We start from the raw sequence: 246168 nt of genomic DNA, 5'->3' as shown, positions 1-246168 counted from the left end.
TACGAATATAGATGTACAATCATAAGATTAAAACTAGTTTTTTTAGCCGGTGCCTTCGGCACCACGGGGCTAAAAAAACTAGTTTTAATCTTATAATTGTACATTCTATATCCGCGGAAAGCCGTTTATTTACTAAGTATATTTGCAATAACTTTTATTTAATGAAATCTTCCAATTTTTAACATGTACAAAACGGCCTGCTTAATTGCTTCAAGATCCATGTCAGATCTATACAGGAAATAAATGTCTATAAACGAGCTCAAGTTTTCCAAGGAATATATGTATATAACTCATAGTGCTCCAATAATCCATAATAAACTCTCATTGGCTAGAACGATAAGACCCATTATTTTACTTTATTAAAAATAAATTCATTATTTTCATTTCATGTTGCTATTTACCTTATATTGATGTATTTAATTTCTAATCATAAAAAAGAAAATTTAGATTTATAATATAATAAATTTAAGAAAACTCTGTTTTAAAAGAATTCGATTGTGGCGACACTTTGTGTGTTCAAATATTAAACTAAAATTGTAATCATCATCATTAACCCTTTGGTGATGGTAATGTAAAGAAAAAAATATAATTTTAAAAATCTTTTTAAAATCATTTGAATTATTGAATATTTACTTTCTTTTAGATAGTAATGCCGGGTGAGGAAAATAGATTTATTGAGAAATAGATATGCATATAGAAAACTAGCCAATAGGGAGATAATTATATCGAGCCAACTCTAGTAATACGATACGAGAAATAACTATTATTTTATTTTTGATGTATTTATTAATAAATAGCAGAAAATCAGTGAGGTAGAGCTGTAGTTTGGTTGGAGGTTGATCTTCTTTACAGTTCTGCAGCTTCGGCTGGAGTGATAAACTAGTGACTGCGCCCCCAGCAATCTAGGGGCTCTATTATGAAATTTTTAAAAAGTATCCTAAAAGCCAAAGACTTAAATCTAAAATCATAATAGCCTTAAACCATTCAAGGACCTATGTTTTACTTGTTCCCATTGGCACACTCAGCTTAACTTTATCAAAATATTTTAAAGTTAGTAGGTATGTTTTTCAACCTATTTTTAAAACAAAATACACTATTCTTAGACATGAATCCAATAAGATCCAAATAATCAATTTGAGAGCAGATAATCTGAGATAGTACAAAATACACACTTTCCAAGATATTAAAAAGGCACACAATCCTGTGTCAAAATATGTATTGGTCGTGTGAAGCATGACCGACAGACTGACAGACCAAGTAAATTATATGCTGGATACACATTGGTTAACAAAATGTTAACAAAAAAATCATGAATGGACGAAGTAGTTTTATACCTGATGTTCAGTGCATGTTGTCGTCAAATAAAGGGAGGGCCCCTAGATGCTATGGGCGCATCTCAGGAATAAGGTATAACCAACAAGCAAAATAAATCTAAAATAATATTTGGGGGGCAAATGGAGAGATCGTCAATTTTACTATGTGTTGCCCCCCAACGACAGCTGAAAAACACGTATAGGTTTCGTGATTTTTTCCCGAATTATTTTGGTTATTGTTATGAGCTGGGCGCATCTACTAGTTAGTAGTTACATATAATACTTTAAATAAAATGCATTATATTTTGTAGTATGACAGACATACCAAGTTATAGTAAAACAGATGCTCTTTGGTAAAGGATGTCTTTACCAACAATATCAGTTGACTTACCTTAAATGGCAGCTAAGAAAATCAATTTTTTTCTGTTATAAAAGAGACTTCCATATTTTCCCATAGCATTTCGGAAAGACAAAGTAAGTTTTAGAGTAGATTTGTTATCAAAATTCAAATCCATATTACATGACTAGGTATTATATATGATAAAATATGGAATAGTTAGTTATCCCATCATATTATATACAGCTTTTCCGCATATATATCAAAATTAAAAGATTAAAACCAGTTTTGTAAGCCCCGAGAGGCCAAAATTCGTGGGAAATTGTCTGAAATGCGATGCTGTATCTGATTAAGTACCGACTCTAATCCACCAGATATTAATTAGTTTTGGAGCCATACTGAAAATAAAATAAAATTAATCATTGAAATTCTAGATGCTGCTTGTAAAACTTCAGACCAATCCTGAATAGAAATCTAAATAAGAAGTATGCTTTAAAAATCAGCAATATGGAAAATTTTATTCTTACTTCCGCTACTGCAGAGCTTCCTCGTGTTTGTTTAAAGGTAAAAATTAAATGTAATGTGAACTCTGCGGGGTGGGTATGAGACAGAATATGTGTGTGTACGTGTTGTTTTATGGGAATAAAAGTTAGGGACATAATGGATAGAAAAATTGGTTAATAATTCCCAATTTGTTGCTTTAGCTATCATGGAGATCAGATTGTGGTAAATATAAGCATGTTTGAGGTTCTCATTTATTTCTGGGATGGAGGTTAAATATAGGGTGTGTTTTTGTACTTTATATGGTCAAAACTTTTTACCCTCTAAAATAGAAAAAAAAACTTAGATATCTTTTGTAAAGGGCCCATATTTTAAACGTGCTACAACTTATTTTGGAAGCTAAAAAGTGATACAATAAGCTTTTGAGTTAATTTTATTTTTTTGATGCTTTTAGCCCAAAAATTTAATGAAGTTCAGCTAAATATCTAAATATGTTATGACAGAAAGAAAACCTTGTTCGAAACTATTGTTTTAGAGGGCACTGGGGCCAAAATTTAAAAGAAAAGGAAAAAATATAATTGGTGGAATTGGTAAAAACACATTACATATAAATACCGAACTGCCATTAATTGATTTTTTACTTAATGTTTGATATCAAAAGAAACTAAAATTATGAATTTTAGATCCAATGTCCTATCCCTTTATTATGGCATAAAACAGGCTAACAGCTGATATATAGTGTGGGCTAGGTAATTCCTATCCTTCCACATAACTATACTCACATACCAAATCGTCTCCTTTTATTCATTCACTCTTTCAAATTTCTTGCTACAAGAAGTTACTTTAAAACAGCTGATCTGACTCTAGTCCTAAAACAACTTTCCCTTTCCGTTAAAGTATTCGTGTTCCCTTTAAACTCCCCCAGTCCGTGCACAATAAGGGTGTCCGTAAAATAAAGTTCAAATAGTAATAAAGCAAAATCTGTCTTTTAAATATAAAATATCATGTTGCTATAAAACCTGGAATGGTTGTTTTAGCCTTGGATTATTTTATATTCTAATATAAATATTTGTTGCGAAATTGTAACTTCTGTGTTGAATTGTATAGACATTGGCAAGAACAGCTGATCAACTGAACTCCCTCCCAGCCCCTTCCTCCCCAAATGTCCACTCTCTCACTCTCTCCTCCTCCTTGATAGTACGAACAGCTGATGTAGCCGCCTCTCCCCTGCCCCGGCAGCCACCCCTATAGTTTAGGGTGATTGAAAAGTAAGAACTTGTAAATATGAAAAAAAAATTAAGAATAAAAATTAATGGAATTATTATGGAAAAACTACTCTAAAAATATGTCTATTGATCAAATTCTTAAAATTACATATTGTTCCCAGATACTATTTGGGGCTCTTCCACAGATATTTTCTACTCCAAAAATGTTGAAAGTTTTTTCTTTCAATTTTGACAAATCATGTCTCATTCTGAACAAATTAATACATTATCTTGTATTGATTCAAAACCGATTTATACCTGGCGGCAGTGTTGCAGAACTGGGAGCTGCCATATTTAGCTGGAGCCGTAATTTTCATTAAAAAACGGTTCTGGACTAGATAAATTAAGAAATTTTTTAAAATTATAGTTTGGTAACTCTGTTTTGTCATGTGCAAATGCCCCTTTTAAGTTTTTCAAATCCATCTTCATCAAAAATTGAACTTTTTGAACCTTCAAAAGTCAAAAATAGACGTTGGGAAAAAATATGTCAAGTTTTTCTTGATTTTAGGTTGGAGCCATAGCCGCCATCATCACAGACAGCTCCGTGGAGCCAGAACCAGAGCTGCACCAAAATCAAATGGCTCCGCAATGCTGATGGTGGATTAGAACCAGTTCTTATCCATATGAAAAATTATGTCTAGCATTATATTATAGCCCGTGCCTTTGGCATCTTGGGGCTTAAAAAACTGGTTTTAATCTTATATAATTGTACATTTTATATCTGTGGAAAGCTGTTTATAATACAATGTGTGAAAAAACTATTACTATCATATTAAGGTAAATAAATGCAATTTTGATAGATCAAGAATGAAGAAGCATTTAAGAAGGGGAGGGGGGGGTAGATATACCACACTTTTCTGGGATCTTACCAGATCAAGTATCAACTGTGGGGAATACCAAAGGATGACTCCATGCAAAATTTGAGCCTGATCCAGCCAAAACCAGCCGTGATTTTTATAAAAAACCGTTTTTTTCCGGTTTTTAGGGGGTATCTGTAAATCGATTCAGCTGGAGCAAAACCGGTTGGAGGTACAAAAAATTTTACTTCACATGAAATTTAGCCAATGTAATTGCCTACAAAAATGTACTTCATCATCAACTTGATTGGACAACTCTTTCCCCTCCTAAATGTCCATTAAAATCTCGGAGCCTTTGGCGGAGAATAACGGCTCAACGGTCAGCCGGAGGCGAATCAAACATAAGTATAGAAATGTTCGCCTCAAAAAGTTGTTCAACATCAAAGAGATGCTTGAAGTCTCTAAAACGACTCCTTCCCCTCCTTTAAGGGGAAAAACTGAAAAAACGTGATTTTGAAAAGTATGCCCACTTCGTGGGTGTGGGGGGCACTGAATCCGTCACCCCAGGGTCACCAAATATAAAGTCTAGGCGGCTCACAATGCTGAATTTTCACCAAGTGAAAGTCTTGTGTCATTATCTCTTTTGAGAAAAAAGTTATTAATTAATTAAAATTTCAAATTGTGATTTTTTGATGGATTTCTTTGATGAAATGACAGGCTGGTCAATTTTTAGGCCATTTTTTGCGGTTTTTGGCCTGTCACGCCCAAACGGTTTGAGATAATATCACGGGACCTTTTGCCCAACCTATGTCTGGTTATTTGTGAGGTCTAAGAAAGAAAAAATCCCAGATTGGATAAGGCACGACGTTGCTGCGCGCCGTCAAAAATCGCTGGTTGGCTCATTTTGCCCCCTCAAACCCTCACCTTGTGCCATTTTTCTGTGTAAAGATTATTATTATAATCTTTTGCGTAAGTCTGATTTTTTTCCCTAGACCTCACAAATAACCAGACTTAGGTTGGGCAAAAGGTCCCGTGAGATTATCTCAAACCGTTTGGGCGTGACAGGCCAAAAACCGCTAAAAATGGCCTAAAAATTGACCAGCCTGTCATTTCATCAAAGAAATCCATCAAAAAATCACAATTTGAAATTTTAATTAATTAATAACTTTTTTCTCATAAGAGATAATGACACAAGACTTTCACTTGGTGAAAATTCAGCATTGTGAGCCGCCTAGACTTTATATTTGGTGACCCCGGGGTGATGGGTTCAGTGCCCCCACACCCACGAAGTGGGCATACTTTTGAAAATCACGTTTTTTAGTTTTTCCTCTTAAAGGAGGGGAAGGAGTCGTTTTAGAGACTTCAAGCATCTCTTTGATGTTGAAAAACTTTTTGAGGCGAACATTTCTATACTTATGTTTGATTCGCCTCCGGCTGACCGTTTAGCCGTTATTCGCCGCCAAAGGCGTGATTTTTGACGATTTTAGCCGTTTCCGAGATTTTAATGGACATTTAGAAGGGGAAAGAGTTGTCCAATCAAGTTGATGATGAAGTACATTTTTGTAGGCAATTACATTGGCTAAATTTCATGTGAAGTAAAATTTTTTGTACCTCCAACCGGTTTGCTCCAGCTGAATCGATTTACAGATACCCCCTAAAAACCGGAAAAAACCGTTTTTTTATAAAAATCACGGCCGGTTTTGGCCGGATCAGGCTCAAATTTTGCATGAAGTCATCCTTTGGTATTCCCCACAGTTGATACTTGATCTGGCAAGATCCCAGAAAAGCGTGGTATATCTAGGGGGGGGGGGGGGGGGGGGTATTGATCACTTACATGTTTTCAGCCCAAGATTATTAGTTTTCTTTACATAAGTTTCATTGAAACTCAACAAAGAATTGAATCCATAAACTGACAATACCCTGGTATGCTAACTGCTACCTATGCTTATTCTTAGTTCAGTAAATAGAATCATGCTGAAAATACACTGTTCAAAATGCTGAAGGACTACCACATGTAGACTTAATACCAATAAAAGCCTCCAGCTTTATAAACAAAAAGTTATAGACATATTAAAAGGAAATTTTAGGGAGTTGAAAATCTCTAGAATTTTCCAATCCTCATATCAGAAATATAAAAATAGAATATCACCATCTAGTAGCAAATTATGAGTTTATTTTGGGCAATAAGTTTGAATACCAGTAACTAATTACATAATTACAAATAAACACTAGGGCGGGTTAATATCGGAATTAGACAAAGAAGGAATGTGCAACAGATAAAACTAACTTAAATAAAATTTCTGCCCGAAAAAGAATTTTAAAAAATTGATGTTTAGAATGCGACCACTTAAAATTTTTTTCATGAATAAAAAAATATGCAAAGACGACATTCAAGTCATCTCTACTTATTATCTCAGTTTCTTTTAGTGCTAGAGGGCTAAATATTTTCGTGCATTTCCCCAGTTATATAATAAATTTCCGGCTATAAGTCAGTCAAAGTCATGTTTCGCTTCCTTACCCTTTATTTACAAACCTTTTACCAACAACCAGACACAAAATTGTATAGCTTTTTGTCAATGATAGTAAGAAAATTATTGAATGAGAATGATGGCTTCATGGTGCTCCCAGGAAAGGCCTTGAGGAGTAGAATCAGAAACTTTTGTCCGTTTCAAAATATCTCATTCCTAGCCTTAGAAATGACTAAAAAAACAAAATTTTTAAAGGTTTATTGAGAATTGTCCAATTTGTAGAGGTTTTTAGAGATTTTCTCAGGCTAGGAACGAGATATTTTGAAACGATCAAAAGTTCCTGATTCTACTCCTCAATGCCTTTCCTGGGGGCACCATGTAGCCATAGTTCTGATTCAATAAATTTTTGACACCCCTTTACAAATAGCAAATTGAACATCTGGTCATCAGCAGTTTTAAGACTTAGGATAAATTTTATATCATCCAGAGGTGTATTATACTCATAAAAATTGTTTGCAGATCCCCGCTTTGGTCTCAGAAAAAAAATGTTCAAAATCGACCCACCCTAATAAACACCCCATTTCATAGTCAAAATCTCTCAAAAAAATATATATACTTTCTGTGACTAAACATAAAATCCTGGTAGAATTATAAGGAAACTAATATTTTACTGGTACCTTTATTTTAGTTTTTTTTTGGTAAAAGATCATTAAAAATTTTTAAGTGGTAGTTCTAGACATAACAAAATGCCTATAACTTTTGTCCCTAGAGGCCTTTATGGGCACTTGAGGTGTGAGGGAGGGGAGGGGGTAAGTCTACCCATAACCCTCCCTGGAAAAATAACTACTCCCCAAAGAGATTTTTATTAGCTTTTTTAAAAATTATAATGTAAAGTAAGGGTTGACTCCCCACCTCCCCCCCCCCCCCCTAAACTCAAGTGCCCCTAGAGATATACGAGAATATTGATTTTATAAGGAACAGAAAGTCAGTCTTTTTGTGTCTGTAGGGAAATCACCCCTGAATAAAATTAACAAAAACATATGCATTCTTTTTTATTTAAAACTAATATGAAAAGTGGAGGGTCAACTTCAAAAACACAAACTTTCAGTGCCTAAAAATTTCTTCCTACAGCAAATAAGGAATTTGTGTTTTTTAAAAGTTTTATTTGATTTTAGAAACACCCATCTCCGTAGAGACCCTTTAATTCACAGCTGATCCCTGCCGAAGGCATGTGGGAAAATCCCGTTGTCAAGCCCTGAGGAGAATTTTTCCGCTGCCTACACATAAAAAAAGGACTTTACCACATTTTTAAAACCTAACCTGACAAAAAAGAGTAGCAGGCAATTCTAAAAAGGCAAATAATGGCTTATTTTACACAAGACAGTATCATATTTCCTAGATATTTGATAATATATCCGCATGGGCAATCTATCTATCTACTACAGCCGGTGCAAGACAGCTGATAACATCCTGGCTCTGGGGGTAGAAATGAAAGACTCAACTGTAAAACAGCTGTTAAATATCACGTAGGTTATTAAGAAGTAATTTTTTTTCAAACTAACTTTTTATGGTAGAAATTCAATTTTATACCAATTAAATTGTTATTAAAGATAAAAATTAATTTTATTTGAACTGTTATGAAATTTTAGTACAGTTGAATCTTTCTGCCCTTTCCGCAGTGCGGGCCGATTTGCCAAGTCAAGAGAGGAGTGGGAAGTGAGAGGATTTTAGAAGGGGAGCAGAGGGGAAATATAGCAGAACCAGTCTGCCGACATTAATTTATTATTTTCCCAAAAAAACTTTATATTTCTTCATTTATAATTTATATGGTTTTGAAGGGACATTTTAGCACAGTAGAAATTTTACCAAGCTTCAAAATATGTTTGAATTTTACTTTTTACCAACCAATTATAGAGGTAATTTTCTTTACCTTTTAAAGGAGTACCGTTTTTACACCATTTTCGTCAAAATGCAATATATTTAATTTTCAAAATTGAAATTTAACGTAACTTTAAATACAACATGATAAAATTAAAAATTACTATTATTGTTTTCATACTTCAATTCCAAAAAAAAATTTACAGGGGAAAAATATTAAAAGTTGACTTTCTGAAAATACTGCTAGGGTGTATTGAAGTATGGGGAATTGCTTGTTTTACATTAGGAATGGGGTGACCATTTTGTAAAAAGGGGGTAAAACAAAACTATAATGGAAGTTTAAATAAAATAAAACATAACTTTTCAGTGTATAATTTGCTTTCAAATATGTTTAAAAATTTAATAATTTATGTTTTTCTTAAAATTCATAAGCTATTGTGCGAAAAAATAGTTGTTTTAGAGATAATTTACTAAACAAGCATTTAAAGCATTTTCAAAAGGCATAATTTCTGTAATCTGGCTTAAAGTATATTTTTTTTCAAAAAGAATGTAAATTTTGCTATTCATATTTTAATTGTTTTAAAATACACCTGTCTTTTCAAAATCTCCAAATAATTTAATTTTATTTCACTGTGGCCCTTGTTCAATCAGGAGAGAGGGTATGTTTGAGGGGGGGTTACAGGGGTGTAGAGTTGTTCTGCCCCCCAACTCAACTAACAGTCAGACATTCGAGTCAAGGATTGGAAAGGGTGAACACATCAAGATCTCCTAAACAGTAGTATCTGCAACATGTAAAGTACTTGTGATGTTGAAATCATGTGAAATCTTTTATATCCAAAGTGAATTTATTAAATGCGTTTTATGAATGACAATTTTCAGTAATACTAGCGTGGGAGTTTTACATTAACCGTGGGAAGAACACGTGTTTCGTTCAGTTTTTCTTCCATAACGGCACCGTTAATTGTAACGTTTTGTGATAAGAAGTTATGTTCAAATGACTAGCTAGAACGAAGTAGTATTATTAGATTACCGTTACACAGATCTTAAGCGTCAAAACATGGACGTTTCATGTAGGTTATGCCCCTCGGCTACGCCAGGTGCCTTTAGGCTCTCAATATATTTAAGTCAGGTACCTGAAGTAGCGCGCGGGGAATAAACCTCGATAATTCAGACACCGCCGCCAGTGCTGTTGGGGATGACCGTTCCCGAGACCGTTAAGCTGCCAGGCCTGTATTGTGGACGTGGCAGATCCTGAAAGTACATCACTCTATACAAAGTTTCAGCAAATTTCTAGGATACAAGGTAGTCTGAACTTTTCAAGCATTGTTTTCATTCTTAAGCGAAGCTACTCTATGATGTAATATGTCTGTTCGTCATTCCTCAACGCTGCAAGGGAATTTTCTCTTCTGCTAATTATGATAACGCTTCTTAATTCTTATGTTTGAGATCATCTGTACTCATTTGCTTTAACTATGATTGTCTGTTTGTTTGTCATTCGTGCTTTAAAAGTCTTTTTCTCTCTCAAGTTATTCATTTTATTTTTCTATATTTTTAGCAATTTCATGAGAAATTCATTATTCATTTTTCTGACGTAATTTCATGTAGGAGAAAAAACAGCTGTGATATTTTATTTGTCATAATATGATATAAAAAAAACTTGTATAAAATGTAGAAATGTGGCTTTTTTATATGATTTTATACCACGTGTTATTAGGGAGGATAGGACGGGGGGGGGGCTGTGGAGAGGTTTTGTGTTTCATACAACGAGGTCTAGACTCCGTAATACCTTTCCCTTTAATTTTATAAGGGCGGGGGGGGGGGGCAGTCAGCTGTTCTAAATATAAGGCAACACTCCTCCCCCTTCCCTCTGTTTCATTAACCTGTCTGAGTTAGTTTTCATATGATATATACATAGATAGATATTTATTAAATGCTTCTTGTATTAAAGGTAATATAAACCGGGTTCACTAAGTTTCATTCCCCCCTTTTTACCCCCCTCCCCTGCGATATTATGCCTAGGTTGCTGAGTAGTGTTGTACCATTCAGAACCATGCTTACGTGTTTCCTTTTCCACTCTTGTGTGTGAGTGTCACGGCTAGGATGGTTGGTTGGTCCGGGACCATTTCTAAATGCTCGCTTTGCTTAAATATTGACTCATCCTAGTTTAAAATAAATGTACACATATACATACACTAAGGCATGGCTTGGCCCGTTATGTTATAAAACACATGGTATATTTTAATCACAGCTGTTAGCAAGTTATACTTTTTCCTTAATTGCTTTGGGTATCCTATAGCTTTTTATTTTGAAACAATTTCTACATTTGATATTTAAATACATGCTTAGGATAGTGATAACTGAACGAGATCCAGGATTTGTGGTGTCCTGTATCCGCCAGGATGGTTGGCATACCTGTGTGGAGAGTAAAGCCCCTCCTTACTCATTGTACTTCATCAGGTGCTCTGGTGATTACTAAATCCGGACACTTGTTGGAATACAAGACTATAGGAGTAATTTCTTCAAATGAATGTTGCTACGCTTCCATGGAAATGAGGTTTCCAGTTGCTGAGAAAGTTTATATACAGGAATATTTAAGAAAAAATCTAGGACATTAATAATTGCTCAACTTTCATGTTTTAATTTTATCTAGCAGCTACGCCACTAGCATTCAAAGGGTCCGTATTCGAATTTTTATAAAAGGGTTGAAAAATAGCTCAATCATCAGGTCTTTAGTGAAGCTTTTCTAAATACCAAAGCGATTCAGTAGTAATACCTAGATTTTAAGCTTTTTATACAAAAATTTACTACTTAACATTTTACTTTTAGGATTATTTTAAATGTTTCATATTATTGTGAAGGTTTGTAAACCAGAATAATGTTGCCTATGATCTAAATGCCGTAAATCACTCCAGAGGTGGATTCTTAAAGAGTTTGATGAGACTGCTAAAACTATATAGCCGGTCCTTTGAGATAATGTACAGGTTTTGATACAATATTAAGTCAATACTGGTCACTGGATAAACTTAGGCAGCTTGTTCTTAGATGGTTAAATACCTACTATTTGCCATATTTAACAATGTATAGTTGTAATTTTTATTTATAGGATCTAACAACCTTTATGCGAGTTGATCGGTGTGATTGGAACAACGTAAGGTATTTTTCATAGTTTTATTTTGGCTCCAGTCGTTTTTTGCCAAGTTTCAGGGCAAATTTATCATTAAGGGGGGGGGGGGAGTTTGTACACTGATAGGAAATGAAATTCAGTATCAAATTTTGGGAGGGACGTGTGGGCTTGTTTTTATAGTTATCAATCTAATTCTTTTTGTAAAATCTCTTATATGACTGGATGTACACGGAAAACTTTGAAAATTGTATTTTGGTACTTTCCTTCTAGGGGCTAGTGGAGCAAAAGACCCCACAAAACACTAAAAATATGAGTTCTGAGCTTATTTTTAGAGATATCAACTTGAATTTTTTAATGAAAACTTTTAAAAAATAACTGAACTTAGTAACCATTACACATTTCATTTTGGGACTTTCCTTCAAGGAGCTTGTGGAGCAAGAGACCCCCCAAAACAAAAAATACGAGTTCTGAGCTTATTTTTAAAGATATCAACCTGATTTTTTAAAGAAAACTTTTTAAAAATAACTGAACTAAGTAACCATTACACAGTTTATTTTGGGACTTTCCTTCTAGGGGCTTGTGGAGCAATAGACCCCCCAAAACACTAAAAATATGAGTTCTGAGCTTATTTTTAGAAATATCAACCTGATTTTTTTTAAGAAATCTTTTTAAAAATAACTGAACTAAGTAACATTTACACATTTCATTTGGGACTTTCCTTCTAGGTTGTGGAGCAAAAGACCCCCCAAAACTGAAAATAGGAGTTCTGAGCTTATTTTTGAAGATATTAACCTTATTTTGTAAAAGAAAACTTTTAAAAATAACTGAACTAAGTAACCATTACAATTATTATTTTGGAACTTTCCTTCTAGGGGCTTGTAGAGCAAAATACCCCCCAAAACTAAAAATAGGAGTTCTGAGCTTTTTTTTTAAAGATATCAACCTGATTTTTCTGAAGAAAACTTTTTTTAAATAACTAATCTAAGTGACCATAACACATTTCATTTTGGGACTTTCCTTCTAGGGGCTTGTGGAGCAAGAGACCCCCCAAAAATATGCGTTCTGAGCTTATTTTTAAAGATATAAACCTGATTTTTTTCGAAGAAAACTGTTTTAACATAATTGAACTAAGTAACCATTACACATTTTATTTTGCGACTTTACTTCTAGGGGCTTGTGGAGCAAAAAAAAAACCAAAACTATAAAAAGGAGTTTTGATCTTATTTTTAAGATATCCACCTGATTTTTTAAAGAATTTTTTAAAAATAACCGAACAAAGTAACCTTTACAGATTTAATTTGGGACTTTCTTTCTACGGGCTAGTGGGGCAAAAGACTCCCAAAAACTAAAAATATTTGTTCTGAGCTTATTTTTAAAGATATCAACCTGATTTTTTCACATAACTGAACTACGTAGCTACAACAGATTTTTAAAAATTCATGTAGATATCTTTAAAAATAAACTCAGAACTCATGTTTTTAGTGTTTAATAGGGTCTTTTGCTCCACAAGCCGCTAGAAGGAAAGTCCCAAAATGAAATGTGTAATGATTATTTAGTATGGTTATGCTAAAAAAGTTTTCTTAAAAAAATCAGGTTGATATTTTTAAAAATAAGCGCATAACTCCTTTTTTTAGTTTTTGGTTTTTTTGCTCCACAAGCCGCTAGAAGGAAAGTCCCAAAATGAAATGTGTAATGATTATTTAGTATGGTTATGCTAAAAAAGTTTTCTTAAAAAAATCAGGTTGATATTTTTAAAAATAAGCGCATAACTCCTTTTTATAGTTTTTGGTTTTTTTGCTCCACAAGCCGCAAGAAGGAAAGTCCCAAAATTAAATGTGTAATGGTTACTTAGATCAGTTATTTTAATAAAGTTTTTGATCTAGTTAATATCTTTAAAAATATGCTCAGAACTAATATTTTCAGTTTTTGGGGTCTTTTGCTCCACAAGCCTCTAAAAGGAAAGTTCCAAAATGAAATGTGTTATGGTCACTTAGATCAGTTATTTTAAAAAAGTTTTCTATAAAAAAAATTAGGTTGATATCTTTAAAAATAAGCTCAGAACTCCTATTCTTAGTTTTGAGGGTCAATTGCTCCACAAGCCCCAAGAAGGAAAGTCCCAAAATAAAATGTTTAATGGTTACATATTTCAGTTATTTTAAACAAAGTTTTCTTTTTAAACAATCAGGTTGATATCTTCAAAAATAAGCTCAGAACTCCTGTTCTTAGTTTTTTTTTGGGGGGGGGTCTCTTGCTTCACAAGCCCCTAGAAGGAAAGTACCAAAATGAAATGTGTAATGGTTACTTAGTTAAGTTATTTTTAAAAAGTTTTCTTTAAAAAAAATCAGGTTGATATCTTCAAAAAGTAAGCTCAGAACTCCTTTTCTTAGTTTTGGGGGGTCTCTTGCTCCACAAGCTCCTAGAAGGAAAGTCCCAAAATGAAATGTGTAAATGTTACTAAGTTCAGTTATTTTTAAAAAGTTTTCATTTAAAAAATCAGGTTGATATCTTTAAAAATGAGCTCAGAACTCATATTTTTAGTGTTTGGGGGGGTCTTTTGCTCCACTAGCCCCTAGAAGGAAAGTACCGAAATTCAATTTTCAACGTTTTCCGTGTACATCCAGTCATATAAGAGATTTTACAAAAAGAATTAGGTCGATAACTATAAAAACAAGCCCACACGTCCCTCCCAAAATTTGATACTGAATATCATTTCCTATAAGTGTACAAACTTCCCCCCCCCCCCCCCCCCCCTACGTAGGAATCAACTGTTTAAAACATTTATTTGGTTTAATTCATGTTAAACTATAGCAATAACCTTTTAAATTTCTAGTATCAACAGCTACCGGCTAGAACTGTTTGATAAGATAAAAGTATTATGTGGAGATAGATTTCGTGACTAATTTGCTCTAATGATAACTAAAAATGGTAAAACGGCTGAGCCGTTCGCCGTTACTTTTCAAACTTTTTGTTATTTAGGGAAAATAGACCTACCAAGGATTACTCGTGAAAAATTTCAGATCGAAATTCGAATTCTAAGTGCCATTTAATCATTGAATACGAGATGGTTGCATTACCCCCCCCCCCTTTTTTTTAAATTATATTCCTACTATTAATATAAGTATAATATAAGCCTCTAGTGGCAATTAAGGTTGTGGGAAACCTATAGTATATACCCCCTCCCCCTTATTTTTATTTTAAGTTTCAGGGAGAAAGTAAAAATAAATTCGAGGGGGTAATTCTTTCTATGAGTGAATTCTTTTAGGATGGTGGAGATACCCTTCCCCATAATAATTTAAATCTTCCTTGGACCTTTAAGAATCTTTACTCTAAAGGAGAACCATGTCGGTTCTGCGGTTATTGAAATCCTTCGCTACAGACAGAAAATTTTTACTTTATATAAAAGAGCTTTTTTATCATAATCTTCAATTATCTATTTATTTAATTCTCTTTTTTTTAATATCTCGTTGATGACTGAAACTATAAAGATATCAAAAGGGCAGGTTATTTTTCTTACAAAATTTCTCGTTTAGGGGCGTAGTATAAGTAAAAACCTACTATTTAATTGTACTACGAATATTTCTGAGTAACTTTGTAAGGTATAATCTGATAAAGTCTTAAAACTGCTGAAATTTTTATTCAATGATTAAGGGGGGGAAAGTTTGTACACTTATAGGAAATGAAATTCAGTACCAAAGGTTGGGAGGGTCGTATGGGCTTGTTTTTAAAGTTATCAACCTAATTCTTTTTGTAGGCTCTCTTATATGACTTGATATACACGGAAAACTTTGAAAATTGAATTTCGGTACTTTCCTTCTAGGGGCTTGTGGAGCAAAAGACCCCCCAAAACACAAAAAATATGAGTTCTGACCTTATTTTTAAAGATATCGACCTGATTTTTTCTTTATAATACTTTTTTAACATACCCAAATCAACGAACCATTACAGATTTTATTTTGGGACTTTCCTTCTAGGGGCTTGTGGAGCAAGAGACCCCCAAAACACTAAAAATATGAGTTCTGACCTTATTTTTAAAGATATCGACCTGATTTTTTCTTTTTAATACTTTTTTAACATACCCGAATCAACGAACCATTACAGATTTCATTTTGGGACTTTCCTTCTAGGGGCTTGTGGAGCAAGAGACCCCCAAAACACAAAAATATGAGTACTGGGCTTATTTTTGAAGATATCCACCTGATTTTTTTTATAATACTTTTTTAACTTAACCGAATTAACGAACCATTACAGATTTCATTTTGGGACTTTCCTTCTATGGGCTTGTGGAGCAAGAGACCCCAAAAACACAAAAATATGAGTACTGGGCTTATTTTTGAAGATATCGACCTGATTTTTTTTATAATACTTTTTTAACTTAACCGAATTAACGAACCATTACAGATTTCATTTTGGGACTTTCCTTCTACGGGCTTGTGGAGCAAAAGACCCCAAAAACACTAAAAAATATGAGTTCTGAGCTTATTTAAGATATCAACCTGATTTTAAAAAAATAATACTGTTTTAACATTACCAAATTAAGAAAACATTACAGATTTCATTTTGGGACTTTACTTCTAGGGGCTTGTGGAGCAAAAGACCCCCAAAACACTAAAAATATGAGTTCTGAGCTTATTTTTTAAGATAACCTGAGAACTCAATTTATTTTGTGAGGTGTTTTACCTTACTTTCCCCTAAAAGGAAAGTGCCAAAATGAAATTATTAGTGGCTACCTAGTTCAAACATGTGAAAAAAGTTTTCATGAAAAAAATCAGCTCAATATCTCTAAAAATATTTTTTGGGGGTCTTTTGCCCAACTAGCTTCTAGAAGGAAAGTCCCAAAATGAAATCTGTAATGGTTTCTTAGTTTGTTTATGTTAAAAAAAGTGTTCCTAAAAAAATCAGGTTGACATATTTAAAAATAAGGTCAGAACTCATAATTTTAGTGTTTTTGGGGTCTTTTGCTCCACAAGCCCCTAGAAGGAAAGTCTCAAAATGAAATCTGTAATGGTTCGTATATTCGGTTATGTTAAAATAGTATTTTTATATAAAAAATCAGGTTGATATATTTAATAAAAGGCTCAGAACTCATATTTTTAGTGTTTTGGGGGTCTTTTGCTCCACAAGCCCGTAGAAGGAAAGTCCCAAAATGAAATCTGTAATGGTTCGTAGATTCGGTTATGTTAAAATAGTATTTTTTTATTATATAAAAAAAAGGTTGATATCTTAAAAGAGAAGCCCACAACTCATATTTTTATGATTTTTGGGGGTCTCTTGCTCCACAAACCCCTAGAAGGAAAGTCCCAAAATGAAATCTGTAATGGTTCGTAGATTTGGTTATGTTTAAATATTATTTTTATATAAAAAAAAGCAGGTTGATATCTTCAAAAATAAGCCCAGTACTCATATTTTTGTGTTTTGGGGGTCTCTTGCTCCACAAGCCCCTAGAAGGAAAGTCTCAAAATAAAATCTGTAATGGTTCGTTGATTCGGGTATGTTAAAAAAGTATTATAAAGAAAAAATCAGGTCGATATCTTTAAAAATAAGGTCAGAACTCATATTTTTAGTGTGTTGGGGGGTCTTTTGCTCCACAAGCCCCTAGAAGGAAAGTACCGAAATTCAATTTTCAAAGTTTTCCGTGTATATCAAGTCATATAAGAGAGCCTACAAAAAGAACTTGAAAAACAAGCCCATACGACCCTCCCAAACTTTGGTACTGAATTTCATTTCCTATAAGTGTACAAACTTCCCCCCCCCCCCCCCCTTGGTCACAACTAAAAATAATTCTAGTACTGACTAGAAATCTTGTATAGTACTTTCTTCAAAATTGAAACTTGGGATTTTAATGATTTTTGTTTGAATTGTTAAAAAATTCTCATAAGTTTATAATCAAGTAAGGAAGCTTTTTTATTTTAAGAGTAAAATGAGTTTTCAAAGTTTGAAGGGGAGGGGCAAACTGGCCTTTTGACGTTCATGAATTTATTTCATCTTTCGGCTTTGGGTATTTTTAGTAGCGAAGCTACTGTTTAATTCACTTTTGTCAGTCAGTCCGTAACGCTATGGGGGAAATAGGATTTACTCAGCTTCTATAAAAGATAGAATGCTGAAACTTTTTGACAACATTCCTATCATTTAGGAGCATAATTAACTATAGAACATCAATGGCGGTCAGATTGGCCTTTAGCAGGTTTTTGGCTATTTTTATTTGTTTTACATAATTCCCATATCTTTGTTGTTTTTTGTCCAATTTTCAAACTGTATCAAAATAATCTTTGAGCATTGTTATGAGCATCTTTTATGTAATTAACTTTGACCGTCATAATGCAAAATAAAACAAGGTTTCGTGTTTATTTTCTCCTATAAATATATTCTTGATTATAATAAATACACTTTAAATCTACTTGTACATATTCCCATCTACGATTTTTTGTCCTTCGCTACTTATGGATGTTGACATCCTTGTTGAAATCTAGATAGGATAGTTCAAATCAGGAGTGTTAAATCTTTTCTACTGTTACTTTTAATATTCTTAAGGAATGAATTTATTATTACTTTGATTTTAAACCAGATTATCGTGCTCTGTAATAAAATTAAGCACGCAGCTGGCTAAAATAACTATCCCCGCCCCTTCAACCTCCTTTACCTTAAATTATCCCTTCCCTCCTACTGGATGAACTAAACTAACTGACTAATTAAAGATTTCCATGTAGTAAGCTTAATTGATAATTTCCCCCTTGTACTGATATCTATGTATTTTCTATTTTTATTCCTTTAGGGAAAATTTAGATTCATTTAGGAAATGTAGAACATCAAAGGGGCAGGTAGGTTATGCTAAAATTCCGTAAAGCAGGGGCTAATTTTATTTTTCGTTGTAAAATGTCTATATAACGATGCACGTTATTTCAGTGTGGCTTGGAACCGGATATAAATATTTATTTGAAGTAATGATTAGTTTTTAGAATTTTAAAAGCGTAGCTTTCCTATTAGGTTCCGTACGTCTGTAACTGATAGCTCTTATCGTTAATGTTGGGCATCTTTGAATTATATCCCATTTATTTAAACTAGGGTTGGGCCGTATATCCGGCCAACGCCGGATATCCGGTTATCCGGCCAAATTACCGGATAACCGGCCAAATTACTACATATTAAAGTATCAAAAAAGGATATAGTCCCTTTCGTGGCAACGCACCTTAAGGGGCGATTCGTTGTATTTTTAAAATTGCTTTTATAGGTTATTTTAGGTTAGGTTAGGTTATATTTGGTTAGGTGATTGCCCCGCAGGGTTAGGCAATTGGCCCCGCAAGGTTAGAGTCCCCCGCGAGGGGCTAGAAATAGGCGGAAAGCTACTGTGAAAATACGAATAATCGCTCTTTGAGGGGCGTTACCACGAAAGGGACTATACCCGCAAAAAATTTATTCATAAACTGATGTTTTATATTATACAAGCAGCTGCGTTCCTAGTATCTAGGGATATTAGAAAGGACATGAAAGTGCAGAAAAATAACTCAAAACCTTACAACGACTTTTTTATAAAAATTAAACAGCCTAAAACCACCCTGGGACCTATAAGAAGCTTCACTCTAAAGGAGAACCATATCGGTTCAGCGGTTAGCGAGATCCTTCACTACAGACAAAAAAAGCTTACTACTTTATATAATAGGATAACATTAAGGTTAAAACTTAAAAATTAGGTAACTATTAAATAATCTTTCTTCTTAGCAAATAAATCTAATTAACTACTTCCCTCAATCTGTAATATCAACCCCTAACGGTTGGAGGATGGGCGGGGAGGTGGCGTTGAATGCCTGCCCCCCCCCCCTCCCTCCCTCTGTTTTTTCTATCCCATTTTCTGTGTATAAAAGGTAGAGGGATATAACTGAGTGACTTTCGAAATATGGGTATGACACACATTTTAGAGTTGAAACTTTTTTAATATCTCCTTCCTGGCGGGCACAGGATGCCAGCAAATCTGGTAAGGTCATTCAGGTAAAAAGTAAAAACATTTTTTTACTTAAACAAAGCATTTCATGTTATCTAATACTAAATGTCCTATAGACGTACATCCTCATATGTAATATAGGTGTTCAAGTCGATTTCAGGTTCCAGGTATAATCCTGCAAGTCCTGAACCTCCAGGTCTCCAGAAATCTTTAAACGGTTCCTGTGACCGCAAATTTTTACTTGAAGATTTCAAATTTTAAACTTTTTTATATATCTTCATGACGTATTACAATTTCATAAAATCCATTGCTGTTTACTGGCAGCTGCCAAGTACTGCTGCCACCGCCAAAATTTATGTTTTGATATTTCTAATATAAAATTTACATAAAGATAAACATATTCAGAAAAAATTGTTTTTAGCTTCAATAATAAGAAAATTACAGCCATTTAAGATAAAAAAAACAGATTTTTGTTGAAAAATATAAAAGATTATATTGCCGGATATCCGGCCGGATAGTTTGAATATCCGGTATCCGGCCGGATATTGAAAATGGCCGGATATCCGGCCACACCGGATATCCGGCCCAACCCTAATTTAAACCTAGCTTAAAGATTTAGGAAGCATACCAACTCTATAATAGCTACCAAAAAGAAATCGTCTAAATCTTCGCTTTTTAGTAGCGAAGCTACTCTATAATTCACAATGTCCGTCCGTCCGTCTGTCCGTCCGTCTGTCCGTCCGTAATTAATGAATTGGGGGAAACGTGATTTTCTCGGCTCCTTTAAAAGATAGAGAGCTGAAATTTTTTGACAACATTCCCATTAATAAGGAGCACAATTAACTATAAAACATCAATGGCGGTCGGACTGCTTTTTAGCAGGTTTTAGGCTATTTTTTATATTTTCCAAATTTTCCCCATATCTTTGGTGTTTATAGTCCGATTTTCAAACTTTTTTCAGTTAAAGATATCAAAATTAAATTTCCCGTCATTTGAAGAAAACAACAATGACGGTCAGAATGCCTTTTTGCAGGTTTTTGGCTATTTTTATATTTTTGACATATTTCCCCATATCTTTGGTATTTTTGGTCCAATTTTAAAACTTTTTTTGCATTAACAGTTTCAAAATATTTTTTCCCATTGTTATGTGCATCTAGTATGTAATTTACTTTAACCGTCTTCATCATACAAAATAAAACAAGGTTTCGTGTTTATTTCTCCAATAAATCTATTCTTGATTTTAATAAATACACTTTAAATCTCCTTGTTTCATAAAAAAAAATGTTGTGCTTCGCTACTTATGGATGTTGTCATCCTTGTTAAAATGTATTTAACTATATTGATAATCAACATGTAATGTTGTAATATGGAACTCATTTATTGTTCCATTCATTCATCCAGTGGGAGAGGAATGAGGGTATCAATATTTGAGCCCGCTGTGAGTTTCAATTTAGTAGAGAACATAAAAATCTGGTTAAGATCTAATTAAGAATAAATCTATTGTTACAGAATCTTAGTAAATTTTCGTATTTATTCCGCAATCCGTGCCATTATCTTAAGCTGCAAATTATATTGCGGGTAGCTGCGGCTGTGGTTTACTAACGTAAATCATAAAAATAGCAACCGCTAAGCCCTCTTATTATCAGGAAGGAAGGAGGCAATGGGCTGATTATTACTCTAGTCCCCAAAGATTTAATAACGTTATCTTTTTCGTTTGCAAAATATTTTTGGGCTCTTAGGATAAATTTTAAATAGTTGACTAATCAAGTTAGGTGTCTAAACGTTTCAACAATTAATTGTAATCTATTAAAGAGGGAAGTTTGTGTATCATCATTGGGGATGAACATCAATTTATTGGCCATTGTCTTATCCCTAGTTTATTATGCATAAAACCACTTTTCTTTAAGTAGGACACCTGCATAAATTTGAAGAAATACAGTGCAACAATATTTACACATTTTAAGTGTTTTTCTGCTGCATTTTTTGAAAAGTATGTCCCCGAGTTATGTTTTTATTCAGGACTCAATCTGGGAGGACTATTTAGAAAGATTTTTATTTAGGTCTCAATCTGGGAGGATTATTTAGAAAGATTTTTATTTAGGTCTCAATCTGGGAGGACTATTTAGAAAGTTTTTTATTTAGGTCTCAATCTGGGAGGGAGGACTATTTAGAAAGATTTTTATTTAGGTCTCAATCTGGGAGGACTAAGGCACTCTTAGAAAGATTTTAGAGCAACCTCTTTATTTACCACTTTGGTACCAACTGTCTAAGCTTAGCATGGAAATAGAATATACGTGGATATTGTGACTGGGGAAAAATGTCAATTTATGTTGCTAATAATGACAACTTATTGGTTCATCTAGTAGGAGGGGATGGGGTAAAAGGTCGTTATTTTAGCCAGCTACAAGATTCACTATTTGAGTTTATGATTAAAGCTTTGTCATTAAGTCTGGCTTTTTAGGATATGATATATTATATCTTGAGTGGTTTGGCCAAACAAGCAGTGTTTAAACTTTTCAGTCAATGTTCAGAAGGGGTTAATATCTTATCATTGGGGTTGTAACTAATTTTATATTCAATTGTCTTATCCCTTAAGATCCCTGTCTTATTCACCCCTCTTAACTCTGCAGGTGGTAATGCAGGGAGGCAGGGGACAATGGGCTGTTTATTACACTAGTCCCCAAAGTTATAATAACGCTTTCTCATTCGTTGGCTTAACAACGTTGGAGACTTAATTGAATTTGATTCGTTTCGACCACTAATTGTAATTTACTGAAGTGGTAATTTTGTTATCACTGGGGATCTACTTCAATTTATCGGCTATCCCTTTAGATCCCTGGTGGTAATGCGTGAATTTAATTATTCTTGGAATAGGAAAGAAAGCTAGCAACAAACCATACCACGTCATTACAATGTATTTTAAGGGATAAGACAATGGACAATAATATAATGTACATTTCCAATGATTATAATCAACATAACCCCTTCTAGATTAAAACTACTGGTTGAAAAGCTTGGAAACTATCAACCAATCAAAATTTAGTAAAAGTTCCCAAAGTTTTTGTGCCAGTTTGGTTACTATTGTAATTAACATTCCAATGTCCACTCCCCTCCCTGAATATAATTGTCAACTAATTCAATAATGTTTTTCAATATGGTTTATAAAAGGCTTAGCTGTTCTTTAATTTTGGGTTGTACGTCATTGGGATATAGTTCTGAATTTAAAATTTTAAATAATAAAGAATAGACTACGAAATTATGAAATAAGGCAAACCAGCGACTAATATGTTGAACGTTTGCTAGTTGTCGGGACGTTGATAGGATCGTATTTTAGCATAGCACCTCGTAATAAATTATGTTGAAATATGGTTCCAATCCTACTATGTCAGATACGCAACATAGATAGTAAGGGAATGTTTGGGCTAAAAACAGGTGAACTAAATAGTACCTTTCACTGTTAGGTCTTCCAGACAATGGTCGTTCAATTAAAGGGTTGTCTAAAGGGCGTTACCCCATATAATCCTGAATAATCTGGCAAAATTCTTCATTTGCGGTTTCAGGCATTGCTGTATAAAAGTTTAAGTATGTCAATATAAAACATCCTCTTTTTAATTAGTATTGTAATATAGTTCTGATTGTCTGTCTGTGTTTGTTTGTCCGTCTGTCAGATTTAGCGTTGTGGAGCCGAGAGCCGTCATATTTTGCTGGAGCCGTACTTTTCGTTAAAAAACAGCTCCGGATTAGCTAAATAAAGAGATTTTTTATTAATTATAATTTGTTAACTCGGTTTTGCCATGTGCAAATGCCCCTTATAAATTTTTCAAGTCTTAGCTTCACTCTATGTGGTATCATCATCCATGGTTTTATTAAGAATGGTTGAATTAATAGGTTATTATTTGCGTCATTGACATACTCGAGGAGAAAGGAGACATTGGACTCTTAATTAATAACACTAGTTTCAGGATTAAAACTTTTGTGACTTATTAGATCTTTTCTACTGCAATTTAAAATCCGCCTGTGACAAAGGCGGTCAACGAATTTTTGTTGGAGGGTATTAGATAATAAAATCAGTTTTCCGAGAATATCAATATGAAATTTTTTTGTTTATTCGTGGAAAATTGTCTATAAAACGATGCTATACAGGATTTTCAATATGGTTCCAACCCAGTGGATATCAATCGGTTCTCAGCCCTACGGAAAAATTGTTTATAGTATCGTAATATATATCCAGTTTTTTACAAAAATGTACGAACATATAGCCATTTTTAATTTTTAGCCAGTTTTCTTATTCGTTGGCTTAACAACTTTGTGGCTTTAATTGAATTTTGATGAGGTGGTTCATTCAGTTGAGTGTCCAAACAAATGTAATCTACAGATGGGGTACTTTTTTGTATCCTCATTGGGGATGTACATAATTTTTTTCCAGCCATTGTCTTATTCCTTTAGTTTCAAGGTGTTTGTCGTACTTTGATATATTTTGCCCCACAGTGCATATTGCCGTGGCTGGGGATTCCAAGAAAAGGGACCACACTAGTTTTTTTTCCATGACTTGTCCATATTCCACCTTATTTCTAGACAATAGACTGAGGGTATAGTAGACTAGCTACAGTATTTTTTCCATGACTTGTCTATATTTCACATCATTTATAGACAATAGACTGAGGGTATAGTAGACTAACCACAGTATTTTTTTTCCATGACTTGTCCATATTCCACCTTATTTCTAGACAATAGACTGAGGGTATAGTAGACTAACCACAGTATTTTTTCCATGACTTGTCTATATTTCACATCATTTATAGACAATAGACTGAGGGTATAGTAGACTAACCACAGTATTTTTTCCATGATTTGTCTATATTTCACATCATTTATAGACAATAGACTGAGGGTATAGTAGACTAACCACAGTATTTTTTTTTCCATGACTTGTCCATATTCCACCTTATTTCTAGACAATAGACTGAGGGTATAGTAGACTAACCACATGATTTTTACCATGACTTGTTAAATTCCACCTTATTTCTAGACATAAAACTGAGGGTCTAGTAGACTAACCACAGTATTTTTCCATGACTTGTCCATATTACACCTCGTTTCAAGACAATAGACTGAAGGTATAGTAGACTAACCACAGTATTTTTTATGTGACTTGTCCATATTCCACCTCTTTTCTAGACATTAGACTAAGAGTATAGTAGACTAACCACAGTTTTTCCATGACTTGTCCATATTCCACTTTATTTATAGACATTAGACTGAGGGTATAGTAGACTAACCACAGTTTTTTTCCAGGACTTGTCCATATTCCACCTTATTTTAAGACAATAGATGGATGGTATAGTAGACTAACCACATTATTTTTTCCCCATGAGTTGTCCATATTCCACACTTCTTGACATAATAGACTGAGGGCATAGTAGACTAACCACATTTTTTCCCATGACCTTATTTCTAGACAATAAACTGAGAGTATAGTAGACTAACCACAGTATTTTTTTCCTATGACTTGTCCATATTCCACCTCATTACAAGACAATAGACTGAGGGTATAGTAGACTAACCACAGTATTTTTCCATGACTTGTCCATATTACACCTCGTTTCAAGACAATAGACTGAAAGTATAGTAGACTAACCACAGTATTTTTTATGTGACTTGTCCATATTCCACCTCTTTTCTAGACATTAGACTAAGTGTATAGTAGACTAACCACAGTTTTTCCATGACTTGTCCATATTCCACTTTATTTATAGACAATAGACTGAGGATATAGTAGACTGACCACAGTATTTTTTTCCATGACTTTTCCATATTACACCTCATTTCTAGACATAAGACAGTATAGGGTATAGTAGACTAATCACAATATTTTTTTTCCATGATTTTTCCATTTTCTAGACAATAGACTGAGTGTATTGTAGAATACCCACAGTATTTTTAGTAGCGAAGCTACTCTAATTAACTTTGTCCGTCCGTCAGTCCGTAACGCTATGGGGGAAATGGGATTTACTCAGCTCCTATAAAAGATAGAACGCTAAAAAATTTTGACAACATTCCCATTATTGAGGAGCACATAAGTATAAAACATCGATGGTGGTAGGACAGCATTTTAGCAGGTTTTAGGCTATTTTTGTATTTTTAACATTTTTCTCAATATCTTCTGTGTTTATGATGCGATTTTCAAAATTTTTTCAGTTATAGATATCTAAATTACATTTCCAGTCCTTTACAGAAACCAACTATGACGGTCAGACTGCCTTTAAGCAGGTTTTAGGCTATTTTTGTATTTTTCACATTTTTCTTCATATCTTTGGTGTTTATGGTCCGATTTCCAAAATTTGTATAGTTATAGATATCAAAATTAAATTTCCTGTCTTTTTAAGAAAACAACTATGACGGTCAGACTGTCTTTCAGCAGGTTTTAGGCTATTTTTTTATTTTTCACATTTTTCTCCATATCTTTGGTGTTTATGGTACGGTTTCCAAAAAAAATTTCAGTTATACATATCAAAATTAAATTTTCTGTTGTTTAAAGAAAACATCCATGACGGTCAGGCTTCCTTTATGCAGGTTTTTGGCTATTTAAAAATTTTTCCATATCTTTGATGTATATAGTCTAATTTTTCAAGTTTTCAAGTTTTTGAGCCAACAAATAGGATAATGTTAAATTTTTTGGGGTATTAGAGTCCAATTTCACCTCCCTCCTTGTTAAAAGGGAATCCGATGAGTCTAGAACATGATTGTCTAATATATTTTTTTTTGCATCTGCTTCTCTTAGAACTTGCCGTTAATTTTGGATAAGTTCAATACTTGAATGGATATAGAATACGTGGATATTGTCACAGATTCTCGCATATCCTGATATAATGCTTCTCACAGCTGGCTAATATAAAGAAAAAAAACCTTCCCCCCACCCACCCCTTATGAATTTACCACCTCCCCCGACCATGGAGAAACGTATTGACAAATATCTGAAGACCATATATCAGCTACGTAAATTGACGACAAATATTCCATTGTCACATTATCCACGTATTTTGTATCCATTCATACTTGGAACGAATACTTTTTTGGATTTACATGGTAAACATTTATTATGGCTTTTTAGATATTTAAGGAAAAAACATTAATACGCTTGCTGATAAAGTATTTTTTAAATTACGATAACAAGGACAATTAAGTATTTAAGTAGCTCATAAAAATGCATCTTAAAGAGATTCTAGTCATAAAATGATAATGAATCTATATCCTATGATTTTTTATGAGTGGCTTCGCCCTAGAGGTGGATTATAACCCCCTTCCCATAAACACCATTTTTTGAGTGGTAGCAGGGGCGTCCAAGCTTTTTTATTTGAGGGGAGTAAATTTTTTTTAAGGGGGAGTAATTTGCTTTGGGGGGGGGGGATGCCGCGCGAAGCGCGCCGCAAATCATTTTTAACCCCCCAAAATTTTTACCCCGGGGGTAAAATTTGCTTGGGGGGGGGGGTAATTATCCCCCCTGAAATCTGTTGGCAGAGGTATATTTTGTTTATCCCCCCCCAAAAAAAAATTTAACCCCGGGGTAAAAATTTTTGGGGGGTAATTTAATAATGTAAAAAGGTACCTACATAATAATGAAATATTTAGTTGTAAAAAAATAAGTTTTTTGTTACAGATTTTTTATTTGGTTGGGGGGTATAATTAAAATTATTTTTGGGCACCCCCAAATTCGTTTGGGGGGAGTAATCACCCCTTTACTCCCCCCCCCTTGGACGTCCTTGAGTAGTAGGTTACTTTTTTTCCTCAAGACATATACCCAAGGAGAGGATATCCACCCTCCCCCCTTTTTTAAAACTAGAATTAAAAATGGTAGGGGGGGGGGCGGTCAATTTCCCCTCTTCAAGTGACCTTAGAGGCCATTGGGGGCGTATTATTTAGTTTAAAACTAAAAAGAACTAATCATTGTTTGATATAAAGAATCCGTGCTACAATAAATTATTAACGCCTATCAAATCCAAATTATTCTGAAAATGCTGCAACTGTAAACATTTTTATAATTAAGTAGCGTTGCTAGAAGTCTGTTCGTAACTAGAAGTCTGTTCGTAAGTTACTTCGTCTGATTTAGTTAAGGATTTATGTTTTTTCTTCATTCTTGAGTCTTTACTAGCGGATAAGCCTCTAGCATTTACGACCACTGTATTTAAATTGGTACTCAAAAATAAGACATAAATTGTCCTAAAGCTTCTCTGGTATAAAGAACCCTGTAGTACAGCGAAATCTTAATAAATAGTACTCACTACTTTAAAATAAAGGATTTTTACCTCAAAATTATAATTGTCTTGAATTATTGTTTTTTTCTGATTAACTGTACTTTACGCAGGATTAAAGCATAACCAACAAGCTAAATAAATTTAAAAAAATATTTGGGGAGCAGAAAAAAAGGTCGTTAATTCTTCTTTGTTTGACCCCCAATGTAAGCTCACGGTTAGACCCTCAGATGTCAAAACTTTATTTTAGTGTTTGGCCAAAATGACTTAGCAATTGTATCTGTAAGTACGTCTAATAACACCCTTTGCTATTTTTAAAATCCTAGAAAATTTTTTTTTGCAAGAAAATTGCATAAATTCGCAACCTTTTTTTAGAACCACTACATAACTCGAGTTTTAAAACTTTTTATATAAAATCCTTTTTACAAAAAATATCAATAATTACTTAAAATTAAACCTGAAAGAAAAAAAATCTCAGTACACGTGTTAATTTGCATGTTTTAGGTCTTTTTTTGAGGAAAGTATAACTTCCACATTTTTGACAATAATATATTTTTTTAACATTTCAAAGTAAAATATAATAAAACCTAAACGATTTTTCTTGAATTATCAGTTGAAAATTTCATCATACATGCAATTTAAGTGATGAAAATTTAATAAAATCATTTTTTGAATGTTTAGAATTACCAATTTTCTACATTTAAAACAAAATGTTTACAAAATTTAAAAACATTCTAATATATAACTTTAAAAATCAATAACATTTTATAAAATGATGTTTTAAAAAATAAATCATTAAAAGGTATTAAAATGCATTTTAAGTTGCTTAAAATTAAAACGAGAATATCTTTTTACACTTTATTCTTTGTAATAGAGATTAATCGTCATTTGCTGAAAATGAAACATTTAATAAACTAATTGAATCTTTTTGTGACCATGTTTAAACTTTTTAATTTTTACACTAAGGTGTTTTTTAATGAAAATCTTTGTTGAATTCTCTTTTGCGACAAAAAAAGAAAGGGAATTTTTTACTATTTCTAGGTTATCTTATGTAATTTAAACTATATAATATGAAATAATTTTTAATTGTCTTTCTTTTGAGCCACAAAACACTGTAAAATGTAACATATACACAAAAATAACAATTTTTTTAATGAATATTATATTATCCTTATATGACATTGCATCAGAGCTTATTCTTTATATCATATGTTCATGAAAAGTAGTCATAAACTTGGAGGGTTGCGCTATTTATTAGAATATTAAATAAACTTGAATGGTAAAAATATTAGCATAGCCTTTGTCAATTCAAATGCTTTAGGTATATTATTCGGAAAGTTAGTTAAAAAAGAGAGAATTTGCTGTGTATACTGTTGAAAGACTTTCAAAAATGTAAATTACAAAGCAATCCTAAAAGATCGGGTCGTAGGCGAGTCTTAGTCGGGGGTTTTCTGATAGCAAATATTGCGTTATTGGTATACAATGTAAAAAAAAAACATTTTAAAGAAATTCTTTAAATAAAACCCAACGTGTATTGGCAGTACAAACATCTTAATGCTAGCAGACATATGTTTATCAACATTTGCAGAAAACTATTTCCACAAGAAAAATTATTCAGGTTTCTACTTCACAATTTTAAATATTTCTTTCTGATAAAATGTTTGACATATATCGTATAATCATTTACCAAAAAAAATATTTTGATAATTTAGATTTCAGAGAAGATTAATCCTTTCAAAAAACTAAGACGACATTTTGCATCTTCTGTCATGACATTTTAGAAAAAAATATAAAAAAACAAAATTTAGTATGAAAACTATTTTCATTGATTTTTCTGAAGGTATTATCGTATTCTGTGGCTTTCTTATTATCATTTACTTATATCGAAAGTGCCAAACATTGTACCCTAACTTATTCATTTAATAAAAAACTAACCGTGAGCTGGAAGGTTTTTTTTCGAATTAAATTCCTTGTTGCAACATTTTCGAAAAAAATTCAAAACAATTTGCAAATTCGACAGTTCTACAATTTTTTCATTAGAATAGCAAAATTAACGTTGTCGAATATGAGACCTGGGTGGTGCAAGCTGCACTTAACGATTATTTTTTGCATTTACTATCTTATTATGTTGTTGCTGCTCTACTTATGAACATAATTGTCCTCGTTTGTTTATAACAATTATTTACTAAGTATATTTGCGATTACTTTTATTTAATGAAATCTTCCAATTTTTAACATGTACAAAACGGCCTACTTAATTGCTTCAAGATCCATGTCAGATCTATAGGAAATAAATGTCTATAAACGAGCTCAAGTTTTCCAAGGAATATATGATTAAAACTCATAGTGCTCCAATAATCCATAATAAACTCTCATTGCCCAGAACGATAAGACCCATTATTTTACTTTATTAAAAATAAATTCATTTTTTTCATTTCATGTTGCTATTTACCCTATATTGATGTATTTAATTTCTAATCATAAAAAAGAAAATTTAAATTTATAATATGATAAATTTAAGAAAACTATATTTTAAAAGAATTCGATTGTGGCGACATATTGTGTGTTCAAATATTAAACTAAAATTTTAATCATCATCATTAACCCTTTGGTGATGGTAATGTAAAGAAAAAAATATAATTTAAATAAATCTTTTAAAAATCATTTAAATTATTAAATATTTACTTTCTTTTAGATAGTAATGCCGGGTGAGGAAAATAGATTTATTGAGAAATAGATATGCATATAGAAAACTAGCCAATAGGGAGATAATTATATCGAGCCAACTCTAGTGTATTGTATATATGTCAGTTGAAATAGTTTATGATTGATCAATAATTCTAGTATTTATTAAACAAGGATGAAAAATTTATTAATAGTGCAGAAAATTATTTTTTCATAAAAGAAAATTGGATTGCTTTTATTATTGAATGATTAGTTTTCGTATTATAGACTGCTTTCCACGGATATCAAAATAAAAAAAAATACATAATTAAAACAGTTTTGTTAGCCCGGAGGGGCCGAAAGCCTGGGTTGACAAAACTGGTATTAATTTTAAGATTTTTTTATTTTAATATCCGCGGGACATTGTCTGTAAAACGATGCTATACATGATTTTTCAGTATGGCTGAGAACTGCATCAGCGGATATTAATCGGTTTCAAAGCCATACTGGAAAAGTGAGTTATAGAGTAGCTACGCTGTAGTAAACTGCATGTCAATACTTTACCATAAGATGCGTGTGTTAGATATAATAGTTTTATCAGGGATCTAAAGGGATAAGACAATGGCCGATAAATTGATTTATATCCCCAATCATGATACACAAAATTACCGTCCTGTAGGGTACAACTGTTTGGACACTCATCTGAATGAACCAACCTATTTAAATTCAATAAAAGTCCCTAATGTTGTTAAGCTAACTAATAAGAAAACGTTATTATAAGACTTTGGGTATAAGTGTAATAAACAAACCAATATCCCCTTCCTCCCTGAGTTTTCATGCAATATTACAATTAATGTAATATCAAGAGTTTAGAGGTGGCCAAACTTTTATCCGGGGAAATTATCAGAGAGGGAGGGGACATTGGACTGAAAAGTTTTCTAGTTCCTAAAAGTTTTCTCTTAAATGGTTGGGTTTATATGAGAAGTGTCCAAATTTTTCTACTTAAGAGTTTAATCTATTGATGATTTAAATTTTTTATCATTTGGGTTAAACATAAATAGCTGGATATATTTAATACGATGCTAGACATGTTTTTTTCGTATGGATGAGAACCGGTTCCTATCCACCGGATTCGAATGAATACGAGAATAGTTATTTCTCGCATCGTATTATAAACAGCTTTCCGCGGATATAGAATGTACAATTATAAGATTAAAACCAGTTTTTTAGCCGGTTGATAGGAAACGGTTCTCACCCATACGAAAAAACTGGATATAATACGATGCTAGACATAGTTTTTTCGTATGGATGAGAACCGGTTCCTATCCACCAGATTAGAATGAGTACGAGAAATTATATTCCATTGTCTTATCCATTGAGATTCCTGGAAATCCTACAGTTTATGTACAATTAAAACGTTTCTAGAATTATGAAGTATTATTAGGCTTAGCAGCTGTAACTTTATATAGATGTCACCTTTATGAGCTAGCCAGCTGCTTTTTCATGATATATTCAGCCGTAAGAGATATCAAGGTACAAACAAACGGACGGATATTTTTTCCTATGCATTATAGATATTAAGGATTATGTAATACACATAAAAATGTATTATTTATAAAAAAAATTTACAAAATCTTCGGTTTAAGAAAAAAATAAGTTAAAATTGTAAATCTATTGATATACAATGTATGCATATGTACAACATGTATATTGACTGGTGACTTTGCGGTTTAATTATTCAATATTTTTCCTCAGGGTACATGTATTTTTACTTAGGGATAGGACAATGGCCGATAAATTTATGTACATCCCCAATGATGATGCGCAAAATACCCCTTCTATAGATGACAATTAGTGGTTGAATCCTTTAGACTTAAGGAACCAACAAATATATGTAGGCTAGTGTAATAAACAGCTCCATGCCCCTTCACTCGCTGATTTAAATGCGAAATATCCTGTACTACTTGTAAATAAAGTTGTGCTTGTTATTTTGTTTCTGTGGAATTTTACCTTTTTATTAAAAGCGAAGCTTTTCTATAATTAGGGTCGGTCCGTCCGTCCGTACGTCCGTCCGTCCGTCCGTACGTCCGAGATAGATAGCTTTTATTCGTTAATTTAGGCATGTTAGAATTGTCCTATCGATTTCAAACTTTGCATGATGATTCCTGTAGTAGTTGGGTACAATTTAGAAAGCGTAGCAACTCTATAATCATTACCAGAATGTCCGTACGTCCATTTTAAACATGTTGATTTTTCTACTTTTTTAACAACAAATTTTCAAGTGTTTTAATTATCCGTTTGATCTGATTTTTGGTATATTGATTTCTGGGACAACAAAGAACAATATTATAAGCGAAGCAACTCTATAATCAAGTCCAAAAATGTAAGTATGTCCATAAACATTATCCTGTTTTTAAGCAGTTTTTCAACAAATTTACCTACAATTTTGATTCGACATTTATACATTTATGTTCCGATTTTTCAGTTCAGATACTATATAAGTGTTGATGTCCGTTTGTCCTACCGTTTCAGTGCTTCGCTTTTATGGATGTTGTCATCCTTGTTTTATGCAATTTTAGTGCCATAGAGAACATATCAATTGATTTATATTTTTTATAATAATTTTCCGCGTTGTGTTGCGCTGTTCATAACAGGGATGACAACATCCATAAAACCGAAGCTAAACAAATCAAACAAACAATCGCACATTTACAAATATAATGTCAAAATAGCATGAAGTCTGAACGAAAACCGAACAATTATCCTAAACTTACAAATATTCTTAATTTTACTTACATAAAACTTACTTAGCTTTGCTTATAAAATTGTAGGAGTTATCACAGATACGGGCGGACGGAACGGTCCTAATTTTGAAAAGCTTTGCTTTTTAAAAGTGTACACAAAAAAAGTTATATGCCTATAGGTTTTATAAACACTTATGAAAATGAAGATTTTATGTAATCACGAACAGAAATATTCATTCTTAATTTTCATTTTGTAGCATAAATTCTTCAATTAGTATACGGGGGAGGTTTAGATTTAGGTTAGGAATAGTTTATAAATACATTGCATTGGTTAGGTTGCCCGTAGGGACAAAATGTAGGTTGAATCTTGTGTGGTTGGAATTTCAACCAGGAAGGGTGAGGACATTTGATAGTAAATCATACTGTTTTACGATAATTGAAAATAAAGAGGGGGGTTCCTGTGTTCAATAGCTCACTCTAAGGAAAACCGTCAATGTTTTTTTTACAATTCTTTATCAATTCTATCATAGAAATTAGTAGAGTATTTTGTCCGTCGAGTTCTTCTTTTTAGGGAAGCTTCACAAAGGTCCCGGGGTGGTTTTATGCTATTTTATTTTTAGTTTCAATCCTTGTAATATTTTTAGGCTATTTCTCTACCCCTCACGTACAACTTTGAAGACATCCTAGAGTTACTTTATAAGAGCCCCTAGATGCTATGGTTTCAGCCGCTTGGCTCCTAAAAAGTAGAATCTTATCTTGTAACCACCACCACCACCTACTTTTTTTTTGAAGCAGTCAGACAACACAGAGATAATAGTAGGCCTGGATTTTCTTGTTATAATTCATTTCTTTTGGATGGGGATTAGGATTATTTAAAATTAAAGCATGGATGACAACATCCATAAAGGGAAACTTAACAAATCAAAAAGTCAGACATTCTAACATTCACTAATATAGAATTAGAGGTTTTTTTGATGTTGGAACTAAAAATTAATTAGTTAACTTTGATATAGAATGCTTATAATATAAAGAGAGATAAAAAGAAGGCCTGGATTTTCTTGTTATAATTCATTTCTTGTGGATGGGGATTTGGGGATTACAAATGTGTATACTCCGCTACTTATGGATATTATCATTCTTCTTTGTATTTTGTTATATAAATTCTTTCAATTTTGTTATCTAAATTGTTTTATTTATTTTATGACTAATAAATAAGAAAATAAAGATTGTAAATTAATTTTATTTTATTAATTTCTGTTTTAAACAAAGCTACTCTATAATTACTACTGTGTTAATCCACCAATTTTTAAACTAACTTTTGTCTTCTTGCTAACCATCATAAAGTGTCTTCTGGTTTACTTTCCATAAACAACTGCAAACGTTTTGATTGTATGACCCTTGTTTCAAAGTCTTATTTAAGTCAGGCGCCTGACATAGTTGAAGCGTTATTATCTTTAAAATCTTTAGTATTGGTCCTGGCAAGTTTTAGGCTATTTTTATGATTTTATACAAAATATTAATTCTTCTTAATCCATATATGAAAAGATGAGGATGTCTGTCTATGTGTAGCGAAAGATCTCGCTATCCTCAGAGCCTATATGGTTCTTCTTTACATTGTAGCTTCTAATAGTGCCAAGGATGGTTTATAACTATAGTTTGGGAATCGGATTTTTTAGCTCGCTGCAAGTTTCACTTTGTAAGAGAACATGAAATTCTGGTGCAATATTCAAATAATAATATATCCATTCCTAAGAAAAATTGGAGTAAGGAAAGGAAACCAAGTAGTGGGTTTCGTCGTATTTTTACAGTAGCTTTTGATAGGTTATTTTAGGTTAGGTTAGATGATTGCCCCCGTAAGTTTAGGAAATAGACCCCGCAGGTGTTAGAAATACGAGAAAAGCTACGGTGAAAATGCGACAAAACCCGCTACTTCGTTTTCTTTTCATGATCCGAAAAATCGTCCAACTAGTTGCAACGTGTCCATAATAAAATTTCATGTCATGCTTGGTGTTGCTTTGAGTACATACATGCCAGGGATGGAGGGGACATTGGGCTGTTTATTGTTTATTACACTAGTACCCAAAGTTTTATACTTGCGTTTTCCTATTCGGCTTAACATTTTTGGAGAATTTGATTGGTTGTGTCATTAAGTTAAGTGTTCAAACATTTCAACCACTTATTGTAATCTACAGTAGGTGTAATTTTGTGTAACATCATAGAAGATGTACGTACATTTATTGGCCTTTGTCTTATCCCTTTATATCCCTGCATGCACAAAGTCTTATTCTAGTTACAAATTCATCATCCTTACAATAAATATAGTAGATATAGATTCTTAATCAGTAATTGGACCAATAAGAGTTAAGTGTACGGACAATCTGGCCATTATTGGTTAGTAAGTGTACATAACGGCAGTTATTTTCTCATGTCATCTTTATGCAGTGGTGGATGTTGCACCAGATTTTTCCGGAACTCTGATAAATTGATGTCTGTAGCTGGCTAAAATAACGATACGTTTCTTTACCCCATCCCCTTCTACTGGATGAACGAAATGTTGATAAATGAGGCTCCTGTTAGCAGGCTAAATTGACGACAAATTTCCCCTGGCATAGTATCCAATTATATCAATTTAAATAGATGAATTAAAGATGAAGCTAGCTTATCATATCCTAGTTTATGCACGTATTAAAGGAATACATCATTTTGACTTAGTACAAGCTAAAGTTTGCTAGAAATTCCTTTTTAAGTTGGACGGATTATTGTGATTGACAGTCCATCTATGGCAATAAATCTATTATCATAAGTTTAGGAATGTCAATTTACAGAACATGTTTTTGTGCTCAATAAGTAGTTTAGTGATTGTCACTTATGTTCTCTAAAACTACCATGATAACAACGTTTAGGTCCTTGCTAATATTTATTTTTAAATGTAATTATTTGGATGGTTTTAGGATATTTTCTACCCTTCCCTGCCCGTTTTTAAACAGAGCCTTTAGACGTTAGAGGCGCACACCTAATCCTATTATACAAAGTTATGGAAGCTTCTTATAGATCCCTGGATGGATTTAGGCTATTTAATTCTAATAAATCAGTTGGGTTTTAGGCTATTTTTCTACTTTCCATACTACTTTGATTACAGAGCCCCTAGATGATACGGGCGCAGTCACTAGTTACTTTAAATAAAAGTTGCAGCAAATTTGTACTGCTAATAAATAATTTTGTCCTAATTATTTTACTCCAATCATAAAGAGGTGTTGGTGAAAACATGGCTTCTATACACTTGGAGTGAGTTCGTCCAAAATATTTTGTCTCGTCTTAAAATTGGATATATTATAATTGTCTAGGTTTCAGAGCTAAAATGAAGATTCCTTTAATAATTGGGCATACTCTAAAAGGTTGCTATACTAAACATTTTAACTTAAAGTCCATTATATATCCATTAAAATATTTTCTTCTTCTTTTACTTATGACTTCGCCCCAGTTGTGTCTAGGGGCTCAGCTTTTGGAGAGGCTACTGAAATGGTTTGAGAACTTTCCATGATCTAAAATAGAAATGCCTAAAACCAAGTAGCTATGTGAAACTTACCTAAAAAAGAGAACTTAATCGATTCAGTAGGTTTTGAGATCTTAAGCTTTAGACAAAAAACCTTACTACTTTACATAATAGAATATCACAACCGCTGTATTTTTGTTGTTATTTATTTGTTCTTATCATTTATGAATGTTGTTATCCTTGTCATTAATTACTTGTGCATTATCAATAATTCTCTTTATACCCTCGATATCCCCCATTTAACACTCTTTCTCTCTTTCCTTTTTTTCTCTCTCTCCTCTCTCTCTCTCTCTCTCTCTCTCTCTCTCTCTCTCTCTCTCTCTCTCTCTCTCTCTCTCTCTCTCTCTCTCTCTGTATTGTTCTATAGATTAGAGATACAAGTGCTTTAAAACAATTCTGTATAATAAGGGAGGGAGTTGACATTGGCATGTAAAGAATACTAGTCTCTAAATAAACACGTTACTCAGACTTACAAACGTTTGGGACTATTTTAAAGCTTGTAAATAAAAGCCTTGTATTGGTCCTGGGCAGGTTCTGGACTATTTTATCTTTGCAACCTTCAAAAACAAATGAGGGGGGGGGGGGGGATTTTTTTAAAACACTGCAAAGAACTTTCAAAGATAAAACACAAGAATTGCGTAATTTTTTCTTGCGATAAACCTTTCCCTGTGTGTGGTAGCAATGTTGATTATATTCTGTGTTAATATTTTGTAGCAAAGTATCTCTGCAATGATGATAAAGCTTTAAATTTCCAAACTTTAAAATTCCCGCTAAAATTATCCAATCACGTGACTATTTTGAGTAAAGACAACCAATTGTAAGTCAGTATTTTGACAAGGAGAAACATGATTGGTTAATTATCACTAAAATACAACCAATTACGTTGCTCTGTTGTCAGAAGACAACCAATAGTAAGGTAGCATTTTGACAAGGAGATACGTGATTGGTTAGGCTAATAAAATAAACAAATCGCGTGTTTCCTTTGAAAAAAGACAACCAATAAAAAGCTAGTTATTTGAAAATGAGAAACGTGATTGGTCCATTTTAGCAATAAATTCGGAAATTCATTGTTGTGTCACCCTCTGCAATATGACAATTTTAATCAAGGGCGTACATCCTATCCATAAAGTAACAGGATGTTTGTGTGTCTCTCTGGATGTCTGTTTGTACTGAAGAATCTCACTAACTGCTGAACCAATATGGTTCTTATTAAAGGGTAGCTTCTCAAAGGTCCTGCGAAGTTTTTAAAACAATGGGTTATTAAATTTAATTCCTTTTCAAGTGCCCCTATAGGCCTCTTGGGAGGGGGGGGGGGGGGATAGCCGTTGGTATTGTATAAAGTAGTAAGGTCTATTTTGTCTGTGGCTTAAGATTTTGATAACTTCTGAACTGTTTGAGTTCAGGTCAGGCTTTGAGATGATTTTAGACTATTTTTCTCTTCTTTACCCTTTATATACAGAGTCCCTAGATGCTAGGGGCGCAACCGCTACTAATTTATATATAGTAACGGTAAATCTTATATTTTAAAGTTGCGAAGGTACTCTGTAATTTCATTTTCAAGTGTTCTTTTTAGCAGTAATTAAATTTTTATGACAGATTTTACTTATTTTTATTTAATGATTCTAAAGAAGGTGTCTTAACTTTTGAAATTTTTATTTTAAATAGCTAGTCGTTGTTTTTAGTAAGTAGTAGATGTAAAATTTTCCATACAATTTAGATATGCAATCGGTTTTTTTGTAGACCTCTTATTTTTTAAGTAATAAAAGTTTTTTAAAAAATAATTAAGTCGGTTTAAGGTACTAAAACGCAACAAAAAAAATAAGAAAATTGTCATTATGAACAAAAATAGTAAGATCTTTAATTTGACATCTTACTTTTTGAATTCTGTCAGGTAATTATTGAAAAAATAGATTTTTTAAAACCTCGGTTTTATCAAAACTTTAAACATAAATATATCCTAACACAGGCATAAAAAATATGGAATGAATTCGTAATATTTTTCTGATTCTAAAGGTATATATGAACCCATATTTTTATGCCTGTGCTAGGATATATTTAAGTTCAAAGTTTTTATTTTAATGGGTTCAAAAAATAGATTTTTTTCAATAATTACCCAACAGAATTAAAAAAGTAAGGTGTCAAATTAAAGATCTTACTATTTATGTTCATAATGGCAATTTTCTTTTTTTTTTTGTTGCGTTCTAGTACCTTAAAACCCACTTAATTATTTAAAAAAGAAACTTAAATAACTTTTAAAAATAAGAGGTCTACAAAAAAAATAATTGCATATCTAAATTCTATAGAAAATTTTACATCTACTACTTACTAAAAACACTAGCTATTTAAAATAAAGATTAAAAAAGCTAAGACGCCTTCTTTTCATACCCAACTAACATTTACTCTATTTATGTTTTTTGTACGTCTTTCTACTCTTAAACTTGTTGGGAATAAAGACGCATTCTTGAAGATTAGTTTAGGTTAGGTTAAATAAATAGAAGGAAGACTCCGTAGGAATAGAGCCCGCAAGGTTAGATCTCTTCCATAGGGGCTGAAAATATGTTTTTTTAATTCTAGGGTCCAATATATATTTGGGTGAAAGCACCAACGTCGCTAGTATTATGCTGTGTGGTCTAGACTCGAACACAACACCTCCCTGGGAATAAGATTTTAAAAGTTGCTAATTTGTGAAATCTTTAACACGTATGAGAAAATCAACATCTAAAGAAACCTAATCACAAGTCTAAGAAATGAGGTGTGCAATCCCTTACGCAAATTTATATAAAGCATATCAAGCATCAGTAATTACAACATTACAAACTGACAAAACTCTTTTCATAAAACCACTTTTTCTTTCTATTTTCTATTGTGTATTTTTGCCAATATGAAACACTTAAAGGATGGGTTAATATCAGTGCCGTGCTCAGAGTTTTGTCAGGGGGGGGGGGGGGGCTGCACGAAGTTCACCCACAAATTTTACACTACCCTTTAACCAAAATCGAGGGGGAAATAATACAAATAACAAATGCGTGAATTTTTATGGTAAGGGGGGTGGATACACCCCTTCCCCCCCCCTTCCCACCACATAATAAACATACTCATAAATCAAATAAGCGTCCTTTGATTAGCAAATTGACGCGCGAAGCGGTCAATTTTTTCACTTTCCATTAGATTTTAGAGGGTTGTGAATTTTTCCCCCTAGACTTGTTTATTGTGGTGTGGACTATTGTAATAGGAGCTGTAGGAGAATGTATCCATCCTTTTCATGTTGCTAGGGGTTGGATAACCCCCTTCTGACGCTTCTTTATAAGATGCGGAAGTGAATACACACCCAGATACGTCTATACGTGATAAATGCACTCTTTAAGTTGTGTCTCCTAAAATACAGGGACTTCAAGGGATAAGACAATGGAAGATAAATTGATGCAAATTTTAAATGAAAATAAACAAAATTACCCTTGCTGTAGATTAATATAAATATATTGTATAGACTGAAAACTGCTAGTTTGAACCAACCAATCAAGATTGAATATTGTGCCTCAAGTTTAAAGCTAACGAATTAGAGAACGTTTTCTATGTCATTTAGGGATGAGACATTGTACTGTAAATCAAACAAGTAACTACAGTTTTTATAATCACCATATCTTATTTGTTGACTTAAATTTTTTTTTTTAAATCCTTTTTTGTGGGTTCAAACTAGAAGAGTCCATATATATAATCTGCATAATGGGTAATTTTGATTATCATCATATTGGATGTACAACAAATCATCTCCCATTGTCTTATCCCTTAAGATCCCTACTCGCGTAAGAAAGTCAAACGTGGAATTTCTTTCTTATTTATAGACACACAGTGTGAGGGGTGTGCATTCAATTCTGCACGTTTTTACAGCAAAATACCTTACACGGGTTAGGTCTATAGTTTAATCAGAGAGGGAGGGGACATTGGGCTGTTTATTACACTAGTCCCCAAAGTTTTTAACAACCAATGGGACTTATATTGATTTTTGATTTGTTGGTTCTGATTATTTGATAAAACAATAAATGCGCGGAAATGAATGCACACCAGACATAGGCAGGTGCAATCATAAAAGTTCTTTGATCAGATCAAAGAAACGGTAAATCAGTTAAAAATAAGGAATCATATTACTAAAAGACCAAGTACGTCGTCTATTGGAAGCAGCGATGCAGCGACCCTAATTTGTTTAAAGAATCCACCTCTGGTAAATAGGGATATCGTTATTTTAGCAAGCTGCGAGTAGTACTTTATCAGAGAAAATGAAAACCTGTTGCAACATCCAAGTAATACTATATCGATTCTGCAGCCGAACCTTTTATAAAAATGAACAATTATCAGTCTAAGCAAATCTTCTTATCCTTTATTCCCTGGCGTAAATAGCATGGAACTAAAGGGATAAGACAATGGCCGATAAATTGATGTAAACCCCCAATAATGATATACAAAATTACCCCTTCTGTAGATTAAAATTTGTGGTTGAAAGTTTTGGACATTTAACTTAATGATACAACTAATCAAAATTCAATAAAAGTTCCCAAAAGTAGGCCAACCAATAAAAAAACGTTATTACAAAACTTTGGGGATTAGTGTAATAAACAGCCCAATGTCCTCTCCCTCCCTGGTAAATAGTATTGCTAATTCCAAGTTAATATGCCACTCCTCTATTCCCTGAACTAAATTCTCCTGTTATATCCTATTTCCTTACATATGACACACACATCTGCTTATTCTTTATTCCCTGGCGTAAATAGTCTTGCTTATTATAAGCTAATGTGTCCATACTTTATTCCCTGATCTAAATTCTCCTGTTATATCCTATTTCCTTACATACGATACACACATCTGCTTATCCTTTATTCCCTGGCATAAATAGTCTTGCTTATTATAAGCTAATGTGTCCATACTTTATTGCCTGAACTAAATTCTCCTGTTATATCCTATTTCCTTACATACGACACACACATCTGCTTATCCTTTATTCCCTGGCGTAAATAGTCTTGCTAATTATAAGCTAATGTGTCCATACTTTATTCCCTGAACTAAATTCTCCTGTTATATCCTATTTCCTTACATACCATACACACATCTGCTTATCCTTTATTCCCTGGCGTAAATAGTCTTGCTTATTATAAGCTAATGTGTCCATACTTTATTCCCTGATCTAAATTCTCCTGTTATATCCTATTTCCTTACATACGATACACACATCTGCTTATCCTTTATTCCCTGGCGTAAATAGTCTTGCTAATTATAAGCTAATGTGTCCATACTTTATTCCCTGAACTAAATTCTCCTGTTATATCCTATTTCCTTACATACCATACACACATCTGCTTATCCTTTATTCCCTGGCGTAAATAGTCTTGCTTATTATAAGCTAATGTGTCCATACTTTATTTCCTGATCTAAATTCTCCTGTTATATCCTATTTCCTTACATACGATACACACATCTGCTTATCCTTTATTCCCTGGCGTAAATAGTCTTGCTTATTATAAGCTAATGTGTCCATACTTTATTGCCTGAACTAAATTCTCCTGTTATATCCTATTTCCTTACATATGACACACACATCTGCTTATCCTTTATTCCCTGGCGTAAATAGTCTTGCTAATTATAAGCTAATGTGTCCATACTTTATTCCCTGAACTAAATTTTCCTGTCATATCCTATTTCCTTACATACGATACACACATCTGCTTATCCTTTATTCCCTGGCGTAAATAGTCTTGCTAATTATAAGCTAATGTGTCCATACTTTATTCCCTGAACTAAATTCTCCTGTTATATCCTATTTCCTTACATACGATACACACATCTGCTTATCCTTTATTCCCTGGCGTAAATAGTCTTGCTAATTATAAGCTAATGTGTCCATACTTTATTCCCTGAACTAAATTCTCCTGTTATATCCTATTTCCTTACATACGATACACACATCTGCTTATCCTTTATTCCCTGGCGTAAATAGTCTTGCCTAATATAAGCTACTGTGTCTATACTTTATTGCCTGAACTAAATTCTCCTGTTATATCCTATTTCCTTACATACAACACACACATCTGCTTATCCTTTATTCCCTGGCGTAAATAGTCTTGCTAATTATAAGCTAATGTGTCCATACTTTATTCCCTGAACTGAATTCTCCTGTTATATCCTATTTCCTTACATACGATACACACATCTGCTTATCCTTTATTCCATGGCGTAAATAGTCTTGCTATTTATAAGCTAATGTGTCCATACTTTATTCCCTGAACTAAATTCTCCTGTTATATCCTATTTCCTTACATACGATACACACATCTGCTTATCCTTTATTCCCTGGCGTAAATAGTCTAGCTTATTATAAGCTAATGTGTCCATACTTTATTGCCTGAACTAAATTCTCCTGTTATATCCTATTTCCTTACATACGATACACACATCTGCTTATCCTTTATTCCCTGGCATAAATAGTCTTGCTTATTATAAGCTAATATGCCCATCCTTTATTCCCTGAACTAAATTCTCCTGTTATATCCTATTTCCTTACATACGACACACACATCTGCTTATCCTTTATTCCCTGGCGTAAATAGTCTTGCTAATTATAAGCTAATATGCCCATCCTTTATTCCCTGAACTAAATTCTCCTGTTATATCCTATTTCCTTACATACGACACACACATCTGCTTATCCTTTATTCCCTGGCGTAAATAGTCTTGCTAATTATAAGCTAATATGCCCATCCTTTATTCCCTGAACTAAATTCTCCTGTTATATCCTATTTCCTTACATACGACACACACATCTGCTTATCCTTTATTCCCTGGCATAAATAGTCTTGCTTATTATAAGCTAATGTGTCCATACTTTATTCCCTGAACTAAATTCTCCTGTTATATCCTATTTCCTTACATACGACACACACATCTGCTTATCCTTTATTCCCTGGCGTAAATAGTCTTGCTAATTATAAGCTAATGTGCCAATCCTTTATTGCATGAACTGAATTCTCCTGTTATATCCTATTTCCTTACATACAACACACACATGTGCTTATCCTTTATTCCCTGGCGTAAATAGTCTTGCTAATTATAAGCTAATATGCCCATCCTTTATTCCCTGAACTAAATTCTCCTGTTATATCCTATTTCCTTACATACGACACACACATCTGCTTATCCTTTATTCCCTGGCGTAAATAGTCTTGCTAATTATAAGCTAATGTGCCAATCCTTTATTGCATGAACTGAATTCTCCTGTTATATCCTATTTCCTTACATACAACACACACATGTGCTTATCCTTTATTCCTTGGCGTAAATAGTCTTGCTAATTATAAGCTAATATGCCCATCCTTTATTCCCTGAACTAAATTCTCCTGTTATATCCTATTTCCTTACATACCATACACACATCTGCTTATCCTTTATTCCCTGGCGTAAATAGTCTTGCTAATTATAAGCTAATATGCCCATCCTTTATTCCCTGAACTAAATTCTCCTGTTATATCCTATTTCCTTACATACGACACACACATCTGCTTATCCTTTATTCCCTGGCGTAAATAGTCTTGCTAATTATAAGCTAATGTGCCAATCCTTTATTGCATGAACTGAATTCTCCTGTTATATCCTATTTCCTTACATACAACACACACATGTGCTTATCCTTTATTCCCTGGCGTAAATAGTCTTGCCAATTATAAGCAAATATGCCCATCCTTTATTCCCTGAACTAAATTCTCCTGTTATATCCTATTTCCTTACATACGACACACACATCTGTTTATCCTTTATTCCCTGGCGTAAATAGTCTTGCCAATTATAAGCTAATATGCCCATCCTTATTTTCCTGAACTAAATTCTCCTGTTATATCCTATTTCCTTACATACGACACACACATCTGCTTATTCTTTATTCCCTGGCGTAAATATTCTTGCTCATTATAAGCTAATATGTCCATCCTTTATTCCCTGAACTAAATTCTCCTGATATATCCTATTTCCTTACATACAACACACACATCTGCTTATCCTTTATTCCCTGGCATAAATAGTCTTGCTTATTATAAGCTAATGTGTCCATACTTTATTCCCTGAACTAAATTCTCCTGTTATATCCTATTTCCTTACATACGACACACACATCTGCTTATCCTTTATTCCCTGGCGTAAATAGTCTTGCTAATTATAAGCTAATGTGCCAATCCTTTATTGCATGAACTGAATTCTCCTGTTATATCCTATTTCCTTACATACAACACACACATGTGCTTATCCTTTATTCCCTGGCGTAAATAGTCTTGCTAATTATAAGCTAATATGCCCATCCTTTATTCCCTGAACTAAATTCTCCTGTTATATCCTATTTCCTTACATACGACACACACATCTGCTTATCCTTTATTCCCTGGCGTAAATAGTCTTGCTAATTATAAGCTAATGTGCCAATCCTTTATTGCATGAACTGAATTCTCCTGTTATATCCTATTTCCTTACATACAACACACACATGTGCTTATCCTTTATTCCTTGGCGTAAATAGTCTTGCTAATTATAAGCTAATATGCCCATCCTTTATTCCCTGAACTAAATTCTCCTGTTATATCCTATTTCCTTACATACCATACACACATCTGCTTATCCTTTATTCCCTGGCGTAAATAGTCTTGCTAATTATAAGCTAATATGCCCATCCTTTATTCCCTGAACTAAATTCTCCTGTTATATCCTATTTCCTTACATACGACACACACATCTGCTTATCCTTTATTCCCTGGCGTAAATAGTCTTGCTAATTATAAGCTAATGTGCCAATCCTTTATTGCATGAACTGAATTCTCCTGTTATATCCTATTTCCTTACATACAACACACACATGTGCTTATCCTTTATTCCCTGGCGTAAATAGTCTTGCCAATTATAAGCAAATATGCCCATCCTTTATTCCCTGAACTAAATTCTCCTGTTATATCCTATTTCCTTACATACGACACACACATCTGTTTATCCTTTATTCCCTGGCGTATATAGTCTTGTCAATTATAAGCTAATATGCCCATCCTTATTTTCCTGAACTAAATTCTCCTGTTATATCTTATTTCCTTACATACAACACACACATCTGCTTATCCTTTATTCCCTGGCGTAAATATTCTTGCTCATTATAAGCTAATATGTCCATCCTTTATTCTCTGAACTAAATTCTCCTGATATATCCTATTTCCTTACATACAACACACACATCTGCTTATCCTTTATTCCCTGGCGTATATAGTCTTGTCAATTATAAGCTAATATGCCAATCCTTTATTGCATGAACTGAATTCTCCTGTTATATCCTATTTCCTTACATACAACACACACATGTGCTTATCCTTTATTCCCTGGCGTAAATAGTCTTGATAATTATAAGCAAATATGCCCATCCTTTATTCCCTGACCTAAATTCTCCTGTTATATCCTATTTCCTTACACGCGACACATACAAACATGATAAACATTCCTTAGATAAATAAATATTATAAATATTTTAAAAAGGGACACTTCAAGTTTAATTTTTTTTAGAAATCAAGTTTTTCAGATTATAGGTCCTTCAGACAACCAACCCAATAATATATGGGCTTGCTATCTTATCTAGACAACTATATTCCCGACACTATAGGTTTATTTATAAAGACCCAGTTGAGAGTCGTTACAAGGTCCTTGGGATGGGGAGATACAGTTATTGAACACATTCCCCCTCTAGTGTTTTACTTTAATGTCTGGACCTCATATGCAAGAGATGTTGAAAATGGTATCTTTCATTGCTATGAGAACTGAGGTCCAGAACTGAACTGAGGAAATATGTTGGCCCATAAACAGGCGCAACTAGAACTTTAATACATAGTTAGTGTAATCAAAGGGTTGTTTGTCTTTTATTTGATATTTTCTCACCTGATATTTCTTAGTAGTTTTTAGTTGTTGGACCTGACGTTAAAGTATCATAAAAAGCATAAAACAATGGACGATAAATTATGTTTGACCCCAATTTTTATAGACAAAATTACTCCTTCTATAGAATAAATATAAAAGTTTCGACACCTATCAATATTTAAAATATCCCTAAAGTTTTTAAGCCAACCAATGAGTAATCGTGTTTTCAACAAATTTGGTGCCAGTATGATTTACAGTCTAACGTCCCCTCCCTCCCTTGAATGCGATGTATCAAAGTGGCGAAGCCTCTCTTTAATTAGTACAGGAGGGTCTATATTTATATTTAAGGGTCAATCGCTTTGCGGTCATAACAGGAAGGAAGTTCATGAGGTACAAGAATAAGTATTTTTAAACTAAGGACTATGCAGGGAGGGAGAGGACAGTTTGCCGTAAATTACACTGGTACCCAAAGTTTTATAATCTAATAAGTTGGCTCAAAAACTATTTTATATAGAATTTTTGTTTGTTAATTCTAAACTAATAGTGTCCAAAAGTTTCGACCCGTACTTTTAATCTGCAGATGTGGTAATTTATCGCAATTGGGGATTTAAACTAAGTCTATTAAGTCTATTGTCTTTTCCCTGAATTTTCCTAAGACTATGTCCATTTTAGACAGGTTGATTTTATGATGATTCCAAGAATAATTAGGTACCATGCATTAAGCAAAACAGTATTCTTCATTATGAAATATACAATTTTGTTTAAAATTATATACTGCTTATTAAGTTCTGAAACTGTACAATTGTTAATGTTTGCTGTCCGACCGTCTGAATTTAAAGCTTCGCTTTTTTAGATGTTGTCATCCTTGTTTTCTATTTATACCATATCTTAACATGTCAATTCTATTTATATCCTCATAAGTTAACAGAGAGAAGGGATTAAATGACAGATGTATGTTTATTTATGATGCATGTTTGGTTTTTAACTCTTTAGTTTAATCAATAATAGCGGTTAGACTACGTGGAGAGGGGGGGGGGGTATAAGTCGACCCAATCCCATTTTCAATTTTGTTTTAACATTGTCTTGGGAGTGTGGCGATACCCTCCCATAAAATAGAAGCCTTCCCAATAACTATGAAAATCTACATTGCAAGGGAGAACCATATCGGTGGAGCGGTTAATGAAATCCTTTGGTACAAACAGACTGAGACACATACATCCTGTTATTTTTATATAAGGATAAAAAAATTAACATTTGCTTATTGAATTTTTAGACGGAAAAATATACACGCTCTCGCATTCGTTGGCTTAAAAACTTTGGCTTCTTTAATTAGATCTTCTTTAGTTGGCACAAACTAGCAGTTAAAACGTTTAAATATTTATTTCAATCTAAAGAAGGTGTAAATAACAAAATTAAGTGCATAAATCATTCATATATGCTCCTCCATTGTCTTATCCCTTAAGATCCTTGACTAGAGGCTGCTTCAATAGCAAACTTCTACGTGCTTAGAGTTCAGTTTAGATTCAAATTTTTTTTGTACGGAGGTTTTTGGTTTTACCAAAATGGTAATTTTATTTTCTCGTATTCATTCTCATCCGGTCGATAAAAACCGGTTCTCATCCATACGAAGAAAAAAAACTATGTCTAGCATCGTATTATATCCAGCTTTCTACGAATATAAAAATGTACAATCATTAAATTAAAAACAGTTTTTTTGAGCCAGTGCCTTCGGCACCTCGGGGCTTAAAAAACTGGTTTTAATCTTATAATTGTACATTCTATATCCGCGGAAAGCTTTTCATATGCATAATACGATGCGAGAAATAACTATTATTAATTATTATTTCTTTGGTAGTTATCATTCATGTTATAATAAATGTTCAAGGAAGGGATGGGACATTGGGCCTTTTATTATACTAGTTCCCAAAGTTTTATAATAAATTTTTTCTTATTCGATGGTTCAACAACTATGGAAACTTTTGTTGAATTTTGATTGGATGGTTCATCAGGTTGAGTTTACAAACATTTCAACCAATAAGTGTAATCTACAAAAGGAATAATTTTGTGTGTTATCATTAGGTATGTACATCAATTTATCAGTCATTGTCTTATCCCTTTAGATCCCTGCAAATGTTTAGCACCCTTTTATAGTTTTGCATATAGCTCACATTACCACATTGTCGTAAGATAGTAATCTGACCAATAATTCCCCCCCAACTAGGAAATTTCCAGCAACCCCCCCCCCCCCATCCGATAAATTACTTACACCCTTCAAATCCCCCCACCCCCAGGGAATGAGTGTTTCTTTAATAATACAAAATGGCTAAATATTGAAAAATATATGTAAGAAAGGTTTTTAAATGCAAGCTGGTTTAAGACTATTTATATAATATCTTTAAAAGGGCAAGGGAATAGGGAGTTAGCCCGCCCTTTATAGTTTTGTTTTAAAAATAGAATTTGTAAGGGGTGTGGGGATGATTGAATTCACAGGGACATAAAGCAACCTCCTCAAATTTGAGCATACATATTTTCTAAAAAAGCAAAGGACTAAGTGTCCGTTTAGTGGATATAGAATTACGTGCATATTATGACAAAGGAAAAATTGTCGTCAATTAAGCTTGCTAACATGGAACTCGTTGATTGGTCAGTTAGTTCACCTTTTAGGAGAGATAGGAGGAATTGTCATTTTAGCCCGCTAAGAGAACTTAAAAGAGAACATGAAATCTGGTCTGACATCCAAGTAATAATAAATCCATTAGGTATCCGTTTATGTGATCTTAACAACAAACAACAGAAGCATAGCTATTAAGGTTGAAATGAATTAACGCCTAAATAGGAATAATCTATTGATTCTTGTCTTTATTGATCATTCTACATATGAATGTGTTACATTTATCCTGCAATCAAAAAATTAAGTGGATTTATTATTACTTGGATCTTACACCAATTATCATGTACACTTATGAAGTAAAACTTGTAGTGGGCTAAAATAACGATAACCTAATTCCCCACCTTTACCCTACGGGATGAACGAACTTACCAATAAATGACAGGGGAATTAGAAAACTAAATTGACAATTTTTTCCTGTCATAATATCCACGTATATTCTACATCCTTTGTAGCGCAGCTACTTTATATTTAGGACAGGTCCTTAAACCTATAACTCCGTAAGAAAAAGGGGGTAGGAAAATGAGGAGAGTTTAAGCTGATACATTAACTTTTTTGATGCCTTAAAAACTTTGGAGACTTTTAAAATTTTAACAGTATAAACTAGTAGTACGTGTTTCTTGCGATAATTTTAATTAACGAAGTGATAATTTTGTTATCATAATTGAGGTTCTACAATGTACATTAATGATGACAGACAAAATTACCCCTTCTGTTTATTAATTTATTGGTATAAAATTTTTGACACCGCAGCGCAAGTTCAAATAAACCAATAAAGCACCCAAAGCCAACGAGTAAATGTAATTAAACTTTGTGTATCAGGCTAATGACCCGTCCCTCCCTGCGTTTTTATTGCATAGCATATTTCTAAAAAAAAAATTCTTAATATTATGTCGTGTTAAATGTAACAGTGCGATATTTACATGATATTCCTTCCTTTCAAACGTTCTTGTAATAAAACAAATAATCTTATAACATTATTAGTCTAGATCGTCAATTAAAAGTTCAGAGTCGAAAAGAAATTTCTATCTGTAGATTAACAATTTCGGTCGGATTGTTCCATATATTGGAATTGATCATCTAGTCTTTATAGATCAGCAGATTTATTCCCATATAAATAGAACCAAGTTGATTCAGTGGTTAAACAGCTTCAATTGGACAGACATCGTTCTACAAACATTAATATCAGAAGAGATTAAATTAATCATAATCAAACCTATTTGTAATGTCTGAATAAATTTAAGTTTAAAAGAAAAATACTTAAAACTTTTCGTTTTTTTGGGACCATTCTTCTTGAAAGGATAGAGGTACTTTCCCCCAAACTGTTCCTATAATTAAGCGGCTTCACTTTAAAGGTAAACAATATAGCAGGATCTTAGGCTACAAGCAGACAAATAAATCTATTACTGTAGATAAATAACTAGACAACTACCGGGAACCCTGTGTTGTGGTCCTTTTTCATCTGCTAGCAAATTGCTTTCTGCACTTTAGTTGCAACTTGGCTGTTTTAATATTCCCGACGCTATTGGTTGATTTTCAAAGACCCAATTGATAGTGGGGGACATATTGTTATTTAACACCTCCCTCCTTTATAGCAGACAGATCGACAGACACACACAAATTTAAATTTTAGCTGTTTGGACTAAGAAATTCGTGCAAGAATGTTGGCACACTACTTCCTATATAAAGAGTCACATGTTACACGAGTTCTCTTCTTTGGTGTAATTAGATACCATACCATCAGGGAGGGAGGGGACATTGGGCTATTTATTAAACTGGTCCCCAAAGTTTTATAATACGGTTTTCTTATTCGTTGGTTCAACAACCTTGGGGAATTTTAATTGGTTGGTTCATTTAAGTTGAGTGTTCAAACCAATTGTAATCTACAGAAGGGGTAATTTTGTGTATCATCCCCAGAGATAAACATAATTTATTGGCCATTGGCTTATCCCTTAAGATCCCTGTCATACCATACAATTACACACTGCTGTGTTGTGTAGGGGGGGGGGGGATGAGGTTTAATATCATGTGTTGCAGATATTGGATATGTTAAAGGGTTAACAGTATGGCTCCGAATCCTATTTTAATATTTCCACTGCATTATACCGGTTCTGAGCATGTGCCTTTGGCTCCTCGAGTCCAAACACATTAATGATGCTTTGATTTTTTTATTTTAATATCAGAAGAAAACTGTCTACATTACCATGCGATAACAAATTCGTCATAATTTTCCTCCATGAAAACAATGCAAATTTTCCGGCTATACTCAAAAAATCCGGTCCAAAAATTTGACGGATTGCTATCACTAATTTTGAGATAGGCGTTTTTTGAGATGACCCAATTTTCCATGTATTTTAAATCTTAATTTCCCTCGAGTTTGACAAATATTTTGATCTTTTTAAAGCAAAGCTTTTCTATAATAAAGGTCAGTCAGTAACGAATAGATCTTATCCTTAATTTAGGAATGTCAAAAGTTTCCTATCGATTTCAAACTTGGCTTGGTGATTCATGTAGTAGCTAGGTACGAATTAGAGAGCGTAGCAACTCTATAATCGTTACTAGAATGTCCGTACTTTCTTTTAAACCTTTTAAACATTTTTTATGCGGTTCTTCTGATTTTGGAATATTGATTTCTATTACAATAAGGTACAATGAGCGAAGCATCTCTATGATCAAGTCTCACAGAATTCTGTATTTAAGAAGTATTAACAAATTTATGTTCTGACGCTCTACAAGAGTTATTGTTCGCTTGTCCCCTTTTCGTATTTTAGAGCTTCACTTTTATAGATGTTTTCACCCTTGTTAAAAATCAAATATCTAAGTAACTTTTAGGAGCATTATTGTTTAGTTTTTTTGCCCAATTGTACTGTTGAAACGTTCATTTTCGGTCTAAATGGTCTCTATAATCGCTATAGATTCGCTTGTGTTTAAATAACTCTAACATTATTTTATAATCATACATAAATATATATTATTCTAAAATCAATTTTTTATCATAACAATAATTATTTGTTTTTGTATACAATCATTGTAAATCATAAATATCACAAATACATTAATATTAAAATCGTTAAGTAGACAATTGACGGGGCTCGGCAGCCGCGAAAAAGCCGCCAAAAATTGGCTAGTAGACAGCTGCCGAGCTCAGATACTAATTCTGATCAAAATTTTAGCGACAATAAACTATAATTTAAATCGAAGAATTATTAATTAATTACATTTCCAGTATAGCTTCGAAGCCGATTAATATCCGCTGGATTAGAACAGGTTCTCTGCCATACTGAAAATCCTGTACAACATCGTATTACAGACAATTTTATACAAATATCTAAAAAACAAATAATATAATCAATAACAGTTTTGCTAGTTCGAGCCTTCGGGACTAACAAAACTTTTTTAATTTTATAATTTTTCAGTTTAATATCATCGGAGAACTATCTATAATACGATGCGATAAATAACTATTAAAACGCCTTTACAAATAGTTTTACCCTACTAAAATGCTATCTATAAAAATACTTATATTAAAAAGAAGTAAACGTCCATTTAAAAAGAGAAAAAGGTAGGGGTCTAAAGGGACAAGACAATGGTCGATAAACTGATGTACAATTACATCCCCAATTATGCTATATAAAATTACCTCTTCTGTAGACTAAAATTAGTGGTTGAAACGTCATGACGTTAAACTTAATGAACAACCAATAAAAATTCAATCTAAGTCCCCAAAGTTGTTAAACCAACTAATAAGAAAACGTTATTTTAAAACTTTAGGGACCTATGTAATAAACAGCTCAATGTCTCCTCCCCCCCCCCCTGAAAAAAGGAAAAAGAAAAAAGGGGAAGTATTGAGGAAAAAGTGAAAAAAGAGGGAAAGAAGAAATAGAAATTACAGTAACGGACAGATTAATAGGACAGTTACTAATAGAGTAGCTTCGCTACTAATAATATCCCAATAAAATCTTATTTTCTTTATACATGTTATAAAAGAATCAATAAATTAATCATATTAATGTAATAAACAACACAATTATGTGTATTGAATATATTGTTTTACTAGAAAATAAAGAAATAAGTAATTGAGTATTTCCATCTCGGGGGGATAAGACAATTACGATAAATTGACATCCCCATTTATGATAAACAAAATCCCCCTTTTGCAGATTAGAATCATTAGTGGACAAGGAAGGTTTGCCAAATTAAAATAGTTGTCCTAAAATTTATAAGCCAACGAATGAAAGTTATTGAATTATGATTACTTTGTTCATTAAGTTGAATATCCCAACGTTTCAACCACTAATTGTGATCTAAAGGAGGGAAAATTTTGTGCATCATCATTGTAGATGTAACGTACATCAGTTTATCGGCAAATGTTTTATCCCTTTAGATCCCAGGGGTTTATAAATCTTTTATGGGGACCAGTATAATTTACAGTCTAATGTCCCCTCCCTACCTGACCACAACATCAAAGGGGGGAGGCGGATGTGCCACTTTTTGAAACCAAAACTAAAAGTCAAAGGTACTCAACTAAAAAAAGAGTTACAGGTCTGAGATTTTGCGTGGCAGTTGCTTTATAGGGTTACAATATGGAACAGTGAAGAAACGGCGGCGCATCCGCCGAAAACCGCCGAGAAATTGCAAAAAAAAATTCGGCGGGAAACGGCGGTTGCGCCGCCGTTTCTTCACAGTTCCATATTGTACTTCTATAAAGCAACTGCCATGCAAAATCTCAGACCTGTAACTCTTTTTTTAGTTGAGTTCCTTTGTTGACTTTTAGTTTTGGTTTCAAAAAGTGGCACATCCGCCTCCCCCCTTTTTTAGCCTAATGAAATATCTCTTTATCTCTGCGTATACTAGAGTACTAAACCCTCTGGGGAACATATCAGGGATCTAAAGGGATAAGACAATATGGCCAATAAATTGAAGACCATCCCCAATGATGAAACATCAAATTACCCCTTCTATAGATTACAATTAGTGGTTAAAACGTTTAGTTACTCAACTAAAAATCAATAAAAGTCCCCAATAAAATAAAAATAATAAATAAAGAAAACTTTGGGGACTAGTGCAATAAACAGCCCAATGTCTATTCCCTCCCTTGATAATAACATGTAGCTTATGTTCTTATACAACACAAAAAGAATATATTAAACATATGATACAGTGTTTTTTTTATGAGAACTTTTTTGAAAGCAATTTTACCCCACTTATAGTTATCAGAATTTAATGATTAATGGCTTATTTTCTTCGTTTTTTATAACCATTTATAAAACATTAAAAAAATATTTCAGTTTTTATTTAAAAAGTACAGTAAAATCAAAAATTCAAAACTTAGGTGTCAACATCTAAAAAAGGTTTTAGCGCATTTTTCTTAAGCTCAAATCTTCTACCCTTTGCAAGAAAAAAATTGGATTTTCAGTAGTCCACTTTGGGGGGCCAGTACTCCCTATCTGGTTGAGATATGGCCTTCAAACTTTAATAAAGTAAACAAAAGTATCTGTATTAATTTTTAACTCTGTATCTCAACTTTGAAACGTTTTGCAGCCATTCTTGCAAAGGGTAGAAGATTTGAGCATGAGAAAAATGCGCTAAAATCATTTTTAGATGTTGACACCCAGGTTTTGAATTTTTTATTTTACTGTACTTTTTTTAATAAAAACGGAAATATTTTTTTAATGTTCTATACCTAAATGGTTATAAAAAACGAAGAAAATAAGCCGTTAATCATTAAATTCTGATAACTATAAGTGGGGTAAAATTGCTTTCAAAAAAGTTCTCATAAAAAAAAACACACTGTATCATATCATTTTAGTCTTATGTCAAAATTATATATCCTTTTTGAAGCTTTAAATAGGGAAACAATAAAAACTTTAAGTTCAGCAATTTACAAATTATGTTTCTACTTTTAGCATTCAATAAATCTAGAAAAAAATCAAGAATTCCAAGTACAGCTTTGAAACCGATTAATATCCGCTGGATTATAACCGGATCTGAGCCATACTAAAACATCATGAATTGTATCGTTGAATAGACATTTTTTCGGATAGTAAAATCAAATCAAAATTGGTTTTATTGCAAGTTTTGTTAGCCCGGGCCTTCGAACCATAGGGCCAACAAAACTGGAATTAATTTAGTAATTTTTCATTTTACAATCCGCGGAAAGATGTCTATAATACGATACGATAAATAAGCATACTTAAATTAAAACTAAGGTCATGTATAAAACTGAAGTATTAACCAGAAAGGCATATTTCACCCCAAGGAAAAAACTATATTGCCTCTCAACTTATGCTTATTATTTCTAATCCACAAGGGATATGACCATGTAAAACAAATTTACAGGAGGAAAGCTCAGAGGCAAAAAAAAATTATTCGGCAGATGAAACATTCTTTTCTGATTATTATCAGGCCGGTGAGTGGGGGGATTCAGTGGTGTATATTTTGCATGGGATACCCTGCTAAAGAGGGGAGGAAAAAAAATATGTGGGATGGGGAAAAAATTGAGAAATAAATAGTCCTGAAAACATTTTTTCCCCTCCTTGAGGGAAAAAGTTTAGTTTTTCCCCTCCTTGGGGAAAAACAAGAGGGAGGGGGGGATAAAATCTTTTGTAGCCGGGAAAAATTGAATCTTGTGCAGAATATACACCCCTAGGGAAAGTTGTAGAGATTCTATGATTATTCCTCCTCTTCTCTGACAGGCGCCAGGGCCTTGTCATTAAACTGTCTGATGACCTGTCCGCCCTGGATCCTACCAGCACGTACTGCAAACACATCCTCAATGGCATCTCTGAAAAATGGATTGGTTGGGTCGGATGGTCGGTAATACAGATTATTTGACAGAGACTGTCTGCTTTATTATTATACTAGCGGCTACGCACCTAGAAGCCTCTAGGGGAACTTGATATCAATCCTTAACTTTCAATATTTATATATTTTTAAACATCATCGCTCTATGGATTTTATAGAGGTTTTTTATATTAAATTGTATTATAGACAGCTTTCCAGATATTACAATGAGTGGGTATAGTCCGTTTCGTAACATCGCACCTTATGGGGCGATTCTACGTATTTTTCACAGTAGCTTTTCTCCTGTTTCTAGCCCCTGCGGTGGTCATTAACCCTGCGGGGCCAATTACCTAACCCTGTGGGGCAATCACCTAACCCAATATAACCTAACCTAACCTAAAATAATTTATAAAAGCCATTTTAAAAATACGACGCATCGACCTTATGGGGCGATGTTACGAAAGGGACTATTCCCCAATGGGTGTGTCTGTAAATCGATGAACCGGTTCTAATCTAGTGGATATTAATCGGTTTTGCAGTCATACTAAAAAAATTACCTGAAGCATTTAAAATTGTATTGAACAAGTCCAGAATGTTGGTAATTCTCTTCTCTCATTATACACACCAGGGCTAGGACCTTGCTCACCTTAATTATAAGTTAGTTTAAATGGATTTATTATTACTTCGTTTTTACACCTATTATCATGTACTTAAATACCTTTTAACTGGATAAAATAGCGATCCAACCTTTCCACCCCCTTTACCCCATCCCCTCCTTATGGATTGACTAACTGACTAATAAGTGATGTCCATGTTAGCAACTTAAAGTAACGAAAATTATTCATGGTTCTAAAGGGATAATACAATAGATGATTGATTAACACACATCCCTATTGAGAGTGTACCTAACTGTAAAGGAATAATTATACCAAGCCTCTTTATACAATAAAATATAATAATATTTACCTCTTTCAATAACAAAATGGTGGAGTTATTAAGTTTGATAACACTAGCAGATTCCTCGTCAAAAGCTGAACTATCCATTTCATCTCCTGATGTGTAAATTTACTCTCAATAAAAGGAACTTGTCCATAAATAATTCAAGATTTGATTGCCAAGATGTATTATAAAATCTTTTGAAATTGAAGTGGAAAGCCTATTAGTTCTAGTTTCCAGGCTGGTAAGTACCTTCTTTTTGCTGCTAATAGTTTAATATAATACAGTTTAGAAATTTTATTAATTCTTGTTTCAAGAATGGTAACTAGATTCATTGTGCTGCTTGTAGAGCTTATTACTTCTAGTTTCTAGTATGGTACTAGATTCTTTGTGCTGCAGGTAAAGCTTATTTTTCTAGTTTCAAGAATGAAAAATAGCTTTTTTGTGCTGCTAATAGTTAAAAAAATACAGATGTGTTTATTTTCAAGATATAGGTAAAGAGAGTTAAGATAAGCTTACCTAGACCATAAATACAGGAGACATCAATGACAACATCAATCATGTCACAACAAAGCTCATAGGTTTGCATGTCAACAGGGGTTGAGTCGGTAGCAACATAAATCTAAAATAATAAATGTCATATAAGATCTATGGAATGGCAACAACTTTTACTAGCGCAGCTACTCTTTAACAATGATATAACAGAGAATATATTTTCTCAACACAATTCTACTTTTGATTTTCAAATTAGGAATAGCTTTAATTTGAAGCAACTATTGAAAGTTTCATATTATGTAGTTGGAAATGACATTGTTTATCCGAAAAAGGTAAGAGGTTTGTTTGTTTAAGCAACCATAAGGTGCTGCTAGTGTCCTCACTTACGATATCAAAAGACTCTGCAAGTTCTTTAGGTAAAAAATTATATACACATATTATGAAGATAGCTATTTGTCCTAGTTATGAAATATTCTGCTAAAACCATATTTTATCTTATGAAAGAAACCAATATCTTTATGATATGAAACACATAAATAGAAACAAGTTTAGAGATGTATATTTATTCTGTTTAGTAGCGCAGCTACTCTACAGTTACACACTTTGTCTGTCTGTTGTTTGTCCAGCTAACATAAAACATGATTTTATTCAGTTACTGTTAAAGACAGATAACCATTTTTAATGCAATGATCAAACTCCCCAATAAAAAAAAAAGTTATTAGTTTGGTCAGTCTGTTTGTAATGCTATTAAGATAATTAAGATAAACAGCTGAAATTATTTGAAAAATTTTAAGGTTCAATTGTCATCTAAAATTCCTGAAGAATCTCATTTATTTCACCTTTCTTGATATAAAAATTTGTTTGATATTAATGTGTTTGCTACTTATGAATGTTGTAATCTTTATATATTCATGTAAAAAGAAATGAGAATAAATATCAAATATATGCAGCAAGCAAAAGATTAATTAATGTTGTGTGTAGCTTTTATCCTAAATTATTAATGCTTTTATTTCTTTACATTTACAAGTTCATTTTAAAACAAAAACATAATTTGTATTTTAATATGAAATGTCAGAAAACATAAATAGTTACATATTATTGAAACTGTTATATTAAATCTACTTAGATAAGGAATCCTTTAAGCGTTCCTTTTAATAACCCTTCCAAGGACCCAAAACGTAGCTTTGCTCTAAATAAAGCTACATATTACACTCAAACACGGAGACAGATAGAAAGACTGGCAAACCTCATTAATGAAAATATTGTAATTGAAAGGAAATCTATAAATGCAAGGCCTATAATTTCCATAAGTATCTTTGACAATTTAGTACAAAAAAACTGTTTTTGTTTAACAAGATTAGAATGCTTAAGATAAGATTTTTTGTTGATAAATACAATACATACATTTGTAAGAAGATAGGGCTTTGCTAATTTGCAATGCCAAATGCATCCCATGTGAGGATGAAGGACAATGAAGGCGACACAATGGTCTAAATGAAAATTAGTCAACTTTTTAAAAAATCTTCTAAAAAACCATTAATAATAATTTCAAAGTTAATGATGATTCATTGAATAGATTACTCAATCTTTAACAACGAATATAATTTTGATTTAAAATATAGAAATTTATACAAACAAACAAAACTCAGATTTTTGTAGAAAAACACTTGGTAGGGAAATCATTGATAATAGTAACATTATCACAAAAAATAAACAACTGTGAACAAACAATAAAAAGTTGTCTGTTAATCTATTTTACTAAAATTTGAGATGAAAAAGTTTTTTTTCGAAAAGAGCATCTTGGTGGTTGAACAATCAGCAACACTAACCACTGAATGCAGATGGCCATTATTGAACCTTTAAATTTGTGCAAGATCCAACCATTTAACTTTTTTACTTTTGAGTGCAGAATTTAAAGCATAGTGGTTCACAGGAATGAAGAGATTTGTAACTAAAAAGTTATAAACTTAAACATGTTATTGAGCTTTCATAATTCAACCCATAAATGATTGTTTATCATAAAAAATTGTTGGAAACATTTCTTTAGCTATTTGTTCTAAAAATTCATTATTTTCAGTTCTTACTAAAACAATAATATTAGAAAGGTTGATCTAACAAAACGAATGTAGTTTACACTCCTGAATGGTTATAAAGGGTGCATACAGAGTTAAAGTGTACTAGTACATAGAAAATAATCTATTCATCCCTGATTGATTGTGAAGGGCTGCATACAGAGATTTAAAGTGCACTAGTACAAAGATATGTTCCTACATCCCTGATTGGTTGTGAAAAGAGCATGCAGAGAGTTAGAGTGTACTAACATAAGTCTCCCTACATCCCTGAGTTATTGTGAAGGTGAATACAGAGAGTTAAAGTGCACTGGTACAAGGAAAAGTATCCCTACATCCCTGAGTGGTTGTGAAGGGCTGCATATAAGAGTTAAAATGCACGCATAAAAGAAAAGTATCCCTACACCCCTGAGTGGTTGTAAAGGATGCATACAGAGAGTTAAAATGCACTAGTACAAAGAAATATTCCTACACCCCTGAGTGGTTGTGAAGGGCTGCATACAGAGAGTTAAAGTGCACTTGTACAAGGAAAAGTATCCCTACATCCCTGAGTGATTGTTAAGGGCTGCATATGAGAGTTAAAGTGCATGCGTAAAAGAAAAGTATCCTTACATCCCTGAATGGTTGTGAAGGATGCATACAGAGAGTTAAAATGCACTAGTACAAAGATATATTCCTACACCCCTGAGTGGTTGTGAAGGGCTGCATACAGAGAGTTAAAGTGCACTTGTACAAGGAAAAGTATCACTACATCCCTGAGTGATTGTTAGGGGCTGCATATGAGAGTTAAAATGCACGCATAAAAGAAAAGTATCCATACATCCCTGAGTGGTTGTGAAGGATGCATACAGAGAATTAAAATGCACTATTACAAAGATACATTCCTACACCCCTGAGTGGTTGTGAAGGGCTGCATACAGAGAGTTAAAGTGCACTAGTACAAAGAAAAGTCTGCATTAGCTAAAATTAGGAATATTTGCAACAGGGTCAAATTATACTTGAAACTAATTTTGCAAAAAAAAATTTATTTGATTAAATTTTTTCTATTCCATGTAATTGAAAAAAAAATAAACTGACATTGATTCTAGACATACAAAACATGGTAGAGAATCAAATTCATTTAACAAGTACATTGAAGATATCAAATTGTTTTTATCTTTCAAGAAAGTTTCAATGTGTCTTTCATAACTTTATAAGGAAATATTATCAACAATAAACTCTAACATATTCATTCTTTAGCAAGATAAAAATAATTAAAATTTTTGTCAAAATTATAATACAACCCTGTTCCCATCATGAGAGCGAACTTTACTCCTTGTAAAGGAAGAACTTTAGAAGAAGTTGTGGTCAAGATTGATTGTTCTCAATTGGTATTCACTTTCCATGTCATTTGTTTCAAGTTTTATAATTAGAATTTATATTTTTGGTAAAAATAAAATATGTTTTAATTGGAATGGAAAAAATATTTGTTTCATAATACTCAATATATTTGATAATATAAACATTGTTTTAAAACTTTGTTTACCTAAAATAGGCAAATTGAAATTAAATATGATAAAATTTACTTCTTTGATAAATACAAAATAATTTCATTTTCAACATGCTTCAAAATAAACACCATTTATGTATTACAAACATCATTTAATCTGTATAGACACATTGCTAATATTTTCCTGGTATTGAATTAGTGTTTGGCACAGAATACACCATGTGTTGTGTAGTAATATCAATTTTGTAATGCGGTATATTTATAAAATTTTACCAAGGGTTGCCATTCTCTATTTTTATTAAGCTTAGCATGTAATAGTAAACTAATTTATTTAAAGCTTTGTGTTGGGAATTTATCTGGACTTGATTTGTTTTCATCGTTTAAGATAGGTACAAAATAATTATTATAAAAGTGATTGTGCCATTTTTTTCAAATACCTTTTATTCTTGATTTGAGTTAATATATATTTGCCCAAACAAATATTTAACATGTTTGAACAGATGAACATCCAAGAATTAATAAGTATAAAAGTAAAGAAATAAGGAATTATAAGCTTTCTCTAATTCAAAAGAACATTCCATAAAAAAAATAACAAGATATTAATAGAGAATCTTAATTTAGAGAATATAAATAACATTTCATGAATATTTTAATCAAATTGTGTAGGTGGTTATTTACATCAACTGAATGTCAATATGAGGTGGTGGGTTATCTTAGATATCTCATAAGTAAGGTATAATGGACACTTTAAACCTTTAAACAAACAAAGAAAGCAAAACTTTATTTTTTAGGTTTTCGCCAAAGTCTCTAATGGTAAAACAGTGACACTCTTAGCAATGAATTCTGATTAATACCTAGACAATATTTGGATCTACAGATGTATTACAATTTTACTTTGAATTATCTCTTTATAAGAAATTAGCCTTCCAAGATATTTTGTTTCTTGGATTTCAAAACCCCTACAAAAAGAAAACTTTCCCATTTTCTAATTTTTAAAATCATTTTCTCAGTTTTAGTATTTCATATTTTACTCTTAAATAGAGCAAGCAATTATAAATTATCATTTGTAATTAGTTGAAGATATGCTTTAGTGCAAGACCTAAACTAACTTTTATTTCTTTTGTTGATAATTGTGGAGCCAGGTTGTATGTGCACACAGCTAGGTAGCTCAACAGTCATGAAGGGATCAGTGAATTCATTGCAAAATTGTTTGTGAGAAAAGGTTCTTGAATTATGACAAAGTAGGAAAATTCAACTTTTTCTGTTCTGTAGATGAAAATTAATAACTTATTGTTAGATTTCAAGCAGATTTTTTTGTGGAATTGTATTCATATCTCAATAAGGGGCAATATCCCTCAGAGAACCCCCTATTTCAAAAAGGAAAGAGGGGAGGAAGAAAGATTGCATGTTTAACAAAGTACTTTAAAGCTAATTGCCTCTCCCCCATCCATTTGAATTTTTAATTTACCAATCCTTTGTGCCTGACAACCCACACTAGATATTTTCTGGACCAGCAAATCAGCACTTCAAACAAAATGGTAATTCTATTTACAAAGTTGTGTAGTGAGCATGTGTGTGTGTGTATGTGTGTGTAAGTGTGTGTGTGTGTGGAAGGTATTATATGTTTACCGTAGTACATCATTCTACTTTACAAAGTAGGTTTTAAACTTATATGTTAACACATTTTAGTAGATTTGAAACATATAGTTTTATTATGTGGAAAATATAGTTTATTTATTTTTAATAAATAATTTAGAGAAATTTCAAAAATCCTCATTTTTTAAAATTCTTGTATAACAAAGGTATTTGTTCAGAAATTGTCTGCAGAAATGTTAAGAAATGTCATAGGAATAATCATATAATTTTACATTTTCTCATCAATGGACAGGGGCAATTAAACAATTTCAAAATAAATATTAAAACATAAAACAAATGTATGAAAATACATAATGTTATCACCTTAATTTAGCTGCATGATATCAAACATCATTAACTACAAATGGTTTCTGATTTATGATAGCAATATTTATGCTTGTATTAATAATGAATAATCAAACCAACATTACAATACATAGTTATGTGCCAGTTTGTCAACGGGTTTGAGTCTGAACAAAACCACGTCATGTAAAAAACGTTAAAAATATTATCTTGTGCTACTATAGAAGCAGGTGACGTCAATACAAAAATATTTGAAAATGGTTGTTCATGAATAAACAGGAGCATTTCTTGCTATACACAGTTAGGACTTCATAACAAAAGAGTATATAGTTGATTGTCTATATAGTGATATATTACCAAGCTAACAGCTGCGCCCCTAGCATCTATAAACTCTGCAATTAAAGAGCTAAGAAAGTGCAAAAAAAATAGTCTTAAACCATCTCAAGCCTTAAACAATCCCAGAACAAATGTGAAGCTTCCCTAAATGAAGAACTCAATCGGTACAGCAGTTATCGAAATCTTAAGCTAAAGCAACAAAACCTTACTACATACCCTACTGTAAGATAATGCATAATCAAACGCTTTGTTAATATCAAACATGCATAAAAAGAGTATAAAGTCAAATTGCAATTTGATAAAATCTTTAAACTGTTTTCTTGGCCTGGCCTGGAATTGATATATTGGCAGAAAAGGAAATTTGTTTGTGCAGGTGCAACGGATGTTTTTTTATACATGGATGTAGCATCAAGTAAAGTTCATTTGATATCTTTTTTGTGTGGTTTTTTAATAAAAACCTCCTAGGTTTGTTTTATAGATTTCTTGTGAATTAGATATTTTCGCTTTTCATTTATTGTTTAGATCATATTTTGTTTTAAGAAATTTAATATATAAGAAAGTTCAGTGATATTTTATCCTTCAAGTCCCGCTCCTAGGGAATTATCTGTTTTAGTAAAAAACGTTATTTGACCCGAGATAAAAAGTCTTTTTTAATTCCTATATATTATAACTAGCGACTACGCCCCCTAGAAGCCTCTAGGGGCACTTAAGGTAGGTGAGGAAAAAGTTGACCTCATCCCATTTTAAATTTGAGTTTTAAAAGTGTAAAAAATATTTTTTGGGGGGAGGGGGGTGAATACACCCTCCCCAAAAATAGTTTTAAACCTTCCCAGGACCTATTAGAAGCTTCACTGTGAACGAGAACAATATCGGTTTAGCGGTTAGCAAGATCCGTTGGGACAAACAAAAAACGCTTACTACTTTATATAATAGGAAGTCACTTATGACCTACCCTATTATACAATGACTTAGAAAAAAAACTAGCCGAGGACCAAAATATAGCAATTTTTAGAAGGCGAATCTATATGGTCTATCAAGATATTAAAAGACACGCAGTCAGACATCTTGTTATTGTATTGAAATATAGATGAATTAATAGAATTATCAATATTATATCCATGATCTGAAACACACTTGAAAAGATCTAAAGATGGGCAGTAAAATTGGTGTGCCTCCCCCACACCCGCACCCCCTCTCAGTCTGATTCTGATTAAAATTATTTGTGAAGCTTCCTATTGATTGTTTACAAGGAGGGAGGGTAGATATACCACACTTTTCTGGGATCTTGCTGAGTCAAGTATCAACTGTTGGGAATATCAAAGGATGACTCCATGCAAAATTTGAGCCGGATCCGGCCAAAACCGGCCGTGATTTTTTTGAAAAACCGGTTTTTTCCGGTTTTTAGGGGGTATCTGTAAATCGATTCAGCTGGAGCAAAACCGGTTAGAGGTACAAAAAATTTTACTTCACATTAAATTTAGCCCATGCAATTGCCTACAAAAATGTACTTCATCATCAACTTGATTGGACAACTCTTTCCCCTCCTAAATGTCCATTAAAACCTCGGAAACGACAAAAATCGCCAAAAATCACGCCTTCGGCGGCAAATAACGGCTAAACGGTCAGCCGGAGGCGAATGAAACATAAATAAAGAAATGTCTGCCTCAAAAAGTTGTTCAACATCAAAGAGATGCTTGAAGTCTCTTAAACGACTCCTTCCCCTCCTTTAAGGGGAAAAACTGAAAAAACGTGATTTTCAAAAGTATGCCCACTTCGTGGGTGTGGGGGGCACTGAACCCGTCACCCCAGGGTCACCAAATATAAAGTCTAGGCGGCCCACAATGCTGAATTTTCACCAAGTGAAAGTCTTGTGGCATTATCTCTTATGAGAAAAAAGTTATTAATTAATTAAAATTTCAAATTGTGATTTTTTGATAGATTTATTTGATGAAATGACAGGCCGGTCAATTTTTAGGCCATTTTTTGCGGTTTTTGGGCCGTCATGCCCAAACGGTTTGAGATAATCTCACGGGACCTTTTGCCCAACCTAAGTCTGGTTATTTGTGAGGTCTAGGGAAAAAAATCAGACTTACGCAAAAGATTATAATTCTAATCTTTACACAGAAAAATGGCACGAGGTGAGGGTTTGAGGGGGCAAAATGAGCCAACCAGCGATTTTTGACGGCGCACAGCAACGTCGTGCTTCATCCAATCCGGGATTTTTTTTTCTTAGACCTCACAAATAACCAGACTTAGGTCGGGCAAAAGGTCCCATGAGATTATCTCAAACCGTTTGGGCGTGACGGCCCAAAAACCGCAAAAAATGGCCTAAAAATTGACCGGCCTGTCATTTCATCAAAGAAATCCATCAAAAAATCACAATTTGAAATTTTAATTCATTAATAACTTTTTTCTCATAAGAGATAATGACACAAGACTTTCACTTGGTGAAAATTTAGCAATGTGAGCCGCCTAGACTTTATATTTGGTGACCCAGGGGTGACGGGTTCAGTGCCCCCCACACCCACAAAGTGGGCATACTTTTGAAAATCACGTTTTTTCAGTTTTTCCCCTTAAAGGAGGGGAAGGAGTCGTTTTAGAGACTTCAAGCATCTCTTTGATATTGAACAACTTTTTGAGGCGGACATTTCTTTATTTATGTTTCATTCGCCTCCGACTGACCGTTTAGCCGTTATTCGCCGCCGAAGGCGTGATTTTTGGCGATTTTTGCCGTTTCCGAGGTTTTAATGGACATTTAGGAGGGGAAAGAGTTGTCCAATCAAGTTGATGATGAAGTACATTTTTGTAGGCAATTGCATTGGCTAAATTTCATGTGAAGTAAAATTTTTTGTACCTCCAACCGGTTTTGCTCCAGCTGAATCGATTTACAGATACCCCCTAAAAACCGGAAAAAACCGGTTTTTTATAAAATTCACGGCCGGTTTTGGCCGGATCCGGCTCAAATTTTGCATGGAGTCATCCTTTGATATTCCCAACAGTTGATACTTGACTCAGCAAGATCCCAGAAAAGTGTGGTATATCTAAGGGAGGGGACATTGAACTATTTATTACATTAGTCCTCAAAGTCTTATTGTAACGTTTTCTTATTTGTTGGCTTAACAACTAGGGAACTTTGTTGAATTTTGATTGGATGGTTTATCAAGTTGGGTAAATCTAATTGTAATCTACAGAAGGGGTAATTTTGTATATTAATATTGGGGATATACAACAATTTATCAGCCATTGTCTTATCCCTTAAGATCACTGGATTGTTTACCTTTGAAACCACATCAAACAGGAAAGCCTTTTCAATCTGGGAATTTGAAACGAAAATGTTGATCAGGTTCTCCAGAGTTGCCAACTGTGGGATCAGTTTCTGTACAACCTAAAAATTAAATATTGTTAGCGTTGCCAACTAAGTAATCATTAAAATAATAGTAATTTTACAACAAATTAATGAATATTATTATGTATTTTAAATTTCTGTTATAAAGTTTATTCTAAAGATTTAAGTGTAAAATAAGTTTATTCTTTATACAAAAGGTTGAGCTAAAAATATGCAATTTTTAACATTCAAATTTCCCGGCTTGTGTTGATGGTAGAAATAAGGTATGCATACCGTTGGAAACCTTTTTTCTACCATTAACACAAGACACGCAATTTAAATTTAGAAAATCTACACATTTTTTTGCTCAAATTTTAATGTAGTAACAATTATGTTAATAAGTAGCGCAGCAATTGCAAGCTTAAATCACATTATGATGAAAGAAAAACATTAAGTAGTCGATTTTGGATACATTTGTTTATAAATCACTTTCCACGACATAAGGACTGTCCATTAAAAAATGTGACAGTTGTTTCATTGAATATCTAAAGGACAGTCATTTTAGCAACAATTATTAATAAGAGTGGCTTAGCTCCTTACTTATCAGCTCCAGCTAAACCGATATGGTTCTTCTTTATAGGCTGGCGTTTTATAGGTCTTGGGAATGCTTGTAACTTTTTTGAGACCACCACCTTCCCAAGAGATATCGCCCCTAATTCAACACCTAAATTATTTTTTTAATTTTTCTTTTGTAAACTAAAAAAATCGGTTATCAAATTCAACCCCCATCCCCCCCTTAAGTGCCTCTAAAGCCTTTATGGGGCGTAGCCACTAGTTTATTATATAACAAGGATGACAACATTCATAAAAGCGAAGCACTGAAACGGTAGGACAAACGGACATTAACACTTGTATAATGTCAGAACTGAATAATCATAATTTAAATGTATAAGAGTCAAAGCAAAATTGTAAGTAAATTTGTTGAAAAACTGCTTGATTCAGGATAAAGTTTATGGACATACTTAAATTTTTAGGACTTGATTATAGAATTGCTTCGCTTATTACATTATACTTTGTTGTCCCAGGAATCAATATACCAAATATCAGATCAATCGGATGATTAGATCACATAAAAATTTGTTGTTAAGAAAGTAAAAAATCAACATGTTTAAAATGGACGTACGGACATTTTGGTGATGATTATAGAGTTGCTATGCCTTCTAAATCGTACCTAACTACTAAAGGATTCACCATGCAAAGTTTGAAATCGATAGGACAATTCTAACATGCCTAAATTAACGAAAAAAAGCTATCCGTTACGAACGTACGGACGGACCGATCCTAATTATAGAAAAGCTTCGCTTTTGAAAATTAACATATTTTAAATGTATAAAGCACAAATGTCTTATAACTTATATTTAATTATACAAAACAATTTGGTAAAAAGTATAAACATGTGTTTTCTAATAACAAAAACAATCTTTAGTTTTTACCAAGCAAAACATATTCTGTAAAGCTTAATATTACTATGTCTGTAACTATGTAAATATCTTTTTTTTTAAATCATATTTGTTTAATTTTTAGTCTTTTAGTTACCTATCTTGACCACTATTAAATTGCAGGGACGGAGCTGGGACATTGGGGACACTGGTCCCCATGGCTTTATAAACCGTTTCCTTATTCACTGTCTCAACAAGTTTGGGGACCATTGAATTTTTATTGGTTGGATTATTAAGTTGAGTGTTCAAACGTTTCAACGACTAATTGTAATGTATAGTACAATATATCGGCTATTGTCTTATCCCTTTAGATCACTGGTTAAATTGTCATTTATAACTGTTTAGCACCAGAATTGTCATTATCAACAGGACAGCTACGAATCAAAGAGTAAACCATGATTTATTGTGCAGAAGATATTTTCATATGCGTTATAAACGTAGGTAGCCTTGATATAATATTTATCCTGTAGGAGGGAAGGGGGAGGGGTAAAGGGTGGGGATAGGGGTCTCGTTGTTTTAGCCAGCTTGGAGTTTCATTTTGTTTGAGTACATGAAAATTATGTATTGATTCTTGATATTTATTTTATCATCATATCTAGGTTTGAAAATAAGACAAAGAACATATAAAGAACATCTTAACAAAGAATTTGGGGTGGGTTTTGATATAAGAATGCCGCGTTTTTTCGACTTTTTTTAGACCTGTCGTCTTTGTTCAATCAATCATTATTATGAAAATGCCCTGTAGGATTTTAAAAAAATTATACAACTATTTATTTAATTATTTCGCTTTTGTTGGTACGGCTTTTATAGAAGAAAAATAAATAATCTTAAATCCATTTTTGCTGTATATTTATTAATTGATCTCTTTAGAGCTTTATTAGACAAAATACAAATGACTAAAATAATAATTTTAAAATTTTGAATTCCTAAGTTGTACACTCTGTTTAAATTCTAAATGGCATTTTCATAATAATGATTGATTGAACGAAGACGATAGGTCTAAAAATGTTGAAAAAAACGCGGTATTCCTGGTTCAAAAACCCAACTCTGGTGTGTATAAAATATAATCTTTTTGTTAAGTGTTGTATAAAAACTGGTGAGCATTCGTTTCCGCACAGAAAAATCACATTATATAATAGCAAGAACAGAACATTACAACAACAATAAGATCTACTTACTAGGGATCCAAAGGAATAAGACAATGTCCAAAAAATTGTTGTACAATGTACATCCCCAATGATGACAGACAAAATTACACTAGTCTGTAGATTACAATTAGCGGCTGAAACGTTTGGACACTCAAATCAAAGATACAAACCAATCAAAATTCAATAAGTCTCCAAAGTTGTTAAGCCGACAAATAAGTAAAGTTATTATGAAACTTTGGGGACAAGTGTAATAAACAGCCCATTGTCCCCTCTCTCCCCTTCGTCTCATTAAACACCCCTCTTATTTATTTGCTATTTTGCCTTTTATTGCAAATATGATAAACTATGCGGATTAGGGCGGGTTCATATCGGAATAAGACAAAGAGGGGATATGCAACAGATAAAATTAACCTTTAAAACATTTCTGACCAAAAAAGAATTTTAAAAAATTAAGTTTTAGAACGCGACCACTAAAAAATATATTTGATTACTTATTAATATGCAAAGACGACATTCAAAATTTTTTAAAATCAGAACTATGGCTTCATGGTGCTCCCTGGAAAGGCCTTGAGGAGCTGAATCAGTAACTTTTATCCGTTTCAAAATATCTCGTTCCTAGCCTTAGAAATCACTAAAAAACTACATTTTTAAAAGGTTTATTGAGAATTGTCCAATTTGTAGAGTTTTTTTAGATTTTCTCAGGCTAGGAACGGGAGCACCATGAAGCCATAGTTCTGATTCAATAAATTTTTTACTCCCATTTACAAATAGCTATTCAATTGAATGTCTGGTCGTCAGCGGTTTTAAGACTTAGGATAAATTTAAAATCATCCAGAGGTGTATTATACTCATACAAATCATTTGCAGATCCCCGCTTTGGCCTCAGAAAAAAATGTCCAAAATCGACCTACCCTAATGCAAATATTAATACTATGCGGAAGTGATGAGACACCATAAAAACTTGACCGAAATTGAATAAGTGGCCGGGAGTCTCCCTTAAGATTAGACTCTAACTCTTACCAGGCAGGGAGGGGACATTGGCATAATTATTAAAGATTAGACTCTAACTCTTACCAGGCAGGGAGGGGACATTGGCATAATAATTAAAGATTAGACTCTACTCTTACCAGGCAGGGAGGGGACATTGGCATAATAATTAAAGATTAGACTCTACACTTACCAGGCAGGGAGGGGACATTGGCATAATAATTAAAGATTAGACTCTACTCTTACCAGGGAGGGAGGGGACAATGGCATAATAATTAAAGATTAGACTCTACTCTTACCAGGGAGGGAGGGGACATTGGCATAATAATTAAAGATTAGACTCTACACTTACCAGGCAGGGAGGAGACATTGGCATAATAATTAAAGATTAGACTCTACTCTTACCAGGCAGGGAGGAGACATTGGCATAATAATTAAAGATTAGACTCTACTCTTACCAGGGAGGGAGGGGACATTGGCATTATAATTAAAGATTAGACTCTACACTTACACCAGGGAGAGAGGGGACATTGGCATAATAATTAAAGATTAGACTCTACTCTTACCAGGGAGGGAGGAGACATTGGCATAATAATTAAAGATTAGACTCTATACTTACCAGGCAGGGAGGAGACAATGGCATAATAATTAAAGATTAGACTCTACTCTTACCAGGCAGGGAGGGGACATTGGCATAATAATTAAAGATTAGACTCTACACTTACCAGAGAGGGAGGGGACATTGGCATAATAATTAAAGATTAGACTCTACACTTACCAGAGAGGGAGGGGACATTGGCATAATAATTAAAGATTAGACTCTACACTTACCAGAGAGGGAGGGGACATTGGCATAATAATTAAAGATTAGACTCTACTCTTACCAGGCAGGGAGGGGACATTGGCATAATAATTAAAGATTAGACTCTACTCTAACCAGGCAGGGAGGAGACATTGGCATAATAATTAAGATTAGACTCTACTCTAACCAGGCAGGGAGGGGACATTGGCATAATAATTAAAGATTAGACTCTACTCTTACCAGGCAGGGAGGAGACATTGGCATAATAATTAAAGATTAAACTCTTCTGATGGATTAGTGCAAGCTAATGGTATTTAAAATTTTCCAGCTTTAATTTTATATAAAGAAGGGGAAATTTTATTGATCATAATTGCGGGTGTACAGTACACCTATTGAATGTTCATTAGGATCCCTTGTTCTAACTTATAATAAAAGTAATTAAAGTTTTTAAAAATATTTTTTTTACTGTTTTATTTAATCTAATAAATAACGAATCTACTCTAAAATGACAGTCCTACGATAATAGGAAAAACTATTGATTTTCTTTACTTATTAAAGATAGCAGTCTTCAATTCTAATGACCCAAGAAGGAAGGGAACAATGGGCTTTTCATTACACTAGCCCTCGAAGTTTTTCTTATTCGATGACTAAACAACTTTGGAGACTTCAGTTAAATTTTGATTGGTTGGCTAATTAAATTGAGTGTCCAAACGTTCCAACCACTAATCTACAAAGGGGTAATTTTGTATAATAGGTACATTATTTTTTATGGGCTTTGTTTTCTAGAGAAGATAAAATCCTTGAATTTAAAATTATCTTCTTTTTAAAGAAATTACAACAATTTTATCTTTGTTTCGGTACATTAACAATGTTTACTGTTATTTATTGATTTAAATAAATAAATCTAATTCTCTAATATATACAAGAATAAAAGAATGTTTAGAAAAAAATACATTTATATCTATAAAAAAACAAAGCATTTAATAAAAAAACGACATAACCCTAGAAGCCTCTAGGGGCACTTTTAGAGCACTCTCCCCTTTATTTAAGTTTTAAGAAGAATAATTAATAAAAAGTTGGAGGACATAATTTTTTTCTAGGTACAATTTCTATTCGGTGGATGGAGATACCCTCCCCCAAAATAGTTATAAACGTTCCCTTGGCTTATAAGAACCATCATTGTAAAGGAGAACCATATCGGTTCAGCGGTTAGTGAGATCCTTCACTACAGACAAAAGCACCCGTAAAATATAAAAAATTTCTAATTTTATTAAGACAACGGATTTTTAATATAAGATGAATTGATAAGTAGCTGTTCTACTAAATATTTACAGAAAGACATTTTATTTAGAAGGGGAAATCGCTTAAAACATCCCATCTAAACTTATCCCAATTATCTGAAATTCTTTAGGATTTATTGACCCAGAAAAATTTCAAAAGAATTTTAGGATCAAGTCTAAATTAACAAGGAATAGTTATTTTTCGCATCGTATACTTGCCAGATTTCCAGATTAAATCCAGTTTTGTTAACCCCGACGGGCCTAAGCCAAAGATGGTTTGAATGTTAAGATTTTTATTTTTCGTGGAAATTTGTCTACAAGCTATACATGATTTTTCAGTATGGATGACCTTCCTATCAAGAACAGTCCCTCAAGTTTAAAATAATACCCTGGGTACAAGTATAATTTACAGTCCAATCTCCCCTCTTTCTTGAATATTGCCTAAACCTTCTTAAACTTTTATGCACATGGAACATGCAGTAAACGTTACCAACGGATTTCTTTCATTGTAAATCAGACATGATCCAAATTTAAACTCTTGAATGAATTGAAAGATTTGAAAGTGGATAAGATGAGACTTTAACTCATTCAAAAGTCTAGATGGCATTTAAGACATAATTTTAGGAAATTAATTAAAGTCAATTACATAAATCATAGACTTCCAAAGGTGGGGGTAAAGGAGTGTTTATATCCTTTACCTTTTTTTCGAGAGTGTACCACCACACTCCCATGAGAAAAAAATGCCCCCCCCCCTCCCCCCCCCAAGATTTTTTTATCTTTCATTCTTATAATATCAAGGGAATAAAGGGCGGGGCGGACATCGATTCCCCCCCCCCCCACCCATTCCATCATAAACCCCTAGAGGCCTCCAGGAGAGTAGCCGCTAGTTTAAATTAAATTACCTTTATGCAAAAAGATTTTTTTATCTTTCATTCTTATAATATCAAGGGAATAAAGGGCGGGGCGGACATCGATTCCCCCCCCCCCACCCATTCCATCATAAACCCCTAGAGGCCTCCAGGAGAGTAGCCGCTAGTTTAAATTAAATTACCTTTATGCAAAAATTATAGGTAAATTAGATGCATAATTCCAAAAACCAGATGAATAGGATAATAATATTATCGATATGTTTTCTACAACAGATCTATGGTATAGATTTATATACAGACAACTAACTCCCTTCATTTTTCAAAGACCTTTTTCGTCTGCCTCTCAATAATTTTCTGCTACTTAACTTTGTTAATATAAGCGATACCATTGGTTGATTTTCAATGACCCAATAGAAAGGTTGCACACGACGATTGCGATTGGGAGATACAGTTGTTTAACCCTTTCTCCCTCTAGTGTTTTACTCTGTTTTCTGATAACAATAATAAAGTTGCTACGCTTTCTAAATCTTACCTATTTGTTACCGGAATCATTATGCCGATAAGGGACAATTGTAACATACCTAAATGGACGATAAGAGCTATCCATTACGGATGTACGGACGGGCGGACCCTATTTATAGAAAAGCTTAATCTTTTAAAAAGTACATGTTAATGTTAAAAAGAAGTGCACATATATATACTAATATGTCTGAACTAGCTGCAGTCAAACATCTACAGGGAGGGAGGGGACATTGAGTTGGTAATTAAACTAGTCCCCAAAGTTTTATTATAACGTTTTCTTATTCCTTGACCTAAAAACCTTGGAGACTTTTATTGTATTTGATTGGTTGGTTTATTAAGTTGAGTGTCTTAAAAGTTTTAACCACTAACTGTAATCTACAGAAGGGTTATATTTGTGTATCACCATTGGGGATGTGCATCAGTTTATTGGTCACCGACATACCCTGCCTGAACTGGACAATGTATGTGAAATCAGGAATAAAGGGTTTTTCAATCTAAAAAAAGGTCTAACAAAACAAAAAATTCTCCTCAAACCTCTTGGGGCAAAGCCCCTAAAGGATAGAGGCGAAGCCGCTAGTTTATAATAAAACTACTTTGTATTATATATAAGAAATAGGTAAGTAATATGGACGACAAAAAATATTAAAATTAATTTTCTAAATAGTCTATAGCAAAATAGGTTGCTATCAGTTTACGTCCGTGACTCAGTTAGACGGCCGATCTACGGGACTAGGGATTCAAAGGTAAACTGCAATACTTTAGGTTTAGCTGATGTTAATTCCTTTATCCCTGCAATTTAACACACACACACACACCTATATACATATATGTGGACAATGTACAGGATTTCTTTGGAGTACATTAGTAAAAAGTTTTAATAAAAAGCCGGCTCTACTTCCTTTCCAACATTTCTTCTCCCTCATTTTTTAAAGTAGTGTTAATAAAATGTTTATAATAAACAAAATAGCCACGAATATTTCCCATGATTTAGGATATAATACCCGATTATAATTTTATTATTTTAAGCTGCCTTTATTACGATGCGATAAATAACTATTACTTATTTTATTTTGCTAAAAACCTAATTTTATTGTATTGCAAAAGCTTACAAAAAGTGTCGTAGAGTAACCTATACTCCTTAGTCCCCGTCCCTTTTTTGTCTGCATAATAGAGTAAATATTAGAATGATCATTTCCTTTTTTTAGTGGAGAGGTGACTAGGCAAGGAAAAGTTTTGAACCCTATTATCATAACCTTATTCGTTGGCTCTAAAATGTTTTGATAGAATTGTGTTGGTTAGTTCAAAGTACGAGTGACCACGCTCATAGGCTCTACGTTGGAAGAAGGGGAGGTGTTAGGGGGTGGAAGAAATCTAACATTCCCAACCATCCTAAGATAACATAAATATTTAAAGCTTCCCTAAAATTGAGATTCTTAACAGACAGACAAATAAAACTTATAAACTTATGTATATAGACTAGGATAATGGCCACTGTCAAAGGCAATTCCTATCCTAAATGCGTTAATCTGTAGATGATCTCTCTTTAAAAATCGTACAGTCATAACCTAGTTCTAGAGTATCTATGCTAATAATGTGACTCTAAACTAAACTCTATATATCTCTAAATTTTCGGCATTTTTGAACAAGTAAAAATATGTAAAAGAAACTTTTTTTTACTTAAATGCGGCGGTGTTTAGGTCAATGACATGTTACTTTTAATTATTAACTTTGTCAAATAATATTTTTTAATTACAGGGGGCTGCGTTTATAGCCTTTGTTATTTGTAATACATATTTTATGTCTGTAAATTAAGGTCTCACTAACCACTTCCCAGACCCCTTAGAGGCTATGGGCGCATCAGCAGTTATCAACGGATAAGAAAATAAAACGTCCGGGCCAAAATAAAATCATTATTTCTATGATTTCATTTTCTCTCATGATCAATTTATTCATGCGATACATGTATTCTCAACACGGTTAGGCGTCGTGTATAAAATATAGATATCAAATTACCGTGAGAAATTTCAAGCTTTTTAAAATGGAGAATCTAATTTGTTTGGCAATTTACAAGATCTTTAGGAACAAATGCAACTTTATAATTAAATCAAATTTCAATTAATATAGAAAAAGAAAGCTAAATTAAATATCAGCTGCATTAATGGATATGGTAGGTATACGTGGATAAATTGACGGGAAAATTTGTCAACAATTTAAGTTGGTTATAAAGACCTCAATTATTGGTCAGATCGTGGGTGGACGGGGATCGCTATTTTAGTGTATCACTTTACTAGAGTACATAAAAATGTGGTGCAACATCCAAGTAAGGGGGGGGGGGGGTTAATGCAACCATCTCGTAATCAGTGAGCAAATGGCACGTACAATTCGAATTTCGATCTGAAATTTTGCATGAGTAATCCTTGGTAGGTCTATTTTCCCTAAATCGAACAAAAAGTTGAAAAAGTAACGGCAAACGGCTCAGCCGTTTAGCCGTTTTTTGGCTATTTTTAGGGCAAATCTGCCATAAATTATGTAGGAATCAACTTTTTGAAACATATTTTTGCTTTAAATCATGTGAAATGATACAAAAAAAAAACATTTTTAGATTTCTAGTACCAGCAACTAGCGGCTAGAACCGTTTGAAAACGTTTTGGAGCAGCATAGAGTATTATGTGGAGATAGGTTTCGTGATGAATTCCCTTGAAAATAGTTTTTAAAATGGCTAAACTGCTGAGCCGCCAGCCGTTAGCCGTTACTTTTCCAACTTTTTGTTCAATTTAGGGAAAATAGACCTACCAAGGATTACTCATGCAAAATTCCAGATCGAAATTCGAATTCTAAGTGCCATTTGCTCACTGATTACGAGATGGTTGCATTACCCCCCCCCCCCCTTATATATCAGCTGTAATCCAAGTGCATGCAACACCTGTTAAAAAAAATCCACGTGGGTTCTAGTCCAAGTACTTTCTTACACATAGTTTTACTGGAATTTAAGGACAATTTTTTTTAGTAAAAAATGACTTCCTACCAAACATACCCAGGGTTATAAAGGGATAAGACAATGCCTGGCCGATAAATTGTTGTACATCCCTAATGATGATACACAATATTACCCCTTCTGTAGATTACAATTAGTGGTTGAAACGTTATACACTCAACTAAAACAACCAACCAATCAAAATTAAATTAAAGTCCCCAAAGTTTTTAAGCAAACGAATACCAAAAGTTTTTATAAAACCTTGGGGACTAGTGTAATAAAGAGCCAGCAAACCTCCCTGCAACATACCAGCATTGATAAAAGCTAAACATAAATGCGAAATAATAGCGAAACTGCTTGAAATTATCAGGGCAGAAATTATTTAAAATAAGGAGAAGGGGGGAAGTTTGTACACTTATAGGAAATGAAAATTCAGTATCAAATTTTGCCCTGGACGTTTGGGCTTGTTTTTATAGTTATCAACCTAATTCTTTTTGTAAACTCTCTTATATGATTGGATCTACCCATAAAACTTTGAAAATTGAATTTTGGGACTTTCCCTCTAGGGGCTAGTGGGGCAAAAGACCCCCCCCCCAAACACTAAAATTTTAAGTACTGAACTTATTTTTAAAGATATCGACTGATAATTTTATTAGAAACTATTTTCACATAACTGAAATGAGTAGTAACTGCAGATTTCATTCACGCCTTATCCTTCTAGGGGTTTTGGGGGTAACCCCCCCCCCCCCCCAAATACAAAATTTATAAGTTTTGAGCTTACAAGCCCCTAGAAGTAATGTGCAAAAATGTAATATGGGGTGGCTAATCAACAGATTTATGTAATAAAAGCTTCCATTTTCATAGTTTTATGATTAGATCCAATCATATAAGAGAGTTTACAAAAAGAATTAGGTTGATAACTATAAAAACAAGCCCAAACGTCCAGGGCAAAATTTGATACTAAATTTTCATTTCCTATAAGTGTACAAACTCCCCCCCCCCCCCCCTTAACTGCATTTTTATTAATAATCACGCCACCATAGCATTGCCTACAAACAGAAGAACAGACAGACACAAACACTTGTCCCTATGTCCATGAATTCATGTAATGTACAATGTTCTTTACCTTAGAGAAAGCCTCGAAAATTGAATGATCATAAATTGAGGTCAGATAAAAGGACAGGTTAACCTAAATCATACAAAAAGAAAATTAAAACAAGGTTAAAAATCGTTCATAATGGGGAACCTAGAGAAATGTACGAGAAAACCCCAAATAGCTTTTTTGAAGGTATCAAATACCAAAGAATAAAAAAAAATCTGTTTTATGTCAAATATTAAGGGGGGGGGGGGGAAGTTTGTACAGTTATAGGAAATGAAAATTCAGTATCAAATTTTGCCCTGGCCGTTTGGCAAAATATGAAATATGGGATGGCTAATCAGCTCATTTATGCAATAAAAGCTTCCATTTAAAAAATCATCTCGATATCTCAAAAAATAAGCTCATAACTTAAAATTTTAGTGTTTGGGGGGGTCTTTTGCCCCACTAGCCCCTAGAGGGAAAGTCCCAAAATTCAATTTTCAAAGATTTACAGGTAGATCCAATCATATAAGAGAGTTTACAAAAAGAATTAGGTTGATAACTATAAAAACAAGCCCAAACGGCCAGGGCAAAATTTGATACTGAATTTTCATTTCCTATAACTGTACAAACTCCCCCCCCCCCTTAATCATCTTGGGTAAAAAATGGCTTTAAATTGTTGAGAAAAAAAAACGATTTTCTGTAGGTATATTTCCACGGTTTGATAAGAGAAACTTCGCAAATTTTTAATAACAGGGGTGTTCCTAACCCACGCAGGGAGCTTTAACCCTGCGGGGTTCGCCTACCTGTTGTTCCAAACCAGACTCTATAATATCATCATTAGCCCTCTGGTGAATATCTCGTTGTGTTTCCATCTTGGTATCGTCAGAGAGGCCATCCACTTTGTGGATAAACACCTCGAATCTAAATAGTTCAAATATTTTTTTCCATATAAAAATTGGAATTATTTTCCGAAAAAAAATTCACAATTTTTTTCTTTCTTAATTCATTTTCAGCCGATTAATATCTGTTGGATTAGATACAGTTCTGAGCCATGCTGAAAAACCATGTATAGCATCGTATTACAGACAAATTTCCGTGAATAATAATATAAAAAACAATAAAATTAATACCAGTTTTGATGTTTTTCGAACAATTTCTGTTATTAAGAGCGTTTCTTCCTTTTGTTCAGCTATGCTTGCATAGATCTTGTTATTCTTGTTTTTATATAAAATAAGTAATGAATATATAAATGTAAGTAAGATATTAACCTGATGTTAGGATTAACTTGGTAAGCCTTGGTCACTGTATCATGCAATTTACTCAGGGCCTAAAATATTAACATTATTCATCTTATATTGATAAAAAAATTAGTTTTCATTAAAAATACACTCTTTCAAGTAAAAAAAAAAACTGCCTTTTCATATAAAAAACTAGGGAAGGAGGGGTAATTTGACTGTTTATTACACTAGTCCCGAAAGTTTTATAATAACGTTTTTTTATTCGTTGGCTTAACAACTTTTGGTACTTTTATTGAATTTTAATTGATTAATTCAATAAGTTGAGTGTCCAAACGTTTTAACCACTATTTGTGATCTACAGAAGAGGTAATTTTGTGTATCATCATTGGGGATGTACATCAACTTATCGGCCATTGTTTTGTCCCTTTAGATTGCTGTAAAAACATCATTGAAAGAATAAATTTTTTAAATTTTTTTATAAAGATACTTTAATTTGCAATTTGCTCAAGAGCATAAAACCTATGTATGGCATCATGTTATATCCAGTTTTTTTAGTCCGTGCCTTTAGCCTCTTGGGGCTATAAAAAATGGTTTTAATCTAATAAGTGTATATTTTTATATACGCGAAAAGCTGTTTATAATACAATGAAATAAGGTTTTTTTTTAATGCAACCATCTCGTAATCAGTGAGCAAATGGCACTTAGAAATCGAATTTCCATCTGAAATTTTGCATGAGTAATCCTTGGTAGGTCTATTTTCCCTAAATCGAACAAAAAGTTGGAAAAGTAACGGCTAACGGCTGGCGGCTCAGCAGTTTTGCCATTATTTGGATATCTATAGTACGAATTATTCACGAAACCTATCTCCACCTTATTCTCGTTGCCACTCCAAAACGCTATCAAACAGTTCTAGACGGTAGCTGTTGGTACTAGAAGTTTTAAAAATGGTTATTGCTATTATTTAACATGAATTAAACCAAAAATATGTTTTAAATAGTTGATTCCTACGTTATTGATGATGAATTTACCCTGAAAATAGGCAAAAAACGGCTGAACGGCTGAGCCGCCAGCCGTTACTTTTCTAACTTTTTGTTCGATTTAGGGAAAATAGACCTACCAATGATTACTCATGCAAAAGTTTAGATCGAAATTCGAATTCTAAGTGCCATTTGCTCACTGATTACGAGATGGTTGCATTAAACCCCCCCCTTAACTAATATTTTATTTTTATCTATAACACAAAGTATGTCCATCAGGATGAAGCTTAAAGAGCTCGCTAACATCAGTTGAACTTGCTACAAAAACAACAGCTATAAAAACAATGCCTGTTTTTATTAGTCTCGTGTCACGTGACAATTATAATAACAAAATATCCAATTAGTCAAGAATTCAATGAATTTTTTAAAGCGTAGCTTTTCTATTTTTAACATGTTTCTGTATTGGTTAGTTCTTTGAAGCATTGAAATCGTCCTATCAATATTAAACCTAGCATCAAAAACTTTAGAAAATATCTATTTTCATGCAGGAATCTAAAGTGATATGACAAGGGCAAATAAATTGATGCACATCCCCAATCATGATACACAAATATACCCCTTCTGTAGAACACAAGTAGAGGTTTTAACTTTTGGACACTCAATTTAATGAACTAACGAATTAAAATTCACTAAAGTGAAGTCCCAACATTGTTCAGCCAACGAATATAAAACTCTGGGGAATTGTGTAATGAGCAGCCCAATGTCCCTTCCCTCCCATTTAAAATCTATGGCTAAATATTTGAATATTTCCAGTTTTTACAAGTTTCTCTTTGTAACACTACTAGCGGCTTCGCCCCTAGCCTCTAGGGGCTTTGCCCCAAGAAGTTTGATCAAACCAGTTAAAAACCTTCCCGGAACGCTACCCTGTAAAGGAGAACCCGATCGGTTCAGCCGTTAGCGAGATCCTTCGCTACAAACAAACAGACAAACAAAAAGACAGACATCGTTCTACTTTGTATTATAGAAGAATGTTGTCATCCTTGTTGAGGTATAAACGAGACAGACACACGACCCAAATACTTTTTTTGTGACTACTTTTTATTTTGTTGCATTCATATTTTTTAAAGCGAAGCTTTTTATAGAAGGGGTGTGTCCGTTCATCCATTCATCCGTAACGTATAGCTTTAAGGATTCCTATAACAATAAGCATTAATTCTAAAAAACAGCAGCTCTATAATAATATTGATTACCATAAACATATTGATTTTAGAGGTATTTTGATGGCACTTTTACATAATAAAATTGTCCTAATTAATAAGATATCTAGAACGAGTAGGTATAATAGTGTTATTATCATGGCACCAACATGATTACGTTTTCAAATATTAGTACGTCCATATTGTGCTTCCTTGATTATAGGCATATTACACCTGAGAAACATCAATTTTTGTTTAGACTTCTGATTTTTAAAACTCACTAAAATTCTACATTTTTTAAAGGTTCGCTTATCTAACTGTCTGATTTATTATCATCCTTGTTTCTCAAAGTATATTTGTGAGACAAAGAAACTCCTTTTTTCCCCTCAGGTGAAAATATAAAAAGTTGTAAGAAATTCAATATGGATTTACCTTATACACTTACATAGAAATTATCCATACAAGGATAAAAAGAAAGACATATAAAAAGTTATCATTAGATAGCAAAGGATAGATAGATATCCTCACCTCTAGAAAATCATCTTGAGCATCAATGACAAAAAAACATATTTAGATAGATAGAAAACAATAGACAGATAGCAAAAGATAGCTACATATCCTTACCTCTAAATAATCATCTTGAGCATCAATGACAAAGATAAGAGCTCCACAATTTCCAAACAATGATTCCTTCTCGAATGTTGGATCAAAGAAATCAATTTGACCTAAACATACAAAATTGGCTAAATAGTAAATAGGTATTAAGCTTTGAAACCCAGCGTAAACATAACCTTATTAAGTCAGGGCAGTGTTAGGTCCAATTACTCCTTTTTTATCCACTTTTTTTAATCCTCAAAATTACCGCCTTTACAACAGCTTACTCTACCGAACTTAAACATAAATCATAAACAAGTTTAACTCAATCATACAATATCATGTATAAAAAATATCAAGGAATTATCACCTGGAAAGTCCCAAATTGAAAACTGGACAAAGGAGCTGTTTGAAATGTCGTCTTTTTGTACTTTGTTGGTGGACTCCAGGAACAGGGTTTCATTAGGGGACATCTTGTGGAACACAACTTTCTAAAATACAAGAAAATTATTAATGACATTATCAATTAAAAATCTATTATAGCTAATAATCCTAAAAAAATCCACAAGGAGACTGCACTGGCATAATAAGTTGAAAAGTAGATGCTTAAAATTCATTTCAATCTTCACATATAATTTTAACAGTTTATCTTTTATAACAGTTAAGAAAAACATATATTATATAAAAATCTCATGTAAGCATTACAATTAAGAGAATATGAAATTTAATATTCTCAAGAGCATTACATCCTACTGACTGACGAACCAAGTCAGTCATAGAGTGGATGTTCATTAAAAAGTAAACTTTTTAAACCTACAAATGAGCCGTCTATCTTAACTAATAGTTATAAATCCTTTGTGCGACAGATGGATGGAAAGACTGACATTTAGATTTATAAAGTTGACTAAATGTATATGTGTCATATATTGTCTTAATTAAATTAATTTTGAAAAGAGCAAATGCCTATTTTAATAAAATCCATCAAAAATAAAAATTCTGAGCAAGGAAAATGTCTCGTTAGATAAGTTTTTTAAAAATCCTGATTCTGAAAAAGAAGAGAGAGAAAAAGTAGACTATCAGCAAAAACTAGAAATAGACAAGTTTTTCTTAAACATACATTCTACAATATAAGGAAATTTAAACTGATAAATAAAATATACTTATTACAAATAACGAGAAATCATCAAAATACTACATGCATGTAATAGTTGTTTATCGTTTCGTATTATAGACAACTTTCCGCGGATAACAAAAGGAAAAAATTTAAGATTACAAACAGTCTTGTTTGTCCTGAGGGGCTGTTGGCCCAGCCTTTCAAAACTGGTAGGTATTTTTTTGTGATTTTTATTTAAATATTCGTGAATATTGTCAGTTATACGATGATATACTTCTTTTTCAGTATGGCTGAGAACCGGCTCTAATCCAGCGGACATTAATAGGTTTCGAATCCATACTGGACAAAACTTATACAAACCTGGATTGATGATTTACCACTTCTTCTTAGTCCCATCAGAAGTATTTTTGTCTTCTCTCCTGAAAATTTGATTTTTAACTAATTTAGATACTATGTGCCATGTCTAACTAGTACAAAATTTGAAGCGCAGATTCTCTATAATTCACTTTGTCCGTCAGTTATTCCGAAAGTGTAAGTGGGAAATGTGATTTTCTCGGCTACTATACTATTTGTGATAGACGGCGGAATTTTCTGTGAAGATTCCCATGACTTATGCACATCTAGTCTATTAGTATATATTATTTTTTTCTGTCTGTCTATCAGCTGTCGTTCATACTTCAAGACCAAAATACTTATCTTTAAAAGGTTTCATGATTTTGAAACCTTTTGGGTTATCTTCTTTAAAGATAATCCAATTTGTACTTATATGTACTAATGTTTTTTGTGCTTCGCAACTTATGGGTGTTGTCATCCTTGTTATATACCTATGTTGTTTTATTAAAAATATTGGAACATCGAAAGAAAACGAAGTAGCGGGTTTAGTCATAATTTCAAAGCAGCTTTGGATAAATTATTTTAGGTTAGGTTAGGTAAATGTTAATAATGGCAACGCAGGGTTAGGAAATAGGGTTCCGCAAGGTTATTGCTTTCCGCAAAGGCTAAAAATAAGAGAAATGAGAAAATATGACGAAACCCGCTAATTCGGTTTCTTTCTATGATCCAAAATATTGTTTACCCTCTGGGACTACGTCGCCTCCACCACCCTCAAACTGGTTACCATACTTTGGTACACTTCCATACTCTCCCTAAATAGATATTAGTTATTTATCGCATCGTGTTATAGACAGCTTCCCTAGTAATGAATATAAAGTCGTCAAGATCTCCATAATTTCCAGAAAACCATTAAATGCACTGAGGCCCCGCCTGGAGACCCTAACCGTCACTCCCGTCCTGGCCCCCTGCACCCTTTGGATAACCTCTGGAGATTCTTGTGGTAACTTTGATCACCCCTGCGTTGCAGATACAGGTAGATTATCTTTGCTAAAGCTGCTCTATAACTATCCTGTCTTTAAGTCTCATACATCTCGGGGGATACAGCATCCTTCCCAGACACAAATTTCAATAATCGATATCTATCGCATCGTATAATAAACATTTTTTCGCGTATATTAAAATGAAAAGTTGTAAAATCAAAAACCAGTATTATTATTTTTATTTTTATATTTGTGAAAAATTGTCTGTAACTTGTAAAGTTGAAAATTACACCTACAACGTCAAAAAATGAAAAATTCCCACCTCATTATATTCTCCTTCTTCATCATATGAGGTCATTTTTCAGTCTGAAATTTTTATCAAAATAAAACTACAAAAAATTCTAACAATAAAAGTATAAAAAAGTATACAAGCTCATTATGTATTATCAAAAAATTATTTCTTGGAACACTAATACATTTATATAAGTTATAGTTATTAAACGCATCGTATTATAAACAACTTTCCGCGGATATAAAATGTACAATTATAAGATAAAAACAAGTTTTATTTGTCCCCGAGATGCCGAAATCACGGGCAAGCAAAACTGGTTTTAATATTATGATTGTACATTTTTATATTTGTAGAAAACTGGATAATATACGATGCTATACATAATTTTTCAGTATGACTGAGTACCATCCAACGGATATTAAACGGTTTCAAAGCCATAGGTACTGGAAAAATCTTTATTATTTATATCACTAATTTTGAGACTTATATCACAAATTAACAAGTTTTTAGTAAACCATCACCATTTCAATATGTTAGTTTTTTTCTTATCTAATAGATTTATTACCCTAGATGATAAAACAGACACAACAATACATCCAATATAAAAGCACTAGTGGCTTTGCCCCAAGAGGTATAATTACATCTTCTATTACTTACCCAGCAGAACGGATCACAAATTTTCGCACCTACCCAGCAGGAAAACATTTTGCGATTAAATTCGCAAAATTCGTAAATTTCGTAAAATTCGAAAAATTTGTAAAAAAAAAAAAAAAAAAATGGGGGGGGATTTTTTTGTTTTTGGGGGGGTTGGGGGTGTCCCACCCCCCCAAGAAAATAGCTTAAAACCACCGCAGGACCAATAGGTATATACCCTGAAGAGTAGAATCCAATCGGTTCAGTGGTTACTGAGATCCTAAGCTTCAGACGGACAGACGGACAGACAGTCGGACAGACAGACATCGTTCTACTTTGTATTATAGATATGCTTCAAGGCTGACTTATTATTCGGATGAATTGGAAAAAAATGCCATTTCGTACCAAAATACAGTTTCTAACAAATGTGCAGAATCGAATGTACATTGCATAATTTTGGCACATAAGTCAATAAAATAGAAAGAAAAAAAAATAATTAAAACATTAGGTAGGTTAGTATTAATGAAATATGTGACAATTTGGAAAAAAATAGAAAAATATATTTATGGATTCTTGAGCAAACTTATAAATTACAACTTTTTACAAATTAGGAAATTTTAATATAAAAATAATACTTAAATCATTGCACGAACTAAGAAAACTTTATAAATTTCAATAAACAATGAGCAATTTGTGACTTTAATAACATTACTAGATAACACTTAATTGATTAGATAACATTAAATATATTAATTTCATTTAAGAATTTAGTAATAAAAAAAGGCATTTTCTTAAATATAAAAAATGGAAGAAGAAACCTTTAATAAAAAACATACATTAATAATACATATAGATTATAGATTGTGTAAATTATAATGAATTGAATAATTTCTAATATTTCATATTAACAATATTCATAATCTTCATTTGTGTAACTCAAAGAATTTGGCAGGGAAATAGGGACAGGACAATGAAAATAAAATTTATTATTTTGGCTCTTAAACTTTGGGTTCTAATATCCAAAATTTCCTCCTAGATAAATGTTGAGCTAGAACTCAAAATTTTAATTATCTGCCAATTGTTCTATCCCTATTTCCCTGGAATTTAGGGATTGTCAAACAATTTAAACCCAGTCTTTAGGGTTCTTCAAAATTTCTGTAAGTTTCGCCTCTTTACTTCCTAATATCAAACATCATTTTATCATTTTTAATCATATAAATTATTAAGGTTTATTCTGTCTGAAGTTGAAAATCTAACTTTATAACTCAAGATAGGTAACTAGGTAGTGATAACATGTTATATTTTTTCCAAAAAAAATTAACTTACTTACCCCCTACGGGTATTCTTTTGATTTATTGTTCGTTAAGCTAAATCCTAATGTGTGTGCTAATCCCTTAAATTTTAAGTCATTTGAAACCATGTTTTTTTTAAACTTCCTCTTAAAACCAAAAAAATCTTTTTTATCAATTCTCGCTGAATCAGACAATTTGGAATCATTTAAGATCATGTTATTTTCTATAAATTTCCCTTTACAACCAACACCTGCGATTATTTTTAAGAGCCACAGCGGAAGTGCTTGTTTATTTTTTTGTAATAGCGCAAATTTTAATAAAATGCTAAAATGTGCCTGGTTCAGGGGTGTGCATGTACTCCCACTTGGCATTCAGGGGCAGCGACATCAGAATACTCTCAATCCTGGCACCAGGGGTGTACAAACCAAACTTTGTTCCTCTAAATATTTGAAATATGTTAAATGTAGTTTTCATTAAAATTGGAAATTGGGATCATGGAAAGAAAACGAAGTAGCGAGTTATGTCATTTACATTAGCTTTTCTCCTATTTCCTAACCCTGCAGGGCAATTATTAACATTTACCTAACCTAACCTTAAATAACCTATCAAAAGCTACTGTGAAAATACGACGAAATTCACTACTTCGTTCATTTCCATAATTCAGAAATTCTTTTATTTTTACCTAGTCTAATTGTCACGCTTTAAACAAATTATAAAAAGAGTAAAACGTAGACATTGAACATGATATGTAAGGACTCGGAGAGAAAACAAAAAGGGGACCAGAAGTGTTGACTGACCTAAGAACACCAGAGAGAAACATTACTTCAAAACAATGTTCAAAATTCAATATTTGAATAGTTGATTAAGATTATAAACAATACAACACAGTACATTTTTTTTCAAAATTTCAGGGAGTGGTGGTGGGGGGTAGACAATTTAGAATAAGGAAATATTTCAACACCCCTGAAACAATATTGAAATACATCACCTATCATAGACCAGGTTGTATTCAGCATAGTGACCTCTTCTCATCAATTGCCATTGTCTTTCAGCATATCCATAACCTAATATAAGGTGTATTATACAGCGATCTAAAGGGATAAGAAAAAGGTCTATATATTCAGGTACAGTACATCCCCTATAATAATACACAAAATTTACCCTGTAGATTACAATTATTGGTTGAGACATAATCGCGTCCTTGTTTAGAAGTTGAGAATCCCTAACCTTTATTTTTATTCTTCCTAATCATAGGTAGGTAGGATGGAATCACAGAGTTGCCACAATCTTGCACAAATGCAAAACATTCCTGAAAATTAAAATTATTGGTTTTTGGTTGGTTGGTCGGTAGTGTAAGTGCCAAAATTAGGTTCCCCTCATTTAGCAGTGTAATTTGCACCAGTCCGTCCGAAACCCTAGGGGGGGTGGATGTGATTTAGTCGGCTGCTAATTATAGAGACAGCTGAAATTTTTCGTTTTCTCTTTATTTTCTTTTTTTGACAACTTTCAAAAGTGACAAAATTTTGCTTAATGTTAATGTTAATGTTCGTTTGTCTACTTGTAATTTGTATGATTTTGATAAAAACAATAGTTATATATATTTTTGCCATTTTCTAATTAACTAATCAACGTACAAGTAGATTTCACTTAATTTCCATTACAATGGCTAATTGATTTTCATTACAAAGTCTGGAAAAGTTTGTCAATAAAATATTTTTAATTTGTGTAATCTTGTAGGTAGAATTTGATAATTTTTTAATGGCTATTAGCTGCCAAACGGCTGAACGTACAGATCATACCCGCACACCATTTCAAGCGGTATAAGAAGGCCTACAAAAAATCTGGAATAGCCAAGATCCAATGATGCACAGGGAAAGCTTCACTGAAGAAAAAACGTGTAAAATAGGCCTTTTCGCGCATTTCTCTGCACTGCGAGATAATTATGTATTACTGATTTATGGCTATTCCAGATTATTTTTAGGCCTTCTTATACCGCTTAAAACAGTGTGCGGGCATGATCTGTACGTTCAGCCGTTTGGCAGCTGGCAGCCTTTAAAATTCATAGATTTTCGGCAATATTCGTTACCAGCAATATTTTAGCGTGAACTGCAGTAGATCCTAATATTTTATTCAAGTCATAGGTATATACGTGTAAAATAATATAAGTATTTTATATTGTACATATATGAATGGATTGATTAAGAGGAAACATGATATTAACGTCATGAAATCATAAGAATTTCATTTAGTGCTCCAAGCATCAGTTTAAAAAGGTTTGATTTTGTCATTCTGGTAATCTGTAGTAAAGTTATATTTGTTTGAAGCTTAAGATTTCAATAACTACTATTCTTCTTTGTAGCGAAGCTTCACATACATTAACATATTAAACTTATTTTTAGATATAAGACTAGGAGTTGTTTTAGGCTATTTTTCTATACTTTCTTGCACTTTTAAATAAGAAGCCCATAGATGCTAGGGGAACAGCAGCAGCAGTGCCTTTTAATTTGGTAAAATGAAATCTTCATAAAAAATATTTTTATTTTGGTAATATCAGAATCTTAAAGGCTAAACAAAATTTGTGAATAAATTTTAACTGTGTAAATACAATACAAAATAGAATATTAATATACACGTCATAATACACTTATTTCATTCATTTATCTATTTCTATGTAACAATTTTCATATTGTGTTTAATTTTAGATAAAAATACTCTATTCAATAAATAGTTTTCGTCATAATTTGAAAGAGAACAAGAACACGTTTATCCATAAGTAGCACAAAAAGAATATACCATCAAGAATCAAGTTTCATATATTAAGAAATAATAGGTATAAAATGTACTTTTCAAAACGCACAAAAAATGAAAATGAAATTAAAGATACACAAAGTTCATTAGATTAAACGTAGTAATGTCAACCCCAGTCTCTTTTTTTTGGAGGGTGGAGGGTATTTTTGTCTCGGGACACGATAGTCTAAAATCTTCTTTGAACTTATGGAAAACTTGGCAGAGAATTTTGTAACGATCTGTCACGTCTTTTACTTGATTTTAGCTGACATAAACGTATTCAGATAGATAGACATCCTGTTCCTTTAGTATATTGACCTAACCACAAATGACTAGCTCTTACCTCTATTCCAGGACTGTCGAGATCATCAAAGAATATTCCGCCAATACCACGAGATATATTTCTATAGAGTAACTTTAATATTAGCTATATATGATGGTTGCGGAGCAACTCTATATTTCACTATGTCTGTCCATCCACCAACCAGTACGTCCGTCAGCCAGTCCGTGAGATGCTAAGATAGAAAGCTGAAACTTCTTGTCAACATTCCCATCAATAAATAGCATAATTTAGTACAAAACAACCATGTCGGTCTGACTGCTTTTGGGCTATTTATATATTTTTCACATTACCCCTACCCCACCCAATATCTTGTGTTATTGGTCTGATTTTCAAAATTCTTTATGAGACATATACTGGGTGGCCACAGACTTTTTTTCAAAATAGCATAAAATAGTATGCAGAAAAAAGTGAATAGTATGCAATAGTATGTAAAAATTCCATAAAATAGTATGAAATAGCATGCATTAACACAAAATAGTATAAAATAGCATGCATTTCAAACACAATAATGTGCATTTAAAACAACTTAATGCCTTAAATGCAGGCAAGGGAGGAAGGGAGGGGGGTCTTCAGGTGTTGATTCTTGCATAAACTATAGCTCATGCCTCTGACAGCTGTAGTCCAAAACAAGACTGCTCTGATGATCGAATGGTTTAAGAGATACATACGCCCCTGTTTCCAGTCTTATTGTTTTTAACTTTACTAAAAGATTATTTTTTCTTTGTATTAGACACAATAACATTTTCTTTTATAGGAATTCCTTTAAAGCTAATAGTTAGACTTTCCTGTGTTTAATAAAGAAGTACTCATCACACCATGCTTTAAACTTTGCATAATATCTAAAAACAAAATGTAATAAGAAATTAAAATATTTTTTTCAATCATATCGAATATGCAGCAAACACAAACTTTTAGAAAAATTCAACTCGAATTTCTCAGTTGAACACATTCACGCAACTTCCCCTGGTTGTGTAAAAAGGGGATTATTGAGTAAGTTTGGATACTTTGGATAGTCACGTACATAATATATTGAATTCGACCCTCCCTTTTTTATTTCATTATGAGGGTTGTTGATAGCTATAAACCTTCCCATAAACTACATAAGAAGCTACACTGTAAAAATGAACAGTATCGGTTCAGCGGTTATCGAGATCCTTCGGTACAGACAGGCACACAGACAAACACCCTGTGACTTTAATATAAGGATTGTGAAAACACCGAAAATGGCTTACTAACCCTTTATCATGTTTATCACAGGCAGTCTTGAGGGTGGTGTGAAATAATTTCCCATCCTCTTCATCCAGATAGTAGGGGGTCAGATCAGAGCCCCCTCCAAACCACCACCTGTACATAGTTCGTTTAATTAGTATTTTATTTAAAGTTTTATTTAACATTATCTGTATTTAGTAACAAAATTTTATTTTCATAGAAACTTTTACTTTTAGATTTCTAATTAACGACTGCATAAAAAACAGGGGTGTATATTCTGCACAAGATTCATTTTTTCCCCTGCTGCAAATTTTTAAATTTTTTCCCCTCCTATTTTTTCCAGCAAGGGGATAAAATGGAAAAATATTTTCAGAACTCTTTATTTTATTCATATTATGCCCTCTTCCACATATTTTTAGTTTTTTTCACCAAAGAGGGGAGAAAAAAAAAGAAAAAAAAGGCTTTCAGTTCTCTTAATTTTTACATTTTTTCCCCAAAACCACATATTTTTTATTTTTTTTTTTTACCCCAAAGCCGGGCCCCACCTCAGCCGGGTCAAATTTGCAGAATATACACCCCTGATAAAAAATAAATTAGAAAATACGTTAAGTTACAGGAGAAGGGAATAGAACCGATTATTATCGCATTGTGTTAAAGACCGCGTTCCGCGGATATTAAAATGGAAAATGATTATTTTTTATTTGAGACCAGTATTATGTAAATTACTTGGGCAATACAAATTTCAAAAAAGCATAAAAAATGTAGGAAAATAACCTCTTTTGTCCGGAAGATTCTTCAACTTCAAAATATCTGTAGTTAAAATGCATTGTTGGTACATGAGGGTTCCTTAACATTTTAATATATAAATTAGGGATGGAAATCCGTCAAATTTTTGGACCGGATTCGGATTCTTCCAAGAATCCGTCAACAAAAATGGCGGATTCCCGCGGATTCCGGATTCTAGCAATATTTTAAAAGGCTTTTTTTTAAATTAAAAAAATTAAGTGCTACATTTGTCCTAAAAATTGATGTTCTTGTTGTTCTCTATAATTCACTTCTAAGAATCAAACCAGATTTTAAAAGATTTCAAATATAATGATGATAATCTTTGCCTTCAAAAAGGGGAAGTTGAAAGAAAAAACTTCTTAGCCTACTAATTAAGAATCCGAATCCGCTATTAAAAAACGGATTCCGGATTCCAAAATTTACCAAAAAATGGGCGAATTCCAGATCCCGGATCCGGATACGGATTGCCAACCCTAATATAAATGAATTTATTTATTTTGTCCTTCGGCCCAATCAAAATTCGTGTTACAGTTAAGATAACAATATTACTACAAAAATATAATTTAACACTCTTTGGTGCTTTCCCTTGAAAAAGCCTGCCAAGCATTGAACCTCCCTTTTTAAAAAATAAATTGAAAATGATTTAAAACGCTGTCTCATGGTAGCTCCTCTTTTGGAAGCTCTTATAAGCTCATAATAACACGACAAGAATTGTGAAAAAGATACAAGCCTCTGCTAAGAAAAAAGATAAAAACCCACCTAGGGTGCACAACACAGCTGATGCCGCAGGCAAAGAATGGCATTTCTTCACCTTCTGGTAAATTCTTACCTCTAAATACATATATTTAGTTATTTTTGATAATACCTACCTTTCTAAGTAAATAAATTTTTTTTTAATAATGTCAAGTAGGTACCTACTAATAAATATTAAAAAAACAAGGATGACAACATCCATAAAAGCGAAGCTCTGAAATGGAAGAACAACGAACATTAACACTTGTAGATTGTCAGAACTGAATTAGCAGAATATTAATGCATCAGTACAAACAATATTGTAGGTAAATTTGATGCAAAACTGCATAAATAGATGATACTGTTAAAGGACATACTTTTATTTTTGGGACTTGTTTATAGAGATGCTTCGCTTTTAACATTGTACCTTTTTGTAATAGGAATAAGTTTCCAAAAATCAGAAGAATCAGATTATTTTAACATAAAAAAAAAATTTTGTCAAAAAAAGTTAAAAATCGACATGTTTAAAATGGACGTACGGACATTTTGGTATTGATTATAGAGTTGCTACGCTTTCTAAATTGTACCTAGCTACTACAGGAATCATCATGCGAAGTTTGGAATCGATAGGACAATTCTAACATGCCTAAATTAACGAAAAAAGCTATCTGTCGTACGGACCGACCCTAATTATGGGAAAGCTTCGCTTTTAATAATATCAAAGATTTATTTGTTGTACACTGCATGCATAAACTAAGCAAATGCTTATTAGGAGGTAATTCTTTTTGTATGGCAAATTTTTATTGATTCTAAACCTTTTATATTTCTCACCCCCCCCCCCCCCCATCAAAAAAATAAATCCAACCTAGCATTCATTTGTTTAACAGCCGCAGGTGGTATCATACCATGAACAACGCTCACGCCGACTCCAGCTTTCTCAAAAACGTGGCCGTCCTAAAATAATTCTTTTAACAAGTTTGTCAGATTTTTTGGTATAAATCTCGCCGAAATTTGTTGTTGCACTTTCTCTCCAAATTAGACAATTTTGAATCATCTTAACAGAAAAACTTTTATTCTTTCTTAAAATTTCCATTATATTTTCAATTGACACTTGTAATATTTTAAACATCCACGTCACTATTAAAAAATCGTGTCAAGTGAAAATAAAAGGGAAATTTTTAAGGAAAAAAAATAAGTTTGTCTCAGCCGATTCAAATTCCCCCCCCCCCCCCCCGTCCCTAATTTACAAAATTGTCCAATCCCTGAATCTTAGCTGTTTTATACCTGGATTACACAAGTAATTCCTCCGCCTCCCTCTTCTCTTGTCCATCTAAAATAAAAATCTTTCAGGATAAAGATATTGAATAATTTGACTCGGAAACAGTAGGGTATGTTCGAATGTCGTCAAATTTAAAAAAAAGTGGGGGGGGATGCGAATGTGCTACTTTTTCAAACCTAACACTTTCGCCGCTGTTTCTTCACAGGTCCACATTTTACCTCATCAAAACAACTGCCATGTCAAATGTCAGTGCTGTAACTCTCTTTCTTTTAGTTAAGTTCCTTTGGCTTTTAGTTTTGGTTTCAAAAAGTGTCACATCAGCCACCCCTCTTTAGTAGATTACTTCTAAATCTCACAGAATAATGTACTAATATTACAACATGAGAATTTCTTTTAATTTTATAAGATACGAAACAAGAACCTACTTAGGTAGTTTAAATTAAAAGATAACTGTAATTTCGTGTAAATCCCACAAACCCAATATGTATAGAAAAATTTGAAGTTTTTTAAAGCAAAAAAAAATAAAGTTCTGATGAAAAATGACCAAGATACGTATAATTTATTTAGACAGACGCACACACATTCATCATACTTTTTAAAATATGATAGGTATATTTTTCCTACCTGTCCACACGCCATTCACCTTTCTCTTCTTCCTCTAAGAAAGCCTTGCACAATTCTCCCTAAAAATTATTTCATAATAAGCATTTCCAGTAAGGCTTCGAAACCGATTAAAATTAGCAGGATTAGAACCGGTTCTCAGCCATACTTACTGAAAAATAATATATAACATCACATTGAAGACATTTTTTCAAAAACATTAAACTAGAAATCATAAGATTAAAACCAGTTTCGCTAGCACGGACCTTTGGCACGTCGGGGCTAGCAAAACCGGTTTTAAAAAGGCACATTTATACAAGAAAAATGGCGTTTTCAATCCTTATTTTCAATTTATTTCATAATACTGGAAGGAAGAGGGGGGGTTAATTGCTTAACAGACATTTGAAGTAAAGCACCATCTCACCTGTAAACTCATAATGAATTTCTCCATTCTGACCCGCATGAGTGTTGAGGATTTAGCCATGTCTGCAGCACTAGTCAAAGGTTCGGCCATATACTGCGATTCAGCTCGCAACTAAGTTAAGTATTCATTAGTAAGAGATGCTTTTTTAACAATTAGGGCCTGTTAATAGGCTATATAAGTTTTCCGGAATTTTAATAAATATAATAGATTTGAAATCTGCATAAAATTTTAAGGAATTTTTTATAAAATTCGTTTTTTGTATAATTCTTTATTTATAAGCGCAAATACAAATTAAGTTAAATAATTTTGACATCTGTGATTGGTGGATTGAAAACTATCTGCGCTCTGATTGGAGAAGCTTAAGTGACGTACATCATTCAACCAATTAGAGCGCAGGTAGTTTCCAATCCACCTATCCTATTGGTCAAAATTTATTAACTAAAATTGGATTTGCGCTTTTAAATAATGAATTATATAAAAAACGAATTTTATAAAAAATCCTTAAAATTTTATGCAGATTTCAAATCTATTATATTTATTAAAATTCCAGAAAACTTTTATAGCCTACCTGTTAATTCGTCCATGACGGATAGGTCTTAAATTTAGATATGTTATAATTGTCCTAGTAATTTCAAACTCTGTTATCCTTACTAAAATATTCGTCTTTCCATTTCAGAAATGTTACTTTTTTCTATTTTGCAATAGTTTATTTGACGTGGTGTAGTTTACAATGATTTGATTTAAAATGGTTATTCTAAGGATGATTTGGCACCATGAAACTTTTACAAATGTTTTCTACAAAACGGAAAAGTAGGTATTTTTTTTTTGGAAATGAAGAAAGGTAAAAAATACTGGTTATGAATCCTACTATTTTCCATAATCCCCATTCTTCACCCCCCTATAATCTATTTTTAAAAAGATTCGGGGGAGAAATGCAGAACATAATTCAGATATTTACAAATAATAAAAATTTTGATTCTCTAACCTAACCCTCTATCAGCGAAACTGTTCTACAATAAAAATATTGCACCCACCTGGTATGACCCAGCTTTGAACATGTATATGGAGCATACAGACGCTCCCGCTGCCAACGTTCGTAACATCCTTGATTCTGAAATTCTATTCTTCTAAATTCCTATTTTATACAGTTGTGTGTGTTTGTCCATAAAGATGTAATAAAACTTTCAAAAAAACACAAATAAAAGTTGGGGGGGGGGGGGGGGGGCACGTTGTAGGAAAACCTAACTAGTAGGATGAAATTTTTTTTTGTAAGAAGAATATTAGGTTTATTTTTATAGTCACAAAGGTAAAGGCATACAGCAAAAAAATGCATTGTTGAAAATGGTTTGACATGTCATAAAACTCTGATATTATTTAACTAGTAAAGGTTGTACTTTGTGCGTAATCTGTGATATTATATAAAAAGTTAGACGTATATAGTTTTTTCTTAAATGATGATAAAATAATGAAGTCTGGCAAGCTATGTCTGTCCTTTTTATATACTACATTTCAATAATAGCATTCAGCTTTATAAAAATGCTTCAAGAAAAAAACAAATCACCTTTATTGTTAAAAGCTAAATTGGTCTTTCTGAAAAGGAGTAGTTTTTTCCTTGTTCAATGGTTTAGAATAAATGTATAGGTCATATGTTTGAAAGAACCATGTAGTTAAAAATATATCAAGACTTGAAAATCGTATTCTTGTGGTATATGCAATTTATAGGTATAGCTGGCTTATTTTCATAAAAAACATGACGATTTATTTAGTTATGTCTAAATGTTTGTTGATTAATAGGTATACAAAATTATAAATGTTAGATGGTATACTTGTGACTTTTGCTTGAAATCGTTTTTCTGAAATGCACTTCATGCAACTATCTCTTTTCATCTGATTGGACAAGCATCATGAATGAGTGGGACAAGGTCAGAACATGGAAAGAACTCCTTGGCTCTCAGTCTACTGGCTCTATTCACATCCTTTTTTAGTGTAAGTACTGAGTCAGCTTGCAGTCCTAATGCATTTCCCATCTTTGAGCAGTATTTGCTTGGATATTTAACTGTAAGCTTGTCAACCAAAGAATCATTGATACAGCCTGGCAGAAGTAGGGTCTTCAAATTGGGATACTTTATGTTGGATTTATCCAGTCTAAATTCATCATAAAATGATGTTTCAACAGTAGCTCCTGATATATATAGGAATTCAAGGTTTTCAGCATTGAAAGTTGCTCTCCAGGAAGAAACATCCATGATGTACAAATCTCTCAAGTTTGGAAGGTCAAATTCTAACTTTTGCACAGGCGCGTATCTGTTTGTTGGACTTGGAAATTCACACACTAAATGCTCCAGAGTCGATGAACAATCTTCTATGAATTTCCATCCTGGTTTAACATTCTTATCAGTCCACAAATATTTTAAATTCTTAAACTTTGCCCTTTTATCTAATTCATAAACCTCAATACCTTGAATCTGGAGGGAAATCAGTTGTTCAGCAAACTGTTCAGCAAATCTATACAGTTCTAATGTACCGCCTTCAATGCAAATGTGCAATAACTTTGGCATTTTAATTTCAGGTAAATTATCATTGCAATAGCAGCAACATACAAAATCTATTCTTCTCACATTTTCACTGCAGACAAATGTAAAGAAGTTAATTGTTGATAAACCACAATCTGCAAACTTTAAGACTTGTATGCGAGGAAGATTAATTTCATAAGGAGTCAGAATCCAATCCGAATATCCATGAAAACTTATCTTTGTCAGAGTGTTTGCATGCCTTTTAATTAACTCTACCTCTATATTGTTATCTTCCTCAAATTCTGGAGTTCTCATCAAAACAAGCATTTCTAGATGAGGAAATCTAAAAAACTCATTTAACAAAAATTCTTCATCTCCTTCCAAAAATAGACAAAGTCCTGTAACATAGACACCCCAGACATTCAATATCCAGGTTAACATTTCTTTCTTGTAGGGTTGGCGAGGTTCTTCTTCATTCAGTAGACCAACGTTGATGCTGTAGTTTAGAAGAATGCCATCTATTTTTGCCTTTTCAAGTGTGTCCTGAATTTCTTTGAATTCAGAGTATTCTTTTAGATCTATATTCCATGCTCTGAAGGTGGAGTCCAGAATTTTAACTTTCTTTCCGAACCTATAACAAAAATCATATCATGAGCAGTTAACAGATACTGATAAGTAAACATTACTATAAATCCTTGGGGACAATCAACTTAATGAACTAACCAATAAAAATTCAGGAAAAGTCAATATTACTTTTATGATCTATTTTTAATATTCGTGAAAAAATGTCTGAAATACGATGCCATCCATGATTTTTTAGTATGGCTGAGTACCAGTTCTAATCCAGCGGATATCAATCGGTTTCGCAGCCACATACTGAAATTAAAAATTACCATCTGTTGACGAGTCTTAGATTTTTCTTATCCTTAATGTCCAATGATTTAAAAACTCGAGATAGGACTGTGTCGGGTAGGCTCATCAATGGAAACACCTGGGGAAAAAAGGAATTTTAATAATGGATAAAGTAGGAGAATATTAGGTAGCTAATAAAATGGACATAATTTATTGGTCAGTTCGTTTATCAAGAAAGAGAGGGGGTGGGAAAAGGAGGGTGGATTGGGGAGATAATTATTTTAGCCAGCTGCATGATTAACTTTATTAGAGTACATGAATAACATGATAATCTGGTGTAAGATCCAAGTATTAATACATCCATTGTTATAAAATAGTGCAGAAGATTATTATATATATACTTTATTTATTTGATTGACCGACCGATCACATCAAGTTTGCTAGATACCTAATTCTTTAACAAAAAATTATTTACCTTACTACACCGGCACACACTAGGATCTTCAAACAGTTTTGCCTTTTTGTTGAAACCAACATTTCCATGTATTTGTAAATATCTCTTTTTCTTTTCTACTTCTTTACCCTGTAACGGCTGTTCATTTACCTCTAGATCCTTAAGAAAAAAGTTCCTATTTCAAAGAAGACGGGTAATCATTAGGGATGGCAATCCGTCAAATTTTTGGACCGGATTCGGATTCTTACAAGAATCCGTCCAAAAAATGGCGAATTTTCGCAGAATTCTCTGGATTGGGATTCCGGCAATATTTTAAAACGCTTTTTTTTAAATTAAAAAATTTAAGTGCTACATATGTCCAAAAAATTAATGTTCTTGTTGTTCTCTATAATTCACTTCCGAGAATCGAACCAGATTTAAAAAGATATTATATATAATGATGGATAATCTTTGCCATCAAAAAGGGGAAGTTGAAATAAAAAACTCAAGACGCTAAGTTTAGCCTACCAATTAAGAATCCGAATCCGCTATTAAAAAACGGATTCCGGATTCGGATTCCAAAATTGGCCAAAAATTGGGCGGATTCCGGATTCGGATTGCCAACCCTAGTTTTTATACATAGTTGTTCACCGAGACACTTTTTCCTAACTTTTAAATAAATAGGAAATTTCTTGTTTATTTGTATATTACTTTAAGCTGAGTTACTGTTAGATTAAAGGCCCCCAGAGGAGAAAACTACTCCACCCAATTCATTTCAAAGTCAATTTATTGTTTGTTTGTAACTGCATAATCAGATCTCGCTAACCGCTGTACTTTTATGTACAATGTAGCTTCAGCTTCTCATAAATTCTGGGAGGGTTTAAAACTTGGTAAAGGGTAGCACCACCCTCCAGAGAGAAATCGCCCCTAAAAATAATAACACCCCTCAACCCCCCCCCCCCTAGATATACCACACTTTTCTGGGATCTTGCTGCGTCAAGTATCAACTGTTGGGAATATCAAAGGATGACCCCATGCAAAATTTGAGCCGGATCCGGCCAAAACCGGCCGTGAATTTTATAAAAAACCGTTTTTTTCCGGTTTTTATAGGGTATCTGTAAATCGATTCAGCTGGAGCAAAACCGGTTGGAGGTACAAAAAATTTTACTTCACATGAAATTTAGCCAATGCAATTGCCTACAAAAATGTACTTCATCATCAACTTGATTGGACAACTCTTTCCCCTCCTAAATGTCCATTAAAACCTCGGAAACGGCAAAAATCGCCAAAAATCACGCCTTCGGCGGCGAATAACGGCTAAACGGTCAGCCGGAGGCGAATGAAACATAAATAAAGAAATGTTCGCCTCAAAAAGTTGTTCAATATCAAAGAGATGCTTGAAGTCTCTAAAACGACTCCTTCCCCCCCTTTAAGGGGAAAAACTGAAAAAACGTTATTTTCAAAAGTATGCCCACTTCGTGGGTGTGGGGGGCACTGAACCCGTCACCCCAGGGTCACCAAATATAAAGTCTAGGCGGCCCACAATGCTGAATTTTCACCAAGTGAAAGTCTTGTGTCATTATCTCTTATGAGAAAAAAGTTATTAATTAATTAAAATTTCAAATTGTGATTTTTTGATGGATTTCTTTGATGAAATGACAGGCTGGTCAATTTTTAGGCCATTTTTTGCTGTTTTCGGCCCGCCACGCCCAAACGGTTTGAGATAATCTCACGGGACCTTTTGCCCGACCTAAGTCTGGTTATTTGTGAGGTCTAAGAAAGAAAAAATCCCGGATTGGATGAAGCACGACGTCGCTGCGCGCCGTCAAAAATCGCTGGTCGGCTCATTTTGCCCCCTCAAACCCTCACCTCGTGCCATTTTTCTGTGTAAAGATTATAATTATAATCTTTTGCGTAAGTCTGATTTTTTTCCCTAGACCTCACAAATAACCAGACTTAGGTCGGGCAAAAGGTCCCGTGAGATTATCGCAAACCGTTTGGGCGTGACGGCCCAAAAACCACAAAAAATGGCCTAAAAATTGACCGGCCTGTCATTTCATCAAAGAAATCCATCAAAAAATCACAATTTGAAATTTTAATTAATTAATAACTTTTTTCTCATAAGAGATAATGACACAAGACTTTCACTTGGTGAAAATTCAGCATTGTGGGCCGCCTAGACTTTATATTTGGTGACCCTGGGGTGACGGGTTCAGTGCCCCCAACACCCACGAAGTGGGCATACTTTTGAAAATAACGTTTTTTCAGTTTTTCCCCTTAAAGGGGGGGAAGGAGTCGTTTTAGAGACTTCAAGCATCTCTTTGATATTGAACAACTTTTTGAGGCGAACATTTCTTTATTTATGTTTCATTCGCCTCCGGCTGACCGTTTAGCCGTTATTCGCCGCCGAAGGCATGATTTTTGGCGATTTTTGCCGTTTCCGAGGTTTTAATGGACATTTAGGAGGGGAAAGAGTTGTCCAATCAAGTTGATGATGAAGTACATTTTTGTAGGCAATTGCATTGGCTAAATTTCATGTGAAGTAAAATTTTTTGTACCTCCAACCGGTTTTGCTCCAGCTGAATCGATTTACAGATACCCTATAAAAACCGGAAAAAACCGGTTTTTTATAAAATTCACGGCCGGTTTTGGCCGGATCCGGCTCAAATTTTGCATGGGGTCATCCTTTGATATTCCCAACAGTTGATACTTGACGCAGCAAGATCCCAGAAAAGTGTGGTATATCTACCCCCCCCCTCCAAAAAAAATATATATTTTTGTTCACTCATATAAAAAAAAATGGTATAGGGGTTCCAATCCCCTACACCTCAAGTGCCAGTAGACGCCTCAAGGGGCGTAGCCGCCATTAATTTAACAGATTAACCAACCTTCAGAATGAGATGGATATCTAAGGCAAGCTGTGCTTCAGACTGTCCTTGTTCAGGAATATCAAGTTGGTCAGCTATCTTCCTTAGTATACCCAATATACTGTTCTCAACAGTGCTATGTGTAGTTGGAGACATCCTCTGAAAATAAAATATAGCAAAAGGGATAGTTGTATAAAGTGTATTTTATTAAGCGTTAATTTACAAATATACTACCTATAAATTTTTATTGCTATAAATAACAAAACAATTGGACGCCATGCTCTTATTGTAAAAATAGCCAGCTATATAAATTAAATATATATATCAAATTTGTTATATTCAAGTCTTATTATTTTTCAAATTACATGGTAGAAAATTGAAATTCTTTCAAATATATGCCCTAAAAATGTAGTTTAAACCATTGAATAGGAAAAAATATGCAGTTCACTAAATTCAGGTTCAAATGCATTTCGTGCAACTATTCCTTTTACTTTTTTGTGTAACATTTATCGACAGATAAGTTGTCCACATAAAAAGAAATATCTGTGTCCACCAACCTGTCAACTAAATATAACTAAAGACAAATACAGTGTACTTAAAAATAGTCAGGGATCTAAAGGGATAAGACAATTACCAATAAATTGATGTACATCCGAAATGATGACACAAAAAATAACCCCTTCTGAGGACTAAAATTAGTGGTTGAAAATTTAAAACACTCAATTTATAAACCAACTAATCAAAATTTAGTATAATTCCCCAAAATGTGTTAAGCCAACGAATAAGAAAAAGTTAATGAAAAACTTTGGGGACTAGTGTAATAAACAGCCCATTATTCCCTCCCTCGCTCTCTGCAAATAGTGGTGGTAGTAAAATTAAATTACACCAAAATCTTGTTATTCCACTTTCTTAGATTACTAAAGATAACTTTGAAAACTGAATAATTAGGGATCTCAGACAAGGGGAGTGGGGAAGGTTAAAATAAAACACCCTTTTTAAAAGCGAAGCTTTTCTATAATTAGGGTCGGTCCGTACGTACGTCTGAAACGGATAGCTTTTTCCGTTAATTTAGGCATGTTAGAATTGTCCTATCGATTTCAAACTTTGCATGGTAATTCCTGTAATAGATAGGTACGATTTAGAAAGCGTAGCAACTCTATAATCGTTACTAGAATGTCCGTACGTCCATTTTAAACATGTTGATTTTCAACTTTTTAACAACAAAATTTGTATCAGATAAAATTATCCAATTGATCTGATTTTTTGAATACTGATTCCTAGGACAACAAAATACAATATTATAAGCGAGCTGCATCTCTATAATCAAGTCATAAATGTAAGTATGTCCATAAACATTATCCTGTATCTAGCAGTTATTTAACAAATTTACTTATAATTTTGCTTCTTGGGAAAGGTGGTGTGTAGAAAATATATCTGATCCTTTTCACATATCTTTTTTATCCACTAGGTGCTATTTTACCTCCTAGTGGTCTTTCCTGGACAACGGATCTACAATGCAAGGATAAGAATATAATTGACTCACTTTTAAGTATTTGACTCCTTTGTATCCTTTAGCTATAAGATACGGCAAAATTCTTAGCACTGAAAATCTTAGGTTTTGACTCCCTTCCCCCTGAAACAAATGTCGTCTTTTCACTGAAAGTAAAATATAAACAGCTGTTTCTTGTTTACCTTTTTTACACTTTAATTTTTCCCGCATGGAGAACGGCTGCTACTAACTTTTCCCTTATTTTCTTTTCTTTTATACTTTCAGTGAAATAAAATAAAATAAAAAAACTAAAGATATATTACCTCCACACTTAACCAAGCCACCCAAAATAATTAAAATTTTCCCGCAAACAACATGTGATTTTTTTTTAGGTGTCGAAATCACATCTTTTAGGTTTAACAGGCACCTAACCCCATCCATTTCAGATATGTCAAGCTCTAACAATGATACACCTACCAGTGATCGAAACACTGGGACCCAGATTGACAGTGGTGCCGGCAGCGCAGCCAATCTGCAGGACGGCGATAATGTTGTCGTTCTACCAGCTACTGACGGGGCAGGGGGGTCTGTTGTGACTTTGGCAGCCCCCACCCAGCAAGCGACGAAGTCCTCCACAGTGAAAAAAAAGAGGGAAAACACACCAAGAAAGGTAGGAACTTTTAATAATAGCAAAAGTGCATTGTTATCAGAGTACAAAAATCAAAATGAAAGTCCTTCTAAATTGAAAAATTTTAAGGTTGTGCAAGAAAGCTTAAGATCTTCTCCAAGGCTTCAAGGTACAAAAAGAACCTTTGTGCCTCTGGCCAGGGATGATAAAACCGGAACCGGAGCTACCCCTGTAAAGGAGAGCAAGGTAAAGGGTGTATCCCCCCTGTCCAGCAGCACACCCCAAGCGGAGGCGCAAGCCAATGCCGAGAAAATAGAGGAGGGGTGTATTGAAAAATCCCCCACCTCGAGCAATCTATCTATCCAGGGGGAAGAGTTTCCTCCCTTGCCCCTGGCTAGTAAGAAAACTAAAGGTTTTAAAGGCAAAACCCTAGAAACATTGAAGAAATCTAAAGCTAATTTGCAGGACAAAACTGTAGCTGTGGAGTCTGATCCAGAATCAGGTTCTGGCTCAGACTCTTCAGTGGATAGTCACACTAAGTTTCTTGATAACTATATGGAAAGCATAGATGAAGGTGACGGCAGTGGCTTCAATGGTTTCACTCAGGAAGAGCTCAATGCTGCTCAAAAAACTAGAGTAGAATTGAACACAAGCTTCGGGAGTGACACTATTGAGTCCACTAAAGCCACTCTTCATGATGTAAATGACACCAATGAGAATGACTACGTTGGAGAATGGAAATCCGCCCCAAAAAAGGGAAGCAAGGGAGAAAAGGGAAAGGGTGAAGGCAGCGGACAAAATCCTCCAGCTAAGCCAAACTCTGTTAGTGTCAATATGCAAACATCTAATTCTGTTACTATTCAGGAAAGGAGAAAACATTTGAACAGAAAGGAAGGAGAGGAAGGTTATGGTCAAGGGGCGAAGCCTAAGAAGGCTAAACTTGACAACTCCTCCTCCTTTGCAACGGCCCTTAAAAAGGGTCTTAAAATTGAAGTAAGATCCACTAGATCAAATTCAGATCTAGACCAGATAGACTTCAATCACCTGGAGCTATACATGACAAACACATATATTGATGCTGTGGTTAAACCATCCTTCAATATAGTAAGGGATATGGTAGAAAAAGGAAGGAGCATGGGAGGCGTATGGTACGTCCTCAAGAATGAAGAATACATGAATTGGATTCTAGACTGTATTCCAAGGGCTGGCATACCTGAGGGCAGATCCGATTATGGATACAAGGTCTTCGGACCTGGTTGCAGGCCCTACAGGTACTTCTTGATCAAGGGTATCAAAGAGAACATCTGGAGATCCAGGGAGAAATTTGTAGCTCTTATCAGAGCTCTAAACCCTCACCTGGACTACATGGTAGATGACTTTGAGGATGGCTCTAAAAGGCCAACACATATCAGAGTCTGCAGTGGACTCCTAACAAGAAGAAAGAGGTCACAAATAAGGGACATTTCTCCATTATTCTAGAAATGGATGAGTTCTTAATCAAGGACTTAATCAGGGAGGATAACCTAGTGTCAGTGGCAATGTTCTCCCAGGTAAAGGCATCGAAAAGGCCATGAAAAGGCCATGAAACTCAGGGGAGTTAAGGAAATGGAGGGCGCCACCAGCCTCGAGGATCTCCTGGCTGATACCAAGCTGCAGGATGACATAAGGGACATGGACATAGAACAGGATACCAACGGCCAGAATCAGGCAGGAACCCAGGAGGAATCTGCCATGGAAAATGGTGAATAGGTAAAAATTTAATTTTCAATAATCGGCGTAGGGATAGGTCAAGTGTAGCCATAAAAATCTCAGTTAAATCTCCATCACTGTGTGACGGCTATGACTACACATGATCAATTTTTACATAGAAATCATAACACTAGTAAATCGCATATTAAATACTCTGGCTCCATTTCTCTCATTCAGGAGCCTTATTTTAATGCAAGAAACTTTAAAGTACAAGGTTTTTCAAAGGATTTAAAACTCTTTGTTGGTACTAACAACAGCAAACTCCGTGCGTGTATCGTTGTAAGTAAAGAAATTGATGCGTGGCTTATAAACCAATTCTCAAATGAGGACATGGTAGCAGTAGGGGTCAAACAAAACAATAATATTAACATCTATTGTTCCGTCTATTTACCATATGATAGTCCATCCCCGCCCCCCAGTGATTTACTAATTAAGTTGGTGGATCATTGTAGGGTAAAGGGTTGGGGTATCATTATAGGATCTGATGCCAACAGCTGGAACCAAGTCTGGGGCTCCTCAGACAACAACCCCCGGGGGACAGCACTTTTGGACTGGATCCTGGGGACACAACTACATATTGTAAATAAAGGTAATAAACCAACTTTTAATGATATTAGGAGGGAACAAGTTATAGATATAACCTTATGTAGTAATAACATTGTGGACAACATTGAAAATTGGCATGTCAGCAATGATGTCACTCTCTCTGATCACAACAGAATAGAGTTTGACCTCATTCTTGAACATGCAGATAACCCTAATGATACCTACAGGAATATTAAAAAAACTAATTGGTCAACTTTTAAAAAGGATTTAAAGGAAAATTTTCAGGACACAGGTAACGAGGACATTGATACAATGGCCACAGAGCTTGAAGAAGCTATAATTAAGTCTTATTTAAGTAGCAGCAAGGTACTTAAATTCAAATAAATAAAAAGCCACCCTGGTGGAACAAAGACCTTACCATACTCCAAAAAAGGGTCCATTCCACTAGGATAAAGTGTAACAGGTATAAAACACCTGAAAAACCAGGAGGAGCATAATTCCTTTAAAAGGGATTATAAGTACAAAATTAGGAAGGCAAAGGAGGAAGGTTGGCAAAAATTTTGCACAGAATTAGAAGATCTGACCTCTGCAGCCAGATTACAGAAAACATTAAAACAAGGTAAAAAACAAATGTTTGGTACATATAAAAAACCAGATGGATCATATACAGAGACACCTGAGGAAACTCTAAAACTGTTATTGGACACACACTTTCCAGACAGTGAGGTAAATATAGATCATATTCCAAGAACATATGAACCAAGTAATCTAGATGTCAACAAGGTAATAAATACCCAATCGGTTAAAGCAGCTTTTAAATCTTTTAAACCATATAAAAGTTGTGGGCCAGATGGGATTTACCCAGCCATGCTACAGCAAGGTATAGACATTATAGTACAAAAGGTAGTTAGTATCTACAGAAAAAGCCTCCAAACGGGAATTATCCCAAAGGCATGGCTAAAGGTAAAAATTGTCTTCATCAGTAAACCAGGTAAAGTAGATCTTAGTGACCCCAAGTCGGTCAGACCCATCAGTCTTACATCCTTCTTGTTAAAGGGACTAGAACGTATCATTTTCTGGCACCTTAACAAGACAACCTTCAAGTACAACAAACTCCACCAGAATCTCTTCTCATACCAGGAAGGTAAAGGTACAGAGGATGCTTTGCACTCTCTAGTTCACAAGGTTGAAAAAGCCTTGGAGAAAAAAGAATTTGCAGTTGCTCTATTTCTAGACATAGACGCTGCTTTTTCAAAGGCAAGTATTGAGAGTATTCTCAAAAACATGGAAAGAAAAGGTATTGATCCAGGTATAGTACGCTGGTCTGAATACATGTTAGTACACAGAGAATGTTTTGCAACCTTAAATGGAGAAACAGTAATGAAGGTACCAACTAGAGGCACTCCCCAAGGAGGTATTTTAAGTATCATTTTCTGGAACCTGGAGCCAGATGACCTTCTGGACAGGTTCCCACAGGTACATCCCAGTCTTATAAACTGTTTTGCAGATGATATTGTAGATATCATATCAGGTATTGACATGAGCACCATAGAGTGCAGACTCAGGCAAGACATAAAAATTTTAGAAAAATGGGCCACAGACAGCGGCCTCAGTTTCAGTGGCCAAAAAACCAAGGTAATGGTTTTCACACTGAAAAGAAAGTACAGAAACCCCATATTGTTCTTACAAGGTGAACAAATAGAGGTGGTACAACATTTTAAGTATTTAGGTGTCACCCTAGACAGTAAACTGACCTGGTGTAAACACATTGAGAACATCACAAACAAGGCCACCAAGACTCTGGCCATGTGCAGATCAACCATTGGCAGAAACTGGGGACTTAAACCTAAGGTATGTCGCTGGATTTATATCAGCCTTATTAGGCCTATATTATCCTATGCAAGTGTTGTATGGCTAAAGGTTGCCATAGAAAAAAGTAAGTTTTGTAAACTTGAAAAAGTTCAAAGACAAGGTTGCCGCCTCACCCTTAGTGCAATGTGCACCACAGGGTCAGAATCAATGGAGACCATCCTAGACATCAGACCCATTGAGATTCATCTCAAGGAAGTGGCCCTAAAAAGCTACATCAGGTTAGTAAGGAATGGAAACTGGAAACATAAACCTGGAGAAACCCATAGTAAGTATAATCATTCAGTTATTGTAACTGAATTAAGCAAAGAAATACAAGATATTTCAATGCCAACGGACAAAATTCTTCTTAAAGAGAGGGAGACCTGTGATTTTAACACAATCATTAAATCCAGGACAGAAATGGAAAGTATTAAAGTTCATATGAAACCCAGAACCCCAAATACAATAAATGTATTCACCGATGGTTCCAAAACAGGAGCAGGTAGCAGTTATGGTTACATTTGTAAAGGTACAACAGATATCAAGGCACAAAACTTTGATCATCTAGGTAAGCTCGCCACTGTTTTCCAAGCTGAATTATCAGCACTGGAACAAGCTGCGGCAAAACTTATTCAACTCAATATTTCGGACAACACTATCAACTTTTTTGTTGACAGTCAGGCCGCCATTATGGCAGTAAGTAACTTCACAGTGGTCAACAAGAGTGTTCTTAATGCAAAGAAAGCTCTTAATATTCTTAGCAGAGATAATGTTGTTAATGTAAACTGGATACCAAGTCATGTCGGCCACCTTGGCAACGAGGTGGCGGACAGACTTGCCAAGCTAGGTTCCTATGGAGGCGACAGCCATAGGACCAGGCCAGAACCATACTTACCTGTGTCGCTAACGTACATTAATTCTACTATTAAGGAATGGGGACTAAGAGAACATCAGAAAAAATGGCGAACCAGGAAGAAAAAATCAGACTGCAGGCAGACAAAAATGATGCTACCCAGCATACGTAATAAAGCCTGGAATTTTATCCAAAATTGGACAAGAAGAGATGTCATGTACATAACTCAAATTCTAACAGGACATGCATGTGTTAACAAACACCTTAAAGAAATGGGGTTTGCTGACACAAAAGCATGTGAACATTGCAATGACCCCATTGAATCTATTGAACACATCTTAGGAGATTGTCCCAAATACAATCAAATAAGGGCAAACATCTTCGGTAATAACATTATATTAGCTAAACACTTTTGGGAACTCAATCTGAGGGATTTAGTAAAATTCTTCAAGAAAACCAAAAGATTTAGCTACTTTGAATAAGTATTAGCAACCATAATGTAAATATATATACACACTTATTTTTAGGTAAATACTGTATATACTGTAAGCTCTATTGAGAGAGGAGGAGAGAGAGAGAGAGAGAGAGAGAGAGAGAGAGAGAGAGAGCGGGGAAGGTGGAGAAGATGAGGTATGAGGTGACGGACCTAGAGTCTGGCCTTGGTGATCATCAAGTTGGCTGTGCAGCCCAGGAAGATCACCACCTCACCCGAGGTTATCAGGTATAATTTTGCTTCGACTCTTACATATTTATATTCTGATTATTCAGTTCTGACATTATACAAGTGTTAATGTCCGTTTGTCCTACCGTTTCAGTGCTTTGCTTTTATGAATGTTGTCGTCCTTGTTAGTTTTAAAGGTACTCTATAATTGGAAATGAACGTCTGTCAGTGACGGAAAAGAGGAAAACGTGATTAATTAGGCTATTAGATATATACATATATACATTATCTATTAAATACATAATAGATATCTAGATATAGTTCAAAATATCCAAGCAGCATCTAATTAGTAACTTAATTCGGCCGTCAGTAAAACATTTATACAAATGTGAAACAAAAATGTATTACTTTCTCAGATCAATCAATAACTTAATCTAAAGTTTATCTGTAAATAAAAAAATAAAAATATAACGTAATAGGCTGCTTTGTGAGACACTAACAGATGCGGCCCTTGCGTCTATATAGGGGCAATGTATTCAAAGGGAGGGACAGAAAATAGCCTAAACCCTTCAAAAGGTTAAACTTCGTTATAATCAGGGGAAAGGGAATGATATTCTGACAAGCAATTCTAGGGAAAAATTTCCCCACAATCTCTTCCCCTTTTCCTCCGCTCCTCAGTTACATGAAAAAAACAAGATATACCCCCACCTAGCTTCCAAAGGTTTCGTGTTTTTTTGTAGAATTGATTGTTAGAATAGCTAGGCCTGATTATAATGCAGAACTTGAACGGTTCAGTGATGAACGATATCTTAACGAACAGAAACCTTAGGTACTGCTTTATAGAATAGGTTTTTTTTTAAGTTTCGTGTGAATACTTATTATGTGGATTTTGTCACCCTTATGTTTGACTAAGTAACATTTTTCATTTTGGAAAAAAAATCTGAAATAATTAGCATTTAATTTACAAGATGATAATAATGAGATTATTCATTTACACGGCTTTATAAATACATTTTTCTTCATAAATTCATCATTAACGTTGATATCATAATTAAAACATAAAACTAAAGTTGTATTTATAGTTTAATATTAGATTAGAGATTATAAAATGCCTTGGATTTGTTGTCGTAGAGAAATAGAGGCAGACAAATATTTTTAAGCATTGATAGTTGCATTTCAAGCCGTTTTCTAAAAACTACCCTATTTTAAAAAGTTTTAAATTCTCGCCCATATTTTAAAATCAAACTACCTAGTCTTGCATAAAATTAGGTAGATTGAGTTATTGACATAAATTTACTTTTATGTCAATTCTCAAAAAACCTTTATTTTAAGCCAATTGCCTTTCAAAAATAAAATAAGACTATACTACTATTAACAAAATTAACTATCATAAAAATGAATTAACGATTAACATGGTGTGTAATTAACTAAATAAATAATGCTACAAAGACATAGTGATAGATAAATAAATATACTTGTAATCATTTATTCAGAATGCAAATGGAATTGTAATAATAATAAACAAGAATGAAATTCAACGAATCAAGTGTAACTACAAAGAAAGGTTAATTTATAGTAGCTTCAATGGCTGCTTAGGCCCAAACGGCTGGTCGAACACGTTCTCTAATTTGTTAGCTTAATAACTTAAAGTACTTTAAATACTTGTTTAAACTATTAATGCCCAAACTTTTCAACAAATAATTGAGGTTGCGTACACAAGGTTTAAGTTATTTAATCATAGGGGATGTTATTTAATTTATTGTCCATTGTCTTATTCCAAAAGATCCCCCGCTACTAAACGAATAATTAAAAAGGGACTGCAGTGCTAGAAGAAACGCGCGTAAAATTGAACTTATAGCACATTTGTGTTTGCCGCGCGATAACTTTTTTGAATAACAGCTGTATATGTTTTAATAATATACAAGCAAGTTATGCTGCCTGCCGTTTGACCGTAAGGAGCCGTTAAAGTTAGTATAAAAATAAACCCTCTTTTGTATATACGAATTAATTCAGTAAATCTATAAATAAAAAATGATAATAATAATAAAATTGATGAAAATGAAAACTAAACAGCTAACACAATTCAATATGAACACAACATAGAATACCTACCACAAATTTAATGGATTTCGAATCAGAAAGAGAAAGGTCGGTTGTGGGTAAAATCCGTAAAAGTGTGTGTTTTAAGGCTTAAAAATAGTAGTGGAACCATAATATTCACTAAATATGTGTATTTCGTATTGAAAAGAAGTATAGACAACAAATTTTTTTTTAAAGTTAACATAAATTTGTATCGGTATACTACTGTTTTTAACTTAAAACACACAACATTTACGGCAATCTACCTTTCCCTTAATTAAATCTGTAGACAGTTGACTGTGGATACTAAAATATTTAGTGCCACAAATGAAAATCATTTAAAAATACCTATACAATATAAAAATGTTTCAAAGATTCCAAATCCGTTAAATTTCTGGCCAAAAAAACAAGTGTCAACATATGAATCAGAGTGTAATAGTTATTTCTCGTATCGTATTATAAACGGCTTTCCGCGGATATAAAATGTACAATTATAAGATTAAAACTTGTTTTTTTTAGCCCCAAGGTGCCGAAGGCACCGGCTAAAAAAATTGGTTTTAATCTTATGATTGTACATTTCTATATTCGTAGAAAGCTGGATATAATACGATGCTAGACATAGTTTTTTCGTATGGATGAGAACCGGTTTCTATCCACCGGATTCGAATGAATACGAGAAAATATTTTATATTTACAGAGACAGATGAGAACAGAATGTAATTATTTTTGTAGTATTTTATAAGTCAACACAAGGTTGCGTGGTTTTTTCAATGAGATTAACTAGCCCTATAATCCCCTAGATTTAGTATCGCAGCTACTCTATAACCAAAGTATTTTTCTAAAATTCAAAATCATCCCTTCCGTAGATTAAAATTTTTAGTTGGAAAGTTTAGATACAACTAGTTGAAACCTACCAATCAATATTTGATAAAAGTTGATGTAATCAAAGTTTTGGAGCTAACTGTCTAATAGAGATTGATTATAAAAGTTTGGGTAACAGTATAATTTACAGTCTTATGACCCCACCCTACCTTGTTTTGATCTATTATGGCACTTTACTATTTCTCTATTTTTACTATGTTACTGTATGTTGTACTTTAAAATATGTATGTAAAATGCTGTGCTACTTATAGAAATAATGTCCGTTTGAATTATTAATAAAATGTACGTGATATCTGATTTTTTTTGGCTTTTCCCAAACAAAAATCCTATTTAACGTACATTAGAATAATTTTTAAGTTTCTACTATTAAAAAAATCATTATACTATTATCATAATAACCTAAAATAATGCAAATAACTTTTAGAAATGAGATTCTTTCTATCATAACAAGGTTAAAATTGTACATAAAAATGATAATCCTATAATAACTTGTATTGATACAAGGAGGGGGGGGGGAAGTTCTGACACATTTGCGTAAACCTGGTGTATAGGCTTCATCTTTAGACTGAGAGGATAGGTTATTAGGGATAAAATCATTCTTATATGATGAATTTCCCCCAGATTTAAGATTTTTTGGATAGGCCTTCAAATATGTGAATAACAATCAAAAAGAAGCATATTTTGTTTTATAAGTTAACCTCTAACTCTTCAAAAAAAAATCTTATTTTTAATTTTTACCTGTACAGAGACCACCTGGAGGCCTATCCAAAAAAGCTTAAATCTGGGGGAAATTTATCATATAAGAATGATTTTATCCCTAATAACCTATCCTCTCAGTCCAAAGATAAAGCCTATACACCAGGTTTACGCAAATGTGTCAGAACTTCCCCCCCCCTTATTAAATAAAATTGTAGATTTTTATAACACTTGTGTTTTATTTACAAAAAGATGTATTTGTACAGAAGGAATATGTTGTTTTTTATCATATAAAATAATATGAAGTCTTCACTTAATTAATAAGTTAAAACAAAACTTGGTTTAATAAATAAGTTACAATGCCCAAAAATAATAAATCACCAGATATTGATATTTTAAACATTTTTTATATTTACAAAAATTTGTAGTTTGAAATGACACTTATGAGAGTTTTTTTTCTTTTATTAACAAAAATAACATAATTCATAAAAGCGAAGCAACTATATAAACAAAAAAATGGACATAGTTAGTTTAAGAGCAGCTTCTCTATATCTGGAATGTTTATTACACAATACACTCATAGTAGAGAGTAAATTTACAAAGATTTACAAAAACAAATTTATTTTCGCCTAGTTATATGTGGAACATCCATCAGGGATCTGAAGGGATAAGACAGTGGCAGATAAATTGATATACGTTCCCAAACTGCTCATTTTGAAAATTAATATTAGTGGTTAACACGTTTGAACACTCAACTTAATGCACCAACCAATCAAAATTCAATAAAAGTCCCGAAATTTGTTATTACAACGAATAACAAAACGTTATTATAAAAATTTTGGGACTATATTAATAAACAACCCAATGTCCTCTCCCTTCCTGGCGAAACATGTAATTATTTATCTATCAAATTAACATGTGTATTTGTAATATTTTCTTTTAACACATGATCATTTTAGATTGGAGGATTTTTAAAATATTGAGCATGGAAATTTTAGAATATTGTATATTTACAGGGTGGCCAAAAGTTATGTTAATTTACAACAATTTGAAAAGTTTTTAACCCTGGCTAAAAAAACGAAAAAAACATAGGAATTTAATTGTGCATGTCTGCAACAAAATCACTGCCCAGACTAGTTAAGAAACTTATCATTGAATATCCTTTCAAATTAAAGTTTCCTTTTTTTTCTTTTTGCATCAACTTTTGGCCCCCCTGAAAAATGTATTTGTTGAATATGTGAAACCTATTTTTTAACCTATTATTTATTTGTATCTAATGCCTCTTTTATTCAGTTTCATCGAATAATCCAGAAAAAATAAAGTATTGTAAAAAAAACCTAATCGGATTAATCCACATGAAAAAAGGTAAAGTATTATTGTAAATTACAAGATATCTTCACATTTCAAAAGATTTTTATTTTATTTAATCATTATCTATTATTATGGATATCATTTAGAGCAGATAAAAATGTTATTTTTTAGGATTGTAGGATTAAAAAAAACTTTTTAAGAAATTCAAAACCGTAGGCTACTTTTAGCAAAAGTCTATTTGAATTAAGTGTATTAAAATCAACCTAATACAATTATATGTTTATCAAAAAAATCTGTTTGAAAAAGAAAAAAAATTGAAATGTATGTTTTTTTCTGTTTGAATTGTGTTAATACAGCGTGACAACCCCTTCCTTTGTTGCTCTTATTTACTCAGTAATCAGAATCACTTCCCTCTTATATATATTTGCTATTATGAAATGCTTGCGGTTGTGTGGAACAATTGTGCCTGTGACAGAAGTTTGCTGATTTGGGGGCACACCGCCGCTTAAATTTGTGAGGTAAAGTTGAATGAGTTGATGACGGCCAGCCCCGGAGATTTTGGACTGGAACAAGTTTCACCAAATAATTCATCAGTGTGCAGATTTGTTCTGAAAATGAAAAAATATTTTCGATAAAAGATGCTTTCAGAAACGACGCCCAAGAGGTATTGGGTAGGGCGGGGTATAGGGGTGTCCTAGCTCCAAAACTTCTGTTGGAAGTGCATTAATATGACACCCTCCCCTTAAAAAGTAATAAAAAATATAATCCTCCTTTTATCCTACCCAAAATAAGTCTTCGAGTAGTAAAATTAAGTTAGTTCTAAAAACATCTTTTTTTACAAACTAAACTAAAAAAGGTATTTTATAATTAAATTAGGTATTAAATGTTGTATATAATTTACCTATATAATATATACTTTTACCCACCTATAGATTTCTAAAAAAAATCAGGGTAAAAAAATCTAGATTTATAAAGTATTTAGATTCTGACTTTTGGTGCATAGCGGATTAATCCAGAGCATATTCGAATTAACATCCATAGTAACTGTTCACTACCTACCTTTCTTCAAAATATTTTGCTCTAACTAATTCAACCTTTAGAACAAAATAACCACTAAAATTATTTTTTGCACTGTATCTTGACATGGCAAAAAGAACTATGTTTCTACCTGTTGAGAATTGGTTCTGAAAGGGATCTGTGTATTTTGGGTAGGGAGGACATCAAGTTCTCTAAACTCACCAACACTTGACGGAAGTTAGGCCGGTCATCCCAGGTGTAACTGAAATAGATAATGAGTTGGGTAATCGCTTTTTCTCTTTTCTGAACTTGCAGTATGTAAAATTATGAGAAATTCATATTGTCATTCCTCAGGAAGAGAGTGGACATTGGGATATTTTTTACACTAGTCCCCAAGTCTTATAACGTTTTCTTAATCGTTGGCTTAACAACAACCTTAAGGACTTATTAAAATTTGATTGAGTTAGTTCATTTAGTTGAATGTCCAAAAGTTGCAATTTACAGAAGGGGAAATTTTGTTTATTATCATAAGAATGTACATCAAATTATCAGCCATTATCTTATTTCTTTAGATCCCTGGTTATAATACTTCAAATTATCCATCGGATAGCAGGTCATGTGGGCATAATCATATACCATATAGCACACTAATGTCATCACAACAACATGTATAACTAACCTTAGACAGTCAAGTAGAAGTCTTCTTAAAGCCTTGGGTGTGTCTGTACGTAGTTTGTCTAAACTTGGCTTCAGAAAGCCTCGCCCAACCATAAACAGGATTTGATCCTTGTTACTAGAGAAAAAAAATTATGATAATTAGTTATTTCTGCATCGTATTATAAACAGCTTTTCGCGGATATAGAATGTACAATTATACCAGTTTTTTTAGCCCCGTGGTGCCGAAGGCACGGGCTAAAAAACTGTTTTTAATCTTATGATTGTACATTTTTATATTCGTAGAAAGCTGGGTATAATACGATGCTAGACATAGTTTTTTCGTATGGATGAGAACCGGTTCCTATCCACCGAATTGGAATGAATACGAGAAAAGAATTATCAATAAATAAAATTGTTACCTAGGTAATCTTTACATTTTTAAAATCAATTACATTAGAAAATCAAAATGAGTAGGTAGATAGTTCAATAAGTTTTCATGAAAGCTGATATGTTTTTAAAATGAAAAAAATATTTCTGTTCTTTATGTACAAACAAATCATAAGTTATCTAGAAATTATTTTTATATGCATTATTTCATTTGATATAAAAAAAGAGAAACGCAAAATATCATTTAGACAGATCTGAGATACACCTACATCCTATGATAGATAGGCATCCAATGAATTCATAGAAGGACTGAAAATAGGCTAAGACAAAATGGACAAAGGAACAGGATTTCAATCGTGGAATTTCTGTTCTTAAAAAGGGTACAAATTTAAACTACTACGTAAGCAGCTGAGCTATTAAAAAAGATACCTACCTAACATGACTATAAGGTAGAGAAGAGGTTAATAGCTCGTACAGAACGATACCAAATGCGTAGACGTCACTCTGGAAAGTGTACGGATTCTCCTCGTTCATTCGGATTACTGAAATAAAACAGTTAAAATATTAATATTATACAATATAAACAAGGGATTTTTTTACCTATTATGAAAAACAAAATTACCCTGGAATTAAAATTATTGATGGAAAAATTAATGAGAGCCCCCAAAGTTTTTAAGTTAATGATTAAAAAAATGAATTTTTAAAACTTTGGGCTAAAGTATGATTCATAGTCGTACATGACCCCCTGCCTCCATTTTACTTAACCCATAACCTCAGCAATAATCTTCTAAATGTTAGGGTGTAGTCCATGACACTATTACGTGAGGTCTAACGACTAAAAATAACTATGGGGAGCCAATCTCCTGCTCAAACACCAGGTTTAAGGTTAGTAAAAACTAAAAAGACAACCAACTCATTGATTGCACGACCCTTTTTGTGGAGGTCCAAACTGTGCATGCATGTAATTGAGTTGCGCCTGTTTTAGGTCATTGCATTCCCTCCAACAAATCTTAAATAAACCGTTATCTTCCATGCTTTCCAAATGAAGTTACCTTCAGGAGCCATCCATAGAATGGATCCAGATGGCTGCTTAAACTGACCAGAACTTGACCATCTAAACATAAGAAAATAGTTTAATATCAAATTATTAATTATTGAACAATTTAGTTTTAAATGTAGCGAAAATTTTTTTTTACAGTAGGTAAGCGTACCTTACTTTTGCACTGGCTTTAGGCGATTGTTATGATAGTATGGGGGAGGGGGGAGTTAGTAAGCCAACCCCTCCCCCCTATTTTTTTTCCAATGTATGAAGGAATCTATCGATGCTGATTCTTGCAAAGGGAACAGCCATTTACAAAATAAATTAAAAGGAAACACAATGCCTTAAATACAGGGGTGTATATTCAGCACAATATTTATTTTTTTCCCTGCTGAAATTTTTTTTATTACTTTCCCCTCTGGTTTTTTTTTCATGCCAGGAAAGGGGAAAAATGGAAAAAAATTCAAAACTCTTAATTTTTTCATTTACCTACCCCCCCCCCCCCCCCCCCCCTACCAACACCACCAACAACATATTTTTTATATCGTTTACAATCCCCCCCCCCTTTAGCAGGGTCAATTGTAAAATATTGTAAAATATATACCCCTGCTTAAATATTACCTTGTTTTTACTGTGGCAAGACCGAAGTCACCGATTTTGACTGTAAAATTATCGTCATGAAGGAAAATATTGTTTGATTTGAGATCTCTGAAAAAAAAAGACATAAATATTTTTAAAAATCAATTACGTTTTTGGATTCTCATTAAATAATGTTATATTAAACATAATATGGGACAAATGCCATACCCAATGAGGGTGAGGTAATAAAGGGTAGCTAACATGATACAGCGGGTCAAGTCTTAATGTACTTATACTTTTAGAGCTTGAACTGGCACTAGCGTCTCGTACTACTCCATGACTACTTAGGTCTTAACACCAAGAAACTATGGCCCCACACACACAATATGTACCTGTGAATAATATTCTTGGCGTGTAGGTAATCAATGCCCTGACTTGTCTGTCTAGCTATCTCAATGATGTTGAGCAGCTCAAACCTCGCCTCGTTCACATGAACGTGCTTGTAAAGACTAGAACCTAGATAGAATAATATTAGTTTGTAATAAAAAAGAGAACTGTCTTTTCATGTACAGAACATTGAACGTCGTCATGGAAGCATTGTTTAAGTCCCGGGATGTTTTTGGGGCTTTCTATTTTTTAAATTGAAATATTTGGATGGTTTAAGCTAACTGATACCCTACCCCTTTTATGCAGAGCGTAAGCAAGTGCGCAATTAACCTGACTGACTTATTAACAAAAAAAGTGCGCCACTACTCTGACTGGCTTATTAACAAAGACCCAAATACACTCAAAAATCCCAAAAAGCATACAATCAATTCGAACCAGCAGTTTCCGAGATCTTAATCTTCAAACAAACAAAAACCTTACTACTGTATATATCACTAGCGGCTTCGCCCCTAGCCTCTAGGGGCTTTGCCCCAAGAGATGGTAAAAAAAGTGTAAGGTGAAATTTGTAAAAAAAAATTTGTTTTGTGGGGGGTTGGGGGTGTCCCACCCCCCAAGAAAATAGCTTAAAACCACCACAGGACCAATAGGTATGTACCCTGAAGAGTAGAATCCGATCGGTTCAGTGGTTACCGAGATCTTAAGGGACAGACAGACAGACGGACAGACAGACATCGTTCTACTTTGTATTATAGATAGGATAGATATTTGTGCTCATTAAAGCATCATGTCTTTTTATTTATAAACAACTGAAGATTGTTTTTAACATGAAACACTGTGTATTGGACTTATCAAATAAAAATAACATGTTTAATTAAATTGTGTTGAATTGATCACTCTATGTTATAATAGAGTAGTAAGGTTTTTTGTCTGCAGCGTAAGATTTCGTTAACTTCTGAAAAGATTGATTATTTCATTATAGGGTTGCAACACAAATGTTCCTCTATGGTTTTAGGCTTTTTTTCTGTCTTATCCTAACTTTCAATTTCTGAGCCTCAAAATGCTAGCGGTGCACAGTCGCTAGTTCTAAATGGCGCATGCTTACCTTCACACCATTGCGTGACAATGGCGAGTTGACCCTTCTTACTGACACAGCCCATAAAGAGTAAAACATTGACGTGCCGCGTCTTTCGTAATACTGCTACTTCGTTTCTGTAAAATAATAAAGTATAGGTTAATAAAGAATCTATTTACTTTGTTAAAAATGACATCAGCCATTTTAAAACCCCGCCTTCTTTGTGCAAATCATCCATTGTTGTAACCCAATCTTGCCACATAATTCAAGCAAAAGAAATTTTGATGGAAGGTTCATAATGGCAATGATGATATTTTTTCCTCTTTTTTTTCTTTCTGACTGACTGTACATATATAATGAAAGAAATAACTAGGTATCAATTTAGCATATAGACGAAATACTTTAAAATTTCAGTGATGTTATAATCTGTAAGTATTTTTTTAGACTCTTACGTAAAAGGTTCAAAATAATGTAAAAATAATTTTTCGTTTTTTTTACATGCAAACTATTTTTAAAATACTTTCGTGCAAATATCGGAATTATAGAAAACTAAATAGAGGGGTTGGACGTATTTTCACAGTAGCTTTTGATAGGTTAGGTTAATGTTAATGATTGTCCCGTAGGGTTAGATCCCCCTTCCCGGCAGGGGCTAAAATTGGAAAAAATCTACTGCGAAAATACGTCGAAACCCACTACTTTGTTTTTTCCTCAATGATCTAAAGTTCGAATTCATGCAAACTATTTTTATGTATAAAATGTTACCTGAATGCAACTATTTGTGCTGGACTAGGATCCCTGACATTCAGGGTTTTAATGGCCACTGCGCCATGCCAGTGTCCCTGAAAAGTAAAAACATTCAATCAAATATCCTAGGTTTTTTACTCATCTATATATCATGTCATTTTATTTATAACCAACTGAAGATTTGTTAAAATTAAACATCATGTATTGGACTTAATAAATAACAAGGATGACAACCTCCATAAGTAGCGAAGCTCAAAAATTATGAATGGATATCGGAAAAAATGCTATAAAGCAGTTTCATACAATAAACATTAATGTTGATAAAATAGGGAAATAAGGAAACCTTAAAAATCACGCAACCTTAAAAACCACGAAAATTTTAATATCTAGGAATCGATCTAGCATCGCAATTTATAGACAAATCTTAATTAAACTTGATAAAAATATGTAGAATATGAGCATATTCATTGATTCAATTCCTGATAATTTCAGCCACAAATATTGAATAGGAATCGAGTAAACCATAGAAAACCTAAAAATCTAGAAATCGATCTAGCACCCCAACTAATAAAAAAAATCGTAATAAAACTTAAAGAAAATATGTAGAATGTAAATTTAAACAATCCCTGAAAATTTCAGCCCATTATCTTAAAAAGGAGTTGAGAAAATTACAAAAACATGAAAATCTAGGAATCGATCTAGCACCCCAAACAACAGACAGATGGACAAAATAATGTATAGATTAGATGGGCATATGTTATAAGAATCTTCACTAAAAATTTCAGCTGTCTATCTTTTCTAGGAGCCGAGAAAATCACGTTTCCCCCACTTTGTCACAGACGGACAGACGGACGGACATTTCGAATTATAGAGTAGCTTCGCTACTAAAAATAACATGTTCAGGTTTAGGCTATTCTATTTTTTAGATTAAAGAATTTGGAAGGTTTTGGGCTAATTTTCTGTCCTTTCCAACGATTCTAAATACACAGCCGCTAGTCCTATTATATAAAATAGTAGGTTTTTTTTTATTAGTAGCGAAGCTACTCTATAATTCGAAATGTCCGTCCGTCTGTCCGTCTGTCCGTCTGTCCGTCTGTCTGTCTGTCCGTCTGTCCGTCTGAGACAAAGTGGGGAAAACGTGATTTTCTCGGCTCCTATAAAAGATAGAAAGCTGAAATTTTTAGTGAAGATTCTTATAACATAGGCACATCTAATCTATACATTGTTTTGTCCATCCGTCTGTTATTTGGGGTGCTAGATCGATTCCTACATTTTCATGTTTTTCTGATTTTCTCAACTCCTTTTTAAGATAATGGGCTGAAATTTTCAGGGATTACTTAAATTTACATTTTACATATTTTACATAAGTTTTATTACGATTTTTATATTAATAGGGGTGCTAGATCGATTCCTAGATTTTTAGGTTTTCTATTCTTTTCTCAATTCCTATTCAGGATTTGCGGCTAAAATTATCAGGGATTGAATATGCTCATATTCTACATATTTCCATCAAGTTTCATAAAGATTTGTTTATAAATTGTGGTGCTAGATCGATTCCTAGATTTTTCATTTTTCGTGCTTGAAAGGTTGCGTGATTTTGAAGTTTTTGTCATTTCCCTATTTCATCAAATATATAGGATGACACTGGTATATTGTAAATATATTCATAATATACATTCATAATTTCTGAGCTTCGCTACTTATGGATGCTGTCATCCTTGTCTGTAGCTTAATATTTCGATAACGACTGAACCGATTGAGCTCCTCATTTTTAGGAAGCTTAGGTTTTGGGATGGTTTTAAGCTATTTTATTTCGTGTTTCATAATGATGAATTTTTTTTGTAACTTGTTATTTTATTACCTAGTAAAAGGTTCGAAATTAGGATACTAGCACGAAGAAATGTTGTTTTAAAAATTAGCATTTATAATGCCTGGGTAATTGAAACAAAGTTTTCAAAATATTCTAGGCTTGAAAGCCATCTTCATACCTATGGTTTATGCAACTTTTGTTCTCAAACTCAGCAAGGCATTCTCCGTAAAACTATCCCTTTTGGACGAATTTTAAATGCAATGATAAAATATAAGCTTACCTTATATACAGTACCAAAAGAGCCAGCACCTATTCTGGCCCCAATAAAAATTTCATCTACCGGTATTTCCCAATCCTAAAACATTTATCAAAGGTATAAAATAAATAAAAAAAAATAAACAGAAGTAAATAAAACAAGAATTCTTTTAAAATTACAGATAACCATTTATAACAATGAAATAATATTTCATATTTTGCTGTGTTTGACTTTGTGTTTTGAAGATCAAAGTTCGACATTTTGAATAAATCTCTGTAATTTGTTACTGCATTAAAAAAACTAAGAATTCACTTAAAATAAATATTTTTGCATATAAACAGGCAAAATATCGCTGTACCTCTATGGTTTCCCTCTTGTCCTTGTTTTGTTTGACCTCCTTCTTACTCGAGTCATCTGCTGAGCTGGCTCTTGCCCTGGGTTATAGAAAATATTGATTGGAAGCTTTGTTAAATATTGTTTAGTAATAAAAATCTTTGTAACATAAATAAATAGGATAATTAAATCTTTAAGGTTGTTTGGGTATCTTTTGAGCATATTTTTAAATATCTTCGGATGTAAAAGCAACACTTAGTCCTTCTACGATCTTGAATTTAAAGAAGACCTCACACTCAGTGGGTATGGTAACTCATTGCCAGAATAGTTATCGTAGAATTGCTAGTTATCTATCGTATCGTATTATAGACAGGTTTCCGCAGAAATTAAAATAAAAATGTATAAGATTAAAGCCAGTTTTTTTTTATTATTCCCGAGAGACCTAAGGCTTGGGCTGATGAAAATGGTACCTATTATTTTATGATTTTTATTTTGTTATTCGTGGAAAAGTATGTTAAGGGGACAATGCTATACATAATTTTTTAGTATGGCTGAGAACCGGTTCTAATCCGGCGGATATTAATCTTTTTCGAAACCATATTGGAATAAAACTGACTTACCTTGGTCTAATACTGGTGGGGGATGAACTTTCCGATCTGGAAGACTTTTTGGTCGGAGAGTTAGACGGAGACACGTGGTCTGTCATACGAACCATTCCAGAGGTTGCTCGTTCTACAAATACATTAATGTAAGATTAGAATAACTTTGCTTCTATTTTGCATAGTTTTTATGTTTCAAAATGAGTTTGTGATGTATGAAGAAAAGGTAATATCCGGCCCTTTATTTTTACCACATAACACGCATGAAACTAACCTAACTAAATATGATAATAACCCCTACACTACAGGTAAGTTATAAACTGGAGTTAATAGCAAGGTTAATAATCTTGCGGGGCTTTTACAAACCTATCATCTAAAATATAAAGCTCTACCCATCACAATTATGGGGTTCAAAAATCGAAGTAAAGAAGGCGACAGAGAAACTAACGAAAAAACTTGTTTATTTTTATCAAGCATAAAAAAGTATTAATATTTTTTTTGGTAAAAACTTGCCATTTGTATGTAGAGTGTTGGCGTATTGGCCAGGTAAAACACCACCTAAAATAAATTAATCATTCAATAACAGGGTTTTGAGGTGATTTATTATCCAAGATAGTCAGGTTTATATTTAATCAAATGTCGTAATCCAATCTCATAATACAAGTAACGAAATGTTTGGGCGATATATTTTACACATGCAAAGCTATATCATAATAAACTTTTTGTGGCGGACTGGATGAAATGAAAAATTAACTGTCCTTTTGTACTTAAATCAATAATTTGGTCGGATTATTCCTACACTATGTCATTATTGTTTTATATAAACTATTTTAATTTTTGCTAGTTAGTTAGACATATAAAGGCCCAGGCTTATAAAACTTTTATCAATTTTATGACTTTTATTTTAATATTCGTGGAAAATAAACCCAGAACCACTTCATTATGCAATCTACATTTTCCTGGATATTTTGTCTACGGTAGTCCATAAGTGTACAGCTTTACAGTACATTGTTTCTATTTGTTAAAGCAACACGTATGATAAAAGAAAAAGATGTTTTAAAAAGTAAAATGCTTATATTTAATCAAAATCTATATTTTTGTATTTTTTACTGATCCACTTCATTATGCAAATCAAAAGAAAATCAATGGGAAAAAGTTTGTTTTGCACTTTTCTCCACTTTTAAAAAATGATTCTGATAAAATACCAATTTTTTAAGGGATTTATGCATTAATTATTATGAAAATCAGTTTAAGGTAGATTTTAATGATTTTTCTAAATAAGAAATAATAGAAAAAAAGAAATTCTATCCCCATCACTTTAGAGGACAGCTGCTGACCCCCAGTCTTATGGATGAAGCTAAATACACGTTAAAGATAAAAATTACCCTGAAACGTATACAAAAATGTTTTTTGATGTGTTAAAAAAATCCATTTTGAATTCTTGATTTGAGGATGATGGCCTTTAAGATGCTCTTACTGGTGGTGAAGGTGAGCTAAATGTTATCTAAGTACATGACCATTACAACAACTTGTCTATTAACCTATGTATCATTTTTTGTAGTCATAGCAGCCTCCAGTGGAGCCTCTCGACATGAAATATAACCATTATCTAAAAACTACATTATTTACTTTATGAATTTTAGTAATTAAAATTGCAATTTTTTTCTTTTTTAATATTGCTTGGCTGGAGGCTGCCATGACTACAAAAATTGGACCATAGTTCAATATATAAGTTTTCATCATGGGCATGCACTTTGATAACATTTAGCTCACCATCACCACCAGTAAGAGCATTTTAAAGACCATCATCCTCAAAATCAAGATTTTAAAATGGATTTTTTTTAACACATCAAAAAACATTTTGTATACTTTTCAGGCTAATTTTTATTTTTAACATGTATTTAGCTTCATTCATAAGACTAGGGGTCGGCAACTGTCCTCTAAAGTGATAGGGATAGAATTTCTTTTTTTCAATTATTTCTTATTTAGAAAAATCATTAAAATCTACCTTACACTGTTTTTCAGTATAATTAATGCATAAATCCCTTTAAAAATTGTTATTTTATCAGAATCATTTTTTTAAATTGGAGAAAAGGGCAAAACAAACGTTTTACCATTGATTTTCTTTTGATTTGCATAATGAAGTGGATCAGTAAAAAATACAAAAATATAGATTTTGATTTAAATATAAGCATTTTACTTTAAATAGAATCTTTTTCTTTTATCATACGTGTTGCTTTAACAAATAGAAACAATGTACTGTAAAGCTGTACACTTATGGACTACCGTAGACAAAATATCCAGGAAAATGTAGATTGCATAATGAAGTGGTTCTGGGTTTAGTTGTTATACGATGCTATATACATTACTTTTAGTATGCCCGAGAAAAGGTTCTAATCCAGCGGATATTAAATTGTTTCGAAGCCATACTGAAATTGTCCTACCTTCTGTAATGATATCTGAAACATTAGGTGCGGAGCATGCCCGGTCTCGATTTGACATCTAAAATTAAAATAAATATTGGATAGGTAGGTAGGTAATTATATAACAAAAATTCTGAAATTAATTCCAATCTATATTAGGTACCTAATGAAAATTCAAACAGTCCAATGTACCCTTCCCTCCCTAGAAGCCTACGCCTTTTACACATCCAAGTCGCGTTTGTACAAATATTAATGAACTTACCACTTGTCTAGTGGGTGGAAAATGGAACGTAGATGAGTTATTTGGATAGGTTAGACCGGGCATAATGATTCCCGCCACAGAGTCGGTCTGATCGGTGCCAGCTAACAACGCCTGACCCCAGATTTTGTGCATTCGGACCTGAAAATTATTTGGTTGAAATATGTCGTTTTGAAACGGATGCTGGCACTTTTACAACAAGAAAAAATACAGCCACTGTGTTTTTGACAAAAGTGGGGGTGTTTTTGTCAATTTCTTTTAGCTGTATTTTTGGTAATATTTTTTATCCACTGTCAAAATTACACCTTTACTATTGTCATAAACACAGTCTTACTGGTATTTTTACACCCATGAAATTCAATGAGGCTGTCAAATTCACAGTTTTGATGACAAAAATATGAGAAGAAATCGATCTCTCTTAATGATTTCTTATTATTCCAGATGGAGAGGATTCCTGGTACGAGTTTCTACCTTACCGAGAGCTCAGTTTTATATTGTAATATTAATCATGAATTATTATAAGTCAATTATCCACGTATGTTAAAATATATGACTTAACAATCAATCTTGTTATCATTGCAGTTTATACATGTCTAAAAGTAGTTAAGGCTTTGAAGTTTGATCTGTCTCTATCTATTTTCATTATAGCATTTAAAATGAGAAAGTGTGACAGCTGCCGTACATGTGTGTGTAGACTGACCATGTGTCATTAGGTACTATTACTAAGTTACCTGTTTTATTGGCCTAGGGCCAATTTTATAAAAATACACTTATTTTTATTATAAATATTAGGTATTTTAACCAAGTTGTTATAACTTATAACTATTAAAGCTTAAAGTTAAATTAATCTACACAACAATAATTCTAACCTCAATCAAGATTTATTTAAAGTCCCTATTTTCAAAGCAACGAACGAGAATTGAGAAACTTAAGATGAAGTATAATTTTTAGTCCAATGCTCCCTTCCTTCCTGTATTTTATATGCGTGTCTGTCTGTCTGTCCGTCATGAACCCATACCTGTTGACAGAGAGCTGGTACACGATTAGAGCAGCGCCGGTGAAACTTGTAACCACAGGTTCGACACTCAAACCCTGTGCAAAATAAAATAATCACAAGCTTATTCCTTTGAGGTTAGTTTTGGATAAATCAAACTTAAAATATCCTATCCTATGATTATAAGTAGAGATTCCTTATATAAAAGTAATATGATGCCTATCTGTGTGTGTGTCGGTATGTTCGTGTGTAGTGTGCACCTAGGATTCTCGCTAACCATTGAACCGATATGTTTCTCCTTTACAGTGTAGCTGCGCAAAGATCTGATAAGGTTTAAAACTATTTAGGGGGAGGGTACTACGACTATCCCCCATAAATTCGCCCTTAGAAAGTGGGGGTAGACTTCAATCTATATTTGCTTTTATCCAATCTTAATGATAATAAAACATAACATACTTAATATAACATAAAACTATCTTATTTCCTAATGCTGCACTATTCAAAAATTATAATTTTCCCTTTTAAAAAAATGGGGGAGGTAGGTTGTGCTAAAATTCCGTAAAGGTGGGAGTTTTGAGGCTTAAAAACAGTAGTAGAACGATGATATTCACTAAATATGCGTATTCCTTATTGAAAAGAACAATACCTAGACAATTTTTTATTAAAGTTCAAATAAATTTTATCGTTCTACTATTGTTTTTACCCCATAAAACTCACACCTTTACGGAATTTTAGCACAACCTACCTTCCCCTGTATTATGTAATTACCTTGAAATAAAAGCCGTCGACAACATTCACAAAATGCGAGAGAGAAGAATGTTTTCCTCACAAAATTGTGAGATATGCTTGTGGTTACTGGGAAATTATCACTGAAATAAAAAAAATATATATTTTAATGCATTTGTATGAATGTAGGCCTGTTCTACTGTTATTTACATCATCCTTTCTTTTACATTTTGACAGGTGTTTCTTATTGAGTCACTCTAATTGACAATTTTTTTGTGATTCGAATCAAAGACAAAGATAAAGTTTTCGAAAAATTTGAAACATTTAATGTAACATTTTGAAGGACAAAAAGAGTTTCCATCATTAATCAAAAAAATAGATGGGAGAGGGAAGGGAACGGAGAAATTCCCAAATCACCCCTTATTGAAAACTCCATAAAAATGTTCTAAAATCCTATTTATTCCATACTCACTAGGTTAATAAACATATAAATATACCTATAGAATGCTTCCCTTAAATTAATAATACTTACATTACTTCTACTTTAATTGTTTCACCCACCAGGGAAGTAATCTGGGTGTCCCATAATATTGAGATCTTTAACTCATCTATAAGTAAAATATTTGTTAAGATTCCTGGCAAAACAAAAAAGTTTATATTTCGATCATTAAAAACAGTATCGTGCAGTGGGTTTTTCCAGAGCATTAAAATACCCCCATTTAACCAAACTCGTTGGGATGTCTACCCATTCATTCAAAAGTGCCTCCGAATTGATAGGTTAATGCGCGAAGCGCAAAATATTTTTAACATCCTCTTTCATTTAAGGATGGTTTGAATTTTTTACCTCGAGTTGACGTTGATACCCCACTTAACTTTATTAGGGGGTTGTAAAACCTTATCATGTGGGGTGTAATGGGGTGGAACCCTAATTGTGGAGTAGCGCTGCTACCAATAATATCATTACCTGACAATCTGTATGCTTTACATGTATCTGGAGCTAGCTTCCGCAACTTCATGGCCTAATGGAAAAATAAATTTTCAATTAAATAGTTACCTATGTAAAATATGAACCTAAAATTCTTAGGTAATACACATGTCGAGGGATTGAACTTTCGAAAAAGTTAAAGAAAACGAAAGACAGTTTCGGATCATGGAAAGAAAACGATGTAGAGGGTTTCGTCGTATTTTCACAGTAACTTTTGATTATGAGGTTATTTTAGGTTAGGCAAAGAAAATGTTAAAGATTGCCCCGCTGGGGATAGAAATAGGAGAAAAGCTATTGAGAAATACGACAAAACCCACTACTCCGTTTTCTTTCGATAATTCAAAGTTTAAATAAATTAGATATACATATATAATACAGAAAGAACTTAATTAATATATACAAAAATCTTCGTCTGCAGCAATTCCTATTAAGTTAGTTAGTTGTCTAATTGACCATTTGGGGGTAATAAATATATTACAATTACCTTAGAGAGAGCGTCCCTTAGTGTAACACCTGGCTTAACATGTACAGAAGTTGTGCCGTGGGTACCCAGGTGCGCTTTGATAATGGACCTGAATATCAAAATTAATATATTTATTAGTAAGATTTTTTTCATAACTACAATAACATCCTATAAAGCAATATTTTAGCTTCTAAAAAACAGGTATAAGTAAGATCAGAAAAAATACAGCACAAAATCGAAATATTTTCGATTTAAAAGATTTCTTTTTATTATCTACCCAGGGGTGTATATTCTGCACAAGATTTTTTTTTTCCCCTGCTACAATTTTTTTTATTTTTCTTCCCCCCCTAGTTTTTTCTTACCAAGTAGGGGGAAAATGGAAAATATTTAAAGAACTCTATATTTTATTTATCTTATCCCTCCTACCACACATTTTTTAAAGTTTTTTTCACCAAGGAGGGGGTGGAAATGGAAAAAATGTTTTCAGTTTTCTTAATTTTTACATTTTTATTCCCTCCAACCACTTATTTTTTATTTCCCCCCCCCCCTGAGCAGGGGATCCCATGTAGAATATACACCCCTGTATCTACCAAAGCATTCAAAGTTAATAAATGGACAATACAGATAAAATAGTTGGTAATAAATTCCGGTCAAAATAAACAAAAAGGTTTTAATATCGCCTTAATTACTTTTCTCACCCCATCTTATGTTAAATTGATTACCTGTATGGGGACCTTGGTGTGGGTCTAGGTGATCCCTCGTGGCCCGTACTACTGAAGCTACTGGGGAAGTCGGGTGGAGGGCTGTCAACTTCAAACTAAAATGAACAAGATCAATAAAAAAATGTTACAAAATATACATATCCTATTGCATAAAGTAGCAAGTTTTTAGCCTATTTGTCTGTCGTTCCTTACACCTTCGAATATAGGGCCCCAGCCCATACATACAAGAGGCATAACCGCGCTAGTGTATATCAAAGATTTAATATGATGGTTAAAATCCGCTAAAAACTTATTGATAACAAAATAATGTTGAATAAGATATCAACATAAAACTATAACAGGTATTTAGTATGTTGATCATCTATAGATCTACATTAGGTGAATTTTGTATGATAAATATATTTTCGTGTTTAAAGTTCTATTCAATAATAACACTTGTGAAGGGAAACTACTCTTCAAAAAAAAACCAAAAAAAAAACGTCTTGTTGTTTTCATTATGACACGCTTCTGAAATCATGTAACCTAACACTCACCTGATGAAAAACATTGTGTTCCACCTCCGTGGCTGTGCTAGTGTCTCCCAACCTTTCCTTTAGACTCTGTTCTCGCAGGGTGAACTGGTGCAACTTGGACGTCAATTCTTCATATTCAGTCAGAAATATTCCAGGCGGGTCCTACACAATATATTTTCAATGTAAAAGTAGAAAGTCTAAATTAACAACAATCTCTTAATTTGACTAAAAGATACACAGTAAACGAACAATCCGACTACACTATTGGTTAAAGACACATTAGGGTACGGAGATATTTTATTCATTTAATAGGCAGCTATAAAAAAAGAATTTCTTAGGAAAAGCATTGCTTTGGATTATTACATTTAAAAATTTTGCGCTCGTATTATAGGTTTGAATTAGGGTTGACAATCCGTATCCGAATCCGGAATCCGCCCAAATTTTGGTAAATTTTGGAATTCGAATCCGGAATCCGTTTTTAATAACGGATTCGGATTCTTAATTGGTAGGCTAAAATTAGCGTCTTGAGTTTTTTCTTTCAACTCCCCCTTTTTGAAGGCAAAGATTACCATCATTATATATAATATCTTTTAAAATCTGGTTCGATTCTCGGAAATGAATTATAGAGAACACCAAGAACATTAATTTATAGGACATATGTAGTATTTATTTTTTTAATTAAAAAAAGCCTTTTAAAATATTGCTAGAATCCGGAATTTTTTGAAGGATTCTTGTAAGAATCCGAATCCAGTCCAAAAATTTGACGGATTGCCATCCCTAGTTGAATCGTGTGACAAGTTACAACATCTTCGCTTGTTAAAAATTGGATAATGTATGGACTAATGTGTCAGATTGGGTCATCAAACGTAAATATTCTATTGTTTTTTATATAGACTAGAAGCTAAATTAGTAAAAATATAAAGGTTAAAACTTAAAATAAATACCTGATAACTGGCGAATCTTGCATTTAATGCGTCTATATGATCTCTGAAAATTTTTTACAATTCTATTATGAATATTTTGTAAGATATTTAAAAAGATTCTGATTTTTGGACCAGTTTTAAAAGCATCCATCTACAGAAGAAATGTATAGAAGAAAAGGTACATTGTAAATTTCTAAAAATATAAGAAAATCAATATTTATTTACAAGTAGTTTTTTTCTTTGGAAAAAGAGACATACTATGAGAGCTATATAAAATAAATTTATATATAGAACAATAAAAATGGATGTTTTCTATACAAGATTTTCCTGTTCTCTAATAAAGTAAAACTCGCATCAATGTCAATATCCCCCATCCACTACTGGATGTCCGAACTGACCAATTAATGAGTTCCATATAAGCAACCTAATAACCCTTTCTTAATAACCACGTATATCCCATACCTATCCATAACAATAAAATCTTTTGATTATGACTCAAAGTGAAGTGTTTACTACTACTTACTTAGTTAATGTGATATGATTCTGAATGTTTCTAAGCTCCTCTGCAAGTGTGATGTAGTCTTCCTCTACGGACCCCGTCATTGTGCGCATTCTCCTAAGATACATCAGCTTCATATTCAGAGAGAGAGAGAGAGAGGCGACAATGGGCTGTTTATAACGCTAGTAAGTGTTACTGTTATGATAGCGTTCTCTTATTAGTTGGCTTAACAACTTTGGGTACTTTAACTGAATATTGATTTGTTGGTTTATTAAGTTGAGTGTTCAAATGTTTTAACCACTAATCTTAATCTACAGAAGAGGTAATCTAGAGTGTAGGGATCGGATGTATATCAATTTATCGGCTATTGACATATCTCTTTAGATCCCTGTTTTATACGAGAAAATAAGTATAAATATCAAGTAAAGCCGAACATACTTATTGACAACGAAGATTAAATAGTAGATGCCCAATAAAATAAAGGAATTCAAAGAAACTAGGTATTTTATTTCTATTTTATTCAGAAGCTGAGAAGAAATTTAAAAAAAAATTAAAATCATTATTGTCATACAGAGCGTCAAAGTAAGTTAAAGAGTAGATGATAAACAGCCATAAGAATCTTTAAAAAAAAATCTACCATATATTTGTAAAGTACCTATCTAGGTATGTATTTTCAACAATCTAGAGACTCGATGCGCATATGTCAAAAGCATTCGAACAAAATTTTCAGTTTTATACCTATCTTCAATTAAAGCCGATAAAATCACGTTTCGCCTATGCCTTATAATATAAATATAAATACGGACGAGGTTAGTTATAAAGTAGTTTCACTATTAAAAGGGCATGCACTGAAAAGAGATAAATTATGTCCGTATGAAACTAGGCAAATGTTATTGATAGAAAAAAAACTCAGAAATTGAGGCATTTCATGAACTTGTATATTGAGAGATAGATGGTTTTAAGCTATTTTCTCGTATTCATTTGAATCCGGTGGATAGGAACCGGTTCTCATTCAAACGAAAAAACTATATCTAACATCGTATTATATCTAGCTTTCTACGAATATAAAAATGTACAATCATAAGATTAAGACCAATCATTTTAGCCGGTGCCCTCGGCACCTCGGGGCTAAAAACTAGTTTTAATCTCATAATTGTATATTCTATATCCGCGGAAAGCCATTTATAATACGATGCGAGAAATAACTATTCATGAAGAGTGGGAAACCCTCAACCACCCCTAAAATTAAAAACTTTCTTTACCTGTTCGGAGGTTTGTGTTTGTTAAATACAGAGTGTTGATCACAGTTCTCATCAGAACAACATTCCTCAACAATAGCACTCTGACAAAAAGGTTTTCATATAAAAATATAAAACATACATAATAATCAAGGGATCTTTAGGGATAAGACAATGGAAGATACATTAACGTATTACCTCTATGATGATAAACAAAATTGCCTCAATTAGATTATGTTGAATATTAAACCAACCAATTGAGAATAAATAAAAGTAACCCAAATCCAAAAATTATCAAATGAGAGAAATTGTTTGTAATATGAAACGCTTTGGGAATAAGTATAATTTGGAGTCCAATGTCCTACCCCTCCCTGCATGAAACATAGTTTCCTAAGTTTACATATAAAATCACAAAAAAAAAGAATAAAAGGTTATTGAATCCATGTCAAGTTGAGAAAATATAAGGTTAGATTAGGAAAGGAAAAGCCTGCGTGGTTAAGACATATAGCTAGGTTCATTTATAACTTGTATGAGTCAAGTTAATATTTCCTCAACCTAAAGGGTCATAGGGTCATATTTTCAAATATAAATGAGTCACTCAATTTAAACTAAATCTTAGATCATGACTCACGTATTCAAATCAACAAAAAACAACCATTTATCTTATGACCAAAACAAGGACGACAACATCCATAAAAGCAAAGCTCTAAAATCTGTCGACGGCAAACAAACAAAATATAAACACTTTTCGAGTGTCAAGACTTTAAAATTAAGCATGGTATTAGATAAAAATATAAACCAAAATATATCTAAACTTGCTCCAAATTTGTCTAGAGATATAAGAGACTTTTTAAGGTCATACTTACATTTGTGGGACTTAATAATAAAGATGCTTTGCTTATAACAGTTGTCCTAAGAATCAGTATTCCAAAATTCATGTAAATAGGATTTAAGATATATCGCATAATAAATAGTTGTCGAGTCACGTAAGTTAAAATTTTAAATAATTAAAATGGATGTAAGAAAATTCTAGTAACGATAATAAAGTTTCTACACTTTTGAAATCATACCTAACTCTTACAGGAATCACCCAATGCCAAGTTTAACATCGATGGGACAATTCAACATACCTAAATTAACCAAAAGAGCTATCTTACGAAGGGACAGACGTACGTATAACCCCTAATTATAGAAAACCATCACTTTTTATAATAACAACAAATAAACATAAAAATAAATAAATTACGAAGCAAAGTACAAAAAATGTTTGGAGAGAATAAATTATGATCTGCCGCGTAGTGATATGCGCTCCAGAGTCGGGTTCTTAAAAAAATAATAATTTTTAGATACTCAGAGTAAAACTCTAGAGAAGGAAGAAGTTAAAAAACTGTAGTTCCCTTCTTTGTGCCGACTCTTAATTGGGTATTTGAAAATCAACTATTGGTGTCGGGAATATTAACACAGCCAAACAATTTGCTAGCAGACGAAAAAGTTCATTGGAAAAGTAATCTATTTAACGTTTCAACCGATAACTTTAATCCACAGAAGGGGTAATTATGTGTCCAATTAATGTTTGGGGACATCCATTTATCGTCTATTGCCTTATCCCTTAAAATAAAGTAGTAAAAGCTACAATAAAATATTTTGTTTAAAAATCGGTCTCTGTGGCAAAGACTAGTTCAGTAAGAGAAGTATATAGACCAACAAAATGAGAAAAAAAATTATTTATAATTTTTTATTTCAATTAATAAATAATGTGTCTATGGGATCGAGGCTAAAGTCTATAAAATGGCCTAAAACCGCCAAATTATAGTTATTGAGCTTCTCTAAAAAGTAAAATCAAAATTCGTTGACAAGCATTTCCGAGATCTTTAGCTTAAGACAAAAATTTTATTACTTTTTATTATAGGATAGGAATACGTTTTTTTCATCAAAATTTCGGTTTTTATATAAAAAAAATATTTAGTAGTAATTATTTTATTTATAGGATATCTATATTTTTAAGTCTTTGCAAAAGGTCAAAACAGAGTAAACAACTTTTGTTTTTGCGTTTTAATTTTTAAAAAATATATATTATAGACAAGTAAAGATTTATATTGATAACATTTTTTATATATTCGTTATTAAGGCTTTAATACATTTAATTTTCTATCTCTAAATTTCTTTTTTTAAGTAATAAATAAAAATGTAAACAAAAACTTAACAACCCTGTAATTTTAATCAATTGTTTTCATTTGTTCAATTTAAAAACATTCCAATTTGGCAATTTTAATGATTTTTTATTTCTATGTGAAACTTTTAAAAGAAGAATATTATATATAAAATAAAATGTGAATTCCCCTTGAATTACTTGATATATAATTAATTTAACTATTTTATTAATAATCGCAGATAAAATTGATTTAATTTAAATAGGTATATTTGTGATTTAAAAATATGTTACGTAATGCTATTGTCTTGGAGTGGTTATATTTTGTCTCTTTTCAGGCCTATCCTAGGGACGAAGCCTGTCCTATAATTATCCAAAACCTTAAGACTGCAATAACCACTGAACCAATAGAGTTCTCCATTTTATGGAAGCTTCTTAATTGCAAAGGTCCTGCAAGAGGATGGGTTTTAGGCTAATTCATTCTTTGAATAAAGATCACATATAGGCTAGAGACGTAATATCCATAAGTCCTTTGTATATTTAATGGTGCTTTAATCCTGCAGGACCCTGACCAAATAACCAAAACTTAACCAAAGTAAATATTGAGTACCTGGAGGGCCGCGGAAAAAAATAAAAAAAATGTTGGGGGGGGGGGGGGGGGTTATGTAAAAATAAAGAGAACTGAAAACATTTTTTTCCATTTTTCTCCCCTCCTTGGTAAAAAAAAAAGAATATGTGGGAGGTGGGATAATATAAATACAATGAAGAGTTCTGCATGAAAATATTTTTCCATTTTCCCCCTTTTCCTTGCTGGAAATAACTAGGAGGGGAAAAAATAACAAATTTGCAGCAGAAGATAAAAAAGAATTTAATGCAGAATATACACCTCTGCACGTACTTCAAAGATAACCCCAACAAATACTTTTTGCAGAAAACTAACTAGGAAACTGGACAAGAATGAGTCGACACATAAGCAGCAACTATTTCGAGGAGGAAATTGATGACGAGGAATTTCTCCGCCACCCCAAGTCCGGGTCTGCAGGGTATGCACTTCCACATCATAATTCTCAGGTAATTATAAATATAGAAGCAGATAAAATGAATTGGTTCCCTCACTCAAATTTAATTTTCTACCAATGAACCCCCCCGCCCCCCCCCCCCCCTTAAAAATAATGATCCTAGCCCCTGAAAAGACTTTTTCTCTTTGTTTGTGGTCCATATGTGAAATGATGTAAACCGCTATTGAATTTAAGTGGAAGTGTTCTCAGTTAGAAATTAACTTCAGTGTCACGCTTCTCACAAATCCAGGGGTGTACTGTACATACATTCTGCACAAGATTCATTTTTTCCCCCTGCTACTAAATTTTTTTTTCTCCTAGTTTTTTATAGCAACGAAGGGGATAAAATAGAAAAATAGTTTCAGAACTTTTTTTATGCATATTATTCTCCCTCCCACATATTATTTTATTTTTTTCACCAAGGAAGGGAGAAAAATCGAAAAAAATGTTTTCAGAATTCTTGAATTTTACATTCCCTCCCCCCTTTAGAAGAGTCAAATATGCAGAATATACACCCCTGCACTTATCAATAAAACTTTTATTTATAATTTAAGTCTAAAATCTAGACAAATTCTATATTTTTAATGGAAAGTTTTCAATATTAAAAAATGGATTAAGTTAGAAAAATAAAGATAATTGCGGCATTTTAATGATCAAATTAAGTACTTAGGTACCTATAAGATATTGTTTTAATTGAGAGTCCTAAGGTATGTAAGCTATATATGATTTTTTTGCCTTTTAAACGATTTTCACTTTTACACCATATAATAACTGCAGGAGCTTTAATATTTGTAATATTTTACATATTTTACTCAGGGTGCTTCAAATCAAAGCAATCAATCAAATAACTTGGACCAGCAGCGCCAAGAATTAATGCAGAAACGAAGAGAGATCGAGGAGAGAACTTTGGCTAGCAGCGAGAGAGGCATTGGCGTGTTATATGAAAGTGAAAAGGTAATATCTCAGCCCTTACATCGCTTTTAATTTTTTTAATATAAAGTTCTCTGTACACGAAGTATTAAGTATAAAGTATAAAGAATTCTATTGGCTTTTAGAACTTTCTATCTATAAGTGTTTTTTTTACGTCTGTCTTTATTATATGAATATTAATTCAATAGTGCATATTTTCCAAAGTTTAAAATAAGGATATATCTTGTATTTTTAAGGTATATGTATAAATTGGGAATAAAAATAGAAATGAGAAGTGAAAAAGAAATTTAACAAGGTTCGAAAATAAACATCCCTGATTTAATTAAATTTGGGCATTGTTATACCTCTTTTTTGGTTGCTATATGTCAGATTTAACTTACAAGGATGTTCTTATGCTTTTTTCATACCTTGATTACGAGAATTTTAGCCAGTCTTTATTTGATATTGGCTGTTTATTACCAGGAATAGTTTATTACAATACAAATATATTTTGCCCTAGGTTGGTCTTCAAACTGCTGAGGAGTTATCGCGTCAGAAAGAACAGTTGCTCAGAACTGAACAAAGACTTGATCATATCAACCATACACTCAGAAATTCAGAAAAGCATATACAGGTATCCTTTAGCTCAGAGTTAATAAAAGAATCATCATATCTTAATGAAGCTCGGATTAACATGTAAAAATATAAATAAGTACGACAAAAATCAATAAGAAGGAAGGGCAAACGAACACTTACACTTGTATTGTGTCAGAACTTAATACAAGATAGGTACATTAAAAGGACACACTTTTTAGGGTTTGATTATAGAAATGCCTTACTACCTGTTGTTGTAGGAATCATTAATTCAAAAATCAGATTATTATATCATACAAAAAGTTGTCAAAAAAGTAAAAAAAATCAGGACAGTGTAAATAGACCTACGGACTTTTTGGTAACGAACGGACGGACCAATAGACCCCAAATAGAGAAAAGCTTTGCTTTTAAAAATGAACTTTTTAGCATGTTTATATTAGTGATCAGCTAGTATTACGGTCGTAAGCAGCTTTCCAAGTCACAGAAAATACCTATCTTAAAGTTAAAATATCCGACTTGATATTAGAACTTATATTATTAAAAAACATTTTAGGGAATTAAAAGCGTTTTTGGAAGTCTGCGAAATTATTTTTCTGGTCGCAATAGCGCACAAACTAGCCAACAAGGTATAACCGGAGGTGCCCCAGGAGCTATGGGTCCCAGGTAATTTTTTTATGCCTTTTTTGAAAGAGTAATAAGATGTATCTGTATTATATCTTGGCCATTTTACATCAGATTTTCATTTTTTTTGTAAAAAGTATCACAAAATAATTTTCAGACGTTTAAGTGGTTTCATAAGGCTTTTAGACGAAAGGTCAGGACCTAATCTTTTTGCAACTTTTGGTTTTTGATGAAAAATAATCATGTTCTTTTTTTGTGGGAGGGGGGGGGGGTGGGGTTATGTAGTTCTTACACAATAATAAACAAAATTTATACGAAAATTTATACGAAGCTTAACAAAAAAGGGCTCAATACCAGCTGAGTATCCACGAATTCCCCAATAGTAGCTGAGTATCCACGCATATTTCCCAAGAGTAGTTCAATATCCACACTTTTTCCCTATGGTAGTTGAATATCCACAAAAGTTTAATATTGGTATTTTCATTATATCCTTTCATAATGCCGATTCTTATGACAATAAAGCACATTTATGCAACTCACTTTTGTTCATTGTTTTATATTTAGTTATTTAAGGACAAAAAATATGTATTGACATTACCTGCTAAATTTATTTTTGTTTATATAAATGCTGAGATACTAATGTAAGTTAATTCTATAAGATTTCATATCAAAACCTTTGTTACAAAATCCAATGGTAGTTGAGTATCCACACATTTTCCCAATGGTAGCTGAGTATCCAAAAATGACCCCAATAGTAGCTGAATATCCACGTGGATACTCAGCTGGTATTGAGCCCAAAAAAGAATAAAATCAACCATTCATATATTAAGGGACAAGCTAACTATTTTTTTTCCAAAACTAATTTTTTTTTGTCTATAGAATGGGTAATTTTGTGTACCATCATTTGCAATATCTATAATACAAAGTAGAACGATGTCTGTCCGTCTGTCTGTCTGTCTGTCCGTCTGTCCGTCTGTCTGTCCGTCTGAAGCTTAAGATCTCAGTAACCACTGAACCGATTGGGCTCTACTCTTCAGGGAATATACCTACTGGTCCTGTGATGGTTTTAAGCTATTTTCTTGGGGGGTGGGACACCCCCAACCCCCCCCCAAAAAATGAAAATACCCCCCCCAAAAAAAATTTTTTTTTTACTTTTTCTTTTTAAATTTAAAATACGAAAAATTAAGTTGATCAAACCTCTTGGGGCAAAGCCCCTAGAGGCTAGGGGCGAAGCCGCTAGTATATAAATAAAAGGTCCCCGAAATATTATTATGTTAAGTTATATATTTTTTTAGTGGCGGAGTCTCTGCTTCTATGTCAACGCCAAGTGCTTTAGATGCGCTGCATCAAAATCAAAGATATCAGGAATTTTATCATATTATAATGTTCTTTTTATATAAGTAGAGAATCTCAAGGAGGGAGGGGACATTGGGCTGTTTATTACACTAGTTTTATAACAACGTTTTCTTATTCGATGGCTTAACAACGACTAACGGAAATCTACGGAAGGGGTTATTGTGTGCATCAACTTTGGGGATGTGCATTAATTCATTGGTCATTGTCTTATCCTTTTTAATCTCTGAGAGAATCTACTCTGCAATTCCAATGAAATGTCAGTCTGAAACATTTTGGAAAATGTAAACCTTATTTGTAAATATTCCTCTGACTAATAACTTTAAAACATTTTTAACCTATCCGTAATTTTTAGCAAACATTGAATTTTTATAGAGAAAATGTTATTAACTTGGCTGCTAATGAATATAGAAGACGGATGAGATTATTTGTGAAGATTCCCATTAGAAATGAGCATTCAACTTAGTCTTTCACCTTTTTTCCCGTCGGAAATGCTCCAGCGAAAATAGTGAATTAATGAGACAAATGTGATTTACTTGGCTGTTACTTTCTTCGAGACAATGGGTATTAATAGTAAAGAGGTGTGTATATTGACCAATCAAGTTTATTTCCCCACCCCATCTGTGTTTCTTTCCCCAATTTATAATTATCATAAAAAACAGGTAAATCTTATATTCAACCCACCCCCTAAACTTGGTTAATAACTTATTGTGTGAAATTCTATTAATATGATAAAATTAAAATAGGATCACCATCCTGGCCTTGCAAACAGACCTGGAGCTGAGGGAGGGGCAGGGGGTGGCCATCACCCCCACCACCAATCCTTGGACATTGATTCTAGGCAAAATGTGCATTATTTTTAGTTAAAAATAGTTCATCATATTCTGTGATATATAAAGTAGTAAGGTTTTTTGTCTGAAGCTTAAGATCTCAATAACCACTGAACCGATTGGAATTATTATTATACGTAAGCTTCACATAGGTCCTGTAATGGTTATTTTGTTCTAGATTAAAGTCTTTGAAAGGTTTTAAGCTATTTTTCTAGCCAGGCAATCCATCCTCCTTTTAAAATACAGAGCCCCCTGATGCTAGATTACAATAGATTAAAGAGGACTATCCACGAACAAGAGCAAGTGATCCTAATCATCTTCCAGCATTGACCCATAGTATTTTTTTAGTGAATATACTAGGTTTATGTTTAATATTTGCTTTATCGACTAAAAAGTTAGGTTTCACCATGGTTTTATATGAAAAAAACTTTAAAATGTAAAGCAATTTTTAAAGCAATATCATCAAATGCTTTGTTGAGTTCAAAGTACAAAATAAAATGACACTGCAGAAAAGCATCAAATGTTGTAAATTACAAAAGTACATTAATTAAACTGTTTACAAGGGTAAGGCGGGGGAAGTTTCGGTAAGGGGCTATTTTCGGTAATTTCGACCTAGCTTCATTAAATGACCTTTTTCTCCATGTTACTTTCAAATGACAGAAAAAAACATAAAAGCAAATTTGTTCCTTATTAAATTGCCTACAAAAAAGTATAAAATGAATTTTTTGTGAGATGAATATTAAGGGTACTTATTGGGTCTCAAAGTCAGGCCTAAAAAGTAATAAAATACGTTTTTTTCTTATATTAATTTTAAGTTTTAAAAAAAAAAATTTTTGAAAAAAAAATCGAAAATTCGCGTCTTTCAAAAAAATTCTTTTTTAACATAGAAGGAATAGTCCGATCATTATGAAATTTTTTGTGGATAATCCCTATAACCTATACTAATTATGATTATTAATGTTCGACTGGCCGTTTGGCCGTTTTTCATCGATTTTTTTTAGGTTGAAAAAAAATACCGAAAATTCCCCCGCTGGTGGGGAATTTTCGGTAACGAAAAAATACCGAAATTTCCCCCCCCCCCCTTACCCAAGTTACCAACCATTTTTCTAAATATACATTTTTATTCACAATCATTTATTTTGTGTCAAAGCTTTTAAAAGACAGTTTGAACTCATTCAAAACAATGCTTAACATTTCAAAGTTTTTTTTCATTTAAAACCATGGTGAAACCTAACTTTTTAGTCGATAAAGCAAATATTAAACATAAACCTAGTATATTTACTAAAAAAATACGAGGAGGGGAGAATTTTTTTGTTTTTTACTTTAGGTTAGGTCATGTTAGGTTTATACTGAGTACTTCGTGGCCCCACAGGGTTAATGTTACCAGTAGAGGTTAGGCATAGAAAAAAAGAACTAACTTCTCCGTGTTTTAATTTTATTTAAAATAGATAGGAGGGGTTATAAGGAGGGAATGGGGTATCAAAATTAATCGATATTAATGCATATTATGATATTAGACTTGATCAAAATCTGGATGAAATGGCTAGTGGACTATCAAGGTAAAATTTATGCTTATTATACTGTAGTTAGTATCAATAAACGAGAATAATAACTTACGTTAATTTATATTGAAAATAAAATTTTTAAAATTATCTAGGTACATTAGTTTCAAGAAAGTATATTCATGCAAAACGTATATTTATTTTCGGACGTAAATCTTCTAAATAAAATAAAAGAGAATTTTCCCTACATCATAAAAATAGAAATATATGAGTCACTTGTTTGTTTACGTAATGCCTTCAGGCCCTTTTCAGAAGTATAATTTATGCGCAGTATTAAAAATTGACCTTTACAAAAAGTCTTATTTTACGTATAAAACTAAAAAAATATTACAATATACGAGACAAAAATTGAGAAATGTTTCTACCACTAACATTATTACAAGCAATATAGAATGTTTTAGGGATTCCCATGAAGACAGGTGTGTATATTCTGCTCGGGTTGCCCTGCTAAAGTGGTGGGATATAAAAAATAAGGTTAAAGGGGAAAATAGAGAGCCCTGAAAATATTTTTTTTCCCCAAAGATAAGGAATATAAACCCCTGCTGAAGATTAGATTTTTTAATGTTTACCTATGATTTTTTTGTTAATAGTGAAATCATTAATATTTTTACAGGATCTAGAAAGTTTTATCGATTCCCGCAAAGGTTTTTTTCAATGTTCTCAGAACATTGTGAGAAAAAAATCTTCGAACAAAAAAACAGTGAGAAAAAAATCCTCCAATGAAAACCTCTAACAATGTTGATGCTTATCTTTCTAGTGCTACGTTTAAAAATATTTTTTTTAGGCTAAAGGGACTGGCTATGAACTTGAATGATGAACTAAACGATCATAATGAACTAATTGACAGGAACGTTTTTACAAATTAACTTCTATTCTATTTTAATCCTTTAAATTCGCAAGTCATAAACTATAAAATCGTCCAATAACCACTATAGACAAATATGCTTGCACTATGGAAATTTCTACATTAATTTATTTTTCCCTCTTTTTTTCTTTCACCAATAATTGTATGTATCACTTAAAGACAATTTTGTACTTTTGTCTTATTTAAATAATAACTAGGTATACTTTAATTCTCTTTTATATTTTCCAGTATGGCTTCGAGCCGATTAATACCCGTAGGATGAATACAGGTTTACCCGGGCCTTCCGTGCTAACAAAGCTTGATTTTATTTCATTATTTTTAATTTATTATCCACGGAAAGCTGTCTATAAAACTATACATTAATAGCTATTCTTAATTGTAAAAACAAATGTAATAGGATAAATATCAAGACAGAAGACAGCCATTTCAAGATTGGAAAACAGAATAAAGACATGAACAAAATACTGGGCAAAAAATAAAAAAATAAACGTAACAAAACATTTTATATAAAACGAAGAAAATTAAATTGGAATATTAATATGAAAAATTAAAGATCTTTTGATATTGTAACAAAGTTGAAACGTTTTGTTACTTTTACACATAAAAAATAACATGTAAATTTTTGTTAGAATTTTAGGTAGATAGGCTTTTTAAATTAAACCCGGTGTAGAAAAAAATTAATTTTCATGCATTTCATTAAAGCTATGGACAATCTTTATTAGAAGCGAGAAAAAAATGTTTTGATTTTCTCTTTAAATTTTGATTCTATTGTGGTTTACATTATTTATCATTATGGTACTAACAATATGTTCAAATATTATTCTGTAGCTACAGAAAACTATCAAAAAATACTTTTTTACTCACCAAATTATTCCTTGTTCTGTGGGGGATATAATTCTTCATTGCTTTCCACACTTAAATATTAGGAAATGTCACAAAATAATTTCAGCAATAATATAAACTTTTCTTAAAGGGACCATGCACAATTCAAAGCAAATGATAGAAGCATTCATAGTCGTCCAAGGGTGAAACTCCTCATTTTACCCCCCTCAGAATTTAAAAATACGTTAGATTACGTATACTCGCAAACCTTCAAAAAATCCTAATTTTACTCCCCTCAAAATAAAAAGGCTTAGACGTCAACTAAAAGCGTTGATTTTTTGTCTATATAGGTGGTTGGTTAATTTAATAATCGAAAAAAAAATTTATAAGAAACAAAAAAATGTAATTCCAAACTCCAAACCAAGTTTTATACATAGTAAAATCATTAATGCCAATTCGTTAAAATGTAAAGAAACTACGGTGAAATATCATCAAATGCCTTTAAAGTCAAAAGAACATCAACAAAACTGAATTCTGATTATGCATTACATGATAGTTGATAGTTATATAACATAAACCATATAAGCATTTTCTTAAGCATTTCTTGATTTTAAGACACAACTTGTAAAATGATTTTTTGTATCAAGAGATTACGATAAAAAGTAAATTTTCAAAGTTACTTTGGATTTTTAAAGATATTTTTAGTTAACATTTCAAGGTTTAGAAATCTATGTCTACTTAGGGTCCAGGGGAGTATATTCTGCAAAATTAACCCTGCTAAAAGGGAGGTAAAAAAAAATAAAAAATATGTTGTTGGGGGAAAAAAATAAGAGAAATGAAAACAATTTTTTAAATTTTTCTCCCCTCCTTGGTGAAAAAACTAAAGTTATTTGTGGGAGGGGCGATAATATAAATAAAACAAAGAGTTATGAACTTTTTTTCCATTTCCCCCCCTTCATTGCTTGCAAAAAAAACCAGGAGGGCAAAAAATATAAAAAAATTTGCAGCAGGGAACAAAATTAATCTGGTGCAGAATATACACCCCTTTTAGGGTCTAAAAACTGACATAAAATAGTAGATAGATACCTCTCTTCCAATCTTTCATTTTAGCTATTCAATGGGTCTTTTCTTCTTAATATGATTAATGTACTACATTTTTAAAGCTTAAACTAACCATAAAAAGAAAATCATACGATATTCTTTAATTGAAGTGAAAAAATGTGAAGAAAAAAGCTATATGATGAAATTGATTTGATAGAATATTTAATAAATAATTCTTTTTATCTGCTGTCCCGCCTAATGTAGAAAGAAAACTGAATATGTGGATCAATTTTTCACCATTATTTCTTTATTTTTTTTATTATTATTAAATTTTCTAATTCTAGGATGTGTAAATCAATAATGCCTCCAATTTTCTTAAGAGTAGTAATATGTTTCATATTAAACAAGTCAAGTTTTACAGATTTATAGTATGGTTTTATAGACAGTTGTCCGCGGGCACGAAAATAAAATATGAAAGTATTAAAATTAGAAGGCTGTATAAAGAAAATGTTTATTAATTCGGAAGGGAGGAGGCATGGGACTGTAAATCACAATGATACCCAAAGTTTTATAAACATTTCATCTTAGTGCTTGGTTTTAAAACTTTGGATACTTTTTTGAATTTTAATTAGAAGGTGTCCAAACTTTTCAACAAATAATGTTTATCTTTTTTGTTAGCCTGGGCCTTTGTCCCTCGTGGCTAACAAAATTGGTTTTAATCTTATAATTTTAAGGGAAAATGTATCAATTAAAGCATTCATACATTATTGCTTTAAATACGAATAAATGAAGTATGGCATTTTTGTAATATTGCACAAACTGGAATAGGTTTCAAGATTTGCCATGTGATAAAACATTGATAGAATATTTGTAGTATCCATTTCAGCATGATCAATATTTGGAAAAACGTTGATAAGTTGTAGGGGGGGGGGGGGGGGGGGGGGGGTAATGCAACCATCTTGTAATCAGTGATTAAAAATGGCACTTAGAATTCGAATTTCGATCTGAGATTTTGCATGAATAATCCTTGGTAGGTCTATTTTCGCTAAATCGAACAAATAGTTGGAAAAGTATTGGTTAACGGCTGGCGGCTCAGCCGTTTTGTAAATTTTTGCCAATCTTAAGAGCATATTAGTCACGAAACCTATCTCCACATAATACTTTTTCTCGCTCAAAAACCTTATCAAACGGTTCTAGCCGGTAGCTGTTGGTACTAGAAATTTAAAATATGGTTATTGCTATCATTTAACATGAATTAAACCAAAAATATGTTTTAAAAAGTTGATTCCTACGTAATTAATGATAAATTTGCCCTGAAAATAGGCAAAAAACAGCTAAACGGCTGAGCCGCCAGCCGTTACTTTTCCAACTTTTTGTTCGATATTTTGTTTCCCCTATCAGTTAATTATAATTTCTAGTCTGATCAAAGTCTCACAAAAATTAGAATTGTATAGCTCAGAAAATAAACTTGTATGCTATACTAGGAGGTGGTAGTCTTAATTAATAGGTACCATTACTTGAAAATCTATAAAACAAAAATTTAATATTTTCGAAACAAGCATCTTTATCCTATCGACATGCACTTATTAATAAAACAAGGATGACAACATACATGAGTAATGAAAAGCAAAAAAAATGATGGATTGACTAACGGACAAAGTGAGTTATAGAGCAGATGACCATTGATCACAATAAGAAAGAGAAAGATAATATTATGTCATTATTAAATAAAAGAAAATCACGAAACCTTGACATAAAAATATATTTTTCTTTTTAAGCAACTCCGATGGATTAGTAAAATTATCCTAATAGTAGCCGAGAAAATCACAAATCCCCCATATTGTTACGGACGGACACACGGTGGACCCATAGAGTAGCTTCGCTACTCAAGAAATGATGCTAATTACAAAATATTTGAAACTAAATTATATTGATCTGTTTTTACAAATATTGCATTGCATAGTTATGAAATTTATTTATTGATTAATTTTGATTTTATTTCCAAGGGCCATTTCTATTGGAAGAACTTGGAATAAGAATAGAATCTTTGTAGGTTTGATTAGAAGCTTCTCAAAAAAAGAAGAATCTATCTTATTTTTTTTAACATATAAAACTATTCCTCATATATACAGGGTGTTTCAAGAGAAATGCGTTTTTAAAAAACTTAATTAGGCATAGAAAATGAAACAATTACATAAAATGCTTTATATATTTGAAAAACCTATTCTGGGACATTTATGTTTCTAATATTTAAAAATGACTAGTTATTTCAAGAAATTATGTCTTAAAAACCGGTTTTTCCAAAGGCCTTATTTTTGAAGATTTACAGAATTAAAGGCCGTGGAAAAAATGCCCTCATTTAAAAATTCAAATTGCACGGCTTGTATATTAATTGTAGAAAAATGTTATGCATTCCGTTATAATTGTCAAAATTTCTAGTTTTTGGATATATAAGAACCATTCCTGTGCTACGTATAGTTTAGGAGCAACGTGGCAAAATGTTCCAACTTACTTAAAACTTTTCAACCTTTCTGACATTTTTCAATGTAGCTCCTAAACTACAAATAGCACAAAAATGGCACTTATATTTCCAAAAACAAGAGTTTTTGACTAATTTAACGTTATCCATAACGTTTTTCTACTATTAATACAAGCCGCGCAATTTGAATTTTTAAAATGTTCACATTTTTTCCACAATTTTAAATTCGTAAATCTTAAAAATTAAGGTCTTTGGAAAAACCGGTTTTTAAGGCATAATTTTTCGAAAAAATTCTTTTTAAATGTTTGAAACATAAATGTCCCAAAATAGGTTTTCCAAATATATAAAGCATTTTATATAATCGTTTCATTTTTTATACCTAATTAAGTTTTTTAAAAACGCATTTCTCTTGTTTGTTTGTTTATAGCCATGATTCTCTGAAGTTAGGATTCAGATGCACACGGAGATTGGAGGTGAGAATCCTTTGGCCAATCATAGATTGGTAAGCTTCGCGCACAGCTGGGTGTATGTATGAGTTTCGTTTTTTTCACCAAGTTATTTCAAAATATTAAAAAAACATTCACTTTTAATTACTTAAATTTTCTTAGTTTTATTGATTAAAAACAATAAATTTACATAAGCCTGATATTATTATTATTAATGTATATTAGAATTTTAGTAAAGTATATAAATTTTCGTTGTCTAGTGTAAGATAAATATTTCTGAATAATTTTCTTATTGGATAGGTATGTTATACAAAAATTTTATGTTATTTTTAGTATTTTAACTCCTAAAGCTGAAGTTTAGTAGGAGCTACACTTTGGCTTTTTAAGACCTTTTAGATTGTTGCACTAAAAAGCGAGTTAAATAATGAAAAAATTTGAAGTTTTATTATTTTTTTTAAAAGTTTGACATACCTATCTATATATAAAAACAAGATCAAATAATGTTTTAAGCATGATACCTTATTTTTCAGTGAATGCACCAGTCATATTTTTAACTTTGCATTAAGCTTTGGATGAATTTTAGATAATAAAATGGAGAAAGATGTTGATAGTAGCAATGGCGGTTCAATAGCTTTATCCAGACAATTTAATAATCAACAGGTAGGTATTTTATTTAAAATTAGCGGCTACGCCCCTAGAGGCGGTACACCGACAAACGTCCAAAACCTCATAATGCGACAAACATCCTAATGCGACAAACCTCCCAAAAGGACAAACGTCCTAATGCGACATCACTTTAGTAAAACGTCCTAATTTTAAAAAAATTCAATCTTCTAAAGGGATAGTTTCACGAAGTGCATTTTAAAAAAAATAGTGAACTGTAAGTTTTTTCTATTTTAAATAACGTAGTAGTGCATAATATAAAGTTATTGATTAAAATTAAAAGATTTGACCAGGGATTTTCCTTAAAAAATGAGTTTTTCATTTTTATTTTCAACTTTGTTGCGTGTTATTTATGGCAAAAACTTTTTTCTCATAAATACAACTTTAGATAGCATTTACTAGTTAATAGAACTTCAAACTTTTTATACAACAAAATACACATAGCAACAAAGAATGACCAAGAAAATATTTATTATGGTACTTAGAGCAGTAATCTTTTTATTTGTCTTAGTAGAATATATTAGGCATTGGATAGATATGATTGTGATAAAGAATTTTAACATTGACCTGACCAAACTTTTTTTATTTGAAAATATCTAAAAGAGTTAGTGATTTGTAACATAAATTACATGAGAATGGTCTTTATATATATATATGTTGTATGGTTAGTTGGTATTTCCGCGTGAGATAATGTGTATATTGTAAGTGAACCGGACGGTTTTCTTTATTTTTTTTCAAAAGAATCTATAGAAAACCTGTCCTATAATGAACCGAACGTTATTTTTTATGTTTTTTAAGTAACTTGTCCCCTGTTCATTTTTTTTAACTCTTGTGAAATATGTGGAAAAAGATTCTCTGATATTGGTGTTTTGGCTATACATATTTGGAAAAAAATAGACCATTCTCATGTAATTTATGTGGCAAATCACACTAACTTTTTTCGATATTGTCAAATAAAAAAAGTTTGGTCTGGTCAATGTTAAAAATTCTTTAACATATAATCATATCTATCCAATGCCTAATATATTCTACTAAGACATATAAAAGTTCACTACTCTAAGTACCTTAACTCTTTAAATACACTTCATAGAACTATCCCTTTTGATTTTAAAATGTTCTAGAATAAGAGGAAATATATATTTTTTTTATATAAAAAAATTAAAGGTCTATTTTTGTTATGCACGGTTGTATCGGGTTTGAAACCATTCCGTTTGATAGCTAACACAGACTTTGGGAAAACTGTCGGACAGATTTTTAAAATTTAGCCTATGGTTAAAGTTATTCAAAAAAAAATTTCATAAAAAATATTTTCCTGTGTTTTATCGCCATTTGATTTTCAATTTTAAATTGTTAAATATTTTTACAATTAGAGGAGTTTATCCTAAAGTTTATTTTACAAATTTTGAAAATTTTTAGGACGTTTTACTAAAGTAATGTCGCATTAGGACGTTTGTCCCTTTGGGAGGTTTGTCGCATTAGGATGTTTGTCGCATTATGAGGTTTAGGACGTTTGTCGCAGTAGGACGTTTGTCGGTGTACCGAGGCCTCTAAGTCAGGGGAAGTGGGGTCCTCGACTTTAGATTTTAGTTTTAAAAAGATAAAGAATAATAAATTGATTGGGATTGTTATTCTTATGAGATTTCTCAAAAGGATGTCACCTCGTCGAGGTTCCCCTTTTTCTGGATTTACAGCTTTGATTTTCCTAGGATCCTACACTCATAATAGGTGTAAAGTTTCCCAAAACTAAAAGAGGCTTTACTGTAAAAGAAACTACATTGAGAACCTTCGCTACACACAGACAGACAAACATATACAAAGACTTCTAATTACTTTTATGTAATGATTTTAATGAAATAGGCTTCTGTAAAAATCCTGAAGACGATTCCCATATTATTGGTCATCTACTCTAAGTATTACATTCAGGCCTACTATTAGGCTTCGTTTTTTTGATGTATCATTTTTTTCTGTTCTTTATTCTGTCATCCTTGTTTACTAGTAAACAAATACCTAGCTGTATGTTGGTAACAAACAATATCAATATTATTTCTTTTCATTTTCATAATATTAACAAGTCTTTTGTAGAATATTTTTTTAACAAGAAAACTCTAGACAAATGTATTTTCCCCCTGTTTACTAAAGTTTACTGTACAATGATACATATTTTTAGTAGTACCTTTTACCACGATTTGTATATAATCTAACTACCAATTTAAACAATTATGGTTTTTTTTACACATTTAATAGGTATCTAAAGAGATTTAAAATATTTTTCATAATAGGTAGGTAGATAATTTTTATAAATTAACCTAATTTTTTATTTATCTAGTATTATTCCAAATGTCAGTCTATCCGTTTGACTAGATGATAAAGGACATGCATGTTATTTTCTTGGCTGTTATCTTAGATAGATGCTGAAAGATTCCTCTTTCTAAGAAGCATCCAGTAAAGTTGTCCTTAGTTCAGTCTTATTTTGTACTTTAATTGGCCAGTCTGTCGGTAATGCTCACAGAAACACATCTACGGGAATAATGTTAGTCACTCGGCTCCAATATAAGAAAAAATAAATAATTTTTTGATAGTAGGTATTATCTTGACCAATTATTTATTGAATGACTGTCAGCATGTTCTGTACATTTTAAAGATGTGCCTCGCTTCCTATGCAGGTTGTCCTCCTTATTAATGAACGCAAATAGGATAATTTAGAGTTCAAGAAACTCAGAACAAATATTTTGTATCTTAGCATATCTTAGTTTTTTTCGACTTAAGACGTCACATAGAAAACTACTACCTAAACCGATTTAGTTCTCCATTTTAGGAAAGCCTCACATCAATCCTGGGATTATTTTATCCAAGTTTAGTTTTATATTCAAGTCTTGGTATATAATATGTCTAGGCTATTTTTCTGGTTATTATTTCCCCTTAATGCTAGGGGCGCAGCCACTAGTAATACAAACAAAAGTTGAACGTTTTCTGTCTGTCGGGACTTGTGGAGCTTTTGATCTCGCACTCTACCCTACTTTTAAAGAAATATTCCTAATAGTCATATAATGTTTTTAGACTTGCCCACAATATAATAATGCCTGTTTTAAACACAAAAACGAGCCTACTAGTAAGTTTAGAGAGTTACCACCTCTTGTCGCTACACCTAATAGGCTAGAAGCAACAATGTTTTTTTTAAGGTTGAGGGGGAATAGAATTTAATGTATATTTTATTTAATTGGGTGGTTATTACCCGCTTAATCTACTTTTCCTTGAATATCTTCGGTTATGGGTAAAGTCTCTCATATGTTGTATAATCTATTCAAAATTCAACAAATTTAAATTTCCAGAAAATACAGGATTTTATTGACATTTTGTATCTTTCTAACTTAAATAGTACCTAAAACATTCCTTTTGCTAAACTAATAAAACGTAGTACAATTGCACAGAATATAAAAGTTTTAGTTAAATTGACGTCAAACGGCAGCAGACAGTCAAATTTAAAACGAACAAACAAACAAACAGCACAGTTTTTGGAATTTACATTTTACAGAGAGAAACGTTGTTGGAACTGTATAAAAATTCAATATGACGGCCATAGGGTATTAATCTCTTAGTGTAAAGACGGCTTCGCTATTTAAACATATAAATTCCTTTGTGCTTTCACTAAAAGTGCTTGTTGTTCATTGATAACCCCTCCTCCTTATTTTTTTGAAGTAAAGTGAAAATATGGGGTTAGTAGTTTTACCTATGGTGCTAAAGTAATATAAAAAATAAAATCAGCAACCATATTATTACTTATTTTTAAAAGAAATAAGGGGGGGGGGGGTAACCGTGCTCAACAGGGTACTTATTGTGAAAGCACCAATTGTTTTCTTGTAGGATGGTGAACCAGTTACAAAGAAAATGAAATTTGTTTTAAACATGAATCAATCAGGTGCGTACTAAGATCAGGGATCTAATGGGAGAAGACAATGGGCGATAAATTGATTTACATCCCCGATGATGAAACACAAAATTACCCCTTCTTTAGATTAAAATTAGTGGTTTAAACGTTTGGACACCCAACTTAATGAATCAACCAATCGAAATTCACTAAAGTCCACAAAGTTGTAAAGCCAACGGATAAAAAAAACGCTAGGTATAATAAAACTTTGGGACTAGTGCAATAAACAGCCCTTTGTCCCCTCTCTCTCTGTAATATAAAACTTTTATATATTGACACTTTTCTCACATGTATAGGGACAGATATTCAATGTATAGGCGTCTAGTGGGATGGGGTGTTTAATACCCACCACCATAAATTTAAGTTTTCCGAACAAAAATAAAATAAAATTGGTTTGGACAGATCTTTGTGGTGTGGGGTCTCTTTTGACTCTTTGAGGGTGGTTGAAACCTCCCCAAAAATAGCACAAAATAAAAACTATCCATGTTAAGAACAGTCATTTTGGTTCAGCGGTTAGCGATATCTTTCGGTACAGACTGACAAACAGACATCCTTTTACTGTAGTATATAGTATATTTTAATAGAAATTCTTAATTGAAATCATTGGGATGAAAGAGAAATATAATATTTTTGTCCGTGTTTGTTATAAAATCACAAAATTTCAGTAATAAATACGTCGGTAATTTTTACTATTTGATAAAAAAACAGTTGTTTAAAACTACGTAGGTAGATAACTTTTTACTATATAATAAAAACAGTCGGTTGGGTATTCTTCAAATTCTTTAAACTGTTATTAACCTATTTTTGAATGGGGGGTCAAAAATATACTAGGACACCTATAGAATCAGACTGCAGAGCCCAAATTTGAATTAAGTCCCCAATAAACTTTTTTGGGGGGATTTAAAAATTAAATTTTAGTGTTGCTGTAATCATTTTGACCGAAGCAAAAGCTCTTTTTTTACTTTGGGTAATATTGTGGCTTACAGAACATTTTTATATAATTCACTTTATATTGATACAATAAAAAAACATTACTCTGTTCATTGGAAATAATTTATTTTTCCAAAACAATTAATTTCATTGAAAAATCTAACATTTACAATAAAACAAATAATTCTGAAATCTAACCAATAAGAAGTCTTGTTTTATATAATTCTTTACAATTCAAAAAAAGAGTGTTTTCACAAAGTGACGTATTTCCAATGTAGTTAAATATTTTTTATTTAATTAAAATTAAAAGAATGAAAACCATACACATAAAAGATACATACTTTTTAAAATTATTTTAAAAGATAAGTTTGAATAATCTTATTTTATAACACATTTGTATATGTGACAAAAATAAATTTGTTGTATTGCATAAACATTTGTTGTCATTTAACCCTTTACAGCCATTTTTTATGTTTTTAAAATAAGTGAGAGAACACAAACATGTTAATGTTAATTCGTTGATATATTATAAAGAATTAACTTTTTAGTGAATTTTTATAGTAAAATCATAAGGCCTAATTTTACTCTATACCAGAATACAATATTTATGAAGCAAAACACTGTAAAAGCTACGAATTTTACCCAAATAAAAAAAAGTCCTTTTGCTTCGGTCAAAATGATCACGGCAACAGTAAAAATTAATATTTAAATCCCCCCAAAAAAGTTTATTGGGGACTGAATTCAAATTTATGCTCTGCAGTCTCATTCTACTAGTGTCATAGTATATTTTTTATATACGTTTTAAAAATAGGTTAAAAACAGTTTAACTACAAATTCCTGTTTTTAATTCTCATTTATTTCATTTTTTATTGTAGTTTTATCAAAAACGTTTCTTATGGTCTAGACTTCCACAAAAAAAGTTTTGAAACCTTTCTGGAATTCGTTGGCATAAAACTATGGGGATATGATTAAATCTTGATTTTATTATAATAGACAAAGGGAAAACTTTCCTCAAATCATTTTAATAAGGGGTAATTTTGTGTATCATGATTGATTGGGTACATATGTCTTAACCACTATTTTATTTAAAATGCCTTAAATTTTTGTAGTAGATGCGCGTCTACCTAAAACATTTGTAAAGGGTACTTTTTTTTATTAATTCTATTAAAATATGGATTCCTAGGACCATTAGGTATGATAACAGTCATCTTAAAATCAACTTTTAAAATATGAAGTGTATCTAGCTATGTCCAGATTTAGCATTCTGTGTTCCAAGTACTTTTAGGATATGTTCAAGTTCATAAGAAATATTCTTTTTAACTTCTAAATAATGTTGAATATCAAATGCGTTAGCATTCTATAATATTTCTTTATGTGCGGTGCGTTTGTCTGATCTGATAAGGTTCGCTTTTAAGACTGTTTTTATTTTTGTTTTAGATACAGCAGAGGGGAACGAAAACAGTGAGTCAATAGTTATACTAGCATCCACCGCACCAGAAGACAAGGATGACAACAATCATTTTGTCACATCCCAAGATCAGGATATCTTTGATTTACAGGTAGGAAGTTGTATTAAAACTAAACCCTTGCCCCTCCCTAATTAAAAAAAAATCAAACCAATGTTTGTTTATAGAGGAGGCCATTTTTTTTTCTTGGGTAGATCTCTCTTGGGAGGGTTATAGTACTCTCCCCCCAAATAGTTACAAACCTTCCTAGGAGCTATAGGAAGCTACATTGTTTCATACCATATTGGTTCAGCGGCTAGCGATCCTTTGGTACAGACATACACACAGACGGACATCATATAAGGATAAAATAACTTTAACATTTAATTTAATATTCAAACTTTTTCTTTTTATTATTAAATGTGGTTCTTGTTAATTTTATATTAAAATGTTTTCAGGATAAGGACAAACAAGAAGATTTGGAAAGAGGAGAAGTTATTTATGTTTTGGAGGTAAGAATTCACCAATATTTAGACTAATGAAAATATGGGGTAAATGACTTTTAAATTTTTTATTAACATTTTATGCAGGGACATCTAAGCGTCAGGGGTACAGGGTGTTTCTTATCCCTTTAAGGAATTTAGGAGGGAGGAGTTTATCCCCCCTCCTTCCTAATGTAAACTTCCTTACATTTCCAGATTTTTACCCCTCAAAATGAAAAGCTTGTACGTCCTTGCCTGTTGGCAATCACGAAGTGCCCATGCGTTTTTTTTGCACCTTAGAAGAAATTTGATGGGGGCTATTGTATTTTCGTACTTATTATGAAAGTACAACTCCTCTCAAAAATGAACAGACAAAATTTTGTTGCATGATTACACAATTTTATTCACCTTTTAAAACAATTTCAGGTACCCAAAGTCTCAGTCCACTAAAATATTGTATTTTATAGCCATTGTCTCATCCCCCTATCCCTGAATTATTTATATTTTTTTATTTGAAGGAGAACTCGCTAGATGGAGATGAAGAACATGATAATGATGATTTGGAGGATTCCTTTGACAAAGATGCAGGTTAACAAATTTCCGTAATGGCTTTGAAACCAAATAATATCCGGTGGATTAAAATCGGTTCTCAGCTATACTAAAAAATTATGTATTGTATCGTTTTATATTATGAACTAGCGGCTACGCCCCTAAAGGCCTCTAGTGGCACTTTAAATGTTTTTATTTATATTTAAAATATGTCTATGTTGCGTTTGACGTTTATGTTTGCGTTGAACTCTCTTTCTAAAATCAAGAAACGTAAAAAAAATCCGATTTTTTGTGATTTCTCTTGGGAGGGTACCCTCACCCAAAATAGTAAAAAAAACTTCCCTGAACCTATGAGAATATACCCTGATAAGAAGAACCTGATTGGTTCAGCGGTTAGCGAGATCCTTTGGTACAGACAAACATCCTGTTACTTTAGTATAAGGATATAGAAATGTTAAAATATAGGTAATAGGTATTAAAAATAGTTTTTTTTAGCCAGGGCCTCTTGTCATTTTGGGGCTAAATAAACTGAATTTAATCTTATACTTTTACATATTTATACCCACGGAAAGCTGTTTATAATTACTGTTAAATAACTATTACAACTATTCCTACCCAAGTAATAATCATATTTGTCCGTTAAGATTTCATGGACCGAGCGCTTCACTAGTCCTTGACAAAATTGAGACACATGTGAGGGGGGGGGGGGCTTGCCTCATCCACACCTTAAAGATAATTATTCGTAACCACCACCCCCTCCCGAAAGAAAATAATTGCGAGGTTGCTAAGATTGCCAACCTTTCTAATTAATGATCAGAGTTATCCATAACATATTTACGTAAAGTGCGCACATTACAGAAAAATATCTATACGTGAAGACGTAAGCTAAGAAGATACCAAGTATTAAAATTATTTTTAAAACAGGGATCTATATCCATAATAACCCCAAAATAAATTCCAACTAACGAAATATTACGTATTTTTACTTTATAAATAGGGGAAAGAAAAAATATATGTGGGTGGAAGAATTTCAACTAGTTAAGAAATTTTACACCCCTGTTTTAAAATTTATGAATAGGTTGGTAAGTTATATGTGACTTGTATATTTTATACACCAAAATTGTTATTTTATAGATTTTATGAAAAGGGTAGTTCCATCAAATGCATTTGAAGGGAAAAAAGTGATGCTATTATTTTCGCAATCATTGACGAAGAATTGTTTCCCAAAATGCTTAAGAAATATATACGGACAATTCGAAATTTAGTTTTTAACTTAGAACAGCATTCATTAGGATATTTATGAAAGATTTTTATTTTTCTACCAAGTACTTCAAATTATATAAAGGCTTAAAAATCTCTTTTTTTTCTCTAATCGTTTTTGACCAACAATACCTAACGGGTTCCTTTATTTTTCACTTTTGGTGCCTCTTAAATGCTAGGAGTTCATGAACAGTCCTCTAAATATAAATTTACTTACTAAGAGTTTTTTTTAATTTAAAAAAGAAATTTATGAACGTAATTTCCTAAAAAGTGTTAAAATAGTTTTAAATATACATTTCTAAAAGTTTAATTATTCTGTAGATTAAACATGTTTACTTAATATTTTAGATGAACCAATGGTTTACATGATCGACGGAGAAAAAGTTGTGCTCATTGGTAAACGTTGGTTAGGTAAGCTTTTCATATAATTATACAGTAAAAAAATCAGATATTCTGATTTTGTAAAGGATTATAAAACTACATTTCAAGTCTTTGTTCTCTGATAAAAAATACATCAAATTTAATTCTTAAAGTAGAAATGTGTTACTAGTCAACAATTAAACAAACTTAACATCTGTAATATATTTGATGTATTTTCAAATAGAGAACATAATTTTTTTTTATGTATATTTTGAATTATAATGAAGTTTTTTCTCACTCGCCCTGTATGTATTAATATGTTTGGATATTATTTTCCTTGTTCTCATGGTGATAGAGAAAGGACAATGAGCGATAAATTAATCTCTCTATTCCTGATTATGATAAACCAAATTTACCCTTTGGCATATTAAAACGTTACTTTGTATAGCCTTATCATTTTTTAAACAAAGTTTTTAAGCCAACAGATTGCAGAACGATTTGAAAAATATACTTAAAATTTTGAGCAAGATTCCAGTCAAATACGTTTATTAAGTCTAACTGTTCTTAACGTTTACCAAACGCATAATAGTATGATTAAACGCATATTTAAAAACAGTTTGACCTAATAAGCGCATTTGACTGTTATTTTAATCACAACTTTACGGAATTTTGCAATAAATAATATTCCCTTTGTGGGTAGTGGATTCAATTTATTAGCTTCCAAAACCTTTCCTTACACAAAAACCAACTACAAATTGTCCTATGCAAAAATGTTTTTTTTTTTTACTGAACGTAATGATCATATTATATCCGCCCTAGGGGGTGAAGAAGATTGTGGAAGTGAGGGAGAAGGCGAAGCTGTCAGTATTGACCAGGATGTTAATACATTTTTGGACCAGGTATGAGTTTGCATACCCGCGGCTACCGTGGCTTCATGGGTCTGATTCTCTTCTCAACATCGTGTCATAACTTAAGACGTTAAAATGTTTCTTTTGCTGGTATATTAAATTTGCGACATAGTTAGAGAAGGGGAAACTACTTTGGCCCAAAACAAGCGCAATTAGGACTCCCAGATAAATCTTCAAGCAAACAAAGAATTGGGCGTCTGTTGGATGTTACTTGACACTAATACAAAGACAGAAAAATAGAGAAAGGTTCCCCTTAGTCCTGGGTTGATGGACCGGACGTTAAAGTACTGGACATCAGCCTCGCTTTTACTAGGTATATTATTTACTCACTGTTCTAGTTAATGTGTTTTTTTTAAAAACAATCTTACTACATCTTGACAGACGGACTGAAGGAACAAGTAAGTTGTATTCTGGATGTCCTAGGTAATAATTATCTTTGCCAAAAATTCAGGGGTGTGTATTCTGCACAAGATTTTTTTTCCCCCTGCTACAAAATATTTTATCCCCCCCCCCCCCCCTAGTTTTTTCTCTCCAAGTAGGGGGGAAATGGAAAAATATTTAAAGAACTCTATATTTTATTTATTTTATCCCTCCTACCACACATTTTTTTAGTTTTCTTCACCAAGGAGGGGGGTGAAATGGAAAAATATTTTCAGTTTTCTTAATTTTTACATTTTTTTTCCCTCCAACCACTTATTTTTTATTTCCCCTCCCCCCCTGAGCAGGGGATCCCATGTAGAATATACACCCCTGAAAAAATTATAAGTCTATCTTAAATAGCAGCCACGAAAACTACATATCCTGTACTAACGGACGTACAAAGTGAATTATATAGTAGCTTAACTGAAGAAAAAAAAACTGAATAGCAATGTTTATGCAAGATTGATTTCCACGATTAAATTACAGGATACAGAAACCCCCGAGCAGCCACCCACACAAATTAAACAACCAAGTAAGTATTAAATATATTAGTAGCATAGCTGCTCTACAATACATGTTGTCTCATTTTCAGTTTTATTATTTTTAGTTTTATTTACTACATTTTTATAAATTTTTTATCTTATCTTATCTTAAAAGGTTTATATAACCAAATATGATATTTTAAACTTAAATCTTTTCTGATATTTCAACCAACAGATCTATAGTATAGATGTATATACAGATAACTACCTCCTCCCCTTATCCAATGACCTATTTCATCTTCTAACTTGGCTGTATTAATATTCCCGTTTCCATTGGTTGATTTTCAAAGACCCAATTGAGAGTCGGCACAAGGTCATTGGGATAGGGAAATGCAGTAATTTTAACCCCTTTCTCCCTCCAGTGTTTTACTCTAATTTTTACCTAGCAATCCAATTCCCGCTGGAATTAATACGGTTTTGAACTGAAATGAAAAGATCATAGTGGCTCGAGTAATAAAGTAAATACCTAATCCTTCAATTTTTTAATTCCGTGGTAGCAAACAATTGTCTAAAAAGCTATGAATACATATTCTAGTGTTTTCATTTCCATGTACTTTGTTTAAAATTTCTTGGTAGGTTTTGGTGTTATGATTATTACTCTCCTTGTTGATTACTTCCACTTTAATGAATTATTATAGAAGAATAAAAACCAATAAAAACTTACTACCTACTCTTACAATAGAATAATGTAACATAAACAAACAAAAATATTTACTGTAAGATAAATGTTTAATCTTCCTTCAAGTAACACAATTCTTTAGAATATGAATAAAAATTGTCATTAATAATATTAAGACTAAGGAATATCCCCCCCCCCCCCCCCCTTCCTCTTTGTAGGTCCAGTTGGATAATCCATCGAGGAAGTTGTTTAATGCCTTCCTACGATGCCTATCACTTCATTAAAGTAAAAGAATAGAGGGGGCACGAGCTATATGTATTATGTAACTCTAAACGATGGGTGGGGACCATGTGCTGACTTTCAATTGGGGCGTTGAATATAAGCCAATAGTGTCAGAAATGTTAACACAGCCAAGTCCATACAAAAGAGCAGAAAGTAATTTGCTAGTAGACGAAAAAGGTCCCCACCACTTTAACCAGGTAGTTCTCTGGGTTATACTTCTATACTTATACATTTATTATACCTAACTTCTAAGAAAATAATCAAAATCCAAAAATTATAATTTAGTTTAAAAACATGGAATTTACTAGATTTTAATCTATGTACTTTGTACTAAAAATCAAATAGTTTTTTTGATATTGAGAACAATCGATTTTAATAAGATAATTGCTTTCATGATTATTGATAAGTGAAATTGTTACTATCTAGCTTAAGTTTTAAACAACCGTTGCCTTCAAATAATAAGAATATTATATCTTTCTATTACCACTAATTTGATAAATAAATCCTGACTATCTTTATCTAAAGAGGACTATCCACTAACAAGAGCAAGTGATTCTAAGCACCTTCCAGCATTGATCCATAGCATTTTTTTTGTGAATATACTAGGTTTATGTTTAATATTTGGTTTATCGACTAAAAAGTTAGGTTTCACCATAGTATTATATGAAAAAAACTTTGAAATGTTAAGCATCTTTTAGTGCAATATTATCAAATGTTTTGATGATTTCAAACGGTTGTTGAAAAGCTTTGACGCAAAAGTATATAATTTTGATTAAAAATGTATATTTAGAAAAAGGGTTGGTAACTTGCAATATTGTAAGCAGTTTAATTAATGTACTTTTACATTTTACAGCATTTGATGCTTTTATTTTATTTTGTCCTTTGAACTTAACAATGCATTTGATGATATTGCATAAAAACATGCTTTACATTTTAAGGTATAAAACCATGGTGAAGCATAACTTTTTAGTCGATAAACCAAATATCAAACATAAACCTAGTATATTCACTAAAAAAGGCTATGGATCAATGCTGGAATGTGCTTAGAATCACTTGCTCTTGTTCGTGGATAGTCCCCTTTAAAGGGGTTATAGAATGATTTCTTGATACCCTATCCATTCCTATTCCAATCGATATATACATATTATCAGGGTTGTCGAATTGGGCACTTTTTTTGATATTGGTTAGCCCAATTTCCAAAAAGGGTTTTGGGCGCTCAAAAGTGGGGTGCCCAAAACTGCCCAAAAGGACCTTATATTAGGCGGCCCAAAACCGCCCGCCCAAAACTGCCCGCCCAAAAGCGCCCGCCCAAAATGACAACCCTGCATATTATATAATTACTTGGATGTTGGACCAGATTTTCATGTACTCTAATACACAGTTGGCTTAAATAAACACATAAACTCCTTTACCCCATCCCCTCCCCTCCTACCGGATGAACGAACCGACCAATAAATAAGGTCCATACTAGCAATCTAAATTGACGAAAATTTTCTCCTGTCAATATATCCATGTGTAAAATATGCCACTTTCTCCACATTCATCCTCTTTATTATATTTGAAACTTAGCCCGGGAAATTTTTTGTGATTTTATTAAAAACCATTATTGCAGCTTCGGTTGCTTTTTATCCTTGTTGCTTTAGTAATTTTTGTGTTAAGGTGTACCCATGCGAAAAACTTGGAAAAAGGGAATAAAAAGAAAAAGGTAAGATTTGCTTAAATTATATTAACTTTATATAAAAGTAATAGAATGTTTGTATTTAAATGTATGTTGCCCTAATTCTGTGAAATTTGGATACAGATGCACACGGAGATTTGATGTCTGTGTGTACCGAAGGATCTCTCTAACTGCTGATCTGATATGACTTCCTTTACAGGCGCAGTGTACCTTCTCATAGGTGCTGGGAAGGTTTATAACTAATTTTTTGGTTGTTACCAAGAAATCCCCCCACTCAAAAAATATCAAAAAAGAAATTGGGCCATGGTCGACTCGCCCCTAGAGGCCTATAGGGACGTAGCCGCTAGTATCAGCGAAAACAACGAGTTTTAAGATTTATCCTTATATAAAAGTAACAAGATGTATGTACCGAAGGATCTCGATAACCGCTGAACCTATATAGTTCTCCTTTACAATGTAGCTTCTCATGGGTTCTGGGAAGGTTTATGACTAGGTATTTTGGGAGAGGGTCGTTTACTAATCAAAAATAAAACCAAGGAGTCGTTTATATTGGTTAAGGACGCATCCACAAGAATGGATTATACTTAAACAATATTTTATTTTAATTCAGGGGTGTTGTACTGAAAACTTGCGAAGAAAGAACAGCCCCAGTCTTGAAAAATGGACAACAGGTCAAATGGGGGGTGGATTACTCCTGAATAAGTTAGGATATTGGTTTATAACTTAAGACTTTTGGACTATTTAAAATAGAGTGACCGCTAGAATGTGCGGCTAGTCGTAACTTTCCCGAAATTTTCTGTCGGGGGAGGATACAAATTTTCAAAATTGAAAAAATATCTCTAAGAGGATGTTACCGTTTTTTCTTCTCATTTATGGGTCCACATGAATGATCTTTTTTTGTCTAAAAAATGTGTATTATAGTGTTTTTACGTCCTGATATTAGAGAACAGAGGTTGATTCTTAAAAAAAATTTGCCCCACTAATTGCTTAGTAGGGCAAAATTGTTTTCGTGAAAAATCCACCAAAATCACATTAAAAATCTACAAAAATTAAACAAAATCATAGAAGGGTTATGAACATAAGATTTTATTTAATTTTTGTAGATTTTTTATGTGATTTTGGAGGATTTTTCATGAAAACAATTTTGCCCCACTAAGCGATTAGTGGGGCAAATTGTTTTTAAGAATCCACCTCAGTTTTTTTTTTAATTATTTACTTTGTTCTTAAATTTCCCTATTTATCAACCCATGTTTTTTAGGTGGTGAGAAAAAGGGACGTCCAATTATTTTCTCGTGATGAGCTTGTCCAACTTCCCTACTGTCCAGGAATAAAATCATTTTCCTTTAATAATGTCCGTACGTCCATTTTAAACATGTTGGTTTTTAACATTTTTAATAACAATTTTTTATGATATATATAATCATCCGATTGATCTGATTTTTGGAGTTCCTACTACAGTAAGGTATAATATTATTATAAGCGAAGCATTTCTATAATCAAGTCCTAAAAAGTAATAACAAATTTACGTATAATTTTGTCAAAACTTATATTATACATACCTATATTTATATTTTGTATATTCAGTTCTGACACTCTACTAGAGTTAATGTTCGTCTGTCATACCGTTTCAGAGCTTCGCTTTTAAGGATGTTGTCATCCTTGTTTTTCTTAGCCTTACGTAAACTTTATTTTTGGGCAATTAAAAACGATTAAATAGTTAAATTTATCCTTATATAAAAGTAACTGGATTGCTGTGATTCTGTCTGTTTGTGTGTTCCGACGGATCTCGCTAACCGCTGAAGTGATTCTCAGATTCTCATTGTAGCTTTTATAGGTCCTAGAAGGTTAATATTGGAGTAGTCCCCCCCCCCTTCCCCCAAATAGAAATCATAATAGATTAAATACCGGTCTTCCCACTTTTCTATTTCTTCTTAAAATTGGACTTAATTATTCAATTATTGCAGAAATGAAATAGTTAGGTAGAATTTATTTGCATAGTAACATTTTCATATCAAGTACCTACGAATTTCAATTGTATTAAATTATTTTTTTATTTCATATAATTCTTTATTGATATATTATTATGTATTCAAAGAAGCATAACTTTATTAAAATCAAACAAGGTCCTAATAGAGGGTAGTTGGGGATTTATTTTGCTTTTTTTCGCCAAATTAGACAATTTTGGGTCATCTAAGTTTTTTTTCAAGTGTTAAGTGCAAAAATAACGGAATTTCTGTAGTTGAAAATATCATGTTTGTTTCAAATGATTGAAAGTTGTCTAATTGGGTTAGGATAAGTAAAAAATCATTGGAAAACGTCGGTACCGTTAATATTGTTAACTTAATTGCAATCGATATACACAATTATACTTGTTATTTAATTTATTCCTGATAGGCACTTTGTGGTAAGGTTTAATTAAAAAGTACGCGTGCCAAACTGAAAATTTATTGAAAATGATTACAATCTCAGAGTACCATGCAGAGGAAGTTGTTCTTGCAGATACACAGGTAAATAATGTTCATATCTGCTTATTTTAACCGGAATAATCGTAAGGAAATTCATGTTTTGCACAGAAATTGTTAGTGGATTTTAATAGGCCTCCATAACATAAAGTTTGACAACGTACATTATTGGCGAGAAAGGAATTAAAAATAATAAAATATAAGCTCTGGGCAAAGTATGCTATGTAATATGTATTAATACTTAAATTCGATTGCCTCAATTGCACATTTCAAATAGCATCCTAATAAAAAATCTAACAATAGGCGAGAAAGGAATTAAAAATAATTAAATATAAGCTCTGGGTAAAGTATGCTATGTATTAAATACTTAAATGCGATTTGCCTCAGTTTAGATACTCAATAGTCAAGTACATAATATCAGTGCAACCCTTACCCAAGCTCCTCTGTGGAGAGCGTCATTCATTACGGTGACTTAATTTGGGACATCTGTCATACTCGGCGAGGGTAAGGTAATAAACAGTAGGTCACTTGAGACAGCGGGCTAAGTACTTAAACTTGAGCGTGCATACAAAAGTGTCTCGTCCTACTCCATGATTACTTAGGTCCAAACACATAGAGAAACAAATAAAAGAGAGGAATCGAAGCAACTAGAAGACGAAAATAGGCAGTGGGCCTAGAGGCCTACTCAGCGCTGTTGCTGCGCTAAAATTTATTGCTATTCCACTACTTTTCAAATGGGAGGATTAAAAATTATTAAAAAAAAATATTTTTTTACTTTTTACTATTTCCATATTTAGGGCAAGAATATTATATTAGATATTTTCGTTTTAATGTTTTAATTAAAAATTACATAGAATTTTATTTTTATTTAAAAAAATTTGTTCATGAAAGATGAATCCTTCTATTTCTAAAAAGAGGGAAATTTTTTTCATAATGAACATTCAGCTGATTCTGACCGCCCACGGCTGTTTGCTAAATATCGCTTTTCTTTTTATTCACATTATTATTTATGATTGACTTACAAAAAGCCCTGGGCGGTTTTTGATTTTCGTCTGCTTCTAAATTTAGGGATGGGGAAGTAGTATTTTACCATGAAAAAGGGGTGAGTATTCATCCTCTTATCCTTTTTCCTTATGTCCAAACACTAAGAAAACTATGGTTACACACACACACACACACACACACACACACACACACACACAGAACTGTGTGGGAACAACATGTACGTTTGACAATCAGAAGCCTTTAATGTTCATTACATTTTGGAGATAATCGTTACCAGGAACATTTTACTGCACTAAATTAAAAAAAAATATTTTAGGATAAATCTGGTGTTGGAGGCAAAAGAAGAAGAAAGGCTAAAGGAAAGAATCGTGGCAGACCTGGACTTGTCAATATCAGACCAAAGGTTTGTTTCGTTTATTCACTAGACTGAAAAAAGTATTATATTACATAACAATTTTACTTTGAAAACTACCTATTCAGTATAAATAACAAAAATCATTTAAACAAAATATTTTCATATGTCCCTAAAAAGATTGCGCACACATTTTAAAAATCTTAATTTTTAATAGAAGAAGGATGACAACATCCATAAAAGCGAAGCTCTGAAACGGTAGGACAAACAAACATTAACACTTGTAAATTGTCAGTACTGAATAATCAGAATATAAATGTATAAAAGTCGAATTAAAATTGTAAATAAATTTGATGAAACACTGCTAAAATACAGGATAATATTTAAGGACATACTTACAATATTATACTTTGTTGTCCTAGGAATCAGTATTTCAAAAATCAGATCAATTGAATTATTTTTCACATAAAAATTAACGTTAAAAATCAACATGTTTAAAGCGGTCGTACGGACATTCTAGTAAATAATTCTAACATGCTTAAATCAACGAAAAGAGCTAACCGTTCTAGACGAACGGACCGACTGACCATAATTATAAAACAGCTTCGCTTTCAAAAAATTAACACAACATTTTTACAGGTCGATGATTTTGATCCTTTGGCAATAAATTTTTCCCAACCACACTTTTTGGAGCCATACTTATTTGGTAAGTTAGTTTTTTTTAGTAGCAAAGCTACTCTACAATGCACTTTGTCTGTCCGTCCATTGATCTATCTGTCATGCTTCAACGATATAAACATAAAACCTAAACATCTGACATCTGAAAGATTTTGTGATTTTCGAAAGAATATTTTTTATAATAACTGAACCAGTGAACATCTTCTTTATAACTAGCTTTGTCCGTTTGTCCATCCTTTATTATTTTGTTTGCTTCTCATGGTTGTTATCATCCTTGTTAAACTTTCAAATTATTACCTTATATTTACTTAAATACCATAGTGAAAGGGCATAATTAAATGAGAAATATTTTTTCAGCTTAATTCTCTGAAAAATAAGGTTAAAAATATCACTTTTTATTTATTTCATTAGGGTAGTGCGGGGTTAATGCGGTCATCGGGTCAATTCCGGTCAAACGACCAACTTTTTTAAAACCGTTTTTTAACGGTGTTCTAAACGTTTGCGAGAGATCTTCAGAAAAGCAAAGTTGTAGTTTATTGCCTATACTTCCATTTCTTACTTCAGCAAATTTTTGTCAGATCACTCCTTCTATGATTTTTTTGCCCTCAAAAAGTTGCAAAAAATTTGCAAAAAAAAAATTTCAAAATAGGCCATGTTCAATCTAAAATTGTGAAAAAATGGTAAGTCCTATCGACCCCCGGGTTTTTGTAAAATGAAAGATATGGCATTCATTTATCGTTTGCAATTGGAGGCGTTGTTCTAACTTGATTTTTTCATAATTTTTTTTTCGTCTAAAAAAATGGTCTATTCCGGTCACTTTTTTTACTTTTTTTTTATTACTGTATTTATAACTGTATAATACCCTAATGTTTTATTTAGGTGATCTGGAAGCATAAACAACCTAAATGCATGACCTAAGCTTTAATCATTGCCTTGCCTGTTGTGTGATGTACATCACTAGTCATTTTACTGCTTGTATTATGTCATGTTTTGTTGCCTAAGCTTTTCAATTTGTAAAGACATTAAAAATTTTTCAGACACATTTTTATAGTAATGGGAAGAGTGTATCACCCAAAGGAACGCCTTAAATATTTTCCTGAAGATGTATCAGCTGCATTGGCTCATGTAAGAAGGGGTATGTCTTTTAGAAAGACTGCTAGATGATTTAAAATTCCATATGAAACCCTTGCATCTTTTTCGTATAAGAGGGTGTTCGAGATTTTGCGCGGTTTAGATTTTTATGTCAAATCGGCTAGGATTAAGCTAGAAAGGTGTTTAAGGTGTCTATAGAAAGCTCTTTGCATGTCCTAACAAAAACTCCCCAGGATATGGGTTCTATCTCCAAGATTTAGAGTACATATTCAAGATTTTGCATTTTCAAAATTCCTGTTGCATAAAATGTGTTGAAATATTAGAGTTAGACCCCATATCATTTCGAGTTAATTGTCAGGCATGTAATTTTGCATCTTTAGACACCTTAACCACCCTAGTAGGTCAATTCTAGCCAATTTGAGACAAGAAAAAATGTATCAAAAACTGCTGTCAAAACTGGCAGGATTTTTAAAATTAAAAATTTTTCGGGAAAAAATCACTTTTTTCAAGAAATTACAAGACCTACGAATCAGAAATTGCCTATAATTTATGTATAAAGCTTTAAAAAACCTAATCATATAATAAAAAATATGATTTTTTTTTAAAAGTTTGCATGAAAAAAATTGATGTTTTTTTTGCGATTTTACCGACTTTTTTATAATGGGGAAAATGTGGTCAAAAAATTGTCTGATCTGCATGCGACTAGTACTGTTAGAAAGCTAATGACCTCAGCTTTCTACTCATAGTTTAAAATGTTAAAAAAAAATATTTTAAGGGGGTGTTCCACCCCCCCAAAGTCAACTGACCGAAATAGCCCCACCGGTGGGGTTATTCCGGTATAGGCCAACCGCCGCCCTTTAAACCGATTTTTGACCGACTTCTAGTTGCGAGATCTTAATGGGACCAAGAGAGGCTTCTTCGTTATTGCCATATCGTTCATTTGCACTCTTAAAAACCGGAAAAAGTTTTTGGGAAGTATGTTTTTTTTTAAGTTGAAGCAAAAAATTGACCGGAATTACCCCGCACTACCCTAATTAAGGGGAGTATTTTTTTTTCGTGTATTTTCTGTAAAGTTGTGTGTTATTGTTACTGTTCTTAATTATGTGTATAGTAAGATATGTAATTGTCATAACCAGAGTTTCGGATCCGGATCCGCAAGGATCCGCATGTTTTTGAGTCCAAGGATCCGGATCCGAAACTCTGGTTATGACAATTACATATCTGAAAAATAAGGTTAAAAATATCACTTTTTATTTATTTCATTAATTAAGGGGAGTATTTTTTTTTCGTGTATTTTCTGTAAAGTTGTGTGTTATTGTTTATTCAAATGCGCTTTTTAAGTCAAACTGTTCTTAATTATGTGTATAGTAAGATATGTAATTGTCATAACCAGAGTTTCGGATCCGGATCCGCAAGGATCCGCATGTTTTTGAGTCCAAGGATCCGGATCAGCAAAAAAATGCGGATCCGGATCCTTGGACTCAAAATAATGCGGGGAAAATGGAAAAATCTACCTAAATTTAAAGTGTGTTACCTTTTTTTATGTTTTATTATTATTTGGCCACAACTTGGTCAAAAATGCTCACAAATCAGACCTTTTTCGACCGAAGATACTCAAATGGTTCCTTTACAAGCCCAATTAATTAGTTTTAAGATATCTTTATATTTCAAGGAAAATTGATGAAAATACTAAAAAACGGCAAATTTGGGTGTTACCTTTTATATGCACAGATACCATAAAATCAACAAAAAAAAATACTTATTTTTACTTTTCTGTCATTTTTAAAGTATGATTCTGTTAAATTGACTATTCTTGAAGGGATTTATGCATTGATTATACTGAAACATAATATTGGGCAGAAATTAATGTATTTCAAAGAAAGAAAATTTTAAAAATAAGAAATTCGACCTCTATCACTTTAGAGAACAGCTGCCAACCTCCAGTTGACAGGATATAGTTAAATACTTGTTAGCAATAATAATTAGCCCAAAAAGTAAAACAAACAGTTTTTTAATATGGCAAAAAAATGATAATCTAAATCTTAATTTTGGGGATGATGATCTTAAAGATGCTCTTGCTGTTGGTGATGATGACCTAGATGGTATCCAAATACATGAGCATTATGACAACTTATCTATTAAACTATGGTCCGATTTTTGTATTTGTAGCATTCTCCAATCAAGAGAAATCCCAAAACATACAATCATGGTTTTTAAATTCTCCAATTCATAATGTAAATATAGTAGTTTTCAAAAGATTATTATATTTCTTGTTACAACTTTTAATTGGAGGCTGCTACAAATACAAAAATTGGACCATAGTTCAATAGATGAGTTGTCATAACGCTAATGTACTTGGATACCATCTGGGTCATCATCACCACCAGTAAGAGCGTCCTTTAGATCATCATCCCCAAAATTAAGATTTAGATTATCATTTTTTTCCTATATTAAAAAACTGTTTGTTTTACTTTTTGAGCTAATTATTATTGCTAACAAGTATTTAACTATATCCTGTCAACTGGAGGTTGGCAGCTGTGCTCTGAAGTGGTAGAGTTCGAATTTCTTATTTTCAAAATTTTCTTTCTTTGAAATACATTAATTTCTGCCCAATATTATGTTTCAGTATATTTCAATGCATAAATCCCTTCAAGAATAGCCAATTTAACAGAATCAAACTTTAAAAATGACAGAAAAGTAAAAATAAGTATTTTTTCTGTTGATTTTATGGTATCTGTGCTTATAAAAGGTAACACCCAAATTTGCTGTTTTTTAGTATTTTCATAAATTTTTCTTGAAATATAAAGATATCTTAAAACTGATTGATTGGGCTTGTAAAGGAACCATTTGAGTATCTTTAGTCGAAAAAGGTCTGATTTGCGAGCATTTTTTACCAAGTTGTTGCCAAATAATAATAAAACATAAAAAAAGGTAACACACTTTATATAAAATCTCAGACATTCTCTTGATGAGAGCCAATCTTTAAGGTTTAGGTTCAGACTTGAAAATTAAAAGTATTTTTGACTTCGAATTAAAGAATAAAATTTTTTTGAAAAATTTGGTGTTAAGGATCCGGATTCGGATCCGCACTGACCAAATTTTGAGGATCCGGATCCGCATACAATCAATGCGGATCCGAAACTCTGGTCATAACAGTTTTACTTAATAAGCGCATTTGACTAAACGGTAACACACAACTTTACGGGAAAAATGATCCCCCCTTAACTATTTGTTATTTTTTGGTTCAGGTTCTGATAATTCTTCCATAGTTACATATTCCGTTCCTAGCTCCACGGTAAAAAACAGGTATGATAATAGTTATTTATCGCAGCATATTATAGACGGCTTTCCGCGGATATTAAAATAAAAAAAAAATATAAGAATAAATCCAGTTTTGTTAGCCTAGAGAAGTCGAAGGCCCGTTCTAACAAAACTGGTATTAATTTTATGATTTTTATTTTAATATTCGTTGAAATAAAAATTGCCTATAATACGATGCTGTACATGATTTTTCAGTATGGCTAAGAACCGGTTGTAATCCAGCGGATATTAATCGGTTTCGAAGCCATACGGGTAAACCAATTCAGCCTATTTAATTTTAAATGTTGGTGACTTGGTACTTTAATTTTTACCAGGGACATTTAAAGAGCTAGGGATAAGACAATAGATGATTAATAGTATTAGATATTCATAATTTTACTTATTCATTTAACTTTTGTATATTTCAATATATGTAACAACTTGATATGTAGCTCTGATTCTTTTTAAGTAGTGATGTCAATCCGTCGAATTTTTGGGCCGGATTCGGATTCCGGATTCTTAAAAGAATCCGTCAAAGAAAGTGGCGGATTCCTTGCGGATTTCGGATTCTTAATTTTGGCGGATTCCGGATTCTAGCAGTATTTTAAAAGGCTTTTTAAAAAAATAAATGAAGCATGAAAAGCTGTGAAATGAAAATAAATACTTACAAAAAAACGCTAGATGCTAGCTACTATTATACCTGTAGTTAAGAAGAAACAATAAAATACTTTTTAGGCATATGTCTGCCACATTTAAATAAGTTTTGTCTGAAAAAAAACTGTTATTTGTATTTGTAATTTTAGCCTACCAATTAAGAATCCGGAATCCGCTATTAAAAAACGGATTCCGGTCCGGATTCTAAAATTGGGCGGATTCCGGATCCGGATTGCCAACCCTATTCTTAAGTTTCTCATTTTATCAATATTTATACAAAAGAAAATAAAGAATTAAAAATAATAGAAGAAGATGGAAAAATAATATAAAGAGGAAGGGGGGGGGGGGTAACAACTCAGTTATAGCTAAGGGGGAGGGGTCAGTGACTTGCAGGATGAGGTACTAGTAATTTTTTTTTTTGGATGCAACTTCCTTACCTACTTCTGGTTATAATCGAGACAAAACTTTTTTTAATGAGTCTTATTACCCAAACTAAACCAATTTTTTTTCGTCGCAACCAACAAAATTATGATAATTATTCTTCTAGGGTAAGCGTTACAGGAGTCCCAAATACAAATAATTCCTCCAACATTCAGACAACTAGACCTATTATTCTTACAGGAACTTTTATTGTATTACAATTTATATTTTACCTATAAACTTGCCTTTTTTAAGGCAAAATTTTTCTTAAATAGTAGGAGTATTCATATAGCTTTATTCGCTAGCTTAGACATGTTTAATTGTCCTATCGAGTTTAAACATATGTTTAGAATTCTTTTTTTCTGGGAGATATTGTAAGAGGTTGTATGTGTGGTTTTCTATATGAAATGTTGTGTATCTTGATAATTTTTAATGGATTTAATTTTTTTTTCATTTCCATACGATCTATGGGGGTTTGTATGACATATGTCCGAATACGAAAGGACAGTAATCTCTTTTTGTTTCAAAACGGCATAAGTTTTTAGGAAAACTATTCTTGTTGATTATTCAAAGCAGCACCACTCTTATTTTTTTGGTTAGTTTTTGTTTGTCTGTTTGTTGAGCTTCGCTTTCATGAATTTTGGAAAAATAGGTAAAACTGAAGGTTTGATTTTCTAAAACATTTCCCTAGAACAAAATTATCATCTAAATGAATAAGGAAAGTAAATAATTGGATTCTCCTGAAATCATTTTCCTATACAATAATTTATATTTTTATTTTTTACCAAAAGTAAGACTCCATGAAAATACCACGTATGTGTTTGCATTTTTTCTCTCAAGCGGTTTGGAAATGTTTTCTTACAAACACTGAACTTTTAGTGAAACATGATTTTTATTTTAATATCGCGGAAAATTGTCTGTATTACGATGCTATATATGATTTTTCAGTGTGGCTGAGAGCTGGTTCTAATCCAGCAGATGCAAATTTATTGATGTATAATACAATATTGGTTTATGTTAATGCAGCTAGTCCAACTAAATCAACTGAATCCAAACAGTTACCAAAACTGGCCATAAAGCCCAGGGTTGTCGCATCATCTTTTTCCAATGGAAATATAAAGGTAACAATTTTTTTAGTATAAGGTCAGTCTGTACGTCATAACCTGAAAGCTCTAGCCGTTTTTTTAAGTGGGGCATTCACTCACATTGTCTTGCGGGCACAAATCACCATCCCCTATTTTTATAATAAGTTAGAAATAAGAGGAGGGGGGGGGGGTTCTGTGCTCGAATAGGCATTTTTAGGGAAACTGGCATTTAACGCTTTTGAATCGTCCTATAAACTTCAGAGCTAAGCAGGATGATTCGTGTAGTAGTTAGGAATGATCTGTTAGAATCTTTCTATCAACTTTAAACCTTACAAGATGATTCCTGTAACATTTAGGAATGATCTGTTAGAATCTTTCTATCAACTTTAAACCTTACAAGATGATTCCTGTAACATTTAGGACTAAACTGGAAATCCCATCATTATTTATAAGCACAATTGAATTTGACACTACTGGTGCTTGCTTACATGTGAAGACCGGAGCACCGAACCCCCCCCCCCCGCATAGTTTTGACAAAAATCAAAAATAAGGGGGGGGGGGTAGTTTTTAACCCCCCCCCTTATGTTGTGTCTAGTGTTTGTCTGCTTAGCAATTGTTCATCTACTGTTTGATGTATCTAGGGTTTGTCATAATACCTCAAAAATATATTGATCATTAAATTTGGACAATAAATAACAAGTCTATGGTGAAAAGTAAAGAAATTGTCCCCTTCTTTCCCTTTTTTCCCCCTTCCCTATAAAAAGACTTCTAATGTATTCCCCTAAAGATTACCTTTCCAAAAACACATCAAACACCAAATTTGGACAATAAATAACAAGTCTATGGTGAAAAGTAAAGAAATTGTCCCCTTCCTTCCCTTTTTCCCCCTTTCCCCATCAGTCCCCATGGAAACACTTCTGATATATTCTCCCTAAGACTACCTGTTCAGGGATACATCAATTACTAAAATCAGTCAATAAATAAGGAAATTATGCCCCAAAACATGAATATCCCTGTAATAAGGTTTTCCCTCTGGTACACTGGATTTACTTGATTTACCTCACTCAACTTTCTGTCGTGTTGTACAGTGAAAAAACTACCCCCCCCTTATTTTTGATTTTCTTCAAAATTAAGGGGGGGGTTTTGAACAAAAAGTCTTTGCCTTGCCCTGCACTTTTCCTCCTTTGCCGTTTTCCAGACATTAAAAAACTACCCCCCCCCCCCCCCCCTTATTTTTTATTTTTGTCAAAACTAAGCGGGGGGGGGGGGGGGTTTGGTGCTCCAGTCTACCACATGTAAGCAAGTACCACACTACTTGTTTCGCCACTAGCCTCTGTGGGAGGTCGTAGGAGGTCAGGATAATAGCCTAAAACCAATTTTTGCTACTTTATATATTGCATAATTTTAATGAATATTTATTTTTTATTTTCGTTATTCATCTAAAAGTTTTGCTGCGTTTATCATAAAAAATTACTTATATCCAAGTGAATCGTCACAATAATTGAAAATTGGCCTTAAATGTTCAGAATGTTTATAAAATAACGCTATATTAGTTTCAAATACGCAGTTTTTTTAGATAATAATATAGTTTGTACGTCATCTCTTTTTTTTCATGAAGCTTCATGGCATGCTTACATCATAATTGTTTAAGATGCAAGATGACTTGGTATTTATACATTTAAAAAAAAAATTGCACATCTACAAGGGAACAATTTTAGTCCGTCTGTTTGTTTGTGATCATCACAAAATAATAAACAAACATCACAATATGTAACGCATTATACAACTTAATGCCACAAGATCTTTTGATAAATTAATACTGTATAACAATTCATTGATCATTCATGAATTTTCGGATCATGGAAATAAAACGAAGTAGCGCGATTCGTCGTATTTTTGCAGTATCCTTTCTCTTATTTCTAGCACCTGCGGATGGCACTAACCCTGAGGAGCAATCATTAACATTTACCTAACCTATCAAAAGCTACTGTACAAATAACTACGATACCTGCTACTTCGTTTTCTTTCCATAATCCAATCAATCTTTTAAGGTATTGAAAAATGTGGATACGGTGGTAAAAACTGAGCCCCTGAAAGCCCTTCCCCTGGCTGCCACGAAGCGTGTACCTGGACGACCTCTACTGGTGCCAGAACTCAGGCTGGCAACAGCCACTGTCAATCCTGCCGTGAAGGCCACTTCAAATGGATTTAAAGTTGCCATACCAAAAAACGCCTCCAGCACTAGGAATGTTTAAAGTTTGTTTTTATTAATATTATATTGTTTCGAGTACTTTAGACAATAATGATACACAAAATTACTTTTTCTGTAGATTACGAATAGTGATTAAATTATCTGGACACTCAACTTAATGAACCAACCACTGAAAAGTTCATTAAGTTGTTCAGCCGTTTCGAGTTCTTTAGACAATAATGATACACAAAATTACTTTTTATGTAGGTTACAAGGGGGGGGGGGGGATTGACACATTTGCGTAAACCTGGTATCTAGGCTTTATCTTTGGACTGAGAGGATAGGTTATTAAAGATAAAATCATTCTTATATGATGAATTTCACGAAGTTTCAATATTTTTTTGGATAGACCTCCAGGTTCCGGAGCTGCAGGCCACCAGGGGGTCTTTGTACAGGTAAAAATGATTTTTTTTTAAGTTACAGGTCAACTTATAAAACAAAATATACATCTTTTTTAATATTATTTACATATTTGAAGAAAAAAGATGCATATTTTGTTTTATAAGTTGATTTGAAACTTAAAAATTTTTTTTTTTCATTCTTAACTGTACAGAGACCACCTGGAGGCCTGCAGCTCCGGAACCTGGAGGTCTACTCTAAAAATCTTAAAACTTCGTGAAATTCATCCTATAAGAATGATTTTACTTTAATGACCTAACCTCTCAGTCCAAAGATAAAGCTTAGGTACCAGGTTTACGCAAATGTGTCAAAACTTCCTCCCCCCCCCCCCCCCCTTAGTGGTTGAATCACTTGGACACTCAACTTAATGAATCAACCACTGAAAAGTTCATAAAGTTGTTTAGCCAATTTAGGCTCAAGCACAATACTATGTACTTTCTCTGGTTAATTGGGTCATAGTCTGTATATTCCAGATTATATTAGAAGGTTTCACTGGTCGTTACAATTCTTTATAATTTCCTAAACTTTAATTTAACATTTAAGTAAACATTAAGTAACTATACATTTACATAAACATATTATTAAATGAAATTCATTTTTCATATTTGCATATAATTCGTATTTATTCTTATAGATAAATTAACATTTAAACGTACCGAGAATTTTATATCAATTATGAATAGAAAATGTACTTAAAATCCTAATAGTACTGGCACATACAAGTACGTTGAATGTACTTTGATTTAATTCTTCTACTCTCGCAGGGAGAGAGGGGACATTGGGCTATTTATTACTTTAGTAGTCTCCAAAGTTTTAAAATAACGTTTCTTTATTTGTATTTGCTTAGCAATTTTGGGGACTTTCCTTGAATTTTGATTGATTCATTCAGTTGGGTGTCCAAATGTTTTAACCATCTTTGGATTAAATTAAACCATCTCTTTAGATCCCTCTACCTTGGTACGAATTAAAAACATTGTACTCTTCTGACTTGGGAAAAGAATCATTTTCCTTAAACTGACCTATCCCTAATAATCAGTTCTCGGCAGCCGAGCCTCGGCCTCAAATTTAAACCTGCTTGTTTGGAAATAAAAAAATCAAATAAAATGATTGTCTGGCTAGAAACAGGTTTAGACAACCAGCTGAATTTTAAAGTTATGACGATTTCAGTGAAGCTTACGCGCGGCTGCCGACCCCTGTGAACTATTCAGTTTGTTATGAAAACATGTAAACATTGTGTGCACTTGCTAGTCTAAAGAGAAAGCCTTTATTGACCAGTCAAACATTGGTGAATGGACCTGCTCCTGTCACAGTCACAATGGCACCAAGTCCAACAAAAGCCCCCAGCCAACCAGTTGACACAAAATCTGCCCAGATTCAGGTAACAAAAGAAAGCTTAATTCTCGGCATTTGCGCAAATCTTAACGAAAGCGTGTGTGAGCTTGTCGTCTAATTCGAGTATGTAACACACAAAATTAAAGTGTTAACTCCAGAGTTGCTAAGCTTTCTAAATCATTCATAATTTCAAGTTTCGATGGGGCAATTTTAACATGCATAACTTAACGATAAGTGATATACGCAACGCATGTACTGACCTTCCCTAACTATGGAAAAGATTCGCTTAAGAATATAAGGTTTATAACATCCAGTGAATAAATTAATCTAAATACAAAGTATTATGATGTCTGTCTTTCCGTCGGTCCCTCTGGATGAATCTTAAAGATCTTGTAAACCTTCTTAAAAATCTTCGGGTTAATTTATTATGAAAAGAAAGCTATTTTGTTACAATTAGTATCTGTTAGGCAAAGCTGCCTAAAGTCGGAGCAACTAGTATTAAATAAAATGTATAATAAAAAGATCACATTAATACTAAGAAATTTTGTACGTATTAAAGTTATTTTTAAAGATAAATATGAAAAGGCGAACTATAGGCTAAAAGCTTTCATCCGAAATATAAATCAATAATACGTAACGTTTCATTTACTTTGTACTGTCAAGTACAATGCGCATTAATGCTAAAGGCGTAGCAACCCTATAATTATAACCTGAAAGTCCGTATGTCCATTTTAACATGATGATACTGATAGGATTGTTGTATTTAGAAAAAGTTGGATTCCATGTTGAAGATAGCTCCCAGTATTGTGTCCACTGATTTCTCAACAGGCGCAACTCAGGTTAATTTTTTTTTCTTGTTATCCAGGGATCCAGGGAGGGATGGGACATTGGACTGTTTATTACACCAGTCCCCAAAGTTTTATAATAACATTTCTTTATTTGTTAGCTCAACAACTTTGGGGACTTAAATTGAATTCTGGTTGGATGGTTTATTAAGTTGGGTGTCCAAACGTTTCGATTACTAATTGTACTCTACAGAAGGGATAATTTTGTGTATTATCATTGGTGATGTACATCATTTTATCGTGCATTGTCTTGTTTTTTTAGATACCTACAAAGAACCTTATAGAGCTGTTTTCTTGACTCGTGTGCTTTAGTGAATGGAAATTTCATTTTAAAATAGGATTAGAACCGGTTCTCTCTCAGCTGTACTTAAAAATCGTGTATCATCGTATTACAGACATTATCTTAAATAATAACCTAGTTTATTTGTTATTAGATTATTTGTGAGCAAAGAAAGATGGAAGATAATTTGATGGCCTTGAGGATGGCAACCAACGCCAACTGGGATATTATCAGCAAAGATCTGGAACGAGTAAGTTACAATTTTATCTGTATGGCTTTAAAACCTATTAATATCATCTGTTCCAAATAAAGACCAGATTTTATAAGATAAAGAGTTTGTACTTTCATGGACACCCTAGAAAGCGTAAAAGAGTTTTAAGCCAATGTATGAAGTTTTGTGTTTATAAACATTTCGGGATTAGTACACTTTTCCTTTGTCCCCTCCCTCCCTGCAATATTATTGACATGATTAGCGTTGTTTATATATTTTTATTGGAATTCATTTCTATCCATCAATCAACCACATAATGCCGCGTGTCTTGTTTTTAATACTTAAATCAGAATGTCGTCTTTAATAATATACTTTTCATGTAAGGGATATTATTAATAAAAAGATATATATTTTTAGTGCAACTACCCGAGGTTGAAAAGCTATATTATGGAGAAGCATCGATGGCTGTGGCAGTTTATGAAAGAATTATTTGATAGGTATTTTTATTTCTTTCATTAAAGATTAGCGGGTACGCCCCCCCCCCTTCCCCCCCTCCCCAATAATGTGATAAACATTTCCCCCAGGACCTATGATAAAGAACTATGTAAAGGAGAACCATATCAGTTCAGTGGTTAACTTGATCCTTTGGTACACAAACACACACACACACACACAGACACACACAAAGATCCTGTTACTATCTTATAAGGATTGGGAGAGTTTGTAATTTAGGGTTGGGCCGGATACTTTTTTGGCCGGATACCGGATACCGGATATCCGGCTGATTTCAAATGCCGGATATCCGGTAACCGGCAGGATATCCGGCCAACGCCGGATATCCGGCAAATATCCGGTTATCCGGCCAAATTACCGGATATCCGGCCGGATAACCGGCCAAGTTACCAGATATTAAAGTAGTAAAAAAAAATTTATTCAGAAATCTTATATAAATTTACATAAAGTTAAACTTATTCAGAAAAAATGTTCTTCTAGCTTTAATAATAAGAAAATTATAGCCATTTAAGATTTTAAAAAGCAGAGATTTTTGGTGTAAAGTATAAAAAATTATAGAGCCGGATATCCGGCCGGATAGTTTTAATATCCGGTATCCGGCCGGATATTGAAAATGGCCGGGTATCCGGCCGGATATCCGGCCACACCGGATATCCGGCCCAACCCTAGTTTGTATATTGCTATTATATAGGCGTATTTACGTTATTTGTTTGTTTGTCTGCTAGTGCTGACTAACAACTTTACTCAAGATTTTTTATTTTACATGGGACCTGGGATGACTTATTTTTCAATCTAATCAAAGTCTTTCGACCGACTTAATACACTTTTTCTTTCCCTCCAATACAGAACCCTTAGATGTTAGGGCGAAACCACTAGTAGTTACTATTATAAAGTAAAAAGATGTTTAAAATTTTGTACAGTAAAATAATAAATTGAATAAAAATAAATTGTAAAGGACATATAAATGTTCATATCCAATCTTGTTAAGCTAAAGAAAAGTCTCACCAGAAGAATTTAGTCAAAGGTTTTTTTTATCTTATATTATCTTATCTCTATATCCCGAGAATGTCTTTTATGCGCTAATTGTCCAAAGATATACCTAACTTAAAGAGTAGCTGTGCTGTAAGGTTATAAAACGTAAGAAAACATTTTCTCGTATTCATTCGAATCCGGCGGATAGGAACCGGTTCTCATCCATACGAAAAAACTATGTCTAGCATCGAATTATATCCAGCTTTCTACGAATATAGAAATGTACAATCATAAGATTAAAACCAGTTTTTTTAGCCGGCGCCTTCGGCACCTCGGGGCTAAAAAAACTAGTTTTAATCTCATAATTGTACTTTCTATATCCGCGGAAAGCCGTTTATTATACGATGCGAGAAATAACTATTCTCGTATTCATTCGAATCCGGTGGATAGGAACCGGTTCTCATCCATACGAAAAAACTATGTCTAGCATCGTACATATTATATCCAGCTTTCTACGAAAATAAAAATGTACAATCATAAGATTAAAACCAGTTTTTTTAGCCCGTGCCTTCGGCACCTCGGGACTAAAAAAACTGGTTTTAATCTTATAATTGTACATTTTATATCCACGGAAAGCTGTTTATATACGATGCGTGAAATAAGTATTCTTAGATACTTATTGAAAGAAACATTTCTTATTGAAATAATTTCATTAGATTAGAATCACTAGTTATTAAAAATTGAATTATAAGAATTATTATATTACAGGGGAGATAGATGTATTGAGTGGAAAAACCCAACACACGGTATTTTTGCTGTAAATGTAAGTTAATATTTTTTGTTATTACTATTCTTACAAAACTTTAATACATTTAGAGTATGTCCGTGCGTCTGTAACGAATAATCAATGATTTATGCATGTTAAAATCGTTCTACAAATGCCAAACCGGTATTATCCTCTTAGAAATTTTTTTTTCAATATTGAAAATTTTAGTACTCCCCCCCCCCCCCCCCCCCCCCCCCCCGACAGCGAACTATGAACTCTGGCCGCAGCGCTCGGCTCCCTAGCCTGCCTAGCCGCAGCGCTCGGCCCCCTTGCCTGCCTAGCCGCAGCGCTCGGCTCCCTAGCCTAAAACCTAACCTAACCTAAAATAGTTGTTCGTCGGTAGTCGGGGGGTGGGGGGGGGGGTGGGGGGGGGGGGTACAAAATTGAAAAAAAATTGAAAAAAAATTTCTAAGAGGATAACGCCGCCAAACCTTAAAAATTTCTTGAGCACTAGATAACTTTTAATTTAATGCAAACTTTTTTGTTCATTTACATTGCACATAGGGGCAACAAGGGGCAACAATTCACCACCCCCAAATCAAGTTTTAAACATTCTATGAGTATTATCATACCCAATGTACATCAGATTTCAAAGGAATCGTAAAAATACGCTTTTTAAGTAAGCATTCTAATGCATGGAAGTCAAGAAATGCAAAAATTTTCTTACAGAAAAAGGCATACTTTTTGTGTTTCACCAACAATTTTAAAAGTATTATAAAATCTCTTAGAATTAACGTAATTAGACAAAATAACTTCTGATGAGTCATGCATTACATATATTTTGAAAGCATAAAAGAAAAAAACACAAATTGAAGAAATTAGTCCTAAATAATTCTAGTTGAAGTCAAGATTTTAGTTTTTATTTGTTTGTTTTTTAATCAACATTTGAGAAGACAGTAAGAGGAAACATGTTTTTGCCGGGTGTCGCCGGCTAAAAAAACGATATTTGATTACCCAAAGACATATTTTAATCGCAAGTACTGGTTTCATTTACCCCCCCGCGCCCCCGTAGGGGTTTTTAGCCCGTTTTCTGAACGTGGGTGCACGAAAAGCTTGTAAGAAAAGGCGTTTAAATGCGCTTTTAAAGTCAAAACTTACGATATAATTCAAATAAATAAAAGACACAAAAACATAGACATATTGGGAAATATTTATTCAGACTTAGAATTAAAGTTAATAATAAATATTTTCAAGTTCTTTTGCACTAAATGATGGGGAGGAGAGGGGGGGGGCTAAACCTAAATCTAAACCTTTTTATGTTTGATGTTTTAAAGTAACTAAATAATCGTTTCTATAGATTCTTACAAATATCAGGGATCTAAAGGGATAAGACAAAGGTCAATAAATTGTTGTACATCCCCAATGATAATACACAAAATTACCCCTTGTGTAGATTAAAGTTAGTAGTTAAAACGTTTGAACACACAACTGTAAAACTTTGGGGACTAGTGTTATAAACAGCCCAATGTCCCCTACCTCAAAATTAGTTAATATGCAAATAACGTGAGGTTCTTATAATCATTCTAAATTGGAATTAGCATGTAGTCTTCTGTCTGTCTATTGGTAATGCTTTGTTTTTGAATTATGTAGTTACAGGGTATTCATGTTTATTGTACATATTAATCGGTTATTGTTTTGTTCCTTAGATCCCTAGGTGTTAATATATAATACAAAGTAGCTTGATGTCTGTTTGTCTGTCCGCCCATCCCTTAAGATCTCGCTAACCACTAAACTGATTGAATTCTACTCTTCAGGGAATATATCTACTGGTCCTGTGGTTGTTTAAAGATCTTTTTCAAAAATAAAAATCCCCCTCAATTTTTTCATATTTCTATAATTAGGGTCGGTCCGTCCGTACGTCTGGTACAGTTAGCTCTTTTACTTAACTTAAACAGGCTAGAATTGTCCTATCGATCTCAAACTTTTCATGCTGATTTCTACAACAGTTAGGTACGACTTAGAAAGCACAGCAACTCTATAATCGTTACCAGAAAGTCCGTACATCCATTTATAACAAGCTGATTTTTACTTTTTTGACAACAAATAATGGTTTTGAATGTTAAAAATATCCTATTCATCTGATTTTTTGAATACTGATTCCTATTATAATAACGTCTATTGTTATAAGCGAAGCATCTCTAGAGTCTAGAATCAAGTCCTAAAAACGTCAGTATGTCCTTAAACAGTAACATGTATTTAATCAGTTTTAATTACACTTTTGTATAGACATGCATTAATATTCAGTTCTGACACTTCACAAGTGTTAATGTTCGTTTGTCCTTCCATTTCAGAGCTTCGCTTCTTTCATGGATGTTGTCATCCTTGTTTAATTACATCTTGGGGCAAATCCCCTAGAGGCTAGGGGCGAAGCCGCTAGTTTACATATAAACAGTAAACAAGAATCATAATATCATTATAAATATAGATATTAGTTAATAAAAATTTATGTTAATCATGCCAGGGAGTAAGGGAGGGGACAATGGGCAGTTAATTCAATTTTATAGTTGTGACCCTTTAAGGTTGAAAACCCAGATATTTCCAGATAAAACAAGTATTTGAAATATAGCAACCTTTAGTGGAAATTTTTTACTTTTTTAATTGTTTTTAATTCGAAATGCACCATCCTTAAACTGATGCTTTACTACAAGCCTTTGATTCTAGAGATCAAAACCCTTGTTTACAATTCATTTTCATAATTGTTATAATTTAAACTTCGGAAAATTAAAGAAACATACCATTTTACTACAACATCTTTTACCCAAATTTTTTTATTGTATTTATTAAAAAGCTTAGACATGAAAAAGCCTTTAAATAATTATATTACAAAACTTACTAAGGGGGGGGTAAGTTTTGCCACTTTCGCGTAATCAGTGTTGTGTGGGCTAGGTATTGATCTGAGATTATAGGTTATTTAGGATAAAAGTTTACTTTTGGGTAGTAGTTCACGGAAATTTAATCATTTTTTGAATAAGTCTCCAGGTTCAGGTGCTGCAGGCTGGAAGGTCGTTTCTGGACAGGTAAAAAATTTTAAAAAATTTTGTTTGAAGAGTTAGAGAGCAACTTATAAAACAAAATATGCATCTTTTTGAATGTTATTAACATATCTGCAGAAAAAAAATTAAAATCGGCCTCCAGGTTCAGGTGCTACAGGCCTCCAGGTACACTCTGGACAGGTAAAAATTAAAATTTCTTATTTGAAGAGTTACAGGTACACTTATAAAACAAAATATGCATCTTTTTGGATGTTATCATCATATTTGCAGAAAAATTTAAAATCGGCCTCCAGGTTCAGGTGCTGCAGGCCTCCAGGTACACTCTGGACAGGTAAAAATTAAAATTGTTTATTTGAAGAGTTACAGGTACACTTATAAAACAAAATATGCAGCTTTTTGGATGTTATCATCATATTTGCAGAAAAATTAACAATCAGCCTCCAGGTTCAGGTGCTGCAGGCCTCCAGGTACACTCTGGACAGGTAAAAATTAAAATTTTTTATTTGAAGAGTTACAGGTACACTTATTAAACCAAATATGCATCTTTTTGTATGTTATTACCATATTTGAAGAAAAAATGACAATTGGCCTCCAGGTTCAGGTGCTGCAGGCCTCCAGGAACACTCTAGACAGGTAAAAATAAAATATTTTATTTGAAGAGTTACAGGTACACTTATTAAACCAAATATACATCTTTTTGGATGTTATTACCATATTTGAAGAAAAAATGACAATTGGCCTCCAGGTTCAGGTGCTGCAGGCCTCCAGTTACACTCTGGACAGGTAAAAATAAAATATTTTATTTGAAGAGTTACAGGTACACTTATTAAACCAAATATACATCTTTTTGGATGTTATCATCATATTGGCAGTTAAAATTAAAATCAGACTCCAGTTTCAGGTGCTGCAGGCCTTTAGGTCCAGTCTAAACAGGTAAAAATTATAATTTCTTTTTTAAAGAGTTAGAGGTACACTTATTAAACTAAATATGCGTAATTTTGGATGTTATTATCATATTTAAAGATAAATTGACAATCGGCCTCCAGGTTCAGATGCATTCCCGATTCTGAGTATCTGTAATATAATATCTGAGACAGAATTATATTTTGCATATGTGTGGAAAACCATACATAAACAAAAAGTAATAAATACTTCAAATCTATCTAGCTGGCCACTGGAGGCCACCTTGACCCTGTCCGTAGCATAACTCAAACCTTTCATCTAAATCAAAAAATTATTAAATTAATTTTTTAAACCTGTCCAGCAGTGTCATGGAGGCCACCTTGAGCCTGTCTAAAGCACATCTAGGGACATTAAATAATATGTATTTTATTTGATAATAATATTTATCCATTTCCTATTTTATAACCATTTCTCTAAATTCAAAAATTATGTATTAGGATTATTAGCTATCCTGCAGGCTCCTGGAGGCCACCAGAGCCTGCCTGGAACACAAATTGAAAATTTACTTGATAAATTTTGCTATTTTATTATATTTTAACAATTTCTATTTAGAAACCAAAGGGGCGTCGTAGCTCAGTGGTAACGCACTGAGTTACGGTGATGAGAGTTCGAGTTCTAGTCCCCATGTGGCAACTCGAATTTCTCAGTTGAATACATTCACGCAACTTCCCCTGGTTGTGTAAGAAGGGAATTATTGAGTAAGTTTGGATACTTAATAGTCACGTACATAATATCAGTACTACCCTTATCCCAAGCTCCTCTGCGGAGAGCGTCATTCATTACGGTGACTTAATTTGGGACACCTGCCATACTCGGCGAGGGTGAGGTAATAATGAGTAGCTCTCATGAGATAGCGGGTCAAGTCATAATGTGCTTGAACGTGGAGCTTGATAGCCCTAGTGGCTATACAAAATTGTCTCATCCTACTCCATGACTACTTAGGTCCAAACCCTAAGAGACTATGGCTAATCAATCAATCAATTTAGAACCTTTCCTCTAATATCAAAAAATACCTCAATAAGAAATTTTAAGTTTTACCTGTCCAGAGTGTACCTGGAGGCCTGCAGCACCTGAACCTGGAGCCCGATTTTAAATTTTTCTGTAAATATGATGATAACATCCAAAAAGATGCATATTTGATTTAATAAGTGTACCTGTAACTTTTCAAATAAGAAATTTAAATTTTTACCTGTCCAGAGTGTACCTGAAGGCCTGCAGCACCTGAATCTGGAGGCCAATTGTCATTTTTTCTTCAAATATGGTAATAACATCCAAAAAGATGCATATTTGGTTTAATAAGTGTACCTGTAACTCTCTAAATTAATAATTTTAATTTTTACCTGTCCAGAGTGTACCTGGAGGCCTGCAGCACCTGAAACTGGAAGCCGATTTTAAATTTTTCTGCAAATATGATGATAACATCCAAAAAGATGCATATTTTGTTTTATAAGTGTACCTGTAACTCTTCAAATAAAAAAATTTAATTTTTACCTGTCCCGAGTGTACCTGGAGGCCTGCAGCACCTGAACCTGGAGGCCGATTTTAAATATTTTATGCAAATATGATGATAACATCCAAAAAGATGCATATTTTGCTTAATAAGTGTACCTGTAACTCTTCAAATAAAAATTTTTAATTTTTACCTGTCCAGAGTGTACCTGGAGGCCTGCAGCACCTGAACCTGGAGGCTGATTGTTAATTTTTCTGCAAATATGATGATAACATCCAAAAAGATATTTTGTTTTATAAGTGTACCTCTAACTCTTCAAATAAGAAATTTTATTTTTAACCTGTCCAGAGTGAACCTGGAGGCCTGCAGCACCTGAACCTGGAGGCCGATTTTAAATTTTTTCTTTAAATATGGTAATAACATCCAAAAACACGCATATTTGGTTTTATAGGTGTACCTCTAACTCTTCAAATAAAAATTTTTAATTTTTACCTGTCCAGAGTGAACCTGGAGGCCTGCAGCACCTGAACCTGGAGGCCAATCTTAATTTTTTCTGCAGATATGTTAATAACATTCAAAAAGAAGCATATTTTGTTTTATAAGTTGCTTTCTAACTCTTCAAACTAAATTTTTTAAATTTTTTACCTGTCCAGAAACGACCTTCCAGCCTGCAGCACCTGAACCTGGAGACCTATTTAAAAAATGATTAAATTTCCGTGAACTACTACCCAAAAGTAAACTTTTATCCTAAATAACCTATAATCTCAGATCAATACCTAGCCCACACAACACTGATTACGCGAAAGTGGCAAAACTTACCCCCCCCTTACCTTCCTACAGAACTTTTAACTCAAGTTATTTCATTTAACGAAATAAAAATTTCATACTACATAAATAAAATAGTTGAGAACATAAGTACATCTTAATTTTAAGGTTTAAGTAACATATCTTAGGATAACTGGTAGCTGCGCTCCTAGCATCCAGAACAGAAAAATAAAATAACACCATCTTGAGATTTTAATGATAAACAAACCTTGAACAACTCAGGACTTCGTGAATTTTCCCTAAAATTTTGAAATTAATCGGATCATTAATTACAGAAATATTAAGCTAAAGACAAATAACTTTTGCCTTTACATTAAATCAATAAGAAACATCTAACATGTCTAAAGTAACGAAAAGAGCTAACCGTTACGGACGTACAAATGTGCGGGACCTAATTACAGGAAGGCTTTGCTCATAATAACTAATAATCTTAATATAATTTCTTTCTACAACGCACTAATCGGAATGAATTAACATTATATAAACAAGAATTAGATATAAAAAATGTAATGATTCAATTTACAAAATAATTTTCAAAATCAAAATATTCTGTCTGCTTGTTATTGTTTATCTTTTTGTTGACGCGCTAGTTTGCCGCGAGATTATGCATGATTTTGCGTGACGTCATTCATAATTGGTCCCCAAGATTGGTTAGAAACTGCTAAATTCTTGCATGTTCCCTTTAAGCCAGTCCCCAAAGTCTGAGACTCCTAAAAATTGAATATTCGATCCATTGTCCCCTCCCTTACTCCCTGTAATCATGCCCACATTTATAATGGATTTATTATACATAAAAATGAAGTGAAACTTGTAGCTTGCTAAAATAAGGATCCCCATCCACCCCCATTTACACCATCCCCTCCCCTCCTTCTGAAATGAATTCCATGACCCCAAATTTGACACTTTGAACACTAAAATCGGACTACAATTAACCTAGTTACACTTTAAAGGGCCCAAAAAGCTAGTGATAGGGTAGCTGCGCTACTAAAAAATTCTCATATTGCTCTGATAACCAAAACCCCTAATTAGACATTTTAAACACGAAATTCAAGATAGTTGATGGATAGACAGATGGATAGATAGGTAGATGAATAGATATATGGATAGATAGATGGATAAGTAAATGGATAGACAGATGGAAAGATGGATGGATAGATGGATGGATAGATAGAGGGATAGATTGATAAATTGATAGTTGATGGATAAAGAGATGAATAGTTGATGGATAGATAGATGGATCGATATATAGATGGATAGAGAGATGGATAGAGAGATGGATAGAGAGATGGATAGATAGATGGATAGATAGATGGATAGATAGATGGATGGATAGATAGATGGATAGATAGATGGATAGATAGATGGATAGATAGATGGATAGATAGATGGATAGATAGATGGATAGATAGATGGATAGATAGATGGATAGATAGATGGATAGATAGATGGATAGATAGATGGATAGATAGATGGATAGATAGATGGATAGATAGATGGATATATAGATGGATAGATAGATGGATAGATAGATGGATATATAGATGGATAGATAGATGGATAGATAGATGGATAGATAGATGGATAGATAGATGGATAGATAGATGGATAGATAGATGGATAGATAGATGGATAGATAGATGGATAGATAGATGGATAGATAGATGGATAGATAGATGGATAGATAGATGGATAGATAGATGGAAAGACAGATGGATAGATAGATGGATAGATAGATGGATAGATAGATGGATAGATAGATGGATAGATAGATGGATAAATAGATGGATAGATAGATGGATAGACAGATGGATAGATATATGGATAGATAGATGGATAGATAGATGGATAGGGTAAGGGGGGGCTATTTTCGGGAGGGGTTAATCTGGTAATTTTCCATCTACCTTCATAAAATGACCTTTATCTCCATGTTCCTTTCGAATGACAGAAAAAAACATAAAAGCAAATTTGTTTGTTGTTAAATTACATACAAAAAAGTATAAAATTAAATTTTTGTGAGATGAATTTTAAGGGTACTAAATAATTAAATCCCCTTTTTGGTTGATTTGCCCCAATGTGCATTGCAATAAAGGATTATTTTTACTTATTTTGACATGAGTTTTTATTTTATAATAATAACCAACCAGGGGCTGCTATTCAGCCAACTAATTCCATTTGACATTGCCTTAAATTAAATATTTTGTTGGAGTAAAACTTGTTTTTTGGTGTACCTAAAAGGGAAGGAGGTAAGAAGGGGAAGAAAAAAGAAAAGGGGGTTGAGGGGAAATTTTCACTTAGAATTGTTTGTCAGAATCACATTCTCTTTTCCCTGATCTTAACTAAACATCAATACATTTTTTTTGATTACTTTGTAAAGTATTAAATCTAGTTACATGTCCTTTTATGGTTTTTTTAAAGGCGAAGCTTTTCTATAAATAGGGTCCGTCTATATGCCCCTGACGGACAAGTAGGTAATCAAGTCCAGAAAATGTAAGTATGTCCTTAAAAACAGCATCATATATTTTGAAAAATTTCAACAAATTTGAGTATAATTTTGTTTAGACTAAAAAATTAATATTCTGCTTATTAAGTTCTTACACAAGAATTGATATTCGTTTGTCTTCATTTTAGAGCTTCGCTTTTTATGGTTGTTGTCATCCTTGTTAAGTTGTTATTTTTAGGATATAGAGAGACTGGGACAGCTGTGGGAGAATTACAAGACCATGACAGGACAGACTGGCAAAGCTCAGTGCTGGAGACAGCTCAGATATTATTTTGGGTAAGCTGAAATATTTCATATGGTGGCAATTTCTTTTCCAGTATAGCTTCAAAACCGATTAACATCCACTGGATTAGAACCGGTTCTCAGCCTTACTTGAAATATCATGTACCTATAGCATTTAAAAACGTAGAATTCCCCATTAATATTAAAAAAAACAACTTGAAAATAACAGTTTTGTTATTCCGGACCATCGGCCCCTCGATAAACTGGTTTTGACTTTTAATTGTATAATTTTTCAGTATAATATCCGCGGAAAGTTGTCTATAATACGATGTGATAATTAACTATTCTCTGGGCTGGCATCCTATTGTTTTAGTTTAAAGGATTACACACAAACTTAAAAACAAATCAAAATCCATAAGTAATCATTACTTACATAATTTCAGTTAAGACTCGACTTCCCGTAATTTTTAGACTTGGTGAATTCGCGCATTTTTTTGGGCGTGGAAAAATGGAAAAGCAAAGTTGAAAGATTCCTGTAAGGATTTAGTATAAACCCTTTTTTTACCAAAACTGGCCTTGCCATTAATGTTTTTTTTATTTGTTTAGAATGCAAGATGAAACCAGAATAATCAGACAAATACCTTTAGGAAAATATTAACCTTCTAATATCTAATAAAACGGCTGTTAATACATCAAAAACGTATCTCAGAAAACCATTTTTGTTGTTAATTGATACCAGGAAGAATGGGGACATTGGACTGTGAATTAAATTGCTTTTGATAGTTTGTATAAACTCGTTCCGTCATACGTTGTCCTTAAACAATTTGTACTTTTATTAAATCTAAATCTTAATTGGTTGGTTGAAACTATGTTTAAACTTTTCATTTTAATTTGTAATTGTCTTATCCCTCAAGATCCCTGATAGCCATAGAACAAGTAATATTATTTTCTCTTATTAAAGTTAAAATATTATCTAGGTACATTTTTCTTTAAACAATATCCCAGCATGTCCTTTACAATATCCTGTATTTAAGCAGTTTTTCATCAAATTTACCTACAATCTTCAACTTTTAATTAATTTATATTGTGTTTATTCAGTCTGACACTCTACAAGTGTTAATGTCCGTTTGTCCTACCGTTTCAGAGCTTCGCTTTTATGGATGATGTCATCCTTGTTTACTTTTAAACTATTTACATTTATTATTTTTTAGCAAAAGGACTTTACAACTTTATTAGAAGGTTTAATATATGTAATAGGAAACGGACAACTGTTATTTCAATTTCAAACTTTATTCTACAAAGAGAGATTTAAACAATATATGTACAGACCTTTTCAGGAAACTAATTCAGATTTTAATACGAAAATTATGAAAATCCTTTTCGTGCTATTAAAGATATTTAACATTTAATTTGAAAAAGAATCAATTGCTACAATATAAAAATCATGGATAAATTAGATGAATGATACTTTTCTTTTATATACATATATTAACTAGCGCCTGTGCCCCTAGCTTCTAGGGAAAGGAGGGCAGCAAAACATGCAAACAGGGAAATGAAAAACTTAATCGTTTGAATAATTTGAATAATTAGTGAGATTTTAAATGTCACATAATGAAATATGAAAGCCTTAATGGATGTAATTGTCGTCAAATGTGGTGCTAACATGGAAACCATTCATTAGTCAGTTTGTTAATCCAGTAGGAGGGGATGGGGGGATAGTTATTATAGTCCTCTACAAGTTTCACTTTATTAGAGTAAATAATAATCTGGAGTAAGATCCAAGAAATAATATATCCATATTATGGACCATTAAGAAACTTTTTTAAAAGTTTCAGTTTTGATGTCTGGTTAGTAGAGTAGTTCCTCAAGAATAGGACTCCAAGTCGAAAAATAAAAATACAAGTGGGAGGGGGGGGGGGGGGGGGGATATACAAAAGATTCATTTTTAAATAATAATGTTTTCATAAAATTTAATATTTTTATACACCACATTGTGTTCGAAGGTGCTTTGACATTTGTGTCAGTTGCTTTGCTAAGGTCACGGAAATTCAGCCTTAAATAAATCATATATAGAGAGGTTTTATGAAAGACTTCATAAAAGCAAAGTTGTTCAAAATTTTAAAGAAATATTCTTTGTCTTTCTTGTCATGATTATGCGGTAACTCCTAAGGGATGAAAATTGAACTTGAAATTTTCAAATCTAATTTTCTCAAAAACGGCTGCATTTTAGATTATATTGAAAAATGAAATGAAGTTAATGAAATGCACTAATTTAGGTTCTGACACAAAAGTCAAAGCACCTTCGAACACACTGTGACACATTTTCGATTTTTAGTCTAGCTTGTGCTACATATTTTTTTGTCATCCCGTGTTTAGAATAAACGTAGATAAAGTTGATGAAATACATGAATGTATATAGGATATACAATACACATGGATTTATTGACAGGGAAAAATTTGTCGTCAATTTAGCTTGCTAATATTATATGGACCTCATTTATTGAAGAGTTTTTTTATCCAGTAGAAGCAAGGGGATGGGGTAAAGGGGGTAGATGAGGGGTATTGTTATTTTAATCAGCTGTAAGCATTTTCTTGTCAGAGTACATGAAAAATCTGGTGCAACATCCAAGTAATAATATATCGAATAAAACATGTTAATATTTATCTGAACGATTAAAAACGGATCTAAGTTCTCAGAAATGTTCTTTATTTAAAAACAAAGATGAAAACATTCGTAAACTCATTACTGTAACAATGACAGCTAAAACCTTATTACCTACCTAGAGGCAATGTTTTTTAATGTAGAAATTTCAGAAGTAAAACAAAAGCCAAGAAAATTACATTTTTGATATTGAAAAAGGAATCAGACATCTTCATAAGTAGTATTGACGTTTAACGAAGCATGGGATGGATGGAGGGACGTACAATTGGAATTATAGAGTATCTCCATTTCTAGAAAATTTCGTCAATAAAGAAAAATAAAAATCTGAATTTTTGTTAACAGGATTTCCAAGCTTTAGAAAAAGATATTCCAAATATTTCATCAATAATAAGGTCAGTGTTTTTATAATTAATTCTCGCATCGTATTATAAACAGCTTTTCTGCGGATATAGAATGTACAATTCTTAGATTAAAACCAGTTTTTTTAGCCCGTGCATTCGGCACCTCGGGGCTAAAAAACTGGTTTTAATCTTATGATTTTACATTTTTATATTCGTAGAAATCTGGATATAATACTTATAGATTAGAACCGGTTCTTATCCACCGGATTCGAATGAATACGAGAAAGATAATTAGATTAAGGCAAAACTCACAACTCACCTTGTCATTATTAGAAGCTTGAATTCTGAAAGCATAACTTGAATTAGAACTCTGTGATACACCCCATGAATGACACGTGACCTAGACAAATAAGATGACACTCGCACGTCCCTGTAGAATGATTATGTAGATATTCTGTGACTTTATGAATTACTAGCGGCTTCGCCCCTAGCCTCTAGGGGCTTGGGTCCCAAGAGGTTTGATCAAACCAAATTTTCGTATTTAAGATTTAAAAGAAAATTTTTTTTAAAAATTTCTTTAGGGGGGGGGGATTTTTCTTTTGGGGGGGGTAGTCGACCCCAATATTTTAATTTTAATTTTAAAAAGAAAATTTTTTTGTGGGGGTGTATTTTTCAGTTTTTGGGGTGGTTGGGGGCGTCCCACCCCCCCAAGAAAATAGTTATAAACCTTCCCGGGACCTATGAGAAGCTACCCTGTAAAGTTGAATCCGATCGGTTCAGCGGTTAGCGAGATTCTTCGCTACAAACAAACAAACAAACAGACAACCAGACAACGTTCTACTTTGTATTATAGATGTCGTAAGCAGCTGTTTGTATCTTTGATTTAATTCGCTTATGTCCAATAAGCTTTTTATATCGAACAGCTCTTTGTGCTTTGTTTTTTGATTTGATCATTTGATGATTGTCCAAATCATGTTCTATCTAAACATGAACATTTTTAGCGCATTTTTTTGTCGCATATGATTTAATCTCATAATCTATCAATAATACAAAGTAGTACGATGTCTGTCTGTCTGTCTGTCCGTCCGTCCGTCTGAAGCTTAAGATCACGGTAACCACTGAACCGATCGGATTCTACTCTTGAGGGTATATACCTATTGGTCCTGTGGTGGTTTTAAGCTATTTTCTTAGGGGGTGGGACACCCCTAACCCCCCCAAAAACAAAAAAAATCCCCCCCTTATTTTTTATTTTGCTCTGCTACAGGCTGCCGCAGGCTGCAATTTTTTTTTTTTTTTTTTTTTTTTTTTTGTAACCTTTGTGGAAGGTTTCCACACTTTTTTTACCATCTCTTGGGGCAAAGCCCCTAGAGGCTAGGGGCGAAGCCGCTAGTGAAATTATAAAACACCAGTTTAGTTGAAAATAAGAAGTATGCTTTTATATTGCGCTTTTATAGTTTTAAAATGAAAATGCTTTAAATAAGCCAAATGAAAGCATATTCAATTTTTGATATATCATTTTAAAAAGCGAAGCTTTTCTATAATTAGGGTAGGTCCGTCCGTCCGTCCGTCACGGATAGCTTTTTTCGTTAATTTAGACATGTTAGAATTGTCCTATCGATTTCAAATTTTGCATGGTGATTCCTTTAGTAGTAAGGTACGATTTAGAAAGCGTAGCAACTCTATAATCATTACCAAAATGTCCGTACGTCCATTTTAAACATGTTGATGTTTTTTACTTTTTTAAATAGCTTTTTTCGTGAATTTAAGCATGTTAGAATTGTCCTATTGATTTCAAATTTTGCATGGTGATTCCTGTAATAGTTAGGTACAAGTTAGAAAGCGTAGCAACTCAATAATCATTACCAGAATGTCCGTACGTCCATTTTAAACATGTTGATTTTTTTTACATTTTTAACAACAAATTTGTATGTGACCTAATTATCCGATTGGTCTGATTTTTGGTATACTGATTCCTGGGACAACAAAGTACAAAATTATAAGCGAAGCAACTCTATAATCAAGTCCTAAAAATGTAAGTATGTCCATAATCATTATCCTGTATCAAGCAGTTTTTTAACAAATTTACTTACAATTTTGCTTTAACTCTTATACATTCCATTCTGATTATTCAGTTCTGACATCATACAAGTGTTAATGTCCGTTTGTCCTACCGTTTCAGAGCTTCGCTTTTATGGATGTTGTCATCCTTGTTATTTATGAAATACACACAAAAACTTTGCCAAAAATTATGACATTCTTTTTAAACTTTTAAAGGAATTGATATAGTTATTTCTGACAAGTAAAATTATTTCGAAAGGAGAAAGATGAAAAAAGGTGTATTTTAATTGTTTGATTAATAAAACTTCCCCTAATTATGGTTCCAAAGAGCTCTAAAACCTTGGTCTCCACACGTTTTTTTTATTAAATCCAAAAGATTACCGCTGTTACCCTCACCTAACCCTAAAGCTTTACAATAAAAATTTTAAAATAAAAGCAAATTCATTATAACATATGAAGAATAACAATTAAATTCCTATCTAATCCTCACAGTATACATATGCAATACTTCTACTTTATCTGTCCGTCTGTCAGTCAGTCGGTACTTTGTCTGTTGGTAGGTCATGCAACAAAGACATATAAATATTTTTTTAGGTTTTCTTGATTTTTTATCATTTTTTATCCTTTATTATTATTTATACTCTCTTTCTCTATAATTTACTGTTTATTATCAGGAAGGGAGAGGACATTGGGCTTTTAATTACAATAGTCCCCAAAGTTTTATCATGTAGTTATCTTATTGGTTTGCTAAACAACTTTTGGAACTTTTATTGAATTTTAATTGGTAGGAACATTAAGTTGAGTGTCTAAACGTTTCAACTACTATTAGTAATCTACAGGAAGGGAAATTTCGTGTGTCATCATTGGGGATGTAAATCCATTTGTCGGCCAGTGTCTTATCCCTTTAGATCCAAGGTTTATTATACAAACTGTTTGCCTCTATAAATTTACCTAAAAATAAAAGAGAATAACAAAGTTTAAAAATTTATTTTGTTTCTAGACCTATGATTCCTGAGGTTCCTGTTTTGTTCTGTAGTCGCGGCTGTGGTAGTCAATTTAGGTATGTTTTTTTAGTAGCGTAGCTACTCTACATTAGAACCGGTTCGTTCGTCCGTTAAGGCATTCTTCAATTGTCCGCTCGATTCCAAACTTTTCATGATGATTAAGTACCTAACATTTTTGAAATCGTACCAACTATATAATTATTACCAGAAAGTCACCACGTGTATCTTCAGCGTGTTAGCTTTCACATAGGTAAACCATATCAGTTAAGCAAAGGATGTTCAGCGTGGGTGTAAAAAAGGGTGCTCTCCCCCCCCCCCTCCCCCCTCAGAAAAAATGCTTGGACGCCCTTTATACATCCTGTTACTTTTATGTATTTATCTAAATAGTGTTTTCTAGGATGATTAAGAAACAATTTTTTAAGCAAAGCAGCCTATTGTCCATCTGATGATAAAAATTATATGATTAAAAATTTTTTTGGATGTCGTCATTCTTGTTATTCCTAAACAGTAGAATACACAATACTTTGTCCATGAGGCCGTGTCCATTCAAAGTCGATTCTAATCCGGTGGATTAGAACCGGTTCTCATCCATACGAAAAAACTATGTCTAGCATCTTATTATATTCAGTTTTCTACAAATATGAAAATGTACACTTATTGAGTCATAAGATTAAAACCTGTTTTTTTAGCCAGTGCCGTATAAAAAACTGGTTTTAATCTTAAAATTGTAAATTTTACATCCGCGGAAAGCTGTTTATAATACGATGCGAGAAATAACTATTCTCGCAGTTTGGGCAAAGAAAGGTTTGATTAATGGAAAGTAGATAAAAGATTCTTGAGAAATCTACAAATGTTAAACGTCCTTGTTATAAAAATATTCAAACTAATTAAACAATTATCTACAATTAAAGTTATTTATATTATAATTTTATCATGAATTAATTTTTTTTTTTAGGTATTTAACCTACGTTCGGCATTTTAAAATTCGCTTTATATTACCTACGTCTTGTTTTTTCATTTTTTTAAAATTGTTAAAACGAGGATGACAACATACATAAGTAGGGAAGCACAAATAACCGTGAATGGGAATGCTTACAAGTAGATAAAAGGGCATTATTAAATCCTTATAATAAAGTAACAGGATGTGTGTTTGTCTGTCTGTCTGTCTGTCTGTACTGAAGGATATCGCTAACCACTGAACCGATCGGGTTCTCCTTAACAGGGTAGCTTATCACAGGTGCCGAGAAGGTTTATAACTATTTTGGGGGAGGGTACCACCACCCTCCCAAGAGAGGTCACAAAAAAATCATTTTTTTTACGCATAGAGATTTCAGCGCAACATAGATAGGTATGGTAGAGACTTGAACGTAACATATATAGGTAATGTAGAGACTTGAACCAAACCCAAACCAAAAAAAACCCAAACATTTATAGTGCTACTAGAGGCCTCGAGGGGCATAGTCGCTAGTCAAGAATAATTTGTTGGAGAAAATAAACACGAGACCTCATTTTATTATGACTGACAGACCGACGGTCAAAGTAAAGTCCAAACTGTGTTAACTAAAGGGGGGGGGGAGTTAATGCAACCATCTCGTAATCAATGTATAAATGGCACTTAGAATTCGAATTTTGATCCGAAATTTTGCATGAGTAATCCTTGGTAGGTCTATTTTCCCTAAATCGAACAAAAGGTTGTAAAAATGACGGCTAACGGCTCAGCCGAGCCGTTTTTTGGCTATTTTTAGGGCAAATCTGTCATAAAGTGCGTTGGAATCAACTTTTTGAAACATATTTTTGCTTTAAATCATGTGAATGATACAAAAAGACATTTTTTAGATTTCTAGTACCAGCAACTACCGGCTAGAACCGTTTGAAAACGTTTTGGAGCGGAAAAGAGTATTATGTGTAGATAATTTTCGTGATGAATTTCCCTTGAAAATAGCCCAAAAATTGCTAAACAGCTGAGCCGTTAGCCGCTACTTTTCCAACTTTTTCTTCGATTTAGGGAAAATAGAGGGTTATATATAGTAGATTTTTATAATCATGTTAATGGATAATTTTCTTAATTTGTCAGCGGATGTGCCTCTAACATCTAGGGGCTCTGCATTCGGAGGTGGATAGAGGATGGAGGAGGTAGAAAAATTAAAATTTAAAACCACCCTAAGCCTATGTAAAAGCTTCCCTAGAATGGTGAACTCAATAGGTTCAGTGGTTATTGAGATTATTACCTTACTACTTTATATAACAGGAATGATAAGTCACTTTTTTCTATCATTTCTAAGAGTTAAGAAAAAATAAATTTTTAATTTTTATTGTTTATACCTTAATTTGAGAGAAACTAACCAAATTCATCCTCGCCTTTTGGCGCAATTAGGTATAATTAGACTATTATTATCTCTATTAACTTATTATTTTTCTTCCAGGAAATTAGAAGCATTGCAACGCCATGAGAATGTCTGCACACATATCCAAGCTTAAATTTATGTAACAATTTATATCACAATATTATTAATATAAATTAGGCATTTATTTAAACCAAGTTATGTTATCAGCCATTTTTCTTACGATAATTTTACTATATTAAGTAAATTGATAACTGTTTTTGGAAGAATAAGAAAATTTAATAAGATCCCCATATTGGACAGACAGGAATTGCAACATCCATTAAAGCGAAGCTAAATAAATTATTCGGTGAGAAAATAAAAAATTTGAGAAACAGTACATTTTAATGCCTAGTCTGAACAAGTAAATCCTATAAAAAGCTTAAATACAGGATGGTGAATATGAGCATACTTTCATTTTAAGATTTGATCATTGAGATACAAGTATGAAATCAACCATAAAGTCTATCTGCGGACAGAAAGACGTACTCTAAACTAACATAGAAAAGCTTCGCCTTTTGAAAATGGCAGTTTATTTTTAAATATCAAAGAAAATTCTAAATAAAATGTTTTCTGTGATTAATTTATTAATACAATTGGTTACTAATAATAAATTAATAATTGTTATTTTGTTACTTGTCAAATATATTTTAATGTAATAATTTCATGCTTATTGTTTTGTTTATTTATATTAGATTAAAAATGTATTTCATATCAAATGCTTTGCAAATATCAAACTTACATATAATATTAATTTCTACTCGAAGTTAAAGCTTTAATTTTAACAAGGACACTGAAGATAATAGTAGCGATCTATCTACACCTATTAATTATTACATACTGAGCTTTACATGACCCACCAAAGATGTAAGATAGGAACCAGGAAGGGAAGACATTGGGCTGTTAATTAAACTAGTCTTAAAATAACGGTTTTTTATTCATTGGGAAAAAGCTTTGGGGACTTCATGCATTTTGATTGATTGGATCATTAAGTTGAGTGTCCAAACGTTTCAACAATCAATTGTTATCTACAGAAGGGGTAGTTTTGTGTATCTTCATCGGTGATGTACATCAATTTATTGGCCATAGTCCCATCCCTTCAGATACCTTGATAGGTTGATAGGAACAATGAATCCTTATAAGTCGTAATAATTTAAGTCTAAGGTTAAGACTAGGGATGGCAATCCGTCAAATTTTTGGACCGGATTCGGATTCTTAAAAGAATCCGTTAAAAAAATGGCGGATTTTGGATTTTTTTTTGGCGGATTCCGGATTCTAGCATTATTTTAAAAGGCTTTTTAAAAAAAATTAAGTACTACATATGTCCAAAAATTAATGTTCTTGGTGTTCTTTAAAATTTACTTTCGATAATCTAACCAGATTTTAAAGATTATATATATAATGATGATAATCTTTGCCTTCAAAAAGGTAGAGTTGAAAGAAAAAACTCAAGACGCTAATTTTAGCCTAGCAATTAAGAATCCGAATCCGCTATTAAAAAACGGATTTCGGATTTTGATTCCAAAATTGACCAAAAATTGGGCGGATTCGGATTGCCAACCCTAGTTAAGACAACAAATCCTTTAATCACACTACAATTGTGTGGAAGACAATCAGTGCGTTGAAATTTATTTAACTGTTAATGGACTATATCAGTTCTATACTCTAACGTCACGCGTCTGACAGCAAAAGTAGATATCGTGTTTTACACGTCTCTAGTACCACAATGGATATAGAATATGTAGATATTGTGAGAGATTCTCGCGTACACTAAATAAATCATTTGGCCTGATATTAAAATTTCACAAAGGAATTAAAATTTTTGACCTTTTTCTAAAATAGAATTCTAGATTATTTTGCTAACCTAGAAGCTGGCTACGCTACTAAAAAGGGGGAATAACTGAAATGTCTAAAATATATAAGAAAGTATTGTAAATTTGTAAAATTGCAGGGATAAGGGATGGGAAACGTAGGAAAATATTATTTCAGGCCTATTTCAAGCCTAGGCCTATTTCTAGCCTAATAAACCAGTTTTGGGATAGCGCAGTGGTTCGTATAAAATGCTAATGAAAAAGCTGTGTGTGTGTGTGTAGATAAAGTATAGAATCAAATTCAGGTAGCTAGTTTAAAGTAAAAAACATAACTTTTTATAAACCTATATATTAATGGCTTTTGTTAAAATGAAGTTTTTTCTCTCCCAAAATTTTTTATCTTTTACTTTGGTAATTTGAACTGTCAGAAAGCTATCGTTGGGTTTCCCTCAGACATATTTTAGTTTGTATTATTTGCATTTTTATTAATGAGTAAAAATTTTATTTGAAAATTTCATTGCTAATTAAAATTCAAAATAAATAAATAAATATGCACTTGGGTAACATTCTATCAAGTTCTTTGGATACTATACTGGATATAATGTAATGATATATCTGTACTGTGTTGTATTGTACAAAAATTAGGGTGAAGGTGTTGTATCAACTCCGTACTAAATTTTTAAAATTCAATATACAACATCTAATTTATAAACTACCAAATGAAAATTCGTAGCTACCTTCTTTCCAAAAAAATAATCCCGTTATTTTTGTTTTTTCTATGTGGCCCTTTTTTAATGTTTAACTCTAAGCAGATTTAATAATTAAACTAATGTGATCTAACACCATTTATATTTATTTTTTCGTAGCAGACGAAATCATTATTTTTTCTAGAATTGTCTGCTTGTAAAATTTCCGCCATCTGTGATTTGGGCTTGTTTTGTATCAACCAATCACAGAACACTATTGGTTTAGAGCGGTAGCCAATATGAGCCGTCCGCCAGTAAGGTCATTAAATTAGGCAAATGGTAAAAGTTGCATGATCCCTTTCAAAACCAGGCCGAGACCTAATTTATGGCCAGGTTTCCTATCCCTTATCCCTGGTAAAATTGAAAGGGTGTGTACACACACAAAATAATTTCTAAAAGTGAAGCTATTCTATAATTAGGGTCAGTACGTAACGGTTAGCCCTTTTCGTTCATTTAAACAGGTTAGAATTGTCCTATCGTTTTCAAACTTTGCATGATGATTCCTATAATTAGGTATAACTTAGAAAGCACAGCAACTTTATAATCGTTACCAGAAAGTATATACGTCCATTTAAAACATGCTGATTTTTTACAACAAATTTTTGTATGTTAAATTATACTATTCATCTGATTTTTGGAACACTGATTCCTATTACTAAAAGCAAAGTCCTAAATGTAAGTATCATCTTAAACAGTATCTTTTATTTAAGCAGTTTTGCAACAAATTTATTTACAATTTTGTTTAGACTTATGCATTATTATTCTGCTTATTCAGTTCTGACACTCTGCAAATATTAATGTTCGTTCATTTCAGAGCTTCGTTTTTATAGATGTTGTCATCCTTGTTGAATAATGTTGTAGGCGAACTTTTTACCCATATTTCAAAGCTAGGGGGAATATACGCGAGTTTATCTACCTTGGGAAATGATATATGAATTTTAAGGGATTTGACGATGGAAGATAAATAAATATAAATTTCCAAGATGATAGATAAAGTTACCCCTTGTGTAGAGTAAAATTAAAAGTTGAAAGGATTGAAAACACAAATTAAAAATTCAATATCAGTACCCAGTGTAATTTATAGTTAAATGCTTCGGCCAATCCTAACATGTTCTTCCTTATTAAACGCCACGCCACTAGCAAGTAGGGACTCTAAATGATAGAGAGGGACCAGAAAAATAGCTTTAAACCATCCCAACACTTAGTTATGAAAATAAAGTAGCCTAAAACCATCACAGTACCTATATGAAGCTTACTTAGAATATAGAACCCAAACGGTTCAGCAGTTACAAAAGACATAAGCTTCTGACAAAAACCCTTACTACTTTATATAATAGGATATAGCTGTTAGTCGGTCTGTTTTTCTAATAAAATCTCTAAATGTTTTCTCTTACATATATTTAACTTATTAGTATTGTATTTTTAGATTGTTCTATTCTTAAGTTAAGATTACTCATGTTAAAAAAATTTCCCAAAACTTGAATGAATGCTAGAATTATTTTCCAAGCTCAATGAGTCATATTTTACAATAGAGCTAAAAATTAGAACAAGTATCAGGATGTCTATCTTTCTTGCTTACCCTCTTTCTATTAGGATCAATCCTTATCGTTGATCTGATTAATTCATGTTAGAATTGTCCTAATCTACTTCAAACTTTGCACGATTTTTCATTTAACGATCTAGAAGGCGTACAAAAAGTACTTACGTTCAGTTAAAACATGTTTTTTTTTAACCTTTTGACAACAATTTTTAAATGGTATTCATCTGATGTTTGGATCAATGATTCCTAGGACAACAAGGTGCCATATTATAACTATAAGCGTATCTTCCCTTTTATCAAGTCTTAAAATTGTAATTATTAAATTTGCGCAAGTTTGCAAAAATTTCATATACGATTTTGCTTACACTCCCAAAATATTATTCTTTTTTTTCAGTTCTCACACTCTACAATAGTTAGTTATTGCTTGTTCGTTTGTTCTATCATTTTATGTTAGAGCTTAGCTTTAATGGATTTTGCCATGCTTGTTCTGTATGTTTACTGTTAAATACTATTTAACACAAAGTTCATTATTGCTGCATTACTTTCCGTTGTCTGTCCGTCCGCAAGTCTGTCAGTCCGTGAATAATAAAATAAAAATCATAAAATTAATACCAGTGTTAAGATAACAAATTCAAATAAGCAATTACATATTAATTTGTGGCATACCATTTTAATACCTTTACAGATAACCCTTCTTTGGGCACCACAAGTACATGTAGTATTAATAAAAAATTTGTTATCTTAAGAGAATAAAGAGGGGAATAATCTAATAATTGTAGAACCCAAAATGTACCCAAAAATGTATAATGCATCTTTAATCTCTTAAAATTTAAGACTGTTCACATGAAAGGGTAAACTTTTATTAAACTTTTAAACAGTACTCTAACATAATTTCATACTACTATTTGGACTTTATTTTTTACGACAGAGCCAACCCTCTGGGTGTCAGAAATAATAGATATAAAAACATCAAATGCTACTTAAAAGAAAATTCATTTATTTATTTTTTTGTGAGCTGTATTTATTCCCAAAGCCCTCTTTCGAGGACCGTGGATGCAAATTTATTTGAAAAAACTATTGAAAATATAATTGGATGTGCTAGCACCGGAGCTCGCAAAGAACTGCTACTTCTTCCAAACGGTGATTGTGTTGAGGGGCACTCCTGCCCTGTGTGTGTAGGAGTGGTAAAGGTTGGTGTTGAGGTAGACACTCTGCACAGTGTATATAAGAGAGGGGGGGGGGACATAGATTGTTACAAAAACTAGCATAGATTTTCCACAAAACTACAGTATAGTAGAGTACGGTAATTCTAAATGTTTAAAGTATGGTTTTATGTTGTTACAATAGCATAATATGGTAGATATATGTTTTGAGGATGTAACACCAGTTTTGTAAGCCTGGGCTTTCTGCCCCTCGGGGCTTGACAATTTTTCATTCAAATATCAGCGGAAAGCTGTGTATAATACGATGTGATAATAGTTATTTCTCGCATCGTATTATAAACGGCTTTCCGCGGATATATGAGTTTAAAACTAGTTTTTTTAGCCCCGAGGTGCCGAAGGCACCGGCTAAAAAAACTGGTTTTAATCTTATGATTGTACATTTTTATATTCGTAGGAAGCTGGATATAATACGATGCTAGACATAGTTTTTTCGTATGGATGAGAACCTGTTCTATCTACCGGATTCGAATGAATACGAGAAATAACTTTTATGAGATTCGCTACAAATTGATGTTATCATCCTTGTTGTATGCAATATTCCCTTACCTATACATGAGTAAGTTTTATGTCCCAGGGAGGGAGGGGACTTTGGGCTGTTTATTACTTTTAGTGCCCGAAGTTTTATAATAATGTTTTTCTTATTCCTTGACTTAACAACTTTGGTTGGATAATTAAGTTGAGTTTTCAAACGTTTTAAGCACCAATTTTAATCTCCAGAAGGGGTAATTCTAATTATTAATTTTTAGGCCATTGTCTTATCCCTTTATAACCCTGAGTTTAATGTCCACTATAGCTGATTGATTTGTTTGTGTGACTTTAATTTTACCTGAACGTAAACATAATAGTGTCCATACATTTTAACAAGAAATAGCCTGAATGTTTTATTAATGATTTATAGGAAAAGCTTTTCTTTTTACAACAATCGCTTTGTCACTAGCCTTTTGAAGATTGGTAAAAGGTGTTTGACACACATACAAATTCCGCGAGTCGGCTCCTTTTTTTTCTGGCTCCCAATATCTAATCTCATATGTATTTTAGTAAAGATTATAAGCAAATTTACATATGATTTTTATGGTTCTAAAAGTTTCACCACCTCCTAAAATAGCAGAAAATTTTACCAAAAGCTTTCCTGAAAGTGCAGAACAATCAATCTTGTCGTTTTCGAGATCTTAAACATTTAGGTAAAACTTTCGTATTAGATATTTTTCATTATTGACTACAAATCGTCTTTAACCAAAAAAAATAAGAAAAGCCAATAAAGGTATTTTAAATTTTATTCTAAAAATATTATATTCAATAATAGTTATTTACCGCATCGTATTATAGACAGTTTTCCGCGGATATTGAAAGGAATAATTATAAGACTATTACAAGACTTGTTAGCCCGAGGGGCCAAAGGTCCGGGCTAACAAAACTGGTACCTAGTATCTTTTAGTACATTAATTTTCGTGGAAAATTGTCATTAATACAATGCTGTACAAGATTTTTCAGTATGGCTGAAAACCGATTCTAACCCAGCGGATATTAATCAATTTATACAACAATTAAACAATTTATAATTATTTGCGTATTCTTGTAAAAACACTAGAACATCATTTAGGTCTTGAAAAGAATACAGAAGAAAAACACATTATTTTAGGAGTGGATACAAAACAGCGAAAAACATAACGGCGAATATTACAAAACGGCGAAATTACAAAAAGGCGAATGTTACAGAACGGTGAAATTACAAAACAGCGAATGTTACAAAACGGCGAAAAATAATGTACTTTATATTTAATATAAAAAAATCTACAATAAGAATTAAAAAAAATCTTCCAAATTTTGAATAAAAATCTTCCAATTTTTATAATTTTATATATAAAGAATATCGAACCACTCAGTCTACTCAGTTTCTACTGGGCATGCCACCAATCCTAACCCATTGAGGAAGGGCAGGAGGACAGAGAGGCTGGATATGTTGAAGTTGTTCTTCAAGAGTTGTAAGAGAGCAAACATGAAAGAGTTCCTATTTGGAAACCGTGACAATGTTTAAAATTCACTTGTTTTTTTTGTTTTTGGATACATAAATTGTTCATTGTTTTCTCTTCGTTTGAATAATAAATTGAAAAAATTCCTACATAGTTATATTTTTGTAACAGTCGCTGTTTTGTTACATTCGCTATTTTGTTACTTTTGCTGTTTTATAATTTCGCTGTTTTGTAACAATCGCTGTTTTGTAATTTCGCTGTTTTGTAACATTCGCTGTTTTGTAATTTCGCCGTTTTGTTATTCGCTGTTTTGTATCCACTCCTTATTTTAGGAAATAGTGAAAACAAAAAATTTATTTTATGTTGCTTACATTTAAATATTCTTAATTTAAATTTGTACCTATAGTATTTCTCTGTCTGTAATGTCTGTTTTAACTCCCCTTTTCAATCTTATTTTATTTTTGGAGATAAACTTAAATTTTTTTCATTTACCTTCAAAAAATAAATATCTTTCCACTGAAGTGTTTAACTGAATTTTTGTACAGCGGTAGATTAATATATATTTTTAGTAGCGAAGTTAAGTTACTCTTTAATTCACGTTTTCAGTCTGTTCGTAACTCTATTGGTGAAATGTGATTTTCTCGGTTGCTATTTAAGGTAAAAGGATAAAACTTCTTGTAAACATTCCCATCATTAAGGAGCATAATTTAATTCACGTTATAAAACATCAATGTCGGTCAGACTGCTTTTAAACAGTTTTTTTTTTGCTATTTTCATATTTTTTACATTTCCTCTCATATCTTTTGATCCGATTTTGATAATTTCTGTAGATAAGGGTAAAAAATTAAATTTCCCGCAGGTCTTGTATCTGCATCTGTACAGTCTGCAGTCTGTTACCTTTTTGTATGTTTCATCATTATTTGGCCAAAAATGCTCAAAAAACAAACCTTTTTCGACATAAGATACTCAAATGGTTCCTTTACAAGCCCAATCAATCAGTTTTGAGATATTTTTATATTTCAAGGAAAATTTATGAAAAGGGCAAATTTGGGTGTTACCTTTTATATGCACAGATACCATGAAATCATCAGAAAAATACTTTTTTTCTCATTTTTAAAGATTTTGTTGAATTAACTATTATTTAAGGGATTTATGCATTGATTATACTGAAACATAATATTTGGTAAATATTAATGATCTTCAAAAATTTTTTTTTTGTAAAATAAGAAATTAATCCCTATCGCTCTAGAGGACAGCTGCAGACCTCCAATGTTTATGGTTAAGTCAAATACATGTTAAAGATAAAAATTAGCATAAAAATTATCACTGTCAAATATAATCATCCTTGTATTACTTAGTAAAGCTATTTTTATTTATATTTTATTCCAATATATATTTATTAAAAAAAACATAGTGCTGTGAAATTTACTATGAAATTTCTCATTTAAAAGTAATAGGTTTTGTGTCTGTGTGTTTATTAACGATGGATCTTGCTATTTGCTAACCGATATGTTTCTTCTTTACAGCGAAATCAGCCGCCTATCTCAGATAACATCTGATACATGAAGACCTGGAAATTTTCATGTGTGACGTCATAAAATACATCTAAATCTTATTGGAATTACTTTGGGGGAGCGTGCACCCTCCCCCTCCCCCAAACAAAAAATTATTCCTTCCCTCATTTTTTATTTATTCTTTCAAACTAAAATTTAAAGTGGGGGGTTGACAGCCTGCCACACCCTCTACCTCAGGTGCACCAAGAAGCCACTAGGGGCTAGAATGCATAAACTTGCTAAGTTCCTATCTAACTCACTTCACATCCGCACTCTATGTAATTTGCTCGGCTGATATCTAAGATAAACGGCAGAGATTGTGTGTGGAAGATTCCCCTTACCCGAATGCATCTAGTATTCAACCCACTATGTCCATATATGACATTCTACCATACTCTAAAAGACATTAAAAATGTAACTTTTAGAAGAAAATTGTCCTGTGTGACGTCATTAAAATACGACTAAAAAGGAGGGATGAAAGGAGAAGTGAGAAAGGAAACTCCTAAAAAAGAGATGGATTTAGATGTATTTTATGACGTCACACATGAAAATTTCCAGCTCTTCATGTATCGGTTGATATCTGAGATAGGCGGCTGATTTCGCTGTAAAGACATATATTTGTTAAATATATGTCAACAAGTTGTGAACATTTTTAAGCTACAATACTTAGGGATGTTTTTATCCTTGTCTTTTTATTTTTGTGACAAAGTAAAATTTTGAATATATTTGAAGTGTGAAGAGTTTTTGTCATAAAATTTGTATAATTACCTAATCTTTTAATTTAGGTCGCAAAATAAAAATATTTAAAAATAAACAAGGATGATAAATCTAAATTAATGTTTACATCGGAGGATTTTTTTCTCAATGTTTTTGAAAACATTGAAAAAACAAAAGTTTGAAAAGTTTTCTAGTGCTTGTAAAAATGTTAATAGTGGAAACCTCTAACAAATCGTAATATATGTACAAGTACATATTGATTTAATAATGGCCTTTTTGAAACTTTTATCATCTTTAATTATTTTAAGATAGTAAATATAAAAATAATGGCATCATTTAGGAAAAATGAAATATTTTAAATTGTAAGTAAACATTAAAATACAGGATTTCAATTAAACAGAAAAAAAATTTTAGAGTAGGACATACGTCCATTTTTCAGACTTGATTATAGAGATGCTGTTAACGTTTATAGAGTTGCTACGTTTTCTATGTCGTACCTGACTGTTATAGGATTCACCTTGCAAAGTTTGAAATCGTTGCTAAATTCTAACATGTCTAGATTAACGAAAAATTCTTATCGTTACGAACGACGCTAATTATAGAAAAGCTTCCCTTTTGAAAAAGAGAGAGATTTATCATTAAGAAATTAGTTCAACGTGCAAGGGGGAAAATCCAGGAAACAAAAAGGATAAGACAATGGCCGATAAATTATGTATATCTCTTATGATGATAAACAAAATTATCCCTTCTGTAGATTATAATTAGTGGTTGAATCGTTTGGACATTCAACTTAATAAACCAACCAATCAAAATTTGTTAAAGTCCCCAAAATTGTTAAAACTTTATTCTAAAACGTTGGGGACTAGTGTAATAAATAGCGCAATGTCCCCTCCCTCCCTGGGGGAAGGTGTAGAATGACAAAAACAAAGTTGTAAACGTAGCTGTAAAAAGGATAAAAATTTTAGCAAAATTTAATCTCACTCAGCTGGCAAGATTAAAAACTAGGATTAGACGGCTGTCCATAGGTTAAGCGACTGACTCTAGCTAAATGAAAAAATACATCTTGAAGGGCGAAATGCGTAGACGTCCAAGGGTGGGGATAAAGGGGTGTTTTTTCCCGAAAAATTTGGAATCCCTCCTTTTACCCCCCTCAAAACTTTTAAAAATACATGATTTGTGTTGCTATCTGCTACTGGTACCTAGTTATAAAAAAATAGTTGCAGATGCAACATTCAATAGTAGTTTCCCTCAAAAGGCCTAGCAAGCTCAGAAACCCCACTCTCTTGTTTCTAAAATAAATTATATTTAGATAAGGCGTGGAGTTATTTTTTTCTTAAAGACTAACTATTAATGAGAGGCCCCAACTTTAAGCCTAACCACTAATGAGAGGGCCCTAACTTTACGTGGCCTATACCTGCAGTGTCCAAACCTTGCAGGGCTGCCATGTTTTCAATATAACCTAACCTAACTTTACCTAAGGTATAAAGCAAAAAACAAACGAAAACCTAACTCACCAGCACACATTTTAATTGTTTTCAAAATAAGAAGGAGGTTTCGGTGCTCGAAACGGCAAATTGAGGGAAATTGTAGCAGGTTGTTGATCAAGAATGACAATCATAATTGAATATTCAGCATCCAGCGACAAAATCGAACTATTCTGACGGCTGCGGCTTCCGAGCCCTCAAGAGAGCTTAAAATTAGACACTTACTAATTTTAAAATGCGCAAAAGATTTCAAAAATTTATAAAGTATATATTTTTCTCTTTTTTTTAAAGCGAAGCTTTTCTATAATTAGAGTAGGTCCGTACGTCCGTAACAGTTAGTTCTTTTTGTTATTTTGGGCATGTTAGAATTGTCCTATCGATTTTTAACTTTGCATGATAATACCTATAACAAATAGGTACGAATTAGAAGTAGCAACTCTATAATCTTTACCAGAAAGTATGTCCCTTTACTGTGTCCTATATTTATGCAATTTTGTACAATTTCATTTAGACTTAGACATTAATGTTCTGCTTATTAGGTTATAGTACTCTAGAAGATATATTGTTCGTTTGTCCTTCCTACAGATTTTATAGCTTTGCTTTTATGGATATTGTCATCATTGTTTTAGCAAATATTTAACAATTTTCATTTATCTTTCAAATAAAAATGAAAGCGGTATTTTCTAGTATGAAGTAAATTTACAACAACAAAAAAGTTTACAACAAGAATGATAAAAAGCAAAAATATGCATAGTATAGCCAAAAAATGCATAAATTATTTCAAATATAGTTATTTTAGTTCTTTGATCTAATTCTAAAAATAAGCTATTTTAAAAAAAAACGTGGCTCAAAAATCTTTCTCTTTCTCATTACCGTCAATCCTTAAAATAAAGTAACAGGATGTTTGTGCGGCTGTCTGTCTGTCTACCGAAGAACCTCACTAACTGCTAAACCGATGTGATTCTCCTTTACAGGGTAGCTTCTTACAGGTTCTATTTTTGTGGAGGGTACCAGCAACCCCCAAAGAGAAATCACCCCTTAAAATTCCCTTCCCACCCATATTTTTTCTAACTCTAAAAAATTAGGCTATCTAATTCAACTCTCTTCTCCTTAAGTACCCTTACAGGCCTCTAGGAGCGTAGCGGCTAGTTGTAGATTATAAAGTAGGTACGCTACTATTCATGAACTATTTACACCTGAGACCTGGGTTATTTTGACACAATCCAGAGAAAATAATACCCCAGCACTAATTGTTTAACTCTTTGAATAAGATATTTTGTAGAGTGGTAACTTTCTTTTTAAATCAACGCCTTGAAACTTCTTTAAAAGCCCAAATGATTTCTCTCATGGTGCCCCCCCCCCCCCCCATTAAAGATAAATATCTTCCCGGGACATATAAAAAGCTTCACTGACGTCCTATCTGAGTTTGAATTTGGATAAAACAGGTTTCTCAGTGCAACCATAGGGTTGTGGGTAAAAAGGGAGAAGAAATGGAAGTCAAGAGAGAGAAAGATATTTTACTTATAATTGTTTACCCAGGATCTTAAACTAAATTTAAAGTCTTTTTCCGAAATATAATAAAGGCTTTGTTTAGTTCAAAGTGCATAAAATATTATAAAAAAAGAGGTTTTTTAAAGAGGTTTAAGATTTTAAAACTTATCCTGAGGCAAAACTTACTTTTTGATTTCACAGTCTCTGTCTGAAAATCTTAACCGTGCTAAATATCATAGCACGCCTTTTTATTGGCCATGGCATTCTTTTTTTTCTAATTTTTAGCATGTTTTATAAAAGCAATTGGAAGATTTAAAGGCATTAGCTATGATGTAACTTAGACCAAGACTCGATCTCATTGCCTTTCTGACAACGAAGAAAAGCTTTTTAAGCTGTAGTCTCGGGCAAAGAGTTTTGTTACTCTATATTATTTTTTATGTGTTTTGTTTACATATTTATATTCCTTCAATTTTGAAAAGTCATTCTGCAAAAAGCAATTGTAAAATTTCTACCTAAAAGATTTTGTATGATCCCCCGAAACGACGTATGGACTACATCATCCCCTCCGTTTTCCTTATTTTGAAATATAAAAGTGTTCCCAGCCAGGGATAAGATGAAAGGTCGTCAATGTTGCCTCTTAACGACAGCTTAAAATCAAGCATAGGTTTCGCGTTTATTTTTCGAATTAATTTCGTTGTTGGTAATGGTATAAGCTGGTTTCTAGTCTCTTTAACCTAGCAAAGTAAGCAAAAAAACTATATATCTTAACAGCTTATACCAAAAACCACTAAACCTTTATCTTATTATCAGCTGTCGTTGGGGGGCAACCCTTTAATTGACAACCTTTCATTTTTATACCTAATAAAGTAAACAACAAAACTATATATCAAGTTTGCATGAAAGCTTGTGGTTCACTCTCATTTCGAGGGAAATTGACAAAGATGTACTGAATTTTACAGAGATGTAAAGAAACATTTAATTGATTTTATGACTTTTTAAAATTGATACACTAGACCCGCTGGCTTTTTTTTTCTATTTTTGTATCTGATTTTTTTCTGGCGACCACAGAACCCTACCTCTTGTTTTTAAATAAATTGAAAATAAGGACACGGGGTTGTTTTTTATCTCAACGCCTAACTCATGCAGTGGGTCCTTACCCCTACGGGACTACCCTGTACCCAGTATAACCTAACCTAAAAAAGAACTACTATATCAATAATACCTGTAGCATTATCTTATATTTCAGGTTCGAGTCTGAATGAAACTGCATCATACTAGTATCATTAATAATTATATCTACTACTGCTATGTCTGGCTCTTGAAACTAACCACCAAAAGAAAGGTCAACTCATCTCATAACCATTCACATTTAGGACATCCAGACAAATGCCATGCAATTCAAACAAATATCTTACCCCTGCAAATAATACAATTATAATCATTTCAACAACTTTTTTTGTTAATTTATCCATGTCTAAATGTATGAAAGATATAAATTTGAAATGAATGTGTATACGTAGAAAGGGTAAATTTAATGTTCCTATTACAACTCTAATTGTCTTTTCTTTTCAAAAGTTATAGTCATGTGCTAATTATGAAAATGTACAATGGTGCTTTCCCTCAAATTTGCCTGTCAAGCACTGAATTCCCCTCCTAAACTATGTCTAACCCTTGCTAAGCTAAGCCCTAACTATAACTGACCTTAGAAATATCCCCCCCCCATTTTTTTGTTTAAAAAAAAGAGGATGGTAGGATTTTTGCCCATGCCTAACCCCTCTGGAGCCCTAACCATAGGGGGCTACTTATTACCCCATATAACCTAACCTAATAAACAAACAAGCCCCCCCCCTCAATGATTTTATATATAGTAAAAATAAAAGGATCTTCTTGCCTAACCCCTGCGAGGTACTAACCCAGCAGGGCTACTAATTCCCCAATACAACCTAACTAATGGTGACCAAAATTGATAAATAAACAAATAAATGGGAGGGGTTTCTGTGCTTACCATGGCACTTTGGAAGAAATGCTTGTACATCTACATTCCTATTCCTATTTTTGATTTATTTTTAAGTACATTATATTATAAGTTTAAATCCTATTTTCTTCGTCATATCCACATTCTTTGAATTACATCCCAAAACAATGTTTGACCCAGACCCTAGTTTAACCCCCCCAAAAATATGAAAATATGAATTTCTAGTGTAAAAGCACAGGAGATCAAATTACGTAAATTAAAATAGTAAAATGTGTTAAGTAAAGGCAAGTAAAAACAGATAAGCACAGCGTAGAACAGACATACAGACATTCACGGTTGATTTATAGAACATCTTTTTTTTGGGGTCAAGAATAGTTATTTCTCGTATCGTATTATAAACGGCTTTCCGCGGATATAGAATGTACAATTATAAGTTTAAAACTAGTTTTAATCTTATGATTGTACATTTCTATATTCGTAGAAAACTGGATAATAATAATGATAATAATAATGTTTATTTGGTGCTGCCAGGTACCCCCCAGCTTAGGAGATAGCACATACAATACTCTAAATTGCTGCTATCTATCGACAATTTAGAGTTTACATTATGATGTTTAATCTCATACAAAAAAAATAAAATAATATTAACTAAGAGTTTAATTATTAACGTAGTATAAATTGGTGGAAAAGAAGGAAAATTTTCAGGATATGCACCAGGAGCTACAGGAGTACTATCTTGACCAAAATGGGGATAGTGTATTTGATTCCTGAAGCCCCTTTTTAGGAAATACGAAAAGAAATAAAAAGAATATGAAACATATTAAATGTGAAAGGGAAAATTGAAACTTTAATTTAGTTAAATTGAGTTGTAAGGATGGTAAAAAAAGAGAAAAAAAAAACACAAATAAACATTTATATTATGTAAGAGAAATCAGTAAATAATGAGAAAGATGAAAAAAAAAAACAGATAAAGGAATTTAGAGAAAAACAAAATAAATCAAGTATAAAAGCAAAGAGAATAAAAAAGGAAAAAAATAATAAGATAGATCATTGTTGTATATAATTTTAATACCATATTTTAAATTTTAAAATATCATTGAAGATTAATAAGTAAAGGTTTTATTTAAAAAAGAAAGGAGAAAGAAAAAAATAACATGAAAAGGATAAAAAAGCAATAATTCTAGTAATTGTCATTATGTTATTTTAAAAAAATAATAGATGTTTCTCATTTCAAAATAATATCTTTTTATAGAATGCCACTTTGATCTTTGCCCTATATTCAACCCTGCCCTACCCTCCCCGCCAAAGGACAACCCCCCCCCCTTAATAAAAAAAAATCACTAGGTATTTTATGAAATCATTTTTTTTAAGATCTGTTTATGCACTCAGTACAGTTTTCTCTATTACAAATAAAATTAAGTTTTTCCAACAAAAAATCTTTAAGTTTCATACAAAATTGTTTTCTTGACATAACTTTGCTAAAAGTATATATAACCTCATCATTATTATTTTCATTTTCAGGATTAGGATTAGTATTAGGAATAATGATTTCATTCCATAGCTTTGGTAGATCAGAGTAAGGAAATTTTTTAAATGTCTCAAGTCTAACAAATGGAACATTGTACTGTTGATTATTTCTAAGAACTCTTGTTGTTCTTGTGCTATTTCTTATCCATAAGTTATCAAAAGAACATGGAAGCCTATGATGAACGTAATCAAACATAAATTGTAATTTAGAATAGACAATTTGTTGAGTTACAGGAAGAATTTCTAAATTTTTATATAAAATTGTAGTATGTGCATTATATTTTGAGTTGGTAATTATTCTCAGTGCTTTTTTTTGCTGTTTTACAAGTTTATCAAGCGTTGATGCTGTTGCACTTCCCCAAATTGGAGCACAATATGTAAGATGACTATGGACAAGTGAATTGTATAGTGTTTGCAATGCTTTTCTACCAATAATATGTTTTGCAGCATTTATAGCGAATAATGAGCGTGAAATCTTTTTATAAATCTTTATCATATCAATATGATATTTAAAGTTTAATTTAGGATCAAGATAAACACCTAGAAATTTAATTGCAGGTGTTTCACTCCTTGAGTTGACATATGAAAGTTTGTGTATCAAATTTGGATCATTTTGGTTATCATTATTGTGATCAAGATTAATACTAATGCTATCAAAGTCAATTGTTGATTCATCTTTTGTAAATATCATAAATTTAGTTTTCAATGGATGTAGGCTTAACTCATTAGTTCTAAACCAATAAGTTATTTTTCTTAATTCAATATTAAGAATATTAATAATGTCATGAAGGTTTTTACTCGAAATTAAGAAACTGGTATCATCAGCAAAAAGTAATGTAAATAGAGTAGTACATTTAGCTAAGTCATTGATATAAATTAAAAATAGTAAGGGTCCTAAAATAGATCCTTGAGGTACACCTTTGTTAATAAATTTCATATCAGACTTTTCATTGTTGATGTGAACAAATTGTTGTCTATTTGCTAAGTATTTTTTAAACCATGTCAATTCTGTACATACGATGCTAGACATAGTTTTTTCGTATGGATGAGAACCGGTTCCTATCCACCGGATTCGAATGAATACGAGAAAGGAATTTATTTAATGAACCTGAAAATGATTGTTACATTTATAAATTGATTAATTTCATTAAATTCATCTTGTTTCGCTTTTTATTCTTTAAAAGTGATGTTTTTGATCTCGAAGTGCTGGGAAAGTGTCATGTGTGACATAATAAAAATACATCTAAATCCATCTCTTTTTTAATGGTTTCCTTTCCCACTTCTCCTTTCATCCCTCCTTTTTAAGACGCATTTTTATGACGTCACACATGACACTTTCCAGCGCATTGTGATCTCCGTAATTGATAGCCTAGATTTTTAACTTATAAGTGTTAAAATCATCGCATCATTTTCAAACCTCTCTGGCGGATTCCTATAAGACCAGGTATAATTTGTAATAGAATAGAAGAATTACCAGAAAGTCCGTTTGCTTATTTTAGATTACAAAGAAATACATATAAAATTGTCTAAGTTGATTCTTAGAATGATCAGGCACTACTATATAAGCAACTAGCGGCCACGCCACTAGAAGCCTCTATGGGCACTGATTGAGGGGGAAAAGTCGACCTCATCCCATTTTAAATTTGAGTTTCATAAAAGTTAAAAAAATATTTTTGGGGGAAGGGGGGTGAAGACACTCTCTCCAAAAATAGTTTAAAACCTTCCTAAGACCTGTAAGAAGTTTCACTGTAAAAGAGAACAATATAGGTTCAGTGGTTAGCGAGGTCCTTCGGGACAGACAAAAAACGCTTACTACTTTTTATAACAGGATTAACCTCTATAATTCATCTCAAATGTAAGTACGTCCATAAAAATATTTTACAACATTATAACATCAAGATTAAAAATTAGTATTTCGATCCTCAGTTTTAAATGTTGTCATCCTTGTTGAAATAAATCTTAAAGAAAGATTTATGTTAATCCTCCAAAAATTTGACAAAAATATTTTACAAATGCTAAAAATGTCATTTGGAACTTTATAACTCGTATTTTTATATAAATCAAAATACTTAATTTTAAGTCTATTGTATTTTAAGTTTAAATGTTGAAACAAGAATTATTATGTTGATAAGTAGCGCAGCAATAACAAGATAACAATTTTGTTTACTAACCAGCAAGACAAACAAACGCGTTTTGGCAATCAATAACTTTGAAATAAATCAAACTGAATAAGTTTTCAGTATGGCTTTGAAACCTATTAATATGCGCTGCATTTGAACCGTCTCTCAGCCTTACTGAAAACTCATGTATAGCATCGTATTACAAACAATTTTCCGCAAATATTTAATAAAAAATTGTATGCCAGCTTTGTTATTTTTCATTTTTAATCACCGCGGAATGCTGTCTATAATACGATATGATATATATATACTTTATCTCGAGCAACATATTAATTTTGATTCAGAATAAAAACTTTATTAATCTTTCTTTATTATGATGAAAAATTATATTAAAATTATTCAGTCGAAAGTGATATTAAAATCATTCAATTGAAACTTTTTATTAATATTGTTCAGATGAAAAAATAGGTCTGGTGTGTTGTTGGGACGTAATACAAAAAGAATATTTGTACTTAAATATTAAAATTTTTGGAGCTTTTTTAACCACCCATCCAATTTATTGATTACTTTAAATTAGATCAAAACAGAAAAATAAATTAAATGTTACACATTTTACCATTTTATAACCGTTGTATGAAACATATAAACATAAAAAAAATAATTGTTTACATTTCTTTTGATTACACTAAAATACACCATTTAAAAAAAATAGCTAGGGTTAAAAAGGCAAGATTATAAGGGAGGTAGTGAACATTACACTAGTCTCCAATGTTTATTTATAATGTTTTTTTTATTCGTTGGCTTAACAACTTTGGGAACTTTTATTAATTTTGATTTGTAGGTTAATTTAGTTGATTGTCCAAACGTTTCAACCACTAATTGTTCTATAGAAGGGGTGAATTTGTGTATCATCAATGGATTTTACTTTAATATATATGCAATTGTCTTATCCCTTTAGATCCCTGACTTGAACATAGCAAGATTATTCTAACCTGAAAAGAATTTTGAAATAAGCAAATAAATAAAGTAGAATGAGGTTGCAAAATTTCAAAGTTGTTAAAATATTGTTTTGTCTAGAAAATTTTTTTCTTTAACACAGTTAATGTCCCGTTCATTCATATTTAGTAATCTATTGTTTCTAAAATGATTTTTATTTTAATATTTTTTTGTCTTTTTGGTTTCTGTATGCCCCCTTACTCCCATCTTGTAGATTCTTGTGGGAAATGTGGCCCTTAACTAATGAACCCCAGCGAGAGAGAGGGGACAATTGGCAGTTTATTACACTAGTCCCTAAAGTTTTATAACAACGGTTTCTTATTTGTTGGATTAACAACGTTTGGGCTTTTAATTGAGTTTGATTTGTTGGTTCATTCAGTTCAGTGTCCAAACATTTTAACCACTATTTGTAATCTACAGAAAGTGTAGTTTTGTATATCATCATTGGGAAAGTACATCAATTTATCGGCCACTGTCTTATCCCTGGGTAAAATGACCCTTACCTTGTCCTTATGGGTGCTGAATTGAATAATAACAATTCAAATCTTTAAAGATACACCCTCCCCTGAAAATTTTCAAGTTGTAATTGATAATTATATTTAATCGCCCCCCCCGCACGCCTATATATCTAATTCTAAAATAAATATGTATTCGAAGATTTCTTAAGAACTAATGTATTTTCAAAGTTAGTAGTTATATATTCAAAAAATCTTTCTAATAGTACAATTTTTAACTTGAGTCGCATTAAAAACATTTTAGCATAAAGAAGTATAGCATAATTTTTAAGTAAAATTACTCCGCCCAAACAACTGTTAAAAAAGGCTGTACGGCTGATTTGTTAATACATGACCCGAAAATATTATTTTCTAAACATTTTTACTCTAAAAAGATTAAGCAAAAATGAATACTTTTATACATGTAAAGTAAAGTATTAAGGACGGCAACATCCTAATAAACATGTTTGAAGGACGTACGGACTTTCTGGTAACGATTAGAGAGTTACTATAGAGTAAATCAGACTAAATTACCAACGGTAGTCCAGTATGACGTCATTTTTATAGGGACTATAAAATGCTTCTAGGAATCATCATGCAAAGTTGGAAATCGATAGGACAACTTTAGCATGTCTAAATTAACAAAAAGAGCAAACCGGTACGGTCGGATAGACCGACCCTAATCATAGAAAAGCTTCCCTTTTTTAAAAAAATTAGCAAAAATACATACTTTTATACATTTAAAGTAACATGGACGCCAACATCCAAATCAGTATGTTTAACAGACTATGTGTTTGTAATATTTATAGGAATCGCCATTTTATGCTATAATAATCATCTTATAAAATTCTTGCTAGTCAAAATTGTATTCCTCGTTGTTACGGAAATCTGCATGCAAGGTTTGGAATCGATAGGACAGTTCTTCCATGCCCAGAACTGAATCTTGAATTAAAAGAATTCTGTTTTGACCTTCAGTTTTTACATCATAATGAAGTGTACATTTACTTCTGCATATGTATTACATTATAAAATCAACAGAACAGCAAAATATTTTAAATAATTTGAAAAAAGGGGATGTAGTTTTTCGTTTGTTTGTATAATACTGTAGGTCAGGTTTGGTTTGATTTTATTGGGTACTGGGTAGCATCGCTGGGGCTAGACACAGGTGAATTAGGCACCCAACAGGGGTTAGGCATAGGAGAAAAAAACAACACTTTTTCTCGTATTCATTCGAATCCGGTGGATAGAAACCGGTTCTCATCCATACGAAAAAACTATGTCTAGCATCGTATTATATCCAGCTTTCTACGAGTATAAAAATGTACAATCATAAGATTAAAACCAGTTTTTTTAACCGGTGCCTGCGGCTCCTCGGGGCTTAAAAAACTAGTTTTAATCTTACAATTGTACGGAAAGCCGTTTATAATACAATGCGAGAAATAACTATTCCGTTTCTTCAATTAATTTAAAATTGAGTAGTGGGGTTATCAGTACGATCAATAGTCACTTTGTGTTAAAGCATCTAATAAATTTTGCCATTGAGGTTTTCTTTTTGGCGAAAACGAAAAAAATGCGGCATTGAATATGTACTTCAAATGTAGATCTTTCATGTTGTTTTGAAAACTGGAGTGATTTATGCCTTTTAAAGCCACTCATACATTAAGATAAGTGTATTCTAAATCTTTATTTTAAAATTTATATTTTTAAAAATCCCATATTATATTACCTACATAGTAATGTTTTTCTGAACTAATTAAGTTCTCCAATTTAGTAAAGCTGGCATAGGTCCCGAAATGGATTGAGGTTATTTCATTTTTAAATATAAGATGGTTTTAGGCTTTTTTCTTATATTTATTACATAAGCTAGCAGATAATCATGTAGATAATATCTTAAAAAAATATAAGAATAAAATTGGTAATAATCATCTGATTTTTTTTAGATAGTTGTGGAAAATTGTCTGTAATATGATCATATGCATGATTTTTCAGAATGGCTGAAAACCGGTTCTAATCCAGCGGATATTAGTTGGTTTCAAAGCCATATTGGAAAAAAACTTCTGTCTTTTTTTTTGAAACTTCGCAACTTTTCATCCCTGTTAAAGTATGACACATATGTAGATTAAAGTGGAAAGCATTATTAGCAAAAGAGTTGTTTTTCAAAAGATAATTACTTTTAGACTAAATTTCAAAATAAGACTGCAAAGGTGAATTCTTAAAAAAAAACTTTTGCCTCACTAAAATCAGTTTGCCCCACTAAAATTTTAGTGAGGCAAAATTATCCCCTCTAAATTTTTAGCGAACCCTACTGATTTTAGTGGGGCAAACTGATTTTAGTGTAACAAATTTTTTAAAGAATTCACCTCAGAACTATGTATTATGTTTTTTTGCTATTTTTTTTTCTTTGGGTGATACATCTTTTAAGTAGAAGTGTGGGAGAGTACCGATTAGCGTTAAACCTGCCCTGTTCCCATTCTAAAGGTTCTATGGAAATTGTTGCGAGACCTTATTGGAATTTCTCTCATTCATTGGCTGAAAAAAAATTTGATTGGTTGGTTCAAACTTTACCAACAGAAATTTTATTGCAAAGAAGGTGTAAATTTTTTTTTTAAATTGAAGATGTACTTAAATTATTTTTATTGTCTTATCGCTTAAGATCCCTGTAAACTTATCGCTGTAACTGGGTTAAAAGTCGGGTACTCTATCAAAACATTAAAAATTACAATTGTATAAAATCACTAATAAGCTATTCCTTTTTACCCATGCATAATATGAATTGAACTTAGTACCTAGCAAATATAAAATATATTTTGCTTTTTTTGAAACGCATCATTTCACACAAAAAGAGTTTGCTGATTCAACCTAATGGATATAGAATACGTGGATATTGTGACTGGGGGATTTTGTCGCCAATAAAGGCTGCTAACATAGTCCTCATATATTGACCAATACGTTCCTCCATGGCCAGTGTAGGATATGGTAAAGTCATAAGGGTGGGTGTATCGTTTATTAGCCAGTTGGGAGATTTTATCAGGGTATGCGAGAATCTCTCACAATATTCACGTATTTTATATCCATTATTTTTAGTAATATTTCTTGAAATAAGATAATATAAATGGATTCAGAGATATTTTCATTTGTATCTTTTAATTAATATGGACATTCTAAAGAAGCTCTACAAATTGTCCTAAAAAATGGGCATTGTGACGTCAACAGATTTTAAAAAAACTTTAAGAGTAAGGCATCAAAAATTTTTGTTACACGAAAAAATGTTTAATTCTAGCTTTACTTGACACTTTAGATTATTTTTCTTGTTAAAAGCGAGGCTTTTTTAGAATTAGGGTCGTTCCGCTTGTCCGGGAAAGTTAGCTCTTTACGTTAATTTAAATTTTGCTAGCGATTTTAAACTTTGCAAGATGATTCCTTTAACAATTAGGTACAATTTAGGAAGCGAAGTAACTCTATAACCATTACAAGGGAAGTCCGTACGTCCAATTAAGACGTGCTGATTTTTCTTTTTTGACAACAAATATTTGCATGTTATAATTATTCTATTCATCTGATTTTTGGAATACTGATTTATATTACCACAAGGTACAGGCATATATATGGTAAAGTCGTCCTAAAAATGTAAGTATATCCTTTAACAGTATCCAGCATTAAAGAAGCTTTGCAACCAATTTACTTACAATATTTTTTAGACTTCGGCATTTATATTCTGCTTATTCAGTTCTGACACTCTACAAGTGTTCGTTTGTCCTACTGTTTCAGGGCTTCGCTTTTATGTATGTTGTCATTCTTGATTTTTTTCTGTTTTGCATTCAATTTGTTGTTTTTTTTGTCAAAGAAAATTATCTATCCATTTCAAGTGTGACATGTTTCCCAGGCTTCTAAATGGATAAGACAATGGTCGTTAAATTGATGTACACCCCCAATGATGATACACAAAATTACCCCTTCTGTAGATTACAGTGGTTGAAATGTTTAAACACTCAATTCAATGAACGGAACAATCAAAATTCACTAAAGTCCCTAAAGATGTTGAGCCAACAATTAAGAAAACGTTAGTATAAAACTTTGGGGACTAGTGTAATGAACAGCCCATTGTCCCCTTCCTTCCTGCATTTTGTCGTGCTTTATGATGGTGTAAATACTTTACAGTTAATATTTTCCAGAATAGCTTCGAAACCGATTAATACATAGTGGATTAGAACCGGTTATCAGCTATACTAAAAATAATTTTTAGCATCGTATTTAATCCAGTTTTCCTCGAATATAAAAATGTACAATCATATGATTAAAACAAGTTTTTAGTCTGTGCTTTCGGCATTATTTTTATATCCGTGGAAAGCTGTTTTTAATACGTTGCCATAAATAACTATTCTCCAATGAAATTTAATTAATATTTCGAATACAGCAGTTGATAGGTACTCTGTTTTAAAACCAATTTTGAAAGTATATTATATACTTTAGTTTTGTAGCTATCGGGGTATTAGAATCCGTTGAGCTACAAATCATATTGGTCTTGATTAAGTAGTACAAGTAGCATTTTTAAATCTTTTCCAACAATAATTTTAACTTCTATCAAGGCTAATTTTAATTATAATATTTCTATATTGGGTTGAAATTAATTATCGTCCATTGTCTTTTCATATAAGATCTTTGAATTTTTATTTTTATAGTTTCTGGTTAAACATTTCTTTTGTTACTTTTAAGTTTTTTAATACAATAATATTTTTAGCATTATATTTATTATTAGATTTAAATAAAAAGAAATCATATAAATTTTTGCTCTCGTTTAAATTATTTTTGCTGCTTTAATAAATTTCCTAGTTTTGTTTGTTATGATTTTCTTTGAAGTGAAATGTTGTTTAAAAAATGTTGCTAGCAAATGAATGATTAACCAGGCACCTTCAAAACAGAGTTAATAGGCTGGACTAGGCGCGTGTACAGGGTTATACCTGGGGAAGGGAGGGGTAGGTGGGTGAGAAAAAATACTTTTTTTGTTTTTCTCCTAACGATACAAGGGTGTTGAACAAGGCTGTTTCAATTCTTACTGTAGGAGAATGTTAAGAGGTGTTGACATCCCCCACAAAATTCCATTTTTTCAGTCCCTAATGGTTTCACCCCCCCCCCCCTCCCCCCTGGTAAGTCGTTTTGCACGCCATTGGGATGTTTGTTGTACAGAGGGTAGAAAGGAAAAAATAAATTGAAATAAATCAACTTTGTTGGGGGGGGGGGGGAGGATGGGGGGTATCATCACCCCTTCTGCACACTCATTGGCTGGATACCTAATAATAAGTACTTGTGATTTATTGTACTTTTGTACTTTTTATATTTTCAATAATACTATTTTCTTCTGTTTGTTTGTATCTAAAATGGCTATGTATAATATGATATTCAGAAAAGTTTCAATTTACAATCAGCATTTTAAATTCTTCCTTACTCATATTCCCTTATATAAAAGTATCAGGATCTATGTTTGTCTGTCTGTCTAGAGGTCTCTAGAGCATAGCCGCTTGTAATTTTAAGAATATTAATCTTAATGTTGTGTTTTTCAATCGGTTTATTTTTTAGTAAGATTTTAACTGACAAACAAAGAAACCTTACTATTTTATATAATAGAACAAGCGGTTACGCCCCTAGAAGCCTCTAGGGTCATCTATGGTGGGAAAGGTAAAAGTCAACCCCCCAACCCATTTTCCACTTTTTGAAAATAAAAAGTAAAAAAAAAATATTTTTGGGGGGAGGGGACACATTATTGGTAGGGTAAAGATAGTCTCTTCCAAAATACCCCAAAATACTGGGCCTATAAGTAGCTTCACTGTAAAGGAGAACCATATCGGTTAAGCGGTTAGCGAGATCCTTCGCTACAGACAAAAAAACTTACTACTTTCTGTAATAGAATATGCAAAATCATTATTTTTTATGTCACCAACTATCTACATACTAAATTTTTTAAAAGTTGCGCTTTTCTATAATTGTGCAGGTATGTCTGTCTGTCCGTAGGTTCGTAACGCATGCCTGTGATTGCATATTTAGACTTTAGAATAATATTTCTCGTATTCATTCGAATCCGGTGGATAGGAACCGGTTCTAATCCATACGAAAAAACTATGACTAGCATCGTATGATATCCAGCTTTCTACCAATATAAAAATGTACAAAGACCTTAATGTAAGTACGTCCACATTATGCTGTTTGTATTTTAAGTTCAACTGTCTGATGTGTTTAGCTTCGCTTTTATAGATGTAGTACAGTAGTCATCCTTGTTTTTTCTTATTTTCCCCAGTGAAATGTTCAAATATCCTTTTCATATATTGTTTTCTTTGTAAATATTTTTGTAAGCCGGACTTTTCTAAGCACATTATTATTTTCAAACAATTCTATTAGTCATGAGAACAAGGGGGATAAAATTTAGAATGGGCGCATCAAGAAATGATAAAATAATAAAAAAAGACTAAAGTATAAAAAGAAGGTGTTTTGGGTAAGTGAACCAAAATAAACCAACAGACTTTACTAATGTTTTTTTTTTACTAGAACTTCCGACAATTTATATGGTTGAATAACAAAATGTAGTTATGGACATTTTGGCGGATTCTTAATTAGTATCAGTGAAGTTTTGCTTCCTAATTTATTTTTTAGTAATTGATTTAATTTCAAAGACTCTGTAGGATAAAAGAATATGAATAAATATCCCCCAACCCCTGCCCAATTCTGTTTGTTAGAATATTATACACTAGCGGCTTCGCCCCAAGAGGGTTGATCAAACAAATTTTTCGTATTTTAGATTTAAAAGAAAAATGGAAAAAGATTTTTGAGGGGGGGGGGGTATTTTTAATTTTTTGGGGGGGTTGGGGGTGTCCCACCTCCAAGAAAATAGTTATAAACCTTTCCTGGACCTATGAGAAGCTACCCTGTAAAGGAGAACCCGATCGGTTCAGCGGTTAGCGAGATCCTTCGCTACAAACAAACAGACAAACAAACAAACATCGTTCTACTTTGTATTATAGATTAGCTTGATCATTAGGTGGCTTTTCTGAAATTGCCTTACTAAGCACAGAAACCCCTCCCTTTATTTTTAAATAAATTTTAGAAAAGGGTCGGGGTTAGATTTTGTGTGTCTAAGCCACATTCAAGTGGAAATTTTATTTATTTTTGATAATTCTCACATAAAAGATAAAATTTTCATAGTTAAGCTTAATTAAGTAGATAACGAATTTACACAAAACTTTGAGGAAATGAGTTGACTAGCAGCTGCACAACTAATAACAACTTGTTCTTTGACCCGAAACTATTTTTGCCAAGTCAAACAACATTAAATTCTCATCCCTTTACCATTAGAAAACTTTAAACAAACATTGAAAACAAAATTAGCTTTGTTTGGAGGTGTGTGTGTGTATGTGTATAAGAAAATGTTGACATGCCTTGTTTATAACTGGCCAGAGTGCTCAACAAATATAAACATAATATATTATTTTTTGGGGGAACAGGGTTATTTTCATACTAGATTGATAAATATTTTCACATCCAAATTCTTAAAAATCAAAAATAAAAAAAGTCCGGGGAAAGATTTCATATTTTTTTTTATAAAAGACAAAATTTGAACATTTAGAAACACTAATAATTTTTTCTTTAAGAGAAGCTATATATTTCTTATGATCTTATTCCTTAATCAACAATCTATTATAACTTAAATCTTATAGACTAATGAAAAAAAAAAAAAAAATTGTGATGTATTCTGGAACTAACCCTTTAGAGGCCTTATATTTATGATTTTTATAGGATATTTTATAGTTTTTTTATTTCATTTTTTTAAAGGGATGATCTAACTTTGAATTATAATTATAATTTTACTACTTTAAATCTTATGATATAGAAGATTGTTAAAGGTTTTAATTGTATTTTTTTACCTTAATATAATTTTTTCTTATTTTTTAGAAAGAGAAAGCTGTTACTGATGCTTCTAAATTTGCTCTGTTTATATTACACACCACACACATACACACATACGCACGACAAACAAGAAAATGATTACTTGCTGTCAGACGCTACTCCCTTCAGAGAAAAATTATCCCTATCTGTCCTCGCCCAAACTCCACCCATCCTGCTATTGTCCTTGCCTTTCCCTTTTCTAGTATTTTAACATTTTGCAACTACCACACCCCATTTAGGATGGGTCAACTTTTCTCTCCCTTTTTTTCTATAGATCCTTTGCAATCTACCACACCCCTAATGATGAAGGGGTCAAGCAACAGGTATAAAAGATGGGCGCACCCAAGAGGTCAGGTCAGAAGCTATCTGTTTCTCAAGACAGTATCATCTACCCTGCACTGTAAATTACTCAACTATGCCTGGTCATATTAAGAAGACCTCTGGACCCGACCCAGATCCATCCCCCTGGTTGATTGTCTCCGATGAGATCAAGGAGAAGAACAAAAAGAAGCCCTATGATGTCAAGAAGTCTGTTTGGGTTCCCAACAAGGCTGATGGTGGATATCTGGAGGGTCTCATTGATTCCAAGGAGGGAAACAAGGTGAAGGTTAATGTTGATGGAGAGGTCAAAGTCTACAAGGAGGAACAAGTTAGCCAGGTCAACCCACCCAAGTTTGACTGCTCCAATGACATGGCTGACCTTACCTATTTGGGAGATGCCTGTGTCCTTTGGAACTCCACTATTAGGTATGTTAATCAACTTATCTATACCTACTCTGGTCTTTTCTGCATTGCCATTAATCCCTACAAGAGATTTCCCATCTACACTCTAAGAACTATGGAGCTGTACATTGGCAAGAGGAGAAATGAATGCCCTCCCCATATTTTTGCCATTGCTGAAGGTGCCTACCAGGGTATGATGAACACTGGTAACAACCAGTCTATCCTTATTACTGGTGAGTCTGGTGCTGGTAAGACTGAAAACACCAAGAAGGTTATCTCTTATTTTGCCACCATCTGCTCTTCTGGCAAGAGGAAGGAAGGAGAGGCCTCCCTTGAGGATAAGATTGTCCAGACCAATCCTGTCCTTGAAGCCTGGGGTAATGCCAAGACTGTGAGAAATGACAACTCCTCCAGATTTGGTAAGTTTATCCGTATCCATTTCAATGCCTCTGGTAAGCTGTCTGGTGCTGACATGGTTGTCTATCTGCTGGAGAAGTCTCGTCTCACCTACCAGCAGCCTCTTGAAAGATGCTACCATGCTTTCTACAACATGATGTCTGATGCTGTCCCTGACCTTAAGGCCAAGTGCTTGTTGTCTGATGAAATCCTGGACTACTGGTATGTCTCTCAGGGTAAGCTTACTGTTCCTTCCATTGATGACAAGGAAGACATGCAGTTTGCTGATGAAGCCTTTGATGTCCTTGGCTTTACCGAGGATGAAAAGTATGGTGTGTACAAGAACACTGCTTGCATGATGCACATGGGTAACATGACCAAGGACTTTGTGCCAGTTGGTAAGGAAGAGCAGGCTGAGATCAAGAATGAAAATAATGCAATTAAGGTTGCTGAACTCATGGGTATTGACTGTGAGTGGATGATCTGCTATTTCTGTAAGCCCAAGTTGAAGGTTGGTACTGAGTGGGTCCAGAAAGGTTCTACTTGCTCAGCTGCTGCTAACTCTGTTGCTGGTATTGCTCGTGCTATCTATGAGCGTACCTTCAGAATTGTTGTTGAAAAGTGTAATGAGTCTTTGATTGACAAAACCATGAAAAAGGTGCACTATATTGGTGTGCTTGATATTGCTGGTTTTGAGATTTTTGACTACAATGGTTTTGAACAGATCTGTATTAACTATGTCAATGAGAAGCTTCAGCAGTTCTTCAATCAGCACATGTTCACCCTTGAGCAGGAAGAATATGTCAGAGAAGGTCTTGACTGGGCCAATGTTGACTTTGGTATGGACTTACAGCCTTGTATCAACATGTTTGAGAAACCTATGGCCTTCCTTGCCATCTTTGAGGAAGAGTCTCTTTTCCCCAAAGCCACTGATCAGACCTTCAAGCAGAAGCTGGATGATAACATGCTTGGCAAGTTTCCTAACTTTGCAAAGCCTAACCCAAGACCTGATCCTGATGCTCACTTTGCTATTATTCATTATGCTGCCACTGTATCTTACAACTTGACTGGCTGGCTAGAGAAAAACAAGGATCCTCTCAATGATACTATTGTTGAGATGATCAAGAATGGTGGCAACTCTTTGATGATCCAATGTTTTGCTGATCATCCTGGACAGCCTCTTGAAAATCCCAAGGATGATGGTGGCAGAAAGAAGAAGGGTGGTGGCAAAACTGTGTCTTCCTACTTCAAGGGACAGCTGGATGATCTGATGACCACTCTGTACAAGACTGAGCCTCACTTTATCCGTTGTGTTGTACCCAATACTCACAAGATTCCTGGTGGTGTTGAGCCTGGTCTTGTCATGCATCAGTACCAGTGCAATGGTGTGCTTGCTGGTATTGCCATCTGTAGGAAGGGCTTCCCCAACAAGATGTTGTATCCTGAATTCAAGGCTAGATACAACATCCTTGCTGCCAAAGCTGTGGCTAAGGCCAAGAGTGATAAATCTGCTGCTGGTGCTGTTATGGATGTTGTCAAGCTTGACAAAGAGAAGTTCCGTCTTGGTCACACTAAGGTGTTCTTCAGGGCTGGTATTCTCGGTTTCATGGAGGAGGTGAGAGAGGACAGAATTGGTGAGGTCCTAGCCTGGCTGCAGGCTGGTGCCAGAGGAAAGAGCTCCAGAATGCAGTTCAAGAAGCTGCAGGACCAGAAGTTGGCTCTGTACTGCTGCCAGAGAACAATCAGAAACTACTACATTGGTAAGACCTGGTTGTGGTGGCAGATCTGGTTGGCTATCAAGCCCAACCTCAAGTGCACCCAGTTCAGCAAGTACAAGGCTGAGTATGAGCAGAAGATTGAGGTTGCTGAGGCTAACATTGACAAGGTAAGATATCTAGTTTAGAAAAAAAAATTTTGATAGTCATTAATCTATTGTTACTAAATTTCATAAATTATTATTGAAATATTTCTGATGAAAACAATTACCATCATGATTGTTGAAATCAGTTCATTTAAATCCAATTTTATTTATACATTACAACGGATTCATCCATTAAAAAAAACTATCTGTTTCTCTGTCATTAAATAATTTAATTATTAATTCTATCATTTCAATTTACTTTAGGCTATTGCTGAGTGTGATGCCGTAGTTGCTGTTCATGACAGACTTCTGAATGAGAAGAATGAACTTACCCTTGCCCTCAACTCTGGAGGTTCTGCTGTTCAGGTACACTAGCCTTTTATATAAAGTATTGTAAATTTTTTTGTCTGAAGTTTAAGAACTACTGAATCTTTTAATTAGGTTCTCTACTCTCTGGGTAGGCTTTACATAGGTCCTGTGATGGTTTTAGGCTATTTTATTTTCAGATTTAAGTATTGGGATGGTTTTAAGCTATTTTTTTAGTTTCTTGCTGCCCCTTGATGACGAGGACATAGCCACTAATAATCAATAGTCAAAATGATAATAATAAAAGGGTTTTAAGCCTGGGGCTAACAAAAATGGTTTTAATTTTATAATTTTGTTTTAATATTCGTGGAAAATTGTCTATATGATGATACATATGATTTTTCATTATGGCTTAAAACCGGTCCCAATCCAACGGAAATATCCATCGGTTTCTAAGCCCTACTGGAAAATAGTTTAGAATATTTCATTAATTCTATTAAATCAGATCTAAATAAATATACAATGCGGTACATAGTTTTTTTTCAGTATGGATGAGAACCAGTTCTATTCCAGCTGATATTAATCAGTTTTAAAGCCATACTGGAAAAACAATTTTTTTAGAACATCCTGGAACAACAAGTTTATCAATAATAAATTTTTTAGGATCTAATTGACAAAACTAACCGCATGGAGGAAGCTAAGAATGATGTACAGAGACAAGTGGATGCTACCAACAAGAGAATTGCTGCTGAAGAGGACAATATTGCTCAAATTGAACAATCTGGTAACTTTATATTCAGATTTTAGCTCTTTTAGAGTAAAATATTGCTTTAAAAAATGAAATAATAATGTTCAATTCATCTTATTTTTTAGCTTTAACTTTTGAAGTTTTAGATACTTGCACAAATTGAGGAATTTCTTATTTTTTTAATTTAACCTATATCAAACTACTTCTCTAATGTGTATTTCTCTACATTTTAAAAATTTTGTTTAAAACAGTTACAAATTTACTATAATTCATCTTTTTTTCCAGGTGCCAAGGTTGTTTCTGATGCCAATAGACTAAGAGACACCATCAGAGATCTGGAGAACACCATTGAGAGAACTGAGGAGGACAAGGCCAGCAAGGACAACCAGATCAGGACTCTTAAGGATGAGATCTGCCACCAGGAGGAGCTTATCCAGAAGCTGCAGAAGGAGAAGAGATCTGGCGGCGACACCAAGCAGAAGACCGAGGAGGATATCCAAGCCACTGAGGACAAGTGCAACCACTTGAACAAGGTTAAGGGTAAGCTTGAGCAATCCCTTGATGAATGTGAGGATGCTCTGGAGAGAGAGAAGAAGGTGAAGGGAGATGTTGAGAAGATGAAGCGCAAGGTTGAGGGTGACCTTAAGCTGACTCAGGAGGCTGTCTCTGATCTGGAGAGAACCATTGCTGAGTTGAAGGGATCCCTTCAGAGGAAGGAGAAGGAGGCTTCTTCCCTGACTGCCAAGATTGAGGACGAGGGAACTCTAGGCAACAAGTATGGTAAGCAGGTCAAGGAGCTGCAGTCAAGAATTGATGAATTGGATGAAGAGATCCATCTTGAGCGCAGTGCCCGTGCTAAGGCTGAGAAATCCCGTTCCATCTTGTCTAGAGATCTTGAGGATATTGGAAATCGTCTTGCTGAGGCTGGTAGCCATACATCTACCCAAATTGAGCTCAACAAGCGCCGTGAGGCTGAGCTTAACAAGCTGAAGGCTGACCTGGAGGAGTCCAACATTGCCCATGAGGGTACCCTTGCTGCTCTCCGCCAGAAGCACAACAACAGCATGTCTGATCTTGGTGAACAGATTGATTCAATCAACAAGAACAAAGCCAAGTCTGAGAAGGACAAGGCTGGCATGGAGAGAGATCTTCAGGAATGCAGAGCTGCTCTTGAAGAGACCATGAGGGATAGATCCAACATTGAGAAGAACTGCAAAATGACCCAAGCTTCTATTGCTGAGGCTAATGCCAAGCTTGATGAGATTGCACGTGCCCTGAACGAGGCTGACTCCACCAAGAAGAAGCTGACTGTTGAGAGCCAGGATCTGAGCAGACAGATTGAGGAAACTGAAAATGCTTTGTCCAACCTGAACAAGAACAAGGTTTCCCTGATGACCAGGCTTGAGGACACCAAGAGACTTGCTGAGGGTGAGGCTAGAGACCGTGCTGCCCTTCTCACCAAGTACAAGCATCTCTGCTCCACTGCTGAGAACCTCAAGATGAAGATTGATGAGGAGGCTGAGAAGAAGAATGACTACCTTAGAGGAGTATCCAAGGCCCAGGCTGAAATTCAACTGTGGAAGTCCAAGTATGAAACTGAAGGTCTTGGCAGAATTGATGAGCTTGAGAGTGCTAGAAACAAGCTGATCTCCAGAGTTGGTGAATCTGAGGAGCATATTGAGTCTCTGCAGACCAAGATTGCTGCTGCTGAGAAGTCCAAGCACCGTCTAGAGTGTGAGCTTGAGGAGATGGCCATGGAGTATGAACGAACTCATGCTGCTGCTGTTATCACTGAGAAGAGAACTGCTAACTTTGAGAAGGTTCTTGGTGAATGGAAGACCAAGGCTGATGATATGCATGCCGAATTAGAGGCAAGCCAGTCTGAGGCCCGCAACTTGAATGCTGAAGGCTTTAGGCTCAAAGCTGCTCTGGAAGAGAGCACTGAACAGCTGGATGTTGTCAGACGTGAGAACAAGAATCTTGCTGATGAGATCAAGGATCTGCTTGACCAGCTTGGAGATGGAGGCCGCTCCATCCATGATCTGGACAAGCAGCGCAGACGCCTGGAGGTTGAGAAGGAGGAGCTGCAAGCTGCTCTTGAGGAGGCTGAGGGTGCTCTTGAGACCGAAGAAAACAAAGTAAGTTTTTATTACATTTAAATATTTAAAAACAATTATTTCTTTGAAGAAACAAGGACAAATATTTTAATATGTATCAAAGGAAAAGAGCAATCTAAATTTCTTTTAATTTGGAAAGCAAATTGTCAACCTTAAGACAAAGTAGAATGATGTGTGTCTGTCAGTCTGTATGCTCATCCATACCTTAAGAATTTGCTAACCAATAAACTGATTATATTTATTAGGTTTTGCTTTCTATGAAATATACTTTTTTAGTCCTGTAATAGTTAAGAGCTTTTCACCAACCAAGAAAGTTTGCTGACTATAAAATTAATGAAAGAAAATCCTCAGGCGTAATAAAGGCATACAGATAGACCGAATAATATAAATGATATGTAGAGATTCTTATACAAAGTAGTTGGTTGTGTTTGTATGCCCAAAAGATCTTTTAAACGAATGGAATATTTTTTATTGGTGCAAAAAAAAGAAAACTCACCTTTCCAAAAGGGAGGGGCTATGACACAACAATTAATTAAAATTATTTATCCAGGTCTTGCGTGCCCAGCTGGAACTTGGCCAGGTGAGACAGGAGATTGACCGCAGGATGGCTGAGAAGGAGGAGGAGTTCAACAACACCAGGTAAAAATCAGGAATCTACAGGGATAAGACAATGGCCGATAATTTGATGTACATTCCTATTGATAATACACAAAATTACCTCCTCTGTTGACTACAATAAGTGGTTGAAACTTTTGAACAATCAACTTAATTAACCAACCAATTAAAATTCACTAAAGTTCCTAATGTTGTTAAGACAACGAATAAGAAAACATTTCTACAAAAAATGACGATTTCCCTTAAAGTACCTTGTCGAGCACACAATCCCACCGAATCTAAAAGGGGTTGGTTGTGGGGGGAGGGGGGTTGACGTAGTTCTTCATGTGCTAGTTTGGTATTTTAGGTTAGGTTATTTTGGGTACAGGGTAGCCCCGCACGGTATGAGTAAGTATTGACTCTGCAGTTTTAAAATACTCCCGCAGGGTTTAGGTTTAGAGAAAAAAAATACCCCACCCTTTCATTGTTTTCAATTTAATTTTTTAAACAAAGAGGGGGCTTTGAGGGAAAGCATCAAAATATTAAACTAAATTATCTATTAGGAAGAACCATGCCCGCGCCATGGACAGCATGCAGGCCTCCCTCGAGGCGGAGCAGAGGTCCAAGGCCGAGGCCCTCAGGATCAAGAAGAAGTTGGAGGGAGAGATCAACGAGCTGGAGATTGCTCTGGACCACGCCAACAAGGCCAACAGCGAGGCACAGAAGTCCATTAAGAGATACCAGGTAGAAAAAGACATATTTATAGATTGAATCCAATCACATAAACTAGAAAGGTTTATTTTGTCTGTAGCTTAAGATTTAACCTCTAAGTTTTATTTTATAAAGCTACACCTAGGTCCAAGGACGGTTTTTACGCTATTTGATTTTCAGATTTAAGTCTTGGAATGGTTCTAGGCTATTTTTTTTTTTTGCTTTCCCTATCCTTGTACTAGAGGTCCAAGATGCTCGGGGCCAGCTACTAGCAATAAATAATTTAATAATTTAATCACGAAACCTTTAAATCAATTTCATAAATTTAACCTCTCCCTCGTTTGAATGATATTTAGGAAGGGAGGGGACAATGCACACTAAACGGGTACCCAAATTGGTACAAACACAATCTCTTATTGGTTGGCTTTAAAACCTGGAGTGCTTTTATTAAACCCTTATTGGTTGTTTCAAACCAACAGTGTCCAAACATTTCAAGTAAAAATTTTGATCTTTTTGAAAGGGGTAATAATGTTGATCATCATTGGGGATCTACATCTATTTATGATCCTTTTTCTTTGATAAAAACTAATAATTCTAAGGAAAAAAAGATCAGACACAATTTATAAAGAAATTAAAACTAACTTATTATTAGTGTTTTGCTCCAGCTCTCTAGTGCAGAATCAATACCTGACCAAATGTTATATTTAGACTCAAGTTCGTGAGCAGGAGTGTGCCTACGAGGAGGCTAGCCGTGCCCGCCAGGAAATGACCGAAAGAGCCAGCCTCGCTGACCGCAGAGCTCAGGCCCTTGCTGGTACGTATTTTAGGAGCAACACTAAAGGAATGTAGAGGGGTGTGGGAGGGGAATAAACGAAATCTTAAATGTAGATAAGAATCAAAGTGTAATTTTTTCTACAGGCTACTATCTTTTTGATTGTGATAAAAAGGTAAAAACCATTACTGAAACCTATGTGCAGATTCTCTTATAATGAGAACTTTAATATATTTGTTTTAATAAAATTGCTTTAGTATTACAGTTTTAAAAATTGTCCTTGATTTAGCTTGCCCTTTTCTTATTGATTTAACATTTCTTTTTTACTTTGTTCACATTAGGCAATTTTTTTTTATCACCTTTTCACTGTAAACAAATACATTATACCAGAAAAATAACTGCATCTTTATTTCAGGTGAGATGGAGGAGGCCAGAGCTCTTCTGGACTCTGCTGAGCGCGGCAAGAGACAGACAGAGGCTGAACTGGGCGAGGCTCGTTCCGCTGTCAACGACATGAGCGCCATCAACAGCAGAGCTGCCGGTGAGAAACGCACCATGGAGGGCAACGTACACACCATGCAGGCAGAGATTGACGATGTGCTGGCCCAGGCTAAGAACAGCGAGGAGAAGGCCAAGAAGGCCATGGTTGATGCCGCTCGTCTGGCTGATGAGCTGCGCGCCGAACAAGACCATGTCATGTCTGAGAGCAACGCCAAGCGCGGACTCGAGACCCAGCTGGGCGAGATTGAGCAGCGTCTGGCCGAGGCCAACGAGATGGCTGTCCGCGGCGGCCGCATGGCCATGGCCAAGCTGGAGAACCGCATCCGCGAGCTGGAATGCGAGCTTGGCTCCGTTCAGGCCAGGTCAGGCGAGAACATGAAGTCCTACCAGAAGGCTGAGCGCAAGGTCAAGGAGATCGCCTTCACCAACGAGGAGGACAAGAAGAACAACGAGCGCATGACTGATCTGGCCCAGAAGTTGCAGCAGAAGATCAAGACATACAAGAAGCAGATTGAGGAGGCGGAGGAGATCGCCGCCCTGAACCTGGCCAAGTACCGCAAGGCCCAGCAGGAGCTTGAAGAGGCAGAGGAGAGGTCTCGCCTGGCTGAGGGTCAACTCTCAACTACCAGAACAGCCAGAGCCGGCTCTTTCTTCTAATCAAGGTAACTATAATGTTTATATAAATACAAGAAATATTTCTTGAAGAGTAAATGATAAAATGCAAGTTTAAAATAAATTTCATTATTATTAAATTTTAAGACTTTCCCCCCTTAAAAATTCAAGGTTTTCACACAGAACTTTTTATTAAATTATCTAGTATAGTCATATCCCATATATACATAAATATTTTAGATTACCCCCTTAAAACATTTGAAATCCCTTATTTTACCTCTCTCAAAGAAAGCTAGAACGTCCTTGCCCTTGTTCCAAGAAAAAAAAACAAAATTATTAGATATTCATGTGTATTTAAAGAGAAAAAATTTTAGATATTAAGTAAATTCATTTTATTTAGAATTTTGATGCTTGGTACCTATGATGACGACCTATGGAAACTGAAACAGGAATTCTGACAACTGCCAAATGAAAAATTAAAAAAATGTAATTTTGTTATAATCATGGATTCTTGCACCAACTTGTTGTTACTATGTGTTTATTATGTTGAAATATATATTGATGCATTGAAATTTATTTTTTTTCTGTCCCGGCACCCAGGGAGGAAGGGTACATCAAGATGTTAATTACACTAGTTTTAAAGTTTTATAATAACATTTTTTTATTCGTTGGCCTAGCAACTTTGAGGTTCATTAAGTTGAGTGTTGAAACGCTTCAACTACTAGAATTAACCTACTCATGTTATTGCTGACAAAACTTACCTGTAGGCCCTGTCGGACAATATACTTTGACCAATGGATATTTTTTTTATAGTTCATCCTGGCTATAATCACAAAAATTAAAAGCCCAACTTTATATAAAAAGAATTATCTTAAACATTTTGACTTAACATAAAATCTAATCTGTAATAATTCAATAGCTAATACCTACTACAATTTTTTTATTAATAATTTTCAAAAATCAATTAAAATTTTATTTTCACCAAAAATTGTTTGTCAGAATCCTGGTCCCTTGTCTCAGACTATAAGAAAAATTGACAATTAATTGATTTACTCCCCATAAAACATGAAATGATCACTTGTATTGTGTCAAATAAAACTTATAATTGTCAATTTCATTTGATGATTTTAACTTTTTTAATCAGTTGCAAAATTGTTCGGAGCTTATACTATCTATTCAGTATTTTTATGCATTAATATCTATTAATATGAATATGTGATATTTATCAATTTATATAGTCATAAAATTGGTTTTAATCGTATAATTTTTCATTTTAATATCCGCGGAAAGCTGGATATGATACGATGCGAGAAATAACTATTATGCCTTTATGTTTTTTTTTCTAATTTTAAGATAAAATGAAAATGTTATTTGTGACTATTTTCATGCTTCTGAACTTGTATCTTGACCCAACAAGTTCAGCTAATATACAGAGCAGGGACGAGTGTTGTTCAAAGATGATACAACCTTGTGCAGATCAGGGATAAATGGATAGATTAATAGATAGATAGATAAATATAAATATTCTGGATATCATAACAGTGGAAAATTGTGTGTTTTTGTAGGGAGGATACGACAACACTTCAAATAGAAATCGCCTCTAGAAAAAAAATGACCCCCACAATTTTTTTTACTTTTTCTTTTCAAAATTACAATTAAAAGTCAGGGAGTCGACTCCCCCACCTCACTGGCCACTAGAGGCGTATCTGCTAGTATGATTGATAAAAAATACAGTATTAATCCATTTTGTTATCAGTGTAAAACAATGCATTGCTCTCATGTTTGTAATGGGAAACTATCATGTGGAGGTAAGGTTTATAATCAGGGCTCCAGTTTTTAATTGTCTAGGATGGTTGATAGAGGCCTTTATACTCTTTTCAGAACATTCATTCTAGTTCAGAAAAAGCAGTTAGGCTTTTCATAGAATTTTCCTAAATCCTATTTTTAAATTGTTGTAAAGAAGTTGTATCAACTTTTTCACTTTTTATTTAAGATAGCTAGCCGGCTCTTTTAGTAAGTAGTAGATGTAAAATTTTTCATAGAATTCAGATATGCAATCGTTTTTTTTGTAGACCTCTTATTTTTTAAGTAATTTAAGTTTAAAAAAAAATAATTAAGTTGGTTTTAAGGTACTAAAACGCAACAAAATAAAAGAAGAAAATGGCCAGTATGAACAAAAATAGTAAGATCTTTAATTTGACACCTTACTTTTAAAATTCTGTTAAGTAATTATTGAAAAAATCTATTTTGTTAACCTCGGATTAATCAAAACTTTGAAATTAAAAATATCCTCTCACAGGCATAAAAAGTATGTGTTCATATATACTTTTAGAATGAGAAAAATAATACGAATCCAGTCTAAGCAAAATTGAAAAACTTTTATAAAACTAAAATAAAAAATATAAGTTTATTTTAAGAATCATAATTTTCGGCTTTAAAGGGTTAGCTTGAATGAAACCTGAACAAAACCTAAACAAAAGACAATGCAATGTAGCAGATATTTTTTAAACACAAGAAACAATAATGTATTTTTAACTGCATTGTTTTGAAGTTTATAAACAGACTGATGCATATTTGTTCATAATTTTTCATTCTTTACATGTTCTGTAATATCACTATATTTATTGTAGTATCTATTGTATATATTGTGTGAACGTTCTCCTTTTTTTTTGGCAATTCTATTGGTTAACTTTATAGGTTAAGCTTCGCGATTCGTCAATTTTCGCAATTTGTGATTGACTAGTATAGTAGTTACAATTATTAAAATAAACTTTTTATTTTTTTATTTTTTATTACAATTTTTTAAAACTTTTTCAATTTCGCTTAGAATGGATTCATAATATTTTTCTGATTCTAAAGGTATATATGAACCCATATTTTTTATGTCTGTTTGATAAAATATTTAGGTTTAAAGTTTTTATTAAACCGAGATTAAAAAAATTGATTTTTTCAATAATTACTCACCAGAATTTTAAAAGTAAGGTGTCAAATTAAAGATCTTACTATTTTTGTTCATACTGGCCATTTTCTTCTTTTATTTTGTTGCGTTTTAGTACCTTAAAACCGACTTAATTATTATTTTTTTTTAACTTAAATTACTTAAAAAATAAGAGGTCTACAAAAAAACCGATTGCATATCTGAATTCTATGAAAAATTTTACATCTACTACTTACTAAAAGAGCCGGCTAGCTATCTTAAATAAAAAGTGAAAAAGTTGATACACCTTCTTTCAGAAAAACAAAAATATTTCGAGATAAATGTTACACATTAGTTAAGTCTCCCTTTAAAGGCTTTGACGTTGCTCTTTTGTTATAGGTTATAAGATAATTAGGCATTAAAAGAGGCATTTTTTCTTCTTTTGTCAATTCCCTACTAATTTAAATATTTTTTCAGATTGTGCCCTTAAATGTTCTGATATAGCACCCACAACATGCTTGAAAAATGGTAAAAGCCCTATCTCAAATGGATTATTGCCAATACTACCTGCCAGTCCTATGATTACCCAACCACATATTAATCCAATTCCTCCAACTACACCGGCTCCTAAAAAAGAAAATTGTTTGAACAAGTTCCTAAACATGATTTTGGGCAGCCTTCTTTCATAAATTATGGCGAAAAAAGCTGGAAATGAAAAAATTATACAAATTTACATCTAGATTATGATATATTTCATTCAATAAATTTGTTAATTTATAAATATTTTGATAGTTAGACACTTTTACCTATATCGGTGTCGCATTTCGGTAGACTGCGCCCCTACAGGGCTCTTGAGGCATCTAAAATAGGGAAAAGGTTGGATCTACTGCAGTTCACGGTAAAATATTGCTGGTAACGAATATTGCCAAAAATCTATGAATTTTAAAGGCTGCTAGCTGCCAAACGGCTGAACGTACAGATCATACCCGCACACCATTTTAAGCAATATAAGAAGGCCTACAAATAATCTGGAATAGCCAATATCCAATAATGCACAGGGAAAGCTTCACCGAAGAAAAAACGCGTAAAATATACCTTTTTCACGCATTTCTCTGCACTGCGAGATAATTATGCATTATTGGTTTATGGCTATTCCAGATTATTTGTAGGCCTTCCTAGGCCGCTTAAAACAGTGTGCGGGCATGATCTGTACGTTCAGCCGTTTGGCAGCTAGCAGCCTTTAAAATTCATAGATTTTTTGCAATATTCGTTACCAGCAATATTTTACCGTGAACTGCAGTAGATCCAAAAGGTTTAACCACCTAATATTTTTGAGCCGAACAAACAACCCACAGAGGAATGATAAAACTTTGGCCTAAATGTAGAGAAGCTATGCTCATTAAACAAGGACAAATGTTAAAAAGCAAGAAAAAAAGAACACAAGAAAATGATATAATAATCAAAACTTTTGAACATATGTCCATATTAAAGTAGAAAATGCAGAGGGAATGGTAAGGACAAAAGACCGTACATGAATAAACCGGTTTTTGCTTGTCATATGCCATTTCACACACATTTATGTAATTACTTAGCACAAGCTCGCTAGGGTATTAATCAAAATTGTACCCTTTCTTTTCAAATGTTTATATGTTAAATAGAGGGTACAAAAAATCGGGTCAAAGAAGAACAGATGACAAGACACAAACAATTATATAGTAGCTATGATCTTCTAAAAAACACATCTGTAACAAAAGACACAAGTATGTGTGTGTTTGTGTGTGTGTGAGTGTATTTCTATGTGTATGTCTCGGATGTTTAATTACTAACGGATGATAAATGTTATTCTTTCCAACCAGTTAAAACTATTGTTATAAATTTAGCAAAATTAATCAATATTTTAGAATTAAACAATTATTTTTTAAAGGTGTTATTTGATTTAATTCAGTTTCAATTTTACCAGCGGATACACCATCCCCTATAGTCCTCTAGGGGAATTTAAAGGAAGAGGGTTAAATCGACCTTACACTTTCAATTTTAGTTTTAAAGATATTTTTTTTCTAGGGATTGTTTCTCTTGGGAGGGTGAATGAACCGTGCCCGAAATAATATTAAAACTTTCCTTGACCCAGGGACGTCCTAGGTAGGAGGGTAAATGGGTGATTATGCATCCCCTCAAATGAATTCTTGATTTTTAATTTTTACCCCCCCCCCCCTTCCCCCAAATAAAAAACTTAGACGTCCTTGTCTCTATAATATAAAGATAACCCCCCCCCTCCAAATAAAAAAGCTTAGTCGTCTTTGCCTGGACCAATAAGAAGCTTTACTGTATAGCATATAATAACATTGTTTAATGTATATGAAAAAATGATCCAAATTAACTAACTAAAATATTGACTACATCATAATAGCGTTATAAGTGATAATTTCATGATTGAACGATTACATTCTGTATACAGACAAAAACTGGTTCCAAAAAAATATATTTTAGATGTATTACAGCTCATTAACAAGCTTACAGTAGGAATTTAGGATTTAGTTTCAGAATAGTTATTTATCGCATTGTATTATAGACAGCTTTCTGTGGATACTAAATGAGAATTATAAGATTAATACCAGTTTTGTTAGCCACGAGGGGCCGAGCCCGGGCTTATAAAACTAGTATTAATTTTATGATTTTTATTTTATTATTCTTAGAAAATTGTCTATAACAATGCTTTACATCATTTTTCACTATGACTGAAAACCTGTTCCATTCCAGCGGATATTAATCGGTTTCGAAGCTTTGCTGGATTTTTTATAAATGGGAGTCTAGTAGCCTATGATAAAGTATGCTAAGTAGCTGGACTCGCTGATTACGGTCGCAGATTGCCATACCTGTTATCCAAAAACCAAAAATAATTTGAAAAACAGACTTTTTCGCGCATTTACGTAGACTGCAAGCTTATCTGTACAATAATCAGTCTAAGCCACTTCTTAAAGTATTTGTAGACATTAATGAAACGTAGTAAATTTCAATTGTAATTTTATGGTATAAATCAATTTTAGAACCCGCCAACAGATTTTTAAATACCACTGAAGCAGTTTTTTTTGCTGTAACTGAAACTAAGCTACCATATGATTAACTATCATTTTCTGTCTGTCTGGCTGTCGGACTCTAAAACAGCACAACCCATTTTGGGTGAAGCGCTGCAAAGTGTCATTTCGTGACGTCATAAAAAACGTCTAAATTGATCTCTTTTTTAGGGGTTTTATTTCCCACTTCTCCTCTCATCCCTTATTTTTAGACGTATTTTTTATGACCTCACACATGACACTTCCCAGCAATTCATTTTTAGACATGGAATTTTGTGCTGTTATCTTATCAATATAAGACTTTAGTAACAATATCAATCAAAGTCAGTTGTGATCACTTTTTTCTTAAAACCAACATGAAAGTCTAAGTAATTATGTATCGATTATTTAAAAAGTTTTGTTAATCGCAAGGAAGCTGTGTTGAACCATAACTTTATAAAATAGAATTTTTGTTTATTTGGGTGATTTAAAAAAACAATGGATGATTTCATTCTTGGTATTACACCATTATTTTTCATTTTTCATAATTATTACATAAAATATTTTTGTCATTTACTGTAATAAACTTTAAAAAAAACATGTTACTGTTTTTCAGTAAAATTTTCCTAAATATTATCATTTGTAGAAATTTTCTATAATTTTATTAATCTAAAAATAAGTTTACAACCGACAATTTATATTAATAGTCACTTTTGTTATAAAACTTACCTAATACATATTTCAATTATTTCCTTGAATTAAATTTATTAATTATTATTAATTTTTATATATAATTTCTTTTATCAAGGTGTAAGAAATCATGTACTTATGATAGGTGTATATTTTGTATCAACAAATAATATATTACCGCTAAAAATAGGGTAAAGTAAAACGTACATTTTTGAATTAAAAGTTAAATTTATTAAAATCTATAATTTAATCTAGAGGCTGCGCCCCTAGCACCTAGACTTAAACTTTAAAATTATAGTGATAAGAAAGGGCAGAAAATTAGCCTAAAATCTTAGACTTAAATCTAAAATAAATCACCATCCCGGGGCCTATGTGAAGCTTCCCTAAAATGGAGGACTCTATTGGTTAAGTGGATATACTAAGCTTAATACAATCTTACTACTTTTTATTATACCAAATAGTGTTTAATTTGTTTCATAAATAAATTAATAAAACTAACTAAATAGTTACTATTTAAAATAGGATGTATCTTTGTTTTCTTTTTTTTCGTTAATCTATCAATAACATCTTAACTGGTTGCATTCTCCTTTACGGGGGATTTACTTAGTTCTTAGTACTTGATGGCTATAGGCCAATTCTTTTTTTAATTTAAGATGGTTTTAGAATATTTTTCCGTTTCCTCCTAGTTTTAAAAAAGTTACAATTTGTTGTAAATGACCTCGTTTGAAAGTCATAAACAACATTTGCAGTATTTAGCATGCTTAATGTTGAAATAAACAGCGGAACAAATTTTTCCAAGTTAAATTTATTGTTAGATTTGTTATGTTCACTTTTCAGATGCGCTGCATCTTTTTTAAGTTTGAGGTTTTCCTAATCACATTGGGCTGTAAATCATACTGGTTCCCAAGGTTTTAGACAAGTTTTTTTTACACTTTGGGTACTTTTATCGAATTGTGAATTGTTTTAATAATTCGAGTATTGTTCTAACTTTAAACCAACCATTTAAATCTACAAAAGGGAAAATTTTTTTATCATCATTGTCTTTCCCTTAAGATCTCTCTCAACTCTTTCTTCTACATATCTGACCCAAAACCCCCAAAACCTATCTTTCTTATTCCCCATTACTTTACAAGTCATCTGTTATTTTCCTTTTTTTTTTAGAAACCTATGAATGTTTAGTTTCTTGTTTTAATGCAAATTTCCGGTTAGTTGAGCTCAAAACATAACGCCTTTCTTCAGTGGATGTAGAAATTCGTGGATATTATAAAATGTCGTCAATTTAGGTTGCTAATATTGATTTCATTTATTGGTCAGTTCGTTTAGCAGGAGGGGAGGGGATGAATTAAAGGACGTTGATAGGGGAATTGTTATTTTAGCCAGCTACAAGTTCCACTTTATTAGAGTATGTGAAAATCTGGTGCAACATCCATAATAAATCCATTCTTTCTTCACCACCCTTGTAGGTAGCGTCACTACTCTATACAGTCTACTCTGTATATATTCTTCAACACCCTTGTAGGTAGCGTCGCTACTCTATACAGTCTACCCTATATCTATTCTTCACCACCCTTGTAGGTAGCGTCGCTACTCTATATACTCTACTCTATATCTGTTCTTCACCGCCCTTGTAGGTAGCGTCGCTACTCTATACAGTCTACTCTATATCTATATATTCTTCATCACCTTGTAGGTAGCATTGCTACTCTATACTGTCTACTCTATATCTGTTCTTCACCACCTTGTAGGTAGAGTCACTACTCTATACAGTCTACTCTATATCTATTCTTCACCAAACTTGTAGGTAGTTTCGCTACTCTAAACTGTCTACTCTATATCTGTTCTTCACCACCTTGTAGGTAGCGTCGCTATTCTATACATTCTACTCTATATCTATTCTTCACCACACTTGTAGGTAGCGTCGCTACTCTATACATTACAATCTACGTTAGTTTAGAATATGATTCCTGTGACAAAGGGTAGAAAACAATACCAAAAACAATAAAATGGCAATTCTTAGGACGATTAAGTACAATGTTATAAGATAAATCCAAATTAGATTAAGTTCATATGACACATACGACATTTGATATTAGTGGTTTAGAGTTTTGCAATTAGGCATCGAAAAAATTCGAAAAATTGTAAAAAACACATATTTATGACCTCTAAAAAGTTTATGAATGTTGTCATTCTTGGTTCCTTCTGTACATTGCCATAAGGACATATTTTTATAATGTTTCCTTTTAAAGTATCAAATATCAAGGATCTTTAAATAAGACAATGGAACATGCATCTATGTACCCCCCAATTAAAGATTAAATTGTGGATTTTGGAAATATTTGAACACTGATAGTTTTTACCAACCAATCAAAATTAAGTAAAAAAACCATAAGTCAGACTAATATAGATTTTTCATACCTAATTATGGAGCATAAAGAAGGGAAAATTGTCAAAAAGTTTCAGACGTGTATCTTTTGTAGGAGCCGAGGAAATATGTTGCAAAAAGTAAAAGCGGCTAAAAAGCTGCTTAAAAGGAGTCGAAAAAAATTATTTTTGAAAAATATAAGCGACTAAAAAGCTGCTTAAAAACAGTCCGACAGATAATGATGTTTTGTACTTAATTATGCTCCATATAGATGGTAATGTTGACAAGAAGTTTCAACTTTCTGTGAAGATAATGTTGGTAATCGGACACAGACGAATTCTACCATCACTGGAGAAGAAACAGTTTTTTGTCTGCCTACTTTTTTCCCGCTTCAAGTTTTTTTCGGTTATTATATATCCATTTTTTGTGCTGCAAATATTTTTTTGAAATCTGAAACCAAGCCGAGACGAGATGGCCGCTAGTAATCCCGCCTTATCAACAACAGTTTCACCTACCTCCCTCCCCTCCAACTCCTGTCATCACCCCTTCTGCTACACCTGTTCTACCTCTTTTTCCCGCGTGATGTCTGTGTTTTATTACTATTCTATTTATTGTGTGTGATAAGGGAAATACATTTCCCTTTTATTCTGGTGCATTCTCCCCCATATCATGGGGTTATCTTTACCTGCATATGTCAAGGAGCGGGTCACTTTTTGTGAATTTTAAGAAATCTTTAACAAGAACCTTTGCAGTCTTTATTATTATAAGACTGCCTTACGATTTTGACTTTTCATCAATTTTGAAAGACCCCAAAAGAGCCCAGTAAGCTGAAACTGGGACCCTCCAACTCAATAATCTACTCCTGCCCAAACTGCTTGCTATCAATCAAACCAACCAACTCTAACAAACTGAAACTCAAACACCAAACCAATTTAAACATTATTAATTTAATTGTGTAGTTAGTCTTTATGTTAGTTATTGATATTTTATATGCACACCCTGCCTTAACCATTTAAAGGATAAAAAAAATTTACCATGAAAACGGACAATGCAGCGTTCAAATAGGACCAAGAGACAAGTAGAATCCATTGAGAACAAAATCCTAGCTGCTCCTTCTTGGTAGCTATTTCATTTTTAAGATTTAAGGTGAAAAACATCAAATTCGCCGAATATACAAGGCAATTCTACTTTGAATACAGGAATATAAGATGTGGTTTGATAAATTGTGCTCAATAGGATACTTTACATATTGTGTATGTGCTAAAAATAGAGATAATCTAGAAACACACTTACTAAATCATCCTATAGGATAACTGTGGAAGAGAAATCTGTCTGTTTTATTGGTTGATATGTGTACAGATTTTTACATGGAAGAGATGGATTTTTAATTTTGTGTGCAAAATGTGTCAGATAAAAATAGTTGCATAATAAACAATAGACAAAACATATATAATAAGTCAACTATGAATAGTTTCATTTCATATGATAAAGTAAGCCTTCTCTAAATCAAATTGTTTTAATTTCTTTGCTGTATTACTTAAATGGATCATACATAACAAAAATCTGCAAGTGTTTGTCCTATAAAATTTCGACAGATTAAAGACCTATTTGACAAACTAGATATACTTTATCTATTTGGCTAAGATATAATTCACAGGTTATTTGAATACTGTATGATAATCTATGGAGCTAATTTTCTATTACTTCAAAAAGTACTCTTTAAAATGAAAATGGAAACCTTCTTCTTTTGAACAAACCTCTAGTCCTAGTTATTGTATACAGGGAAGCTTAGGGTTTAACACAAATCACTCTAGAAGTAACTGAGAATCCAGTTTGCCTAAATGCATGTTTTATATAACCAACCAGGCTCTCATTAAATGTCAACTGGTCTTGAGATAAACTAGTATTAATTACTTTTTCAAAGCTTTGTTTACAATCAATGTATAGTTCAAAATTGACTTAAACCTCAGCTTTATTACCTAAAGAATTTCTGTATCTCCTAGAAATTCATGTTTATTAATGAAAGCTTTACCTTTAAAAGTTGTACCATGAAACCCTTTTGAAAAAAACTACGTTAAAAAAGGGTTCTCTAACTACAAGACTTGCTTTTGCTGTGCTGTGGCAATATTTACATGATTGAGATCTTCAGTGAATTAGTGGTTCCTAACATTGAGAGCAGGGAGATGAACTTCTGGATGTCTAAAGAACTAAAACAATCAAATTGCTCTGTATTCAGACACTATCCAAAAAAATAACTTACTTAGATCAAATATAAATCAAAAGTTGCTGTTTGATTCAACCATATTTGGAACAAGAAATTATAGATGCTATAGGTTGGGGCTTATTGCCATCAAACATACCAGCTTTAGGATCATTATCCCTGTTAAAGTCTTGTGAAAGTATAGAAGAACACAATTAGAAGAATCTATACCTCAATCTATTGGGATTCATATTCCAACACAGTTTTTGTTATTAATTGGAATGCTTTACAGCAGTTTGATATAGAAGATAACTTTAAAGAAAAAAAAGTTACTTGTAGCAAAGGCAAATTAATACCTTTAATAGTTGGTCTT

The 246168-nt window shown here is 32.8% G+C and overlaps 10 protein-coding genes across 45 annotated transcripts; 6 read left to right on the top strand and 4 right to left on the bottom strand.

Moving 5' to 3' along the window:
• Window positions 1-52358: 52358 nt before the first annotated feature.
• On the bottom strand, window positions 52359-84752 carry RagC-D (Ras-related GTP binding C/D). Of its 16 annotated transcripts, none has more exons than XR_013882613.1 (14): window positions 84700-84752; window positions 84140-84209; window positions 83425-83483; window positions 82321-82441; window positions 81981-82081; window positions 79214-79272; window positions 78749-78866; window positions 77991-78053; window positions 66736-66843; window positions 57651-57753; window positions 57162-57247; window positions 56753-56841; window positions 53053-56196; window positions 52359-52740 (listed from the first exon to the last, which is right to left on the bottom strand). XR_013882613.1 is itself a non-coding variant. In XM_080172630.1 (14 exons), exons 1-13 carry the CDS (start codon window positions 84733-84735, stop codon window positions 56085-56087), a joined length of 1125 nt encoding a protein of 374 aa, XP_080028756.1. In that variant the 5' UTR covers window positions 84736-84752; the 3' UTR covers window positions 52359-55833; window positions 56058-56084. The 16 variants fall into 16 exon arrangements, 5 of the variants coding, with proteins under 5 accessions (XP_080028756.1, XP_080028754.1, XP_080028757.1 ...); XR_013882614.1 differs by having other exon boundaries at window positions 53388-56196; XR_013882615.1 differs by having other exon boundaries at window positions 52359-53465; window positions 55313-56196.
• Coprox (oxygen-dependent coproporphyrinogen-III oxidase) lies at window positions 84743-95936 on the bottom strand. 2 transcript variants are annotated; one of them, XR_013882626.1, is made up of 15 exons: window positions 95789-95936; window positions 94755-94865; window positions 94355-94413; window positions 93736-93781; window positions 93317-93405; window positions 92479-92550; window positions 91708-91779; window positions 90961-91068; window positions 90512-90563; window positions 89725-89787; window positions 87822-87903; window positions 87583-87658; window positions 86930-87033; window positions 85007-86481; window positions 84743-84897 (listed from the first exon to the last, which is right to left on the bottom strand). XR_013882626.1 is itself a non-coding variant. In XM_080172632.1 (14 exons), the coding sequence occupies exons 1-14, from the start codon at window positions 95855-95857 to the stop codon at window positions 86426-86428; spliced, it is 1059 nt and encodes a 352-aa protein (XP_080028758.1). In that variant the 5' UTR covers window positions 95858-95936; the 3' UTR covers window positions 84743-86425. The 2 variants fall into 2 exon arrangements, 1 of the variants encoding a protein (XP_080028758.1); XM_080172632.1 differs by having other exon boundaries at window positions 84743-86481.
• On the bottom strand, window positions 95864-110138 carry LOC145328775 (uncharacterized). 2 transcript variants are annotated; one of them, XR_013882611.1, is made up of 6 exons: window positions 110072-110138; window positions 101441-101578; window positions 98595-98732; window positions 98161-98258; window positions 96316-97898; window positions 95864-96160 (listed from the first exon to the last, which is right to left on the bottom strand). XR_013882611.1 is itself a non-coding variant. In XM_080172626.1 (5 exons), the coding sequence occupies exons 2-5, from the start codon at window positions 101573-101575 to the stop codon at window positions 96638-96640; spliced, it is 1632 nt and encodes a 543-aa protein (XP_080028752.1). In that variant the 5' UTR covers window positions 101576-101578; window positions 110072-110138; the 3' UTR covers window positions 95864-96637. The 2 variants fall into 2 exon arrangements, 1 of the variants encoding a protein (XP_080028752.1); XM_080172626.1 differs by having other exon boundaries at window positions 95864-97898.
• Window positions 107827-109017, top strand: LOC145327487 (uncharacterized). Its single transcript, XM_080171034.1, has one exon. The coding sequence runs from the start codon at window positions 107827-107829 to the stop codon at window positions 109015-109017; it is 1191 nt and encodes a 396-aa protein (XP_080027160.1).
• On the bottom strand, window positions 110136-134050 carry Raf (serine/threonine kinase raf oncogene). Of its 17 annotated transcripts, none has more exons than XR_013882603.1 (28): window positions 132813-134050; window positions 131575-131667; window positions 131073-131115; window positions 130150-130290; window positions 129617-129711; window positions 128916-129003; window positions 128411-128465; window positions 127979-128054; window positions 127489-127589; window positions 126745-126818; window positions 125730-125867; window positions 125489-125546; window positions 123558-123602; window positions 123066-123177; window positions 122471-122546; window positions 122137-122211; window positions 120065-120141; window positions 119333-119439; window positions 118236-118359; window positions 117886-117972; window positions 117278-117339; window positions 116659-116767; window positions 115861-115974; window positions 115333-115443; window positions 114428-114772; window positions 111624-113789; window positions 111182-111304; window positions 110136-110748 (listed from the first exon to the last, which is right to left on the bottom strand). XR_013882603.1 is itself a non-coding variant. In XM_080172625.1 (25 exons), the coding sequence occupies exons 2-25, from the start codon at window positions 131661-131663 to the stop codon at window positions 114670-114672; spliced, it is 2160 nt and encodes a 719-aa protein (XP_080028751.1). In that variant the 5' UTR covers window positions 131664-131667; window positions 132813-134050; the 3' UTR covers window positions 114338-114669. The 17 variants fall into 17 exon arrangements, 1 of the variants encoding a protein (XP_080028751.1); XR_013882604.1 differs by having other exon boundaries at window positions 111675-113789; XR_013882608.1 differs by having other exon boundaries at window positions 111182-111214; window positions 112557-113789.
• A 1783-nt stretch (window positions 134051-135833) lies between these two features.
• On the top strand, window positions 135834-142745 carry Snap29 (Synaptosomal-associated protein 29kDa). Its single transcript, XM_080172623.1, has 8 exons — window positions 135834-136008; window positions 136812-136949; window positions 137425-137538; window positions 138052-138161; window positions 139415-139486; window positions 140221-140313; window positions 141820-141861; window positions 142649-142745. The coding sequence occupies exons 1-8, from the start codon at window positions 135895-135897 to the stop codon at window positions 142728-142730; spliced, it is 765 nt and encodes a 254-aa protein (XP_080028749.1). The 5' UTR covers window positions 135834-135894; the 3' UTR covers window positions 142731-142745.
• A 364-nt stretch (window positions 142746-143109) lies between these two features.
• LOC145328771 (uncharacterized) lies at window positions 143110-163006 on the top strand. Of its 3 annotated transcripts, XM_080172622.1 has the most exons (13): window positions 143110-143343; window positions 147713-147817; window positions 148010-148177; window positions 152042-152096; window positions 154473-154594; window positions 154939-154992; window positions 155481-155550; window positions 157120-157182; window positions 157951-158030; window positions 158946-158991; window positions 161562-161607; window positions 162191-162251; window positions 162839-163006. In XM_080172622.1, exons 3-13 carry the CDS (start codon window positions 148109-148111, stop codon window positions 162989-162991), a joined length of 819 nt encoding a protein of 272 aa, XP_080028748.1. In that variant the 5' UTR covers window positions 143110-143343; window positions 147713-147817; window positions 148010-148108; the 3' UTR covers window positions 162992-163006. The 3 variants fall into 3 exon arrangements, with proteins under 3 accessions (XP_080028748.1, XP_080028746.1, XP_080028747.1); XM_080172620.1 differs by lacking the exon at window positions 143110-143343 and having other exon boundaries at window positions 146801-147817; XM_080172621.1 differs by lacking the exon at window positions 143110-143343 and having other exon boundaries at window positions 146801-147817; window positions 147979-148177.
• Window positions 163007-164025: 1019 nt separating this feature from the next.
• On the top strand, window positions 164026-198318 carry LOC145328773 (uncharacterized). The gene is made up of 18 exons (XM_080172624.1): window positions 164026-164087; window positions 165364-165450; window positions 166039-166105; window positions 170418-170475; window positions 171671-171744; window positions 172570-172664; window positions 174680-174873; window positions 176527-176656; window positions 177378-177449; window positions 177890-177985; window positions 178364-178443; window positions 180200-180254; window positions 189167-189264; window positions 189817-189861; window positions 190472-190549; window positions 192217-192264; window positions 195272-195331; window positions 197699-198318. The coding sequence occupies exons 1-18, from the start codon at window positions 164034-164036 to the stop codon at window positions 197751-197753; spliced, it is 1446 nt and encodes a 481-aa protein (XP_080028750.1). The 5' UTR covers window positions 164026-164033; the 3' UTR covers window positions 197754-198318.
• A 27268-nt stretch (window positions 198319-225586) lies between these two features.
• On the top strand, window positions 225587-235148 carry LOC145328770 (myosin heavy chain, muscle-like). Its single transcript, XM_080172619.1, has 9 exons — window positions 225587-228239; window positions 228480-228581; window positions 229185-229305; window positions 229555-231407; window positions 231937-232025; window positions 232544-232724; window positions 233400-233505; window positions 233879-234626; window positions 234977-235148. Exons 1-8 carry the CDS (start codon window positions 225651-225653, stop codon window positions 234619-234621), a joined length of 5784 nt encoding a protein of 1927 aa, XP_080028745.1. The 5' UTR covers window positions 225587-225650; the 3' UTR covers window positions 234622-234626; window positions 234977-235148.
• Window positions 235149-235932: 784 nt separating this feature from the next.
• Window positions 235933-238274, top strand: LOC145327826 (uncharacterized). The gene is made up of 3 exons (XM_080171372.1): window positions 235933-236057; window positions 236333-236384; window positions 237971-238274. The coding sequence occupies exons 1-3, from the start codon at window positions 235935-235937 to the stop codon at window positions 238180-238182; spliced, it is 387 nt and encodes a 128-aa protein (XP_080027498.1). The 5' UTR covers window positions 235933-235934; the 3' UTR covers window positions 238183-238274.
• Window positions 238275-246168: the final 7894 nt, after the last annotated feature.

Source organism: Acartia tonsa, chromosome 9, assembly GCF_053477335.1.
Source record: "Acartia tonsa isolate MP-2025a chromosome 9, ASM5347733v1, whole genome shotgun sequence".
In the NCBI taxonomy this organism is placed as follows: Eukaryota; Metazoa; Arthropoda; class Copepoda; order Calanoida; family Acartiidae; genus Acartia; species Acartia tonsa.
The sequence above is the reverse complement of the archived record's forward strand: the minus strand, read 5'-3'. Positions and strand labels throughout refer to the sequence as shown.

Bases quoted from the DNA above. Each gene is read 5' to 3' on its own strand.
- RagC-D (XM_080172627.1), bottom strand. From the start codon at position 84,735: ATGACCTCATATGATGAAGAAGGAGAATATAATGAG. The intron at 84,210-84,699 runs GTGGGAATTTTT...ATATCTATTTAG, and splicing joins AAGAAGGAGAATATAATGAG to GGAGAGTATGGAAGTGTACC. The intron at 82,442-83,424 runs GTTTGTATAAGT...CTTGTATTTTAG, and splicing joins GTGGTAAATCATCAATCCAG to AAAGTTGTGTTCCACAAGAT.
- Coprox (XM_080172632.1), bottom strand. From the start codon at position 95,857: ATGTTACGAACGTTGGCAGCGGGAGCGTCTGTATGCTCCATATACATG. The intron at 94,414-94,754 runs GTGAGATGGTGC...AATAATTTTTAG, and splicing joins AATTCATTATGAGTTTACAG to GGAGAATTGTGCAAGGCTTT. The intron at 91,780-92,478 runs GTGGGTTTTTAT...TAAAATGTTAAG, and splicing joins AGCTGTGTTGTGCACCCTAG to GAACCCTCATGTACCAACAA.
- LOC145328775 (XM_080172626.1), bottom strand. From the start codon at position 101,575: ATGTCTCCAACTACACATAGCACTGTTGAGAACAGTATATTGGGTATA. The intron at 98,259-98,594 runs GTAAATAATTTT...TTTTTTCCCCAG, and splicing joins GTGTGTGCCGGTGTAGTAAG to GTGTTTCCATTGATGAGCCT. The intron at 97,899-98,160 runs GTAATTTTTAAT...TTTTTGTTATAG, and splicing joins CTAAGACTCGTCAACAGATG to GTTCGGAAAGAAAGTTAAAA.
- LOC145327487 (XM_080171034.1), top strand. From the start codon at position 107,827: ATGTGCACCACAGGGTCAGAATCAATGGAGACCATCCTAGACATCAGA.
- Raf (XM_080172625.1), bottom strand. From the start codon at position 131,663: ATGCGCACAATGACGGGGTCCGTAGAGGAAGACTACATCACACTTGCA. The intron at 123,603-125,488 runs GTAGGACAATTT...AATTTATTTTAG, and splicing joins TTCAGATATCATTACAGAAG to GTGGTGTTTTACCTGGCCAA. The intron at 118,360-119,332 runs GTAAGCATGCGC...TATTCTATCTAG, and splicing joins TGTCACGCAATGGTGTGAAG to GTTCTAGTCTTTACAAGCAC.
- Snap29 (XM_080172623.1), top strand. From the start codon at position 135,895: ATGAGTCGACACATAAGCAGCAACTATTTCGAGGAGGAAATTGATGAC. The intron at 136,009-136,811 runs GTAATTATAAAT...TATTTTACTCAG, and splicing joins TTCCACATCATAATTCTCAG to GGTGCTTCAAATCAAAGCAA. The intron at 141,862-142,648 runs GTAAAATTTATG...TATTTTTTTTAG, and splicing joins ATGGCTAGTGGACTATCAAG to GCTAAAGGGACTGGCTATGA.
- LOC145328771 (XM_080172622.1), top strand. From the start codon at position 148,109: ATGGAGAAAGATGTTGATAGTAGCAATGGCGGTTCAATAGCTTTATCC. The intron at 155,551-157,119 runs GTTAACAAATTT...TTAATATTTTAG, and splicing joins TTCCTTTGACAAAGATGCAG to ATGAACCAATGGTTTACATG. The intron at 158,992-161,561 runs GTAAGTATTAAA...TTTTGTGTTAAG, and splicing joins CACACAAATTAAACAACCAA to GTGTACCCATGCGAAAAACT.
- LOC145328773 (XM_080172624.1), top strand. From the start codon at position 164,034: ATGATTACAATCTCAGAGTACCATGCAGAGGAAGTTGTTCTTGCAGAT. The intron at 170,476-171,670 runs GTATGATAATAG...TTATTCTTCTAG, and splicing joins AGCTCCACGGTAAAAAACAG to GGTAAGCGTTACAGGAGTCC. The intron at 189,265-189,816 runs GTAAGCTGAAAT...TTATTTGTTTAG, and splicing joins CAGCTCAGATATTATTTTGG to AATGCAAGATGAAACCAGAA.
- LOC145328770 (XM_080172619.1), top strand. From the start codon at position 225,651: ATGCCTGGTCATATTAAGAAGACCTCTGGACCCGACCCAGATCCATCC. The intron at 228,240-228,479 runs GTAAGATATCTA...AATTTACTTTAG, and splicing joins CTGAGGCTAACATTGACAAG to GCTATTGCTGAGTGTGATGC. The intron at 229,306-229,554 runs GTAACTTTATAT...CTTTTTTTCCAG, and splicing joins TGCTCAAATTGAACAATCTG to GTGCCAAGGTTGTTTCTGAT.
- LOC145327826 (XM_080171372.1), top strand. From the start codon at position 235,935: ATGAAAATGTTATTTGTGACTATTTTCATGCTTCTGAACTTGTATCTT. The intron at 236,058-236,332 runs GGATAAATGGAT...TTTTGTTATCAG, and splicing joins TACAACCTTGTGCAGATCAG to TGTAAAACAATGCATTGCTC. The intron at 236,385-237,970 runs GTAAGGTTTATA...ATATTTTTTCAG, and splicing joins TGGGAAACTATCATGTGGAG to ATTGTGCCCTTAAATGTTCT.